This window comes from Pseudophryne corroboree, chromosome 8 (genome assembly GCF_028390025.1).
Source record: "Pseudophryne corroboree isolate aPseCor3 chromosome 8, aPseCor3.hap2, whole genome shotgun sequence".
Taxonomy (NCBI): domain Eukaryota; kingdom Metazoa; phylum Chordata; class Amphibia; order Anura; family Myobatrachidae; genus Pseudophryne; species Pseudophryne corroboree.
Window position 1 is genome coordinate 275,335,898 of NC_086451.1, and position 288,358 is coordinate 275,624,255.

General features: G+C 46.9%; 1 protein-coding gene across 6 annotated transcripts; it reads left to right on the forward strand.

The window, feature by feature from the left end:
• Positions 1–91,583: 91,583 nt before the first annotated feature.
• XIAP (X-linked inhibitor of apoptosis) lies at positions 91,584–221,699 on the forward strand. Of its 6 annotated transcripts, none has more exons than XM_063937246.1 (7): positions 91,584–91,691; positions 169,433–170,320; positions 172,841–172,940; positions 180,888–180,966; positions 202,088–202,142; positions 217,794–217,982; positions 220,978–221,699. In XM_063937246.1, exons 2-7 carry the CDS (start codon positions 169,456–169,458, stop codon positions 221,169–221,171), a joined length of 1,482 nt encoding a protein of 493 aa, XP_063793316.1. In that variant the 5' UTR covers positions 91,584–91,691; positions 169,433–169,455; the 3' UTR covers positions 221,172–221,699. The 6 variants fall into 6 exon arrangements, with proteins under 6 accessions (XP_063793316.1, XP_063793318.1, XP_063793314.1 ...); XM_063937248.1 differs by lacking the exon at positions 91,584–91,691 and adding an exon at positions 91,811–91,834; XM_063937244.1 differs by lacking the exon at positions 91,584–91,691 and adding an exon at positions 159,371–159,449.
• Positions 221,700–288,358: the final 66,659 nt, after the last annotated feature.

Here is a 288,358-nt window from a genome sequence, read left to right on the forward strand (position 1 = left end):
GGGTTTAAATTTAGAGGGATTAGTGGGCTCAATACTTTGTGGGCCATCTTCTCTTTCTTTATTAAGAAAAAAACGTTTGATAGTAAGCTTTCTTATGTACTTCTGCATATCTATAAATAAATTAAAAGAGTTAGGATGAAACGAGGGTGCAAATTTGAGTCCTTTTTGTAGGACACTTAATTCTTCCTCAGTTAGCTCTCTATCTGTGAGGTTAAACACTTTACCTTTAGCGGAGTCAGTGCCAGTAGTTTCATCAGTATTTGTTGTTAGCAAAGTACTGGATGTTTTACTTCTTTGAGACTTTGGTTTAGATTTATGTTTATGTTTCTTACCTGCTCTTTTACCCCTCTTAGTTTTCTTAATAGCTAATATTTGTTCGTCCTTGGGGTCCTGCGATCCCACAAAAAAGAAGGCCGTTCTACCTCATGGGATTGCTGCTGTTCCTGATTTTCCAAAGCTGAAAATCTATTTAAGTGGTTAAATCGGGCATACTCAGAGTCAGTTCTTTCTCGCCTATTGGATCCCCCGGTCTTAGTATCTCGTCTGTTAAACCCTATTTGTGCCCGCGAGTTATGGTTATTTCCATACTGATTACCCCTAATTTCCCATTTGGGGTTATGTCTGTTATTCCTATTATCCCTATCATTCCTGTATTCATTAGGGTATCTCGGTTTGTTAACATAATTACGCCTTCTATTATCCTGATAATTTCTATATTCATCGGGATATCTATAGTTATTAATAGTCTCTCGTCTATGTTCATTAGTTCTATATTTTTTATTATTATTATCAGTGGGGGGAATAGCATAATCATTAACCTGTGAGCTGGATTGTGCCATGGTAGAGCATGGTGTATCATCTAGAGTTACTGGATGATCAATATCCCTGAAAAACTTTTTCTGTTTCTTCTCCCTTAAGTCTTTAGTATTTTTATTTATTTTATATAGCAGATCTTTCTCATATGATGCAAAATCATCTAAATCCTTAAAAGGGTGTACCAAGGATTGTAGTAGGCTAATCTCATCATTAAGTTTCTTCAAGAGGGTGGTTCTTTCTCTTATGATTAAACCCACAAGGGACTGAGAGCAACTCTCCAATATTGCATTCCATTCATTTTTAAAAATATCATCGCTAGTGCCAAATGAAGGTTGTTTATTAATCTTTAATCCTTTCGGAACAATGCGGGAAGCCTGATATTGTTCTAGAGTGGCCACCTCCCACCACAGTTTATTTTCTTTAATCATAACTGTCTCTAGTTTTTTAAATACTGACCCTAGGTCATCATCACATAATTGAGAATCATTCACAGATTTAGTGAATGTATTTTTTACCATTTGGTTCCTAGATTCTCTATAAGTGAACATGTTCGCAGCACTGAAACTGGAAGAAGGGGTGCTAAAGAATCTAAATATACAAGATGTTACCAGTTTCTTGTGCGCAAAAAAACCTCCTATAATGCAGCTAGTTAAGTATATCAGAGTAACGCATCCGTATTACTCAGGAAGAGTGATTTAAAAGAAGAAGATAGATATACACCATCTAGCGCTAAGGAGAATACCACATTCACAATATATTTTTCTATAAAGCACCACAAACAGACGTCTGCCACCAATATGAATAATAACACAATTGGTAGTACTTAACGTTTAGGAAAGTGGTCAACATATGGACAGGTATTTCTTAATCCATGGATATCGACAATTTTGTCATGTGAAAAGAAAAAAGACGTATAATTGTGCAGATTATTTCAAATAGGTTGCAGATTTTATTAAATGGATCCACTTACAAGTGTAGACTTTAAATTGAGCCTGATTGAATTCCAAAACTGGCAGAATACAGCAACGGACAGGTACATCAATTTTCAAGGTCGTAGGGGAACTTTCGTGCAGACTCCATAATGAGAATGCACAATACCGTAAGGAAGAAATATAAATAGTGCGAGTACGTAAAAACAATCCAAAGTTTTAATACACATATGCACTTACAAACACTTGATAGAAATACAGCATAACGGGTGCCCCACTGGCAAGACAGCAAAGGTAAGTTCCTGATGTCCGAGGAATAATCCAGTTCTCACTTCCGGAATGTGAGTACTGTGCCAAACCCAAGATCTTTAAGCCGAGCGGGGTGTCCCTTCCAAAGCCACGCTAGACGCGTTTCAGACCGAAGTCCTTCCTCAGTAGCATGGCTCATAACCTCCCAAATCCTCCTTATATTGAGGGAGAAACAGGTGCTCCAAATCACTGCTAATCGCTGTCTTCCTCATTTCCGGCATGTGCGGCGCAACCGGAACCGGAAGTGACGTCAGGATTTGCGTTCCACACAGACAGGAAGTTCTCCATATGCGTTCCACATGGCGTGGAACCGGAAGTGGGGAGACATTTATCATTCCGCTTGATTAGAGATGGTTTAAATACATTCCATAATTCATTATTATGATAAGTATTACAAACGGAAGTCCATGGGTAAATTCTGCACACAGCCGGAGCTAAATAGTCATACAAAACATATAAAAAGGACATATATAAATTTATAAAAAGAACATATATTTATATATAAAAGCATATATTTAAAAAGGCAAATATATAGAGGTTGATATCATCACGAATCAAAAAGAATAAATCAATAGAGTAATAAATATATATATATATAAATATAAATAAAGTAATAAATATACAAGGTCTATTCATATTAACTAGGTTAAAAAGCATTTAAGCTCGAAGTCCACATTCAGGCCCTTGGGTACAAGGGTGCTTAGAGAATGTACCCACCGCATCTCTGCTTGAGATAATCGTTTATCTATATCGCGGCTTCTGGGTTTAGGTAATATTAATTGAATACCCCAAAAATTCTTTATGAAACATTCCTTTGATTCGTGATGATTATGAAAATGTGCAGAGACATTGTGAGTTAAAAGAGATTTCCGGATGTTATAAATATGTTCGGCTGCTCTCACTTTTAATTTTCTGGTGGTCTTACCCACGTAGAACAACCCGCAGGTACATTGTAAAAGGTACACAACGTTTTTAGAATGGCATGTAATGAATTCATTAATTGGATATATTTTATTATTAATGTTTAGACTACTACATTTTTTCTCTTTGATTTTCACAGTCTTACACATAAGGCAATCTCCACATCGATGAAAGCCCTTTGTTCTGACACTCTGTCGGATCTCTGTTGTTAAGTTACTTTTTACTAGATGATCTTTTAAAGAGGGTGCCTTCCTATAGACAAAGGTTGGTTTATTGGGGATTGCACTACCTATGATTGGGTCTTGTTGTAGTAATTTCCAATTATTACTAATAACCCTTTCTATCTCGCGGTGGCAATTACTATATTGGCTAAAAAACGCCCATTCATGTTTGTTGTATTTTGCATTATCCTGTTTTGTTTTAGTCTTCAAAAGATCCTTTCTTTCAACTCGGTTTATTTTATCTCTAGCATTTTGCAAAAGATCATCAGAGTAACCCTTTGCACTTAATCTCAATGATACCTCATCTAATTGCACCTCACACACGTGATCGTCTGTGCAATTACGCTTGATCCGGGAAAATTGCCCGAATGGGATAGCTGTCAGCCAGTTTTTATGATGCTGGCTGGAAGTGTTTATAAAACTATTTGAATCCGTCTTTTTCCTAAAAGTTTTAGTTTCTAAAAGGCCATCCTCAATGTATATGTTAAGATCTAGAAAAGACACTTCTAGAGGACTACAGGAGAAAGTAAATACAATCGAAAATGAATTTGAGTTAAGATCTGTACACCACTGGTTAAAAAGATCCATGCCACCTCTCCATATAAAAAGCACATCATCGATAAATCGATGCCAGGACACCAGGCCCGCCGCCAGCACGCCACCCTGCCAAATAACTTGATCTTCCCAATAGGCCATATATAGGTTGGCGTAGCTGGGGGCGAACCTGGTGCCCATAGCAGTGCCCACGGACTGTAAATAAAAAGACCCCTCAAATAAAAAATAGTTATTTGTAAGGATGAAATTAATACTATCTAAGATAAATTTCTTTAAGTTAAAATCTAAAGTGCTTTTATCTAAAAAGTGAGATACTGCCACCAAACCTTTTTCTCTATCTATTATAGTATAGAGTGTGCTTACGTCAGCACTGCAAAGCAGATCATCCTTCTGCCAATTATAGAGGGCCAATTTCCTTAGGATATCACCAGTGTCCTTTAAATAGGCTTTTGTTTCTAGTACTAAAGGTTGAAGATAATGATCAACCATGGCAGAAAGATTACTAGTAATACTGTTGCAGACGGAGATGATGGGTCTTCCCGGGGGGTGGAGGGGGTCCTTATGCACTTTAGGGAGAACATATATACAAGGGATAGTTGGTTCCTTGATATTCAAGAAATCGAATTCACTCTTGTTAATGACTTTATTATTCAAAGCATCAGAAGTTAACACTCGAAGGGCTTCACTAATTTTAGGGGTGGGGTCATTCTTAAGTTTTTTATATGTATCACCATTTCCCAATTGTTTATTTATTTCCCCTATATAAGCATCCCGTGTTAATAGAACCACCCCTCCACCCTTGTCTGCAGGCTTTATAATTAATGAACTATCATCTTTAAGTGTTCTTAATGCAATAACCTCTTTTTTAGACAAGTTACACTTCTTATTTCTCCGGAAATTATTACCTTTATTTTTCTGTTCCCTTTGTATTATTTTGTTAATTTCTTCACATACCACATTATTGAAACAGTCTAAAAAACTTCCTTTAAAATTAGATGGATAAAAGGTGGATGGGGGTTTAAATTTAGAGGGATTAGTGGGCTCAATACTTTGTGGGCCATCTTCTCTTTCTTTATTAAGAAAAAAACGTTTGATAGTAAGCTTTCTTATGTACTTCTGCATATCTATAAATAAATTAAAAGAGTTAGGATGAAACGAGGGTGCAAATTTGAGTCCTTTTTGTAGGACACTTAATTCTTCCTCAGTTAGCTCTCTATCTGTGAGGTTAAACACTTTACCTTTAGCGGAGTCAGTGCCAGTAGTTTCATCAGTATTTGTTGTTAGCAAAGTACTGGATGTTTTACTTCTTTGAGACTTTGGTTTAGATTTATGTTTATGTTTCTTACCTGCTCTTTTACCCCTCTTAGTTTTCTTAATAGCTAATATTTGTTCGTCCTTGGGGTCCTGCGATCCCACAAAAAAGAAGGCCGTTCTACCTCATGGGATTGCTGCTGTTCCTGATTTTCCAAAGCTGAAAATCTATTTAAGTGGTTAAATCGGGCATACTCAGAGTCAGTTCTTTCTCGCCTATTGGATCCCCTGGTCTTAGTATCTCGTCTGTTAAACCCTATTTGTGCCCGCGAGTTATGGTTATTTCCATACTGGTTACCCCTAATTTCCCATTTGGGGTTATGTCTGTTATTCCTATTATCCCTATCATTCCTGTATTCATTAGGGTATCTCGGTTTGTTAACATAATTACGCCTTCTATTATCCTGATAATTTCTATATTCATCGGGATATCTATAGTTATTAATAGTCTCTCGTCTATGTTCATTAGTTCTATATTTTTTATTATTATTATCAGTGGGGGGAATAGCATAATCATTAACCTGTGAGCTGGATTGTGCCATGGTAGAGCATGGTGTATCATCTAGAGTTACTGGATGATCAATATCCCTGAAAAACTTTTTCTGTTTCTTCTCCCTTAAGTCTTTAGTATTTTTATTTATTTTATATAGCAGATCTTTCTCATATGATGCAAAATCATCTAAATCCTTAAAAGGGTGTACCAAGGATTGTAGTAGGCTAATCTCATCATTAAGTTTCTTCAAGAGGGTGGTTCTTTCTCTTATGATTAAACCCACAAGGGACTGAGAGCAACTCTCCAATATTGCATTCCATTCATTTTTAAAAATATCATCGCTAGTGCCAAATGAAGGTTGTTTATTAATCTTTAATCCTTTCGGAACAATGCGGGAAGCCTGATATTGTTCTAGAGTGGCCACCTCCCACCACAGTTTATTTTCTTTAATCATAACTGTCTCTAGTTTTTTAAATACTGGCCCTAGGTCATCATCACATAATTGAGAATCATTCACAGATTTAGTGAATGTATTTTTTACCATTTGGTTCCTAGATTCTCTATAAGTGAACATGTTCGCAGCACTGAAACTGGAAGAAGGGGTGCTAAAGAATCTAAATATACAAGATGTTACCAGTTTCTTGTGCGCAAAAAAACCTCCTATAATGCAGCTAGTTAAGTATATCAGAGTAACGCATCCGTATTACTCAGGAAGAGTGATTTAAAAGAAGAAGATAGATATACACCATCTAGCGCTAAGGAGAATACCACATTCACAATATATTTTTCTATAAAGCACCACAAACAGACGTCTGCCACCAATATGAATAATAACACAATTGGTAGTACTTATCGTTTAGGAAAGTGGTCAACATATGGACAGGTATTTCTTAATCCATGGATATCGACAATTTTGTCATGTGAAAAGAAAAAAGACGTATAATTGTGCAGATTATTTCAAATAGGTTGCAGATTTTATTAAATGGATCCACTTACAAGTGTAGACTTTAAATTGAGCCTGATTGAATTCCAAAACTGGCAGAATACAGCAACGGACAGGTACATCAATTTTCAAGGTCGTAGGGGAACTTTCGTGCAGACTCCATAATGAGAATGCACAATACCGTAAGGAAGAAATATAAATAGTGCGAGTACGTAAAAACAATCCAAAGTTTTAATACACATATGCACTTACAAACACTTGATAGAAATACAGCATAACGGGTGCCCCACTGGCAAGACAGCAAAGGTAAGTTCCTGATGTCCGAGGAATAATCCAGTTCTCACTTCCGGAATGTGAGTACTGTGCCAAACCCAAGATCTTTAAGCCGAGCGGGGTGTCCCTTCCAAAGCCACGCTAGACGCGTTTCAGACCGAAGTCCTTCCTCAGTAGCATGGCTCATAACCTCCCAAATCCTCCTTATATTGAGGGAGAAACAGGTGCTCCAAATCACTGCTAATCGCTGTCTTCCTCATTTCCGGCATGTGCGGCGCAACCGGAACCGGAAGTGACGTCAGGATTTGCGTTCCACACAGACAGGAAGTTCTCCATATGCGTTCCACATGGCGTGGAACCGGAAGTGGGGAGACATTTATCATTCCGCTTGATTAGAGATGGTTTAAATACATTCCATAATTCATTATTATGATAAGTATTACAAACGGAAGTCCATGGGTAAATTCTGCACACAGCCGGAGCTAAATAGTCATACAAAACATATAAAAAGGACATATATAAATTTATAAAAAGAACATATATTTATATATAAAAGCATATATTTAAAAAGGCAAATATATAGAGGTTGATATCATCACGAATCAAAAAGAATAAATCAATAGAGTAATAAATAAATATATATATATAAATATAAATAAAGTAATAAATATACAAGGTCTATTCATATTAACTAGGTTAAAAAGCATTTAAGCTCGAAGTCCACATTCAGGCCCTTGGGTACAAGGGTGCTTAGAGAATGTACCCACCGCATCTCTGCTTGAGATAATCGTTTATCTATATCGCGGCTTCTGGGTTTAGGTAATATTAATTGAATACCCCAAAAATTCTTTATGAAACATTCCTTTGATTCGTGATGATTATGAAAATGTGCAGAGACATTGTGAGTTAAAAGAGATTTCCGGATGTTATAAATATGTTCGGCTGCTCTCACTTTTAATTTTCTGGTGGTCTTACCCACGTAGAACAACCCGCAGGTACATTGTAAAAGGTACACAACGTTTTTAGAATGGCATGTAATGAATTCATTAATTGGATATATTTTATTATTAATGTTTAGACTACTACATTTTTTCTCTTTGATTTTCACAGTCTTACACATAAGGCAATCTCCACATCGATGAAAGCCCTTTGTTCTGACACTCTGTCGGATCTCTGTTGTTAAGTTACTTTTTACTAGATGATCTTTTAAAGAGGGTGCCTTCCTATAGACAAAGGTTGGTTTATTGGGGATTGCACTACCTATGATTGGGTCTTGTTGTAGTAATTTCCAATTATTACTAATAACCCTTTCTATCTCGCGGTGGCAATTACTATATTGGCTAAAAAACGCCCATTCATGTTTGTTGTATTTTGCATTATCCTGTTTTGTTTTAGTCTTCAAAAGATCCTTTCTTTCAACTCGGTTTATTTTATCTCTAGCATTTTGCAAAAGATCATCAGAGTAACCCTTTGCACTTAATCTCAATGATACCTCATCTAATTGCACCTCACATACGTGATCGTCTGTGCAATTACGCTTGATCCGGGAAAATTGCCCGAATGGGATAGCTGTCAGCCAGTTTTTATGATGCTGGCTGGAAGTGTTTATAAAACTATTTGAATCCGTCTTTTTCCTAAAAGTTTTTGTTTTTAAAAGGCCATCCTCAATGTATATGTTAAGATCTAGAAAAGACACTTCTAGAGGACTACAGGAGAAAGTAAATACAATCGAAAATGAATTTGAGTTAAGATCTGTACACCACTGGTTAAAAAGATCCATGCCGCCTCTCCATATAAAAAGCACATCATCGATAAATCGATGCCAGGACACCAGGCCCGCCGCCAGCACGCCACCCTGCCAAATAACTTGATTTTCCCAATAGGCCATATATAGGTTGGCGTAGCTGGGGGCGAACCTGGTGCCCATAGCAGTGCCCACGGACTGTAAATAAAAAGACCCCTCAAATAAAAAATAGTTATTTGTAAGGATGAAATTAATACTATCTAAGATAAATTTCTTTAAGTTAAAATCTAAAGTGCTTTTATCTAAAAAGTGAGATACTGCCACCAAACCTTTTTCTCTATCTATTATAGTATAGAGTGTGCTTACGTCAGCACTGCAAAGCAGATCATCCTTCTGCCAATTATAGAGGGCCAATTTCCTTAGGATATCACCAGTGTCCTTTAAATAGGCTTTTGTTTCTAGTACTAAAGGTTGAAGATAATGATCAACCATGGCAGAAAGATTACTAGTAATACTGTTGCAGCCGGAGATGATGGGTCTTCCCGGGGGGTGGAGGGGGTCCTTATGCACTTTAGGGAGAACATATATACAAGGGATAGTTGGTTCCTTGATATTCAAGAAATCGAATTCACTCTTGTTAATGACTTTATTATTCAAAGCATCAGAAGTTAACACTCGAAGGGCTTCACTAATTTTAGGGGTGGGGTCATTCTTAAGTTTTTTATATGTATCACCATTTCCCAATTGTTTATTTATTTCCCCTATATAAGCATCCCGTGTTAATAGAACCACCCCTCCACCCTTGTCTGCAGGCTTTATAATTAATGAACTATCATCTTTAAGTGTTCTTAATGCAATAACCTCTTTTTTAGACAAGTTACACTTCTTATTTCTCCGGAAATTATTACCTTTATTTTTCTGTTCCCTTTGTATTATTTTGTTAATTTCTTCACATACCACATTATTGAAACAGTCTAAAAAACTTCCTTTAAAATTAGATGGATAAAAGGTGGATGGGGGTTTAAATTTAGAGGGATTAGTGGGCTCAATACTTTGTGGGCCATCTTCTCTTTCTTTATTAAGAAAAAAACGTTTGATAGTAAGCTTTCTTATGTACTTCTGCATATCTATAAATAAATTAAAAGAGTTAGGATGAAACGAGGGTGCAAATTTAAGTCCTTTTTGTAGGACACTTAATTCTTCCTCAGTTAGCTCTCTATCTGTGAGGTTAAACACTTTACCTTTAGCGGAGTCAGTGCCAGTAGTTTCATCAGTATTTGTTGTTAGCAAAGTACTGGATGTTTTACTTCTTTGAGACTTTGGTTTAGATTTATGTTTATGTTTCTTACCTGCTCTTTTACCCCTCTTAGTTTTCTTAATAGCTAATATTTGTTCGTCCTTGGGGTCCTGCGATCCCACAAAAAAGAAGGCCGTTCTACCTCATGGGATTGCTGCTGTTCCTGATTTTCCAAAGCTGAAAATCTATTTAAGTGGTTAAATCGGGCATACTCAGAGTCAGTTCTTTCTCGCCTATTGGATCCCCCGGTCTTAGTATCTCGTCTGTTAAACCCTATTTGTGCCCGCGAGTTATGGTTATTTCCATACTGATTACCCCTAATTACCCATTTGGGGTTATGTCTGTTATTCCTATTATCCCTATCATTCCTGTATTCATTAGGGTATCTCGGTTTGTTAACATAATTACGCCTTCTATTATCCTGATAATTTCTATATTCATCGGGATATCTATAGTTATTAATAGTCTCTCGTCTATGTTCATTAGTTCTATATTTTTTATTATTATTATCAGTGGGGGGAATAGCATAATCATTAACCTGTGAGCTGGATTGTGCCATGGTAGAGCATGGTGTATCATCTAGAGTTACTGGATGATCAATATCCCTGAAAAACGTTTTCTGTTTCTTCTCCCTTAAGTCTTTAGTATTTTTATTTATTTTATATAGCAGATCTTTCTCATATGATGCAAAATCATCTAAATCCTTAAAAGGCTTGTAACTCCCTTCCCGTATACCTGAAGGTGTCATCATACATCTCAGTGACATTATCTATCAAGTTCACTAGCGCATGGATATACCTATAATTTATAGTTCCTCTGGCAGTATGGGTGATGTCTAATGCGAGAAGGAACTGAATCCCGGCGGATTTGTTGATCAAATCTGAGCACTGCGGTGAACGTCTTTCATTTTATTGTGGGTTATGGTCATGACCTCCGGTAGTACTCTCCCAATATAACGCAATCCCTCAGAGCTTGGGGCAAGCCACTTGTACGCTTTCCTCCCACATATGAAATAGGCATCATCTGGGAGAACATAGGGGACAAAATGTAACGTCACCATATTGCAAACTTTCCATGTAAAGAAACCAATCCCTAGTTCTCTCATTTGCTCAGTACAAGTATCGGGCTGGATGATATGGGCACAATACCCTGACGATACTTTTCCAACCCACATGGTCTTGCTTCCACGTGTATACCTATACCGAAAATACCTCCCACTGTTGGCTATCTGGCGTACAAGTTCAGAGTCGATAGGTATCTTATCAGCTCTGTGTGAGAAGGTCATTGTCTGGTTATTCCACGTCACTTCCCAATTTCCTGGTTTTCGGTAATTGGAAATATTAAAACACAATAAGGACCTGTCTACATGATATTGGTGGAGCTTCAAGCTAGGGGGCCTAGATATATTGAATTTCTTGTCCACTGGTCTCCCACCCCATAATTCGAGTACCTCATCTATTGCTAAAGGGTATGGTACTAATCCTGACTTACTCTGACCTTCAGGTACCTGTGAGCACACCCAGCATTCTGTCTGGTTTAAGACCTTACCCACTAGTGAGTGGTAATCACTCAACGGATGTCGGTCCATTTCGATATTAAGGTTGGGCTGACATCTCTGGATACACCCATCCTCGACTATATTCTCACAATTCCTACAAATACAATATTCATCAGACAATAACCCTTCACATTGCCTCCGAGCTCCATGACTACCAGAGCGCTTACTGATACCAGCCTTTACTCGAGTGATGTGCTGCTCCTGAGATCCTACAAATTCGTACTCGCCATCAGAACCCATTCCAGATCCCTGCTCGACCGCTCTGGGACCCTCACTAAAACAAATTGTCCTGATCAAAAACAGAATTACTAGTAGAACCCGAAAAGCAGTCTCTTGTGATAGATTCATTTCATTAGGGGAAAGAAGGAATATAAGGAGGAGAAAAAGAAAGGAAAATGCAGGGGGGGGGGGAGAAAATGGTACGACAACCATCCTAGATCTTGTTGCTCTCCGTGCTCAGGTGCCTTTCAACAGTGCTGCCTCTCAACTTTCTCAGAACCAGCACTCTAGTGATACCAGGTTACACCCTGCTCTTTGTCACGAGTTCTCTCCGGGTCAGCGACCTTCTTGCAGTGGGACGAGTGGACCCAAGTCTCTCTTTCGGCGACCTTCAATGCTGTCGTGCTGGTTAACAAGACTTGGTATGGTCCTTCCCACCTGTCTATGAGGCAACCTGAGCGTAAGAAATTTCAAATCATTACATAATCCCCAGGCTCAATGTCATGACAATTACTGTTTGGTAGGTCAGGAATCACCAGCTTTAGATTTCTTTGTTGATTTCTCAGCTGCTGGCTCATGCCAACCAAATATTTCACAGTCACTTCATTATTGCATTTCAAATCATCCTGGGGGTCTATCATTACATGAGGTTGTCGACCAAAAAGAATTTCAAAGGGTGATAAGTTAAGTGGAGACCTGGGAGTGGTTCTGATGCTGTACAACACTAGTGGCAAAGCTTCTGGCCACAGCAATCCAGTTTCAGCCATCACTTTGCTCAGCTTGTTCTTAATAGTGCTGTTCACTCTCTCTACCTTTGCACTCGCCAGTGGCCGGTACGGAGTATGCAGCTTGCTATTAATTCCCATCAGTTTGCACATGACCTGAAAGACTTCACCTGTAAAATGGGTACCCCTATCACTTTCAATCATTATAGGGATACCATATCTACACACAAATTCCTGCACAATTTTCTTTGCAGTGAACGTAGCAGTATTTGTGGCAGCAGGGAACGCTTCTACCCAGTTGGAAAATACATCAATACATACTAACTGATATTTCAAATTCCTACAGGGTGGTAATTGTATGAAATCGATTTGTATTACCTGAAAAGGTCCGTCTGTAGGAGGGATATGGGATGGCTCTGTTGGTATTGTCTTACCAATATTCTTCCTCAAGCAAATAAAACATGTCAGTGCTCTCTTACCTGCATGAGAAGAGAATACTGGCGTGCACCAGTAGGCTCTTACCAGCTTGCACTTACCATCTTTGCCCAGATGAGTCATACTGTGTGCCGCCTCAGCTAGACTTGGAAGATATGCTTTGGGGGCCACCGGCTTACCATGTCCACCTGTCCAAAGTCCTGAGGACTCCTGACCATACCCCTTTGACCTCCAGACCGCCTTTTCCTGTAGGGATTACAAATTTTGCATTTCAATTAGCTGTTGTGTGTTGACCGTGTTAAATGTCATCAGTGATGTGATGTTTGTTTGTATGGTGGTGCTTGCTGCTGATTTAGCAGCTTCGTCTGCCCGGCTGTTACCAAGTGAAATTGGGTCTTGGTTGTAAGTGTGTGCTTTGCACTTGATAACAGCCACTCTGTCTGGTTCTTGTATTGCTGTCAAAAGCCTTTTGATGTGGACGCATGCCCTACAGGTGTGCCAGCTGCCGTCATGAAATTTCTGAGGCGCCATAGGGCCCCAAAATCATGCACCACTCCAAAGGCATACCTAGAGTCTGTGTATATATTAGCTGACTTACCCTTGGCCAATTCACACGCTCTGGTTAGGGCGACCAACTCAGCAACTTGTGCTAAGTGCGGTGGACCAAGGGGTTCAGCTTCTATGATACCTTCGTCTTCTACAACTGCATATCCAGTGCACAAGTCTCCCGATTCCGTCTGTCTGTGGCAACTACCGTCAGTGTAGAAGGTAAAGTCTACTCCTTCCAGTGGGTTGTCACTGATGTCTGGTCTTGCTGTGAAAGTTTGATTCAGGTAATCCATACAATCATGCGTATCAGTATCTGCACTAAATCCTCCTTCACCATCATTCTCATCCTCCACCCTTTGTGACTGTCCAGGCACACTTGGCAAGTAGGTTGCAGGATTTAGTGAGCTGCATCTCTTAATGGTGATGTTTACCGGGGCCATCAGTGATAATTCCCACTTTGTAAACCGAGCAGATGAGACATGTCTGGTTTGGGCGGAGTTTAGTAAGGCTGATACTGCATGAAGTGTATGAATGGTCAGGTCGTGTCCTAACACTATGTCCTCGCTTTTACTTACCAGCAAAGCTATCGCTGCAACACTTCGCAAGCAAGTGGGGAGAGACCGTGCTACAGTGTCCAACTGTGCACTGTAGTAAGCTACCGGTCTGCTGGCATCACCATGTCTCTGTGTTAAGAATCCTGCCACGCACCCAGCACTTTCAGTACCGTATAATTCGAAGGGCTTCTCATAATCTAGCATACCTAATGCAGGTGCCTGTGATAGACACTGTTTGAGTCTCTCAAACGCCAGTTCAGACTCATCTGTGTGAGAGATCCGTTCCGGTTTGTTCAAAGAGACCATTTCTTGCAATGGTAAAGCCAGTATAGAGAACCCTGGAATCCAGTTTCGACAGTACCCACACATTCCAAGGAAGGTGCGGATCTGTTGCTGAGTTTGTGGCAGAGTCATGTTGCGAATCGCCAGTATCCTATCAGCGGTGAGGTGTCTAAGTCCTTGAGTAAAGCAGTGTCCCAAATATTTGACCCTGGTCCGGCACAACTGCAACTTATCCTTTGAAACCTTGTGTCCTGTATGGGAAAGATGAAACAGAAGCTGTTTCGTGTCTTTCAAGGACGATTCGAGTAAGTCAGAACACAACAATAAGTCATCGACATACTGTATTAGAACTGATCCACTCTCAGGTTGAAAGGATTGCAAACAGTCATGCAAGGCCTGGGAGAAAATACTCGGGCTGTCAATGAAACCTTGGGGAAGACGAGTCCAGGTGTACTGTACTCCCCTGTATGTAAAAGCGAAGAGGTATTGGCTGTCAGGGTGAAGAGGGGCAGAAAAGAAAGCCGAACAGAGGTCAATGACAGTGAATAATTTTGCAGTAGAGGGAATTTGCATGAGGATGACAGCTGGATTGGGCACTACGGGGAATTGGCTCTCAACTATCTTGTTTATACCCCTTTGATCCTGCACTAACCTGTAACCCCTCCCCCCACTCTTTTTCACAGGGAAGATGGGACTATTGGTGGTGCTGGACGTTCTGACTAGGATGCCCTGCTGTAACAGCCTCTCTATGACAGGGTACACTCCTAACTCTACCTCTGGCTTCAGAGGATACTGAGGGATTTTTGGAGCTATCCTACCATCTTTTACTTGTACTGCTACTGGAGTTACATTCGCCATCAATCCAGTGTCCTGTCCATCTTTGGTCCAAAGGGAACCCGGTATTTGCGAGATCATTTCCTCTACCTTTGATGGACACGTGTCTTTAACAGTAGAATGCGACATTAGCTTTTGAGGGGTGTCTAGTATATATTGTACTTCTTGAGCATGGTTCTCAGGTATATCTAAAAAGACAAACTCAGGAGTACAGTATATGACACACCGCATTTTACACAATAGATCTCTGCCGACTAGATTAGTCGGAGCCGATGCAGCCAGCAGAAAAGAATGTTTGGTTTGCAAGGGCCCTATCGTAATCTCTGCAGGTCTACTCAAAGGGTATTGTTGCACCGTTCCTGTTACTCCCATTGCCGAAATCATTTTTCCCGTGGTCTTTACACCTGATGTGGAATTCAACACTGACCTGGCCGCCCCTGTATCTACAAGAAAAGGTAATGGTACACCAGCTACATCAACCGTGACCTCAGGTTCACTACTAAGGCTAGCAATCAACTTCACTGGCTGCAGACTACAGGTGTGGCCCAACCCCTATTGTGTAGTGGGACCCTCCCGCAGCGCATTGGCAGCTACGATATGTGAGGGGGATAGCTGAGAGTTTTCGGAGGTCTGCCAGTCCCTCCTAGGTGGATACCTCCGTGTTTCCCCTCTGTGTGGTCCCTGTTCCCAATTATGTGTGTTATAGCGTGGTTCATATCCTGGTCTATGGGGTCGGTATACATTATGTGTACCTTTATTCATACATTCCCTTGAGTAATGTCCTTCCTTCTGACAATTATAGCATATTACTACACGTGACTTACCATCAGGGGTCTGGGGTCTTGGCTGATGTGATTTTGTTGTAAGAGCCTGTATACTTACTGTCATCAGCTTATCCCCCTGTGACTCCCTGTGCTTACTGATGTTCCTATCGTGCTCGATAGCGGACTTTCTCAATGCAGCCACCGAGATACCGCTCCAGTTAGGTAGAGAGGTCTGCACTCTTGTTCTCAGTGCCTCTTTTAACCCGTCCATTAATACTGAAACAGCTACCTCCCTATGGTGTGCATTATCTTTAATATCCTCGATCCCAGTGTATCTAGCTATTTCCTGCAGTGCCCGATGGAAATATTCGGATGCCGTTTCACCTTCCTTTTGTCTAATGGAGAAGATTTTATTCCATTTGACAACAGTAGGGAAATATACTCCTAATTGCAGATTGATTTGCCGTACATTCTCCTGATTGTATTCATCAGTGAGAGGTGCCTCTGCGTCTAACTTACAATCTGTTATGAATTTCGTGGTGTCAATATTTGAGGGTAAACACACCTGTAGCACTGTTCGCCAATCTTTATTTGTGGGCTCATTGGCATTACCTAACTCTTTAATGAACTTCTGGCATCCGACTAGATCTTTTCTGGGATCGGGAAATTCTGACATAATTGACCTTAACTCTGCTCGGAACCAAGGACAATGCATGGCAATGTTCCTGATGGGAGTTACTCCCTGAGCTTCAGTCTTCCCATTGGGGACTGCAATCACCCTGACAGGATTTAATTCAATTACATCATTCTGGTTTGACTCTATAATGTGAGGAGCTATTGGGGTATATTTACTAAGGTCCCGATTTTGACCGAGATGGTGTTTTTTCTTTAAAGTGTCATCTCGGGAATTTACTAAACTCAAATCACGGCAGTGATGAGGGCATTCGTATTTTTATTACGGCTGTGTAGTAAAAGTACGAATGAATACACCATCGGTCAAACGCGGCTGTTTAGATATAGAACTCGGTCATTTACTAAGCATTCGTATTTGTAATTTCTACCGTGAAAATGGAATTGCGGCCGCAAAAAATTACTAATCGTACAAAAAGCCTAATAAAAAGTAGACCTTTTGAGAAGCGTGTTTACATGTGTTGTCAATTGTACATTAGTCACACCTGACTTTTTGGACCTTTAAAAGGGGCCCCAACACATTTTTCAACACTCTCAATCTGAAATGGCTGCTACTGTGTGTAGTACTGCTGTATTGTTTGCTGGGGGATACCTGACACTGCTCCATGAGGCTACAATAAACCCAGGCCAGGAAAATCAACAGGGTCAGCAGGTTGTACATGTTCCGCGTAGGCTGGCCATGGCTTGTTTTTTTAGTGGGCGTTTAAACGATAACAAAATTGCTGATGACCATGTTATACAGATGAGCAGACTAAATGTAAATAATATTTTCACTCTGTATGACCTTGTCAAACTGAACCTAGACCCTGAGACAGTACGCTCTCGCTCTGTCTCAGGCCTGCACAAACTCCTGCCTGTGTTGCACTTTCTGGCTACTGGCAGCTTCCAGGCTGTGACTGCCGATGTAATTAGTATCTCACAGGTTACCTTTTTTAAATATGTAATTCAGGTGAGTTAACACATACATACACGTCTACGTCTAAGTGTTGCTTCTGTAATGTAATAGAACACAGTATTGTATTGCTTACAGGTCATGACACTCACCTGTAATTTTTGAATGGCCACTCAGGTTTTGGATGTCTTGGCTGGCTACATAGATGCCTCTCTCTGCTTCCCTACCCAGGAGTCGCAGCGGCCTGCAGTCAGGGTAGCTTTATGTGATCTTGCGGCCATGGCCAATGTGCTGGGTGTCATAGATTAGACATACGTTGAGCTGAGGACACCTAGGGGTAGGCAATATACACATCTGGCCCTAGACACTAATGTGGAGGTTGTTTGTGTTGCTAATTAAGCAATACACATATTCTGTGTTAACAATTTATTTTTTTTAACACACCAATTTAGGCACAACAAAAACTGAAAAAAATTAAATGGTCACCATATTCTGGCCATGCATTATTATCTTTTTTTTTTTTGGGTGCTGGGTGCGGAGGATTGTGCAGGCTTGTTGGCGCGGCTTCGATTTGAGCGTCGAACTGGGGATTGAACTGGGGTGTGGCTTGGTGTTGTCCCCAAGCTCGATGTCACATGGTGTGAGGCCAACACACTTAGACTTTGGCTAAGATTGTTCAAACTTGCTGTGAGCTGCGTATTAGCGGCAGTGTTGTTTGCGATCATTCTTGAGAGATTATCATTGATCATTTGATTATGTTGGATGATCTGGATGAGTGTTTGTTGCTTCCGCTGCTGATCATCCAAGATGCGTTGTAGGTTTGAGTGCATTTGGGTGTTGTCTGCCCTCATCTGTTCCATGGAGTTCGCAATTCGGCCCACCTGCACTATAAGTCTGCCTGAGTTGCGACTCAGTCTAGGCAAATGATGGGGCAGACTTGACAGGTATTGGCTGTGGGTGGCGAGGCACGCGTAGTGTTGTGCCTGTTGTGAGGACCAACGGCTCCAAAACTCAGGGCCCATTTGTGTGTGGCCTTGTGTTGTGCTCAATTGGGGGCTTTGGGATGTTTGGGGTGGTTGGGGTATGTCCTGAGGCATGTTTGGCTGTGTCGGATCGATGGGCTGCAGGTGGAGTGTGAAGGTGTCCTGGTCACGGTCCTGCTGGACATCCTCGGTCATGATGCCTGGGTCTGTATGGGGTTGAAGACAGCCACTATTTAGTACATATGTAGCATTGGTCTTACGATAGCTTTACGTCAACATGCATTACTTCTTAATATTAATGTAATTGCTAAATAGATTGTGGCCTAAACTTAACTATGTTGGTCACCTTTTATTTAAAAGATGTGGCTTCTAACGTTCACTACTCAGTCGTTTAAAGTTTGTGGAAATAGTAGGATTCAGAGCCATAATTACTGTTTAAACACGAAGAACTCTAACAAATACAAAGTACTACATTTACATATTGGGTATGAAGCTTCCTTTGTAACAGCACACACAAAACAATAAATGTGTTGACCAATACACTCATACATTGTTCAAGGCAGTCAGTGGTCTGGCAAAAACGTTAACTAATGTAGTGGTCTAAAATGTACACATTAAGAATGGGTGAAAAAGTTTTAAGGTGCCCTATGTTTAGAAGTGGTGTTTTTGGCCATGCAAAACAATTGGATGAGACTTAACATTTTTTTTATTTTTTTTTGGCCAAAAAAACAATTGCAAAAATGTGTTGATATGGCCAACATCACATATGACAATTAACCGTCTAAAAAAACCTTAACACCATCTGCTTGTTGTGGTTTATTATTGCAAGTATGACTGGTCATTTGTTTTTTTGTTTTTTCAGTACTAACAGTGGTGCAGATGGGCATAAGGAAGTGAGAAACCAGTGATATGTGCAAGGTGCTAAAGGCACAAGGCAAACAGCTCCAATATGTACATTAACAGTTGTGTTTATTTTGTACTGCTGCCTTTATCATCTTGCACATATCAGTGTTTTTTCACTTCCTTATGCCTTCTCCAGGTTAATAAATCTACACCACTGTTTTTTAACTAATTTACACGTAATTTTTAGGTTTACTCCCCAGACAACTGAGGGGATTGTGGATCCTCACTTTGGGGGCTGGCCAAAAGAGCGAGTGGTGGCACGACCGACACTGCGGAGATGCGCCGTTGGGGTGGTGATGCTGGTGCTGGAGCTTGAGCCTCAAAACGGGGCCTCTTGGGTGGCCTCGTAGCCACAGTAACCGAGCCCTGTGATGGGCGCCTTAGTGGAGGTGGATTAGCCGAAGAACCTATGTGATAAGATAATCATTAACATTTTGTGTTTCTATGTGTTTGCAGAATATGTGGTTACAGTTAAATCTTACCTGCATTGCCACCATCTGCATCTCTAGGCAATGTTGGATGTGGCCTATCTGTGCTGCTTCTCCGGCGTACTGTAGAAATATGAAGAATGTAGATATGAACATACTCTTTGGTTGATATGTTTATGCCAATTACTTATTGGGATGTAAATATATGTGGTACCTGCTGAGAATTAAACTAAACGATGCTTAGCCTTGAATGCATGACTTCATTGGGTGTGTATACTTTAAATGCTAAACAATTTCACCAAACAATACATACACAAAGGCGCATAATGCACAATATTATACTACTTAAAACCCAAACGTCGTAGCTTTACACAGCCACAATATTGCACGCTAAGTTACCAATTTTAGACGCTAACAAGAAAACAGTAGCCACAAATATCTGCACAAAATTGAAAACATCAAAGCAACAAATGCATGAAAATACACATAATCAACACAAATGACAACCCAGAACAACACAAAATAAACATACGTCCATTGAAAATGTTAAAATATAAACATATGCATAAAACACAGTAATCACACTTCATTAAAATACACCGACTAACATTTACTTGGAAAAACAGACACCAGAAAAAGGCCAAACCAACCAGAAACATTGACAATACATAAGGCAAAAAAAAAACAGAATTGAGAGTAACACTACATCAGCCCTGGCCAACCTGTGTCTCTCCAGATGTATTGAAACTACACATCCCAGCATGCCCGGCAACACATTTTGCATTCACTAATAGCAAAACTGTGGCAAGGCATGATGGGACTTGTCGTTTTACAACAGCTGGAGAGCCACAGGTTGCCCAGGCCTGCACTACATCACCAACACATTAGAAGAAAGAACCAAATAATCACAATTAGTGCAAAGACATTTCACACAACTAAGGACAAAGCACAGATGTTTAAATTAAAACAAAAACAAACTCACCATCCTGCCTTGGCCGATCCGAATCCCGGACATGAGTTGCACCAACCACTTCAGGTGGAATCAGCGTACGAACAGGCTCCTCCCAATCTCGATAAGACGCTCGGAAGGGGTGTCCACCCCCGGTTTGGTGGGCTGATTTAGCCTCCTTCGCCATCTTCGCCTTCACACGGCGCTTGATGTCGTAGAAGCGCTTACGACAGGTGTCGTCGGTCCGCCTCACCACACCCTCACTATTCACAGCCGCAACGACCTTCCCCCACAGAACAGTCTTCCTGCGTGTCGACACCTTTGCAGCATCATGCCCAAACAACTGGCGATGATGCCTCATAAGCTCCCGCACCAGAGCCATATTTTCAGCGTAATTGAACTTAACATTGCGGCCCGTCTTTGTAGTGGTGCGTGGCTGCGGAGCCACAATACCATCACTATCACTATTAGTGGAAGCCGCTGCAGCAACCTCCCCCTCCTCCTCACTAACCTCCTCCCTCTCACTCACCTCCTCCACCTCACTCACCTCCTCCCTCTCACTCACCTCCTCCACATCACTCACCTCCTCCCTCTCACTCACCTCCTCCACCACACTCACCTCTGACTGGGACATAATCAGGACAAACAACAAATAACACTGAGAAAAAAAAACAATTAACACAATCCTCCACTACCACTACACACCACACACCAAACACACACACACTCACTCACAAACAATGACAATAGACGTAAAAAAAAAACAAAGACAAAAAACTAGACAGACTTTTAAATAACTACACAACTAGTATGACAAGACTACTTACACACACAGTACAGCACTCAACTATCGCAAAACTCCGCCTCAAATCCTCCACAAACTCCACAAAACTCACCAACTCCTAACACACCTTCCTCTCTCCTCTCCACTAGCTAAACCCACGAGGTGCGGCCGGTTTGGGGCATTTTTATAGTAATGAGCACAGATACTCCTCCATCACGAATCAAACCAATCACGGACGAGTGACAAAATCGAAACTTAGAAAAAAAACGCGGCCGGGAACGGATAAACACTGCCGTAACCGAAATGTGACACGGTCGTAACAAAAACCTCAGAACACGGCTGACAAACCACTAAATCGGCTGCATTATACCTTACAAAAATACGAATGACATCGACATCGGACAACAGGGAAAAAAAAAAAAACGACAGCTTAGTAAATGAGGCGTAACAAATTCAAAAAGTTGCAAAATGACACTTTCGATGTAATTCGTGATGAATCTCTCTCCAAATCGGGACAAATACGAATTTTAGTAAATATACCCCATTGTCTCTACATAGTGTATGATGCCGTACTTACCTGTGGACACGACCTCACTTATCCCTCCGCTAGGGGGCCTTGCTACAACCCTTGGTGGTTGGGCCGTGCCCACCTGAGTATCCTGTATGATGGCTGCTAGAGAGAGTGCCGATATCGTGCTGGGTTCATCTTCCTGCTCACAGTCCTGGGGAAAATTTAAAATGGGATACAGCTGGCAAGGGTTAGCGTTAGTACATTTATCAATCACTTTCCTATCCTGTACCAATGCACCATTGCTTGTAGCCACTTTCTCCCCATCAATATATGGTGGTGGTGGTGCGGTCGCCATTGTTTTCCCGCTAGGTTTGGAACCTGCTGTGCAAGCTTGTTCCCTTTGCACATCCCCCTCTTGCTGCCACAGATTCAAACAATCTGTATGTCTAATCCTTTGTTTTCTGGATTTTATCAGACATATCCTTATCCTTAAGTTCTGTAATACCTCTGGCTCAAACTGCCCAGCCTAGGGAATGATACCCTATCTTTGTCAGTCATACGTACTCATTCGTCACAATAAACTTCAGCGTGTGGACCATATTTCCCACACATTATAAACCTCGCGGACCCCTTGGGCCGCAACTCTCCTGCCTGAACCCTGGCTACCATACGTCTCTTAGTTGAGCAACTGGCTCCCATAATTGTAGGCCTTTTCCCACAAACACCAAAATTAGAGCGCTTTCACCACTCCTGCCCACGTTGGCCGGTACTGCGATACACTGTTGATAGCGGAAGGCAATGTACCCAACTTAGGGCCCCTAATTGACCTATATTTACTGGAAGTTTTTAGGAGTGACTTACCTTTTCCAGTAAATATCTGCCGTTGGAGATTTTCCTTAGAGAGACCAGCGAAAACTCCCTTATGCACTTGTACACAAATCACGTTTGCATATGCTCTATATGATTTTACGCAAAAGCTCGTAAAGGGGTATCAAGTTGCGCTATGTATCGCACCCACAAACACCCAATCCCACAGCGTATAGGTACTTATTACCTATCCGCCCTATGACCACTGGAATCGAATCACAAGCTGCGAAACCTCAGCAGGAGCGTATTAAAAAAAAACGATATGGGTCACAATTCACAATTCCCTACCACGCTCCTGTGTAAGTCTCCTCTCGACTTATGTATTCCAAAACCTATACTAACGTGAGTCAGCCACCTCATGTCGCCAAGCCTCCACTCACTTGGTGTACCGACTGACGGGATCCCGAATTCACGGGATTCAATACGTTCACTCCTACTTTCACTCACTCAAGTACACTTTGTTACTGTACAGAAAATTTCCACTCTGATTGGCAGCTTTTCCCCCAGAGGCAATACAGTTTAAACAAAAGTTTTCTACTAATCTGCTTTTGAAACCGGAAAGTTATGTGCTATTGTAGCATGGCCACTATCCCACCTTTTAATTGAACGAAACTATCGTGTAATTTGTACTTAGCGTCTGCACTCTTACACACTTTGCGTAAACACGTGACCGTGCGAGACTTCCGGTGGGCGGGGCATCTAGCATGGCTGCCTTTTAGCTGCTCTCTGCACAGGGCTTGAGGAATCTGTATCAATCCTCCTTATTTTGCCCTTTGGGAAATTTGTATTCCATGGGAGTGTGTCCCCCAAGTTTGGAGGAACACATAGCTACCACACAAGTCCCTGTGGCCCGATTTTTCACCGGAATCCGACCGATCAAGCTGACGGCGTGAGTGGCTGTCTGGTTTGGGCGCGAATCTAGGAGGGACAGCGCCTGAAGACTCACAGCTTCCCCCCTCACCACTTACCCCTCTCCCCGGCTCGTTTCTGCTGTGGTGACCACATCACTGGGCTCTCGGTGTCTGCCTCGTGGGGCGGCGTCCTCATCACCGCTGCTCAGGTGTCCGGCTGTGGAGCACTGGGGCTGAGCTCCGAGGGCCTGCACTGTCGGCGGAGGATCCCCGTATAGTGATGAAGCTGATACTGGCGGATGGGCCAGTTCCTGACCGCCGGCCTGACTACCTCCTGACGCGGCGGATTTCCCTGAAGCCTCTGTCTCCCGCCTGAGTCTGACCCCGTATCGCTGCTGTGGCGCTCGGTCCGTCCCCGTCCGCTTGGCCGCCAAGGATTGACTGCGGGAGACCCTGGACCCGCTTACCTGATCCTCTCTTTCCGACTGCTGGTGGCTGATATCGGGCTGTGGGGGTCCCGCTGTGGAACGCCTGCCGGGCGGAGTTGCTGCGCTGCCCGGGACGGAGGGGCGCACCTGGCTGGTGTCTTCTGCCTTGGGCCGCCTGTTTCTTTCCTCCCTGCGTTGAGCTTTGATCCTGCTGCGCCTGGAGGCGCTGGGCTGGGGACCCCGTCTGGCTCTCCTCGTTGTGCTCTGGCTCGCCGCTTCACCACCGCTGTGGTATACGAGTGGACTCACTGCTACCCGGGCGTGCTCTTTCCCTGCGGGCTGAGACGACTGGAACACCGTAACCTGAGGGGCGGACGTCGCCTGAAGTGATCCTGGCTGGCAGGGTTTGTTGCTGCGGAGGAGTCATCCATCCTTACTGCAAGGATCCTTCCTGTCTGCAACGTTCTCACTGGATTTCATCTCCTATTCACCTGGTATTTGTCATTTACCCCTACTAACAACCTTTTCCCTCCCTACCTTGTGTTTTACCCTTCTCCTGTTAGGGTCTCCTGCCCTGTGCTGCCACGTCGTCAAGGCAACCGGGAGACAAGTGCTAGCAGAGTAACCTGAGCGCAGCTGATACTCCGGTTCGGGTCTTTTGCTGTGCAGTGGTTACAGGCTCTGTGCATGGCAGGGGATCCGGTGCTGGTTTTTGTGCTCACAGTCTGTGAGGTCTGAGTGGGGCGTGGACAGCACCTGCTATATAAGGCCTCTTCTCAGGTTAAGCAGATGCTGCTGAATCTTTGTTGGTTAGTCAGTTCCTGAAAGTTAGCCAGTACTGTGTAGCTTTGTATTTGTTGTTGCTTACTGCAAATAGGCCTGGGGATTTGGTACTACACTCTGCCAATCCAGACCTAGCAGTAAGACTGGAGTCAGTCGTTTAACTTGCTGGGGTTCTTTTGCTACTCTGTGAACTTAGCAAGTTTGCGGCTGTATTCTCAGATTTGCCTGCCTAAATCCTGTCTCACTGTGCAAGGGGTTCAGGTGTCAGTTTAGTGGCAGTAAGCTGAACCTGTGCACTGCAAGTGAGGATTAGGATTGTGGAGACTCTCCTTGTGTCTATTATTCCATCTCTGACCAAGGAGTTTACTGCCACACCCGTTGGTAACCCTTTAGGGTTTTTCTGTTGCCCTTAGCAACAGCATTTCGGGTTCTCTACGTATTAAAACACAACATCTTGCTTTTTCCATCTGAGCATTACCAATACTAGGGGGACACCCAGTTTCTTAGCCTCTGGGCTTCTCTGTTCACTTTGTGTTTATTTTGTTACCCTGTCACCTTCTGTGTACGTAATGTCATATTCCCCAGTCTGTCTGTGAGTTCATTTGTTTTGCATCCCTATCCGTTCAGACACCAGTACATTCCTGCAGGCACTGGTGTGCATAACAGTTCAAACACCAGTACATTCCTGCAGGCACTGGTGTGCATAACAGTTCAGACACCAGTACATTCCTGCAGGCACTGGTGTGCATAACATCTTCTCAGACCCCTTCTACCCGCTCCCCCCTCCCTTTTTTCCTACCCCGTCCTTCCTATACCTCTGGTGGCCGCAGTAACTGTATCCAGCTGGGAACTTTACATAGGCTGCTCACCTTTACTTTAGTTTGCAGCTGCAAAGGGCTCACTGAGATTTTTATTTAAAGTGGGTCTGATCTACTGTTGGTCATACATTTGTGTCTGTTATACCATTTTTCTTTATATTTAATTTACGTTTTTGTGTCAAAACCTGCCCCTGCTGCCCCCTCTTTACTCCTGCTGGGAGGCCTCCCGTGTCATCGGTTATTACGTGGCCCCGGCTGATGCTGCCCAGACGAACTCTACTCTCAGAAGAGGACTTTCCATCTGGCCTATTTGACTGCCGGCCACAGGCTTTAATTGCAGTCTTTGACTCATAGCACACCCTAATTTTCTCTCACTATCCGCTGATTCCTTCTGGAATTTCTTTGTGCTGTTTGTTATTTTTCATATTTTATTCAATGTTTTCTTTTATTTTTTATATTTTCCGCTGCTGAGATTCATATATGACGTTTGTTATTTTGCCAGACACTCTATTCTGTATTGCTTGACATAATATTTGTTATGAGCCACGGCTGTGGCTCATTCCTGTTTTGCAGTTTTGTTCTGTATTTCATGTTATACTTCTGTTTATGTTCCCCGTGGGTGTCATGGGGTGCTCGGAGCTCATCCTTAAGGAGGGGATACTGTTATGAACCACAGGTAGTGGTTCATTCCTATTTTATGTTTATAAAGTTGTCTTGCATGCCAGGATTTCCTGTTGCTCTGTTTTAGAATACTCTTGTCTGCTGCCGCTGGTGAGTCTGTGTAATTGCAGCTTGTTCCCATGTGTTCAGCCTCACCTGGCTGCTAATTGCATCTTGTCAGTATGGAATCATGCAACAGGGCAGCTGCATTGGATTATTAATTAGGCCTCTCTGTTATATGCTGGCTGACTGCAATTCACAGATGCTGGTGATATTCCTTGGTTTGCAGTCTGCTTGAAGTTTGAGCTGGTTCCTGTCAGTCCCTGTGTTGATTCCTGTGTCAGTCCCTGTGTCGATTCCTGTGTCTGATCCCGTGTCCTGCTGTGAGGCGTTCCTGCCCTGAGTTCCAGTGGCTTCGCCTGTCCCTGGTCAAGTCTTCTGGCTTCCTGGTGTCCACCGGTTTGTCGTTTGGGATTCTGCCTGTCCTCCAGTTCTGAGAGTCAGTGTCGGCAGCATTAGAAGTTCCTGTCCGTTTGCCAGTATTCGTACCGGTTCCGTGAGTAGCGGCTCTCCCGCGTCCGTTGGCCTAGGCCACTGTATTCCATTATTGTTTCTGTCCCTGGTGTTTTGCAGAGGGTTCTGCTTATGCTGTCACCGCCGGTACACAAAGGTATTGTGTCGGCGTGTGATCAGCATTTCCTTTGTTGTTCTTTTCCTTTGGCGGTTTCTCCGCACATACTTTAGGTTTTTAGTTTTTAGGTCCTCTTGTTATCATTCTGCCTCGGATTTCCCTTTGTCTCTCATTAAGACCGGGGGGCACCGGAGTTGGGCAGACATAATCCGCCCTTCAAACGTGGCTGCCAAGGGCTCAAGAAACCATAGTCTCGCAAGGGATTTCCGATAGCACGGGTGAGACAACAGAGTTAGGGCGCCAGGGGCTATCCCCTTTCCATTCCCCTTTCCCAGCGTTACGTCCTGGTGCTCTGGACTCACTTCATGAACATCTCCCTTGTTCTGAGCACCAGGAACCTAACAATATTTTGTTTCTGGAAACATAGTATATTGTTTATAGATATATGTTTTCACTCCAATTGAGAACCGCCATAGCTTGTTGCCGGGGCTGTTTCACGGGCTCTCTTGCGGATTGTGGTATGCTCTAGATAATGGGTTTGGCTTAGCACCTCCGCCCGAGTTTTATATGTAACTGCCTCTGTACTTCTGCCATTGTCTACATCGGGGGAGGCAATAATTGTAGGTGACGTTGACTGTTTCATATTTCATTCTCTGGGGTATGGACAGATACCTCGACAAGAACATGCCCCCGAAACAGTCCAATACCTCTTACAAAGCAGGGAAAGAGCCCCTCCCTAAATCAGGCCCACCCTCCCCGGTTGGACACGGGACAGAATCACCTAGCTTACCTAGTGACAAAACCCCTCCCCTCACGGCTAAAGAGATTTCTGATTTCCTCATGCCCTTGCTTGATAAGCGATTTGACGACCTACAGACCCGATTAGAAACGGGCTTGGCTCGCATAGACTCTCATGCGACGCGTCTTACTGCGTTGGAAACTAGACTGGGTGACACTGAGGACTTGGTCCAATCCTGTCAGGAGGGAATATCATCCCAACATAAATACATACAACAACTGCAGGATAAAGTTGAGGACCTGGAGAATAGATCTCTCAGGAATAACCTTCGATTTATAGGTGTTCCGGAGTCCTTGATGGGCCAAGCCCTCTCCTCATACCTTTCTATAGATCTCCCAAACTCGTTGGGAATTGCTGATGATATGGAAATCCCACATCTTGAAAGAGTCCATAGGTTGGGGGCGATACAGGACGGGGCGCGGAAGCGCTCACGCCCGGTCATTGCTCGATACCTTGACTACAGGGCCAAAGAACAGGTTTTCACGGCTTATCGTAAAACTAGAGAATTGTTAGTGAAGGGTCACAAGATCTTGATATTCCAAGATTTCTCGGCTGCAGTGGCTCAGAAAAGAAAGGAATTCTCTGAAGTTTGTTCTCATTTACACAGTAAAAATATCAGATTTGCTCTGTTGTACCCAGCCAAACTACGAGTCACAGAGAATGGTAATCAAGTGTTTTACACAGATCCGGAGGTAGCGAGATCTCACTTTCTGACTCATAAGTCCCCATCAAGATCACCTGTCAAATAGGGTGTTGGTCGGGAGGGAACAACGGGTAGATTGTATCGGGAACCCCCGCCTCGGGCGGATATGTGCTAGCCATTGATTGGTGTAGTATTCAGTTTATAGATAATATAGTACTATACTATAAGTGTTCACCTTAATAATTTAATACCTATTTTGTTGAATTTTTGTGTGTGCACCACTAGATCCAGTTGGTGCCCACTACGGTTTTGGTGGTTGAGAAAATGTTGGAAAAAGGAGTTACGAGTCATCATGGTTCATTATTGTTGTTTCACACATTAAGACTGTTTTATAGATGTTATGTCATGCTGGTGTTTGTATGGTTGAAATTGCTGATGTCCTGGCGACCTTGGTGTGGGAGGGGGGCCGCCGCTGTCCGCCTGAATTTATTGATTACCAGTCAAGTTTCACATTGCCCTGAGGGGATTGGGTAGCCATGCCGTCTGTAGTCCCTTCCTCAGATGAGGTACTACCCCCGAAGCCGATACAATTCATTTCCTGGAATGTAGGGGGACTTAACTCCCCAATCAAGCGACGACGTGTGACCGCACACCTCAAACGTTTCCACCCAGATGTTATTTTCTTACAGGAGACCCATTGGCTGGTGGGGGAGGAAAATGTCCTGAAGGCACCATGGCTTGGCCCCTGTATAGCTGCCCCCTTTCGAACGAAGTCCAGAGGGGTGGCGATACTTTTTCAGAAAAACCTACCTGTTACTATCCTGTCAGAAATCCTAGATCCCGAAGGCAGGTATATCATTATGGACATTGAGCTTTTTCATACCAAATACACACTTGTCAATTTATACGCCCCCAATGTCAATACACATACATTTATTCAGGACATAACCCACATTCTTTTAAGCAGAACTAACTACTCTTTGATAGTGGGGGGGGGGGGGGGGGGGACTATAACATGGTGGACTACCCCACAGTTGACAGATCACCAAGTGTGCCGAGAACTACTGACTCCCAGAGCAGGCATCTATTGGCCTTTCGAGACTCACTAGACATCTCTGACCCATGGAGATTGCTGCACCCGACTGACAGGACACATACCCATTTGTCGCTAGCACATGGAACCTTGTCTCGTATTGACAGGTTTTTAATAGCTGATGACTTAGTATCCCAGATCGCGGGGGTAGATATACTCGATATATTGATCTCTGATCATGCCCCCGTCACGCTAGCGCTGGCCCATCCACATATGCACCCGACAGATCGTATTTGGCGGTTCCCGCAATATTTGGCAAATTCAGAGGATTTTAAGTCATACCTAACCTATCATTGGACCAATTACGTTGATGACAACATAGAATATTGGGACAAGCCCGAGATTTTCTGGAATGCCTCAAAGGCAGTGATGAGGGGTCATATTATTAGTTATGTCTCTCGGAAGAAAAGAGACTCTAAATTGGAATACACAACGTTAAAAGCTACTATGTCCAGGACCTTCCAAACATACACTGCTAACCCTACAGAGGCTACTCTTGACGAATACCAACAGGCCAGGCGCCTACTTGAAACCTACCTAGCCACCCAAGCGAAACATTCCTAAATTCTACAGATGGGGCAATAGGGCTGGTAGATTATTGGCGGCTATCTCTAGACCCCCCCGAAAACGTCATGTTATAACTACCATACATCACCCCAGGACCGGTCGGGTTATCACAAAGTCGTAGGAAATAGTAGAACAATTCCATTCCTACTTTCAGTCCTTGTTCCAATCAACACAAATAGACACTGAAACACAAACACAGTTGCTCATGGATGACGTGCTGCCCCCTCTGACCAGAGACCAGAGAGAAGCCCTTATGGGTCCAATAAAGGCGGAGGAAGTTAACGCCGCCATCTCTAATTTGCCCCATGGGAAGTACCCGGGCCCAGATGGTTTGTCGGGTGATTATTACCGCATGTTACAGGCCCAAATTGTCCCCTCTTTACTGGGACTGTTTCATGCAATACACGAACGGAGTTCCTCGTCCCCGCTTTTTAATGAAGCTTTTATTACACTTATCCCTAAACCTGACAGGGACCCAAGTTTCCTCTCCTCCTACAGACCAATTAGTCTCCTAAATTTAGATTACAAACTTTTAGCTAAGATTATGGCAACGAGACTCCAATCCATCCTTCCTGATATTCTCACCACGACACAAATGGGTTTTGTGACTGGCAGACATGCGGTTAAGGCGATCCGCACGGCACTGGCGGCGGTGGCGGCATCCCAGTCTCCCTGCACAGACTCTAGCATGCTTCGCAGCCTCGACGCCAATAAGGCTTTCGACATGGTACTATGGCCACACTTATTTACTGTGTTGGAGAAAAGGGGGTTTGATGTGAGTTTTATTAACTATATACGATATATCTACAGCACTCCATCCGCCTCACTCCTAATTAACGGGATCAGAGGTCAACGGTTTTTCTTGGAAAGGGGAACCCGTCAGGGATGCCCTTTATCGCCCCTCCTATTTAACTTGGCCCTTGACCTACTGCTTAGAACATTGCAGGACTGGTCTGTTTTTAGAGGGATAAAAGTGGGTAGTCAGGAAATGAAACTATCAGCCTTCGCTGACGACATCCTCCTTTATATTTCGGACCCCGAATGTTCCCTAGCTCAGATCATGGACAAGATTACTTCATTTGGCCGCATATCGGGTTTTAGTATTAATATGGACAAATCGAAGGCCCTGCTGTTGTGCTGCGCTGTAACATGTCCAACTTGGGCCACACGTTTCCCCTTTCATTGGGTGTCCACATATATCACATACTTGGGTATTTGTGTCCCACGTTATATTTCAGAACTCTATAAACTCAACGTACATAAGGTATTACACACCTTGACCGATGATGTCAAGAGGTGGGAACGCCTTCCACTGTCATACCTTGGTAGGGCCAATCTTCTGAAAATGGTGGCAATACCTCGCCTACTATACCCCTTGCAAACACTTCCCATACTGTTAACGAAGCAGGACTCACAGCAGATTAATAAACGTATTAGAACCTTCATATGGAAGGGGGGCCGAGCTCGTATCGCGCTACGTAAGCTTACTCAGCCTAAATCCAATGGGGGTATTAATTTCCCAGATGTAGTGGTTTATAACCACGCTGCTCTTTTAAGACACTTGAGGGACTGGTTGCAAAACAGCTCTATTTACACAAATACATCCGTCGAACAAAGCTTCCTTCCGACTGTAGCCTTGACATGTTTCCTCCATCAGCATGACTGGGAAATACCTGAACACATTCGGTCTAACCCTCTTCTATGGTCTACCAGGAAGATGTGGCACATACTGCGACACAACGCAAAACTAAATCCGTATTACTCCTTACATCTACCCCTAATTAAAAACCCAGACTTCTTAGACGGCATGGCTGCTCACCCCTTCCAGACTTGGAGGGAGGGGGGCATAACATCAATTCGCTCACTAGTGGCAGTGGGAGACCGCCGCCCGCTCACCCTCTCAGAGGTCTCAGCGAGGCATGAGGTGATTGTCTCATCTTCCCTTCCATATCTACAGACACAATTCTATGTCAGACATGTCCTCGCACATTTTGCGGAGGGGGACTGGACCAACTCCCTGGATAGCCTCTTAACACATCCGGTACCGAGATATAAGGCCATTTCTATCCACTACACTTTCTTGAGAAAAATATTAGATCACGCTACTGTGAGGGGCGGCATGTCCTCTTGGTTGGCTCACTTTCCTGATCTGACCATACCAACTATGGAAAAATCGCTACTTTACTCCAGAAAGGTCCTCCCGGCAAGCATGTACACTGAGTTGTTTCTTAATGTATATCATAACACCTACTTATCCCCCTACGGCGCTTCCACATGGGAGCGACCGACTCGCACTCTTGTCCAAAATGTCATCAGAGTGAAGCAGACACTTTTCACTGTTTGTGGACATGCCCGATTGTGCAATACTTCTGGCACCTGGTTAGGAGATATGCAGAGGCAAATCTAATTACCCACGTGCCCTTCACCCCTGAATGGGCAGTCTTGGGCATTATTGATCCTGCCCTCCGCATGCCATCGGAATGTAAAAAACTACTGATAGCCCTAAGCACTGCGGGGAGAAAGACTATACTACAGGGTTGGATAGATAGTACACCGCCACAGATACCACTATTCCTAAACAAGTTGCATCATATATTTAGGATGGACTGGGTGGAGGCCATTGTAGACAGGGGTAAACATGTGGAACGATTTTTTCACCTATGGGAATCCTACATCCCCACCCTGCCCCTTACCACACGCCTAAACATTCATAACAGCCTCAAAAACACCACGTGGTACCTAACTAGACTGGCCACACTGGAACAACCGGTATCCCTGGTCTAGGTGTGGATGGCTGTGGCGGCCTCCCTCTGGGTTGCTTATATCATGTACGATAACATTAGCATGACTACTGTAAACCTTTCTTCTTGGAAGAATAATGTCTTAACCGATGATTAATGTAAACACTGCCGATGTATACTACTTGATCTTAATGTTTGTATATTATAACCTTATGATTTATGTGCTTTTTGTGACTTTCATGATGACTCAATAAAAAGTTATTTGAAAAACAAAAACAAAAAAACACGTGACCGTGCATGTCTTTTACGCTGCGTGAGCGGTCCTGTACTTTGTCCAAGCCACATGTACAAAATGTGCGTCCGCAATAAAACAAATCCCACAACCTCTATAAATGTGAGCAATACTAACTATAATCACTCACAAGCACAACACACGCTTGTTCTGTGTAACCCTTTATGACTGGGCCAGACCTGCGTGTTGTGCCTATAATTACTCCCTTAAATACATTTATTTCAAATTTAACTATATAGCAACAAATGTATCCGATTTCACACAGATCTACACGAATCTAGCAATCTAAACCTTGCGGCAGAACAATATGAGAGGGTATGCAAAGTATCGGTGCCCTTTGTGTACGCTTTTGGCACCAAAAATTTTTTTCACAGATTTTTAAATAGCTTTTTTCCTGTTTACCTACGGGTTCTATCAGCACCTCTGCAGACCAGAGAGAGCAGACGCAGTCTAACAGCACATAAATAGGGTTTTTAGAACATCCACCAACCAGGAAAAGGTTACGTAGATAACTTTCCACCCTTTGCTGATAGATTAAGTCTGCTATGACCTGCTAGTCTGTGAGCATGTGAAAACCAGATCGAGCCCCCAATTGTAAACGTCGATTTACATACAGGACTAAAAGCAACACTTTAAAAAGACATTCAATACACTGTAAATGGAGCCACTGCGGCCGCTGTAATCAATCCTTAGCCTACGTACTTTTTACATCATTAGCGTACAAAGCCCCCTACTGTGTACGTACTTTGCGTACTAACGCCGCGCTGGCCGTACAAAGTACACGCAGTGCGTACACACCCAAAGACACGCCGTGAGCACTCTGCAGCTACACGTGTGACTGAAATACACTTATAACCTTAGCAGGGAAAAGAGACACAACACCAGATTGTATTTAAGATTCTGGGTTCCGACACACCAACATATAATTACTGAAAGGGGGTTACAATCACAATACAATACAATACAATACAATAAAAAAATGTCTACAGTCAATGGTACATACGTTTTGGTTTCGCCTGCGCTTCCCGGCCCAGTCCTCAGTCATCACGGTAGATGACCTTCAGAGTCTGTGTGGGACCGGGCATGCAGCTGGCTTTTTATACAATAGTCTAAAACCTAACACAATGGAAACTGTAATCTCTTTGTCCATTGGACACAGGGATGGTCATTTACAGTACAGGAGAGGTCATAGGTCGATTTGAATAGGTGGGCGATGTCTGTTCCAGGTGCACTTGCAGATGGTATCGTCTGGTTTCCCGCCGCATACCAAGTGTACAGTAAATACAGTTAATATTTATATTCTGCTCCTGCGCATAACTATTCGCAGGAGCGTGCTATCTTCTGCAAACCAACACCGGAATATTGCCCTTAATATACCCTACAGCTGGATACCAAACACCACCTTATAACCTAGTTCTGTCCCCTCCTATCCTGTAAAGGTAAATCCCTTTGTTCTGATACCATTTAAACTAGTGTTACTTGCTAGTGTGGTGCAGGAAGACTATGTGTACATTGTGCACTATTTGGATTAAATATGTAATGTGTTTTTATGGCTTTTCCATGCGATCACAAACTCTACCGTAATTACCCATACCACGCGCTAATACACAGGACCGCGGGAGCGACCATATGCAAATTGCGAATATGTGCATGCACGGCAGAGCAAGTACGCGCACGGAGGCCATCTGTGTGTAGTTTGTACATGATGTGTGTACTGCAATATTTTTCGACTTCGACACCAGTGTAGTAGAACCCCTTATACTATCTAGTACTGGTGCCCCTTTCACCTTATAGCACACGGTACGAGCTGAAATTCACATTATAGCACACGGTACGAGCCGAAATTCACATTGTAGCACAATGAATGAGCCAAAACTCACATTATACCACACTGAATGAGCCGAAATTCACATTGTAGCACACTGAATGAGCCGAAACTCACATTGTAGCACACTGAATGAGCCGAAACTCACATTGTAGCACACTGAATGAGCCGAAATTCACATTGTAGCACACTGAATGAGCCGAAATTCACATTGTAGCACACTGAATGAGCCAAAACTCACATTGTAGCACACTGAATGAGCCAAAATTCGCATTGTAGCACACTGAATGAGCTGAAATTGTGACAGCAGGGACAGCCAGAGTGACGACAGGGCGAGAGATAGTGACGATAGGGAGAGAGAGAGTGACGACAGGGAGAGAGAGAGTGACGACAGGGAGAGAGAGTGACGACAGTGAGAGATGTCACAACTGAGGGCCTGAGCTGACGGGAGGCAGCCTCAGTTGTAGGGGCTGAGATGTAACGGAACCTGGGAGGTTGTATCAGACCCCTAGACATGTAAGTAACATGTAGAATAACTGCCCGAAGGCGTGACCACGACAACCAGGATAAAAGTCAATAATGTTTATTATGACAAACTCCGTAACACAGCAGCAGTAAAGGAAACATAAAAGTCAACAGAGGATAAATACAATTCCTGGGTACTACAGGGTGGCAAGGGCCACAGGCACTGGTAGGGTGAGACAGTTCTTATAATCTTCTAGTTGGAAAGTCCTTACCAGACCTGACTGTAGCAATGGAGAGAACCCAGGATCGTACCAGCTGGTGTTCCAGGAAAGGCTGGGTTGCTGAAGATAAAACGGCTGCTGTGGATACTGGCTGGAACCAGACTGTTGTTGGTACGGAGTGGATACTGGCTGGAACCAGTTAAATAATAAACGAACTTGAGAGCGATGAAATAATAATGAAGTTTGGAGTTTGAGAGCGGTGAAATAATAATACCGGTGGAGAGTGGTAAAACGCAGAAAGGACACCGGCCCTTTAAGAGAAGCTGTACACTGCTGGAAGCTGGGCTGGAAGCAGGTGATTGTTGTAACTGGAAACAGGTGAGTCCAGAATGGATCGGAGAGTCAGGCTACACCGCAGATGGAATGCTGGTGCGGGTCTCTATAGCAGAAGTCTGGAGACAGGAGCTGGAACCTGGAAGACAACCACAGGAGAGAGACAAACTGGAACTAGGTTAGACAACCAAAGCACTGACGCCTTCCTTGCTCAGGCACAGCTTACTTATACCTGCAGCAAGGAAGGGGTTGGCTAGGCAATTATGCAAATCAACAATACAGACAGCAGATTGGTGGAAATGCTCAGATGACAAAATCCAAGATGGCTGCGCCCATGCAGACACTTGGAGGGAAGTTTGGTTTGTAATCCATGTGAGAATTGAAACAGTAATGGCGACGCCGGCCACAGGAGACAGGAGACGCCAGACTGACAAGCGCACATTTAACCACGCGGGCACAGCGGAGGCCGCGGCTGATGAAATCACCACTCTGACATTCTGCATGTGGAAACTCAGGAACAGCGGGATCCGGTCCTGGAACGCTGAGCCAGCCTTAGGAGGCATCTGAAGGGTAAGTAATGGCGTCCAGATACCCGGATCGTGACAGCACCCCCCCCTTTAGGAGTGGCCCCAGGACACTTCTTAGGCTTTAAAGGAAACTTTGCGTGGAAATTTCGGACCAAGGCAGGAGCATGGACGTCTGAGGCATTGGTCCAAGAGCGTTCTTCAGGACCATAGCCCTTCCAGTCAATGAGGTATTGTAACTGACCGTAACGGAAACGTGAGTCCAAAATCTTGGCCACCTCGTACTCGACTCCCCGTTGAGTCTGAACTTTGGGAGCTGGAGGAAGTGCGGAATGAAACCGATTCAGGATCAGCGGTTTCAACAAAGAAACATGAAATGTCCTGGGTATTTTCAAGAAGGATGGTAACTGTAACCTGTAGGCAACAGGATTGATGACTTGTTCAATCTTGAAGGGTCCGATGTAGCGAGGTGCAAATTTCATGCTGGGAACTCTCAACCTCAAATTCTTCGTGGACAGCCACACACGATCACCCACCTTGAGGGCAGGAACCGCTCTACGCTTTCTATCGGCAAACTTCTTATACCTGAATGAGGCTTTAAGCAGGGCTGCGCGGACGTTCCTCCAGTTATTTGAAAACTGACGCAAGGTGACATCCACTGCTGGAACAGAAGTTGCGGGAAGCGGTTGGAATTCTGGGACTTTAGGGTGGAATCCATAATTAATGAAGAATGGTGTAGAAGAAGATGAGGAATGGTATTGATTGTTGTGGCTGAACTCGGCCCAAGGAAGGAGTTGAACCCAGTCATCTTGAGAGGAAGACACATATATACGGAGGAAGGCCTCCAAGTCCTGATTCACCCTCTCGGTTTGACCATTGGTCTGAGGATGGTAAGCCGTGGAAAACTTTAACTTGACTTGGAGGGCTTGACACAAACTTCGCCAAAATTTGGCTACAAATTGTACTCCACGATCCGAGATGATCTCTTCAGGAAGACCGTGAAGTCGGAAGATCTCTTGTATAAACACTTGAGCCAACTTGGAAGCTGACGGAAGACCGGTGAGAGGGATGAAATGTGCCATCTTGGTGAACCGGTCAACTACCACCCAGATGGTATTAAACTTGTTGCAGATAGGTAGATCGGAAACAAAGTCCATCGACAAATGGGTCCAAGGTCGACGGGGAACAGATAATGGAACCAGTTGCCCCGCAGGCGACTGGCGGGAGACTTTGTGTTGGGCACACTTTGGGCAGGAGGCAATAAATTCCATAACGTCCTTCTTCAGAGTTGGCCACCAGTAGGACCTAGAAATAAATTCAAGGGTTTTCTGAATGCCTGTATGTCCAGCAAAACGGGAAGCATGGGCCCAATGCATGAGCTTCTTCCTTAGAACTGGCTTAACAAAACTTTTCCCTGGTGGAGGCGTAGAGTCCATCCCTACCGTGGAGAATGCCAACGGATTAATAATAGGATGCTTGTCTGCAGACTCGGACTCATTTTCTTGCTCCCATGAGTGGGAAAGGGCATCGGCCTTACGATTCTGAGAACCCGGACAGAACTGGAGTTTAAAGTTAAACCTAGAGAAGAAAAGTGCCCATCTGGCCTGACGAGGATTCAGACATTGTGCGCCTTTGAGATATAAAAGATTTTTGTGGTCGGTAAGAATGGTGATTGAGTGGGAAGCTCCCTCCAACAGGTATCTCCACTCCTCCAGAGCGAGCTTGATGGCTAGCAACTCCTGATCGCCAATGGCATAGTTGCGCTCAGCTGGGGAGAACTTCCGGGAGAAGAAACTGCAAGGATGTAGATGTCCATCTTTGGCCCTCTGGGATAACACTGCTCCTACTCCAACGGAGGAGGCATCTACCTCTAAGATAAAAGGAGAGTCGGTGTCGGGCTGTTTCAGAACTGGTGCAGAGATGAACCGTTGCTTCAGAAGGTGAAAGGCCTGTGTAGCTTCCTCGGACCACTTGGACGGATTAGCACCTTTCTTGGTTAATGCAGTGATAGGCGCCACAATGGTGGAAAAGTCTCGTATAAATTTTCTATAATAATTGGCGAACCCTAAGAACCTCTGGACCCCTTTGAGGCTTAAGGGTATAGGCCAGTTCTGGATTGCTTGGAGTTTCTCAGGATCCATCTCTAGTCCGGAACCGGACACAATGTAACCTAGAAACGGAATGGTTTTAACTTCAAACACACACTTCTCCAATTTACAATAGAGGTGATTGACACGGAGACGGGAAAGAACCTCTTTTACCAAGAAACGATGATCTTCGAGATTATTAGCAAAGATGAGGATGTCGTCTAGATAAACCACGACATGGCGGTACAAGATGTCCCTGAAAATCTCATTCACGAAGTGCTGGAAGACTGCTGGAGCATTGCTCAATCCGAAGGGCATGACGAGGTACTCATAATGTCCGTCACGGGTGTTAAAGGTGGTCTTCCACTCGTCACCCTCACGGATTCGGATGAGATTGTAGGCACCCCTCAAGTCCAGCTTTGTGAAAATAGTTGCACCACTAACTCTATCAAAGAGCTCGGTAATCAGGGGTAAAGGGTATCGGTTCTTGACGGTAATGTCGTTCAGACCTCTGTAGTCGATGCACGGACGCAGACCACCCTCTTTCTTCTTAACGAAGAAGAAGCCTGCGCCGGCTGGAGAAGAAGATGGTCGGATGAAACCCTTCGCCAGGTTCTCTTTGATGTACTCTTCCATGTAGTGTGTCTCAGGCAGAGACAACGGATAAGTTCGGCCTCGCGGTGGAACCTTCCCTGGAATGAGGTCGATTGGGCAGTCCCATTCTCTATGAGGAGGAAGGATATCAGCAGAGGCTTTACTGAACACGTCCGTGAAGTCTTGATATGGAGGAGGCGGAACATCAGATGACCTGGGGAAGGAAGAACAAACAGGAAGAACTTTGGCTAAACAAGTCTCAGCACAGGAGGGACCCCATGCCAGTATTTGCGTAGTCGTCCAGTCAATTGATGGGTTGTGGAGACGGAGCCATGGAAGGCCTAAAACCACTGGATGTGTGGCTCTTGGAATCACTAAAAAAGAAATATACTCAGAATGAAGAACTCCCACTCTCAGACGAACTGGAAGAGTCCTTAAGGAAATGACTGCGTCAAAAATCTTGCTGCCATCCACGGCAGTCAAAGAGATGGACGAGGACAGTCTCTCGGTGGGTAGGGACCACCGTTTAACATAAGCTTCGGTTATGAAATTCCCAGCTGCTCCGGAATCAAGGAGGGCAATGACGTTCCTGTAACGTTGAGCAATTTGGAGCGACACTGGGAGGTTACAGTCATGAGGAGATGGAGAGGAGATCATTACTCCTAGCCGGCCCTCTCCTTGGCGAGCTAGGATTTGGAGTTTCCCGGACGTTTGGGACAGGCATTGATAGTGTGCGACGGAGCTGCACAGTAGAGACAGAGAGACTCAGACAGACGTCTTCGGCGCTCAGCGGGAGATAGACGAGAACGACTAATTTGCATAGGCTCATCCTTGGATGGAGATGGTTGACGAGGAGGAGCAGCAGAAGATTTAGGAGTAGATGATCTTCCTCGCTCAGTTGCTCTCTCTCTGAAACGTAGATCAACCTTCGTGCAAAGAGAAATTAGCTCATCCAACTTAGAGGGCAAGTCTCTGGTAGCTAACTCATCCTTGATGCGTTCTGATAAGCCATGCCAGAATGCAGCATACAGGGCCTCGTCGTTCCATGCCAGTTCGGATGCCAGGATTTTAAACTGTATAAGATACTGTCCCACAGTACGTGTTCCCTGGCGTAAACGGAGAATCTCAGATGAAGCAGATGTTATCCGGCCTGGCTCGTCGAAGATGCGCCTGAATGTAGCTACAAAGTCAGTATAGGAGGATAGCAGGGGATCAGACTTCTCCCATAAAGGTGATGCCCAGTCAAGGGCTGAGCCACTGAGAAGGGAGATGATATAGGCAATTTTGGTACGGTCACTGAAGAAATTGCCAGGTAGAAGCTCAAAGTGGATTTCACATTGATTGAGAAATCCCCTGCAGAACCTTGGAGATCCATCAAATTTTGCTGGCGTTGGAAGATGAAGATGTGGACTGGAAATGGGTAAGGTGGGTGGGGTTACAGCTGGTGTCACTGTAGTGGACGCACCGGACGTGCCAGGTCCACGGAGGGTCGTTTGAATCCCATCCAGCCGTGTAGAGAGATCCTGGAGACAGCGGATGATGTGGCCCTGTGCAGCCTCCTGATGTTCAAGTCGGGCTGCCAGTTCTTGCATTGGCCTGGCCGCTTGATCCTGGTCTCCGGCTGGATTCATTAGGTCAGTGCTTACTGTCACAACTGAGGGCCTGAGCTGACGGGAGGCAGCCTCAGTTGTAGGGGCTGAGATGTACCGGAACCTGGGAGGTTGTATCAGACCCCTAGACATGTAAGTAACATGTAGAATAACTGCCCGAAGGCGTGACCACGACAACCAGGATAAAAGTCAATGATGTTTATTATGACAAACTCCGTAACACAGCAGCAGTAAAGGAAACATAAAAGTCAACAGAGGATAAATACAATTCCTGGGTACTACAGGGTGGCAAGGGCCACAGGCACTGGTAGGGTGAGACAGTTCTTATAATCTTCTAGTTGGAAAGTCCTTACCAGACCTGACTGTAGCAATGGAGAGAACCCAGGATCGTACCAGCTGGTGTTCCAGGAAAGGCTGGGTTGCTGAAGATAAAACGGCTGCTGTGGATACTGGCTGGAACCAGACTGTTGTTGGTACGGAGTGGATACTGGCTGGAACCAGTTAAATAATAAACGAACTTGAGAGCGATGAAATAATAATGAAGTTTGGAGTTTGAGAGCGGTGAAATAATAATACCGGTGGAGAGTGGTAAAACGCAGAAAGGACACCGGCCCTTTAAGAGAAGCTGTACACTGCTGGAAGCTGGGCTGGAAGCAGGTGATTGATGAAGTTTGGAGTTTGAGAGCGGTGAAATAATAATACCGGTGGAGAGTGGTAAACTGCAGAAAGGACACCGGCCCTTTAAGAGAAGCTGTACACTGCTGGAAGCTGGGCTGGAAGCAGGTGATTGTTGTAACTGGAAACAGGTGAGTCCAGAATGGATCGGAGAGTCAGGCTACACCGCAGATGGAATGCTGGTGCGGGTCTCTATAGCAGAAGTCTGGAGACAGGAGCTGGAACCTGGAAGACAACCACAGGAGAGAGACAAACTGGAACTAGGTTAGACAACCAAAGCACTGACGCCTTCCTTGCTCAGGCACAGCTTACTTATACCTGCAGCAAGGAAGGGGTTGGCTAGGCAATTATGCAAATCAACAATACAGACAGCAGATTGGTGGAAATGCTCAGATGACAAAATCCAAGATGGCTGCGCCCATGCAGACACTTGGAGGGAAGTTTGGTTTGTAATCCATGTGAGAATTGAAACAGTAATGGCGACGCCGGCCACAGGAGACAGGAGACGCCAGACTGACAAGCGCACATTTAACCACGCGGGCACAGCGGAGGCCGCGGCTGATGAAATCACCACTCTGACATTCTGCATGTGGAAACTCAGGAACAGCGGGATCCGGTCCTGGAACGCTGAGCCAGCCTTAGGAGGCATCTGAAGGGTAAGTAATGGCGTCCAGATACCCGGATCGTGACAAGAGAGTGACGACAGTGATGACAGGGAGAGAGAGTGACGACGGAGAGAGAGAGTGACGACGGAGAGAGAGAGAGTAACGACGGAGAGAGAGAGAGTGATGACAGGGAGAGCGAGTGACGACAGGGTGAGAGAGTGACGACAGGGAGAGAGAGTGACGACAGGGAGAGAGAGTGACGTCAGTGACGACAGGGAGAGAGAGTGACGTCAGTGAGAGAGAGTGACGACAGTGATGACAGGGAGAGAGAGTGATGACAGGGAGAGAGAGTGACGACAGGGATAGAGAGTGACGACGGAGAGAGAGTGACGACAGGGAGAGAGTGACGACAGGGGAACATTACCTCATTTGTTGCTGGTGGCTGGCAGCGGTGAGCGGTGGGCTGCTGTCGGCGGCGGGCGGCTGGTGGCTGGCGGCGAGCAGCGTGCGGTGAGTGGCTGGCGGTGAGCGGCGTGTGGTGGGCGGCGGCGGGTGGCTGTGAACTAACACAGCGCTCTACACAGCCGCTGGCCGCCTGCGCAGGGACGGGGAGCACAATGTGCAGCAGGATGGCCACTTCCCTCGCCTCCTGCTGCACTTTCAGTGCATTTCCGGGTCAGTGGAAGAAGTGGCGGTATACCATACGGACGTATACCGCCCCACTTCGACCACTGTGTGTGTATATATACACCAGTGCGCAAACACACAGGCATACTGTACATACAAACATACAAATACACACATAAACACTGGCTGTAAACTTACATGATCCAACAGGGCCTGGGAGCAGAAGGACGGCAGAGTGAGGACGGAGCGCAATGAGCTGCTGTTGCTGAGCATGTGCAGCCAGCAGCTCCCCCGGCACATTCTGTAAGCAGAGAGCTCCACAGCTCTCTCTTGCTGCTGCAGCTCCGCGGTCGCGATTGCGGTAGCGGCTTTTGCTGAGACAGAGACAATGCTGTCTCCGTCTCAAAATAGAAATCTCGGCTCATCAGGGGGGGTTCCAGGTACTCGGAACCCCCCCCTGCGTGCGCCACTGCATACACACACATTTACACACACAGTAAACATGTACACAGCACAGACATACACACACAGTATGCATGCACACAGTATACACACCCAGACAGTATACATGCACACAGCATACACACATACACTATATATATATATATATATATATATATATATACACACACACACACACACACAGTGTACATACACGCACAATATACATGCACAAAGCATACACACACACACACACACACACACACACACACACACTATACATGCACACAGCATACATACATACATACATACATACATTCATACAGTGGCAAACGCAGGATTTTCATGGGGGGGGGGTTTCTGTATATATAGTTTTATATATATATATATCTCTTACGTCCTAGAGGATGCTGGGGTCCACATTAGTACCATGGGGTATAGATGGGTCCACCAGGAGCCATTGGCACTTTAAGAGTTTTAGAGTGTGGGCTGGCTCCACCCTCTATGCCCCTCCTACTAGACTCAGTGCGTGGAGGAGCCGGTCACAGCTAGGGGAGCTCTCCTGAGCTTTTCTAGTAAAAGGTTTTTTTTAGAGTTTGTTTCTTTACAGGAGGCTGTTGGCAACAGCCTGCCTGCAGCATGGGACTAAGAGGGGAACAGTGTCCGCTCTGCAGGGTCTGAGCCACTGACTCCGCTGACTGGACACTGAGCTCCAGAGGGGTCAGATCGGTCTCCGCCACAGGGGAACCGCTCGCCCCAGCAGCATGCCGCCAACCCCTTACAGAGCTGAAAAAAGTGGTGAGTTAGTCACCGACCCCCCTAGCAAGCGGGGGGCCAGTGTGAAGATGGCAGCAATGGGGAGGGAGCGTAGTATTAAATGCGCTCCTAGGATGGTACCAGAGGCACATAGTGTGGCGCTGTAAGAGGGGCGCCCTGGGCCAGCGCTTACCCCCCACACTGGTCAGCAAGCCTGTTGGGGTCCGAGGATCTCAGCCAGCAACTTTCCTCAGGCCAGTATAACCATCTGAAGAGCGGGAAGACAGCGCCATTAAGGGGGCGGAGCTTCTCCTCAGAGCAGACCCAGCAGCATTCCAGTGCCATTTTCCTGCCTGCACAGTGCTGGATGGAAGATCAGGTCCCTCCACAGCAGCTCCAACTGTCTGTACACAGTACCAGGGGGTTGTAGAAGGGAGCGGAGGCTGCAAAACGACTGTGTATCCTATTAAGGGACATAGTCTGCGCTGGTAAGGGGTTGCCTTTTACTATAGGCGCTGTGTTGTGGGTTGGCTCCGATCTCTGTGTCTCTCTTGCCTTTCTTGAGGGGGAAACTCTGTCTGCCCCACCTGTGTGTGTGTGTGTGTGTGTGTGTGTGTGTGTGTGTGTGTGTGTGTGTGTGGAGTGTCTGGTGGTCTCCTTTAGCTATGTCCAGGGACACTGTGTCATATGCTGCAGAGGATTTATCCTCCCAGGATGATCCCATTCCATGTCATCATGTGGCATACTGGAATGTTAGGAGACAACAGATTATGGAAAGTTCCAAAAGCCTTTTGATTCTTATCAGTGAGTGGGGGAGTTTTATGGCCCCAAAACCAGTTCTGGCAGACACTGCCACATGTAGGGGTTTAGGACAGGAAGTGCAGAGGGATTTGAGCAAAAGGAACAAAACACAGGCTAGAGTTCAGTGTGAGCTGAGGACTGAGGATGGAAGGTACAGGCTAAGTGTACAGGAGAAACGCAGTCTGGGGACTGTGGAACAAAAATTGGTACTCCACAGTCCCTGGCATTATAGAACAGCATGTAGGTGCTGCTGGGAAGAGCAAAAGATATCCAGATTTGCAGTGTGAGAGCCACAGTATGCAGAGTACAGTGGAAGGAACTAGGAACAAAGGCATCTTCAGGGATACCCAAGAAGCAGTACGGGAGGTGTGAGTCTGCGGGAGAGGACGACCTGGGTGAGTGGTAGGAAACCACGTGTGGCGGGAAGGCCCCCAGTAACGTGTCCATGAGAGATCCCGTTTAGATAGAGCCCTAGCGAATGGGGGAGAGCACACTGAAATGAATCTCAGTTTGCGGAAGCCGCACTACTGATTCCCAGAGCAGCGCTGGTATGTACTGTACTGTAATGCTGTCACATCATTGTTAATGCTGTTATTGCCCGTGAAGCAAATGAAAAGAAATGTAATCTGATGTAACCCATATAAATATTACCCTGAAGAGAGGAGAACAAGAAATCAAATGTTATTGTCGTGATAACCCTGTCTGAACTGTGAATAAACTGCTTGCTTATGTGATGAAACGGCCTGGCGTGACAATGTTTTTAAAATCACTGATGGACCCGGCGCTGCCCGGCTATCACAACTTGGCGTCCGCGAACAGGATCGGTACCGAAGATTTATTTCACAATTTGGGGAAACTTTATTGGGAGGGGCCCATGAAAGCCACCTACCTCTTCTGACCCAGCGAACTGGGGAAGAAAGGGCCGGCACGGGCAGGTTCTAAGTGTTTGGCACAATTGCCAGAAGATGTTGGAACATTCATGATCATCTGTGACCCAGAACTGTAATTCACAGGAAAAAGGCAGCAGTATATGTGATTTGTATTTCATGTGATGTTTTGCATGCCATGTTTTCTGCTCCTGTGATTGTTACATTGTGTGTTTGCATGCCATGTTTTTCTGCTCATGTGATTGTTATACTGTGTGTGATGTATACTGCAATTATGCTTGTTTATTGTGTGTTATGTTTTGACCTTGCTGTAGAGTATAAGAGACTGTTCCTTGCTAGACTTTTTGCAAGCTCATAGGTATATTGCGTGGGGACACGCAATATTTTAGCAGGGGTGTATGTGGTATACTGGAATGTTAGGAGACAACAGATTTTGGAAAGTTCCAAAAGCCTTTTGATTCTTATCAGTGAGTGGGGGAGTTTTATGGCCCCAAAACCAGTTCTGGCAGACACTGCCACATGTAGGGGTTTAGGACAGGAAGTGCAGGGGGATTTGAGCAAAAGGAACAAAACACAGGCTAGAGTTCAGTGTGAGCTGAGGACTGAGGATGGAAGGCACAGGCTAAGTGTACAGGAGAAACGCAGTCTGGGGACTGTGGAACAAGAATGGTTCTCCACAGTCCCTGGCATTATAGAACAGCATGTAGGTGCTGCTGGTAAGAGCAAAAGATATCCAGATTTGCAGTGTGAGAGCCACAGTATGCAGAGTACAGTGGAAGGAACTAGGAACAAAGGCATCTTCAGGGATACCCAAGAAGCAGGATGGGAGGTGTGAGTCTGCGGGAGAGGACGACCTGGGTGAGTGGTAGGAAACCACGTGTGGCGGGAAGGCCCCCAGTAACGTGTCCATGAGAGATCCCGTTTAGATAGAGCCCTAGCGAATGGGGGAGAGCACACTGAAATGAATCTCAGTTTGCGGAAGCCGCACTACTGATTCCCAGAGCAGCGCTGGTATGTACTGTACGGTAATGCTGTCACATCATTGTTAATGCTGTTATTGCCCGTGAAGCAAATGAAAAGAAATGTAATCTGATGTAACCCATATAAATATTACCCTGAAGAGAGGAGAACAAGAAATCAAATGTTATTGTCGTGATAACCCTGTCTGAACTGTGAATAAACTACTTGCTTATGTGATGAAACGGCCTGGCGTGACAATGTTTTTAAAATCACTGATGGACCCGGCGCTGCCCGGCTATCACAATCAGGTTAGCACTGGTTTAGCACAGATACCAGCAAGGGAACCAGAGTGGTTTTCCTCTATCAAAACTTGGATTTCTCAGATTTCTGACAGGGTTGCTAGTAATAAATCTGCAACCCAGGTATTACAGAGCTCTATGGCTGTATGGCCCATGTCTGGTACCTCAGGACACCCCGCTATATACCCCCACAAATGTGCGCTTGTGCATGTTACACAAGACGACACGGATACCGATTCTGACACTACAGATGGTGATGGGGATGTGTTATGGGGGTTCGCATCTCTTGTAAGGTGGGTGCAATTGTTGATAGAGGCTATCAGGGATGTGTTAAATGTTAATGATGCCACACCTGAGCAGGTTGAGGAGGCTTTTTTCTTTTCAGGTTAAATCAGACTCCCTCCACTCCCTGAGAATAAAAAAGCCTTGCTAACCTTCCCTGCGTCAAAGGAGTTGAATGCTATATTTGAAAAGGCATGGGTGTAACAGTATTGATTTCTGACCTACAGCTAACTATTTGTCTTCTATGTATAAAATGTGTACACATAGCCATATACTGTATTTGTGTTGTAAGACTTTCATTTTCCATCTTTGTAGGAACAAGCTGTTTGTTATTTATAGTATGTTAATAAGAAATTGTTCTTCTTTCTCATACGTCCTAGAGGATGCTGGGGTCCACTTTAGTACCATGGGGTATAGATGGTTCCGCAGGAGCCATGGGCACTTTAAGACTTTTCAAGGGTGTGAACTGGCTCCTCCCTCTATGCCCCTCTTCCAGACCTCAGTTTTAGAAATATGCCCAGGCAGACTGGATGCACTCCAGGGGAGCTCTACTGAGTTTCTCTGAAAGACTTATGTTAGGTTTTTTATTTTCAGGGAGGACTGCTGGCAACAGTCTCCCTGCTTCGTGGGACTTAGGGGGCAGAAGTAGGAACCAACTTCCTAAATAGTTTCATGGCTCTGCTTCTTGCTGACAGGACACCATTAGCTCCTGAAGGGATGCTGAACGCTAGCTGTGGCTATGTGCTCTCTCCCACAGCCCGCCGTCACCCCCCTTACGGAGCCAGAAGTCAGAAGACAGATGAGTGTAAGAAGAAAAGGATCTTCAGACATCGTGACGGCTGAAAGGTACCGCGCAGCGGGCGGGAATGCTGCGCACCATGCTACCCACACACATAGGCACTGCAGGGTGCAGGTGCGGGGGGGGGGGGCGCCCTGGGCAGCATGAAACCTTGTAACACTGGCATATAAGGGGCATAAGATGCTGTGGCACAGCCCTACCCCCGCCAGTATAAATATTGATAGCATAAAGTCTGTGGGGAAACATGCCATTATGTGGGCGGGGCTTCCTCCTCAGGCAGCCAGCACACTGCTCAGCGCCATTTTCTTCCAACAAAAAGTAGGGGAAGAAACGCTGATCCTCCTCTCAGTTTCTGTTTAGTATCAGAGTACAAAGGGGGGGGGGGGAGTGTATATTGTGATATTATGGCAATATATGTATATATATAGAGCGGAAAGTCTCTGTGAACAAAGTACACGACACAGGGATTTTTTATTTTTAAGCGCTGAGTTGTGGCCTGGCAATTCATTTCTGTGTGCCTCTGACAGATTTTACTGTGGGTCTGTCCCCTATAAGCCCGGAGTGTCTGTGGTGTGATTGTGCATGTGTGTGACATGTCTGATGCAGGGAGCTCTTCCTGTGTGGGAGCCATGTTAGGGACACAGAGGTGTAAATATGACACCAAGAGCCTGACTGGGTGAAAGGTTACGTGATAGTGTGAATCATATCAGTAAGAGGTTGGACTAAATCTCATGCAGAAAACTGAAAATAATCTGTTGTAGATGTGATTTTTAATAGTTCTGCCTTTCATCCACAGGGACCCCTCTGGGTCACATACAAATTTGCACAAGTAGTACAAACTGATACCGACATCGACTCTGATTCCTGTGTCGACACTAGTGATTCCAGGGGAATAGGTTCTAAGTTAGCGAAAAGCATTCAAAACATGTTTTAGCTATAAAGGAGGTGTTAGAAGTTACAAAGCCCCTCTTTTACCACAGGAGAGGGTTTACTTTAGTAAAGAAGTAATGTCATTTTCCCTCCACCTTATGAGTTGAACAGTCTTGGAGGGAGTCTGATTTAACCTGAAAAGAAATTTCAGATTCCCAAAAGGAATTCAGGCATCTTACCTTTTTCCAAATGGTGGGAGTCACCCCACATTTTAGACAGGGCCCTGTCATAAAGGGAAAAAGGTGTTTCTCCCTGCGCCTGGAATGGCTTCACTTAAGGAGCCGGCAGACCGCAAGTTCGTGAGGTGATCTATTGATGTGGCCAATGGGACACTACTCAGCCCTACCATTGTCTGTGCGTGGGTGAGTAGTGTTATTGAAAAGAGGTCAGAAAACTTGTCATTAGACATTGACACAATAGATGGAGACGAGATACTCCTAACGGTAGGTCATATAATAGACACTGCTGCGTACGTGCTAGAAACCATGAAAGATATTGTTCTCTTGGGATCAAGAAATACTACCATGGCAATCTCAGCATGGAGGGCGTTGTGGATTAGCCAATGGAATGCTGACGCAGACTCCAAAAGGAATATGGAGGCTCTCCCATATAAAGGTGAGGCCTTATTTGGAGATGGGCTGTATGCTTTAGTTCTGCGGATAATGCAGGTAAAGTCGTCATTCTTGCCTAATGCTCCTGCGCCGGCGTAAAAGACACATCATTCTCAGATGCAGTCTTTTCGACCCAATAAAAATAAAATAAAAAGGGTAAAGACCCCCCTTTCTTTGTGGGTAAAGGTAGGGGGAAAGAAAATAAAGTCCACAGTGTCTCACATGAGCAGAAATCAACCTCTGCTTATGCCAAATCTTCAGCATGACGCTGGTGCTCCCTTGCGGGAGTCCGCTGAGGTAGGGGCACGTCTGAAACTCTTCAGTCAGTTCTGGGTTCAAGCTGGCCTAGACATGTGGGCCATACAAATAGAGTCCCACGGGTATAAACTGGAGTTTCATGACATTTCCCTAGGCCATATTTTCGAATCGACCTTACAAACTTCTGTCCCGGATAGGGAAGTGGTAGCAGCAGCAATACAGTGATTGTGTCAGGATCAAGTCATTGTCCTGGTTCCCTTGTCTCAACAAGGAGAAGGGTTTTATTAAAGCCTATTTGTAGTTCCGAAGCCGGACGGCTCGGTCAGACCATTTCTAAACCTGAAAAATCTGAATCTCTACCGGCAAAGGTTCAAGTTTAAAATGGAATCTCTGAGGGCAGTGATTTCCAGTCTGGAGGAGGGGAAATTCATGGTGTCAGTGGACATAAAAGATGCCTACTTACATGTTCCCATTTATCCTCTGCATCAAGCTTATCTGAGATTCGCAGTACAGGATTGTCATTACCAGTTTCAGACGTTGCCGTTCGGACTCTCCATGGCACCGAGGGTATTCACCAAAGTAATGGTGGAGATGATGGTCCTCCTTCGACTGCAAGGAGTCAATATAATGCCTTATCTGGATGATCTCCTGATAAAAGCGAGGTCCAGGGAAAAGTTGATGCAGAACATTGCACTCTCCATGACATTACTCCAACGTCACGGTTGGATCATAAATTTTTCAAAGTCACAATTGGAACCGACGACAAGATTGTCCTTTCTCGGGATGATACTGGACACAGAAGTACAGAGGGTATTTCTTCCAGTAGAAAAGGCTCTGGAAATCAAGAGAACGGTCAAACAAATTCTGAAACCAACAAGAATGTCGATTCATCAATGCATTCGGTTGTTGGGAAAGATGGTAGCGGCCTATGAAGCCATACAGTTTGGCCGCTTCCATGCCAGAGTATTCCAGGGGGACCTATTGGACAAGTGGTCCGTATCCCATCTACACATGCATCAGAGGATAATCCTGTCATCCAAAGCCAGAATTTTGCTTCTGTGGTGGCTACACAGTTCTCACCTCCTAGAGGGACGCAGGTTCGGGATTCAGGACTGGGTCCTAGTAACCACGGATGCAAGTCTCCTAGGCTGGGGAGCAATCACACAGGGGGAAAGCTTCCAAGGAAGGTGGTCAAGTCAAGAAACTTGTCTTCACATAAATGTTCTGGAATTGAGAGCCATTTACAACGGCCTTCTACAAGCAGTGCATCTTCTTCAAGATCAACCCGTGCAGATCCAGTTGGACAATGTAACAGCAGTCGCGTACATAAACCGTCAAGGCAGACGAAAATCAGAGCAGCGATGGCAGAGGTGACAAAGATCCTCCTCGGGGCAGAAAGACATGCAAGAACTCTGTCGGCAGTTTTCATTCCGGGAGTGGACAACTGGGAAGCAGACTTCCTCAGCAGACATGATCTCCTTCCAGGAGAGTGGGGCCTCCACCAAGAAGTCTTCGCAGAGGTGACAAGTCTTTGGGGAGTTCCTCAAGTAGACATGATGGCATCTCGTCTCAACAAGAAGCTTCAGAAATATTGTTCCAGGTCGAGAGACCCTCAAGCAATAGCAGTGGATGCGCTAGTGACCCAGTGGGTATTTCGGTCGGTATATGTCTTCCCTCCACTTCCACTGATACCAAAAGTTCTCAAAATCATACGGAGAACAAGGGTTCGAGCGATCCTCATTGCCCCAGACTGGCCAAGGAGGGCTTGGTACCCGGATCTTCAGGAGTTGCTCATAAAAGATCCTCGGCCTCTTCCTCTTCGCGAGGACCTGCTGCAGCAGGGGCCGTGCGTGTATCAAGACTTACCGCGACTACGTTTGACGGCATGGCTGTTGAGCGCCGGATCCTAGCCCGAAAGGGTATTCCAAAGGAAGTCATTCCCACACTTATTCAGGCCAGGAAAGGAGTAACATCGAAACATTACCACCATATTTGGAGAAAATATGTGTCTTGGTGTGAATCCAAGAAGGCTCCTATGGAAGAGTTTCAGTTGGGACGTTTTCTCCCTTTTCTGCAGGCTGGTGTGGAGGCGGGCCTTCGATTGGGGTCAATCAAGGTCCAGATTTCAGCCTTGTCAATTTTCTTCCAAAAACAATTGGCCGCTCTTCCAGAGGTTCAGACCTTCGTGAAAGGTGTTCTGCACATCCATCCTCCATTTGTGCCTCCAGTGGCACCATGGGACCTTAATGTGGTGTTGCAGTTCCTTCAATCGGATTGGTTTGAGCCTTTACAAGAGATAGAGTTGAAATTTCTCACTTGGAAAGTGGTGATGCTTTTGGCATTTGCATCCGCAAGGCGGGTGTCTGAATTGGGGGCCTTGTCTCACAAGAGCCCTTACCTGGTCTTTCATGAGGATAGGGCAGAGTTGAGAACTCACCAACATTTTCTTCCAAAGGTGGCTTCATCTTTCTACATAAACCAACCTATTGTAGTGCCAGTAGTTACTGACACGATCACTGAGTCAAAGCCTCTAGATGTGGTTAGAGTTTTGAAGATTTATGTCGCTAGAAGATCTAGGATATGGAAAACAGAGGCTCTGTTTGTCCAGTATGCTCCCAACAAGATTGGGTGTTCTGCTTCCAAGCAGACTATTGCGCGCTGGATCAGAGGTACAATTCAGCATGCACATTCTACGGCTGGATTGCCGTTACCTACGTCGGTGAAGGCCCATTCTACTAGGAAGGTGGGCTCCTCTTGGGCAGCTGCCCGGGGGGTCTCGACATTACAACTTTGCCGAGCAGCTACTTGGTCAGGGTCAAACACATTTGCTAAGTTCTACAAGTTTGACACCTTGGCCGATGAAGACCTCAAGTTCGGTCAAACGGTGCTGCAGGGTCATCCGCACTCTCCCGCCCGTACTGGAGCTTTGGTATAAACCCCATGGTCATGAAGTGGACCCCAGCATCCTCTGGGACGTATGAGAAAACAGGATTTTAATACCTACCGGTAAATCCTTTTCTCCTAGTCCGTAGAGGATGCTGGGCGCCCGTCCCAGTGCGTACTTTACCTGCAGTTTTGTTTATTAAAGTTACACATGTTGTGTTTTATTAGTTTCGGCATGTTTGCTGTAATTGGTTCATGCCTGTTGGCGTGTGTTATGTGAATGCCATGTTTTGCGGCATGGTTGAGGTGTGAGCTGGTATGTATCTCACCATTAGTAATAAAGTAAATCCTTTCCTCGAAATGTCCGTCTCCCTGGGCACAGTTCCTATAACTGAGGTCTGAAAGAGGGGCATAGAGGGAGACGCCAGTTCACACCCATTGAAAAGTCTTAAGAGTGCCCATGGCTCCTGCGGAACCGTCTATACCCCATGGTCATGACGTGGACCCCAGCATCCTCTACAGACTAGGAGAAAAGGATTTACCGGTAGGTATTAAAATCCTGTTATTTCCACCTCAGGAAGGATACCCTTCACATGCAGGCTTTGCAGGTCAGGTTTACAGGCAGTTCATAAAGCAGTAGTATAACATTCCAAGTTCTGGTAATCATTAACAGAGCATATTCCAAATGGCTCCTAATGTAACCCCAGAGCCCCCAAGCTATAGCCTGGCTACAGGAGCAATAACCTACTGAACAAAGCACATTTTTAAAGACTGCAAACAAGGTGAAATGTTTAGTCCACTGTGGCTAACTACAGACTCCTCTAAAACCCAGACTGGATTCCATCAGACCTATTGCTGCTGTGCAAATCCTGCAAAAGCCTCCCGTTCCACATTAACCTCATGTGGAATCATGCTGTCCCTGCCACACTCCTTTCCCCTTAGCTTCAACCAATCTGTTGAAGATATTAATTCACCCAGCAAGTTCTCTGCCTTGACCATACTTATTTGTGACATCTATCTTACCCTTAGCCTACAATATACCAAAGATACTTTGCCTACACCATTCCAATGGCACTCTTCTCCGGGTTAGCTGTGAACCCATGTGCCTGCAGAGACTGTAACACTGCCTCCACCTTTGGAAGGTGCAACTTCCAGGTCAGAGCTTAAAAGGCAATGTAATCTAAATACGCTGTTGCGTATTCCCTGTGCGGCTGAACTAATTTATTCATATCTCTCTGGAACGGAAGCTGTCAAGATCCCGCCTGTTTGGATCACGAAATTCCGACGCCGGGATCCCAACACCAATCACAATCCCGATGTCAGAACATCGAAAATCCCTGGACACACACTCCCCCATCCCGACAGATGGAATCCCAACCATAGGTATACCCGCATTTTCAGGTTCAGGGCTGGTGGAGTGGGGTTAGGTCTAGGCATCAGGCAGGAGGGTTATGGTTAGGCTATGGGGGGAGTTAGGGTTAGGCTGCTGGGAGGGTGGGTTAGCCACTCCCAGGGGAGGGTTAGTGTTAGACTGCGGGGGAGGGAAGGTTAGGTTTAGGCAGCAGGGATGGGGGTTAGGATTAGGCATCTCCGAGGGTGGTTACAGTTAGGCACAAAAGGGGGTGTCACGATCCGGGTTATTAGCCCCCATTATTTACCTGCTAAGTGCCTCCTGAGACTGGCCCGGTGTTCCAGGCCTGGATTCTACCTGCGCTGTCTGCGGGTAGCGCGCTGCATGTCTGTGTCTCAAGGTTCTCTTCAGTGATCGCGGCAGCGCTGGCATGGCAACATGATATAAAATATCCATTTGTTTACAGTATGGTGTCTCCTGCCCTCCGCGGCCTCCTCCGCCATTACTGCCGATTCCCACATGTAAAGTACAAGCAGACTTCCCTCCAGTTTCAAACATGGGCGCAGCCATGTTTGTTTCTCATCACATGTTGTTTTTAGCCTATCCACTGCAGTCTAGACCCTGCCTTAATTATCCAGCCAATCCTTGCTCATGAACTGGTATAAATATCCTGTTCCAGGGCTGGATAATCGGCAGTGCTTTGGTAGTCAATACTTGCATACATGTCTCTCCTGTTTGGTGAATTTACAGCTTGACTTTCCAGGTATTCCAGCTCCTGTGATTCAGCTCCTCCAAGAGACCGGCACCAATTACCACCCTGCGGTGCTGTCACAACTGAGGGCCTGAGCTGACGGGAGGCAGCCTCAGTTGTAGGGGCTGAGATGTACCGGAACCTGGGAGGTTGTATCAGACCCCTGGACATGTAAGTAACATGAATAATAACTGCCCGAAGGCGTGACCACGACAACTTGGATAAAAGTCAATGATGTTTATTATGACAACTCCGCAACACAGCAGCAGTAAAAGAAAACATAAAAGTCAGCAAAGAATAAATACAGTTCCTGGGTACTACAGGGTGGCAGGAGCCACAGGGCACTGGTAGTGTGAGATAGTTCTTATAATCTTCTAGATGGAAAGTCCTTACCAGGCCCGACTGTAGCAATGAAGATAACCCAGGATTGTACCAGCTGGTGTTCCAGGAAAAGCTGGGTTGCTGAAGATAAAACGGCTGCTGTGGATACTGGCTGGAACCAGACTGTTGTTAGCACGGAGTGGATACTGGCTGGAACCAGTTAAATAATAAATGAAGCTTGAGAGCGATGCAATATGAATGAAATGTAGAACTTGAGAGCGGAGAAATAATAATACCGGTGGAGAGTGGTAAAGTGTAGAAAGGACACCGGCCCTTTAAGAGAAGCTGTACTCTGCTGGAAGCTGGGCTGGAAGCAGGTAATGTTGTAGCTGGAAACAGATGAATCCACAATGGATCGGAGAGTCAGGCTACACCGCAGGTGGAATGCTGGTGCGGGTCTCTATGGTGGAAGTCTTGAGACAGGAGCTGGAACCTGGAAGACAATCACAGGAGAGAGACAAACAGGAACTAGGTTTGACAACCAAAGCACTGACGCCTTCCTTGCTCAGGCACAGTGTATTTATACCTGCAGCAAGGAAGGGATTGGCTAGGCAATTATGCAGATTATCAATACTGAGAACAGATTGGTGGAAATGATCAGCTGACAGAATCCAAGATGGCTGCGCCCATGCAGACACTTGGAGGGAAGTTTGGTTTGTAATCCATGTGGTAATGAAAACAGTAATGGCGGCGCCGGCCACCGGAGACAGGAGGCGCCAAGCTGACAGGTGCACATCCAACCACGCGGACACAGCGGAGGCCGCGGCTGACGTAATCGCCACTCAGACACTCTGCATGCAGAAGCTCAGGGACGGCGGCGGAGGCCGCGGGAGACGCCATGCCAGGTGTCATATGGCGTCTACTGTGACAGCGTCTCAGAGTGACAGGAGAGGACACAGGAATGCAAACATCAGGACAACAGATGGGATCCGGTCCTGGAGCGCTGAGCCAGCCTTAAGAGGCATCTGATGGGTAAGAAATGGCGTCCAGATACCCGGATCGTGACAGCACCCCCCCCCCCTTTAGGAGTGGCCCCAGGACACTTCTTTGGCTTTTGAGGAAACTTGGAATGGAATCTCCGGACCAAGGCAGGAGCATGGACATCAGAAGCATTGGTCCATGAACGTTCCTCAGGGCCATAACCCTTCCAGTCAATAAGATATTGTAGTTGACCGTAACGGTGACGTGAGTCCAGGATCTTGGCTACTTCATACTCAACGCCTCGTTGAGTTTGGACTTTCGGAGTTGGAGGAAGTGAGGAATGAAACCGATTCAAGATCAGCGGTTTCAACAGGGAAACATGGAATGTCCTGGGTATTTTTAAGAAGGGAGGCAACTGAAGTCTGTAAGCAACAGGATTGATGACTTGTTCAATCTTGAAAGGACCGATATAGCGAGGTGCAAACTTCATACTGGGAACTCTTAATCTCAAATTCTTCGTGGATAACCATACCCGATCACCCACCTTGAGAGCAGGAACTGCTCGACGCTTCTTATCCGCAAACCTCTTGTACCTGAACGATGCCTTGAGCAGAGCTGATCGTACGCTCTTCCAGATATTGGCAAACTGATGCAAGGTGATATCCACTGCGGGAACAGAAGTTGCTGGAAGCGGTTGGAACTCAGGGACTTTAGGGTGGAATCCAAAGTTAGTGAAGAATGGTGTTGAAGCAGATGAAGAATGATACTGGTTGTTATGACAGAACTCGGCCCAGGGAAGTAATTGAACCCAGTCATCTTGAGAGGAGGACACATAGATGCGGAGGAAGGCCTCCAAGTCCTGATTCACCCTCTCGGTTTGACCATTGGTCTGAGGATGGTAAGCCGTGGAAAACTTTAGCTTGACTTGGAGGACTTGACATAAACTTCGCCAGAATTTGGCTGTGAATTGAACTCCTCGATCTGAGATAATTTCTTCAGGAAGACCGTGGAGTCGGAAGATCTCTTGTATGAATACTTGAGCCAACTTGGAAGCTGACGGAAGACCGGTGAGAGGAATGAAGTGTGCCATCTTGGTGAACCGGTCAACTACCACCCAGATGGTATTGAACTTGTTGCACATGGGTAAATCTGTAATAAAATCCATCGACAAATGGGTCCAAGGTCGACGGGGAACAGATAGTGGAACCAGTTGCCCCGCAGGCGACTGGCGGGATACCTTATGTTGAGCACACTTTGGACAAGATGCAATAAACTCCAAGACGTCCTTTTTCAGAGTTGGCCACCAATAGGACCTAGAGATAAACTCCAGGGTTTTTTGGATACCTGTATGTCCGGCAAAACGGGAAGCATGGGCCCAATGCATGAGCTTCTTCCTTAGCATCGGTTTCACAAAACTTTTCCCTGATGGGGGCGTAGAGTCCATCCCTACCGTGGAGAATGCCAACGGATTTATAATAGGATGCTTGTCTGAAGACTCTGACTCATTTTCTTGCTCCCATGAGCGGGAAAGGGCATCGGCCTTGCGATTCTGAGAGCCCGGACAGAACTGGAGTTTAAAGTCGAACCTGGAAAAGAAAAGTGCCCATCTGGCCTGACGAGGGTTGAGACATTGTGCGCCTTTCAGATATAACAGGTTCTTGTGGTCTGTAAGTATGGTGATTGAATGAGAAGCTCCCTCCAACAGATACCTCCACTCTTCTAGAGCGAGCTTGATGGCTAGCAACTCCTGGTCGCCAATGGCATAGTTGCGCTCAGCTGGGGAGAACTTCCGGGAGAAGAAACTGCAAGGGTGTAAATGGCCATCTTTAGCCCTCTGAGATAACACCGCTCCTACTCCAACGGAGGAGGCATCCACCTCTAAGATGAAAGGAGAGTCGATGTCAGGCTGTTTCAGAACAGGCGCAGAGATGAACCTTTGTTTTAAAAGATGAAATGCTTGCATGGCTTCTTCAGACCACTTGGACGGGTTAGCACCCTTCTTAGTGAAAGCAGTAATAGGCGCCACAATGGTGGAAAAGTCTCGTATAAACTTTCGGTAATAGTTGGCGAACCCTAAGAACCTCTGGACCCCTTTGAGGGTTAAGGGTACCGGCCAATTTTGAATTGCTTGTAGTTTCTCAGGATCCATCTCTAGTCCGGAACCGGACACAATGTACCCTAGAAACGGAATGGACTTGACTTCAAAGACGCATTTCTCTAATTTGCAATAGAGATGATTGACACGGAGACGGGACAGAACCTCTTTAACCCAAAAACGATGTTCCTCTAAATCGTTGGCAAAAATGAGGATATCGTCTAGATAGACCACGACATGACGGTATAGAATGTCTCTGAAGATCTCATTGACAAAATGCTGGAAGACAGCTGGAGCATTGCTCAATCCGAAGGGCATGACGAGGTACTCATAATGTCCGTCACGGGTGTTAAAGGCGGTCTTCCACTCGTCACCCTCACGGATCCGGATGAGATTGTATGCACCTCTCAAGTCCAGCTTTGTAAAGATGGTAGCTCCGCTAACTCTGTCAAAGAGCTCAGTAATCAGGGGTAAAGGATAACGGTTCTTGATGGTAATGTCGTTCAAACCTCTGTAGTCGATGCACGGCCGCAGACCACCATCTTTCTTTTTTACAAAAAAGAAGCCTGCGCCGGCTGGGGAAGAAGAAGGTCGAATGAACCCCTTTGCTAGGTTCTCTTTAATGTATTCCTCCATAGAATGCGTCTCAGGCAGAGACAACGGATAAGTTCGGCCTCGAGGTGGAACCTTCCCTGGAACGAGATCAATCGGGCAGTCCCATTCTCTATGAGGAGGAAGGATATCAGCAGAAGCTTTACAGAACCCATCCGTGAAATCTTGATATGGAGGAGGTGGAACATCAGACGACCTGGGGGAGGAAGAACAGACAGGCAATACTTTAAACAAACATGTCTCAGCACAGGAGGAACCCCATGCCAGGATTTGCGTAGTCGTCCAATCAATTGTAGGATTGTGAAGACGGAGCCATGGAAGGCCCAGGACCACAGGATGTGTGGCTCTTGGAATCACTAAAAAAGAAATAAGTTCGGAATGAAGAACTCCCACTCTCAGAGGAACTGGTAGAGTCCTTAAAGAAATGACTGCATCAAAAATTTTGCTGCCATCCACGGCAGTTAAAGAAATGGACGAAGGAAGTCTCTCGGTGGGTAGGGACCACCGTTTAACATAGGCTTCGGTAATAAAATTCCCAGCTGCTCCGGAATCAAGGAGGGCAATGACGTTCCGATAACGTTGAGCAACTTGAAGCGAGACTGGGAGATTACAATCTTGAGGAGATGGAGAGGAGATCATTACTCCTAGCCGGCCCTCTCCTTGGCGAGCTAGGATTTGGAGTTTCCCGGACGTTTGGGACAGGCATTAATGGTGTGAGACGGAGCTGCACAATAAAGACAGAGAGACTCGGAGAGACGTCTTCGGCGCTCAGCAGGAGTTAAACGAGAACGACCAATTTGCATGGGCTCATCTTTAGTTGGAGACAGTTGGCGAGGAGGAGGAGCAGAAGATTTTGGAGCAGATGATCTTCCACGCTCAGTTGCTCTCTCTCTGAAACGTAAATCAACTTTCGTGCAGAGTGAGATTAGCTCGTCTAACTTAGAGGGTAAGTCTCTGGTAGCTAACTCATCTTTAATACGCTCAGATAAGCCATGCCAGAATGCAGCATACAGGGCCTTGTCGTTCCATGCCAGTTCGGATGCCAGGATCTGGAACTGTATCAGATATTGTCCTACAGTACGTGACCCCTGGCGTAAACGGAGAATCTCGGATGAAGCTGAGGTTACCCGGCCTGGCTCGTCGAAGATGCGCCTGAATGTTGACACGAATGCAGTGTAAGAAGATAGCAGGGTGTCGGACCTCTCCCATAACGGTGATGCCCAATCAAGGGCTGAGCCACTGAGAAGAGAAATAATGTAAGCAATTTTTGTACGGTCACTGGGAAAATTGCCAGGTTGTAGCTCAAACTGAATCTCACACTGGTTGAGAAATCCCCTGCAGAATCTTGGAGATCCGTCAAATTTTGCTGGCGTTGGAAGATGAAGACGTGGAGCAGAAATGGGTAAGGTGGGTGGGGTTATAGCTGGAGTCACTGTGGTTGACGCACCAGACGCGCCTGATCCACGGAGAGTTGTCTGAATCCCATCCAGCCGAGTAGAGAGATCCTGGAGACAGCGGATGATGTGGCCCTGTGCAGCCTCCTGATGTTCTAGTCGGGCTGCCAGTTCTTGCATCGGCCTGGCCGCTTGATCCTGGTCTCCGGCTGGATTCATTAGGTCAGTGCTTACTGTCACAACTGAGGGCCTGAGCTGACGGGAGGCAGCCTCAGTTGTAGGGGCTGAGATGTACCGGAACCTGGGAGGTTGTATCAGACCCCTGGACATGTAAGTAACATGAATAATAACTGCCCGAAGGCGTGACCACGACAACTTGGATAAAAGTCAATGATGTTTATTATGACAACTCCGCAACACAGCAGCAGTAAAAGAAAACATAAAAGTCAGCAAAGAATAAATACAGTTCCTGGGTACTACAGGGTGGCAGGAGCCACAGGGCACTGGTAGTGTGAGATAGTTCTTATAATCTTCTAGATGGAAAGTCCTTACCAGGCCCGACTGTAGCAATGAAGATAACCCAGGATTGTACCAGCTGGTGTTCCAGGAAAAGCTGGGTTGCTGAAGATAAAACGGCTGCTGTGGATACTGGCTGGAACCAGACTGTTGTTAGCACGGAGTGGATACTGGCTGGAACCAGTTAAATAATAAATGAAGCTTGAGAGCGATGCAATATGAATGAAATGTAGAACTTGAGAGCGGAGAAATAATAATACCGGTGGAGAGTGGTAAAGTGTAGAAAGGACACCGGCCCTTTAAGAGAAGCTGTACTCTGCTGGAAGCTGGGCTGGAAGCAGGTAATGTTGTAGCTGGAAACAGATGAATCCACAATGGATCGGAGAGTCAGGCTACACCGCAGGTGGAATGCTGGTGCGGGTCTCTATGGTGGAAGTCTTGAGACAGGAGCTGGAACCTGGAAGACAATCACAGGAGAGAGACAAACAGGAACTAGGTTTGACAACCAAAGCACTGACGCCTTCCTTGCTCAGGCACAGTGTATTTATACCTGCAGCAAGGAAGGGATTGGCTAGGCAATTATGCAGATTATCAATACTGAGAACAGATTGGTGGAAATGATCAGCTGACAGAATCCAAGATGGCTGCGCCCATGCAGACACTTGGAGGGAAGTTTGGTTTGTAATCCATGTGGTAATGAAAACAGTAATGGCGGCGCCGGCCACCGGACACAGGAGGCGCCAAGCTGACAGGTGCACATCCAACCACGCGGACACAGCGGAGGCCGCGGCTGACGTAATCGCCACTCAGACACTCTGCATGCAGAAGCTCAGGGACGGCGGCGGAGGCCGCGGGAGACGCCATGCCAGGTGTCATATGGCGTCTACTGTGACAGCGTCTCAGAGTGACAGGAGAGGACACAGGAATGCAAACATCAGGACAACAGATGGGATCCGGTCCTGGAGCGCTGAGCCAGCCTTAAGAGGCATCTGATGGGTAAGAAATGGTGTCCAGATACCCGGATCGTGACAGGTGCAGCCTGACTCCTGCAGTGTTCCAGCTCTGCTTCCTGTCTATCTACTGCGATCCTGACATTGGCTTCCAGCTTTGGACCTACTCTGCTCCTAGCTTGCAGCGGTGTTCTGGTATCGTTGCTACTTCCATTATCTACAGCATCGCTCCCTAGCTTCTATGGTACAGTTGTTACTGGCTTCCAGCTTCCAGCGTTCCATTCATATCGCTTCCAGCTTCCAGCAGTGCTTGGTGTTACCATCTACCTACAGCGGTGCTTCACGTCATCTCCAGCGGTATTCCTATATCGCCCTGCATATCCTTCTACACAACATCGGATCACAGTATTAATCGATGCTCACCATCGAACTTTTGCTCCAGCGGTGAGTTCAGCACATCGTTCCTCATACCGGTTCCGTCCGGTAATCTCTGGCAATTCCAATTACATCTCTTCAACCTCAGTGTATTAGTGCCTATCCCAGTCTCCTGTCAACCACCTACTGGGCAGTACTTGCTTGTTCCTCATTACAGCGGTTAGCTGTGTGTCAGGAATCGACTTACTGCAGCTGCATCTGTCCACCGGTGCGGTCTCCATCTGGGGCTCCCATGTCTCGCTGCCACTGGTCACCTTGTTGCCAAATGCCATCCTGGGCCTAAGGACACTCCTGTTGTCAGCGGGTGTGCATGCACGCCGCGTTCCCGCCGGGCTGCGGCATGGGCGCCGCCATGACAGTTCCCATCAGCTCCTTCGCATCGGCCAATCCGGAGCTTGGCCGCACCTCCCCGTTCACTCCCAGCCAATACCTGCAGACCGGGGGGTATATCAGGAGCAGCAGGGTGAGTCAGTCCTTGCCTTGGACTTCGTGTCATTCCTCTGACCTGTGTCGCTGGCTCCGTTCTCCAGTTCCTCTGAGTGTCTACTCTGCCTTCCAGTCTGATCCTGCATTGCCGTGGAACCACAAACACCAGCAACCTGGGTGCTTGTGATTAAGCCTCTTCAAGTTCCTCTGTGAATCTACTCCACATTCCAGTCTGGTCCTGTACTGCTGTGGAAATACAAGCACCAGCATTCCGGGTACCTGTGATCAAGCTTCATACCTTTACCAGCTACAGTGTGCTCCAGCCCTCTGCAGTAGAGACTTTCCTCCAGGTGCATCTCGCTATCTACACCTGTTCATCAGCCTGCAAGCTGCCAGTGTTATTCAACCTGCACTGAGGATTTCAACACTTGTCTCCTGCAATTGTTACCTGGCTTGTTATTCTCACCATCATCCCTGCTGTGTTCCATGATCCAGGAACCATCGGTTTCCACACCGATACATCGATCCCCACATGCGCAGGAATCCTATCCGGCCAACTCGTTTTCTCCATCCTATCTCCACTGACCCACTAGCCAGGGCCTTTTCTAGCCAATTTGGCTCCCAGTGCGAGATTTCAAAATGCGCCCCCCCCATTGCTATAAAAAAAAAATGCGCCCCCCCATAGCTATAAAAAGAAAAAGCATGCGCACGCTCCCGACAAGGGTGTGTGGCCTGATTAAAATGGGCGTGGTCTCATTAAAGTGGGCGTGGCCTCATCTGATATCATCACGGCCACCACAGGGAGAAGAAAAATCAAAAGTCCCCATTTTACACATTACAGCAGGCAAGTGTCCCCATTTTACACAGTATGGCAAGCACGTGTCCCCATTTTACACAGTATGGTAGGCAAGTGTCCCCATTTTACAAAGTCCGGCAGGCAGGTGTCCCCATTTTACACAGTACGGCAGGCAGGTGTCCCCATTTTACACAGCGCGGCAGGCAGGTGTCCCCATTTTACACAGCACGGCAGGCAGGTGTCCCCATTTCACACAGCACGGCAGGCAGGTGTCCCCATTTTACACAGTGCGGCAGGCAGGTGTCCCCATTTTACACAGTACGCAGGCAGGTGTCCCCATTTTACACAGCGCGGCAGGCAGGTGTCCCCATTTTACACAGCACGGCAGGCAAGAGTCCCCATTTTACACAGTGCAGCAGGCAGGTGTCCCCATTTTACACAGCACGGCAGGCAGGTGTCCCCATTTTACAAAGTGCGGCAGGCAGGTGTCCCCATTTTACACAGTACGCAGGCAGGTGTCCCCATTTTACAGAGTGCGGCAGGCAGGTGTCCCCATTTGAAACAGTGCGGCAGGCAGGTGTCAAGTGGGGGGGAAGGAAGGGAGAGAGAGAGAGGAGAGAGGAGAGAGAGAGACTACTTACACATAGAAGATCTTCCCGCTCTTCGGGTCGGGCCGCCTCACCTCCCTCGCGACGGCCGCCTCCTCCAACGCTTGTCTGCTCCTCCTCCCTGGCTTGTTTGCTCCTTCTCCCTCTTGAGTACTCCTGCTGGGGGGGCGGGGTTTCGCGGAATGACGCGATTGCGTCGTGACATCACAACGCAAACGCGTCATTCTGCGAAACCCCGCCCCCCGAGCAGGAGTGCTCAGGAGGAGGGAGACATAAGTACATGCAAAGTGCCGCGACGGGCACCCCGTGCGGTTGCACGGCTCGCCCGCCGCTAGAAACGGCACTGCCACTAGCGCCCTCTCCGGGAACACAAACTAGACAGAACCTGACAGTAAGTCCAAGGCCGATGGACTCGGATAGTGGTCAGAATGTGGGGTCAGGGGCCTTACAAAATCTGGTCTCCCGCTTGGATGGTCAAGAGGCTGCGCAGCAGCAGATGTTCCAATTCCTGCAAGGAATATCCTCCCGTCTCGATACACTACAACAATCTCTACCCCGTGCTCTCGTTCCTTCAGTTCCAGTCACCCCTGCACCTGGAAGTTCAGCGGGTTCTCCTTCACCGGCTGCATCAACTCCAGTGTCACGCTTGCACCTGCCCGTGCCCAGCAAATATGATGGCAGTTCCAAGTTATGTCGCGGGTTTCTTAATCAATGTGAAATTCAGTTTGAGTTGTTATCACACAATTTCCCCACGCCAAGATCCAAGGTTGCTTACATTATATCACTGCTCTCTGGACCAGCCTTGAGTTGGGTGTCTCCTCTGTGGGAGCGTGCTGACCCTCTTATGAATAACTATACCGAATTTGTGTCAACTTTCAGACGCATCTTTGATGAACCAGGTCGCGCAACATCAGCCTCTGCAGATCTTATCCAACTCCGTCAAGGTACCCGTAGCATGGGTCAATACATCATCCAGTTCCAGACGTTGGCCGCAGAGATTCAATGGAATAACCAAGCGCTGGTAGCAACCTTCTGGCATTGACTCTCTGATCGAATTAAAGATGAATTAGCCACTCGTGACATTCCTGAGCAATTATCAGATTTAATTTCTTTATGTATCAAGTTGGACTCTCGCATTCGCGAACGCAACAGTGAGCGTGCTCGTAGTGAGCTCCGCAAGCCGAGAATGGTACCTCCGACACAATTTCAACCTCCATCTTCTGATGAGCCTATGCAAATAAATAGGTCCCGCTTAACCCCTGAGGAGCGGTCAAGAAGACTTCGAGAGAGACTGTGCCTTTATTGTGCGGCTACAGGTCACCAAATTAGTTCTTGTACAGCGCGTTCGGGAAACGCCACATCCTGACTTGTAAAGGAGGAGTCAAATTGGGATCTTCTAGACAAGCTCCTTCAATCCAAGATCTTATCCTTCCTGTGACTTTAGAGACTAGGGCTGGACTCCAGTCTGTATCTGCATTAGTGGACTGTGGAGATGCCGGAAACTTCATTACTCAAGCTGCAGTTGACAAGTTCCATCTGCCTATCTGTGAACTCACATACCCAGTCTATATCACTGCAGTAGATGGTAGTCGAATTTCCAAGGGTTCCATCTCTCATCAAACCAAGCCAGTGGTTTTGGGAGTCGGGTTCCTGCATTCCGAACTAATTGAGTTCTTAGTCATTCCTAAGGCAACCCAGGAGGTCGTTTTGGGTATGCCCTGGCTCCAGCTACATAATCTGCAGATTGACTGGTCCACGTTACAACTGACTTCTTGGGGTTCACACTGCCATCAGTCCTGCCTAGCCCAAGTTCGTCCTGTAAGGTCTTCAGAAGTTAAAATTCAGTCAAGTCTTCCTGTGGCCTATCAAGATTTCTCTGACGTCTTCAGCTAAAAGGCCGCCGATGTTCTGCCGCCCCATAGAGAGTGGGATTGTCCCATCGATCTCATTCCCGGCAAGAAGCCACCTAGGGTACGTACTTACCCGTGATCTGTACCTGAAACCGAGGCAATGAGTGAGTACATCAGGGAGAATCTACAGAAAGGATTCATCCGCCCTTCGTCTTCGCCCGCCGGGGCGGGTTTTTTCTTTGTTAAAAAGAAAGATGGAGGACTACGTCCGTGCATCGATTACTGGGGGCTCAACGATATTACCATCAAAAACAGCTATCCACTACCTCTCATCACTGAATTGTTTGACAGAGTCAAGGGAGCCCGCATTTTCACTAAGTTAGATCTCCGCGGTGCCTGCAATCTCATCAGGATTCGAAGTGGTGATGAATGGAAAACTGCCTTTAATACTCGGGATGGTCATTACGAGTACCTAATGCCGTTCGGGTTGAGTAATGCCCCAGCAGTGTTCCAGCACTTTGTTAACGAAATTTTCCGTGATGTCTTGTATAAATATCTTGTAGTCTACTTGGATGATATCCTTGTCTTCTCTCAAGATCTCTCCTCGCATCGCCAACAAGTTCGTGAGGTCCTCCGACGTCTACGGCAAGTTGTCAAAATGTACCTTCGAAGTTCCTTCCATACCCTTCCTGGGGTATGTAATTTCTGGATCGGATCTCCAGATGGACCCGACAAAATTAGAAGCTATTGCTAATTGGTCCATTCCGAGTACTCTCAAGTCCATTCAGCGGTTCTTGGGGTTCGCTAATTATTATAGGAAGTTTATCAGAGGATTCTCAACTCTCATTTCTCCTATTACCAGCTTAACTCGAAAAGGGGCAGATCATTCCAACTGGTCAGAAGATGCCTTGGCTGCGTTTCAGAGAATTAAGCAGGCTTTCATGTCCGCCCCAGTTCTGTCACAACCAGATATTAACAAGCCGTTCGAGTTGGAGGTAGATGCTTCTACAGTGGGAGTTGGAGCTGTTCTCTCCCAAGTAGGGGTTGATGGGAAGATTCATCCTTGTGGGTTCTTCTCTCGCAAATTCCTTCCTGCGGAAGCTAATTACTCCATCGGTGACCAAGAATTACTGGCGATCAAGCTGGCCCTTGAGGAGTGGAGGTATCTCCTGGAAGGGGCAAAGTATCCATTTAACATCTACACGGATCACAAGAACCTGCTCTACTTAAAGGCAGCCCAGTGTCTTAATCCTCGCCAGGCCCAGTGGGCAATGTTCTTCTCTCGTATCAACTTTAAGCTTCATTTCCGTCCAGGTTCTCAGAATACCAAAGCTGATGCTCTGTCCCGTTCTATGGGATCCAAAGAGGAGATTCCCGATCCAGTTCCTCATTCCGGTTTGAATCCAGTTGTGTTTGCCTCATCTCAAGTTACTCCTGTTCCACCTCCTGGCAAGATTTTTGTTTCCCCTGAGCTTCGTTCTAAGTTGTTGTCTTGGGCTCATAAGTTTAAGTTCACAGGGCATCCTGGTGTCCTAAAGACTTTTAAGTTCCTGTCTGAAACCTACTGGTGGCCTAAAATGAAGGTCGACATCAAGGACTTCGTGGCATCCTGCCCCAAATGTGCCCAGCATAAGACTCCCCGTCAGTCTCCGGCAGGTCAGTTACAACCATTATCAATACCCAGCCGTCCCTGGTCTCACCTGTCCATGGACTTCATCTCCGATCTACCCTCCTCTCAAGGATTCAATACCATCTGGGTAGTTGTCGACAAGTTTACCAAAATGGCCCACTTTGTTCCACTCCAGGGCCTTCCCTCGGTTCCAAAACTTGCTCAAGTCTTCCTACGGGAGATCTTTCGTTTACATGGACTGCCTACTGAAATTATATCTGACCGTGGAGTTCAGTTCGTAGCAAGGTTTTGGAGAGCCCTCTGTTCTGCCCTACACGTTAAACTTAAGTTTTCGTCAGCCTACCACCCTCAGACGAATGGACAGACAGAAAGGGTGAATCAAGAATTAGAGACCTTCTTGAGACTTTATATTTCCTCTTCCCAAGATGACTGGGTAGACCTGTTTCCCTGGGCTGAATTTGCTCACAACTTTCGCTATCATACTGCCACGGAGACCACCCCGTTCTTTGCTGTTTATGGGCAACATCCCCGTGTTCCAGATTTCCAAGATCTACCAAACATCGATGTTCCTGCAGCCACTTCTGTTCTAAACCAGTTTTCGTCTACTTGGAGGAAAATTCATGTTTCCCTTAAAAAGGCTTCAAGCCGTTACAAGTTCTTTGCTGACTGCAAAAGACGTGCAGTTCCCAGCCTAAAACCTAATGATAAGGTTTGGCTTTCCACCCGGAACCTTCGTTTCAGAGTGCCATCAATGAAGTTTGCACCACGCTTTATTGGTCCTTTTTCCATTGACAAAGTCATCAGTCCTGTAGCGTACAAGCTCAGATTGCCTCCTTATTTGCGTATACCTAATGCCTTTCATGTCTCTCTCCTTAGACCCTTGATCCTGAATAGTTTCCAAAAAGCTCTTCCCGTTGGCCCCAAAGTACGAACTCAAAGGGGCATAGAGTTTGAAATAGAGAAGATTCTGGATTCTCGTTGCCGGTACGGTCATCTGCAATACCTTATCGACTGGTCCGGCTATGGTCCTGAGGAGAGGAGTTGGGTAAATGCTACAGATGTCCATGCTCCAAGGTTGATCCATGTTTTTCACAGAACTCATCCTTCCAAGCCACGTGGGTGTTCGGTGCCCACCCGTAAAGGGGGGGGGGGGGGTACTGTCAGGAATCGACTGACTGCAGCTGCATCTGTCCGCTGGTGCAGTCTCCGTCTGGGGCTCCCATGTCTCGCTGCCACTGGTCACCTTGTCGCCAAATGCCATCCTGGGCCTAAGGACACTCCTGTTGTCAGCGGGTGTGCATGTACGCCGCGTTCCCGACGGGCCGCGGCATGGGCGCTGCCATGACAGTTCCCATCAGCTCCTTCTCATCGGCCAATCCGGAGCTTGGCCGCACCTCCCCGTCCACTCCCAGCCAATATCTGCAGACCAGGGGGTATATCAGGAGCAGCAGGGTGAGTCAGTCCTTGCCTTGGACTTCGTGTCATTCCTCTGACCTGTGTCGCTGGCTCCGTTCTCCAGTTCCTCTGAGTGTCTACTCTGCCTTCCAGTCTGATCCTGCATTGCCGTGGAACCACAAGCACCAGCAACCTGGGTGCTTGTGATTAAGCCTCTTCAAGTTCCTCTGTGAATCTACTCCACATTCCAGTCTGGTCCTGTACTGCTGTGGAACTACAAGCACCAGCAATCCAGGTACCTGTGATCAAGCTTCATACCTTTACCAGCTACAGTGTGCTCCAGCCCTCTGCAGTAAAGACTTTCCTCCAGGTGCATCTCGCTATCTTACCCTGTTCATCAGCCTGCAAGCTGCCAGTGTTATTCAACCTGCACTGAGGATTTCAACACTTGTCTCCTGCAATTGTTACCTGGCTTGTTATTCTCACCATCATCCCTGCTGTGTTCCATGATCCAGGAACCATCGGTTTCCACACCGATACATCGATCCCCTGATCGATTGTTACATACCATACAGACTTTGCCATAAGACTTTCAACTTCTTTATTACTTGTTCATTATTGCATATCCTCTGTTACCATCAAGTATTCCTGCTGCCATACTATCTGTTAAAACTGTTTAATAAGCAACTTAGCGCACATGCGCAGGAATCCTATCCGGCCTCCTTGTTTTCTCCATCCTATCTCCACTGACCCACTAGCGCCCTCTCCGGGAACACAAACTAGACAGAACCTGACACTGTGGCCACGGACTTTTCAACTCCGGAATTTGGCAAGGACTTTTAGTCATCTTGTTCTGCATAGCCACAGTCTCAAATACCTTCTGCATTCTCATGAACTGTACTGCATTTCTTTCTGCACTTAATTGTTGAAGATATCGCATTGCCAAGATACATACTGTGTATTCAATTCGGGTTGATGGTGTCCTAACATCCTGTATGTCTAGGAACCTAATCCTACCTCCTCGGTTCACCTATGCACCAGCAGCTACACCTGAGGCTTCCCTAAGTCATCCTCAGCCCTCAGTTGTGACAGGGGGAGGTTAGGGTCAGGCTGCAGGTAGGGAAGGTTAGGTGGATTGGGAGAAGGGAGAACACCCCTTACTCACCGCTGTCTGTGTTTTCTGCAGTGGGATCCCGGCGTCGGTATTATGACCGCCGGGATCTCATACTGATTCCCTCTGGAAAGTTGTAGGGGCACCATGCAAACCAAAGGGCAGCACTTTATACTGGAACAAGCCCTCTGGGGTGGAGAAGGCTGTCTTTGCTTTGGCAGCATCCATCGGAAGAATTTGCCCGAACCCCTTTGTTAAATACAGTGTGGTAAGATACTGGCTTGTTGTTAAATTTTCTACCAATTTGTCAACCCGGGACATAGGATAGGAATCAAACCCGAAAAACTTTATTTAACTTTCTGAAGTCATTACAGAATCTCAAAGCTCCTGAAGGCTTGGACACTAAAGCAATGGAATTAGTCCATTCACTATTTGATTCCACTTCCTGTTTTACTGCTGCCCATATGGCCTCAGGTATACGATATGGCCTTTGTTTTATCACCACCCAAGGTGAAGTAACAATATCATGCTGTATGATTTGGGCTTTCCCCGTGAGGGCAGAAAAAACATCCCGGAAACATGCTACTAAATTAACCACTTCTTGTTTCTGGCTAGGACTCAAAGTGACTTCAGTGGGCACCTGACATTCTGGGGTTTTCATAGCCAATTAAGAGGGCTGCCTGGCACTTTCTTTCCAAGGCTTTAACAAGTTCACATGAGGAGTAATTCAGAGTTGATCGCAGCAGCAAATTTGTTAGCAGTTGGGCAAAACCAAGGTGGTCATTCCGAGTTGATCGCTGGCTGCATTTGTTCGCAGCGCAGCGATCAGGCTAAAAAACGGCAGTTCTGTGCATGCATATGCGGACGCGCGACTTACGGGCACAACGAATGATGCAGTTTTGCACATGGTTTAGCGATGCATTTCAGTCGCACTGGTTGCCGCAGAGTGATTGACATGAAGTGGGCGTTTCTGGGTGGCAAATGACCGTTTTCAGGGAGTGTTCGGAAAAACGCAGGCATGCCAGGGAAAACGCAGGCATGGCTGGGTGAACGCTGGGCGAGTGTGTGACGTCAAATCCGGAACTGAGTAGTCTGAAGTGATCGCAAGCGCTGAGCAGGTTTTGAGCTACTCTGAAACGACACAAATTTTTTTTGCAGGCGTTCTGCGATAAAAACGTTTGCACTTCTGCTAAGCTAAATGGGCGGCGGCATAGCGTTTGCACGGCTGCTAAAAACTGCTAGCGAGCGATCAACTCGGAATGACCCCCCATGTGCACTGCAGGAGGGGGGGCAGATATAACATTTGCAGAGAGAGTTAGAGTTGGGTGGTTTATATTGCTGCTGCGATCAACTCTGAATTAGGCCCAAGGTAGACTTGTACTGTACCTCTTTCCTTCTATCCTCCTGACGTACCTTATAGTTTACTGGTCCCACCACCTCTATGAGCTCATAAGAGCCTCACTACTGGCCATACGTTTTACTTTGGTGTGGTATGTTAGGTAGATAAGACTTAGGTCGACCGTGTTTAGGTCGACCACTATTGGTTGACAGTAAGTAGGTCGACATGGTTTCTGAGGTCGACAGGGACTCTAGGTCGACATGTACTAGGTCGGCATGAGAAAATGTCGACATGAGTTTCTTTTTTTGGTGTCGTTTTTTTCCGTACAGTGACCAGGAACCACAATTAGTGCACCGTGTCCCCTCGCATGACTCGCAAGCTTAGGGCAAGGCTCCTTGCTCCGCTACTGCTGCACTCAGCACAGGTTACTGTTCCCAATTGTAGCCTACGTGGATCGTAAAGTATGAAAAAGTTCTAAAAATGAAAACAAAATGTGAAAAATGCATGTCGACCTTAAGTCATGTCGACATATAACATGTCGACCTACTTACTGTCGACCAATAGTGGTCAACCTAGACCGTGTCAACCTACTTACTGTCGACCTAAAGACCGGATCCCATTTTACTTCAGTAGTAGGCACGAATACCAGTACCTTGTTGCCTGGTTAAAGGTCTGATTTACAGTGGTAATGTCATAATAGGATTTTTGACACTGTTGAGACCTTTCCATATATTCGTTCAGAAGTGGCGCAATTTGCCTTAGACGGCCATACAATTGGGAAAAAGGGTGCAGGTGCACCATACGCCATTAAAATTATAACAACCGTAATATTTGAGGTTCTTGGCATATATTGGCCTGTATATGAGCCTGCCCACCTACTTCACGGTGACCTTGTCGGACTGGTCCCCAGGGCCGGTTCTTGCCCTTGTGGCGCCCCGGGCAAAAATAGGGGCGTGGCTTCATATGGGGGCGTGGTCAGTTACGCCCCCATTTGTGCCCCTGTAGCGCAGCTGGAAGAAAAATAAAAATAAAATAAAAGTATACTTACAATCCCCGCTCCTGATTCCAGACCTCCTCCTCCGCCGGCGCCGCTCTTCTCCAGTCCTCGGATCTATGGGAGAGACGTCATTACGTCTCTCCCATAGCACAGCATAGACACTAGAGGTCAATTATGACCCCTAGTGTCTGTGCCACTATGCTGTGCGGTGCGCGATGACGTCATCGCGCACCGCACAGCACAGGTCCTCTCCATGAAGGGAAACTAGACGCGTAGCGTCTGGTTCCCTTCAAAGCGGGGGACCAGCGGCAGGCACAGCGGGGGGCACAGTGGCGGATCTTGCCAGGGTGCGGCGCCCTCCGGATGGCGCCGGCGCCCTCCGGATGGCGCCGGCGCCCTCCGGAAGGCGGCGCCCCGGGCAAAAGTACTGCTTGCCCGTGGCAAGATCCGCCACTGCAGGTCCCTAACACTATAGTGGTTTGCCTCTGGGGCGCAGAGCACCCCCAAACTACCCCAGCCATACCACCCCAGGGCATCACACAGAAAAGGGATAGAAGTGAGAGATCGGTGCTAGGCAAATGAAAGAGGCTGCTGAGTGTTAAAAAAAAAAAAAAAAAAAGGAGGACAGCAGTAAGGTGTCAGAGTGTATATTGTAGTACTCTGGGGGTGATTCCGACTTGACCGTAGCTGTGCTAAATTTAGCACTGCTACGACCAGGAACACAGACATGCGGGGGGGGGGAATGCTCAGCACAGGGCTAGCCCGCCCCGCATGTCAGTCCCTGCCCCGTCGCTGAAGTACAAAAGCATAGCACAGCGGCGATGATTTTGTACTTCAGGAGTAGCTCCTGGCTGGCCGGGAGCTACTCGTCGTGCCCGGCTCGCAGCGGCTGTTTGTGAATTCACGCCGGACCGCACCCACAAAACAGCGGCCAAACGCAGTTGTGCCACCCCCTCCTGCCCAGCGACCGCATCTGCCTGTCAATCAGGCAGAGGCGATCGCTAGGCAACGACAGCCGTCGGCTGTCAGCCATGCGCCGGCGCACTGTGGCACCGGCTCATGCGCAGTTCTGACCTGGTCGCTGTGCTGCGAAGAACTGCAGAGAACGTTTAGGTCAGAATGACCCCCAAGTCCCAGCAAGGTAGCGCATCCCATTATAAAAAGCCAGGGTGTGCAGTCCAGGCCCCCTCTCCAAAATATAGTCTATATTATGTGTGTGTCTGGATTAGCACCCCATCCACTGCCTCTCAGGCTTTTAAACAGGGAACCACCACATAATGACTGCACAAAAGGCATAGGAAAGGTCCTTTCAATTATATACATAGTCATAAAGGTAAACTATTTTTTGTACTATGTTTAAGCCTGAAGATGGTTGGAATAAATGCAGAAACATTGCTGAACTGAATGGTACGGGATGCAGTTAATTTGCCGGAGGGCGGGATCCCGGTGGTCAGGATACCGCCATTGGAATCCTGACCGCTGACAATGCCGACAGCAGGCTAACAGGGGCACCCATAGAGTTGAAATAGAAACTGTGGCGAGCGCAGCGAGCCAACGAGCCCGCAGCGTGGTGAGCACAGTATATCATACTGGTTCCATTTTACCTGCTTGTTGAAAATGCTATGTCTACTTGCAGATTGGTAGCCTGCCTGGCTAAATCAGAACACATGTGAAAACCAATCTTTTTTTTAAGACCAGGAGGAGATGTGGCTTGCATGCCTGGAAGGGAAAGGAGGAATCTAGGGTATTTAAGGCCGCTTCAGGCCATTTGTGTGCATGACCGATGCCAGATAGTGGCTGGTGACTACAGTAGGGAGTAGGCCTCTTTTAGTAAGTGACAGGGCTGTGATACGTCTACTCTGTGAAAAGTTACTGTTTTGTGGTTATCCAAACAAATAAAACAGTGGTGAAGGAGTCCAGAACCAGTGTATGTGCTTCCATTATAAGGCTACTTTACCGCAAGTGGTATAAGTGCATGATATGTTAAGGAAAGCAAATTTCCATTTCCCAACCCACAAAGAAGCTAAATTGGAGCAAATTCTTTAAAAGCCAGAGGAGAACTTGCCCCAGTGGATGGTGGAGTTGCTGGAGGTTGGCCACTGCTGTCATGAATCAGGGGCTTACCATTATTTACCAAACCCAGTACTGTCATATCAGCATACTCTGCTAGTCTCCAATCTCATCATTTGATCTGTTCTGACTCTGTGGTGTAAATTTACTAAGATGGGAGTTATGTTTAAGATGGGATGTTGCCCATAAAGATTAAAACCAGTAGTAGTGCCAGTTACACAAAATGCCCCCAGTATAGTGCCAGTCACAGGTAATGCCCCAGTATAATTCCAGTTACACATAATGCACCTGTTTAGTGCCAGTTACACATAACGCCCCATGATAGTGCCAGTAACACACAATGCCAAACGTAATGCCCCAGTATCGTGCCAGATACACATAATATCCCCAGTATAGTGGCAGTTACATGTAATGCCCCCAGTAAAGTGCCAGTTACACATAATGCCCCAGTATAGTGCCAGTAACACATAATGCCTCCAGCAGTGCTAGTTACACATAATGCCCCCTGTAGTGCCAGTTACATGTAATGCCCCCTGTAGTGCCAGTAACATGTAATGCCCCAAGCATTGCCAGTTGGACATAATGTCCCCTGTAGTGCCAGTTACACGTAATGCTCCCCGTATAGTGCCAGTTACACGTAATGCCCCCTGTAGTGCCAGTTACATGTAATGCCCCCTGTATTGTCACCACTGTTGTGCTTTTGGAGTTCTGCCACCGCTGCTGTTGGCCTGCTGCTGCTGAGTGTCTGAGGGGAGGAGAGTGCAGCATGCACCTTTCCTGCCCCTCATTAAGTCCGGTCTCTGACGGGCCGCGGCAATTAAAAATATGGTGCTGGCTCATGAGCCAATCAAAGCTTGCGGTCTGGCAGCCAATCAGAAGCTGACACTGCCGTGCTGCGAGCTCTGAGTGGCTGACATTGGCACCACATAAAAAAATGGCCTGGCGCCCTCAGTAGCCCTGAACACCATGCGACCGATCTATGGAATGTGTCTGGAGATGGCCCTAGACACACACCATATCTTGAAGCCACACTCACTTATTATTAAGCAATGTCTTTTTTTTAAATGCTACATGACTATATGTGCATTCAGGTTTGGCTTAAAAAAGTGTCAAGTTCTTTTGCAGATTGAGTAAATATTTATAATACCATGCTGTAATAGATATTTTTTACTCATCCTCAATGATGCCAGGTACAGTATGATAGCATCGGCCTGGGCAGAAATGGCTGCAGTTCTACTATGTCTAACAAACTGTATTTCAGATGCAATTTCCAAGCTGTTATTACTCGGGAATACAGAGTAAGGATAACGTAGTTCTCACAAATAATCAGAAAGAGGGCAAATGTGTAAAGGTACACGGTGAGATATTGACTAAGGGCCTAATTCAGTAAGGATAGCAAATTCTGCTAATTAGCAGAATTTGTTATCCTTTGGAGCGCATGCTGGGGGCCGCCCATTGCTGGGCAAGGCCACCCAGCATGCTGACCGGAGCCTTCTCCCCTTCAACAAGCAGAAATTGCGATCTTATCACAATTTCTTCTTGTTAGCAGAAATAGAGGAAGCCTCCTGCCAGCGCAGCTTAGCTGCATCCACAGGAGACCCACCACTAACTTCCAGATTTCGGCACCAAAACGCCCCCGTTCGCACCGCACTGCCCCCATTCTTCCAGTTCCTCCCCCACAATGCTCCGTTTCCTGCCTGGAAATAGAGCGTTGCCCGCCCCGCAACAGCCTCTGCCTGATTGACAGGCAGAGGCAATCGCATTTTCTACGCCTCCCCCTGCAGAAAATGCGGGTGCATACGCAGGACAGACGCCCGCATCTTTTTCCCCAAAATTCCGGTTGCATCGCACACTGTGATCCAGCCTGAATTAGGCCTAAGTGCAGATTTTGACTTTGCGATTTCCCTTGAATTCCGCGGAGCCCAGAACCACCGATTTTAATTATTCGCAATTTTGACTATAATATTAACTATATTGTACACAATATAGTCAAAATTGCCTTCCTGCACAGTCTATATTTTCTTGCGATACCGGCCCCAAGGGAGCATGCATTAGTATTGCAACACAATGCGATATGTGCTAACTTTTCTTACGTTTTTGGCTATATAGTCAAAATCGTAAAAATAACATTGTCACCGTATGTATGCACCTTAAGACTGCAAATAAAGGTGCCATCTCAGGCTCCATTTCTCCTTGCTAGGACTGGTCTTTACTGTAAGGTCTGTCACAGCACAACTAGCTTTTTATGCTGCTACTCGCGTTTTGTTTTTTGTTTTTTAAATAGACACATGTGCTTTCCTGACTGCAGCAATAATCTACTATTCCTTTTTCGTTCATTCTTGTGTTTCCTTTACACTTTCCTTACACTATAGTAGAGATGTGCGGCTGGCACTTATCGTGTTTTGTGTTTTGGTTTTGGTTCTAATTTCACTTTCGTGTTTTGGTTTTGGCTTGGTTTTGCCAAAACCACCCTTTCGTGTTTTGGTTTTGGATCTGGATGATTTTTGAAAAAAACATAAAAACAGCTAAAATCACAGAATTTGGGGGTAATTTTGCTCCTACGGTATTATTAACCTCAAGTACATTCATTTCCACTCATTTCCAGTCTATTCTGAACACCTCACACCTCACAATATTGTTTTTAGGCCTAAAAGTTGCACCAAGTTGGCTGTATCACTAAACTAAGCGACACAAGTGTGTGGCACAAACACCTGGCCCATCTACGAGTGGCACTGCAGTTGTAGACAAGATGGCACTATTCAAAAACTAGTCCCCAAACAGCACATGATGCAAAGAAGAAAAAGAGGTGCAATTAGGTAGCTGGATGGCCAAGCTAAGCGACACAAGTGTGCGGCACAAACACCTGGCACATCTAGGAGTGGCACTGCAGTGTCAGACAGGATAGCACTTTTCAAAAACTAGTCCCCAAACAGCACCTCATGCAAAGATGTCGAAGAGGTGCAATGAGGTAGCTGTATGACTAAGCCAAGCAACACAAACAATTCCCACTGAAATTATATGTCCAAATCACTGGAATTATATGTCCAAATCACTGGAATTATATGTCCAAATCACTGGAATTAAATTGCAAGATCACTGGAATTATACGTCCAAATCACTGGAATTATACGTCCAAATCACTGGAATTAAATAGCAAAATCACTGGAATTACACGTCCAAATCACTGGAATTAAATGGTAGTATCACTGGACATATATGGAAGTGTCAGACAGGATGGCACTTTAAAAAAATAGTCCCCAAACAGCACATAATGATAAGAAGAAAAAGAGGTGCAAGATGGCATTGTCCTTGGGCCCTCCCACCCACCCTTATGTTGTATAAACAGGACATGCACACTTTAACAAACTAATAATTTCAGCGACAGGGTCTGCCACACGACTGTGGCTGAAATTACTGGTTTGTTTGGGCCCCCACCAAAAAAAGAAGCAATCAATCTCTCCTTGCACAAACTGGCTCTACAGAGGCAAGATGTCGACCTCATCCTCCGATTCCTCACCCCTTTCACTGTGTACATCCTCCTCCTCACAGAGTATTAATTCGTGCCCACTGGAATCCACCATCACAGGTCCCTCTGTACTTTCTGGAGGCAATTACTGGTAAAGGTCTTCCCAGAGGAATTTATAATTCATTTTGATGAACATCATCTTCTTCACATTTTGTGGAAGTAACCTCCTACGCTGATCGCTGACAAGGTTACCGGCTGCACTAAACACTCTTTTGCAGTGCACACTGGAGGGGGTGCAACTTGGGTAAAATAAAGCTAGTTTGTGAAAGGGCATCCAAATTGCCTCTTTTTCCTGCCAGTATACTTACGGACTGTCTGACATGCCTACTTGGATGCTGTCACTCATTTAATCCTCCACCATTCTCTCAATGGTGACAGAATCATATGCAGTGACAGTAGACATGTCAGTAATCATTGGCAGGTCCTTCAGTCCGGACCAGTTGTCAGCACTCGCTCCTGACTGCCCTGCATCACTGCCAGCGGGTGGGCTAGGAAATCTTATCCTTTTCCTTGCAGCCCCAGTGGCGGGAGAAATTGAAGGAGGAGCTGTTAACGGGTCACGTTCCGCTTGAGTTGACAATTTACTCACCAGCAGGTCTTTGCACCTCTGCAGACTTGTGTCTGCCGGAAAGAGAGATACAACGTAGGTTTTAAACCTAGGATCAAGCACGGTGGCCAAAATATAGTGCTCTGATTTCAACAGATTGACCACCCTTGAATCCTGGCAAAGCGAATGAAGGGCTACATCCACAAGTCCCACATACTTTGCGGAATCGCTCAGTCTTAGCTCCTCCTTCAATTTCTTCAGCTGCTTCTGCAAAAGCCTGATGAGGGGAATGACCTGACTCAAGCTGGCAGTGTCTGAACTGACTTCACATGTGGCAAGTTCGAAGGGCTGGAGAACCATGCACACCGTTGAAATCATTCTCCACTGCGCTTGAGTGAGGTGCATTCCCCCTCCTTGGCCTGTATCGTAGGTGGATGTATAGGCTTTAATGGCCTTTTTGCTGCTCCTCCATCCTCTGAAGCATATAGAGCGTTGAATTCAACTTCGTTACTACCTCTTGCTTCAGTTGATAGCAGGGCAGGTTCAGGAGTGTTTGCTGTCGCTCCAGTCTTCGGCACGCGTTGGCAGAATGTCGAAAGTGGCCCACAATTTTTCGGGCCATCGACACCATCTCCTGTACACCACTGTCATTTTTTAAATAATTCTGCACCTCCAAATTAATTGTATGTGCAAAACATGAGACATGCTGGAATTTGCCCAGATGTAATGCATGCACAATATTGGTGGCGTTGTCTGATATCACAAATCCCCAGGAGAGTCTAATTTGGGTAAGCCATTCTGCGATGATGTCCCTCAGTTTCCGTAAGAGGTTGTCAGCTGTGTGCCTCTTACGGAAAGCTGTGATACATAGCGTAGCCTGCCTAGGAACGAGTTGGCGTTTGTGAGATGCTGCCAGGGCCGTTTCTAGACAATTTGGCTCCCAGTGCGAGATTTCAAAATGCGTCCCCCCCCCCATATAGCCGCAAAAAGAAAAAGCATGCGCGCGCCGAAGGCGCGCGCGCTCCCGACAAGGGTGTGTGGCCTGATTAAAATGGGTGTGGTCTTATTAAAATGGTCGCAGCCTCGTCTGATATCATCACACCCACCACAGGGGAAAAAAAATAAAAATAAAAAAATCTCCTTTTTACACATTACAGCAGGCAAGTGTCCCCATATTACACAGCGCGACAGGCAGGTGTCCCCATTTTACACAGCGCGGCAGGCAGGTGTCCCCATTTTACAAAGTGCGGTAGGCAGGTATCCCCATTTTACACAGTACGGTAGGCAGGTATCCCCATTTTACACAGTACGGTAGGCAGGTATCCCCATTTTACACAGTGCGGCAGGCAGATATCACCATTTTACACAGTACACAGGCAGGTGCCCCCATTTTACACAGTGCGGCAGGCAGGTATCCCCATTTTACACAGTGCGGCAGGCAGGTGACCCCATTTTACACAGTCCGGCAGGCAGGTGTCCCCATTTTACACAGTCCGGCAGGCAGGTGTCCCCATTTTACACAGTGCGGCAGGCAGGTGTTCCCATTTTACACAGTGCGGCAGGCAGGTGTCCCCATTTTACACAGTGCGGCAGGCAACCCCATAGGCAGGTGTCCCCATTTTATACAGTGCGGCAGGCAACCCCATAGGCAGGTGTCCCCATTTTATACAGTGCGGCAGGCAACCCCGTAGGCTGGTGTCCCCATTTTATACAGTGCGGCAGGCAACCCCATAGGCAGGTGTCCCCATTTTATACAGTGCGGCAGGCAACCCCATAGGCAGGTGTCCCCATTTTATACAGTGCGGCAGGCATCCCCATAGGCAGGTGTCCCCATTTTATACAGTGCGGCAGGCAACCCCATATGCAGGTGTCCCCATTTTTACAGTGCGGCAGGCAACCCCATATGCAGGTGTCCCCATTTTATACAGTGCAGCAGGCAACCCCATATGCAGGTGTCCCCATTTTATACAGTGCGGCAGGCAGGTATCCCCATAGGCAGGTGTCCCCATTTTACCCAGTGCGGCAGGCAGGTTTCAAGTGGGGGGGGGAGGAAGAGGGAGAAAGAGAGAGAGGATACTTACATCTTCCCGCTCTTCGGTCCCGCCGCCTCACGTCCCTCGCGCCGGCCGCCTCCTCCTTCCATGCGTATCTCCTTATCTCCTCTCCCCGAGCGCTCCTGCTCGGGGGGCGGAGTTTCGTGGAATGACACGTTTGCGGGGGGGGGGGGGGGATGCTCAGCACAGGGCTAGCCCGCCCCGCATGTCAGTCCCTGCCCCGTCGCTAAAGTACAAAAGCATAGCACAGCGGCGATGATTTTGTACTTCAGGAGTAGCTCCTGGCTGGCCGGGAGCTACTCGTCGTGCCCGGCTCGCAGCGGCTGTTTGTGAATTCACGCCGGACCGCACCCACAAAACAGCGGCCAAACGCAGTTGTGCCACCCCCTCCTGCCCAGCGACCGCATCTGCCTGTCAATCAGGCAGAGGCGATCGCTAGGCAACGACAGCCGTCGGCTGTCAGCCATGCGCCGGCGCACTGTGGCACCGGCTCATGCGCAGTTCTGACCTGGTCGCTGTGCTGCGAAGAACTGCAGAGAACGTTTAGGTCAGAATGACCCCCAAGTCCCAGCAAGGTAGCGCATCCCATTATAAAAAGCCAGGGTGTGCAGTCCAGGCCCCCTCTCCAAAATATAGTCTATATTATGTGTGTGTCTGGATTAGCACCCCATCCACTGCCTCTCAGGCTTTTAAACAGGGAACCACCACATAATGACTGCACAAAAGGCATAGGAAAGATCCTTTCAATTATATACATAGTCATAAAGGTAAACTATTTTTTGTACTATGTTTAAGCCTGAAGATGGTTGGAATAAATGCAGAAACATTGCTGAACTGAATGGTACGGGATGCAGTTAATTTGCCGGAGGGCGGGATCCCGGTGGTCAGGATACCGCCATTGGAATCCTGACCGCTGACAATGCCGACAGCAGGCTAACAGGGGCACCCATAGAGTTGAAATAGAAACTGTGGCGAGCGCAGCGAGCCACCGAGCCCGCAGCGTGGTGAGCACAGTATATCATACTGGTCCCATTTTACCTGCTTGTTGAAAATGCTATGTCTACTTGCAGATTGGTAGCCTGCCTGGCTAAATCAGAACACATGTGAAAACCAATCTTTTTTTTAAGACCAGGAGGAGATGTGGCTTGCATGCCTGGAAGGGAAAGGAGGAATCTAGGGTATTTAAGGCCGCTTCAGGCCATTTGTGTGCATGACCGATGCCAGATAGTGGCTGGTGACTACAGTAGGGAGTAGGCCTCTTTTAGTAAGTGACAGGGCTGTGATACGTCTACTCTGTGAAAAGTTACTGTTTTGTGGTTATCCAAACAAATAAAACAGTGGTGAAGGAGTCCAGAACCAGTGTATGTGCTTCCATTATAAGGCTACTTTACCGCAAGTGGTATAAGTGCATGATATGTTAAGGAAAGCAAATTTCCATTTCCCAACCCACAAAGAAGCTAAATTGGAGCAAATTCTTTAAAAGCCAGAGGAGAACTTGCCCCAGTGGATGGTGGAGTTGCTGGAGGTTGGCCACTGCTGTCATGAATCAGGGGCTTACCATTATTTACCAAACCCAGTACTGTCATATCAGCATACTCTGCTAGTCTCCAATCTCATAATTTGATCTGTTCTGACTCTGTGGTGTAAATTTACTAAGATGGGAGTTATGTTTAAGATGGGATGTTGCCCATAAAGATTAAAACCAGTAGTAGTGCCAGTTACACAAAATGCCCCCAGTATAGTGCCAGTCACAGGTAATGCCCCAGTATAATTCCAGTTACACATAATGCACCTGTTTAGTGCCAGTTACACATAACGCCCCATGATAGTGCCAGTAACACACAATGCCAAACGTAATGCCCCAGTATCGTGCCAGATACACATAATATCCCCAGTATAGTGGCAGTTACATGTAATGCCCCCAGTAAAGTGCCAGTTACACATAATGCCCCAGTATAGTGCCAGTAACACATAATGCCTCCAGCAGTGCTAGTTACACATAATGCCCCCTGTAGTGCCAGTTACATGTAATGCCCCCTGTAGTGCCAGTAACATGTAATGCCCCAAGCATTGCCAGTTGGACATAATGTCCCCTGTAGTGCCAGTTACACGTAATGCTCCCCGTATAGTGCCAGTTACACGTAATGCCCCCTGTAGTGCCAGTTACATGTAATGCCCCCTGTATTGTCACCACTGTTGTGCTTTTGGAGTTCTGCCACCGCTGCTGTTGGCCTGCTGCTGCTGAGTGTCTGAGGGGAGGAGAGTGCAGCATGCACCTTTCCTGCCCCTCATTAAGTCCGGTCTCTGACGGGCCGCGGCAATTAAAAATATGGTGCTGGCTCATGAGCCAATCAAAGCTTGCGGTCTGGCAGCCAATCAGAAGCTGACACTGCCGTGCTGCGAGCTCTGAGTGGCTGACATTGGCACCACATAAAAAAATGGCCTGGCGCCCTCAGTAGCCCTGAACACCATGCGACCGATCTATGGAATGTGTCTGGAGATGGCCCTAGACACACACCATATCTTGAAGCCACACTCACTTATTATTAAGCAATGTCTTTTTTTTAAATGCTACATGACTATATGTGCATTCAGGTTTGGCTTAAAAAAGTGTCAAGTTCTTTTGCAGATTGAGTAAATATTTATAATACCATGCTGTAATAGATATTTTTTACTCATCCTCAATGATGCCAGGTACAGTATGATAGCATCGGCCTGGGCAGAAATGGCTGCAGTTCTACTATGTCTAACAAACTGTATTTCAGATGCAATTTCCAAGCTGTTATTACTCTGGAATACAGAGTAAGGATAACGTAGTTCTCACAAATAATCAGAAAGAGGGCAAATGTGTAAAGGTACACGGTGAGATATTGACTAAGGGCCTAATTCAGTAAGGATAGCAAATTCTGCTAATTAGCAGAATTTGTTATCCTTTGGAGCGCATGCTGGGGGCCGCCCATTGCTGGGCAAGGCCACCCAGCATGCTGACCGGAGCCTTCTCCCCTTCAACAAGCAGAAATTGCGATCTTATCACAATTTCTTCTTGTTAGCAGAAATAGAGGAAGCCTCCTGCCAGCGCAGCTTAGCTGCATCCACAGGAGACCCACCACTAACTTCCCGATTTCGGCACCAAAACGCCCCCGTTCGCACCGCACTGCCCCCATTCTTCCAGTTCCTCCCCCACAATGCTCCGTTTCCTGCCTGGAAATAGAGCGTTGCCCGCCCCGCAACAGCCTCTGCCTGATTGACAGGCAGAGGCAATCGCATTTTCTACGCCTCCCCCTGCAGAAAATGCGGGTGCATACGCAGGACAGACGCCCGCATCTTTTTCCCCAAAATTCCGGTTGCATCGCACACTGTGATCCAGCCTGAATTAGGCCTAAGTGCAGATTTTGACTTTGCGATTTCCCTTGAATTCCGCGGAGCCCAGAACCACCGATTTTAATTATTCGCAATTTTGACTATAATATTAACTATATTGTACACAATATAGTCAAAATTGCCTTCCTGCACAGTCTATATTTTCTTGCGATACCGGCCCCAAGGGAGCACGCATTAGTATTGCAACACAATGCGATATGTGCTAACTTTTCTTACGTTTTTGGCTATATAGTCAAAATCGTAAAAATAACATTGTCACCGTATGTATGCACCTTAAGACTGCAAATAAAGGTGCCATCTCAGGCTCCATTTCTCCTTGCTAGGACTGGTCTTTACTGTAAGGTCTGTCACAGCACAACTAGCTTTTTATGCTGCTACTCGCGTTTTGTTTTTTGTTTTTTAAATAGACACATGTGCTTTCCTGACTGCAGCAATAATCTACTATTCCTTTTTCGTTCATTCTTGTGTTTCCTTTACACTTTCCTTACACTAATTAGAGATGTGCGGCTGGCACTTATCGTGTTTTGTGTTTTGGTTTTGGTTCTAATTTCACTTTCGTGTTTTGGTTTTGGCTTGGTTTTGCCAAAACCACCCTTTCGTGTTTTGGTTTTGGATCTGGATGATTTTTGAAAAAAACATAAAAACAGCTAAAATCACAGAATTTGGGGGTAATTTTGCTCCTACGGTATTATTAACCTCAAGTACATTCATTTCCACTCATTTCCAGTCTATTCTGAACACCTCACACCTCACAATATTGTTTTTAGGCCTAAAAGTTGCACCAAGTTGGCTGTATCACTAAACTAAGCGACACAAGTGTGTGGCACAAACACCTGGCCCATCTACGAGTGGCACTGCAGTTGTAGACAAGATGGCACTATTCAAAAACTAGTCCCCAAACAGCACATGATGCAAAGAAGAAAAAGAGGTGCAATTAGGTAGCTGGATGGCCAAGCTAAGCGACACAAGTGTGCGGCACAAACACCTGGCACATCTAGGAGTGGCACTGCAGTGTCAGACAGGATAGCACTTTTCAAAAACTAGTCCCCAAACAGCACCTCATGCAAAGATGTCGAAGAGGTGCAATGAGGTAGCTGTATGACTAAGCCAAGCAACACAAACAATTCCCACTGAAATTATATGTCCAAATCACTGGAATTATATGTCCAAATCACTGGAATTATATGTCCAAATCACTGGAATTAAATTGCAAGATCACTGGAATTATACGTCCAAATCACTGGAATTATACGTCCAAATCACTGGAATTAAATAGCAAAATCACTGGAATTACACGTCCAAATCACTGGAATTAAATGGTAGTATCACTGGACATATATGGAAGTGTCAGACAGGATGGCACTTTAAAAAAATAGTCCCCAAACAGCACATAATGATAAGAAGAAAAAGAGGTGCAAGATGGCATTGTCCTTGGGCCCTCCCACCCACCCTTATGTTGTATAAACAGGACATGCACACTTTAACAAACTAATAATTTCAGCGACAGGGTCTGCCACACGACTGTGGCTGAAATTACTGGTTTGTTTGGGCCCCCACCAAAAAAAGAAGCAATCAATCTCTCCTTGCACAAACTGGCTCTACAGAGGCAAGATGTCGACCTCATCCTCCGATTCCTCACCCCTTTCACTGTGTACATCCTCCTCCTCACAGAGTATTAATTCGTGCCCACTGGAATCCACCATCACAGGTCCCTCTGTACTTTCTGGAGGCAATTACTGGTAAAGGTCTTCCCAGAGGAATTTATAATTCATTTTGATGAACATCATCTTCTTCACATTTTGTGGAAGTAACCTCCTACGCTGATCGCTGACAAGGTTACCGGCTGCACTAAACACTCTTTTGCAGTGCACACTGGAGGGGGTGCAACTTGGGTAAAATAAAGCTAGTTTGTGAAAGGGCATCCAAATTGCCTCTTTTTCCTGCCAGTATACTTACGGACTGTCTGACATGCCTACTTGGATGCTGTCACTCATTTAATCCTCCACCATTCTCTCAATGGTGACAGAATCATATGCAGTGACAGTAGACATGTCAGTAATCATTGGCAGGTCCTTCAGTCCGGACCAGTTGTCAGCACTCGCTCCTGACTGCCCTGCATCACTGCCAGCGGGTGGGCTAGGAAATCTTATCCTTTTCCTTGCAGCCCCAGTGGCGGGAGAAATTGAAGGAGGAGCTGTTAACGGGTCACGTTCCGCTTGAGTTGACAATTTACTCACCAGCAGGTCTTTGCACCTCTGCAGACTTGTGTCTGCCGGAAAGAGAGATACAACGTAGGTTTTAAACCTAGGATCAAGCACGGTGGCCAAAATATAGTGCTCTGATTTCAACAGATTGACCACCCTTGAATCCTGGCAAAGCGAATGAAGGGCTACATCCACAAGTCCCACATACTTTGCGGAATCGCTCAGTCTTAGCTCCTCCTTCAATTTCTTCAGCTGCTTCTGCAAAAGCCTGATGAGGGGAATGACCTGACTCAAGCTGGCAGTGTCTGAACTGACTTCACATGTGGCAAGTTCGAAGGGCTGGAGAACCATGCACACCGTTGAAATCATTCTCCACTGCGCTTGAGTGAGGTGCATTCCCCCTCCTTGGCCTGTATCGTAGGTGGATGTATAGGCTTTAATGGCCTTTTTGCTGCTCCTCCATCCTCTGAAGCATATAGAGCGTTGAATTCAACTTCGTTACTACCTCTTGCTTCAGTTGATAGCAGGGCAGGTTCAGGAGTGTTTGCTGTCGCTCCAGTCTTCGGCACGCGTTGGCAGAATGTCGAAAGTGGCCCACAATTTTTCGGGCCATCGACACCATCTCCTGTACACCACTGTCATTTTTTAAATAATTCTGCACCTCCAAATTAATTGTATGTGCAAAACATGAGACATGCTGGAATTTGCCCAGATGTAATGCATGCACAATATTGGTGGCGTTGTCTGATATCACAAATCCCCAGGAGAGTCTAATTTGGGTAAGCCATTCTGCGATGATGTCCCTCAGTTTCCGTAAGAGGTTGTCAGCTGTGTGCCTCTTACGGAAAGCTGTGATACATAGCGTAGCCTGCCTAGGAACGAGTTGGCGTTTGTGAGATGCTGCCAGGGCCGTTTCTAGACAATTTGGCTCCCAGTGCGAGATTTCAAAATGCGTCCCCCCCCCATATAGCCGCAAAAAGAAAAAGCATGCGCGCGCCGAAGGCGCGCGCGCTCCCGACAAGGGTGTGTGGCCTGATTAAAATGGGTGTGGTCTTATTAAAATGGTCGCAGCCTCGTCTGATATCATCACACCCACCACAAGGGAAAAAAAATAAAAATAAAAAAATCCCCTTTTTACACATTACAGCAGGCAAGTGTCCCCATATTACACAGCGCGACAGGCAGGTGTCCCCATTTTACACAGCGCGGCAGGCAGGTGTCCCCATTTTACAAAGTGCGGTAGGCAGGTATCCCCATTTTACACAGTACGGTAGGCAGGTATCCCCATTTTACACAGTACGGTAGGCAGGTATCCCCATTTTACACAGTGCGGCAGGCAGATATCACCATTTTACACAGTACACAGGCAGGTGCCCCCATTTTACACAGTGCGGCAGGCAGGTATCCCCATTTTACACAGTGCGGCAGGCAGGTGACCCCATTTTACACAGTCCGGCAGGCAGGTGTCCCCATTTTACACAGTCCGGCAGGCAGGTGTCCCCATTTTACACAGTGCGGCAGGCAGGTGTTCCCATTTTACACAGTGCGGCAGGCAGGTGTCCCCATTTTACACAGTGCGGCAGGCAACCCCATAGGCAGGTGTCCCCATTTTATACAGTGCGGCAGGCAACCCCATAGGCAGGTGTCCCCATTTTATACAGTGCGGCAGGCAACCCCGTAGGCTGGTGTCCCCATTTTATACAGTGCGGCAGGCAACCCCATAGGCAGGTGTCCCCATTTTATACAGTGCGGCAGGCAACCCCATAGGCAGGTGTCCCCATTTTATACAGTGCGGCAGGCATCCCCATAGGCAGGTGTCCCCATTTTATACAGTGCGGCAGGCAACCCCATATGCAGGTGTCCCCATTTTTACAGTGCGGCAGGCAACCCCATATGCAGGTGTCCCCATTTTATACAGTGCAGCAGGCAACCCCATATGCAGGTGTCCCCATTTTATACAGTGCGGCAGGCAGGTATCCCCATAGGCAGGTGTCCCCATTTTACCCAGTGCGGCAGGCAGGTTTCAAGTGGGGGGGGAGGAAGAGGGAGAAAGAGAGAGAGGATACTTACATCTTCCCGCTCTTCGGTCCCGCCGCCTCACGTCCCTCGCACCGGCCGCCTCCTCCTTCCATGCGTATCTCCTTATCTCCTCTCCCCGAGCGCTCCTGCTCGGGGGGCGGAGTTTCGCGGAATGACACGTTTGCGTCGTGACGTCACGACGCAAACGCGTCATTCCGCGAAACTCCGCCCCCCGAGCAGGAGCGCTCGGGGAGAGGAGATAAGGAGTCACAAAGTGCCGCGGCGGGCGCCCCGTGCAGTTGCACGGCTCGCCCGCCGCTAGAAACGGCACTGGATGCTGCTACTGTTGCAGCTGCTGTTATTGCTGTGGGAGGCCATACATCTACCCAGTGGGCTGTCACAGTCATATAGTCCTTAGTCTGCCCTGTTCCACTTGTCCACATGTCCGTGGTTAAGTGGACACGGGATACAACCGCATTTTGTAGGACAGTGGTGACTCTTTTTCTGACGTCTTTGTACATTCTCAGTATTACCCGCCTAGTGAAGTGGAACCTAGATGGGATTTGGTACCGGGGACACAATACCTCCATCAATTGTCTAAATCCCACTGCACTAATGGCGGATACCGGACGCACGTCTAACACCAACACAGGTGTCAAGGCCTCAGTTATCCGCTTTCCAACAGGATGACTGCTGTCATATTTCATCTTCCTCACAAAGGACTGTTGGACAATCAATTGCTTACTGGAAGTAGTACAAGTGGTCTTCCAACTTCCCCTCTGGGATGACGATCGACTCCCAGCAGCAACAACAGCAGTGGCAGCAACAGCAGGCGTACCACTCAAGGATCCTCCGGAGGAATCCCGGTTAGGAGAGGACTCCTCAGTCTTGACAGTGACATGGCCTACAGGACTACTGACGTTCCTGAGTGAGGAGGAAGTTGACGTTGAGGGTGCTGGTGGTGTGGCTTGCAGGAGCTTGAGTACAGGTGGAAGAAGGGATTTAGGTGTCAGTGAACTGCTTACGCTCTTACCCAAAGTTTCACAACTTGACACTGACTTATGATGAATGGGCTGCAGGTGACGTATAAGGGAGGATGTTCCTAGGTGGTTAACATCCTTACCCCTACTTATTACAGATTAACAGAGGCAACAGATGGCTTGACACCTGTTGTCCGGATTTGTGGAGAAATAATTCCACACCGAAGAGGTGGCTTTTTGGTAGTTTGCCCAGGCATCACAATGGGCTTCTTCATCCCACGGACAACAGGTGTCTCCCCCGGTGCCTGACTTAAACCACATCACCATCAGAATCCTCATTGTCAACTTCCTCCTCAGCGCCAGCAACACCCATATCATCATCCTGGTGTACTTCAACAGTGACATCTTCAATTTCAATATCAGGAACTGGACTGTGGGTGCTCCTTCCAGCACTTGCAGGGGGCGTGCAAATGGTGGAAGAGCCACCTTTTCCCGTCCAGTGTTGGGAAGGTCAGGCATCGCAACCGCCGACACACTTGGACTCTCCTTGGGGATTTGTGATACCATCTCAGAACGCACAGTTCTTTTCTGTGCTTTTTCCAGCTTAACTCTTTAAATTTTTCTACCGGGAGGATGAGGGCTTCCATCGTCATGTGAAGCTGAACCACTATTCATGAACATATGCCAGGGCCTCAGACATTCCTTGCCACTCTGTGTCGTAAATGGCATATTGGCAAGTTTACATTTCTCCTCAGACCATTTAAATTTCTTTTTTTTGGGGTCTTTTTACTGAACTTTGGCTTTTTGGATTTTACATGCCCTCTACTATCACATTGGGCATCGACCTTGGCAGACGACGTTGATGGCATTTCATCGTCTATGTCATGGCTAGTGGCAGCAGCTCCAGCACTAGGAGGAAGTGGTTCTTGATCTTTCCCTATTTTAACCTCCAAATTTTTGCTCTCCATTATTTTTTTGGAGTTATAGAACACAATGGCCCTCATTCCGAGTTGATCGCTCGCTAGCTGCTTTTAGCAGCCGTGCAAACGCTAAGCCGCCGCCCCCTGGGAGTGTATCTTAGCTTAGCAGAAGTGCGAATGAAAGGATCGCAGCGCTGCTACAAAAAAAGATTGTGCAGTTTCTGAGCAGCTGGAGACCTACTCCTAGCTTGCGAACACTTCAGACTATTTAGTTCCTGTTTTGACATCATGAACACGCCCTGCGTTCGGCCAGCCACACCTATGTTTCCCAAGGCACACCTACGTTTGTATCTGACACGCCTGCGTTTTTCTACACACTCCCAGAAAATGGTCAGTTACCTCCCAGAAACGCCCACTTCATGTCAATCATTCTGCGGCCAGCAGTGCGACTGAAAAGCTTTGCTAGACCTTGTGTGAAACTACTTCGGCTGTTGTGAAAGTACGTCATATATGCCCCCAACAGTGCCAGATACATATATGTCCCTGTAGTGCCAGATATGCCCCCACTGCCAGATACACATCTCCCCAGTGCCAGATATGCCCCCAGTGTAAGATACACATGTCCCCCCAGTGCCAGATATGCCCCCAGTGCCAGATATGCCCCCAGTGCCAGATACACATGTCCCTCCCCTGTGCCAGATATGCCCCCAGTGCCAGATATGCCCACAGTGCCAGATACACATGTCCCCCCAGTACCAGATATGCCCCCACTACTAGCTACACATCTCCACAGTGCCAGATGTGCCCCCAGTGCAAATATGACCCCACTGCCAGATACACGTCCCCCCAGTGCCAGATACACATATCCCACCAGTGGCAGATATGCCCCCAGTGCCAAATATGCCCCCACTGTCAGCTACACATCTCCCCAGTGCCAGATATGCCCCCACTGCCAACTAGTTCCAGAAACACATGTCCCCCCCAGTGGCAGATATGCCCCCAGTGCCAAATATGCCCCCACTGTCAGCTACACATCTCCCCAGTGCCAGATATGCCCCCACTGCCAACTAGTTCCAGAAACAAATGTCCCCCCCAGTGGCAGATACGCCCCCAGTGCCAGATACACGTCCCCCCTGTGCCAGATATGCCCCCAGTGTAAGATACACATTCCCCACACTGCGCCCCCCCCCCCCCCCCCCAAGTGCTGCTGCTCTGCTCAGTCTGCTGCTTGTGAGGGGAGGAGAGTGCAGAATGCGCCTCTCCTGCCTCTCAGTCTCCACTCTCTGGCGGTGTTTATTTTCTCTAATTAGGCGCCGGTCCGTGAGCCAATCAGAGTTTGCGGACTGGCAGCTAAGACTCTTGATTGGCTGCAGGTCCGCGAGCTCTGATTGGCTCACGAACCGGCGCCGGGCACTGCAGACTAGAGCAGCGGGAGGCGCCGCGGGAGCTTACGAGCCGCATGCGAAGATAGAAAGAGCTGCTGGTGTAGTGGAAGGTGGCGGAACCCGTGAACCTTGGCAGTAGCGTTGCTCGGGGGCACATGGCACCCTGCCCCCCCGGCCAGCCCGCCTCTGCCTTTACCCCTAAATCCACACCTGCTTCTGGGCACAGCAGCTAGCATTATACATCTGAACTCTGTGTTCTGTGTTTAATAGGAGACTGCAGCTAACATACAAATATTACCAGTACTAATGTAGAACAAGTACTCTGTAATGTGTTTTTTGTAACCAAAGACACGTTATCCATCTGTAAAAACACTAGATGGCAGTGTGCTATTCCCAGCTCACATCTCTATAGCAGGAAATCCATCCGTCAGAAAGCATTTCTACTTCCAGGTACAGGAACACATTAGTTAATGGTTTCCTGTTCTCCATAATAGGGAAGAAGTTCTTCTGGTCTGATTGCTTTTTTAATGTAAGTTATGTTTGTGTCACCAATTAACTGGTCTTATGTGCACTTGTATTACGCTGGCTGAGCATATACATCGCTAGTCAGTACTGTAGCTGCAATATATTATAGTAAGCAGGCTGCATAGCCAGCAGTATCAGTGCATTTCAGTAGGTGTACTTTCCTTTACCAAGTGGTTATTGGTGGTTGTTGTTGTTGTTGTATTACTATTAATATGTATTTTCTTTTAATCTTGCATGATATTTGTAATAGCTGACTGTAATATTCAGTAATTTCTTGTAAGTGCAGAATCATTACAGTAGTCTGACTCTCAGGCACTAGCTAGTAATGCAATTTTCTCTATCGTCCTAGTGGATGCTGGGGTTCCTGAAAGGACCATGGGGAATAGCGGCTCCGCAGGAGACAGGGCACAAAAGTAAAGCTTTCCGATCAGGTGGTGTGCACTGGCTCCTCCCCCTATGACCCTCCTCCAAGCCAGTTAGATTTTTGTGCCCGGCCGAGAAGGGTGCAATCTAGGTGGCTCTCCTAAAGAGCTGCTTAGAAAAGTTTAGCTTAGGTTTTTTATTTTACAGTGAGTCCTGCTGGCAACAGGATCACTGCAACGAGGGACTTAGGGGAGAAGAAGTGAACTCACCTGCGTGCAGGATGGATTGGCTTCTTGGCTACTGGACATCAGCTCCAGAGGGACGATCACAGGTACAGCCTGGATGGTCACCGGAGCCTTGCCGCCGGCCCCCTTGCAGATGCTGAAGTAAGAAGAGGTCCAGAATCGGCGGCAGAAGACTCCTCAGTCTTCTAAAGGTAGCGCACAGCACTGCAGCTGTGCGCCATTTTCCTCTCAGCACACTTCACACGGCAGTCACTGAGGGTGCAGGGCGCTGGGAGGGGGGCGCCCTGGGAGGCAAATGAATACCTATTTTGGCTAAAAATACCTCACATATAGCCTCCGGAGGCTATATGGAGATATTTAACCCCTGCCAGAATCCGTTAAGAACGGGAGACGAGGCCGCCGAAAAAGGGGCGGGGCCTATCTCCTCAGCACACAGCGCCATTTTCCCTCACAGAAAGACTGGAGGGAAGGCTCCCAGGCTCTCCCCTGCACTGCACTACAGAAACAGGGTTAAAACAGAGAGGGGGGGCACTAAATTGGCGTTAGAAATATATAAAAAAGATGCTATAAGGGAAAACACTTATATAAGGTTGTCCCTATATAATTATAGCGTTTTTGGTGTGTGCTGGTAAACTCTCCCTCTGTCTCTCCAAAGGGCTAGTGGGTCCTGTCCTCTATCAGAGCATTCCCTGTGTGTGTGCTGTGTGTCGGTACGTGTGTGTCGACATGTATGAGGACGATGTTGGTGAGGAGGCGGAGCAATTGCCTGTAATGGTGATGTCACTCTCTAGGGAGTCGACACCGGAATGGATGGCTTATTTAGGGAATTACGTGATAATGTCAACACGCTGCAAGGTCGGTTGACGACATGAGATGGCCGACAAACAATTAGTTCCGGTCCAGACGTCTCAAAAACACCGTCAGGGGTTTTAAAACGCCCGTTTACTTTAGTCGGTCGACACAGACACAGACAGGGACACTGAATCCAGTGTCGACGGTGAATAAACAAACGTATTCCTTATTAGGGCCACACGTTAAAGGCAATGAAGGAGGTGTTTCATATTTCTGATACTACAAGTACCACAAAAGAGGGTATTATGTGGGATGTGAAAAAACTACCGTAGTTTTTCCTGAATCAGATAAATTAAATAAAGTGTGTGATGATGCGTGGGTTCCCCCCGATAAAAAATTATGGGCGGTATACCCTTTCCCGCCAGAAGTTAGGGCGCGTTGGGAAACACCCCTTAGGGTGGATAAGGCGCTCACACGCTTATCAAAACAAGTGGCGGTACCGTCTATAGATAGGGCCGTCCTCAAGGACCAGCTGACAGGAGGCTGGAAAATATCATAAAAAGTATATACACACATACTGGTGTTATACTGCGACCAGCGATCGCCTCAGCCTGGATGTGCAGAGCTGGGGTGGCTTGGTCGGATTCCCTGACTAAAAATATTGATACCCTTGACAGGGACAGTATTTTATTGACTATAGAGCATTTAAAGGATGCATTTCTATATATGCGAGATGCACAGAGGGATATTTGCACTCTGGCATCAAGAGTAAATGCGATGTCCATATCTGCCAGAAGATGTTATGGACACAACAGTGGTCAGGTGATGCAGATTCCAAACGGCACAAAGGTGTATTGCCGTATAAAGGAAGAGGAGTTATTTGGGGTCGGTCCATCGGACCTGGTGGCCACGGCAACTGCTGGAAAATCCGCCGTTTTTACCCTAAGTCACATCTCTGCAGAAAAAGACACCGTCTTTTCAGCCTCAGTCCTTTCGTCCCTATAAGATCATATCTGCCCAGGGATAGAGGAAAGGGAAGAAGACTGCAGCAGGCAGCCCATTCCCAGGAACAGAAGCGTTCCACCGCTTCTGACAAGTTCTCAGCATGGCGCTGAGACCGTACAGGACCCCTGGATCCTACAAGTAGTATCCCAGGGGTACAGATTGGAATGTCGAGACGTTTCCCCTTCGCAGGCTCCTGAAGTCTGCTTTACCAAGGTCTCCCTCCGACAAGGAGGCAGTATGGGAAAAAATTCACAAGCTGTATTCTCAGCAGGTGATAATTAAATTACCCCTCCTACTACAAGAAAAGGGGTATTATTCCACACTATATTGTGGTACTGAAGCCAGAAGGCTAGGTGAGACTTATTCTAAAAAAATTTTTGAACACTTACAAAGGTTCAAATCAAGATGGAGTCACTCAGAGCAGTGATAACGAACCAGGAAGAAGGGGACTATATAGTGTCCCGGGACATCAGGGATGCTTACCTCTATGTCCCAAATTTGCCCTTCTCACTAAGGGTACCTCAGGTTCGTGGTGCAGAACTGTCACTATCAGTTTCAGACGCTGCCGTTTGGATTGTCCACGGCACCCCGGGTCTTTACCAAGGTAATGGCCGAAATGATGATTCTTCTTCGAAGAAAAGGCGTCTTAATTATCCCTTACTTGGACGATCTCCTGATAAGGGCATAGTCCAGGGAACAGTTGGAGGTCGGAGTAGCACTATCTCGGATACTGCTACAACAGCACGGGTGGATTCTAAATATTCCAAAATCGCAGCTGATCCCGACGACACGTCTGCTGTGCCTAGGGATGATTCTGGACACAGTCCAGAAAAAGGTGTTTCTCCCGGAAGAGAAAGCCAGGGAGTTATCCGAACTAGTCAGGAACCTCCTAAAAACAGTGCATCATTGCACAAGGGTCCTGGTAAAAATGGTGGCTTCCTACGAAGCAATTCCATTCGGCAGATTTCACGCAAGAACTTTTCAGTGGGATCTGCTGGACAAATGGTCCGGATCGCATCTTCAGATGCATCAGCGGATAACCCTATATCCAAGGACAAGGGTGTCTCTCCTGTGGTGGTTATAGAGTGCTCATCTTCTAGAGGGCCGCAGATTCGGCATTCAGGATTGGATGCTGGTGACCACGGAGCCCAGCCCGAGAGGCTGGGGAGCAGTCACACAAGGAAAAAAATTTCCAGGGAGTGTGATCAAGTCTGGAGACTTTTCTCCACATAAATATACTGGAGCTAAGGGTAAATTTATAATGCTCTAAGCTTAGCAAGACCTCTGCTTCAAGGTCAGCCGGTATTGATCCAGTGGGAAAAACATCACGGCAGTCGCCCACGTAAACAGACAGGGCGACACAAGAAGCAAGAGGGCAATGGCAAAAACTGCAAGGACTTTTCGCTGGGCGGAAAATCATGTGATAGCACTGTCAGCAGTGTTTCATCCCGGGAATGGAAACTGGGAAGCAGACTTCCTCAGCAGGCACGACCTCCACCCGGGAGAGTGGAAACTTCATCGGGAAGTTTTTTCCACATGATTGTAAACCGTTGGGAAATACCAAAGGTGGACATGATGGCGTCCCGTCTGAACAAAAAACGGGACAGGTATTGCGCCAGGTCAAGAGACCCTCAGGCAATAGCTGTGGACGTTCTGGTAACACCGTGGGTGTACCAGTCGGTGTATGTGTTCCCTCCTCTGCTTCTCATACCTAAGGTGCTGAGAATTATAAGACGTAGAGGAGTAAGAACTATACTCATGGCTCCGGATTGGCCAAGAAGGACTTGGTACCCGGAACTTCAAGAGATGCTTACAGAGGTCTTATGGCCTCTGCCGCTAAGAAGGGACTTGCTTCAGCAAGTACCATGTCTGTTCCAAGACTTACCGCAGCTGCGTTTGTCGGCATGGCGGTGGAAAGCCGGATCCTAAGGGAAAAAGGCATTCCGGAAGAGGTCATTCCTACCCTGGTCAAAGCCAGAAAGGAGGTGACCGCACAACATTATCACCACATGTGGCGAAAATATGTTGCGTGGTGTGAGGCCAGGAAGGTCCCACAAAGAAATTTCAACTCGGTCGTTTCCTGCATTTCCTGCAAACAGGAGTGTCTATGGGCCTCAAATTGGGGTCCATTAAGGTTCAAATTTCGTCCCTGTCGATTTTCTTCCAGAAAGAATTGGCTTCAGTTCCTGAAGTCCAGAAGTTTGTCAAGGGAGTATTGCATATACAACCCCCTTTTGTGCCTCCAGTGGCACTGTGGGATCTCAACGTAGTTCTGGGATTCCTCAAATCACATTGGTTTAAAACCAGTCAAATCTGTGGATTTGAAGCATCTCACATGAAAAGTGACCATGCTCTTGGCCCTGGCCTGGACCAGGCGAGTGTCAAATTGGTGGTTTTTTCTCAAAAAAAGCCCATATCTGTTTGTCCATTCGGACAGGGCAGAGCTGCGGACTCGTCCCCAGTTCTCTCCCTAAGGTGGTGTCAGTGTTTCACCTGAACCAGCTTATTGTGGTGCCTTGCACCTACTAGGGACTCGGAGGACTCCAAGTTGCTAGATGTTGTCAGGGCCCTGAAAATATGTTCCAGGACGGCTGGAGTCAGGAAAACTGACTTGCTGTTATCCTGTATGCACCCAACAAACTGGGTGCTCTTGCTTCTAAGCAGACTATTGCTAGTTGGATGTGTAATACAATTCAGCTTGCACATTCTGTGGCAGGCCTGCCACAGCCAAAATATGTAAATGCCCATTCCACAAGGAAGATGGGCTCATCTTGGGCGGCTGCCCGAGGGGTCTCGGCTTTACAACTTTGCCGAGCAGCTACTTGGTCAGGGGCAAACACGTTTGCTAAATTCTACAAATTTGATACCCTGGCTAAGGAGGACCTGGAGTTCTCTCATTCGGTGCTGCAGAGTCATCCGCACTCTCCCGCCCGTTTGGGAGCTTTGGTATAATCCCCATGGTCCTTTCAGGAACCCCAGCATCCACTAGGACGATAGAGAAAATAAGAATTTACTTACCGATAATTCTATTTCTCGGAGTCCGTAGTGGATGCTGGGCGCCCATCCCAAGTGCGGATTATCTGCAATACTTGTACATAGTTACAAAAATCGGGTTATTATTGTTGTGAGCCATCTTTTCAGAGGCTCCGCTGTTATCATACTGTTAACTGGGTTTAGATCACAAGTTGTACGGTGTGATTGGTGTGGCTGGTATGAGTCTTACCCGGGATTCAAAATTCCTCCCTTATTGTGTACGCTCGTCCGGGCACAGTACCTAACTGGCTTGGAGGAGGGTCATAGGGGGAGGAGCCAGTGCACACCACCTGATCGGAAAGCTTTACTTTTGTGCCCTGTCTCCTGCGGAGCCGCTATTCCCCATGGTCCTTTCAGGAACCCCAGCATCCACTACGGACTCCGAGAAATAGAATTATCGGTAAGTAAATTCTTATTATATATGCAAATGACTGTGTATTGATTTTCTGCATAGTGCTATTTTATACATGAATCTATCACTGTTTAGTACATACGGTTTGCTGAACGCCCTTTGTTGACAGGGATACCCACACCATGTATTTTCTGGTAAAGTAGGTGTGTATCTGGTAATGTAGGATTTGATCTGGCCCTGTTTATTGTGTAAACTACGTTATGTTTTAAAATAATATCACTAAAAACAGCTGCTGGGACTCTCCCTTTGAATGATGATGGTCACATGCAGGAACCTGGAATTAACCCTTATCTGTGCCAATATTGTAAGTTCCCCTCGCAGGTAAACCTCCTGACGTTTACAGACTTTGTAACACATAAATATATTGAATTAATGCTTTATGCACAGTTGGCACTTTTTGACAGCAATCGTACAACATGAAGGGGCCTACTTATCAAGCTTTTTTCCCCATAATCTTATATAGAAACTGAAGTTTCTGCATAATTTCATGGTTTATTGCTATGTACTAATGGCATAGTATAGGAGATTTCATAAATATCTCATACAGAAGGCTAATTAGCTCTACAGATCACAGTCCCAAAGAGTTTGGCCACATTAGTTCACTTCACACCATCTTCAGATGGTGTAAACTGCGTTAAACCTATAGAAGCAGGGGAGAGAGATATACCCCCCCACTCCTGTTATCTCTGTCCGTCTCTGCTTACGTAGAGTCATGTTCCCCCGGAGGAGTTTTTCACAAAAACACCTTCAAAGATCCTGGGATATAACTCGCAGGGAAAGAGATCATTGCCACCGCTGTCCCTGTGGTTTTCCCTAAATACATAGCAGGATTATTTTCATTAATTAATTTATCTGCCACTAAACAAAATAATAATCAGGCAGTGCAACTATTATTAAAACAAAGGGGGTATCCAATTACCTGTGAAGAAACATAGGGCACAAAATTTATTTATTTTTTGCGATGTTCTACCCGTATTTTTTTACAGGCTATCCAATTTGGTCGCTTGTAAAAAAAAAAAAAAAAAAAAAAGGAAAAAATAGGATTTTAATAACCTACCGGTAAATCCTTTTCTCATAGTCCGTAGAGGATGCTGGGGTCCATTTTAGTACCATGGGGGTATAGACGGTTCCGCAGGAGCCTTCGGCACTTTAAGACTTTTTAACAGTGTGAACTGGCTCCTCCCTCTATGCCCCTCCTCCAGACCTCAGTATAGGAACTGTGCCTGAGGAGACGTACATTTCTCTGGCTGGGTCCACAGGATTATCCACAGGATAACATTGGGATATTGTCGAGCGACAGCGAAAATGGCACCAACATGGTCACGAGCTTTCTGGCCTCCCAGGATGCATTGGGGCCTCCACTATATAGTCCCGCCCACTGACTCAGTCAGATCAGTTTTTTGCTTGGTGCGGCAGGAAGCCGCATGGTCACAGGGCTGCTGTGAAAGCAGCCTCAAGTTTTCATTACTTTATTTTTATAGACTTACTGTTTTTGTTTGAGCGACTTCTCTTAACAGCGTCTTAAACGTGTATTAGAAAGAGTCGCTCCAACAACTCCCCACCGGGTCGCAACAACGCTTACCTTCGCGGTACAGTGCTGTCTCGACGGGCGTCTGTGTCGGATGTTCTAGCAGGTCCAGCAGACGTTACCAGGCTGTGGCCGGAGCATGGGGAGACAGTGAGTATATGGACTTCCTCTTACTAGAGGGGTCAGGACACAGCTACGCTGATTTGGTGGAGACTACAAACAGCGTGTTGATGCGCCGAACATCTCGAGTGTGACAGCGCTACGCTCCGGGGATCATGGGCGCCAGGACTAGGTGAGGCCGCGATCCTGGGAGTTTAAGTCAACAGGGGGTTTCAGACGCTCTCCTGGCCGTCCCTCCTCCGAGTTCATGGCCAGTTCCCGCGGGTCTCTCGTTTCATGAACTGAATGACCTCACTTCCGGCTCAGACGCTACCACGAGGGTACTTGGTCGCAGCTTAGACGCTGCGGTTGTGTACACTGGATATAAACCCGCCCAGACCGAGTCGCAGGCCTTTAGTGTCTGCATGCACGTGGAGTCGCTCAGCGTCCGTGTCCGTTGGTGAGCGTCCGTGTCCGTTATCAGTTACCAAGAGCGGCAGTGTACACCAGTAGCGTCTGAATCCACTCAGCGTCTTTCGAGCGTCTTTGCTTGGATATGGAAGTGTGGTGAGTCTCCCTGTATCCCGCTCCCTGGAGGCAGGGTATACAGTACTAAAAATTCCTTCTACTTCTTAGTGTGCACTGTTAATTTTTAGTACCTATTGCATATGAGACCTGTATATTACTGTGTTTTCTGCATGTTATGTTGAAAAAGAACCAGTTAAACAGAAGTACAAATTTCCTACTTATGTATAAGTTATTATGGAGGTTGTATTCTCATATGACAATGTCTAATGCTTTAACATGTGACTGACTGCTAGTATGTGTGCTGACTTTTCTGTGTAATGTCAGTCCTGTTCTGACCCTCAAATCAGGTGCACTGTGGTCAGATTGATTTCACCTCTATATACTGATTATAGGGTGTGGTTCAGTCACAAAATTGTGTAGTCAATATCAGAAAAAATGTCTGTGAGCGGCAAAAGTGATGAGGAGAATTTGTCAAGCACTCCTACAGCCCTAACATGCTTATCTTGTAAGTCAGGGGTAATTGATATGATTCAATTGGTCACTTATGAGGGTTTGTGTGCAAACTGTTTCGCTTTTCAGCGAAGTAAAAAACAGGAGTTAGTTCAACCTCCAGTAGAGCCACCATGGAATATGTTCGCAAAGACTCTGTCTTCAATAGCGGACAGGTTAGCTCCAGTAGCACCACCTCAGGGGTTAAGTTACACTATGAACCCATACATGCAGCTCCCTTCCTATGGTTTGGTTCCAGTAGCCTCTACAAGCAACCAAGGGGTAGGTAAGACTAAGACAGATACGTCTGTATGGCAGACTACACAAGAGGATACATCGGATGATGATGCGGAAACAATAGATTCAACTCCGTATGATGATCAGTCGCAGAGCTTTAGTTCAGATGATGTAGCTGAACTCATTAATGCAGTAAAGGCTGTGCTTTCTCTGGAAGAACCAGCCAAGACAGCGTTAAAAGCAAAAGCACCTGTATTCAAACGAACAAAGTCAGTGAAAGCTGAATTTCCAGCGTCAGAGGAGTTGACGGAAATGATGGATGAGTCTTGGGCAGCGCCCGGTAAAAAGTATAAGATTCCTAGAAGATGGGATTCTTATTATCCATTTCCTGCTGGAGATTGTTCGAAGAGAGAAGTTCCTCCAAAAGTAGATGCACATGTTCTGCGACTCGTGCACAAATCTGCTTTGCCACTGTCATCTACCTCTTTGAATGATGTCACAGTCAGGAGGGTAGAGAGCCTATTGAAAAATATTTTTTCTCTTGGGGTGCAGTGGTAAGACCTGCTATGGCTTCGGCCTGGGTAGCAAAGGCAATGGGCGAATGGATAGAGGAACTAGAGAATGACATCCCCTCTCCTGCTAGGGAGCAAGAGGATCGTCTTTGCCGTTTAAGACAATCTGCCCAGTATTTAGAAGAAGCAGCCATTGATGTAGGCACTGTTGCTTCTAAAGCTTCAGCCCTGGCAGTAGTCGCTCGCAGAGCAGTCTGGCTACGGACCTGGAAGGCAGATGCGGAGTCCAAGAAGGAATTGGAAGCATTGCCTTTCATGGGTAATATATTATTTGGAAAACCTTTATCGGATATCCTAGAGTCAGAGGCTGAATCGAAGAAGGTCAGATTTCCGGCTACCTACAACCCTAAGTCCAAGGGTTTAAAATTTCGCTCATTTCGCTGGCAAAGCAAAGCGAAAGGTAAAGAGGAGCCTAAACAACCCCAGTTTAAATCCAGGGGTAAGAAGCAGTGGGCTAGCAAAAAGCCAGCTTCCAAACCTGAACAAAAGCCCTCAGCCTGAAGAGACGGGCCTCCGCCTGGAGGATTCCAGGGTTGGGGGCCGACTCCTGCAATTTGCACACACATGGCAACAGTCAACAACAGATGCCTGGGTGCAGAAGGTAGTATCTCAGGGGTATGGGTTCCCATTCAGGAGGCAGCCTCCTCAAAGATTTTTTTGCACCAGCCCGTCTCGTATAGAGTCGAAGGCCAATGCCCTGCAAGAAGCAGTCCAAAAATTACTGCAGTCAGGTGTGATTGTCCCAGTACCTCCATCACAAAAGGGACAGGGGTATTACTCCAATCTGTTTGTAATCCAGAAACCAAATGGGTCATATCGACCAATTCTAAATCTGAAGATGTTGAACAATTACATATGGATCCCGAAGTTCCACATGGAGACGTTACGCTCCATAATGTTGGCTATGGAACCGGGAGACTATATGGTATCTCTGGATGTGCGGGATGCTTACCTACATGTGCCTATAGCACTATCACATCAGTGTTACCTCAGGTTTGCCATCCTCAAGGAACACTTCCAGTTCCAAGCTCTGCCCTTCGGGCTAGCTACAGCACCCAGGGTGTTTACCAAGATCATGGTGGTTATGGCAGCTTGTCTGCGCAAACAAGGGATAAGGATATTCCCATACCTAGACGACCTATTAATCTTAGCACAGTCGCAAGATTTACTGTTGAGCCATCTCCAACAGACGATAGTTTGTTTACAGAGACACGGGTGGCTCATAAATTGGGAGAAGTCGTCCCTGAATCCATCACAGCGAATGGTTCATTTGGGAGCCATATTGGATTCAGACCTACAGAGAGTTCTCTTACCAGAGAAGAAAATAGTCAAGGTGCAGGTCATGGCTCAGGAAGCGTTGCAAGCCCAGACAATGTCAGTCCATGCAGCAATGCGACTGTTGGATCTGATGGTATCAACGTTCGACATGGTGGAATATGCGCAATTCCACTCCAGACCATTGCAGCATCTCATTTTGACAAAATGGAACGGAAATCATCAAACAATAAAGAAGCAGATGATAAAGATTCCAGTAAATGTAAAAAGGTCTCTAGCATGGTGGCTACAGACAGACCATTTAAACAAGGGGAGACCCTTTTGGATAAAAGAGTGGCAAGTCCTGACGACAGATGCCAGCCTGCAAGGTTGGGGGGCGGTACTCGGAAGCCTATGGTTCCAGGGAAAATGGACCGCAAGGGAAAGTCGCCTGCCGATAAATCTGTTAGAAATAAGAGCCATTTACTTGGCCCTAGTTCAGGCAAAGGACAATCTACAAGGAAGACCAGTCCAGATCCGCTCAGACAATGCGACGGCAGTAGCATACCTAAATCATCAAGGAGGGACTCACAGCAAGAGTCTGATGGAGGAAGTAACTCCCATTCTAAAGTGGGCAGAACTCCATCTCCCAGCATTGTCAGCAGTATTTGTCCCGGGTGTACTAAATTGGGAAGCGGATTTTCTCAGTCGGCACACCATTCAGGAAACCGAATGGGCACTACACCCAGAAGTGTTTCAGACACTGGTGAACAGATGGGGTCTACCGGAGATAGACCTTATGGCGTCTCGTCTAAACAACAAAGTTCCGAGGTACGGATCAAGAACAAGGGACCCAGGAGCAGTCCTGGTAGACGCACTGTCAGTAGAATGGAGGTTTCAGCTGGCATATCTATTCCCTCCAATATCTCTGTTACCCAGAGTAGTGAGAAAGATAAAACAGGCAAAAGGAGCAATCATTCTAATAGCTCCAGCTTGGCCAAGAAGGCATTGGTACACAGATCTGTGGAGAATGTCCGTGGAAGCACCGATACTGCTCCCTCAACGTCCAGATCTGTTAATGCAGGGTCCTTGTTGTCACAGTCATCTGGATCGCCTGTCTTTGACGGCGTGGCTGTTGAAACCTCTATCTTAGAGGCTAAAGGATTTTCAAAGCAAGTAATCCAGACCATGCTTAGAGCAAGAAAGCCTTCTTCGGCCCGTGTATATCATAGAATATGGCAAGCCTATATTCATTGGTGTTCTGGAAAAAATTACAATCCAAGAGCCTTTAAAGTAGCTAGAATTTTGGATTTTCTGCAGGCAGGATTGGATAAGGGGTTGAAGGTTGCTTCCTTGAGGTTGCAAGTCTCAGCGTTAAATGTATGGTTTCAGCAGAAGATTGCTGACCTACAGGATGTACGTACTTTTTTCCAAGGAGTAGTACATATTCAACCTCCATTTGTTCCTCCTGCAGCTCCCTGGGATTTGAATTTAGTTCTTAAATTTCTCCAGGGTCCTTTGTTTGAACCACTTGAGAGAGCAGATCTTAAGTGGTTAACGGTTAAAGTTCTTTTTTTACTGGCAATGGCGTCAGCCAGAAGTGTGTCAGATTTAGGAGCATTATCATGTAAGTCTCCTTTCCTAAGTTTTTTTCCAGACAGAGCAGTTCTCAGAACGAGATCTAGTTATCTTCCAAAGGTGGTGTCAAAGTTTCACCTGAATGAAGAGATTGTAGTCCCAGCTTTTCAGGTATCGGGACTATCTGCGGGAGAAGCGTCACTGGACGTGGTCCAGTCTTTAAAAATCTACATAGATCGTACTAGTGCCATCAGGAAAACAGATTCCCTCTTTATCCTCTACGGATTCCATAGGAGAGGTTGGCCTGCTAGTAAACAGACGCTGGCGAGATGGCTCCGAATGGTAATATCTGAAGCTTATTCTCATGCAGATCTCCCTATTCCGGCTAATGTCTCTGCACACTCTACACGTAAGGTAGGTCCTTCTTGGGCAGCACAACAGGGTGCATCAGCAGAACAGATATGTAAGGCAGCCACATGGTCTTCCATAAACACATTCATCAGACATTATGCCTTGGATACTTTTGCCTCTCATGACGCAGACTTCAGGCGAAAGGTCCTCCTGTGCAATCAGGAGCGTCCCCACCACTAAAATGGCTTTGGGAATCCCAATGTTATCCTGTGGATAATCCTGTGGACCCAGCCAGAGAAATGAACGTTATGGTAAGAACTTACCGTTGATAACGTGATTTCTCTTATGTCCACAGGTATCCACAGGGATCCCACCCGGACGCATCTGATTTGAGGATCTAGACAAACACTAAAAACCTCTTCCTTCTTGTATGGAAGGGTGTGCATGTGTGTTCTTATCGCCTGTACAGGTCTCTACCTAATGTTCCTGCCTATAATCGCTGTGGAAAGAACTGATCTGACTGAGTCAGTGGGCGGGACTATATAGTGGAGGCCCCAATGCATCCTGGGAGGCCAGAAAGCTCGTGACCGTGTTGGTGCCATTTTCGCTGTCGCTCGACAATATCCCAATGTTATCCTGTGGATACCTGTGGACATAAGAGAAATCACGTTATCAACGGTAAGTTCTTACCATAACGTTCATTTTCGAGAGAGGAATTACCAATAAACTTGTGGCGAGATTCACACCATACACAAAAAACATGTCGGCTAACATGGCCTTTAACATAACTCATGCCAACCAGCATGTAAAACGCAACAGCTACAGCTGTCAACATCTAAACACGTGTGCAAAAAGATAAACGTAATCAGCAGGAAAAAATGAACACTGGGCGCCCAGCATCCTCTATGGACTGCGAGAAAAGGATTTACCGGTAGGTTATTAAAATCCTATTTTCGCTTACGTCCTAGAGGATGCTGGGGCCTATTTTAGTACCATGGGGATGTACCAAAGCTCCCAGTACGGGCGGGAAAGTGCTAATGTTCCTGCAGAACTGACTGACCAAATTTTAGGTCGTCAGCAGCCAAGGTGTCAAATTTATAAGACTTAGCAAACGTGTTTGCACCTGACCAAGTAGCAGCTCGGCAGATTTGCAAAGCCGAGACACCCCGGGCAGCCGCCCAGGACGAACCCACTTTTCTTGTGGAGTGGGCTTTTACCGAAGTCGGTAACAGCAATCCTGCCATGGATTGAGCGTGCTGAATGGTACTCCTGATCCAGCGCGCAATAGTCTGCTTAGAAGCAGGACCCCCAATCTTGTTGGGGTCAAAGAGGACAAACAAAGATTCTGTTTTCCTTATCCGAGCCGTTCTTGCAACAGAAGTCCTCAACGCTCTGACGAAATCCAAGGACTTTGAGACGGCTGAGGTGTCAGAAGCCACTGGCACCACCACAGGTTGGTTGATATGGAAATAAGACACAACCTTTGGAAGAAAATGCTGATGCGTCCGCAGTTCAGCTCTATCTTCATGAAAAATCAAATAAGGACTCTTGTGTGACAGAGCCCCTAATTCAGACACTCGTCTGCCTGAGGCCAAGGCCAACAGCATGACCACTCTCCAAGTGTGAAATTTCAACTCTACCTCTTGTAGAGGCTCAAACCAGTCAGATTTAAGGAACTGCAACACCACATTAAGATCCCATGGCGCCGCAGGAGGCACAAAGGGAGGTTGGATGCGCAGAACCCCCTTCACGAACGTCTGGACCTCAGGAAGGGAAGCCAACTGTTTCTGAAAGAAAATGGACAAGGCCGAAATTTGGACCTTGATAGACCCTAATCTCAAGCCAGCATCCACACCCGCCTGTAGAAATAGGAGAAGACGTACTAATTTAAACTCCACCGCAGGAGACTTCTTGGATTCACACCAAGATACATATTTTCTCCAAATACAATGGTAATGTTTGGATGTTACCCCTTTCCTGGCCAGAATAAGTGTGGGAATGACTTCATTGCGAATACCCTTATGGGCTAGGATCTGGCGCTCAACAGCCATGCCGTCTAACGCAGCTGCGGTAAGTCCTGATAAACTAACGGCCCCTGCTGAAGCAGGTCCTCGCGAAGAGGAAGAGGCCGAGGATCTTCCAGTAATAACTCTTGAAGATATGGATACCAAGCCCTCCTTGGCCAGTCTGGAGCAGTGAGTATTGCTCGAACTCTTGTTCTTCTGATGATCTTGAGAACTTTTGGAATAAGTGGAAGTGGAGGGAACAGATACACCGACTGAAACTCCCACTGGGTCACCAGTGCATCTATCGCTATTGCTTGTGGGTCTCTCGACCTGGAACAATATTTCTGAAGCTTCTTGAGGCGTGATGCCATCATATCCACTTGAGGAACGCCCCAACGACTTGCCACCTCTAAAAAGACTTCTGGGTGGAGGCCCCATTCTCCATGGAGATCATGTCTGCTGAGGAAGTCTGCTTCCCAGTTGTCCACTCCCGGAATGAAAATTGCCGACAGAGCTTTTGCATGTCTTTCTGCCCAGAGGAGTATCTTTGTCACCTCTGCCATTGCCGCTCTGCTTTTTGTTCTGCCTTGACGGTTTATGTAAGCTACTGCCGTTACATTGTCTGACTGGATCTGTATGGGACGATCTTGAAGAAGGTGTGCCGCTTGACGAAGACTGTTGTACACAGCTCTCAACTCCAGAATGTTTATGAGAAGGCGAGTTTCTTGACTTGACCATCTTCCTTGGAAGCTTTCGCCTTGCGTGACTGCTCCCCATCCTCGGAGACTTGCATCCGTGGTCACCAGGATCCAGGCTTGAATCCCGAACCTGCGCCCCTCCAGGAGGTGAGACATTTGTAGCCACCACAGGAGCGAAATTCTGGCTTTTGCTGACAAGATTATCTTTTGATGCATGTGGAGATGAGACCCAGGCCACTTGTCCAGTAGGTCCCACTGGAAGACCCTGGCATGGAATCGGCCATATTGTAGCGTCTCGTAAGCCGCTACCATTTTCCCCAACAGGCGAATGCACTGATGATTTGATCCTGTTCTTGGTCTCAAAAGTTGTTTGACCATGCTCTGGATCTCCTGAGCCTTTTCCACCGGTAGAAATACTTTCTGTACCTCGGTGTCCAGTATCATTCCCAAAAATGATAACCTCATCGTCGGTTTTATCTGAGATTTTGGAAAGTTGGTGATCCAACCGTGCTGTTGAAGTACCGTCAGGGATAACGCTATGCTTTGGATTAGCTTGTCCCTGGATCTCGCTTTTATGAGGAGATCGTCCAAGTATGGAATTATGTTGACTCCTTGTTTGCGAAGGAGAACCATCATCTCCGCCATCACCTTGGTGAATATTCTCGGAGCCGTGGAGAGCCCGAACGGTAATGTCTGGAATTGGTAGTGGCAATCCTGAACTGCAAACCTCAGGTATGCTTGATGTGGCGGGTAAATGGGGACATGCAAGTAAGCATCCTTGATGTCTGCTGACACCAGGAATTCATTTTCTTCCAAGCTGGAAATCACCGCTTTCAAGGATTCCATCTTGAATTTGAATCTTTTCAAATAAAGATTCAGATATTTTAGGTTTAAAATCGGTCTGACTGAGCCATCCGGCTTCGGTACCACAAACAGGCTTGAATAAAAGCCTTGGTTCCTTTGTTCGTCAGGAACCAAGGCAATTACTTTGTCGTGACATAATTTGTGTATTGCGTTCAGGACATTTGTGCAGTCTTGAGCAGAAACTGGCAAGGCTGATTTGAAAAATCGGCATGGGGGAAGGTTTTGAAATTCCAACTTGTATCCTTGGGATATTATCTGTAAAATCCAAGGATCCAGGTCTGAGCGAAGCTAGACCTGGCTGAAAAATAGTAGACGTGCCTCCACCCAATCGCACTCCCGCAGAGGAGCCCCAGCGTCATGCTGTGGCTTTTGCAGAAGTAGTTGCTGACTTCTGCTCCTGGGAGCCTGAGGGTGTTGTAGGTTTTCTACCTTTTCCTCTCCCTTTTCCTGTGAAAAAAGGGGTACTCTTAGCCTTTTTGTACTTGTTGGGCCGAAAGGACTGCATAGTATGAGAATGATATACTTTTTTAGCCGGCGCAGCTGCCGACGGCAGAAGTGCTGACTTGCCAGATGTAGTAGTTGATATCATGGCATCTAGTTTCTCTCCAAAGAGAGCCTCACCATTGTAGGGGAGCGCTTCAATATTTCTTTTGGATTCTGCGTCAGCATTCCATTGGCGGATCCAGTGCGCCCTGCGGGCTAAAATCGCCATAGCAGAGGCCCGTGAGCCCAGTAAGCCTACGTCTTTCATAGCCTCAACCAAGTAACCTGCAGAATCTTTGATATGACCTAGAATTTGCAGCATGTCCTCTTTATCGACCGTCTCAATATTAACAATCAAATTGTCTGCCCACTTTTCGATTGCGTTACCTACCCACGCAGAAGCAATTGTGGGCCTGAGTAACGTACCCGTAGCAACATAGATGGACTTTAAAGTCGTCTCTAATTTGCGGTCAGCAGGTTCTTTTAATGAAGCTGACCCTGGGGCAGGTAAAATGATTTTCTTTGACAACCTAGAGACTGAGGTGTCTATCATTGGGGGTAACTCCCACTTACGCCTATCCTCTTCAGGGAAAGGGTACGCTACTCGCAACCTTTTAGGGATAGCAAACTTCTTTTCCGGGTTAGCCCAGGATTCCTCAAAGAACGTATTTAAGTCCTTAGACGGAGGAAAAGTCACCACCTGTTTTTTATTTAATTTAAAATAATCTTTTTCCTCAGGTGGAGGTGTTGTGTCAGTAAATTCCAACACCTCTTTTTTTTTTTTTTAGCAACTATCATACATTGAATGCTCTTTGCCAGTTTGGGGTCATCCCTCTGAAATCCCCAGTGTCGACGTCAGTGTCGGAATCTGTTTCAGTGTCCCTTTGCATAATTTGGGCCAGGGACCTTTTCTGGGAACTGGAGGGGTCCCGAGTGGATGATGTGGAGTAATCAGCAAATAGAGCATCCTCCACAGACTCTCTCCAATGCTTTGTCTGTTCTTCAGACTCAGAGAATTTCTTTGCTAGTTTAGACATAATACTCTGCAGCTTTCTCACCCACACAGGCTCAGAACACTCTTGTGACTCAAATGGGTTCCTCTGGGGAAGAGCTTTCTCTAGACATGGTACACACGTGTACAGTCACACCACTCGCACACAGGGGAGCTAATAGGGACAGACCTACACTAATGTCTGTCAGAGGGAATTGCCAGTCCACACCACGCGCCCTATATGTATTGCATACAATGAATATATATATACAAACAGAGCACTTTATATCCAATATGAAGCCCACAGACTTCAATATATGATGTGCTCCCCTCCCCTCTATAACACCCTGGTACTTGTATCAGCGATGTGTGAGGAGAAGCAGCATTCAGGATCAGCGCTCCGGTGTCTCTGTGAGGAGAAAATGGCGCCAATTGAGTGTTACTAGCAATTCTGAGGAGAAGCCCTGCCCCCTGTAATGGCGTGGTTCAGCCACAGTAATATAATATTTATACTTGCAGGGTTATGTACCCCAGCAGCACCCTTGTGTGTTCTTTAGTGCCAGTGAGAGTAAGGATTTTATCATGTTCCTCAGAACGCCCCCCCCCCCCCCCCCGCGCGCTCTGCACCCTGTGCTGAGAGACATGTTTTTGCGCAGCGTCCTGCGCTGCGCTGGTACCTTTATGCCGCCATGATGACCGGAGGACCCCTCTCTGCAGGTCTCTGCTAAATACTCACCAGCTTTCTGACTTCTGGCTCTGTTAGGGGGTGGTGGCAGTGCTGTGGGAGTGAGCAGCAGCCAGGCAAGGGCTGTGTTCAGTACCCTTCGGGAGCTAATGGTGTCCTGTCAGCGGAAGCAGAGCCATTAAACTAACTGTTGGCTCCTACTCCCCCCCCCCCCCCCCCAAGTCCCACGAAGCAGGGAAGCTGTTGCTAGCAGCTTCCCTGTAAAATAAAAAACCTAACAAAGTCTTTTCCAGCAGAACTCTGTAGAGCTCCACTGGTGTGCATCCAGTCTCCCGGGCACATTTTCTAAACTGAGGTCTGAAGGAGGGGCATAGAGGGAGGAGCCAGTTCACACTGTTAAAAAGTCTTAAAGTGCCGAAGGCTCCTGCGGAACCATCTATACCCCCATGGTACAATCCTGTCTTGGAGGTCTACAGGCAATTCCTTTGACTTTATGCTTGGTTTGTGCTCAGACATGCACTGTCAAGTGTGGGACCTTATATGGACAGGTATGTGCCTCTCCAAATCATGTCCAATTAACTTATTTTACCACAGGTGGACTCCAATACAGCTGAAGGAATATCTCAAGGATGATCAGTGGAAACAGGATGCACCTGAGCTCAATTTTGAGCTTCATGGCAAAGGCTGTGAATACTTATGTAAATGTGATTTCTTAATTTATTTTTATTTTTAATAAATTTGCAAAAATCTCAAAAACTTTTTTCACGTTGTCACTATGGGGTATTTTGTGTAGAATTTTGAGGGAAAAAATAGGAATTTAATTACCTACCGGTAAATCCTTTTCTCGTAGTCCATAGGGGATACTGGGAATCCATTTAGTACCATGGGATATAGACTGGTCCACTAGGAGCCATGGGCACTTTAAGAAATTGATAGTGTGCGCTGGCTCCTCTCTCTATGCCCCTACTACCATACTCAGTCTAGGAAACTGTGCCCGAGGAGACGGACATACTTTGAGAGAAGGATAGATAAAGAAAGTGGTGAGATTACGAACCAGCACATACAAAACAAGAGGAAAGCCATGCTAACCAAACCTGAAACAGGAACAGCAACAGCTGAACAAACCAGAATACTTAACCAAGTAACAGTGCAGGAAGAACAAAGCACCGGGCGGGCGCCCAGTATCCCCTATGGACTACGAGAAAAGGATTTACCAGTAGGTAGTTAAAATCCTATTTTCTCATACGTCCTAGGGGATACTGGGAATCCATTTAGTACCGTGGGGAAGTACCAAAGCTCCCAAACCGGGTGGGAGAGTGCTGAGGTTCCTGCAGAACTGACTGACCACACTGAAGGTCCTCAGAGGCCAAAGTATCGAACTCGTAAAACTTAACAAACATGTTTGAACCTGACCAAGTAGCTGCTCGGCAGAGCTGTAAAGCCGAGACACCCCGGGCAGCCACCTAAGAAGAACCCACTGATCTAGTTGAGTGAGCCTGTACAGATTCTGGAATCTGCAAACCGGCCGTGGAATAAGCATGCTGGATAGTGAGCCTGATCCAGCGTGCAATGGACTATTTCGAAGCAGGACACCTAATTTTATTGGGATCATAGAGAATGAACAACGAGTCCGATATCCTGAGACAAGCAGTCCCCTTCACATATACCTTCAAAGCCCTTACAACGTCCAAAGACTTGGAAGTAGCAGAGGTGTCCGTAACAACCGGAACCACTACATGACTACAGGATGGTTTATGTGAAACGCGGACACCACCTTAGGAAGAAATTGCTGACGAGTCCTGAGTTCAGCTCTGTCCTCATGGAAAATCAAGTAGGGGCTCTTGTGATACAAAGTCCCCAGTTCCAACACACACCTTGCTGAAGCCTAGGCCAACAGTGTAACGGTCTTCCACGTAAGATACTTTACGTCTACCTCCTGTAACGGTTCAAACCAGTCCGATTGGAGGAACTGCAGCACCAAATTAAGATTCCAAGGTGCCGTGGGGGGCACAAAGGGAGGTTGGATGTGCAGAACACCTTTCAAGAATGTCTGGACCTCAGGGAGAGAAGCCAATTGTTTCTGAAAGAAAATAGACAAGGCCGAAATCTGGACTTTTATGGAGCCTAACCGTAGGCCCATATCCACTCCCGACTGCAGAAAAAGCAGGAAACGTCCTAGATGAAATTCCACCGCAGAAGATTGTCTGCTTTCACACCAAGAGACATATTTCTTCCAGTTACGATGGTAATGTTTAGACGTTACCCCCTTTCTGGCTTGGATCATAGTCGGGATGACTTTGTCAGGAATACTTTTTTTTTTTGTTTTTTTCTGGCTAGAATCACCAATTCAACTTCCATGGTAAGTGTTGATAGACGAATGGGCCCTGTTGAAGAAGATCCTCTCGAGAAGATTTGTATACCAGGCCCTTCTTGGCCAGTCCAGCGCAATGAGGATTGCTTGAACCTTTTTCCTTTTTATTCTTTTTAGAAGTCTTGGGATAAGAGGAATGGGAGGAAATATGTACAGCAGCTGGTAAACCCACGGAGTTGTCAGGGCGTCCACCGCCATTGCCTGAGGGTCTCTCGACCTGGAACAATACCGCTTGAGCTTCTTGTTGCGTCGATATGCCATCATGTTGATCTGTGGGTAACCCCACCGATGCGTCGGCCACTGGAACACCTCTGGGTGCAGATTGTGTCTGCTGAGGAAGTCTGCTTCCCAGTTGTCCACTCCCGGAATGAAGACCTCAGACAATGCTACAGCGTGTTTTTCCACCCAGAGAGAACACCTCTGATATTGGGACTCTGCTTTTCGTTCCGCCCTGTCGGTTGATGTACGTCACCACCGTCACATTGTCCGACTGGACCTGAATGGCCTGATTCTGAAGAAGATATGAGGCCTGCAGAAGAGCATTGTAGATGGCTCTGAATTCCAGGATGTTTATCGGAAGGACGACCTCCAGATTTGACCATCTTCACTGAAACTGTATCCTTTGGGTGACTGCGCCCCAATCCTTGAGACTTGCGTCTGTGGTTAGTAGAATCCAATTCTGAATTCCGAACCTCCGACCCTTGACTAGGTGAGAAGTTTGTAGCCACCACAGGAGGGATATCCTGGCTTTTGACGAATACTCTGGTGCATGTGAAGATGCGATCCGGACCATTTGTCCAACAGATCCATTTGGAAGGGCCTCGCATGAATCCTTCCATACTGAATCGCCTCGTAAGAGGCCACCATTTTCCCCAGAAGGCGTATGCAGAGATGCACCGAGATCCGAGTTGGCTTCAGGACAGCCCGAACCATCGACTGGATTATCACTACATTTTCCAAGGTAAGAAATACTTTCTGAGGCTCTGTGTCCAGTATCATTCCCAGGAAATGAAGCCTCTGTTTTGGTTCTAGGTGAGATTTTGGTAGATTCAGAATCCACCCGTGATCCAGGAGTAATCTGGTTGAGAGACCAATGCTCTTCAACAACTGCTCCCTGGACGGTGCCTTTATCAGAAGATCGTCCAGGTACGGAGTTATGTTTACTCCTCGTTTGCGGAGAAGGAACATCATCTCTGCCATCACTTTGGTGAACACCCTCTGTGCCAAATGGCAGGGCCTGGAACTGGTAGTGACAGTCCTGCAGAGCAAACCGTAGATAAGTCTGATGAGGCAGCCAGATCGGGATGTGAAGGTACGCATCCTTGATATCCAGGGACACTGGGAAATCCTCCTTCTTCAGTCCTGAGATCACCGCTCTCAGAGACTCCATCTTGAATTTGAACACTCGTAAGTACGGGTTTAATGACTTGAGGTTCAAAATCGGACAGTTCGGTGAGACCGGTTTCCGTACTACAAAATAGCTGGAATAGTAACCCTTGTTTTGTAGGTGGGGTGGAACTGGAACAATGACCTGGGTCTGTACCAGTTTTTGAATGGCGTCCTGTAAGGTTATACTTGCCTCTTGTGATACTGGTAAGCCTGATTTGAAGAATCTGTGAGGTGGGAGCTCCAGTCTGTATCCCTGGGATATAAGATCTATGACCCAGGGATCTTGGCACGATCTTGTCCAGATGTGACTGAAGAATTTTAGCCAGGCTCCCACCCGCCAGTCTTCCAGGCATCGCGATCCACCATCATGCTGAATGTTTTGAGGAAGCAGAGCCTGAGCTCTTTTCCTGTGTACCAGCAGTCGCTGGTTTACCTCTAGCGCCTCTGGTGGCGGTAGAAGGACCTCTGGCCTTGCCCCTAAACTTGGCAGTCCGAAAGGACTGTAAATTGGATCCTGAGTAGGTCTTCCTAGCTGGGGGAGCTGCAGAGGGTAGGTATGTGGACTTACCTGTAGTAGCTTTGGAGATCCATTTGTCTAGTTTATCTCCAAATAAGGCCTCGCCTGTGAAGGGTAGGCCTTCCATGTCTTTCCTGGAGTCCGCGTCCGCAGTCCACTGGCGTTGCCATAAGCCCATGCGTTCCGACACTGCCATAGCTGTAGTGCGTGCATTAATCAAGCTTATTTCTTTTATGGCTTCCACCATAAAGATCGCAGAGTCCTGTATATGTTGCAGGACAAGATAACCTCCTCCTGAGGCAAGGTGTCTAACCCTTCAATCAGGTTACCCGACCATTTAGCAATGGCTCTTGTAATCCACCCACATGCTATAGTGGGTCTCTGGGGAACCCCAGCAGCTGTATACAAAGATTTGAGCGTAGTCTCAATTTTACGATCAGCTGCGTCTTTTAGGGAGGCTGCACCCGGGACAGGCAATACAATTTCTCTGACGTCCTAGTGGATGCTGGGGACTCCGTAAGGACCATGGGGAATAGCGGCTCCGCAGGAGACTGGGCACAACTAAGAAAGATTTAGGACTACCTGGTGTGCGCTGGCTCCTCCCTCTATGCCCCTCCTCCAGACCTCAGTTAGAATTTTGTGCCCGGCCGAGCTGGTTGCACACTAGGGGCTCTCCTGAGCTCTTAGAAAAGAAAGTATATTTAGGTTTTTTATTTTCAGTGAGATCTGCTGGCAACAGACTCACTGCTATGAGGGACTGAGGGGAGAAGAAGCGAACCTACCTGCTTGCAGCTAGCTTGGGCTTCTTAGGCTACTGGACACCATTAGCTCCAGAGGGATCGAACACAGGCCCAGCCTCGGTCGTCCGGTCCCGGAGCCGCGCCGCCGTCCCCCTTGCAGAGCCAGAAGCAAGAAGAACGTCCAGGAAATCGGCGGCTGAAGACTCCGGTCTTCATTAAGGTAGCGCACAGCACTGCAGCTGTGCGCCATTGCTCCCCATGCACACCACACACTCCGGTCACTGATGGGTGCAGGGCGCTGGGGGGGGGGGGCGCCCTGGGCTGCAATAAGAGTACCTTAGCTTGGCAAAAAAACACATAATATAGTCAGTAAGACTATATATGTGTAAAATCCCCTGCCAAAAATATCCTGAAAAAAGCGGGAGAAGTCCGCCGAGAAGGGGGCGGGGCTATCTCCCTCAGCACACTGGCGCCATTTCCTCTCACAGCTCCGCTGGAAGGACGCTCCCAAGGCTCTCCCCTGCAGTTTCCAGGCTCAATAGGGTAAAAAAGAGAGGGGGGCACTAAATTTAGGCGCAAACTGTGTATTATAGGAGCTATAGGGGAAAAATCACTGTGTGTTGTGTGTATCCCTGCATTATATAGCGCTCTGGTGTGTGCTGGCATACTCTCTCTCTGTCTCCCCAAAGGACTTTGTGGGGTCCTGTCCTCAGTCAGAGCATTCCCTGTGTGTGTGCGGTGTGTCGGTACGGCTGTGTCGACATGTTTGATGAGGAGGCTTATGTGGAGGCGGAGCAGGTGCCGATAAATGTGATGTCACCCCCTGCGGGGTCGACACCTGAATGGATGGACATGTGGAAGGAATTACGCGACTGTCAACTCCTTACATAAAAGGTTTGACGACATAGCAGATGTGGGACAGCCGGCTTCTTTGCCCGTGCCTGCCCAGGCGTCTCAAAAGCCATCAGGGGCTCTAAAACGCCTACTACCTCAGATGGCAGACACCGATGTCGACACGGATACTGACTCCAGTGTCGACGACGATGAGACTAGTGTACATTCCAACAGAGCCACTCGTTATATGATTACGGCAATGAAAAATGTGTTGCACATTTCTGATATTACCCCAGGTACCACAAAAAAGGGTATTATGTTTGGGGAGAAAAAGCTACCAGTGGTTTTTCCCCCATCTGATGAATTAAATGAAGTGTGTGAAGAAGCGTGGGCTTCCCCCGATAAGAAACTGGTAATTTCTAAAAAGTTACTAATGGCGTACCCTTTCCCGCCAGAGGACAGGTCACGTTGGGAGACATCCCCTAGGGTGGATAAAGCGCTCACACGTCTGTCAAAAAAGGTGGCACTACCGTCTCCGGACACGGCCGCCCTAAAGGAGCCTGCGGATAGAAAGCAGGAGGCTATCCTGAAGTCTGTATATACACACTCAGGAATTATATTGAGACCGGCTATTGCTTCAGCATGGATGTGCAGTGCTGCAGCTGCGTGGTCAGATTCCCTGTCGGAAAACATTGATACCCTAGACAGGGACACTATATTGCTAACCGTAGAGCATATTAAAGACGCTGTCTTATACATGAGAGATGCACAGAGGGATATTTGCCGGCTGGCATCTAAAATAAACGCAATGTCCATTTCTGCCAGGAGAGGATTGTGGACTCGGCAGTGGACAGGAGATACAGATTCTAAAAGGCACATGGAAGTTTTGCCTTACAAGGGTGAGGAGTTGTTTGGGGATGGTCTGGAAGTCAGCATTTTTACCCCATGTTCCCTCACAGCCGAAGAAAGCACCGTATTATCAGGTACAGTCCTTTCGGCCCCAGAAAGGCAAGCGGGTTAGAGGCGCGTCCTTTCTGCCCAGAGGCAGAGGTAGAGGGAAAAAGCTGCAACATACAGCCAGTTCCCAGGAACAAAAGTCCTCCCCCGCTTCCTCTAAGTCCACCGCATGACGCTGGGGCTCCACAGGCGGAGCCAGGTACGGTGGGGGCCCATCTCAAGAACTTCAACGACCAGTGGGCTCGCTCACGGGTGGATCCCTGGATTCTACAAGTAGTATCTCAGGGGTACAAGCTGGAATTCGAGACGTCTCCCCCTCGCCGTTTCCTCAAATCTGCCTTGCCGACAGCTCCCCCGGACAGGGAGGCAGTGCTGGAGGCGATTCACAAGCTGTATTCTCAGCAGGTGATAATCAAGGTACCCCTCCTTCAACAAGGACGGGGTTACTATTCCACAATGTTTGTGGTACCGAAACCGGACGGTTCGGTGAGACCCATTTTAAATGTAAAATCCTTGAACACTTATATAAGAAGGTTCAAGTTCAAGATGGAATCGCTCAGGGCGGTGATTGCAAGCCTGGACGAGGGGGATTACATGGTATCACTGGACATCAAGGATGCTTACCTGCATGTCCCCATTTACCCTCCTCACCAGGAGTACCTCAGATTTGTGGTACAGGACTGTCATTACCAATTCCAGACGTTGCCGTTTGGTCTGTCCACGGCACCGAGGGTATTTACCAAGGTAATGGCCGAAATGATGATACTCCTTCGGAAAAAGGGAGTTTTAATTATCCCGTACTTGGACGATCTCCTTATAAAGGCGAGGTCCAGGGAACAGTTGCTGATCGGAGTAGCACTAGCTCGGGAAGTGCTACAACAGCACGGCTGGATCCTGAATATTCCAAAGTCGCAGCTGGTTCCTACAACGCGTCTACTGTTCCTGGGGATGGTTCTGGACACAGAACAGAAAAAAGTGTTTCTCCCGGAGGAGAAGGCCAAGGAGTTGTCATCTCTAGTCAGAGACCTCCTAAAACCAAAACAGGTGTCGGTGCAACACTGCACGCGAGTCCTGGGAAAGATGGTGGCTTCTTACGAAGCAATTCCATTCGGAAGGTTCCATGCAAGGATCTTTCAGTGGGATCTGTTGGACAAGTGGTCCGGATCGCATCTTCAGATGCATCGGCTGATAACCCTGTCTCCAAGGGCCAGGGTGTCGCTGCTGTGGTGGCTGCAGAGTGCTCATCTTCTAGAGGGCCGCAGATTCGGCATACAGGACTGGATCCTGGTGACCACGGATGCCAGCCTTCGAGGTTGGGGGGCAGTCACACAGGGAAGAAACTTCCAGGGACAATGGTCGAGTCAGTAGACTTCCCTACACATAAATATTCTGGAACTAAGGGCCATTTACAATGCCCTAAGTCAGGCAAGACCCCTGCTTCAACACCAGCCGGTGCTGATCCAGTCAGACAACATCACGGCGGTCGCCCATGTAAACCGACAGGGCGGCACAAGAAGCAGGATGGCGATGGCAGAAGCCACAAGGATTCTCCGATGGGCGGAAAATCATGTGTTAGCACTGTCAGCAGTGTTCATTCCCGGAGTGGACAACTGGGAAGCAGACTTTCTCAGCAGACACGACCTCCACCCGGGAGAGTGGGGACTTCATCCAGAAGTCTTCCAAATGGTTGTACACCGGTGGGAAAGGCCACAGGTGGACATGATGGCGTCCCGCCTCAACAAAAAGCTAAAAAGATATTGCGCCAGGTCAAGGGACCCTCAGGCGATAGCTGTGGACGCTTTAGTGACACCGTGGGTGTACCAGTCGGTTTATGTGTTCCCTCCTCTTCCTCTCATACCCAAGGTACTGAGGATAATAAGAAGGAGAAGAGTAAGAACTATAATCATTGTTCCGGATTGGCCAAGAAGAGCTTGGTACCCAGAACTTCAAGAAATGATATCAGAGGAACCATGGCCTCTGCCGCTCAGACAGGACCTGCTGCAGCAGGGACCATGTCTGTTCCAAGACTTACCGCGACTGCGTTTGACGCCATGGCGGTTGAACGCCGGATCCTGAAGGAAAAGGGCATTCCGGAGGAAGTCATCCCTACGCTGATTAAAGCTAGGAAGGAGGTGACCGCAAACCATTATCACCGCATATGGCGAAAATATGTTGCGTGGTGTGAGGCCAGAAGGGCCCCAACGGAGGAATTTCAGCTGGGTCGATTTCTTCACTTCCTACAGTCAGGGGTGACTATGGGCCTCAAATTAGGTTCCATTAAGGTCCAGATTTCTGCTCTGTCGATTTTCTTCCAAAAAGAACTGGCTTCACTGCCTGAAGTTCAGACGTTTGTTAAAAGAGTGCTGCATATTCAGCCCCCTTTTGTTCCTCCAGTGGCACCTTGGGATCTCAACGTGGTGTTGGATTTCCTTAAGTCACATTGGTTTGAGCCACTTAAAACCGTGGAACTAAAATATCTCACGTGGAAAGTGGTCATGCTGTTGGCCTTGGCTTCGGCCAGGCGTGTGTCAGAATTGGCGGCTTTGTCATGTAAAAGCCCTTATCTGATTTTCCATATGGATAGGGCGGAATTGAGGACTCGTCCCCAATTTCTTCCTAAGGTGGTATCAGCTTTTCATTTGAACCAACCTATTGTTGTGCCTGCGGCTACTAAGGACTTGGAGGATTCCAAGTTGCTGGACGTAGTCAGGGCCCTGAAAATCTATGTTTCCAGGACGGCTGGAGTCAGGAAAACTGACTCGCTATTTATCCTGTATGCGCCCAACAAGCTGGGTGCTCCTGCTTCAAAGCAGTCTATTGCTCGCTGGATCTGTAGTACGATTCAACTTACACATTCTGCGGCTGGATTGCCGCATCCTAAATCTGTAAAAGCCCATTCCACGAGGAAAGTGGGCTCTTCTTGGGCGGCTGCCCGAGGGGTCTCGGCTTTACAACTTTGCCGAGCTGCTACTTGGTCGGGTTCAAACACATTTGCTAAATTCTACAAGTTTGATACCCTGGCTGAGGAGGACCTTGAGTTTGCTCATTCGGTGCTGCAGAGTCATCCGCACTCTCCCGCCTGTTTGGGAGCTTTGGTATAATCCCCATGGTCCTTACGGAGTCCCCAGCATCCACTAGGACGTCAGAGAAAATAAGAATTTACTCACCGGTAATTCTATTTCTCGTTGTCCGTAGTGGATGTTGGGCGCCCATCCCAAGTGCGGATTGTCTGCAATACTTGTATATAGTTATTGCCTAACTAAAGGGTTATTGTTTGGAGCCATCTGTTTGAGAGGCTCCGTTGTTATTCATACTGTTCACTGGGTATAGTATCACGAGTTGTATGGTGTGATTGGTGTGGCTGGTATGAGTCTTACCCGGGATTCCAAATCCTTTCCTTATTGTGTCAGCTCTTCCGGGCACAGTTTCCTAACTGAGGTCTGGAGGAGGGGCATAGAGGGAGGAGCCAGTGCACACCAGGTAGTCCTAAATCTTTCTTAGTTGTGCCCAGTCTCCTGCGGAGCCGCTATTCCCCATGGTCCTTACGGAGTCCCCAGCATCCACTACGGACTACGAGAAATAGAATTACCGGTGAGTAAATTCTTATTTTTTTTGTGAGAGCCTGGATACTGATGCATCCATTATAGGTGGATTTTCCCATTTTTTCCTATCCTCCGGAGGAAAAGGAAAAGATAACAACCGTTTAGGGATTTGAAATTTCCTATCAGAATTAACCCACGGTTCTTCAAACAGGGTATTTAGTTCCTCTGACACAGGGAAAGTGGGTGAGGATTTCTTTTTTTATATTAAAATAAGATTGCTCACTCTCCTCTGTCACCTTATCAGGGATATTCAGAACTTCTCTGATAGCCTCTATGACAGTCTCTATTCCCTGCAACAGAGTACCCTCACCCTCCTCCATTTCTGACCCCTCATCATCAGAGTCAGACTGCAGGACATGGGCCAAAGTTCGTTTTTGCGGACAAATGGCAGGGGACTGAGACGCTGGTTTGGGTACTGAGTCTCTTTTCATAAACTCAATCATAGATTGTCTTAAGAATTGTCTATTTCTCATTCCGTGATAACTTAGTAGAAATTGTGGAAATCATTCCCCTATGGGAGTCCAGCCATGCTGGTTCTGCCCCACTACCCTAGGAAGGGATACTACACTGAGCACACACTAGTGAACCCCCTGGAGAAGAGGAACACTGTGCCTTACATGAAACACACTCTTTGCCTGACATGCTGTAACAGTGACAGCACACAAACACAGGAAAAGGTTAAATACACAATTAACCCACAAAGAGCCCTTCCAGGGAGAGAGAGAGGGAGTATGGAACCATCACACAGCACCCTTAATGTTAATGCCAAGCTTAGACGGGTCGCAGACTAAGTACCTAGATTAGGGACTTAGTACACTAATAATCGCTTCCCCCCTGCTATGACCCCCAGGTACCGCTGAGGTAATCTGGAGTCTTTCCGGAGGAACTGCGTGTCCCTGTCAGTCAGCGTCTGTGTCAGCTGCAGAGGGAAAATGGCGTTGGTGAGCTGCTGGATCCGCTCATAGTGAAGTCCCGCCCCTTAAATGGCGCGCGGTCTTCCCGCTCTTTTTTTTTTTTAATACTGGCTGTATGTGTCTATATGCATAAAATGGAGACAGACTCCTTGGGGTGTAGTATGAGTGGCCGGCGACCACCGGCAGCGGGGCGGGCGCAAATGAGCCCCTTGCGGGCACGGTGGGGCACTACGCGTGCCGCGATATTTATTCTCCCTCAAGGGGGGTCATGGACCCCCAAGAGGGAGAATAGTTGTCGGTATGCCGGGTGTCGGGATTCCGGCGCCGGTATACTGAGCGCCTGGATCCCAACAGCTGGCATACTGAATACCACCCGACTCCTTGTATGGCTTTGTTGCCAGTCTGGGTACTGTGTCCGCTGTTCAGCATCTGTGTCCGTACACAGCGGGAGACACAGTCCGCCCCATTTAGAAGCCGTGCGTCTCCGTACCCTCATGCCGCCATAATGGCCGGCAACCCGCTAACCGGGACACCGGCTTAATACTCACCACTCTTCATTCTTCTGGCTCTGTTAGGGGTGGCGGCGTGCTGCGGGAATGTACGCTGGCCGTGGTGGGGCTTGCAAATAGTTCCCTCAGGAGCTAGTGTCCTGTCAGCGGGGAACGGGACCATTAACCCTTCAAGAGGTTGGGCTGTCCCCCCCAAGTCCCACGAAGCAGGCAGGTTGGTGTCATCCAGTCCTGCCTGACAATAACAAACTCAGAAAATAAATGCAGAAAACTCTTCAGGAGCTTCCAGAGAGGTGACTGTCTCCTCCTGGCATATTTTCTAAACTGAGTCTGGTAGGAGGGGCATAGAGGGAGGAGTCAGCGCACACTATCAATTTCTTAAAGTGCCCATGGCTCCTAGTGGACCCATCTATACCCCATGGTGCGAAATGGATTCCCAGTATCCCCTAGGACGTAAGAGAAAATACATTTTCTCTTACGTCCTAGAAGATGCTGGGGTCCACATTAGTACCATGGGGTATAGACTGGTCCACCAGGACCCATTGGTACTTTAAGAGTTTGAGAGTGTGGGCTGGCTCCTCCCTCTATGCTTCTCCTACCAGACTCAGTTTAGAAAATGTGCCCGGAGGAACCGGTCACAGCTAGGGGAGCTCTCCTGAGCTTTTCTAGTAAACGTTTTATTTTAGAGTTTGTTTTTTTACAGGAGGCTGTTGGCAACAGCCCGCCTGCATCGAGGGACTAAGGGGGGGTGGGAGGGGTCGCAGTGTCCGCCCTGCGGGGTCTGAGCCACTGACTGGACACTGAGCTCCAGAGAGGTCGGATCGGTCTCCGCCACAGGGGACCGCACGCCCCAGCAGCATGCCGCCAACCCCTTACAGACGCTGAAGAGTGGTGAGTGAGTCACCGACCCCCCTTGCAAGTGGGGGGGGGGGGCGGTGTGAAGATGGCGGCAACGGGGAGGGAGCGCAGTACTAACTGCGCTCCTGGGAAGGTCCAGAGGCACGTAGTGCGGCGCTGTGAGGGGCGCCCTGTGCCAGCGCTTACCCCCACACTGGTCAGCAAGTCTGTCAAGGTCCGCGGATCTCGGCCAGCAAGTTTTCCTCAGGCCAGTATAAAATGTGAAGAGCGGGAAGACAGTGCCATTAAGGGGGCGGAGATTCTCAGAGCGGACCCTGCCTGCACAGCGCTGGATGGAAAAACAGGTCCCTCCACAGCAGCTCCAACTGTCTGTACATGGTACCAGGGGGTTGTAGAAGGGAGGGGAGGCTGTAAAACGACTGTGTCTCCTATTAAGGGACACAGTCTGCGCTGGTAAGGGGTTTCCTTTTACTGAAAGCGCTGTATTGTGGGTTGGCTCCGATCTCTGTGTCTCTCTTGCCTTTCTTGGGGGGGGAAACTCTGTCTGCCCCCACGTGTGTGTGTGTGTGTGTGTGTGCGTGCGTGTGTGTGTGTGTGTGTGTGTGTGTGTGTGTGTGTGTGGAGTGTTTGGTGGTCTCCTTTAGCTATGTCCAGGGACAATGTGTCATATGCTGCAGAAGCTTTATCCTCACAGGATGATCCCATTCCATGTAATCAGGTTAGCACTGGTTTAGCACAGATACCAGCAAGGGAACCAGAGTGGTTTTCCTCGATCAAAACTTGGATTTCTCAGATTTCTGACAGGGTTGCTAGTAATGAATCTGCAACCCAGGTATTACAGAGCTCTATGGCTGTATGGCCTGTGTCTGGTACCTCAGGACACCCCGCTATATATCCCCACAAACGTGCGCTTGTGCAGGTAACACAAGACGACACGGATACCGATTCTGACACTACAGACGGTGATGGGGATGTGTTGCGGGGATCCGCATCTTTTGCAAGGGGGATGCAATTGTTGATAGCCTCCATCAGCAAGGCTGAGGAGGCTTTTTTTCACAGAAAATAAGAAAGCCTCGCTAACCTTCCCTGCGTCAATGGAGTTGAATGCTATATTTGAAAAAGCATGGGAAAACCCTGAGAAAAAGTTCCAGATCCCTAAAAGGGTACAGGTGGCTTTTCCTTTCCCTGAGGAGGATAGGAAAAAGTGGGAAAACCCTCCTACTGTTGACGCATCTGTGTCCAGACTCTCAAAGAAGGTGGTTTTGCCTGTTCCGGGGTCTACCGCCTTAAAGGAGCCGGCAGATAGAAAGATTGATGACACGCTTAAATCAATGTACACTGCTTCTGGCCATATTACGTCCCACTATTGCTAGTGCATGGATTGCAAAAGCAATAGTGAAGTGGTCGGCTACCTTACTTGAGGATTTGGATACGATGGATAGGGATGACGTTGCATCGTATTTACGCAACATACATGATTCTGCAGGTTTTATGGTAGAATCCATGAAAAACCTGGGTTCCATGGCTGCGGGAATTTCTTCCATGTCTGTTTCAGCTCGTCGGGGACTATGGCTGCGCCAGTGGTCGGCCGACGCGGAATCCAGAAAAAGTGTGAAGTCCCTACCCTATACAGGTCAGGGTCTCTTTGGGGAAGCTCTAGACGCCTGGATATCCACCGCTACAGCGGGTAAGTCTCCATTTCTTCCCTCAGCAGCACCTGCTCCGAAGAAATCCTTCTCTTCAGCTGCACCGCAGTCCTTTCGGACTAACAAGCCTAGAAAGGCCAGAACATCCAATACCTTCTTTTAGGGGAGGTCGGGTTAAGTCTAAGAAACCTGCCGCTGCAGGTTCCGAGGAACAAAAGCCTGCTTCGGGTACCCCAAAGTCCTCCGCATGACGGTGGACTGCTTGCCTCGGTGGTGGGGCCAGTGGGAGCAAGACTCAGAGACTTCAGTCATGTCTGGGTATCGTCCGGCCTGGATCCCTGGGTAGTAGATATTGTGTCTCAGGGATACAGGCTGGAATTTTAAAGTCTCCCTCCTCATCGCTTTTTCAAGTCAGGCTTACCAACTCTGTTGGAGGACAGCACAGTACTTCAAGACGCTGTCCAAAAGCTGGTAGATGCACAGGTCATTGTACCAGTACCGCCTCACATTCGTGGTACCGAGACCGGATGGTTCGGTCAGGCCCATTCTGAACCTAAAATCATTGAACCCCTTTCTAAAGGAGTTCAAGTTCAAGATGGAGTCTCTCAGGGCGGTGATATCAGGTCTGGAAGAAGGGGAAATCCTGGTATCACTGGATATCAAGGATGAGTACCTTCACATTCCGATCTGGCTGCCGTATCAGGCTTATCTCCGCTTCGCATTGCTGGACTGTCCTTTTCAGTTCCAGGCCCTGCCATTCGGCCTCTCCACAGCACCGAGGGTGTTTACCAAGGTGATGGCGGAAATGATGATACTCCTCCGCAAGCAGGGTGTGAACATCATTCCATATCTGAACGATCTCCTGATAAAGGCATCGTCCAAGGAGAAGCTGCTGCAGTCCATTGTTTTCACAACGCGACTGCTCTAGAGTCACGGTTGGATTTTGAACTTTCCAAAGTCACATTTGGAACCAACCCAGAGATTGTCATTTCTGGGAATGATCCTGGATACGGAAGTGCAGCGGGTGTTTCTTCCACAGGAAAAGGCGTTGGTGATACAAGCAATGGTCCAGGATGTCCTGAAGCCACCCCGGGTGTCGGTTCATCAATGCATTCGCCTATTGGGAAAGATGGTGGCCTCTTACGAGGCTCTCCAGTACGGGAGGTTCCATGCTCGGACCTTCCAACTGGATCTCCTGGACAAGTGGTCGGGATCTCAACTCCACATGCACCAGAGAATTTGTCTGTTGCCAAAGGCGAGGATTTCACTCCTCTGGTGGCTCCAATTGCCTCACCTCCTGGAAGGCCGCAGGTTTGGGATTCAGGACTGGGTCCTTCTAACAACGGATGCGAGCCTCAGGAGCTGGGGAGCAGTCACTCAAGGAGTAACCTTCCAAGGACGGTGGTCAAGCTTGGAAGCCGGCCTGCCCATCAACATTCTGGAACTAAGAGCCATCTACAACCGTCTTCTTCAGACGGCCCCTCTTCTGAAAAATCGGGCCATTCAAGTGCAGTCGGACAACGTAACAACAGTGGCTTACATAAACCGACAAGGCGGAACGAAGAGCAGAGCGGCAATGTCAGAGGTGACAAGAATACTCCTCTGGACAGAAAAGTACACGTTGGCGCTGTCAGCCATCTTCATTTCGGAAGTAGACAACTGGGAAGCAGACTTCCTCAGCAGACATGATCTCCATCCAGGAGAGTGGGGCCTCCATCCGGAGGTGTTCAAGGAAATAACAGATCTTTGGGGTTTACCCCAAATAGACATGATGGCCTCTCGTCTCAACAAGAAGCTTTGGCATTATTGTTCCAGGTCGAGGGACCCACAGGCAGTGGCAGTGGACTCCCTGGTGTCTCCGAGGGTGTTCCAGTCAGTGTACAAGTTTCCACCACTCCCACTCATCCCAAGAATCCTAAAGCTCATAAGGATCAAGCGATCCTCATTGCCCCAGACTGGCCAAGAAGGGCTTGGTACGTGGACCTTCTGGATCTACTGCAAGAAGAGCCAAGGCCTCTTCCTCTTCGGGAGGACCTGCTGCAGCAGGGGCCTTTCGCCTATCAAGACTTTGACGGCATGGAAGTTGAGCGCCTGATTCTTGCTCGGAAGAGCATTCCGAAGAAGGTTATTCCTACCCTCATACAGGCTAGGAAAGGGGTAATGTCTAAACATTACCATCGTATTTAGAAGAAATAGGTCTCTTGGTGTGAGTCCAAGACGTTTCCTACGGTGGAGTTTCTACTGGGACGTTTCCTCCTCTTCCTGCAAGCAGGAGTGGATATGGGTCTGAGGTTGGGATCTGCGAAGGTCCAGATTTCAGCCCTATCCATTTTCTTTCAGAAACAATTGGCTGCCCTCCCAGTGGTTCAGACCTTTTTGAAGGGAGTTCTGCATATCCAACCTCCCTTTGTACCGCCTACGGCGCCTTGGGACCTTAATGTGGTGTTGCAGTTCCTCCAGTCGGATATGTTTGAACCTCTACAGGAGGTGGAGGTCAAATTTCTTACATGGAAGGCGGTCACTCTGTTGGCCTTAGCTTCTGCTAGACGTGTGTCCGAGCTGGGGGCTTTATCCTGTAAAAGCCCTTACTTGATCTTCCACGAAGATAGAGCTGAGCTCCGGACTCGTCAGCCATTTCTTCCGAAGGTTGTGTCGGCATTTCATATCAACCAACCTATTGTGGTGCCAGTGGTGACTGATTCCTCGATTACATCAAAGTTCTTGGATGTTGTAAGGGCTCTGAAGATATATGTGAAGAGAACTTCTCGTCACAGAAAGTCGGACTCTGTTTGTCCTATATGATCCCAAGACAATTGGGTGTCCTGCTTCTAAGCAGACGATCTCTCGCTGGATCAGGTTCACTATCCAGCATGCTTATTCTACGGCAGGACTGCCGTGTCCAAAATCTGTTAAGGCTCACTCTACTCGTAAGGTGGGGTCTTCCTGGGTGGCTGCCCGGGGTGTCTCGGCAGTACAACTTTGCCGAGCTGCAACTTGTTCGGGGTCGAACACGTTTGCAAAGTTTTACAAGTTCGATACTTTGGCCTCTGATCTGAAGGATAGTCAGTCAGTTCTGCAGGAGCCTCCACGCTCTCCCTCCCGTTCTGGGAGCTTTGGTACTTCCCCATGGTACTAATGTGGACCCCAGCATCCTCTAGAACGTAAGAAAAAATAAGATTTTACTTACCGATAAATCTATTTCTCGTAGTCCGTAGTGGATGCTGGGACTCCGTCAGGACCATGGGGATTAGCGGCTCCGCAGGAGACAGGGCACAAAAATAAAGCTTTAGGATCAGGTGGTGTGCACTGGCTCCTCCCCCTATGACCCTCCTCCAAGCCTCAGTTAGGATACTGTGCCCGGACGAGCGTACACAATAAGGAAGGATCTTGAATCCCGGGTAAGACTCATACCAGCCACACCAATCACACCGTACAACCTGTGATCTGAACCCAGTTAACAGCATGATAAACGTAGAAGCCTCTGAACAGACGGCTCACAACAACCCGATTTTTTTGTAACAATAACTATGTACAAGTATTGCAGACAATCCGCACTTGGGATGGGCGCCCAGCATCCACTACGGACTACGAGAAATAGATTTATCGGTAAGTAAAATCTTATTTTCTCTGACGTCCTAGTGGATGCTGGGACTCCGTCAGGACCATGGGGATTATACCAAAGCTCCCAAACGGGCGGGAGAGTGCGGATGACTCTGCAGCACCGAATGAGAGAACTCCAGGTCCTCTTTAGCCAGGGTATCAAATTTGTAGAATTTTACAAACGTGTTCTCCCCCGACCACGTAGCTGCTCGGCAGAGTTGTAATGCCGAGACCCCTCGGGCAGCCGCCCAGGATGAGCCCACCTTCCTTGTGGAATGGGCCTTGACAGATTTAGGCTGTGGCAGGCCTGCCACAGAATGTGCAAGTTGAATTGTGCTACAAATCCAACGAGCAATCGTCTGCTTAGAAGCAGGAGCACCCAGCTTGTTGGGTGCATACAGTATAAACAGCGAGTCAGATTTTCTGACTCCAGCCGTCCTTGAAATATATATTTTCAATGCCCGGACAACGTCCAGCAACTTGGAATCCTCCAAATCGCTAGTAGCCGCAGGCACCACAATAGGCTGGTTCAGGTGAAACGCTGACACCACCTTAGGCAGAAACTGAGGACGCGTCCGCAGTTCTGCCCTGTCCGAATGGAAAATCAGATATGGGCTTTTATACGATAAAGCCGCCAATTCTGATACTCTCCTGGCCGAAGCCAGGGCCAGTAGCATGGTTACTTTCCACGTAAGATATTTCAAATCTACCGATTTGAGTGGCTCAAACCAATGTGATTTGAGAAAATCCAAAACTACATTAAGGTCCCACGGAGCCACTGGGGGCACAACCGGGGGCTGTATATGTAGTACTCCTTTCACAAAAGTCTGGACTTCAGGAACTGAAGCCAATTCTTTCTGGAAGAAAATCGACAGGGCCGAAATTTGAACCTTAATGGACCCCAATTTGAGGCCCATAGACAATCCTGTTTGCAGGAAATGTAGGAATCGACCCAGTTGAAATTCCTCCGTGGGGGCCTTCCTGGCCTCACACCACGCAACATATTTTCTCCAAATGCGGTGATAATGTTGTGCAGTCACCTCCTTCCTGGCTTTTACCAGTGTAGGAATGACCTCTTCCGGAATGCCTTTTTCCCTTAGAATTCGGCGTTCAACCGCCATGCCGTCAAACGCAGCCGCGGTAAGTCTTGGAATAGACACGGTCCCTGCTGAAGCAGGTCCCGTCTTAGAGGTAGAGGCCACGGATCTTCCGTGAGCATCTCCTGAAGTTCCGGGTACCAAGTTCTTCTTGGCCAATCCGGAGCCACGAGTATCATTCTTACTCCCCTTTGCCGTATAATTCTCAGTACTTTTGGTATGAGAGGCAGAGAAGGAAACACATACACTGACTGGAACACCCACGGTGTTACCAGAGCGTCCACAGCTATTGCCTGAGGGTCTCTTGACCTGGCGCAATACCTGTCCAGTTTTTTGTTGAGGCGAGACGCCATCATATCCACCTTTGGTTTTTCCCAACGGTTCACAATCATGTGGAAAACTTCTGGATGAAGTCCCCACTCTCCCGGGTGTAGATCGTGTCTGCTGAGGAAGTCTGCTTCCCAGTTGTCCACTCCCGGAATGAACACTGCTGACAGTGCTATCACATGATCTTCCGCCCAGCGAAGAATCCTTGCAGCTTCTGCCATTGCTCTCCTGCTTCTTGTGCCGCCCTGTCTGTTTACGTGGGCGACTGCCGTGATGTTGTCCGACTGGATCAACACCGGCTGACCCTGAAGCAGGGGTTTTGCCAGGCTTAGAGCATTGTAAATCGCTCTTAGCTCCAGTATATTTATGTGAAGAGACATCTCCAGGTTTGACCATACTCCCTGGAAGTTTCTTCCCTGTGTGACCGCTCCCCAGCCTCTCAGACTGGCATCCGTGGTCACCAGGACCCAGTCCTGTATGCCGAATCTGCGGCCCTCTAACAGATGAGCACTCTGCAACCACCACAGAAGAGACACCCTTGTCCGTGGCGATAAGGTTATCCGCTGATGCATCTGCAGATGCGATCCGGACCATTTGTCCAGCAGATCCCACTGAAAAGTTCGTGCGTGGAATCTGCCGAATGGAATCGCTTCGTAAGAAGCCACCATCTTTCCCAGGACTCTTGTGCATTGATGCACAGACACTTTTCCTGGTTTTAGGAGGTTCCTGACAAGTTCGGATAACTCCTTGGCTTTCTCCTCCGGAAGAAACACCTTTTTCTGAACCGTGTCCAGAATCATTCCCAGGAACAGCAGACGTGTTGTCGGGGTCAACTGAGATTTTGGAAAATTCAGAATCCACCCGTGTTGTTGCAGCACTACTTGGGTTAGTGCTACTCCGTCCTCCAGCTGTTCTCTGGACCTTGCCCTTATCAGGAGATCGTCCAAGTAAGGGATAATTAATACGCCTCTTCTTCGCAGAAGAATCATCATTTCGGCCATTACCTTGGTAAAGACCCGAGGTGCCGTGGACAATCCAAACGGCAGCGTCTGAAACTGATAATGACAGTTTTGCACCACGAACCTGAGGTACCCTTGATGTGAAGGGCAAATTGGGACATGCAGGTAAGCATCTTTTATGTCCAGGGACACCATAAAGTCCCCTTCTTCCAGATTCGCTATCACTGCTCTGAGTGACTCCATCTTGAACTTGAATTTTTGTATGTACAGGTTCAAAGATTTCAGATTTAGAATAGGTCTTACCGAGCCGTCCGGCTTCGGTACCACAAATAGTGTGGAGTAATACCCCTTTCCCTGTTGTAGGAGGGGTACCTTGACTATCACCTGCTGAGAAAACAGCTTGTGAATGGCTTCCAATACCGTCACCCTGTCTGAGGGAGACGTTGGCAAAGCAGACTTTAGGAACCGGCGAGGGGGAGACTTCTCGAATTCCAACCTGTAACCCTGAGACACTACCTGCAGGATCCAGGGGTCCACCTGTGAGCAAGCCCACTGCGCGCTGAAATTCTTGAGTCGACCCCCCACCGCTCCTGAGTCCGCTTGTAAAGCCCCAGCGTCATGCTGAGGGCTTTGCAGAACCCGGGGCGGGCTTCTGTTCCTGGGAAGGAGCTGCTTGCTGCCCTCTCTTACCCTTTCCTCTGCCTCGGGGCAGATATGACTGTCCTTTTGCCCGCTTGTTCTTATAGGACCGAAAGGACTGCGGCTGAAAAGACGGTGTCTTTTTCTGTTGGGAGGGGGTCTGAGGTAAAAAGGTGGATTTTCCGGCAGTTGCCGTGGCCACCAGATCCGATAGACCGACGCCAAATAATTCCTCCCCTTTATACGGCAATACTTCCATATGCCGTTTGGAATCCGCATCACCTGACCACTGTCGCGTCCATAAACTTCTTCTGGCAGATATGGACATCGCACTTACTCTCGATGCCAGAGTGCAAATATCCCTCTGAGCATCTCGCATATAAAGAAAAGCATCCTTTAATTGCTCTAAAGTCAATAAAATACTGTCCCTATCCAGGGTATCAATATTTTCAGTCAGGGAATCCGACCAGACCACCCCAGCACTGCACATCCAGGCTGAGGCGATGGCTGGTCGCAGTATAACACCAGTATGTGTGTATATACTTTTTAGGGTAGTTTCCAGCCTCCTATCAGCTGGATCCTTGAGGGCGGCCGTATCAGGAGACGGTAACGCCACTTGTTTTGATAAGCGTGTGAGCGCCTTATCCACCCTAGGGGGTGTTTCCCAGCGCGCCCTAACCTCTGGCGGGAAAGGGTATAATGCCAATAACTTTTTTGAAATTAGCACTTTTCTATCTGGGTTAACCCACGCTTCATCACATACATCATTCAATTCCTCTGATTCAGGAAAAACTACAGGTAGTTTTTTTACACCCCACATAATACCCCTTTTTGTGGTACTTGCAGTATCAGAGATATGTAAAGTCTCCTTCATTGCCGTGATCATATAACGTGTGGCCCTACTGGAAAATACGTTTGTTTCTTCACCGTCGACACTAGATTCAGTGTCCGTGTCTGGGTCTGTGTCGACCGACTGAGGTAAAGGGCGTTTTACAGCCCCTGACGGTGTCTGAGACGCCTGGGCAGGTACTAACTGGTTTGCCGGCCGTCTCATGTCGTCAACTGATTTTTGTAATGTGCTGACATTATCACGTAATTCCATAAACAAAGCCATCCATTCCGGTGTCGACTCCCTGGGGGGTGACATCACCATTACCGGCAATTGCTCTGCCTCCACACCAACATCGTCCTCATACATGTCGACACACACGTACCGACACACAGCAGACACACAGGGAATGCTCTATTGAAGACAGGACCCCACTAGCCCTTTGGGGAGACAGAGGGAGAGTTTGCCAGCACACACCCAAGCGCTATAATATATATGGGAACAACCCTATATAAGTGTTGTATCCTTATAGCAGCTTAAATATAGTAATATCGCCAAAAAAGTGCCCCCCCTCTCTGTTGTACCCTGTTTCTGTAGTGCAGTGCAGGGGAGAGTCCTGGGAGCCTTCCTCACAGCGGAGCTGAGCAGGAAAATGGCGCTGTGTGCTGAGGAGAATAAGCCCCGCCCTCTATTTCGGCGGGCTCTTCTCCGGAGTTTGTGAGATCTGGCAGGGGTTAAATACATCCATATAGCCTCAAGGGCTATATGTGATGTATTTTTAGCCATAAAAAAGGTATTATACATTGCTGCCCAGGGCGCCCCCCCCAGCGCCCTGCACCCTCAGTGACCGCTGTGTGAAGTGTGCTGACAACAATGGCGCACAGCTGCAGTGCTGTGCGCTACCTCATGAAGACTGAAAAGTCTTCTGCCGCCTGTTTCTGGACCTCTTCAATCTTCGGCATCTGCAAGGGGGTCGGCGGCGCGGCTCCGGGACCGGACTCCATAGCTGGGCCTGTGTTCGATCCCTCTGGAGCTAATGGTGTCCAGTAGCCTAAGAAGCCAATCCATCCTGGACGCAGGTGAGTTCACTTCTCTCCCCTAAGTCCCTCGATGCAGTGAGCCTGTTGCCAGCAGGACTCACTGAAAATAAAAAACCTAAAAACTTTTTCTAAGCAGCTCTTTAGGAGAGCCACCTAGATTGCACCCTGCTCGGACGGGCACAAAAACCTAACTGAGGCTTGGAGGAGGGTCATAGGGGGAGGAGCCAGTGCACACCACCTGATCCTAAAGCTTTATTTTTGTGCCCTGTCTCCTGCGGAGCCGCTAATCCCCATGGTCCTGACGGAGTCCCAGCATCCACTAGGACGTCAGAGAAAATAGGATTTTGGTACCTGCCGGTACATCCTTTTCGCGTAGTCCGTAGAGGATGCTGGGCGCCAGCCCAGCGCTTCGTTTTCCTGCAAATGTTGTTTGGTTCAGTACAACTTCGTTTTAGTTGAGTACTGCATTGTTACTTGGTAAGTAATGTTTCAGCTGTTGCTGAGTAGTTTAAGCTAGTTGGCTTGACGTGCCTTGTATGTTTGAGCTCGTATGAATCTCACCACTATCTGTGTATAATCCTTCTCTCGAAGTATGTCGTCTCCTCGGGCACAGTTTCTAGACCGAGTCTAGTAGGAGGGGCATAAAGGGAGGAGCCAGCCCACACTCTTAAATCTAAAAGTGGCAATGGCTCCTGGTGGACCAGTCTATACCCCATGGTACTAATGTGGACCCCAGCATCCTCTACGGACTACGAGAAAAGGATTTACCGGTAGGTACCAAAATCCTATTTCTTCCATTTTGGAATAAGGCTGTAACATCACAAAATGTGGAAATAATGAAGTGTTGTGAATATTTTCCGGATGCATTGTAGAATACTTATTAAGCCAATAAATAAAATCAGACCATAAAAATAAAACGCATAATTAAAAAAGACGTAAAAACATAAATACGCCACTTGATACCAGCCATATTTAAATTGATGCATATACTAAAAGTGTATAATTGCCATTATTTATTGGTCCAATGGGTATTCTAGATTGGGATTATTATTAAACATTCTTTTTAACTATATATGGACTCTATAATATTTAATATTTGATTACAGAGTCAGTACCAGTTTCATTCTATCTTTATTATTCCATTTTGGAATAAGGTGCTTACTTTCATTTAATCTCTCTGGTACACAGGACTTTGGTCTATTTTTAGGGTGTTGGTAGACCCCTTGGGCAGCTGCCTTTCCCTCTCTCACTTTGGTACATTTTTGATCCCATATGGTGACTTTTCCGTTATGGATTGTTTACATGCAAGTAAAGACTGTTCTGGGGAGCGGTAAATTATTTTTTTAGAAATAGATGTTAGATATGCTTTATGAGGAGGGTTGTTATTGATCTGCACAATGTACATATAATAAGTACACCAGTGCAAGCTGAGACTCCAACACACCCTTACAGTAGCACCTAATGCATGGTCATCTAACCTTTCATTCAGGCCCTTATCCAGCAGCTCCAGTGGGCTTGGCAAGCTTCCTCACTTTGAACAATACCTTTTGTCAATATGCCCATTCCAATATGAAATGGGCTTTATCTCTATATCCAGGTTATCAATGTTTCCAGGGCCGTAACTACGTGTGTGCCAGGTGTGCCTGGCACACAGCGCAGTTGCCCTGAGGGCGCAACAGCCAGCGGCATGTAATGAGTAAAATTTACTCATTACATGCCGCCTCTGCTGTGTGCGCCGCGCTGTTGAGGAGAGAGCAGCGCCGGAGGCAGCGGAGGAGGAGGGAGGTGGACTAGAGTCGCAGCAGCGCTATGTAATTGGTAGTAGCGCCGCTGCAGCTGTCCCCTCTCCTTCCGCATTGGCTGCCCGGCGCTGCTGTGAATGCGGTTCCTTCATCCCAGCATTCACAGCAGCGCCGGGCAGCCAATACGGAAGGAGAGGGGACTGCTGCAGCGGTGCCACTACCAATGACATAGCGCTGCTGTGGCTCCAGTCCCCCTCCCTCCTCCTCGTTCTCCCCTGCCTCCGTCGCTGCCAGCACGAGGAGCCTGACTGCCTGCGGCGAGAGATGGTAAGTATATCTCTCTGTCCCTCTCTGTCTGTGTCTCTCTCTCTTTCTCTCTCTCTCTCTCTCTCTCTCTCTATTTCTCTATCCTGTCTGCCGCAATGTGTAAAAAGGGGGACGCTGTCTGCCGCAATGTGTAAAAAGGGGTACGCTGTCTGCCGCAATGTGTAAAAAGGGGTACGCTGTCTGCCGCAATGTGTAAAAAGGGGTACGCTGTCTGCCGCAATGTGTAAAAAGGGGGATGCTGTCTGCCGCAATGTCTAAAAAGGGGGACTGGTTGCCGTAATATGTAAAAAGGGGGACTGGTTGCCGTAATATGTAAAAAGGGAGACTGGCTGCCGTAATGTGTAAAAAGGGGGACGCTGTCTGCTGTAATGTGTAAAAAAGGGGACGCTGTCTGCCGTAATGTGTAAAAAAGGGGACGCTGTCTGCCGCAATGTGTAAAAAGGGAGACTGTCTGCTGTAATGTGTAAAAGGGGCTCAACCTGGTGTAGTGGTGCTACCGTGCAGCGTAATTTGAATAATGGAGACTACTGTGCACCGTAGTATGAATTGGTATTATTTTGTGGCCACACCCCTATATATTTTTCGCACTGCTCCTATCTTGCATGGGGGGGGGGGCGCCAATGCCGTTTCTTGCACACAGCGCTAAAATGCCTAGTTACGGCATTGAATGTTTCCTATCCCTTCACTGTTTTAATTAGCAGACTGTTTTTTTGACACTCACTACCGTAATGGGCCCTACACACTGCGCGATTTTAGTGAAAGATATGAACGATCTCGTTCATTAATGAACGAGATACCATTCATATCTTTCAGTGTGGAGGCACCAGCTATGAACGATGCGCGGCCCTGCGCTCGTTCATCGCTGGTGCCCCGTCGCCTGTGCATGCAGGCCAGTATGGACTGTCTCGTTCATATTTTCCTGCACTTCTATGGAGCCGGGTGACGGGGGGACTGAAGAAACTTCACTCCCCCCCCCCCCCCCCCCCCCCCACTGCCACCAACCCCCCAACCTGCCGCCGTATCCGCCATCGGGCAGCTCGGCGGCGGATCGGTACGTGTGTAGGGCCCATTAGAACAGGGATGGGGAATCTTTGGCTCTCCAGTTGTTGTTGAACTACACATATCAGCATGCCCTACTACAGTTTTGCTATTTGCCAAAAAACGTTCTTATCCAGTCGCTAAATTTTCATTAGTTGTCACTATCTATATTACATGGAGTTTATAACTGTAGCTGCAAGGTTCATTTATGCCCTTGTCTGCATAAAAACTATTTTTTTGTCTACACAAAAAAGCACCAAGAACATCTGTTGGGATACATTGCGCTGTTACACGGAATATACACTGGTTTGGGTGAAGCATAATTAAAAACACATGATCATATATTAGTGTTTTTTTAATATATATATATATATATATATATATATATATATATATATATATATATATATAAATAAAATAGATATCGAAATTCAAATTTAAATATATAATAAAAAATAAAAAACACTCATATATGACCATGTGTGTTTAATTGTGCTTCACCCAAACCAGTGTATAATCAGTGTAACAACACAAGGTATCCCAACAGAAGTTTTGCTGTTTGGCCATGCTAAAACTGTTGCAGGGTGTGCAGGGATTTTAGCCATACCTGCCTCAGAATAATTGGCTCATACACAAACAGTACATAAACAGGGGGATGCTGTTATTGGTGTATATACGTGTGTGTATGGTTGTAAACTATGGGTGTAGTTTTCGTGTGTTGAGTGTGCCTGTTACATTTATTGGTGATTGTGTGAGTATAAAACATTTGTGTTGGTGGTAGTGGGAGGGTTGTTGTATATGATACATACACCCAAGACTAGAGTGACCATATTATCCCTTTTACCTAGAACGCTCATGGATTACACAGGTTCTGTGGCTGGCTGACTTCAAGCCTATAGTTCAGCTGGTTTTAATCAGCCACAGAACCTGTGTAATCTGTGAGCGTCCAAGGTAAAAGGGATAATATGGTCACTCTACCCAAGACCAATGGAGTCCCTTAAATTAAATAATAAGTAATAATATTAATGTGAATAGATGAAATACAAAATGACAAACTGTCAACATATCAGATCAGTTGTGTTTAACTTGAACAAAGTATTCTCTAATTGCTAAAATCGGTAATAGCAGAATTCAGATTCTACAAGCATGTACGGAGCTGATTCAATTGTTTTTGGCGTCTAAAAATCCTGACTAAACTGGACTTTTTAAACGCCAAAACAACTGTCACAATTCAATTGTGTGAGGGTGTACATTTTTTCTCACGCCTAAACGAACCAACAATTGAATTGCTCTGTTTTGCGCCCCCTGGTGGTAGCCGCGGTGTACAACAATTAAATCGGTCCCATAGACTCTAGTTGATTTGTCATTAATAACAGTGCAACAGAAATGTAACGTATACTATGAAAGTCAAGAGTATGCTTGCATTTATCTTTATTATTTCGTTTTTTCTCTAACGTCCTAGAGGATGCTGGGGACTCCGTAAGGACCATGGGGATAGACGGGCTCCGCAGGAGACATGGGCACTTTAAGAAAGAATTTAGTTCCTGGTGTGCACTGGCTCCTCCCTCTATGCCCCTCCTCCAGACCTCAGTTTGATACTGTGCCCAGAGGAGCTGGGTGCTTTTCAGTGAGCTCTCCTGAGTTTACTGATAGAAAGTATTTTGTTAGGTTTTTTATTTTCGGGGAGCTCTGCTGGCAACAGACTCCCTGCATCGAGGGACTGAGGGGAGAGAAGCAGCCCTACTCTCTGAAGCTAGGTCCTGCTTTTTAGGCTACTGGACACCATTAGTTCCAGAGGGATTAGTACGCAGGATCTCACCCTCGCCGTCCCCCTCGCAGAGCCGGAAGATAGAAGCCGGGTGAGTATGAGAAGAAAAGAAGACTTCACAGGCGGCAGAAGCTTCATGATATTTACTAGAGGTAACGCACAGCACTGCAGCTGTGCGCCATTGCTCCACACACCTCACATACTCCGGTCACTGTAAGGGTGCAGGGCGCAGGGGGGGCGCCCTGGGCAGCATTTGGGACCTCATGTTGGCAAAAGTACACATATATACAGCTGGGCACTGTATATATATATATATATATATGAGCCCCCGCCAAAATTACTGTATAAGCGGGACAGAAGCCCGCCGTCGAGGGGGCGGGGCTTCTCCCTCAGCACTCACCAGCGCCATTTTTTCTCCACAGCTCCACTGAGAGGAAGCTCCCCGGACTCTCCCCTGCTGATACACGGTAGAAGAGGGTTGAAAAGAGAGGGGGGGCACATAATTAGGTGCAAAAACTATACATACAGCAGCTACTGGGTTAACATTAAGTTACTGTGTTATTCCTGGGATATTATAGCGCTGGGGTGTGTGTTGGCATACTCTCTCTCTGTCTCTCCAAAGGGCCTTGTGGGGGAACTGTCTTCAGAAAGGACATTCCCTGTGTGTGTGTGGTGTGTCTGTACGCTTGTGTCGACATGTCTGATGAAGAAGGCTATGTGGGAGAGGAGCGGGAGCAAATGAATGTGGTATCTCCGCCGACGGCGCCGACACCTGATTGGATGGATATGTGGAAGGTTTTAAATGATAATGTTAATTCCTTGCATAAAAGATTTGACAAGGCTGATGCATTGGGACGGTCAGGGTCTCAACCCGTGCCTGACCCTCTGTCGCAGGGACCGTCAGGGTCTCATAAGCGCCCACTATCCCAAATTGTTGGCACAGATACCGACATGGATTCTGACTCCAGTGTCGATTACGATGATGCAAAGTTACAGCCAAAATTGGCTAAATCCCTTCGATATATGATTATAGCAATAAAGGATGTTTTGCACATCACAGAGGAAACCCCTGTTCCTGACACGAGGGTGTATATGTATAAGGGAAAGAAGCCTGAGGTAACTTTTCCACCCTCACACGATCTGAATGAGTTATGTGAAAAAGCTTGGGAATCTCCAGATAAGAAAATGCAGATTTCCAAACGGATTCTTATGGCGTATCCTTTCCCGCCAATGGATAGGCTACGATGGGAATCCTTCCCTAGGGTGGACAAAGCTTTAACACGCTTATCCAAAAAGGTAGCCCTGCCATCACAGGATACGGCTACCCTCAAAGATGCTGCTGACCGCAAACAGGCGGTTACCCTGAAGTCCATTTATACACATTCAGGTACCTTACTAAGACCGGCAATTGCGTCGGCCTGGGTGTGTAGTGCTGTAGCGGCATGGACGGATACCTTATCTGAGGAATTGGATACCCTAGATAAGGATACTGTATTATTGACCCCGGGGCATATAAAAGACGCTGTCCTATATATGAGAGATGCTCAAAGAGACATTAGTCTACTGGGTTCTAGAATAAACGCTATGTCGATTTCTGCCAGAAGGGTCCTGTGGACTCGGCAATGGACAGGTGATGCCGACTCAAAAAGGTATATGGAGGTTTTACCTTACAGGGGTGAGGAATTGTTCGGGGAAGGTCTCTCGGACCTGGTCTCCACAGCTACAGCTGGAAAGTAAAATTTTTTGCCTTATGTTCCCTCACAGCCTAAGAGAGCACCGCATTATCAAAGGCAGTCCTTTTCGTTCACAAAGAAACAAGAAAGTCCGAGGTGCGTCCTTTCTTGCCAGAGGTAGGGGCAGAGGAAAGAAGCTGCACAACACAGCTAGTTCCCAGGAACAGAAGTCCTCACCGGCCTCTGCAAAATCCACCGCATGACACTGGGGCTCCACTGGCGGAGTCGGGTCCGGTGGGGGCACGTCTTCGGAATTTCAGCTACGTGTGTGTTCACTCCCAGGTGGATCCTTGGGCAATAGAAATTGTGTCTCAGGGTTACACGCTGGAATTCGAAGAGGTGCCTCCTCGCCGGTATTTCAAATCGGCCCTACCATCTTCCCCCCAAGAGAGGGAAATAGTGTTAAACGCAATACAAAAATTGTATCTTCAGCAGGTGGTGGTCGAGGTTCCCCTCCTTCAACAAGGAAGGGGTTATTATTCGACCATGTTTGTAGTCCCGAAACCTGACGGTTCGGTCAGACCCATATTGAATTTAAAATCTCTGAACCTATACTTGAAAAGGTTCAAGTTCAAGATGGAATCGCTAAGAGCGGTCATCGCAAGCCTGGAAGGGGGCGATTTTATGGTGTCACTGGACATAAAGGATGCGTACCTTCATGTCCCCATTTATCCACCTCATCAGGCGTACCTAAGATTTGCGGTACAGGATTGTCATTACCAATTTCAGACGTTGCCGTTTGGTCTCTCAACGGCCCCGAGGATTTTCACCAAGGTAATGGCGGAAATGATGGTGCTCCTGCGGAAGCAAGGTGTCACAATTATCCCGTACTTGGGCGATCTCCTCATAAAAGCGAGATCAAGAGAACAGTTGCTGAACAGCAAAGTGTTACAGCAACACGGCTGGATTCTCAATATTCCAAAGTCGCAGTTGGTCCCTACGACTCGTCTACCCTTCTTGGGCTTGATTCTGGACACGGACCAGAAGAGGGTTTATCTCCCGATAAAGAAGGCCCAGGAACTCATGACTCTGGTCAAGAACCTATTGAAACCAAAACAGGTGTCAGTGCATCATTGCACTCGAGTCCTGGGAAAGATGGTGGCGTCATACGAGGCCATTCCCTTCGGCAGGTTCCATGCGAGGACTTTCCAATGGGACCTACTGGACAAGTGGTCCGGGTCACATCTTCAGATGCATCGGTTGATCACCCTGTCCCCCAGGGCCAGGGTGTCACTACTGTGGTGGCTGCAGAGTGCTCACCTTCTCGAGGGCCACAGATTCGGCATTCAGGACTGGATCCTGGTGACCACGGACGCAAGCCTCCGAGGTTGGGGAGCAGTCACACAGGGAAGAAATTTCCAGGGTCTTTGGTCAAGTCAAGAGACTTGTCTTCACATCAACATCCTGGAGCTAAGGGCCATATACAACGCCCTACGTCAAGCGGAGACCTTACTTCGCGGCCAACCAGTTCTGATCCAGTCAGACAACATCACCGCAGTGGCTCATGTAAACCGCCAAGGCGGCACAAGGAGCAGAGTGGCAGTGGCGGAAGCCACCAGAATTCTTCGATGGGCGGAGAATCATGTAATCGCACTGTCAGCAGTGTTTATTCCGGGAGTGGACAACTGGGAAGCAGACTTCCTCAGCAGACACGACCTACACCCGGGAGAGTGGGGACTTCATCCAGAAGTCTTCGCACAGATTGTGAGTCGGTGGGAACTGCCACAGATAGACCTGATGGCATCCCGCCTCAACAAAAAGCTACAGAGGTATTGCGCCAGGTCAAGAGACCCTCAGGCAGTACCGGTAGACGCCCTAGTGACACCGTGGGTGTTCCGGTCAGTCTATGTATTTCCTCCTCTTCCTCTCATACCAAAGGTGTTGAGGATAATAAGAAGAAAAGGAGTGAGAACAATCCTCATTATTCCAGATTGGCCAAGACGGACCTGGTATCCAGATCTGCAGGAACTGCTCACAGAAGATCCGTGGCCTCTTCCTCTAAGACAGTACCTGTTGCAACAGGGACCCTGTCTGTTCCAAGACTTACCGCGGCTGCGCTTGACGGCATGGCGGTTGAACGCCGGATCCTAGCTGAAAAAGGCATTCCGGTTGAGGTTATCCCTACGCTGATAAAGGCTAGGAAGGAAGTAACATCAAAACATTATCACCGTATATGGCGAAAATATGTTTCTTGGTGTGAGACCAAGAATGCTCCTACGGAAGAATTCCATCTGGGCCATTTCCTTCACTTCCTACAAACTGGAGTGAATTTGGGCCTTAAATTAGGTTCCATTAAGGTCCAGATTTCGGCCCTATCCATTTTCTTTCAAATAGAATTGGCTTCACTCCCAGAAGTTCAGACTTTTGTAAAGGGAGTGCTGCATATTCAGCCTCCGTTTGTGCCTCCGGTGGCACCTTGGGATCTTAACGTGGTGTTAAGTTTCCTAAAGTCACACTGGTTTGAACCACTTAAATCGGTGGAGTTGATATATCTCACGTGGAAGGTGGTCATGTTATTAGCCTTGGCTTCGGCTAGGCGAGTGTCTGAATAAGCGGCTTTGTCACATAAAAGCCCCTATTTGGTTTTCCATTTGGATAGAGCAGAATTGCGGACCCGTTCGTAATTTCTGCCAAAAGTGGTTTCATCTTTTCATATGAACCAACCTATTGTGGTGCCTGTGGCTACACGTGACTTGGAGGATTCCGAGTTACTTGATGTGGTCAGGGCTTTGAAAATTTACGTAGCCAGAACGGCTAGAGTCAGGAAAACTGAAGCGTGTCACGATCCGGGTATCTGGACGCCATTTCTTACCCATGAGATGCCTCCTAAGGCTGGCTCAGCGCTCCAGGACCGGATTCCATCTGTTATCCTGATGTGTACATTCCTGTATCCTCTCCTGTCACTCTGGGACGCTGTCACAGTAAACGCCATATTACACCTGGCATGGCGTCTCCCGCGGCCTCCGCCGCCGTCCCTGAACTTCTGCATGCAGAGTGTCTGAGTGGCGATTACGTCAGCCGCGGCCTCCGCTGTGTCCGCGTGGTTAGATGTGCATCTGTCAGCCTGGCGCCTCCTGTCTCCGGTGGCCGGCGCCGCAATTACTGTTTTCATTACCACATGGATTACAAACCAAACTTCCCTCCAAGTGTCTGCATGGGCGCAGCCATCTTGGATTCTGTCAGCTGATCATTTCCACCAATCTGTTCTCAGTATTGATAATCTGCATAATTGCCTAGCCAATCCCTTCCTTGCTGCAGGTATAAATACACTGTGCCTGAGCAAGGAAGGCGTCAGTGCTTTGGTTGTCAAACCTAGTTCCTGTTTGTCTCTCTCCTGTGATTGTCTTCCAGGTTCCAGCTCCTGTCTCAAGACTTCCACCATAGAGACCCGCACCAGCATTCCACCTGCGGTGTAGCCTGACTCTCCAATCCATTGTGGATTCATCTGTTTCCAGCTACAACATTACCTGCTTCCAGCTCCGCTTCCAGCAGAGTACAGCTTCCCTTAAAGGGCCGGTGTCCTTTCTACACTTTACCACTCTCCACCGGTATTATTATTTCTCCGCTCTCAAGTTCTACATTACAGTTCATATTTCATCGCTCCCAAGTTCATTTATTATTTAACTGGTTCCAGCCAGTATCCACTCCGTGCTAACAACAGTCTGGTTCCAGCCAGTATCCACAGCAGCTGTTTTATCTTCAGCAACCCAGCTTTTCCTGGAACACCAGCTGGCACAATCCTGGGTTATCTCCATTGCTACAGTCGGGCCTGGTAAGGACTTTCCATCTAGAAGATCATAAGAACTATCTCACACTACCAGTGCCCTGTGGCTCCTGCCATCCTGTAGTACCCAGGAACTGTATTTATTCTTTGCTGACTTTTAAGTTTTCTTTTACTGCTGCTGTGTTGCGGAGTTGTCATAATAAACATCATTGACTTTTATCCAAGTTGTCGTGGTCACGCCTTCGGGCAGTTATTATTCATGTTACTTACATGTCCAGGGGTCTGATACAACCTCCCAGGTTCCGGTACATCTCAGCCCCTACAACTGAGGCTGCCTCCCGTCAGCTCAGGCCCTCAGTTGTGACAGTAAGCACTGACCTAATGAATCCAGCCGGAGACCAGGATCAAGCGGCCAGGCCGATGCAAGAACTGGCAGGCCGACTAGAACATCAGGAGGCTGCACAGGGCCACATCATCCGCTGTCTCCAGGATCTCTCTACTCGGCTGGATGGGATTCAGACAACTCTCCGTGGATCAGGCGCGTCTGGTGCGTCAACCACAGTGACTCCAGCTATAACCCCACCCACCTTACCCATTTCTGCTCCACGTCTTCATCTTCCAACGCCAGCAAAATTTGACGGATCTCCAAGATTCTGCAGGGGATTTCTCAACCAGTGTGAGATTCAGTTTGAGCTACAACCTGGCAATTTTCCCAGTGACCGTACAAAAATTGCCTACATTATTTCTCTTCTCAGTGGCTCAGCCCTTGATTGGGCATCACCGTTATGGGAGAGGTCCGACACCCTATCTTCCTACACTGCCTTCGTGTCAACATTCAGGCGCATCTTCGACGAGCCAGGCCGGGTAACCTCAGCTTCATCCGAGATTCTCCGTTTACGCCAGGGGTCACGTACTGTAGGACAATATCTGATACAGTTCCAGATCCTGGCATCCGAACTGGCATGGAACGACGAGGCCCTGTATGCTGCATTCTGGCATGGCTTATCTGAGCGTATTAAAGATGAGTTAGCTACCAGAGACTTACCTTCTAAGTTAGATGAGCTAATCTCACTCTGCACGAAAGTTGATTTACGTTTCAGAGAGAGAGCAACTGAGCGTGGAAGATCATCTGCTCCAAAATCTTCTGCTCCTCCTCCTCGTCAACTGTCACCATCTAAAGATGAGCCCATGCAACTTGGCCGTTCCCGTTTAACTCCTGCTGAGCGCCGAAGACGTCTCTCCGAGTTTCTCTGTCTCTATTGTGCAGCTCCGTCTCACACCATTAATGCCTGTCCCAAACGTCCGGGAAACTCCAAATCCTAGCTCGCCAAGGAGAGGGCCGGCTAGGAGTAATGATCTCCTCTCCATCTCCTCAAGATTGTAATCTCCCAGTCTCGCTTCAAGTTGCTCAACGTTATCGGAACGTCATTGCCCTCCTTGATTCCGGAGCGGCTGGGAACTTTATTACCGAAGCCTATGTTAAACGGTGGTCCCTACCCACCGAGAGACTTCCTTCGTCCATTTCTTTGACTGCCGTGGATGGCAGCAAAATTTTTGATGCAGTTATTTCTTTAAGGACTCGACCAGTTCGTCTGAGAGTGGGAGTTCTTCATTCCGAACTTATTTCTTTTTTAGTGATTCCAAGAGCCACACATCCTGTGGTCCTGGGCCTTCCATGGCTCCGTCTTCACAATCCTACAATTGATTGGACGACTACGCAAATCCTGGCATGGGGTTCCTCCTGTGCTGAGACATGTTTGTTTAAAGTATTGCCTGTCTGTTCTTCCTCCCCCAGGTCGTCTGATGTTCCACCTCCTCCATATCAAGATTTCACGGATGTGTTCAGTAAAGCTTCTGCTGATATCCTTCCTCCTCATAGAGAATGGGACTGTCCGATTGATCTCGTTCCAGGGAAGGTTCCACCTCGAGGCCGAACTTATCCGTTGTCTCTGCCTGAGACGCATTCTATGGAGGAATATATTAAAGAGAACCTAGCAAAGGGGTTCATTCGACCTTCTTCTTCTCCAGCCGGCGCAGGCTTCTTTTTTGTAAAAAAGAAAGATGGTGGTCTGCGGCCGTGCATCGACTACAGAGGTTTGAACGACATTACCATCAAGAACCGTTATCCTTTACCCCTGATTACTGAGCTCTTTGACAGAGTTAGCGGAGCTACCATCTTTACAAAGCTGGACTTGCGAGGTGCATACAATCTCATCCGGATCCGTGAGGGTGACGAGTGGAAGACCGCCTTTAACACCCGTGACGGACATTATGAGTACCTCGTCATGCCCTTCGGATTGAGCAATGCTCCAGCTGTCTTCCAGCATTTTGTCAATGAGATCTTCAGAGACATTCTATACCGTCATGTCGTGGTCTATCTAGACGATATCCTCATTTTTGCCAACGATTTAGAGGAACATCGTTTTTGGGTTAAAGAGGTTCTGTCCCGTCTCCGTGTCAATCATCTCTATTGCAAATTAGAAAAATGCGTCTTTGAAGTCAAGTCCATTCCGTTTCTAGGGTACATTGTGTCCGGTTCCGGACTAGAGATGGATCCTGAGAAACTACAAGCAATCCAAAATTGGCCGGTACCCTTAACCCTCAAAGGGGTCCAGAGGTTCTTAGGGTTCGCCAACTATTACCGAAAGTTTATACGAGACTTTTCCACCATTGTGGCGCCTATTACTGCTTTCACTAAGAAGGGTGCTAACCCGTCCAAGTGGTCTGAAGAAGCCATGCAAGCATTTCATCTTTTAAAACAAAGGTTCATCTCTGCGCCTGTTCTGAAACAGCCTGACATCGACTCTCCTTTCATCTTAGAGGTGGATGCCTCCTCCGTTGGATTAGGAGCGGTGTTATCTCAGAGGGCTAAAGATGGCCATTTACACCCTTGCAGTTTCTTCTCCCGGAAGTTCTCCCCAGCTGAGCGCAACTATGCCATTGGCGACCAGGAGTTGCTAGCCATCAAGCTCGCTCTAGAAGAGTGGAGGTATCTGTTGGAGGGAGCTTCTCATTCAATCACCATACTTACAGACCACAAGAACCTTTTATACCTGAAGGGCGCACAATGTCTCAACCCTCGTCAGGCCAGATGGGCACTTTTCTTTTCCAGGTTCGGCTTTAAACTCCAGTTCTGTCCGGGCTCTCAGAATCGCAAGGCCGATGCCCTTTCCCGCTCATGGGAGCAAGAAAATGAGTCAGAGTCTTCAGACAAGCATCCTATTATAAATCCGTTGGCATTCTCCACGGTAGGGATGGACTCTACGCCCCCATCAGGGAAAAGTTTTGTGAAGCCGATGCTAAGGAAGAAGCTCATGCATTGGGCCCATGCTTCCCGTTTTGCCGGACATACAGGTATCCAAAAAACCCTGGAGTTTATCTCTAGGTCCTATTGGTGGCCAACTCTGAAAAAGGACGTCTTGGAGTTTATTGCATCTTGCCCAAAGTGTGCCCAACATAAAGTATCCCGCCAGTCGCCTGCGGGGCAACTGGTTCCACTATCCGTTCCCTGTCGACCATGGACCCACTTGTCGATGGATTTCATTACAGACTTACCCATGTACAACAAGTTCAATACCATCTGGGTGGTAGTTGACCGGTTCACCAAGATGGCACACTTCATTCCTCTCACCGGTCTTCCGTCAGCTTCCAAGTTGGCTCAAGTATTCATACAAGAGATCTTCCGACTCCACGGTCTTCCTGAAGAAATTATCTCAGATCGAGGAGTTCAATTCACAGCCAAATTCTGGCGAAGTTTATGTCAAGTCCTCCAAGTCAAGCTAAAGTTTTCCACGGCTTACCATCCTCAGACCAATGGTCAAACCGAGAGGGTGAATCAGGACTTGGAGGCCTTCCTCCGCATCTATGTGTCCTCCTCTCAAGATGACTGGGTTCAATTACTTCCCTGGGCCGAGTTCTGTCATAACAACCAGTATCATTCTTCATCTGCTTCAACACCATTCTTCACTAACTTTGGATTCCACCCTAAAGTCCCTGAGTTCCAACCGCTTCCAGCAACTTCTGTTCCCGCAGTGGATATCACCTTGCATCAGTTTGCCAATATCTGGAAGAGCGTACGATCAGCTCTGCTCAAGGCATCGTTCAGGTACAAGAAGTTTGCGGATAAGAAGCGTCGAGCAGTTCCTGCTCTCAAGGTGGGTGATCGGGTATGGTTATCCACGAAGAATTTGAGGTTAAGAGTTCCCAGTATGAAGTTTGCACCTCGCTATATCGGTCCTTTCAAGATTGAACAAGTCATCAATCCTGTTGCTTACAGACTCCAGTTGCCTCCCTTCTTAAAAATACCCAGGACATTCCATGTTTCCCTGTTGAAACCGCTGATCTTGAATCGGTTTCATTCCTCACTTCCTCCAACTCCGAAAGTCCAAACTCAACGAGGCGTTGAGTATGAAGTGGCCAAGATCCTGGACTCACGTCACCGTTACGGTCAACTACAATATCTTATTGACTGGAAAGGTTATGGTCCTGAGGAACGTTCATGGACCAATGCTTCTGATGTCCATGCTCCTGCCTTGGTCCGGAGATTCCATTCCAAGTTTCCTCAAAAGCCAAAGAAGTGTCCTGGGGCCACTCTTAAAGGGGGGGGTGCTGTCACGATCCGGGTATCTGGACGCCATTTCTTACCCATCAGATGCCTCCTAAGGCTGGCTCAGCGCTCCAGGACCGGATTCCATCTGTTATCCTGATGTGTACATTCCTGTATCCTCTCCTGTCACTCTGGGACGCTGTCACAGTAAACGCCATATTACACCTGGCATGGCGTCTCCCGCGGCCTCCGCCGCCGTCCCTGAACTTCTGCATGCAGAGTGTCTGAGTGGCGATTACGTCAGCCGCGGCCTCCGCTGTGTCCGCGTGGTTAGATGTGCATCTGTCAGCCTGGCGCCTCCTGTCTCCGGTGGCCGGCGCCGCCATTACTGTTTTCATTACCACATGGATTACAAACCAAACTTCCCTCCAAGTGTCTGCATGGGCGCAGCCATCTTGGATTCTGTTAGCTGATCATTTCCACCAATCTGTTCTCAGTATTGATAATCTGCATAATTGCCTAGCCAATCCCTTCCTTGCTGCAGGTATAAATACACTGTGCCTGAGCAAGGAAGGCGTCAGTGCTTTGGTTGTCAAACCTAGTTCCTGTTTGTCTCTCTCCTGTGATTGTCTTCCAGGTTCCAGCTCCTGTCTCAAGACTTCCACCATAGAGACCCGCACCAGCATTCCACCTGCGGTGTAGCCTGACTCTCCAATCCATTGTGGATTCATCTGTTTCCAGCTACAACATTACCTGCTTCCAGCTCAGCTTCCAGCAGAGTACAGCTTCCCTTAAAGGGCCGGTGTCCTTTCTACACTTTACCACTCTCCACCGGTATTATTATTTCTCCGCTCTCAAGTTCTACATTTCAGTTCATATTTCATCGCTCCCAAGTTCATTTATTATTTAACTGGTTCCAGCCAGTATCCACTCCGTGCTAACAACAGTCTGGTTCCAGCCAGTATCCACAGCAGCTGTTTTATCTTCAGCAACCCAGCTTTTCCTGGAACACCAGCTGGCACAATCCTGGGTTATCTCCATTGCTACAGTCGGGCCTGGTAAGGACTTTCCATCTAGAAGATCATAAGAACTATCTCACACTACCAGTGCCCTGTGGCTCCTGCCATCCTGTAGTACCCAGGAACTGTATTTATTCTTTGCTGACTTTTACGTTTTCTTTTACTGCTGCTGTGTTGCGGAGTTGTTATAATAAACATCATTGACTTTTATCCAAGTTGTCGTGGTCACGCCTTCGGGCAGTTATTATTCGTGTTACTTACATGTCCAGGGGTCTGATACAACCTCCCAGGTTCCGGTACATCTCAGCCCCTACAACTGAGGCTGCCTCCCGTCAGCTCAGGCCCTCAGTTGTGACAAAGCGCTGTTTGTCCTGTATGCATCCAACAAGATTGGTGCCCCTGCTTCAAAGCAAACTATTGCTCGCTGGATTTGTAACACGATTCAGCAAGCGCATTCTACGGCTGGTTTGCCGTTACAAAAAATCGGTCAAGGCCCATTCCACTAGGAAGGTGGGCTCTTCTTGGGCGGCTGCCCGGGGGGGTCTCGGCACTACAGCTGTGTCGAGCTGCTACTTGGTCGGGTTCAAACACTTTTGCAAAAGTCTACAAGTTTGATACCCTGGCTGAGTAGGACCTCATGTTTGCTCAATCGGTGCTGCAGAGTCATCCGCACTCTCCCGCCCGTTTGGGAGCTTTGGTATAATCCCCATGGTCCTTACGGAGTCCCCAGCATCTTCTAGGACGTTAGAGAAAATAAGATTTTACTTACCGGTAAATCTATTTCTCGTAGTCCGTAGAGGATGCTGGGCGCCCGTCCCAAGTGCAGACTTCTTCTGCAATACTTGTATATAGTTATTGCTTCAATAAGGGTTATGTTATAGTTGCATCGGTCTTGAACTGATGATATGTTGTTTTCATACTGTTGACTGAGTAGTTATCACAAGTTATACGGTGTGATTGGTGTGGCTGGTATGAATCTTGCCCTTGGATTAACAAAATCCTTTCCTCGTACTGTCCATCTCCTCTGGGCACAGTTTCTCTAACTGAGGTCTGGAGGAGGGGCATAGAGGGAGGAGCCAGTGCACACCAGGAACTAAATTCTTTCTTAAAGTGCCCATGTCTCCTGCGGAGCCCGTCTCTCCCCATGGTCCTTACGGAGTCCCCAGCATCCTCTACGGACTAGGAGAAACCGATTTACTGGTGAGTAAAATCTCATTATTTAGCATTACTCCAGCACAATATTTAAAGAGTCAAGTACTTGAATCATATGATCCCAAAACCTGATAAACATCCCCAAGGGTGGACAAGTACTGTTTATTTGTTAATAATCACTGTGAGAAACACAAGTATATTGTTGTTAGTCATATTTTAGTTAATTATGTTTTTTTTGTGGTGCCTTTTTTGACTATTTTCACTTCTACCTCTTTCTATATAGGGCATTTTCTGTTTCGTACATCTTGTTGGTTGATTTAGCCGATTTAGAAAAATGAATCAGAAATTAGCAAGATCATTGACCTCAACTGGCCCCAATGATGGCTGAAAAAATATAATTATATATTTTACTTGTTGCTGACTGGAATTGCCCTATAATGTCCCCAATTGTTCTGTAAGCAATCTGAACTCATAGAAAAAACAGTATGACCATCTTCATTTTTTGTTGACAAGTTACAGACATTTAATTCTTCTTAATTGTTCCATCATAGTTGCAGTCTCAGATATGTGTGGGAGATATTTCTGCTCTCCACTTTTGAAGGGCTGCAGACGGGTGTGTGATTGTGAGGGTCAAACAGAAATACCTATAATATTGCGGTCGTGCAGCTCTGTATCAGTTTTGTCCAGGAAAATTATGTGCAGTGCAGTCACCTATCCTCTGAGGACATTGGGTTGTTATTGAAGGATATTTGAGAGGAGGTGAGTTCCTAGGAGGATGGCAGTATGGTAGACTATGATTTAGTTATAGAAAAGGGAATTGACACAGCGCCACTTGTGAGGTGGGTTCTCAGTATAAAGTGAATAAAAATGCTAAAATTTATTAAAAAACACACGCAACCTTACTACAAGGTGTCTGCCAACCCTTAAGAACGCAGTACTGGTACAGGACTGCTGGGAAAATTTAAAAAATGGGGGAATAAGGGTACCGGCGACTGGTGTGATTTAAAATGCAATTGTTAAAAGATTGATTTAAAAGCCAAAAAACTATATAATGATATAAACAAGTTTATTACTCACATAAAAGTAGGTTTAAAACATAAAACTACTAGTAAAATCTTAAGAATGCAAATGTCTTAGTAAAAAGTAAGGAGTTCTAACTTAGCTTTTAAAATAGGCACAGGGGGGTCACCACAGGGTCCCTGTGGTGACCCCCCTGTGCCTATTTTAAAAGCTAAGTTAGAACTCCTTACTTTTTACTAAGACATTTGCATTCTTAAGATTTTACTAGTAGTTTTATGTTTTAAACCTACTTTTATGTGAGTAATAAACTTGTTTATATCATTATATAGTTTTTTGGCTTTTAAATCAATCTTTTAACAATTGCATTTTAAATCACACCAGTCGCCGGTACCCTTATTCCCCCATTTTTTATGATTTAGTTATGTTAAGATCTAGGTAGACTTGGGACATCCTTGTTGAGATTGCAAAAAGACAGTTAGTTACACAACGTAATAGAGAAGAGGAAACGTTGAATGAGAAACGGTAATTACAGGGGTCATACGCGTAGAGCTAGTACCAAGGGCAGAATAAAAAGACAACTTCTCCAAGAGAAGAGGTGTGCAGAAAGAAAGGCAGAGGAACAGAGCCTTGCGGCACAAAACAGATAGACGGAGTGGATAGGAATGATATGTTAGAGGTAGAAGTAGAGATGTATTAAGCCTTGTAGAGAGATAAAATGGACAAGTTGCCCAAGACAGCCAATGCTTTGGGCAACTGTCATTTATCTAGCACTGTCAATGAATTGACAGAAGCTGATTGCTTACTGTGGGCAACTTCTCCCTTTTCTCCTACGTCCTAGAGGATGCTGGGGTCCATATTAGTACCATGGGGGTATAGACGGGTCCACCAGGAGCCATTGGCACTTTAAGAGTGTGGGCTGTCTCCTCCCTCTATGCCCCTCCTACCAGACTCAGTTTAGAAAATGTGCCCGGAGGAGCCGGTCACAGCTAGGGGAGCTCTACAGAGTTCTCTTAGGAAAAAAGTTTTTTTCTTTCTTTTCAGAGTTTTTTATTTTACATTTGCTCCGAAATGCCAGAAAACTGACAAAAATGGTTGTTCAGACAAAGACAAATTGGATAAATCAAATCGATTTAACCAATTTGTCTGATTGACCATTTTTGGCTGTTTTTTAGTGTTTGGGAACAAGTGATCAATTATCATTTGCTTCTATATACTACCAGATTTTCATTCCAACTAGCCAGATAGGACAATAAAGCTTTAGTTGAATGGCCAGCTTAAGAACTGAAAGATATTTAATGCCGCATACACAAGGTGCGATTATGCCTATGTAGCAGATTTGCACTCTGCGATACCGACCCAGCGGGAGCGCGCATCTGCATCGCAAGCTGCATACACACGGTGCGATATGCACTATGTTTACTACCGGTATGGACAATATAGTCCATGTCAGTAGTTAAAATCGCAACGAGTGTATGCCCCTTTAGAGAGTGGTTCTTCTGCCTGGGTAAGCAGGTGGGATAATTACTGACCCAGCAAAATAGTTTAACTCGCCACAAAACATGACCTGTTGATACTTGAGGACTGGAATTGACAACCATTGAATTACTCAGTAATTCAAGTAGAGAGGAAAGAATAGACTTTTAAGGGCTTTTGCAATACCCTGTGAGATGGAGTCCCTGGCAAGATTCCGGTAATCCTGCTCATATTTATAAAGTAGCAATCATTTAAAAGGCAATACCAACCTGGTTTTTCCTTTTAAGTGATTGCCATTTTAAAAATATGGGCCTACTCGCTGGAGTCTCGCTAGAGCCTGTATCTTGCAGGATATTTCTGAAGTACATAGAAGTTCATAGAGAGAACTTCAAAAAGGAAGGGAAAGAGCAGGGAGGGTTCTGGGGGTATGACTCAGAAGGAACATTATGGAGAAAATAGTATTCCTATTCCACAACCTTGTCTGTTTTTGTAGTCCCACATAGGACAGAGCTGCAGGAATGTACTATCGGGGGGGGTGCAAAGAGGATCAGAAGTAGTCATGTGGGGGCACTGTGGCCTGGGGGTGCAGCAGCAGTCTCTTTGCCGCCACAGAGTATGGTGGCCGGAGGCAGAGCTACACTATCGCAGTCAATCATTGACAGCTAAGGTCACGCCAACCTGCTGCCACCAGGATATAGAAGTCAAGTCCAGACTTCTCTGCTCATAATTTCTCTAACGTCCTAGTGGATGCTGGGAACTCCGAAAGGACCATGGGGAATAGCGGGCTCCGAAGGAGGCTGGGCACTCTAGAAAGATTTAGGACTACCTGGTGTGCACTGGCTCCTCCCACTATGACCCTCCTCCAAGCCTCAGTTAGATTTTGTGCCCGGCCGAGGTTGGATGCACACTAGGGGCTCTCCTGAGCTCTTAGAAGAAAGATAGTCTTAGGTTTATTATTTTCAGTGAGACCTGCTGGCAACAGGCTCACTGCAGCGAGGGACTAAGGGGAGAAGAAGCGAACTCGCCTGCTTGCAGCCGGATTGGGCTTCTTAGGCTACTGGACACCATTAGCTCCAGAGGGATCGACCGCAGGCCCAGCCTTGATGTTCGGTCCCGGAGCCGCGCCGCCGTCCCCCTTACAGAGCCAGAAGCAAGAAGATGGTCCGGAAAATCGTCGGCATGAAGACATCAGTCTTCACCAAGGTAGCGCACAGCACTGCAGCTGTGCGCCATTGCTCCTCTCACACTTCACACTCCGGTCACTGAGGGTGCAGGGCGCTGGGGGGGGGCGTCCTGAGGCAGCAATAAAAACACCTTGGCTGGCAAAAATACCTCAATATATAGCCCCAGGGGCTATATATGAGGTAAATACCCCTGCCAGATTCCATAAAAAAGCGGGAGAATAGGCCGCGGAAAAGGGGCGGAGCTATCTCCCTCAGCACACTGGGCGCCATTTTTCCCTCACAGTTCCGCTGGAAGGAAGCTCCCTGGCTCTCCCCTGCAGACTACTCTACAGAAAAGGGTAAAAAAGAGAGAGGGGGGGCATTTAATTTGGCGCAGTATATAGTTTATATTAAAAAGCAGCTATAAGGGACATAACTCAGTTAGTCCCTGCCTTATATAGCGCTCTGGTGTGTGCTGGCATACTCTCACTCTGTCCCCCCAAAGGGCTTTTGTGGGTCCTGTCCTCTATATAGAGCATTCCCTGTGTGTGTGGAGTGTGTCGGTTCGGCTGTGTCGACATGCTTGATGAGGATAATGAGGTGGAGGCGGAGCAGATGCCTTTAGAAGGGATGTCACCCCCTGGGGGGCAGACACCTGAGTGGATGTGCTTATGGAAAGAAATGAGTGCACGTATAGACTCATTACATAAGAAATTTGACGACATGCCGACTGCGGGACAGCCGAGTTCTCAGCTCGTGCCTGTCCAGGTGTCTCAAAAGTCATCAGGGGCTCTGAAACGCCCGCTATCTCAGATGGCACAAGTAGATGTCGACACGGATACTGACACCAGTGTCGACGACGATGAGTCAAATTTAATGCCCATTAAGGCCATTCACTGCATGATTGAGGCAATGAAAGAGGTGTTAAATATCTTTGATTTACATCCAGGTACCACAAAAAAGGGTATTATGTTTGGGGAGAAAAAAACTACCTGTAGTTTTTCCCCCGTCAGATGAATTAAATGAAGTGTGTGAAGAAGCGTGGGCTTCCCCTGATAAGAAATTGGTATTTCCTAAGAAGGTACTAATGGCGTTCCCTTTCCCGCCAGAGGATAGGTTACGTTGGGAAACACCTCCTAGGGTGGATAAAGCGCTCACACGTTTGTCTAAAAAGGTGGCACTACCGTCTCAGGATACGGCCGCCCTTAAGGAACCTGCTGATAGAAAGCAGGAGGCGATCCTGAAGTCTGTATATACACACTCAGGCATTATACTTAGACCAGCTATTGCGTCAGCATGGATGTGCAGTGCTGTTGCTGCGTGGTCGGATAAACTGTCAGAAAATATTGACACACTAGACAGAGACACGATTCTGCTAACAATTGACCATATCAAAGACTCAGTCTTATATATGAGAGATGCACAGAGGGAAGTCTGCCGGCTGGCATCTAAAATAAGTGCATTGTCCATCTCTGCTAGGAGATGCTTATGGACTCGCCAGTGGACTGGAGATGCAGATTCCAAAAGGCACATGGAAGTTTTGCCTTATAAGGGGGAGGAATTATTTGGGGATGGTCTCTCCGACCTAGTTTCCACAGCAACGTCTGGGAAGTCAGCATTTTTACCCCATGTCCCCTCACAGCCTAAGAAGGCGCCATTTTATCAGGTTCAGTCCTTTCGGACCCAGAAAAACAAGCGGGGAAAAGGAGGGTCTTTTCTCTCTAGAGGCAGAGGTAGGGGAAAAAGGCTGCAACAAACAGCAGGTTCCCAGGAGCAAAAGTCCTCCCCCGCTTCCTCTTCCAAGTCCGCCGCATGACGGTGGGGCTCCACAGACGGAGCCAGGTACGGTGGGGGCCCGCCTCATGAATTTCAGCGATCAGTGGGCTCGCTCACAGGTGGATCCCTGGATCCTTCAAATAGTATCTCAGGGGTACAAGCTGGAATTCGAGGCGGCTCCACCCCACCGGTTCCTAAAATCTGCCTTGCCGATTGCTCCCTCAGACAGGGAGGCGGTGCTAGCAGCGATTCACAAGCTGTATTCCCAGCAGGTGATAATCAAGGTACCCCTACTTCAACAAGGCCGGGGTTACTATTCCACACTATTTGTGGTGCCGAAACCGGACGGTTCGGTGAGACCCATTTTAAATTTGAAATCCTTGAACACATACATAAAAAAATTCAAGTTCAAGATGGAATCGCTCAGGGTGGTTATTGCAAGCCTGGAGGAGGGGGATTACATGGTATCCCTGGACATCAAGGATGCTTACATGCATGTCCCCATTTACCATCCTCACCAGGAGTACCTCAGATTTGTGGTACAGGATTGCCATTACCAATTCCAGACGCTGCCGTTTGGACTCTCCACGGCACCGAGGGTATTTACCAAGGTTATGGCGGAAATGATGATACTCCTTCGAAAAAAGGGAGTTTTAATTATCCCATACTTGGACGATCTCCTAATAAAGGCACGATCCAAGGAACAGTTGTTAGTGGGAGTAGCACTATCTCAGGAAGTGCTGCGCCAGCACGGCTGGATTCTGAATATCCCAAAGTCACAGCTGGTCCCGACGACACGTCTAATGTTCCTGGGAATGAAAAAAAGTGTTTCTCCCGGAGGAGAAAGCCAGGGAGTTGTCTTCTCTAGTCAGAGACCTCCTAAAACCAAAACGGGTATCGGTGCATCACTGCGCGCGGGTCCTGGGAAAGATGGTAGCTTCTTACGAAGCAATTCCATTCGGCACGTTCCATGCCAGGATTTTTCAGTGGGACCTGTTGGACAAGTGGTCCGGATCGCATCTTCAGATGCATCGCTTGATAACCCTGTCCCCAAGAACCAGGGTGTCTCTTCTGTGGTGGCTGCAGAGTGCTCATCTTTTGGAGGGCCGCAGATTCGGCATACAGGACTGGGTCCTGGTGACCACGGACGCCAGCCTACGAGGCTGGGGGGCAGTCACAAAGGGAAGAAACTTCCAAGGACTATGGTCAAGTCAGGAGACTTCCCTTCACATAAATATTCTGGAACTAAGGGCCATTTACAATGCCCTAAGTCAAGCAAAATCCCTGCTCCTACACCAGCCGATGCTAATCCAGTCAGACAACATCACGGCAGTCGCCCATGTGAATCGACAGGGCGGCACAAGAAGCAGGATGGCAATGGCAGAAGCCACAAGGATTCTCCGATGGGCGGAAAATCATGTACTAGCACTGTCAGCAGTGTTCATCCCGGGAGTGGACAACTGGGAAGCAGACCTTCTCAGCAGGCACGACCTCCACCCGGGAGAGTGGGGACTTCATCCAGAAGTCTTCCAAATGATTGTAAATCAGTGGGGTCGTCCACAGGTGGACATGATGGCGTCCCGCCTAAACAAAAAACTAGAGAGGTATTGCGCCAGGTCAAGAGACCCTCAGGCGATAGCTGTGGACGCTCTAGTGACACCGTGGGTGTACCAGTCAGTTTATGTGTTCCCTCCTCTACCTCTCATACCAAAGGTATTGAGAATAATAAGAAAGCGAGGTGTAAACACAATTCTCGTGGTTCCGGATTGGCCAAGAAGAGCGTGGTACCCGGAACTTCAAGAGATGATCTCAGAGGACCCGTGGTCTCTGCCGCTCAGACAAGACCTGCTACAGCAGGGGCCCTGTCTGTTCCAAGACTTACCGCGGCTGCGTTTGACGGCATGGCGGTTGAACGCCAGATCCTGAAGGAAAAGGGCATTCCGGAGGAAGTCATTCCTACGCTTATTAAAGCTAGGAAAGAGGTTACAGCAAATCATTATCACCGCATATGGCGGAAGTATGTTGCATGGTGTGAGGCCGAAAAGGCCCCAACAGAGGAATTTCAACTAGGTCGATTTCTGCATTTCCTGCAAGCAGGAGTTAATATGGGCCTAAAACTAGGCTCCATTAAAGTACAGATCTCGGCTCTGTCGATTTTCTTTCAAAAAGAACTAGCTTCAGTACCTGAAGTTCAGACATTTGTGAAAGGAGTGCTGCATATTCAGCCCCCATTTGTGCCTCCTGTGGCACCTTGGGATCTCAACGTGATGTTGAGTTTCTTAAAATCACATTGGTTTGAGCCACTAAAAACCGTGGATCTGAAATATCTCACGTGGAAAGTGGTCATGTTATTGGCTTTGGCTTCAGCCAGGCGTGTGTCAGAATTGGCGGCTTTATCATGTAAAAGCCCTTATCTGATTTTCCATATGGATAGGGCAGAATTGAGGACTCGTCCCCAATTTCTCCCAAAGGTGGTGTCAGCGTTTCACCTGAACCAGCCTATTGTGGTGCCTGCGGCTACTAGGGACTTGGAGGACTCCAAGTTGCTAGACGTTGTCAGGGCCCTGAAAATATGTTTCCAGGACGGCTGGAGTCAGAAAATCTGACTCGCTGTTTATCCTGTATGCACCCAACAAGCTGGGTGCTCCTGCTTCTAAGCAGACTATTGCTCGCTGGATTTGTAGTACAATTCAGCTTGCTCATTCTGTGGCAGGCCTGCCACAGCCAAAATCTGTAAATGCCCATTCCACTAGGAAGGTGGGCTCATCTTGGGCGGCTGCCCGAGGGGTCTCGGCTTTACAACTTTGCCGAGCAGCTACTTTGTCAGGGGCAAACACGTTTGCAAAATTCTACAAATTTGATACCCTGGCTGAGGAGGACCTGGAGTTCTCTCATTCGGTGCTGCAGAGTCATCCGCACTCTCCCGCCCGTTTGGGAGCTTTGGTATAATCCCCATGGTCCTTTCGGAGTTCCCAGCATCCACTAGGACGTTAGAGAAAATAAGAATTTACTCACCGGTAATTCTATTTCTCGTAGTCCGTAGTGGATGCTGGGCGCCCATCCCAAGTGCGGTTTATCTGCAATACTTGTACATAGTTATTGTTAACTAAATCGGGTTATTGTTGAGCCATCTGTTGAGAGGCTCAGTTGTTTCATACTGTTAACTGGGATTCATATCACGAGTTGTACGGTGTGATTGGTGTGGCTGGTATGAGTCTTACCCGGGATTCAAAATCCTTCCTTATTGTGTACGCTCGTCCGGGCACAGTGTCCTAACTGAGGCTTGGAGGAGGGTCATAGTGGGAGGAGCCAGTGCACACCAGGTAGTCCTAAATCTTTCTAGAGTGCCCAGCCTCCTTCGGAGCCCGCTATTCCCCATGGTCCTTTCGGAGTTCCCAGCATCCACTACGGACTACGAGAAATAGAATTACCGGTGAGTAAATTCTTATTTTCTGGTGTGATGACTTTTGCCTTGGGCTTCACATGGTCTAGAACCAATCCTGGGGAGATTTGAGGGATTTTGAATTGAATAGATCATAGGTGGATGTAAGTTTTTTTTACAAACAGACCTAATGGGGGTCATTCCGACCCTATCGCTCGCTGCAGTTTGTCGCAGCGTTCGGGTCGGAACTGCGCATGCGCCGGCACCGCAGTGCGCCGGTACATGGCAGCTTTCGTTACCTAGCGATCGCCTCTGAGACCGAGGTGGTCGCTAGGCGGGAGGGGGCTGAATGGCGGCGTTAAGCCGCCGTTTAGGGGGAGTGGTCCGGCCAACGCAGGTGTGGTCGGACCGTTGGGGGGGGGGGGGGGCGGGCCGCGGCGGCTGCGTGACGTGGCGGCTGCGTGACGTGTCAAGCAGTGCGACTGAAATGCATCGCTAGACCCTGTGCAAAACTACATTGTTCGTTGTGACCGTACGTCGTGCGTTTGCATTGCGCAGAACTGCCGTTTTTCAGCCTGAATGACCCTTTCAGTCTTAATCCGCATGTATCTTTAGCACGTCATTTTGCTACCTATGTCACAGCATGGACTACTTTAGAAAATGACAGCAGTGACCGGTCTCGTACGTTTGGGTGCAGAGACCTCTGTCCTGCTACATCCATGTATGTAGTCGTGATCGTACTGCGCCACCTACTACGCGCGTCTCCCGCCCACACAGCTTTCGGCCGCTTTCTAATGCCAGGATACGGGGGCACAAGCTATTCCCTGGTTGGTGTAAAGCACGTCTTTGATGACACACGTGGGGTTGGGCGGGTGAATGAACGTGTCATCATGATTACTTTGCAGTGTCACGGGCCCTCCCTCTCTCTGGCTGTGCTGCTGTCTCAGTGCGGTTGAAGGTGAGTAGAGAAAATGGCAGCTCCCGTTTCCACGCACAGCGACGAGGCCGTGTCCTCCCAGCGGCGGCCCTGTAGGCATTAGTGCAGTGGGATTGGGGAGAGACCCACGAGTGTAACCCGCTGCTGTCAGTCAGGAAGCGCTGCATTAGTGCCCCGTGATGTGGGGGAAGTTCTGTCAGTGTTTCTCCGTTGTGCCCACTGCCCTGTCCCCGGTCTGCTGTATTCCCCAGGGGATGACACGGGAGTATGACATGTCACCTGGCATGGAGGACTGCTGATGGCTGCGGTCTGCGGGAATTTGTATGCTCAGTAAAGCGCCTTGTTGGAGAAAGAGCGCTGTGTAAATACAATTATAATTACTACTTGGGAATCCTGTATTTTTATTTTATAATAATCAAACAGTACTGATGTCGTCGAACCCAACCCTCCTTTTCAGAAACAGATAAGCAAAATTGAAGCATTACATAGAAGCAGCCTAATACTGAAAGTGGTCTGTGTGTTTGTAATTCGTTGTCTGGACTGCATCTGATTTTGTCTCCTTCCCTTTTTGTTTTGTTTGTACTTTCCCATCTACTTTACTTATTGCTGACAAGTAAAGCTTATGGTGCCCACATACGGTGCTATCTGTAGGTGCGATTTGAGCTATACCACGTGTGCTCTGCGATTTGTACTTTAGTGGTATGCGATTTGAACTACACCCAAGTTTGACTGCACTACAATATGTAATGCAGTGATCGAGCTGAGCGAAAAAAGTTGTGGGTCCCAGGGACCCATTACTTTAAAAAATTGGGGTCCTACTCCACTGATTGTGGGTCCCATCACATATTATGGGGGTGGAAGCTGGGTGTAAGGGCATGCAGTGCTGGCGGTAGAAAGGGGTTAGTGCAGACAGGAGCTGGGGCAGTACTGGGTGTGACAGGCAGATAGTGTGTGACAGTTGATAGAGGGAACTGAATGAGATCAGACAGGAAGGGCAGGGTGATACCCTCTGTGGGGCATCTTGTTCTCAAAGCTATTCAATCCTACTCCGCATCCAGGAGCTGTTCCCGGGTCCAGTATGAAATGCTGGCACTGGGTATCCTGGCGGTCACTGACACATGGGACGAAGAGGGGAAGACCGTACACTGACACATGGGAGGGAGAGGAGGGAACAGTACACTGACAAATGGGGGGTGGCGGGGGGACAGTTCACTGACAAATGGGGGGGGGGGGAACAGTTCACTGACACATGGGAGGGAGGGGGGAACAGTTCACTGACACATGGGAGGGAGAGGGGGGAACAGTTCACTGACACATGGGAGGGAGAGGGGGGAACAGTTCACTGACACATGGGAGGGAGAGGGGGGAACAGTTCACTGACACATGGGAGGGAGGGGGGAACAATTCACTGACACATGGGAGGGAGAGGGGGGAACAGTTCACGGACACATGGGAGGTGGAGGGGGGTGGGACAGTTCACTGACACATAGGAGGGAGAGGGGGGGGGCAGTTCACTGACACATGGGAGGGAGAGGGGGGGACAGTACACTGACACATTGGAGAGGGGGGGCGCAGTACACTGACAGACTGCGGGTGGAAAGTCAGCCGCCCAGCTGCTGGAACGAGGATCCCAAGAGCAGGAGACCAGCTGGCGGAGTGTGCGGGCGATGCCGAGGCTGGTGAGCGCTGGGAGGTAGCGGGGGCCGCAGCACAGCTCTCGGACCCCGAAGCAGCAGGACACGTTGTTGCAGCCGGCTAGCGTCTCTAGGTTCCCGGTGGGTCCCCCATGGCGACGGCCCTGCGGATCACGGCAGAAGAGGGGGCAGGAGGCCGTGAATCCCTGGGGCCGAGGATGGGAGCACTGCGAGCATGCGACCATCCCTGGCCCCTATGGGTGGGTCCACCGTGATGTGATCCATTGGGATTGGCTAGAGGTTTAGTGATTGATGTCTCCTTTGCCCAGCTGGCTCCTCCTCCGCTTTTTCAGTCTTCTCTGCAGCCGGGCAAGTGAGACATCAATCACTAAACCTATTGCCAATCCCAGTGGAGCGCGTCCCCGGGGACCCACTCATTCAGAAAAAGGGAGTCCCTGGTGCACAATATCGGGTAAAATACGCGCTATGGCGCATTTTTGCTATCACTGTAATTATGCGATGTAGTTCAGAAATACCTGCCTGCGCATACTGTTTTGCCTTGCGATATTGACTGCACGGGAGTGCGCATTGCAAGGGACAATACACACGGTGCGATTTGAACTGGATGCAATGCTATTTGAACTAAAAAGCTCAAATAGCATGTGAGAATCGCACCGTGTGTGGTCACTATTAGCACTTGGTGCTTACAGTAATCCTAAAAGTACTTTCTCTAACGTCCTAGTGGATGCTGGGGACTCCGTCAGGACCATGGGGATTAGCGGCTCCGCAGGAGACAGGGCACAAAAATAAAGCTTTAGGATCAGGTGGTGTGCACTGGCTCCTCCCCCTATGACCCTCCTCCAAGCCTCAGTTAGGTTTTTGTGCCCGTCCGAGCAGGGTGCAATCTAGGTGGCTCTCCTAAAGAGCTGCTCAGAAAAAGTTTTTAGTTTTTTTATTTTCAGTGAGTCCTGCTGGCAACAGGCTCACTGCAACGAGGGACTTAGGGGAGAAGAAGTGAACTCACCTGCGTGCAGGATGGATTGGCTTCTTAGGCTACTGGACACCATTAGCTCCAGAGGGATCGAACACAGGCCCAGCCATGGAGTCCGGTCCCGGAGCCGCGCCGCCGACCCCCTTGCAGATGCCGAAAAGCGAAGAGGTCCAGAAACCGGCGGCAGAAGACTTTTCAGTCTTCATGAGGTAGCGCACAGCACTGCAGCTGTGCGCCATTGTTGTCACACACTTCACACCAGCGGTCACGGAGGGGGCGCCCTGGGCAGCAATGAGAATACCTTGTTCTGGCTAAAAAATACATCACATATAGCCCTTGGGGCTATATGGATGTATTTAACCCCTGCCAGGTCTCACAAACTCCGGAGAAGAGCCCGCCGAAATAGGGGGCGGGGCCTATCTCCTCAGCACACAGCGCCATTTTCCTGCTCAGCTCCGCTGTGAGGAAGGCTCCCAGGACTCTCCCCTGCACTGCACTACAGAAACAGGGTAAAAAAGAGGGGGGGGGGGGGGGCACTTTTTTTGGCGTTTTTGATATAATTAAGCTGCTATAAGGGAGACAACACTTCTATAGGGTTGTTCCTATATATATTTATAGCGCTTGGGTGTGTGCTGGCAAACTCTCCCTCTGTCTCCCCAAAGGGCTAGTGGGGTCCTGTCTTCGATAAGAGCATTCCCTGTGTGTCTGCTGTGTGTCGGTACGTGTGTGTCGACATGTATGAGGACGATGTTGGTGTGGAGGCGGAGCAATTGCCGGTAATGGTGATGTCACCCCCTAGGGAGTCGACACCGGAATGGATGGCTTTATTTATGGAATTACGTGATAATGTCAGCACATTACAAAAATCAGTTGACGACATGAGACGGCCGGAAAACCAGTTAGTACCTGTACAGGCGTCTCAGACACCGTCAGGGGCTGTAAAACGCCCTTTACCTCAGTCGGTCGACACAGACACGGACACCGAATCTAGTGTCGACGGTGAAGAAACAAACGTATTTTCCAGTAGGGCCACACGTTATATGATCACGGCAATGAAGGAGGCTTTACATATCTCTGATACTGCATGTACCACAAAAAGGGGTATTATGTGGGGTCTGAAAAAGCTACCTGTAGTTTTTCCTGAATCAGACGAATTGAATGAAGTGTGTGATGAAGCGTGGGTTAACCCCGATAGAAAACTGCTAATTTCAAAGAAGTTATTGGCATTATATCCTTTCCCGCCAGAGGTTAGGGCGCGCTGGGAAACACCCCCTAGGGTGGATAAGGCGCTCACACGCTTATCAAAACAAGTGGCGTTACCGTCTCCTGAAACGGCCGCCCTCAAGGATCCAGCAGATAGGAGGCTGGAAACTACCCTGAAAAGTATATACACTCATACTGGTGTTATACTGCGACCAGCTATCGCCTCTGCATGGATGTGCAGTGCTGGGGTGGTTTGGTCGGATTCCCTGACTGAAAATATTGATACCCTGGATAGGGACAGTATTTTACTGACTATAGAGCATTTAAAGGATGCATTTCTATATATGCGAGATGCACAGAGGGATATTTGCGCTCTGGCATCGAGAGTAAGTGCGATGTCCATATCTGCCAGAAGAAGTTTATGGACGCGACAATGGTCAGGTGATGCGGATTCCAAACGGCATATGGAAGTATTGCCGTATAAGGGGGAGGAATTATTTGGGGTCGGTCTATCGGATTTGGTGGCCACGGCAACAGCCGGGAAATCCACCTTTTTACCTCAGGTCCCCTCCCAACAGAAAAAGACACCGTCTTTTCAGCCGCAGTCCTTTCGTTCCTATAGGAACAAGCGGGCGAAAGGACAGTCATATTTGCCCCGAGGCAAAGGAAAGGGTAAGAGAGTGCACCAAGCAGCTTCTTCCCAGGAGCAGAAGCCCCCCCCCCCCGGCTTCTGCAAAGCCCTCAGCATGACGTTGGGGCTTTACAAGCGGACTCAGGGGCGGTGGGGGGTCGACTCAAGAATTTCAGCGCACAGTGGGCTCACTCACAGGTGGACCCCTGGATCCTGCAGATAATATCTCAGGGTTACAGGTTGGAATTCGAGAAGTCTCCCCCTCGCCGGTTCCTAAAATCTGCTTTGCCAACGTCTCCCTCAGACAGGGCGACTGTATTGGAAGCCATTCACAAGCTGTATTCTCAGCAGGTGATAGTCAAGGTACCCCTCCTACAACAAGGGAAGGGGTATTATTCCACACTATTTGTGGTACCGAAGCCGGACGGCTCGGTAAGACCTATTCTAAATCTGAAATCTCTGAACCTGTACATACAAAAATTCAAGTTCAAGATGGAGTCACTCAGAGCAGTGATAGCGAATCTGGAAGAAGGGGATTTTATGGTGTCCTTGGACATCAAGGATGCTTACCTTCATGTCCCAATTTGCCCTTCACACCAAGGGTACCTCAGGTTCGTGGTACAAAACTGTCATTATCAGTTTCAGACGCTGCCGTTTGGATTGTCCACGGCACCCAGGGTCTTTACCAAGGTAATGGCCGAAATGATGATCCTTCTTCGAGATCCCGACGACACGTCTGCTGTTCCTAGGGATGATTCTGGACACTGTTCAGAAAAAGGTATTTCTTCCGGAGGAGAAAGCCAGGGAGTTATCCGAACTCGTCAGGAACCTCCTAAAACCAGGGACAGTGTCTGTGCATCAATGCACAAGAGTCCTGGAAAAAAGGGTCTCTCTGCTATGGTGGTTGCAGAGTGCTCATCTGTTAGAGGGCCGCAGATATGGCACGGATGCCAGCCTGAGAGGCTGGGGAGCGGTCACACAAGGAAGAAACTTCCAGGGCGTGTGGTCAAGCCTGGAAACGTCTCTTCACATAAATATACTGGAACTAAGCGCAATCTACAATGCTCTAAGCCTGGCAAACCCTCTGCTTCAGGGTCAGCCGGTGTTGATCCAGTCGGACAACATCACGGCAGTCGCCCACGTAAACAGACAGGGCGGCACAAGAAGCAGGAGGGCAATGGCAGAGGCTGCAAGGATTCTTCGCTGGGCGGAAAATCATGTGATAGCACTGTCAGCAGTGTTCATCCCGGGAGTGGACAACTGGGAAGCAGACTTCCTCAGCAGACACGATCTTCACCCGGGAGAGTGGGGACTTCATCCAGAAGTCTTCCACATGATTGTAGTCCATTGGGAAAGACCAATGGTGGACATGATGGCGTCCCGCCTCAACAAAAAACTGGACAGGTATTGCGCCAGGTCAAGAGACCCTCAGGCAATAGCTGTGGACGCTCTGGTAACACCATGGGTGTACCAGTCAGTGTATGTGTTTCCTCCTCTGCCTCTCATACCCAAGGTACTGAGAATTATACGGCAAAGGGGAGTAAGAACGATACTAGTGGCTCCGGACTGGCCAAGAAGGACTTGGTACCCGGAACTTCTGGAGATGCTCACGGAAAATCCGTGGCCTCTACCTCTAAGAAGAGATCTGCTTCAGCAGGGACCGTGTCTATTCCAAGACTTACCGCGGCTGCGTTTGACGGCATGGCGGTTGAACGCCGGATCCTAAGGGAAAAAGGCATTCCGGAAGAGGTCATCCCTACCCTGGTCAAAGCCAGGAAGGAGGTGACTGCACAACATTATCACCGCATTTGGAGAAAATATGTTGCATGGTGTGAGGCCAGGAAGGCCCCGACAGAGGAATTTCAACTGGGTCGATTCCTACATTTCCTGCAAACAGGATTATCTATGGGCCTCAAATTAGGGTCCATTAAGGTTCAAATTTCGGCCCTGTCGATTTTCTTCCAGAAAGAATTGGCTTCAGTTCCTGAAGTCCAGACTTTTGTAAAAGGAGTACTACATATACAGCCCCCGGTTGTGCCCCCAGTGGCTCCGTGGGACCTTAATGTAGTTTTGGATTTTCTCAAATCACATTGGTTTGAGCCACTCAAATCGGTAGATTTGAAATATCTTACATGGAAAGTAACCATGCTACTGGCCCTGGCTTCAGCCAGGAGAGTGTCGGAATTGGCGGCTTTATCGTATAAAAGCCCATATCTGATTTTCCATTCGGACAGGGCAGAATTGAGGACGCGTCCTCATTTTCTGCCTAAGATGGTATCAGCGTTTCACCTGAACCAGCCTATTGTGGTGCCTGCGGCTACTAGCGATTTGGAGGATTCCCAGTTGCTGGACGTTGTCAGAGCATTGAAAATATATATTTCAAGGACGGCTGGAGTCAGAAAATCTGACTCGCTGTTTATACTGTATGCACCCAACAAGCTGGGTGCTCCTGCTTCTAAGCAGACGATTGCTCGTTGGATTTGTAGCACAATTCAACTTGCACATTCTGTGGCAGGCCTGCCACAGCCTAAATCTGTCAATGCCCACTCCACAAGGAAGGTGGGCTCATCTTGGGCGGCTGCCCGAGGGGTCTCGGCATTACAACTCTGCCGAGCAGCTACGTGGTCAGGGGAGAACACGTTTGTAAAATTCTACAAATTTGATACCCTGGCTAAGGAGGACCTGGAGTTCTCTCATTCGGTGCTGCAGAGTCATCCGCACTCTCCCGCCCGTTTGGGAGCTTTGGTATAATCCCCATGGTCCTGACGGAGTCCCCAGCATCCACTAGGACGTCAGAGAAAATAAGAATTTACTCACCGGTAATTCTATTTCTCGTAGTCCGTAGTGGATGCTGGGCGCCCATCCCAAGTGCGGATTGTCTGCAATACTTGTACATAGTTATTGTTACAAAAAAATCGGGTTGTTTATTGTTGTGAGCCATCTTTTCAGAGGCTCCTGCGTTATCATACTGTTAACTGGGTTCAGATCACAAGTTGATTGGTGTGGCTGGTATGAGTCTTACCCGGGATTCAAAATCCTTCCTTATTGTGTACGCTCGTCCGGGCACAGTATCCTAACTGAGGCTTGGAGGAGGGTCATAGGGGGAGGAGCCAGTACACACCACCTAGTGGTCAAACTTTTAAATTTTGTGCCCTGTCTCCTGCGGAGCCGCTATTCCCCATGGTCCTGACGGAGTCCCCAGCATCCACTACGGACTACGAGAAATATAATTACCGGTGAGTAAATTCTTATTTTCCTTTGCCTGTCAATCAGACAGAGGCAGTGGGGGGGGGGGGGGGGGGGAGGTGCGGGCAATGCTCCGTTTTCCGCGTCCTGTGGGACCCGCTCATCTTCTAGACCTGGGTCCCAGGTGGCTGTTTTGGGGTAAAATATGCGCGTTTTTGCGATCACTGCAGGAGGCGTCTATTTCATAGAGACGCCTTCTGCTGCAATTGCATTCTGGTGCGCAGACTTTCAAAGTCGTTTGTGTGCAACTCAGCAATTCCGTCCATCTCTGAATCGGCCCAGTGTCCCAACATTTTTACCATAAAATAGGACTTGAACCTGCTCGGGGGGGTATAATAAGAAAACAAACACGTGAGTTTTGCTGCAGTCTGATGTCGCTCACCGAGCACATCGCCTAGTGTGTACCTACTTTACCAGTTATCCTCCAGTACTACTGGGTGACAGTACTGCTTACAGGGTAACTACTTATTGTGTTTTCATACATTTTATTATTTTGCATTGTTATCATACTAATGTATATCTGATAAATATTAAAATTGTGTCCAACATTTGACATTCTCCCTGTCAATCTGCTGGTATAAGCATACATACAAAACCAAAAGGAAAACAAAAGGGTCTACCTTCGTCATGAAGAGAGTAAAGTGCCTGTTTCCTGAAAGCCATTTCTAGCAAAACCCTGGTGTTTTCCAGTAGAAAATGTTTGCAGACAGTGGTCACTGTTTATTGTGCGCGTCTGGGGAATTTTTGCTCCAAAGTGTGTATCTGTCACATAAATGAAATAAGCTCATTATATCCATGGTACCGGCTGCCTGGAAATATTGCTGCCATACATGTGTAACAGAAAGACTGTTGTCAGAGCTATCACTACCTTTGCAAATCTGTTTTTTTAGGAATTAGTGTGTTCACTGGTGTCAGAAATATTGCAGTACAGAAGCAGAAATGTAAAATATTTTCCTGACAATCACTGGTGCAAAAGTGCTTCCTGTGATCACTAAGGGCTTGTATACGCCGTTGTTGACAAACTATAGGGTTGATTCAATTCGGCACACTATGATGGAGAATGGCGGTACTCGCTCCTTAAGCCGAGTGTTTAGTTGCGAGAATGGGCATTCTCTGACTTAAGTGACTGCCGCAATGCTGTCTGCATTAAGGCACAAAACATCGCTGCACCAGTAGTTTTGTCAGAAATCCTGTAATTGGACTTAACGGTGCACTGAATTGAATAGCTCTGGGACTTCCTTCCCAGCACTATTAACAGCAAGTGCACTGAATTGAATTGACCCAATTATACACAGGACCTTCCTTGTCTTTTTCCTCCCTTGTTATATTATATACTATGGGGGTTTATTCAGGGGGTTGGTATTGTGTGACCGCTGGTCACCATACCGACACTGGGATCCCTGCATTTAGATGCTCGTGGGGTCAGCTGCAACAAAGCCCCTTGCAGGCTTGGTGGTGAGCTGCGCTCGCCGCAGGTTCTATTCGTACTCTACGAGTGTCGTGGACACCCATGAGTGGGAATAGTCCCTGTTAGTCAGCATGCTGACTGTCTGAATTGTGAGGAGGGCGGGATGTAGACGTTGGTATTGTGACCGGCGGTCACATAACTACATCCCATTCAGGATTTTAGCAAACCAAAAAAGTTAGTAATTGGGCAAAACTTTGTTGCACTGCAGATGGAAGATGTAATGTGTGCAGAGAGAGTTAGATTTGGGTGGGTTATATTGTTTCTATACTGTGCAGGGTAAATACCGTCTGCTTTATTTTTACGCTGCAATTTAGATTTCCGTTTGAACACACCACACCCAAATCTAACTCTCTCTGCACATGTTACATCTGCCCCACCTGCAGTGCACATGGTTTTGCCCGATTGCTAATCTTTTTTGGTTTGCTAAGAACTCTGAATAACCCCCTATGTACTTAATGAGCATTTTTGTAGCAATATTTTTCTGGTTTTGCACACTGCCGACACGCCCTAAATATCAACTTAAATGTTTAAAATACACCTTTTTGTACAAGGTCTTAGTGTCTCAGACATATATGAAAGCCTTGCACCCTTTTCATTGGCTCATGATTTTTTTTTTTTTTTTTATTAGTTACACATAAAAGTTTAGAATTTCATTACCCAGTTAAAATTCAGATGACTTCTAGGACATGGTTTAATATAAAATATTTTTTTCATTTTGTTGTTCTATGTAGATAAACTGACATCTGAAGAGGACATGACATGTAACTGTGCGAAAGCACCAGATGCAGCTTATGACACGGAGGTGGACATGGACTACTCAGAGGAGTCCAATCGAATTGCATCATTTACTAATTTCCCAAGTAGCTCTCCTGTCTCAGCTCCAGCCTTGGCTCGTGCTGGCTTCTATTACACCGGAATCAAAGACCTTGTAGAGTGCTTCAGCTGTAAAGCTATGGTTGAAGGCTGGCAACATGGAGACACCGCAATTGGCAAGCACCGAAAAATTTCCCCGAACTGCAGATTCATTAATGCATTTAATTCGTCAAGTGGTTGTGTACAGACTCAAGCACCTATGAGTCAGAATACAGATCCCTACCCAACAAATGAATTTAATTGTGCAGCAAATGATTTTAAGTCCAGTTCTGAAATACAGGCTGATTTCTTGTTAAGGACAGGAAGAGTTGTTGATCAATCAGAACCAAAATACCCTAGATATATTAATATGTGCAGTGAGGAAGCACGTCTTAGGACCTTTACCAATTGGCCATGTTATGTTCGTTTAACCCCAGAGCAGTTGGCAAGTGCCGGCCTTTATTACACAGGCATCAGTGACCAAGTTAAGTGTTTTTGTTGTGGAGGAAAACTAATGAACTGGGAACCCAGCGATGATGCATGGATAGAACACCGCAAACATTTTCCTGACTGTTTCTTTGTGTTGGGTCGGGAGGTTGGGAATGTGACTTATGAATCCAATAATTTGCCCTGCAATACACAAAGAAGTTCCGAAGTTCTTGAACATCCAGCTATGAGTCAGTACAAGGCGCGACTCGAGAGCTTTGCTAACTGTACCTATCCACTCAACAAGGAGGCTCTTGCTAGAGCTGGATTTTATAGTACTGGTGAGAACACAAAATGTTTGTGCATGTTGTAGAAAAAAACAAAACACTTCATATAGTGTCATGGCTGTGTCCAGTTGTATTAGTGGTAGTGGTTATTCATTCAGATATCTGATGGAATGTGTCTTTGGGCAAGTGCCAGAATTCACAGTACACTGTCTAACCTACACAAATCTGGTCTTTGAGATTTGTCAGTGTTCTGCAATCTTAGTTTTGTGTCTGAAGATCCCAAGGAGGCACCAGTTATACTGTTTGTCCAGGGATGAGAGTCTCCATTGAGAAGCTTAGCTGATCTAAGATTGTGCTCCGTTGGACTTTGGAGAGTGGACTGGGGAAATACTGGTTGGTATTGGTTATTGTGTGAAAGTGGAGTTGCTCATAAACTCCCCATTACTGGTTTTGTCTGAAACCCAAATGTTTATCAGAAACATTAATTTATGATGGAAAACAAGTGTTCTATAAATGAAGGCCATGAAACAGAAAGTATGTACAGAATACATGGCTTTACAGCTGCTGCTGTTTAAGACCATCAGTAAGTTTTGAGAGTGAATATTAAAGTACTCCATCAAGAACTGTAAGTGTGTGGTTTTGTGTTAAGTTACATTCAGTCAGTTTTATTTTCCTCTGGTATGCTGTTCTCCCATTCCACCAGGTCTCTGAGTGTTCTCACTATTGTGTCCTGTATACTGGATAAACAGGTGCATGAGTAGTGAAATGATATACACAAATGGGAAGGGCTTGTGTTCCTTTCTTTGGGTGAACAATCCATATGTTTAAAGCAATGAAAAGATTGATTATTCAGTACCAAATAGCTTGTACACAGTGTTCTAGTGTGGTGCAGGCAGTAATGGGTGTTGCTGATGGCCCTTATGCATTCCCTGTGTGGTGGGGTATCAAGAACTGCTGTGCTATCCTTCTTCTTCCTTGATTTTATAGCCGCTAAATGGCAAATATGTAAAGGTGCATTGGCTTCCAGATAGCAAATATAGTAAACAGTGCTGTTTAAATGTTTCTTTTTTGAGTTTGTCTTAATATAGTTATTATTTATGTGCTAGGAGAGAAATGTTTCATAAAATACCGGAAAGTTTTTGACCTATGATTGCTACACGTTGGGTGACACAAAGATCCACGTTCCAGCCAAAATAATTTTGTTTATATAAAGCGAAGTCAGGATTAATAACCAATTTATTGTTTCTTGTAGATGAAATACAGGTACTCATTAGAGGTGGACCCATATTCGCTCAGAATGCAAATATGGAAAACAACACATTCATGTACATATGCTGACAACCTGCTTTCGATATGTAACAACAGTGTATGCATGTATCCTACTGTAGGGTTCTGCCTCTGCAGGTGTAAGGAGAAAAGTCTGCGTACGGCCATGCATGCACATTTCTAGTGTTCATACACAGTCCAGACATGCATATCTTATGAAGATAAAATATAAAACCTTTGTATACTTAACTGTAAATGGGCCATTCCATGGAAATGAGTAAAAATGTCCCATACGTGACACTGCTAAAAAATATATATATATTTATTTTGTAGGATTTCATAAAGAAAAGAAAAAAAGCACAGGCTCTATACTTGGGAGTGAGGGGAATTATCATGTAGAAGTTTCATTTGAAACGATGGTGGACTTGGCTTGTCCCGTACGTGGCAACAACATTTTGTGATCCTGTGTTAGATATAGCGGAGGAAAAAAAATCTGAATAAAAATTTAACCTAACAGTAATTAATACAAAGTTGCATTCTTACAATCTCCACAATTAAAATATCGAAACAGTAACAAATGTAAAAGTCAATAGGTAGCAGGATTAACCGGTTGAGACCATCTGAGCTCTCTCTTGTGCTGTTTTGCATAGATAATATTTTAATAGTATTTGATTGAAAAAAAAAAACAGTAGCAGAGAGTAATAGATTTTAAGATGTTATTACTTAGCCTCTTCAAAGATATGAAATAAATGAGAGGTCTCCGTTAGTAACAATCTCATTGTTAGTTAAGCCAGCAGCGATTAGTATATAAGTGTCCAGTTCCTGCATTGTCAGGACAGATCAAATAATGAATTAAATAGATTTTCCTGGGAACACAGTTAGGAAGTAGTGATTGGGAACTGTATGCCCAAAATAATTATGAGCTGGAAAAGAAAGTTCTATATCCATATTAGTTATTCCTCAATATGTGTCACTAGAACATACTCACAATAGTCGTATCCTTTAGGCAGGTAATAGCATCGTCAATTTAGTGCAGAGTTTAGTGAAGTCAGAACTACAGAGGCAGCCAGGCATGTGCAGCAGCCCACAAGCCCCACCCCCCACTCCCCCCGGAACATTTCTGTCTCCCCATAGAATAGCTGCTGCATAGGTGCAGAACGAATGCTACCCGATTGGAGCTGTGCTCATGCGTTTGACACGTCTGTATTATGCAGTACACACTAGAATTTCTGGCACACTTGTGCAGAGCATTCTACACAAAATATGTCTAGATATTCACAATGGTAACATCTTCTCTCTCTATTATAGGAGAACAGGATGCAACAAGATGTTTTCATTGTGGTGGGGAATTAAAAGATTGGAAAATAAAAGATGATCCATGGGAATTACATGCCAGGTGGTATCCAGGGTAAGACGCATAATTGATGTGTATAATCATACGATAGACCGTCCTGGCTTATTCAGACAAGCACTTTCAGAGGCCTTCATCATGCCACGGACATGATGGGAAATAGAAAAGCATAAACACTCTGCCAGCAGAGGTGCACTAAATGCACGAAAAATCGGTTAGAAAAAATGCTGGAAAATAGCTCTTACATGATGTGTTTTACTTTGGTTTTCATTTTATGTGTTGGGTCGCAATGTTACATCTCGAATGTTGGTTGAGAGAATGCTTTTTGCAAGTATGTATTCCTCTGTACTGAAGTTTCCCAATAACCAGAACTGTAAGGCAAATAGTAAATGCTGGTGTTCGGCCTATATAGCAGACTTACAGACTAAGCCTGATCCAGGTATCCCAACACACAGTTCTTTCCTCCAAGGGTTTCTGGGGCATTGTCACTAGATTTCCCTTTAACAATGAGAAAAACACACTTTCTCTAACGTCCTAAGTGGATGCTGGGGACTCCGTAAGGACCATGGGGAATAGCGGCTCCGCAGGAGACTGGGCACATCTAAAGAAAGCTTTAGGACTAACTGGTGTGCACTGGCTCCTCCCCCTATGACCCTCCTCCAAGCCTCAGTTAGATTTCTGTGCCCGACGAGAAGGGTGCACACTAGGGGCTCTCCTGAGCTTCTTAGTGAAAGTTTTAGTTTAGGTTTGTTATTTTCAGTGAGACCTGCTGGCAACAGGCTCACTGCATCGAGGGACTAAGGGGAGAAGAAGCGAACTCACCTGAGTGCAGAGTGGATTGGGCTTCTTGGCTACTGGACATTAGCTCCAGAGGGACGATCACAGGCCCAGCCTGGATGGGTCCCGGAGCCGCGCCGCCGGCCCCCTTACAGAGCCAGAAGAGCGAAGAGGTCCGGAAAAATCGGCGGCAGAAGACGTTCCTGTCTTCAATAAGGTAGCGCACAGCACTGCAGCTGTGCGCCATTGCTCTCAGCACACTTCATACTCCGGTCACTGAGGGTGCAGGGCGCTGGGGGGGGCGCCCTGAGACGCAATAAAACAGGATAAAAATACCTTACATGGCAAAAAAAAAATGCATCACATATAGCTCCTGGGCTATATGGATGCATTTAACCCCTGCCAAAATATACAGAAAAACGGGTGATAAGGCCGCCGAAAAGGGGGCGGAGCCTATCTCCTCAGCACACTGGCGCCATTTTCCCTCACAGCTCAGTTGGAGGGAAGCTCCCGGTCTCTTCCCTGCAGTCACTACACTACAGAAAGGGTTAAAAAAAAGAGAGGGGGGCACTAATTAGGCGCAGTATTAAAACATACAGCAGCTATAAGGGGAAAAACACTTATATAAGGTTATCCCTGTATATATATATAGCGCTCTGGTGTGTGCTGGCATACTCTCCCTCTGTCTCCCCAAAGGGCTAGTGGGGTCCTGTCCTCTATCAGAGCATTCCCTGTGTGTGTGCTGTATGTCGGTACGTTTGTGTCGACATGTATGAGGAGAAAAATGATGCGGAGACGGAGCAGAGTGTCTGTAACAGTGATGTCACCACCTAGGGGGTCGACACCTGAGTGGATGTACTGTTGAAAATTACGTGACAGTGTCAGCTCTGTATAAAAAAACAGTGGTTGACATGAGACAGCCGGCTACTCAGCTTGTGCCTGTCCAGACGTCTCATAGGCCGTCAGGGGCTCTAAAGCGCCCGTTACCTCAGATGGCAGATACAGACGCCGACACGGATACTGACTCCTGTGTCGACGGTGAAGAGACAACCGTGATTTCCAGTAGGGCCACACGTTACATGATTGAGACAATGGAAAATGTTTTATACATGTCTGATAATACGAGTACCACCAAAAAGGGGTATTATGTTCGGTGAGGGAAAAACTACCTGTAGTTTTCCTGAATTCTGAGAAATAAAATGAGGTGTGTGATGATGCGTGGGTTTCCCCCCGATAACAATTGATAATTTCTTAAAAAGTATTGGCTGTATACCCTTTCCCGCCAGAGGTTAGGGTGCGTTGGGAAACACCCCCTAGGGGGGATAAGGCGCTCACACGCTTGTAAGAACAAGGGCTCTACCCTCTCATGAGATGGCCGCCCTTAAGGATCCTGCTGATAGAAAGCAGGAGGGTATCCAAAAATGTATTCACACACATACTGGTGTTATACTGCGACCAGCAATCGCCTCAGCCTGGAGGTGCAGTGCTGGGTTGGCATGGTCGGATTCCCTGACTGGATATTGATATCCTAGATAAGGATAGTATATTATTGCCTATAGAGCATTTAAAAGATGCATTTCTATATATGCATGATGCACAGCGGAATATTTGCCGACTGGCATCAAGTATAAGTGCGTTTGTCCAAATTCTACCAGTAAAATGGTCAGGTGATGCGGATTCCAAACGGCATTTGGAAGTATTGCCTTTGAAAAGGGACATTTGGGGTCGGTCTTTTAGACCTGGTGGCCACGGCAACAACTGGGAAATCCACGTTTGTACCCCAGGTCGCCTCTCAAAATAAGACGCCGTATTATCAGGCGCAGTCCTTTGTTGGCAAGCGGACAAAAGGTTCCTATTTTCTGCTCGTGACAGAGGGAGAGGAAAAAGGCTGAAGAGATTAGCCAGTTCCCAGGAACAGAAACCCTTTCCCGCCTCTGCCAAGCCCTCAGTATGACGCTAGGGCCTTACAAGCTCAGGCACGGTGGGGGCCCGTTCTCAATGAATTTCAGTGCGCAGTGGGCTCACTCGCAAGTAGACCCCTGGATCCTTCAGGTAATATCTCAAGGGTACATATTGGAATTCGAGACGTCTCCCCCTCGCCGTTTCCAAAAGTCAGCTTTACCGACGTCCCCCTCTGACAGGGAGGCAGTTTTGGAAGCCATTCACAAGCTGTATTCCCAGCAGGTGATAATCAAGGTACCCCTCCTGCAACAGGGAACGGGGTATTATTCCAACTATTGTGGTACCGAAGCCAGACGGCTCGGTGAGACCGATTCTAAATCTAAAATCTTTGAACACTTACATACAGAGGTTCAAATTCAAGATTGAGTCACTCAGAGCAGTGATTGCGAACCTGGAAGAAGGGGACTACATGATGTCTCGGGACATCAAGGATGCTTACCTTCATGTCAAAATTTACCCTTCTCACCAAGGGTACCTCAGGTTATGATACAGAACTGTCACTATCAGTTCAGACGCTGCCGTAGGGATGGTCCACGGCACCCCGGGTCTTTACCAAGGTAATGGCCGAAATGATATCCCTTCGAAGGAAGGAAATTTTAGTTATCCCTTACTTGGACGATTCCCTGATAAGGGTAAGATCCAGGGAACAGTTGGAAGTCGGTGTAGCACTATCTCAGGTAGTGTTGCGGCAGCACGATTGGAATCTCAATATTCCAAAATCGCAGCTGGTTCCGACGACTTGTCTTCTGTTTCCTAGGGATGTTCCTGGACACAGTCCAGAAAAAAGGTGTTTCTCCCGGAAGAGAAAGCCAGGGAGTTATCCAAGCTAGTCAGGAACCTCCTAAAACCGAACCAAGTCTCAGTGCATCAATGCACAAGGGTTCTGGGTAAAAATGGTGGCTTCCTACGAAGCAATCCCATTCGTTAGATTCCACGCAAGAACTTTCCAGTGGAACCTACTGGACAAATGGTCCGGGTCGCATTTTCAGATGCATCAGCGGATAACCCTGTCACCAAGGACAAGGGTATCCATCCTGTGGTGGTTGCAGAGTGCTCATCTTCTAGAGGGCCGCAGATTCGGCATTCAGGACTGGGTCCTGGTGACCACGGATGCCAGCCTGCGAGGCTGGGGAGCAGTCACACAGGGAAGGAATATCCAGGGCTTAGGGTCAAGCCTGGATACATCACTTCACATAAATATCCTGAAGCTAAGGGCCATTTACAATGCTCTAAGCTTAGCAAGACCTCTGCTTCAAGGTCAGCCGGTGTTGATCCAGTCGGACAACATCATGGCAGTCACCCACGTAAACAGACAGGGTGGCACAAGAAGCAGGAGGGCAATGGCAGAAGCTGCAGGGATTCTTCGCTGGGCGGAAAATCATGTGATAGCACTGTCAACAGTATTCATTCCGGGAGTGGACAACTGGGAAGCAGACTTCCTCAGCATGACCTCCACCCGGGAGAGTGGGGACTTCACCCAGAAGTCGTCCACATGATTAAAAAACTCGACAGGTATTGCGCCAGGTCAAGAGACCCTCAGGCAATAGTTGTAGACGCTCTGGTAACACCGTGGGTGTACCAGTCAGTGTATGTGTTCCCTCCTCTGCCTCTCATACCCAAGGTACTGAGATTGATAAGATAGAGAGGAGAAAGCACTATATTCATGGCTCCGGATTGGCCAAGAAGGACTTGGTAACCGGAACTTCAAGAGATGCTCACGGAGGATCCGTGGCCTCTACCTCTAAGAAGGGACCTGCTCCAGCAAGGACCCTGTCTGTTCCAAGACTTACCGCGGCTGCGTTTGACGGCATGCCGGTTGAACACCGGATCCTGAAGGGAAAAAAAGGCATTCCGGATGAAGTCACCCATATCCTGATCTAAAGCCAGGAAGGATGTAACCGCAAAAACATTATCACCGCAATTGGCGAAAATATGTTGCGTAGTGCGGGGCCAGTAAGGCCCGACGGAGGAAATTCAACTGGGTCGATTCCTACATTTCCTGCAAACAGGAGTGTCTATGGGCCTGAAATTGGGGTCCATTAAGGTTCAGATTTCGGCCCTGTCAATTTTCTTCCAAAAAAGAACTAGCTTCAGTCCCTGAAGTTTAGACGTTTGTAAAAGGGGTACTGCATATACAGCCTCCTTTTGTGCCTCCAGTGGCAATTTGGGATCTCAATGTAGTTTGGGTTCCAAAAGTCACATTGGTTTGAACCACTTACATCTGTGGAGTTAAAATATCTCACATGGAAAGTGGTCATGCTGTTGGCCCTGGCCTGGGCCAGGCGCGTGTCAGAATTGGCGGCTTTATCCTGTAAAAGCCCTTATCTGATTTTCCATTCGGACAGGGCGGAATTGAGGACTCGTCCTCAGTTTCTCCCTAAGGTGGTTCCAGCGTTTTCACCTGAACCAACCTATTGTGGTGCCTGCGGCTACTAGGGACTTGGAGGAATCCAAGTTGCTGGATGTTGTCAGGGCCCTGAAAATATTTCCAGGACGGCTGGAGTCAGGAAATCTGACTCGCTGTTTATCCTGTATGCACCCAACAAGCTGGGTGCTCCTGCTTCTAAGCAGACTATTGCTCGTTGGATTTGTAGTACAATTCAGCTTGCACATTCTGTGGCAGGTCTGCCACAGCTAAAATCTGTAAAAGCCCGTTCCACAAGGAAAGTGGGCTCATCTTGGGCGGCTGCCCGAGGGGTCTCGGCTTTACAACTTTGCCGAGCAGCTACTTGGTCAGGGGCAAACACGTTTGCTAAATTCTACAAATTTGATACCCTGGCTGAGGAGGACCTGGAGTTCTCTCATTCGGTGCTGCAGAGTCATCCGCACTCTCCCGCCCGTTTGGGAGCTTTGGTATAATCCCCATGGTCCTTACGGAGTCCCCAGCATCCACTTAGGACGTTAGAGAAAATAAGAATTTACTTACCGATAATTCTATTTCTCATAGTCCGTAGTGGATGCTGGGCGCCCATCCCAAGTGCGGATTGTCTGCAATACTTGTACATAGTTATTGTTACAAAAATCGGGTTATTATTGTTGGGAGCCATCTTTTCAGAGTCTCCTCTGTTATCATACTGTTAACTGGGTTCAGATCACAAGTTATACGGTGTGATTGGTGTGGCTGGTATGAGTCTTACCCGGGATTCAAAATCCTTCCTTATTGTGTACGCTCGTCCGGGCACAGTATCCTAACTGAGGCTTGGAGGAGGGTCATAGGGGGAGGAGCCAGTGCACACCAGTTAGTCCTAAAGCTTTCTTAAGATGTGCCCAGTCTCCTGCGGAGCCGCTATTCCCCATGGTCCTTACGGAGTCCCCAGCATCCACTACGGACTATGAGAAATAGAATTATCGGTAAGTAAATTCTTATTTTTTTATATTCACTAAACCAAAAATCTATAATCCGGTTTCTAGGTATTGAAAGTAATTGTGTAGGCTATATTCATTTGTATACCAATGAGTCCACATATGCCTATCCTCAAATCGCACCACATAGCCTTACTTGGCTCGTTTTACCTCTTTATACCAATTCCTTTGCAAAAAAAATGCTAGTCTTAACTACTTAGGGGGATATCCGATTATCCGTGGTACATTATCGCAGGTAATGATATCGGCCAGGGCTATCCTATTAGCCCAGATAAACCGTCACGACCTGCGGCTTATCAGGGATTGTGTCACCTGCCTCAGCACTGGGCATCTGTTCCCCGACAGCTTTGGCTCCCCCTTCATGTGACCCCCACCTGTCCGGGGCGGGGGAAAGAGGATGGATTAGGGTCAGGGGGTAGAGTGCTGACTCCTGGGTGACCTCCCTGCCGTCCCCGGCTGCTGTGGTGGGCATGGGGCGCTGACTAGAGGGGTTGCTGGGATTTTGTTTCACCTGATAAGTACCGGCTCCTGAGCGCCCTCCCTGCCGTCTCCTTTTGCTGTTGCTTTGCCTGGCATGGAGGGGTCGCCGTGGCTTATCTTGGCTCAGGCAAGCAAAACAAAATCCCAGATAAGTGCCAGCTTTTCCGGTCTGCGGCAGCGATAACACACAGGTGTCACTGAACCTGTGTGGTTTTTTTTTTTTTTTTTTTTTTTTTTTTTACAAGAGACCTAATTGAGTACCCTGTTAAAAAGTATTGGTAACACATCAGGTAGAATCGCGAAAAACATTTTTTCGCTCTTGATGCTTCATTGCACCTTATAGGATACCACCCTCTCCCCCTTAGTACGCTATTACCAAATTAAGAAGCAGAAATTCAGGAAAAGTGTTCAATCTGGATAAAAAGGCAAAAGATAAAGGTCTGACACAAGTAATTCGCACAATGCCTCACACCATACACTATGATGCTTAATCTAGTACTTTATAACCATTCCTTTGCCACAAAAGTACTAATCCTGAATATTTAGCACACTATTAGCGAATTAAGGGCCTGATCCAGGTTTGTTAGCAAAGCAAAAAAGCACAGAACTGAGGAAAGCTATGTTGCACTGCCGGCGGGGCAGATGTAACATGTGCAGACAGATTTAAATTTAGGTGAGGTGTGTCCAAAGTGAAATCTAAATTGCAGTGTAAAGGCCCATATAGACGGGCCGATGTGGGAGAGATGTGTGCTGAGCGAACCACTCAGCACACATCTCTCCCACCGCTCAGCACAGTGCGATGTGTGTTGAGCGGGGGGGGCGCTCATTTCACCCAGCGGGTGAAGTGAGCGACCCGCTAGATTGGCCTGCCAATCTAGCACCAGCGATAGCGATGCGGGGCTGCGCATCGCTATCGCTGTAGGGAGTACACACGGAGCGATAATGCTCAAATTCTAAGCAATCTAGTCAGATAAAAATAAAATAAAGCAACCAGTATTCACAATGGACAGAAACAATATAATCCACCCAAATCTAAGGCATGCACCAGGGGGTATCTAATTCGCCCTGATAAACCGGTGCAAGTGCAGCTTATCTGGGATTTTGTTTCACCTGCTTGTGTGTTTCCGGGTGGAAAGCTATTTTTTTTACAGGCAATTTAATTGGTTACCCCCCTTAACGTCTCTGCACATGTTACATCAGGCCCTAAGACACAAAATTTAGGAGAAAGTATACAAGCAGTGGTAGAGCATCTAAGTCATATTGGGCATCTGGCACCTAAAGGTTAGGTTTAAGAGGACACATCTGTACTGTACTATTCTACATAAAATGTTTTTCCCTTTCATAGAGAGGGTATTGCTAATGTGCCTTTTTTTGTGTGACCACAATTATCTTCCATCAGTTTGTTTGTTTTTGTCACCACAGATGCAAATTCCTAGTTGATGAAAAAGGGCAACACTTTATCAATAATATTCAATTATCCAGACCTCTGTCAAACAGGCCGGTAAGTATTTTTTTTTCTTTCTTTTTTTTCTTTTTTCTTTTTTTTTCTTTTCTACCTGTTAATTAAAATTTCAACCAAACAAGTCAGTATGTTCGGTGCACCCACCATGTATTTGTAGGAGGAATCAAATGCCACACCCCAGGGCACAATGTTGTCATACCATTAATACAAACATTCCATTGTTAAACCATCAACTGCAAACATTTAACTGAGAAATACAAGTGTGAGCCCATCAAGCAATTTATGACCGTACTGCAAAATATGATATTCTGCTGGGATAAATTAGAACTTTATTTGCAAAACAATGCAAATAGTTTAACTATTTGGGAATAATAATATGACCTTTATTACATGTAGTTTCATTACCTGAAATGACATAAGTTCTTTATGCCTGAGGTTTACTTAACATTTACAATTACACATTTTCAAATGTCATGAAAGTATATCTTCAAGAACCACATGACATTTGTCCATGCTTAGCTATTAAAACATTAATCTTGAAATGATGAACCTTGTACGCCCTAAAAAACATTGCTGTTCCTCTACTGGGACGGATCGATGGTATTGAATATTCTGAGTTCATCAAGTGTGTAGTACCACCAGTTATGGCGTAGCCAGAACTTTATGGGCCTTATAGTAACATTTCTCTTACGTCCTAGAGGATGCTGGGGTCCATTTTAGTAACATGGGGTATAGACTGTTCCGCAGGAGCCTTCGGCACTTTACGACTTTTTAACAGTGTGAACTGGCTCCTCCCTCTATGCCAGGACCTGTTGCAACAGGGACCCTGTCTCTTCCAAGACTTACCGCGGCTGCGTTTGACGGCATGGCGGTTGAACGCCGGATCCTAGCAGAAAAGGGTATTCCGGAGGAGGTCATTCCTACGCTGATAAAGGCTAGGAAGGACGTAACAGCTAAACATTATCACCGGATATGGCGAAAATATGTTTCTTGGTGTGAGGCCAGCAATGCTCCTACAGAGGCGTTTCAGCTGGGCCGTTTCCTTCACTTCCTTCAGTCAGGAGTGGATTTGGGCCTGAAGTTAGGCTCAATTAAGGTCCAGATTTCGGCCCTTTCCATTTTCTTTCAAAAGGAGTTGGCTTCTCTGCCAGAAGTTCAGACGTTTGTGAAAGGAGTGCTGCATATTCAGCCTCCCTTTGTGCCTCCAGTAGCACCTTGGGATCTTAACGTGGTGTTGAGTTTCCTGAAATCACACTGGTTTGAACCACTTAAAACAGTGGAGTTGAAATATCTCACGTGGAAGGTGGTCATGCTATTAGCCTTGGCTTCAGCTAAGCGCGTGTCAGAATTAGCGGCTTTGTCTCATAAAAGCCCATATCTGATTTTCTATATGGATAGAGTGGAATTGAGGACACGTCCACAATTTCTGCCAAAAGTGGTCTCATCCTTTCATATGAACCAACCTATTGTGGTGCCTGTGGCTACTCGTGACTTGGAGGATTTCGAGTTACTTGATGTGGTCAGGGCTTTAAAAGTTTATGTAGCCAGAACGGCTAGAGTCAGGAAAACGGAGTCACTGTTTATCCTGTATGCATCTAACAAGCTTGGTGCTCCTGCTTCAAAGCAGACTATTGCTCTCTGGATCTGTAACACGATTCAGCAGGCTCATTCTGTGGCTGGATTGCCGCAGCCAAAATCAGTGAACGCCCATTCCACTAGGAAGGTGGGCTCTTCTGGGCGGCTGCCCGAGGGGTCTCGGCATTACAGCTATGCCGAGCTGCTACTTGGTCAGGTGCAAATACGTTTGCAAAGTTCTACAAGTTTGATACCCTGGCTGAGGAGGACCTATCGTTTGCTCAATCAGTGCTGCAGAGTCATCCGCACTCTCCCGCCCATTTGGGAGCTTTGGTATAATCCGCATGGTCCTTACGGAGTCCCCAGCATCCACTAGGACGTTAGAGAAAATAGGATTTTACTTACCGGTAAATCTATTTCTCGTAGTCCGTAGTGGATGCTGGGCGCCCGTCCCAAGTGCTGACTTTTTCTGCAGTGCTTGTATATAGTTCTTGCTTAAATAAGGGTTATGTTATAGTTGCATCAGGGTTTATCTGATGCTCTGTTATTGTTCATACTGTTAACTGGGTGAAGTTATCACAAGTTATACGGTGTGATTGGTGTGGCTGGTATGAGTCTTACCCTGGATTCCCAAAATCCTTTCTTTGTACTGTCAGCTCTTCCGGGCACAGTTTCTTTAACTGAGGTCTGGAGGAGGGACATAGAGGGAGGAGCCAGAGCACACCAGAATCCAAATTCTTTCTTTAAGTGCCCATGTCTCCTGCGGAGCCCGTCTATCCCCATGGTCCTTACGGAGTCCCCAGCATCCACTACGGACTACGAGAAATAGATTTACCGGTAAGTAAAATCTTATTTCTCTATCGTCCTAGTGGATGCTGGGGTTCCTGAAAGGACCATGGGGAATAGCGGCTCCGCAGGAGACAGGGCACAAAAAGTAAAGCTTTAGGATCAGGTGGTGTGCACTGGCTCCTCCCCCCATGACCCTCCTCCAAGCCAGTTAGATTTTTGTGCCCGGCCGAGAAGGGTGCAATCTAGGTGGCTCTCCTAAAGAGCTGCTTAGGAAAGTTTAGCTTAGGTTTTTTATTTTACAGTGAGTCCTGCTGGCAACAGGATCACTGCAACGAGGGACTTAGGGGAGAAGAAGTGAACTCACCTGCGTGCAGGATGGATTGGCTTCTTGGCTACTGGACATCAGCTCCAGAGGGACGATCACAGGTACAGCCTGGATGGTCACCGGAGCCTTGCCGCCGGCCCCCTTGCAGATGCTGAAGTAAGAAGAGGTCCAGAATCGGCGGCAGAAGACTCCTCAGTCTTCTAAAGGTAGCGCACAGCACTGCAGCTGTGCGCCATTTTCCTCTCAGCACACTTCACACGGCAGTCACTGAGGGTGCAGGGCGCTGGGAGGGGGGCGCCCTGGGAGGCAAATGAATACCTATTTTGGCTAAAAATACCTCACATATAGCCTCCGGAGGCTATATGGAGATATTTAACCCCTGCCAGAATCCGTTGAGAGCGGGAGACGAGGCCGCCGAAAAAGGGGCGGGGCCTATCTCCTCAGCACACAGCGCCATTTTCCCTCACAGAAAGGCTGGAGGGAAGGCTCCCAGGCTCTCCCCTGCACTGCACTACAGAAACAGGGTTAAAACAGAGAGGGGGGGCACTAATTTGGCGATATGCTTATATATATATTAAGATGCTATAAGGGAAAACACTTATATAAGGTTGTCCCTATATAATTATAGCGTTTTTGGTGTGTGCTGGCAAACTCTCCCTCTGTCTCTCCAAAGGGCTAGTGGGTCCTGTCCTCTATCAGAGCATTCCCTGTGTGTGTGCTGTGTGTCGGTACGTGTGTGTCGACAGGTAGGAGGACGATGTTGGTGAGGAGGCGGAGCAATTGCCTGTAATGGTGATGTCACTCTCTAGGGAGTCGACACCGGAATGGATGGCTTATTTAGGAAATTACGTGATAATGTCAACACGCTGCAAGGTCGGTTGACGACATGAGACGGCCGACAAACAATTAGTACGGTCCAGACGTCTCAAAAACACCGTCAAGGGTTTTAAAACGCCCGTTTACTTTAGTCGGTCGACACAGACACAGACAGGGACACTGAATCCAGTGTCGACGGTGAATAAACAAACGTATTCCTTATTAGGGCCACACGTTAAAGGCAATGAAGGAGGTGTTACGTATTTCTGATACTACAAGTACCACAAAAGAGGGTATTATGTGGGATGTGAAAAAACTACCATAGTTTTTCCTGAATCAGATAAATTAAATAAAGTGTGTGATGATGCGTGGGTTCCCCCCGATAGAAAATTATGGGCGGTATACCCTTTCCCGCCAGAAGTTAGGGCGCGTTGGGAAACACCCTTTAAGGTGGATAAGGCGCTCACACGCTTATCAAAACAAGTGGCGGTACCGTCTATAGATAGGGCCGTCCTCAAGGACCAGCTGACAAGGCTGGAAAATATAATAAAAAGTATATACACACATACTGGTGTTATACTGCGGCCAGCGATCGCCTCAGCCTGGATGTGCAGAGCTAGGGTGGCTTGGTCGGATTCCCTGACTAAAAATATTGATACCCTTGACAGGGACAGTATTTTATTGACTATAGAGCATTTCTATATATGCGAGATGCACAGAGGGATATTTGCACTCTGGCATCATGAATAAACGCGATGTCCATAACTGCCAGAAGATGTTATGGACACGACAGTGGTCAGGTGATGCAGATTCCAAACGGCACAGTATGGCCGTATACAGGAAGAGGACTTGTTTGGGGTCGGTCCATCGGACCTGGTGGTCACGGCAACTGCTGGAAAATCCACCGTTTTTTACCCTAAGTCACATCTCTGCAGAAAAAGACACCGTCTTTTCAGCCTCAGTCCTCTCGTCCCTATAAGAACATATCTGCCCAGGGATAGAGGAAAGGGAAGAAGACTGCAGCAGGCAGCCCATTCCCAGGAACAGAAGCGTTCCACCGCGTCTGACAAGTTCTCAGCATGGCGCTGAGACCGTACAGGACCCCTGGATCCTACAAGTAGTATCCCGGGGGTACAGATGGGAATGTCGAGACGTTTCCCCTTCGCAGGCTCCTGAAGTCTGCTTTACCAAGTCTCCCTCCGACAAGGAGGTAGTATGGGAAAAAATTCACAAGCTGTATTCCCAGCAGGTGATAATTAAATTACCCCTCCTACTACAGAAAAGGGGTATTATTCCACACTATATTGTGGTACTGAAGCCAGAAGGCTAGGTGAGACTTATTCTAAAAATTTTTTTTTGAACACTTACAAAGGTTCAAATTAAGATGAAGTCACTCAGAGCAGTGATAACGAACCAGGAATAAGGGGACTATATAGTGTCCCGGGACATCAGGGATGCTTACCTCTATGTCCCAAATTTGCCCTTCTCACTAAGGGTACCTCAGGTTCGTGGTGCAGAACTGTCACTATCAGTTTCAGACGCTGCCGTTTGGATTGTCCACGGCACCCTGGGGTCTTTACCAAGGTAATGGCCGAATTGATGATTCTTCTTCGAAGAAAAGGCGTCTTAATTATCCCTTACTTGGACGATCTCCTGATAGGGGCATAGTCCAGGGAACAGTTGGAGGTCGGAGTAGCACTATCTCGGATACTGCTACAATCAGCACGGGTGGATTCTAAATATTCCAAAATCGCAGCTGATCCCGACGACACGTCTGCTGTGCCTAGGGATGATTCTGGACACAGTCCAGAAAAAGGTGTTTCTCCCGGAAGAGAAAGCCAGGGAGTTATCCGAGCAAGTCAGGAACCTCCTAAAAACAGTGCATCATTGCACAAGGGTCCTGGTAAAAATGGTGGCTTCCTACGAAGCAATTCCATTCGGCAGATTTCACGTAAGAACTTTTCAGTGGGATCTGCTGGACAAATGGTCCGGATCGCATCTTCAGATGCATCAGCGGATAACCCAATATCCAAGGACAAGGGTGTCTCTCCTGTGGTGGTTATAGAGTGCTCATCTTCTAGAGGGCAGCAGATTCGGCATTCAGGATTGGATGCTGGTAACCACGGAGCCCAGCCTGAGAGGCTGGGGAGCAGTCACACAAGGAAAAAATTTCCAGGGAGTGTGATCAAGTATGGAGACTTTTCTCCACATAAATATACTGGAGCTAAGGGTAAATTTATAATGCTCTAAGCTTAGCAAGACCTCTGCTTCAAGGTCAGCCGGTATTGATCCAGTGGGAAAAACATCACGGCAGTCGCCCACGTAAACAGACAGGGCGACACAAGAAGCAGGAGGGCAATGGCAGAAACTGCAAGGACTTTTCGCTGGGCGGAAAATCATGTGATAACACTGTCAGCAGTTTTTCATCCCGGGAATGGAAACTGGGAAGCAGACTTCCTCAGCACGACCTCCACCCGGGAGAGTGGAAACTTCATTGAGAAGTTTTTTCCACATGATTGTAAACCGTTGGGAAATACCAAAGGTGGACATGATGGCGTCCCGTCTGAACAAAAAACGGGACAGGTATTGCGCCAGGTCAAGAGACCCTCAGGCAATAGATGTGGACGTTCTGGTAACACCGTGGGTGTACCAGTCGGTGTATGTGTTCCCTCCTCTGCTTCTCATACCTAAGGTGCTGAGAATTATAAGACGTAGAGGAGTAAGAACTATACTCATGGCTCCGGATTGGCCAAGAAAGACTTGGTACCCGGAACTTCAAGAGATGCTTACAGAGGTCTTATGGCCTCTGCCGCTAAGAAGGGACTTGCTTCAGCAAGTACCATGTCTGTTCCAAGACTTACCGCAGCTGCGTTTGTCGGCATGGCGATGGAAAGCCGGATCCTAAGGGAAAAAAGGCATTCCGGAAGAGGTCATTCCTACCCTGGTCAAAGCCAGAAAGGAGGTGACCGCACAACATTATCACCACGTGTGGCGAAAATATGTTGCGTGGTGTGAGGCCAGGAAGGCCCCACAAAGAAATTTCAACTCGGTCGTTTCCTGCATTTCCTGCAAACAGGAGTGTCTATGGGCCTCAAATTGGGGTCCATTAAGGTTCAAATTCGGCCCTGTAAATTTTCTTCCAGAAAGAATTGGTTTCAGTTCCTGAAGTCCAGAAGTTTGTCAAGGGAGTATTGCATATACAAACCCCTTTTTTGTGCCTCCAGTGGCACTGTGGGATCTCAACGTAGTTCTGGGATTCCTCAAATCACATTGGTTTAAAACCAGTCAAATATGTGGATTTGAAGCATCTCACATAAAAAGTGACCATGCTCTTGGCCCTGGCCTGGACCAGGCGAGTGTCAAATTGGTGGTTTTTTCTCAAAAAAGCCCATATCTGTTTGTCCATTCGGACAGGGCAGAGCTGCGGACTCGTCCCCAGTTCTCTCCCTAAGGTGGTGTCAGTGTTTCACCTGAACCAGCTTATTGTGGTGCCTTGCACCTACTAGGGACTTGGAGGACTCCAAGTTGCTAGGAGTTGTCAGGGCCCTGAAAATATGTTCCAGGACAGCTGGAGTCAGAAAATCTGACTCGCTGTTTATACTGTATGCACCCGACAAGTTGGGTGCGCCTGCTTCTAAGCAGGCGATTGCTCGTTGGATTTGTAACACAATTCAACTTGCACATTCTGAGGCAGGCCTGCCACAGTCTAAATCGGTTAAGGCCCATTCCACAAGGAAGGTGGGCTCATCTTGGGCGGCTGCCCGAGAGGTCTCGGCATTACAACTCTGCCGAGCAGCTACGTGGTCAGGGGAGAACACGTTTGTAAAATTCTACAAATTTGATATCCTGGCAAAAGAGGACCTGGAGTTCTCTCATTCGGTGCTGCAGAGTCATCCGCACTCTCCCGCCCGTTTGGGAGCTTTGGTATAATCCCCATGGTCCTTTCAGGAACCCCAGCATCCACTAGGACGATAGAGAAAATAAGAATTTACTTACCGATAATTCTATTTCTCGGAGTCCGTAGTGGATGCTGGGCGCCCATCCCAAGTGCGGATTGTCTGCATTACTTGTACATAGTTATTGTTACAAAAATCGGGTTATTGTTGTTGTGAGCCATCTTTTCAGAGGCTCCTTCTGTTATCATGCTGTTAACTGGGTTCAGATCACAAGTTGTACGGTGTGATTGGTGTGGCTGGTATGAGTCTTACCCGGGATTCAAAATTCCTCCCTTATTGTGTACGCTCGTCCGGGCACAGTACCTAACTGGCTTGGAGGAGGGTCATGGGGGGAGGAGCCAGTGCACACCACCTGATCCTAAAGCTTTACTTTTTGTGCCCTGTCTCCTGCGGAGCCGCTATTCCCCATGGTCCTTTCAGGAACCCCAGCATCCACTACGGACTCCGAGAAATAGAATTATCGGTAAGTAAATTCTTATTTTTTCACAGGTAAAGGGAGAGGAAGAGGTAGAAAACCTACAACACCATCAGGCTCGCAGGAGCAGAAGTCAGCAACTACTTCTGCTAAAGCCACAGCATGACGCTGGGGCTCCCCTGCGGGAGTGCGATCGGGTGGGGGCGCGTCTACTGTTTTTCTGCCAGGTCTGGGTTCACTCAGATCTGGATCCTTGTATATTACAGATAGTATTCCAAGGTTACAGGTTGGAATTTCAAGACCTTCCCCCATGCCGATTTTTCAAATCAGCCTTGCCAGTTTCTCTTCAGGACAGCACAAATGTGCTGAACGCAATACAGAAATGATGTCAAGACAAAGTAATTTCCTTGGTTCCTGCCGCACAAAAGAACCAGGGCTTTTTTCTCTTACGTCCTAGAGGATGCTGGGGACTCCGTAAGGACCATGGGGTATAGACGGGCTCCGCAGGAGACATGGGCACTCTAAAGACTTTAGAATGGGTGTGCACTGGCTCCTCCCTGTTTGCCCCTCCTCCAGACCTCAGTTAGATCCTGTGCCCAGAGGAGACTGGGTGCACTGCAGGGGAGCTCTCCTGAGTTTCTCTGAAAAAGACTTTTGTTAGGTTTTTTATTTTCAGGGAGCGCTGCTGGGGAGAGAAGCAGACCTACTTGAATGATAGGCTCTGCTTCTTAGGCTACTGGACACCATTAGCTCCAGAGGGTCGGAACGCAGGTCTCACCCTCGTCGTTCGTCCTGGAGCCGCGCTGCCGTCCTCCTCACAGAGTCGGAAGATTGAAGCCGGGTGAGTATTAAGAAGAGAGAAGACTTCAAAGGCGTCAGAAGACTTCAGATCTTCACTGAGGTAACGCGCAGCACATACACACACAGCGGGCACTGTAAGGGTGCATGGCGCAGGGGATGGGGGGCGCCCTGGGCAGCAGTATTAACCTCAAGGGACACTGGCATGTAGATTAGATACAGCGGAGGTGGTATATTAAAAAAACCCCGCCAGTATAAATAATTTGAGCGGGACCAAAGCACGCCACGAGGGGGCGGAGCTTGTTCCTCCAGCACTAACCAGCGCCATTTTCTCCACAGCACGCTGCAGAGAAGCTGGCTCCCTGGACTCTCCCCTGCTGAACACGGTACAGAGGGCAAAAAAGAGGGTGGGGGGGGGGCACATTTAATTGGCGCAGTGAGTGTAATTATATATTTATATAAAAGTGCTGTACTACTGGGATTTTATTACAGTATCCGGTGGTGCTGGGTGTGTGCTGGCATACGCTCTCTCTGTCTCTCCAAAGGGCCTTATTGGGGGACTGTCTCCATATAGATATATCCCTGAGTGTGTGGGGGTATCGGTACGTGTGTGTCGGCATGTTTGAAGCGGAAGGCTCATCTAAGGAGGAGGTGGAGCAGATGATTGTGGTGTCTCCGTCGGCAACGCCGACACCTGATTGGTTGGATATGTGGAATGTTTTAAATGCAAATGTGTCTTTATTACATAAGAGATTGGACAAAGCAGAGTCCAGGGATAGAACAGGGCGTCAATCCATGGCTTTGACTGTGTCACAGGGCCCTTCAGGGTCTCAGAAACGTCCACTGTCCCAAGTAGCAGACACTGATACCGACACGGATTCTGACTCCAGTGTCGACTACGATGATGTGAGGTTACACCCAAGGGTGGCCAAAAGTATTCATTATATGATTATTGCAATAAAAGATGTTTTGCATATCACAGATGACCCCTCTGTCCCTGACAAGAGGGTATGCATGTTTAAGGAAAAGAAACCTGAGGTAACCTTTCCCCCATCTCATGAGCTGAATGGGTTATTTGAAAAAGCTTGGGAAACTCCAGACAAGAAACTGCAGATTCCCAAGAGAATTCTTATGGCGCATCCTTTCCCGACACAGGACAGGTTACAGTGGGAATCCTCACCCAAGGTGGACAAGGCTTTAACGCGCTTGTCCAAAAAGGTGGCGCTACCGTCTCCAGACACGGCAGCCCTCAAGGATCCTGCTGATCGCAGACAGGAGACTACCTTAAAATCAATTTATACACATACGGGTGCCTTACTCAGACCGGCAATAGCGTCGGCTTGGGTTTGTAGCGCTGTAGCAGCGTGGACAGATACCTTGTCAGCTGACATTGATACCCTAGATAGGGATACCATTTTATTGACCTTAGGTCACATTAAAGACGCAGTCCTACATATGAGAGACGCTCAGAGGGACGTTGGGCTGCTAGGTTCGACAGCCAGCGCCATGGCGATTTCTGCTAGGCGAGCCCTGTGGACCCTCCAATGGACGAGTGATGCAGACTCAAAGAAGCATATGGAATTTTTACCTTTCAAGGGTGAGGTTTTATTTGGGGAAGGTCTCGCGGACCTGGTTTCCACAGCTACCGCGGGTAAATCTACTTTTTTACCTTATGTTCCCCCACAGCAAAAGAAAACACCACAATTTCAGATGCAGTCCTTTCGTTCGCATAAGTCTAGAAGAGGTCGGGGCTCCTCCTTCCTCGCCAGAGGTAAGGGTAGAGGGAAAAGAATGCCTGCTACGGCTAGTTCCCAGGAGCAGAAGTCCTCCCCGGTTTCTACTAAATCCACCGCATGACGTTGGGGCTCCACTGAGGGAGTCCGCGCCGGTGGGGGCACATCTTCGACTCTTCAGCCACGTCTGGGTTAAGTCAGACGTGGATCCTTGGGCAATGGAAATTGTATCCCAAGGCTACAAGCTGGAATTCGAAGACGTGCCTCCTCGCCGTTTTTTCAAAACGGCTTTACCAGCTTCTTCACCAGAAAGGGAGATAGTTTTAGCTGCAATTCAAAAACTGTGTCAACAACAAGTGGTTGTCGAGGTTCCCCTAGTTCAACAGGGGAAGGGGTACTATTCAACCCTATATGTGGTCCCGAAAACCGTATGGTTCGGTCAGACCCATTCCAAATTTAAAATCCCTAAACCTGTACTTGAAAAAGTTCAAATTCAAGATGGAATCGCTTCGGGCGGTTATCTCCAGCCTGGAAGGGGGGGATTTTATGGTGTCTCTAGACATAAAGGATGCATACCTTCATGTCCCCATATATCACCCTCATCAGGTGTACCTGAGATTAGCTGTACAGGACTGTCATTACCAGTTTCAGACGTTGCCGTTTGGGCTTTCCACGGCCCCGAGGATTTTTACCAAAGTAATGGCGGAGATGATGGTGCTCCTGCGAAGACAGGGAGTCACAATTATCCCGTACTTGGACGATCTCCTGATTAAAAGCGAGATCGATTTCAGAAAAGCGTGTCGCTCTCCCTGAGAGTGCTGCAGCAGCATGGCTGGATTCTAAATCTACCAAAGTCACAGTTGATTCCAACGACTCGGCTGTCTTTCTTAGGCATGATTCTGGACACGGAACTAAAGAGGGTTTTTCTCCCAATGGAAAAAGCCCAGGAACTCCAGAACATGGTCAGAGACCTGTTAAAACCGAAAAGAGTGTCAGTCCATCGATGCACTCGAGTACTGGGAAAAATGGTGGTGACCTACGAGGCCATCCCCTTTGGCAGGTTCCATGCGAGGACGTTTCAGTGGGACCTTCTGGACAAGTGGTCGGGGTCTCATCTACAAATACATTGGAAAATAAGCCTGTCCCCCAGGGCTAGGGTGTCTCTCCTGTGGTGGCTGCAGAGCGCTCACCTTCTCGAGGGTCGCAGGTTCAGCATTCAAGACTGGGTTCTGGTGACCACGGACGCGAGCCTCCGAGGATGGGGAGCAGTCACACAAGGAAGAAATTTTCAGGGACTATGGTCAAGCCAGGAGGCTTGTCTACACATCAACGTACCGGAATTGAGGGCCATATACAACGGCCTACGACAAGCGGAGAATATTCTTCGCGACCTACCGGTTCTGATTTAATCAGACAACGTCACAGCTGTGGCTCATATAAACCGCCAAGGCGGGACAAGGAGCAGAGTGGCAATGGCGGAAACCACCAGGATTCTTCGCTGGGCGGAAAATCACGTAAGCACTCTGTCAGCGGTCTTCATTCCGGGGTTGGCCAACTGGGAAGCAGACTTCCTCAGCAGGCACGATCTCCATCCAGGAGAGTGGGGACTTCATCAGGAAGTTTTTGCAGAAATATCAAGTCAGTGGGGACTTCCACAAATAGACATAATGGCGTCACGCCTCAACAAGAAGCTTCGGAGGTATTGTGCCAGGTCAAGGGACCCTCAGGCAGTAGCGGTAGACGCCCTGGTGACACCATGGGTGTTTCAGTCGGTCTATGTATTCCCTCCTCTTCCTCTCATCTCCAAAATATTGAGAATCATAAGAAGAAAAAGAGTACAGACACTACTCGTTGTTCCAGATTGGCCTTGAAGGGCCTGGTATTCAGATCTTCAGGAGATGCTCACAGAAGATCCATGGCCTCTTCCTCTCAGGGAGGACCTGTTGCAGCAATGGCCCTGCGTGTTCCAAGACTACGTTTGACGGCATGGCGGTTGAACACCGAATCCTAGCTGGGAAAGGTATTCCGGAGGAAGTCATCCCTACTCTGATTAAGGCTAGGAAGGAGGTGACGGCGAAACATTATCACCGTATCTGGAGGAAGTATGTATCTTGGTGTGAAGCCAAGAATGTTCCTACTGAGGATTTCCATCTGGGCTGTTTTCTCCACTTTCTACAGACAGGAGTGGATATGGGCCTATCAATTTTCTTTCAGAAGGAATTGGCTTCTCTCCCAGAAGTCCATACTTTTGTAAAGGGACTGCTGCATATCCAGCCTCCAGTGGCACCATGGGACCTTAACGTGGTGTTACAGTTCCTGAAATCTCACTGGTTTGAGCCTCTTCAAACAGTTGAATTAAAATTTCTCACTTGGAAGGTGGTCATGTTGTTTGCCTTGGCATCTGCAAGGCGGGTGTCCGAATTGGCGGCTTTGTCTCACAAGAGCCCCTATCTGATTTTCCATGTGGATAGAGCAGAATTGAGGACTCGTCCTCAATTTTTGCCAAAGGTGGTTTCATCTTTTCATATGAACCAAAACCAAATTGCGCTCAACAGTCAAAATATATGTATTTTTTATAAAATATATAAAATACAGCAATTCTCCCGGGAGTGCAATAATTATAAATGAATAATCATAAAATGTATACGGTACAGAATCACTGTGTCCTGATATGTTACTAATTAGCAGATATTATGAAATAATTGCAACAATGTGGCCACAAACAATATGATGTATTGAGCAGTGATGGTAATAATAATACTCTTTTATACACCATATAGGTCTGTATGCTGGTAACAACTAACTTGTTGTATAAAGGTCCCCAGACAGTCCTTGTTCCGTGCAAGCATCTATTGGTTTGCAAAAAGGTTACCTTGTAAAGGATTATTATGGATGGGCACTCAAGTGCATGTAACGGTGAAAGGATGAATTGTGTCCACTGAACAAAGTTCGCTGTGGCGGTGTTTTGGCAGGGAGAGCCCGGAGTAATGTTTCTATAGCCAGCCGTTTTACCCCCGCACGGGGGAGGGGAGAACGGTGTCTGAGAAAGCCGTCGGGTTTGGATGGAATGTAGCCGTGCACAGGCTGTGAAACCCAGATGGCTAGATGTACTCTGTGACACGGTGTACTTGCGTTCTCACCCACAAAAGGCTGTGCTTACCTCCCACGGGCAGCTCCGACTGAGCCTCCCTCCGATTCACCTGATGTAGACACGGGACTGTTGGAGCCACAGATATGTTCCCCTGGCCGTATGTGCGAAGTTGCCACACTCTAGATGGTGTTATCGGAGTTGCGTCTCCTGGCTCAGCTTCAATACGGACTCGCTTAGGTAATCCACCGGCTGTGTCAGAAAGGCACCGGAGCCCCGGCGCTTGATCGTCAGTACGGTGATGTAGCTGTGCAGTGTAGCGGCCGTCAGGAACCAAACTCCTGTGTGGGCTGATATTGTCTGGACTTCAATGAATGAAGGGTACACCTGTATCCTTAACGCGTTTCAACGCCAACAGGGCGTCTTCTTCCAAAAAGGCAGGTATAGCTGGGAGTGAAAATGTCCAATACTTATACCTGCTACACAAGTGCAATTAATTTGGCTCATTAGGTCAAAAACGATCTCAGTCATTATAGACATGTGAGGAGCCAGCCTTTTTACTCTGTAGCAGATAATACAATTATAACTCATATAAACAATATAGAGGACATTTGTAGCATAAGGATGCCTATATACATCCGTACCTCTAGATTTAAAATAAGTAAATACCAATCAATATACACAAGTGTCTATAACGACACATTATGAGACTGGGAAATGTAGATATTTGAAGCAATGGTCGCTACTAAAAAACGGTTTATATTTCTATTTAGAACTATATAAACCTATATTAAATGCACACTATTTCGCTGCACTCATTTATTTACTATTGCTACTACTTTATTGTTCGGTAGCATCAAACAGAGGAGATCGTATAAAGTAAGCTAATTTAATAGCATATGGTATACTATAATCTCTAGATAGGGGGAAGGGTACCAACACATACACACTTAGGTTGGAACAATGAGGAGAGAGAGCAAATTAAATAATTCTCAGCAGTATTGCAAAGAGACTGCCAGAGTCAGAGATTATTAGGTGTAAATATGGAAAAAAATTGAAGATTGATTAATAAGTCAGCTAAATATAGATACTTATAGCATATAGTAATTGTAATAAACACTAAACAATGAGTATAGTTAATAGGAAAAGGATAAAGAGAAGGAGGGAATTATAGCAGCGCTAGGTATACTGATATTACGTCTAGATGAATTCTAGATCTATCGTCTCATTTAGACCTTGAGGGTTAAGTGACTGTAGTCTAAGAATCCAGGATGCCTCTTGTCTGCATAGGGTTCTAAAGCGGTCACCTCCCCTGCTGGTGACTGGGACATGTTCCAGTCCTACCAGCCGGAGTCCCGCTGTCAGAGGACTTTGTAGGAAAAGATTTTTTGCGGTCACAGACAAGCAAAAAAGCTCTACAAATACAAAGAACTCTGATATTATGCTTGATCATGATGATATATCTGGATTAAATATACTCAATCAATTACTACTTGAGAATACTCATCAAGATGATCTGGAAGTACAGACACCATTGTTACTTTTTGACAGTAATAGAGATCCCTTTAAAAACAAATCTCAATTTTTTCCTACATCACACAAAACAAGTGCAATAGATACATTTTATCACACGACTTTGGAAGAATTCCGTAAGCTGTGTGATAACAAAATACATCCATGCCTTTTCAATCTCCATGTGGATGAAAGGAAGGCACTAAAGAGGCTTGCTGATGATCAGCTACTAACAATCAAACCAGCAGATAAGGGGGGAGGGATAGTAGTGCAGAATACTGAAGATTATCTTAAAGAGGCAAAAAGACAACTGTCCGATACAACTTTTTACAAAATCTTGGGATATGACCCCACTTTAGAATACCAAAAACATCTAAAAAGTTTATTGATATCAGCATGTACTGAGAATGTACTCACCCGTGATGAATTTAATTTCCTCTACCCCCTCCACCCAATCACTTCCATTTATTATCACCTCCCCAAGATACACAAGTCACTGCACAATCCACCGGGTCGTCCAATTATTTCAGGGATTGAGGGTCTCACGTCTAATTTGTCTTATTATGTTGATTTTTATTTACAGCCGCACGCATCCTCTCTGAGATCCCATATCCGCGATACCACTGAGTTTATCCAACTAGTGGAAGGCTTGCAATGGAAGCCGGAATATAGGTTCGTCACATGTGACGTTCAGGCACTATACACAAACATCCCACATAAATTGGGGATAGAATGTGTGGCCAAAAGCCTATATGATGATATTGGAATCTCAGAGAGGAAATGCAAATTTATTTTGTCAGCCATCTCTTTTATTTTATCTCACTATTGTTTTTTATTTGATCACTGTCACTACCTACAGGTCCTCGGCACAGCGATGGGGACCAGGTTCGCGCCCAGTTTCGCCAATATATACATGGGCGATTTTGAAAGTATGTACATCTGGACGGATGTCCACGCTGCGAACCTGGTCCTCTATGGTCGCTATATCGATGACCTTTTCTTTGTTTGGAAAGGGGATTCTACTTCTGTCACTGATTTTGTTAGTTACATTAATAATAACACATATGGTTTAACCTTCACTTGCACCCACCATCCTTCAAAAATTAATTTTTTAGATGTCACGGTGGAGGTGGTGGAGGGAATGGTTACAGTGTCTCCGTTTAAGAAGGAAGTGGACACATGCAACTATATACCCTATTCTAGCAACCACAGTAAGAGTTGGCTTAAAAATGTCCCTAAGAGCCAAGTACATAGAACCAGAAGAAATTGTACTTCTGATATAAAATATAAAGAACAGATAGTTAATCTGGTAGAAACATTCAAAAATTGTGAATATCCACAAACAGTACTAGATGAAGCTCTGGAATATGCCTCAAAGTTAGATAGAACAGATACCCTTACCATTAATAACAAAAATAAACCCGTTCTGGGGATGGAGACATCAGATTATGAGCATAAGACTGTGAATGATAACGACAATACAGATACCACACAAAATAAAATCAGTAACAATGTAGTGATGATGAAAAATAAAGGTAACAGTAAAAACAATCAATATGGTTTAGTGTTCAAATCTAAATTTAATGTAGCTGCAAATAAAATCAGAAACATTAAGAAAAATTACAGATTATTATTCACAGATCCCATCCTCAGAGAACATCTTGCTGAAACACCTTCGATAATTTTCAAGAAAGCTAAGAATCTAAGAAATATTCTAGCGCCTAGTTTCTTTGGAGGACAATCTAATAAACGGACACCTAAGTGCCCTCAAAGGACACTTATTGGACCAGAGGTCCTAGGTTTTTACAGGTGCAATCATGCCAGGTGTACCACGTGCTCATCTGTGTTGAATAAAACCAAAACTGTATGTGCAACATCATCTAAGAAAGTTTATACTATTGATTCATTTATCAATTGCAGTACACAATATGTCATCTATTTACTGATATGCCCATGCCAACTTTACTATGTAGGCAGGACAATACGTTCTTTAAAAACTCGTTTTATGGAACATAGGAGAAATGTTCTGAATAAATGTACCAACCACAGTGTTCCACGCCACTTCTTGGAAATGCATGGGGGGGATCCAGCGGGACTCCGGCTGGTAGGACTGGAACATGTCCCAGTCACCAGCAGGGGAGGTGACCGCTTTAGAACCCTATGCAGACAAGAGGCATCCTGGATTCTTAGACTACAGTCACTTAACCCTCAAGGTCTAAATGAGACGATAGATCTAGAATTCATCTAGACGTAATATCAGTATACCTAGCGCTGCTATAATTCCCTCCTTCTCTTTATCCTTTTCCTATTAACTATACTCATTGTTTAGTGTTTATTACAATTACTATATGCTATAAGTATCTATATTTAGCTGACTTATTAATCAATCTTCAATTTTTTTCCATATTTACACCTAATAATCTCTGACTCTGGCAGTCTCTTTGCAATACTGCTGAGAATTATTTAATTTGCTCTCTCTCCTCATTGTTCCAACCTAAGTGTGTATGTGTTGGTACCCTTCCCCCTATCTAGAGATTATAGTATACCATATGCTATTAAATTAGCTTACTTTATACGATCTCCTCTGTTTGATGCTACCGAACAATAAAGTAGTAGCAATAGTAAATAAATGAGTGCAGCGAAATAGTGTGCATTTAATATAGGTTTATATAGTTCTAAATAGAAATATAAACCGTTTTTTAGTAGCGACCATTGCTTCAAATATCTACATTTCCCAGTCTCATAATGTGTCGTTATAGACACTTGTGTATATTGATTGGTATTTACTTATTTTAAATCTAGAGGTACGGATGTATATAGGCATCCTTATGCTACAAATGTCCTCTATATTGTTTATATGAGTTATAATTGTATTATCTGCTACAGAGTAAAAAGGCTGGCTCCTCACATGTCTATAATGACTGAGATCGTTTTTGACCTAATGAGCCAAATTAATTGCACTTGTGTAGCAGGTATAAGTATTGGACATTTTCACTCCCAGCTATACCTGCCTTTTTGGAAGAAGACGCCCTGTTGGCGTTGAAACGCGTTAAGGATACAGGTGTACCCTTCATTCATTGAAGTCCAGACAATATCAGCCCACACAGGAGTTTGGTTCCTGACGGCCGCTACACTGCACAGCTACATCACCGTACTGACGATCAAGCGCCGGGGCTCCGGTGCCTTTCTGACACAGCCGGTGGATTACCTAAGCGAGTCCGTATTGAAGCTGAGCCAGGAGACGCAACTCCGATAACACCATCTAGAGTGTGGCAACTTCGCACATACGGCCAGGGGAACATATCTGTGGCTCCAACAGTCCCGTGTCTACATCAGGTGAATCGGAGGGAGGCTCAGTCGGAGCTGCCCGTGGGAGGTAAGCACAGCCTTTTGTGGGTGAGAACGCAAGTACACCGTGTCACAGAGTACATCTAGCCATCTGGGTTTCACAGCCTGTGCACGGCTACATTCCATTCCAAACCCGACGGCTTTCTCAGACACCGTTCTCCCCTCCCCCGTGCGGGGGTAAAACGGCTGGCTATAGAAACATTACTCCGGGCTCTCCCTGCCAAAACACCGCCACAGCGAACTTTGTTCAGTGGACACAATTCATCCTTTCACCGTTACATGCACTTGAGTGCCCATCCATAATAATCCTTTACAAGGTAACCTTTTTGCAAACCAATAGATGCTTGCACGGAACAAGGACTGTCTGGGGACCTTTATACAACAAGTTAGTTGTTACCAGCATACAGACCTATATGGTGTATAAAAGAGTATTATTATTACCATCACTGCTCAATACATCATATTGTTTGTGGCCACATTGTTGCAATTATTTCATAATATCTGCTAATTAGTAACATATCAGGACACAGTGATTCTGTACCGTATACATTTTATGATTATTCATTTATAATTATTGCACTCCCGGGAGAATTGCTGTATTTTATATATTTTATAATAAATACATATATTTTGACTGTTGAGCGCAATTTGGTTTTTGTTTATTTTATGCTTTTTGGAGGGATTGGCATTCCCTCTCCAAATCGCTGCTGACAGTCACATACATCACTACTCACCGAGCGCACAGCTGTATTACCTTTGTTGTACTCCCCTTTTTCATATGAACCAACCTATTGTGGTGCCTGTGGCTATGGGTGACTTGGAGGATTCCAAGTCCCTTGATGTAGTCAGGGCTTTTAAAAATGTATGTAGCCAGGACGGCTCGGGTTAGGAAAACAGAGGCACTGTTTCTCCTGTATGCAGCCAACAAGGTTGGCGCCCTGCTTCTAAACAGACTATTGCTCGCTGGATCTGTAATACGATTCAGCAGGCGCATTCTACGACTGGATTGCCGTTACCAAATTCGGTAAAGGCCCATTCCACTAGGAAGGGGGGCTCTTCTTGGGCGGCTGCCCGAGGCGTCTCGGCATTACAGCTTTGCCGAGCGGCGACTTGGTCGGGGTCAAACACTTTTGCTAAATTCTACAAGTTTGATACCTTGGCTGAGGAGGACCTCATGTTTGCTCAATCGGTGCTGCAGAGTCATCCGCACTCTCCCGCCCGGTCTGGAGCTTTGGTATAATCCCCATGGTCCTTACGGAGTCCCCAGCATCCTCTACGACGTAAGAGAAAATAAGATTTTAAACCTACCGGTAAATCTTTTTCTCCTAGTCCGTAGAGGATGCTGGGCGCCCGTCCCAGTGCGGACGAAGTTCTGCAAGACTTGTATATAGTTATTGCTTACATAAGGGTTTTGTTACAGTTTTGATCAGTCTCTGGCTGATGCTGTTTGTTTCATACTGTTAACTGGTTCGTATGTTCCAAGTTGTACGGTGTGGATGGTGTGGGCTGGTATGTATCTTGCCCTTGGATTAACAAAAATGATGTTAAAAGCAAAGTAGTTTTCCAGAAGTTTGGTGAAGGTCATGGTGAAGGGTTTCATTAAGTCTCCACATGGAAGTAGGAGAGTGATGAGATTATTCTGAGAAATCTCTCAGGATTGGAACATGATCTGAGCAGGTGAAAGGTGAACATAATTTAAAATTCAAACAATAATTTTATGATATGAGTAATAAACTGATGGGAAAAAAATTATACTTTTTTGATGCTGGTTTAATAAACGTTGCCAAGAATCATACAGGTGGTGTGATTTTAGAAGTCAATTGAGGTCCTAGCAAATCCGTTTTGCAAAGAACAGGCAACAGGGGAGCATCTATTTCGATTTATATTTAGAACTGCATAAAAATCCACTACTAGTGTTTACCAAACTTTTTTGAACCACGGCGCCATAGAATATCAGAGTTTTTTCCCCAGCATCCCTAGGCCAAAAGTTTCTTTATTGATTAATTTACCATTTCTTTCTAAATTTATTTGTGTTTATATGTCATCCTTAGGTTCCTTTATGTGGTGAGGGACAGGATTTGCTTCTGTTTGTCCTCCTATTTTATAATTGGCAGCCACCAGCACTGGTTTTGCCTATTATATTGACCATAAATAATTTTAATTAGTCTTGGACCACCAATCCAGGCACCCCTGCAAGAGGCTCACGGCACCCAAAGGTTCAACGGCACACAGTTTGAGAACCACTGCACTACTATAAGTTCTTCCTGTCTGATCGATGATAGTGCAGAGCCTAGTTTAGAAAATAATCTTTCCTTCCTGCTGGTATACATCTTCACTAGTGTGTGAGCCGATATTTTGGGAAAATTAGATTCATGAAGGAAAATTGTGTCATCCTTCAGTGATGCCCTGTTTTAAATTGCGGGGCTTGGTGGAGTTAGAATTTTTTCTGCCGTCAAGTAGCTTCTGCCATCTAGTGTCTGCTCCACTAACTTCTAATTTAGTGGTATGTGCCGGTTTCTCATCAACGGCAAAATATAAATCCCTAGTATTATATGTCAAGACAAATCTAGTTGAAAAGTAAAAAACAGTTACTTTTTCACTGAGCCCCTCAATTAAAAAAAAAATTAAGTGTGACTTGGTAGGTAAGATGACTTGTGTAGTGGAACATACAAGGGTCCACCAAACATAATAACCATGCCTGGTAAATAAAACATTTCAAAAAAAGTTCAAATGCAGAAGACCACAAAACATGTCGGTTTACTGTGTTTGAACAGTATTTATTGTGTTGTTTCATATTTTCCTTAGGCAGGTGCTGCTGACCAGATACCACCCGCCCTGACACCAGCTGTTTTACCTGCAGGTAAGTGTAACTTTATTAAGCTGAATTATATGTTTGCATGCCAATTTTAACTGTTAGTTTATTCAGGCTAAATGTTGTTTAACAAGCATGGCTGGTGCTAAACCCTGGTGAAATGGAAATTTTTATATAAGCTTGCTCTGTTTCTACTGATGGGCTTGGTATAATCATTTCAGCTCGCTACCCCTGCGGTAGCGAGTGCACCCTATTCGTTGTGCAGCTAAACCTGATTACTATGGCCGCGATATATGCTTTAACGGGGGAAAAGAAGATTGGGCGTGATATATCATTTGGATACCACCTTATGTGTAGCTTTTTGTTTCAATGAAATGTTCCTTAAGTACAGTCATCTTAGTCATGTTAGACTATGGGTGAGATTAATCAAAGATTGGTGAGAGATAAAAGTCGAGAGAGATGCAGTACCAACCAATCCGCTTATAGCTGCTATTTTACAGGTTGTGTTTGAAAAATTACAGTTAGGAGCTGAGATTTATCAAAGCATGGAGCATGTAGAGTACTCCCACCCCGGTAGTAGAGCGCTGGCCTCCTGCTGGTGGTTGAGATCAGCGCTCCTGGCCCGGTGGTTGAGGCCAGTGCTGCCGCCCCGGTGGTAGAGCTCGGTCCTCACGCTGGTGGTTAAGGCTGGTGCTCTCACACAAATGGTCAAGGTTGGCACTTACGCTGGTGGTCATGGCTGGAGCTCCCATCCCAGTGGTTGAGACCGGCACTCTTAGGCTGTGAAAGGGGAGGTTAGAGTTTTGGGGGAGGTAAGTTTCAGGTAGTGTGAGGGGATGTTAGGGTTATGGGGGAGGTTAGGTTAGGGTCAGGCTGCAGGAGGGGAGGTTAGGGTCAGGCTGCAGGAGGAACGGTTAATTCAAGGGAAGAGTTAGAGTCAGGCTGTGGGGAGAGGTTTAGGCTTAGATTTGTGCGAGGTCTCCTGGTTAAACTTCCCTCACCCCACCCCAAACACATACACACACACACCTCTATTCTCATCAAAAGTAGCCATTCCACGGCAGCAGGAGCTTCTCAGTCAGCACTCGACATGTGGTCAGGAGTGGGCGGAGCTTTTTGTGACTGACACTCCAGGAGTCCAATGCAAGAGTGGGACCCCAGGAGAGTGAAGGGGTGGACCCAACACTGCCTACATGTGCCATAACTGACACTGACAGCTCAGAGAGTGTTGTATTGGAGGGGGTTTGGAGACTGACGAGAACGACAGCCATGAACCAGCCATCATTGGCTTAGTTTGCAGTTGTGGTGCTCACTAGCATTAGAGAGAGTTGGGTCTGCACTGTGGTGAATTAGCTCCTGCTCACTTACATGTAGACACTCCTTCCCGTCCCCTGTGTGTATAGTACACAGAATCTTCACAGGCAGCCTGTCACTGCAGCAATGTCCCGCATGTCACACTGAGTGGCCACAGCACTGTCACTCCAGTAGGTGGCTGGGGACCCCGGGCACTGTAGTAGTGACACTGGGAGAGGGAGCCAGCTGGCATGGAGTGGGACATTTCCCCAGTTACCCGCCCAAACCGCCCCTGAACTAGCAAAACTTCTTGCACTGCAGTCGCTCCACACCTCTCTTCATTGCTGGGCTTGTCCACTAGGAGAGGAGTGTGTGACAGACCCGCATGACGTCACGTGGTGCTCCTTTGGGATATGTTTTGTGTAGGCACAGTAACGGAGCGCCAGTGTTCCTGATATTAAAGGCCCCCTGGTACCCATGCCCATGCCTATGTTGCCTAGCGGTAAATCCAGGCCTGGGCAGCAGTGGTGTTAACATTACAATTGTCAACAAAATGGCTGCATCCTGTAATGCATATGCCGTTACCATGTATATCCCCATTTCTCTGACGTCCTAGTGGATGCTGGGACTTCCGTAAGGACCATGGGGAATAGCGGCTCCGCAGGAGACTGGGCACAAAAGTAAAAGCTTTAGACTAGCTGGTGTGCACTGGCTCCTCCCCCTATGACCCTCCTCCAAGCCTCAGTTAGATTTTTGTGCCCGAACGAGAAGGGTGCATGCTAGGTGGCTCTCCTGAGCTGCTTAGAAGTAAAAGTTTAAATAGGTTTTTTATTTTCAGTGAGTCCTGCTGGCAACAGGCTCACTGCATCGTGGGACTAAGGGGAGAAGAAGCGAACTCACCTGCGTGCAGAGTGGATTGGGCTTCTTGGCTACTGGACATTAGCTCCAGAGGGACGATCACAGGTTCAGCCTGGATGGGTCCCGGAGCCGCGCCGCCGGCCCCCTTGCAGAGCCAGAAGAGCGAAGAGGTCCGGAGAAATCGGCGGCAGAAGACGTTCCTGTCTTCTAATAAGGTAGCGCACAGCACTGCAGCTGTGCGCCATTGCTCTCAGCACACTTCAAACTCCGGTCACTGAGGGTGCAGGGCGCTGGGGGGGAGCGCCCTGAGACGCAATAAAACACTGTAAAAACCTTATATGGCTAAAGAAATGCATCACATATAGCTCCTGGGCTATATGGATGCATTTAACCCCTGCCAGTTTTCCTGAAAAAAGCGGGAGAAAAGGCCGCCGTGAAGGGGGCGGAGCCTTTCTCCTCAGCACACAAGCGCCATTTTCTTTCACAGCTCCGCTGGAAGGACGGCTCCCTGACTCTCCCCTGCAGTCCTGCACTACAGAAACAGGGTAAAACAGAGAGGGGGGGGCACTATTGGCAGCTAATATATAAATACAGCAGCTATAACAGGGAGTAACACTTATATAAGGTTATCCCTGTATATATATATAGCGCTCTGGTGTGTGCTGGCAAACTCTCCCTCTGTCTCCCCAAAGGGCTAGTGGGGTCCTGTCCTCTATCAGAGCATTCCCTGTGTGTGTGCTGGGTGTCGGTACGATTGTGTCGACATGTATGAGGAGGAAAATGATGTGGAAGCAGAGCAATTGCCTGTGTTAGTGATGTCACCCCCTAGGGAGTCGACACCTAACTGGATGGTCGTATTAAAAGAATTACGTGACAATGTCAGCACTTTGCAAAAAACTGTTGACGACATGAGACAGCCGGCAAATCAGTTAGTGCCTGTTCAGGCGTCTCAGACACCGTCAGGGGCGCTAAAACGCCCGTTACCTCAGATGGTCGACCCAGACACGGATACTGAATCCAGTGTCGACGGTGAGGAGACAAACGTAATGTCCAGTAGGGCCACACGTTACATGATCACGGTAATGAAGGAGGCATTGAACATTTCTGACACTACAAGTACCACAAAAAAGGGTATTATGTGGGGTGTGAAAAAACTACCAGTAGTTTTTCCTGAATCAGAGGAATTAAATGAGGTGTGTGATAAAGCGTGGGTTTCTCCCCGATAAAAAACTGCTGATTTCTAACAAATTATTGGCACTATACCCTTTCCCGCCAGAGGTTAGGGCACGTTGGGAAACACCCCCTAGGGTAGATAAGGCGCTCACACGCTTATCAAAACAAGTGGCGTTACCGTCTCCTGATACGGCCGCCCTCCAGGAACCAGCTGATAGAAGGCTGGAAAATATCCTAAAAGGTATATACACACATACTGGTGTTATACTGCGACCAGCAATCGCATCAGCCTGGATGTGCAGTGCTGGAGTGGCTTGGTCGGATTCCCTGACTGAAAATATTGATACCCTGGATAGGGACAGTATTTTATTAACTATAGAGCATTTAAAGGATGTTTTACTATATATGCGAGATGCACAGAGGGATATTTGCACCCTGGCATCAAGAGTGAGTGCGATGTCCATTTCTGCCAGAAGGGCGTTATGGACGCGACAGTGGTCAGGTGATGCAGATTCCAAACGACATATGGAAGTATTGCCGTATAAAGGGGAGGAGTTATTTGGGGTCGGTCTATCAGACCTGGTGGCCACGGCAACGGCTGGAAAGTCCACCTTTTTACCCCAGGTCACCTCTCAGCAGAAAAGAACAAGCGGGCAAAAGGCCACTCATTTCTGCCCCGGGGCAGAGGAAGGGGAAAAAGACTGCACCAGGCAGCCTCTTCCCAGGAGCAGAAGCCCTCCCCCGCTTCTGCCAAGTCTTCAGCATGACGCTGGGGCTTTACAAGCGGACTCAGGCACGGTGGGGGCCCGTCTCAAAAATTTCAACGCGCAGTGGGCTCACTCGCAAGTGGACCCCTGGATCCTGCAGGTAGTATCACAGGGGTACAAATTGGAATTCGAGACGTCTCCCTCTCGCCGATTCCTGAAGTCTGCTCTTCCAACGTCTCCCTCCGACAGGGAGGCAGTATTGGAAGCTATTCACAAGCTGTATTCCCAGCAGGTGATAATCAAGATACCCCTCCTACAACAGGGAAAAGGGTATTATTCCACGCTGTTTGTGGTACCGAAGCCGGACGGCTCGGTGAGACCAATTTTAAATCTAAAATCGTTGAACACTTACAAAAAAAGGTTCAAATTCAAGATGGATTCACTCAGAGCAGTGATAGCGAACCTGGAAGAAGGGGACTATATGGTATCTCTCCATGTCCCAATCTTCCCTTCTCACCAGGGGTACCTCAGGTTTGTGGTTCAAAACTGTCATTATCAGTTTCAGACGCTGCCGTTTGGATTGTCCACGGCACCCCGGGTCTTTACCAAGGTAATGGCCGAAATGATGATTCTTCTTCGAAGAAAAGGCGTCTTAATTATCCCTTACTTGGACGATCTCCTGATAAGGGCAAGATCCAGGAAACAGTTAGAGTTCGGAGTAGCACTGTCTCAGGTAGTGCTACGTCAGCACGGGTGGATTCTAAATATCCCAAAATCACAGCTGATTCCAACAACACGTCTACTGTTCCTGGGGATGATTCTGGACACAGTCCAGAAAAAGGTGTTTCTCCCGGAGGAGAAGGCCAGGGAGTTATCCGAGCTAGTCAGGAACCTCCTAAAACCAGGCCAAGTGTCAGTGTATCAATGCACGAGAGTCCTGGGAAAAATGGTGGCTTCTTACGAAGAAATTCCATTCGGAAGATTCCATGCAAGAAATTTTCAGTGGGATCTGCTGGACAAATGGTCCGGATCGCATCTTCAGATGCATCAGCGGATAACCCTATCTCCAAGGACAAGGGTGTCTCTCCTGTGGTGGTTACAGAGTGCTCATCTTCTAGAGGGCCGCAGATTCGTGATTCAGGATTGGATGCTGGTGACCACGGATGCCAGTCTGAGAGGCTGGGGAGCAGTCACACAAGGAAGAAATTTCCAGGGCTTGTGGTCAAGCATGGAAGCGTCTCTTCACATAAATATTCTGGAACTAAGGGCCATTTACAATGCCCTAAGTCAAGCAAGGCCTCTGCTTCAGGGTCAGTCGGTATTGATCCAATCGGACAACATCACGGCAGTCGCCCACGTCAACAGACAGGGCGGCACAAGAAGCAGGAGGGCAATGGCAGAAGCTGCAAGGATTCTCCGCTGGGCGGAAAATCATGTGGTGGCACTGTCAGCAGTGTTCATTCCGGGAGTGGACAACTGGGAAGCAGACTTCCTCAGCAGACACGACCTCCACCTGGGGGAGTGGGGACTTCACCCAGAAGTCTTCCAAGTGATTGTAAACCGTTGGGAAAAACCAAAGGTGGACATGATGGCGTCCCGTCTCAACAAAAAACTGGACAGATATTGCGCCAGGTCAAGGGACCCTCAGGCAATAGCGGTGGACGCTCTGGTAACACCGTGGGTGTACCAGTCGGTGTATGTGATCCCTCCTCTGCCTCTCATACCCAAAGTACTGAGAATCATAAGAAGGAGAGGAGTAAGAACTATACTCGTGGCTCCGGATTGGCCAAGAAGAACTTGGTACCCGGAACTGCAAGAGATGCTCACGGAGGACCCGTGGCCTCTACCTCTAAGAAAGGACCTGCTCCAGCAGGGACCTTGTCTGTTCCAAGACTTACCGCGGCTGCGTTTGACGGCATGGCGGTTGAACGCCGGATCCTGATGGAAAAAGGCATTCCAGATGAAGTCATCCCTACCCTGATCAAAGCCAAGAAGGATGTAACCGCGAAACATTATCACCGCATTTGGCGGAAATATGTTGCGTGGTATGAGGCCAAGAAGGCCCCCACATATACAGCCTCCTTTTGTGCCACCAGTGTCACCTTGGGATCTCAATGTAGTTTTAGGGTTCCTAAAATCACATTGGTTTGAACCACTCACCACTGTGGAATTAAGATATCTCACATGGAAGGTGGTCATGCTGTTAGCTCTGGCGTCAGCCAGGCGTGTCTCAGAATTGGCGGCTTTGTCATATAAAAGCCCTTACCTAATTTTTCATTCAGACAGGGCAGAATTGAGGGCTCGTCCTCAATTTCTCCCTAAGGTGGTTTCAGCGTTTCACATGAACCAACCTATTGTGGTGCCTGCGGCTACTAGGGACTTGGAGGACTCCAAGTTGTTGGACGTAGTCAGGGCCCTGAAAATATATGTTTCCAGGACGGCTGGAGTCAGAAAATCTGACTCGCTGTTTATCCTGTATGCACCCAACAAACTGGGTGCTCCTGCTTCTAAGCAGACGATTGCTCGTTGGATTTGTAGTACAATTCAGCTTGCACATTCTGTGGCAGGACTGCCACAGCCAAAATCTGTTAAAGCCCATTCCACAAGGAAAGTGGGCTCATCTTGGGCGGCTGCCCGAGGGGTCTCGGCTTTACAACTTTGCCGAGCAGGTACTTGGTCAGGGGCAAACACGTTTGCAAAATTTTACAAATTCGATACTCTGGCTGAGGAGGACCTGGAGTTCTCTCATTCGGTGCTGCAGAGTCATCCGCACTCTCCCGCCCGTTTGGGAGCTTTGGTATAATCCCCATGGTCCTTACGGAAGTCCCAGCATCCACTAGGACGTCAGAGAAAATAAGAATTTACTTACCGATAATTCTATTTCTCGTAGTCCGTAGTGGATGCTGGGCGCCCATCCCAAGTGCGGATTGTCTGCAATACTTGTATATAGTTATTGTTACAAAAAAATCGGGTTGTTTATTGTTGTGAGCCATCTTTTCAGAGGCTCCTACGTTTATCATACTGTTAACTGGGTTCAGATCACAGGTTGTACGGTGTGATTGGTGTGGCTGGTATGAGTCTTACCCGGGATTCAAAATCCTTCCTTATTATGTACGCTCGTCCGGGCACAGTATCCTAACTGAGGCTTGGAGGAGGGTCATAGGGGGAGGAGCCAGTGCACACCAGCTAGTCTAAAGCTTTTACTTTTGTGCCCAGTCTCCTGCGGAGCCGCTATTCCCCATGGTCCTTACGGAAGTCCCAGCATCCACTACGGACTACGAGAAATAGAATTATCGGTAAGTAAATTCTTATTACAGGTTGAGTATCTCTTATCCAAAATGCTTGGGACCAGAGGTATTTTGGATATCGGATTTTTCCGTATTTTGGAATAATTGCATACCATAATGAGATATCATGGTGATGGGGCCTAAATCTAAGCAAAGAATGTATTTATGTTACATATACACCTTATACACACAGCCTGAAGGCAATTTTAGCCAATATTTTTTTATAACTTTGTGCATTAAACAAAGTGTGTGTACATTCACACAATTCATTTATGTTTCACATACACCTTATACACACAGCCTGAAGGTCATTTAATACAATATTTTTGATAACTTTGTGTATTAAACAAGGTTTGTGTACATTGAGCCATCAGAAAACAAAGGTTTCACTATCTCACTCAAAAAAGTCCGTATTTCGGAATATTCCGTATTTCGGAATATTTGGATATGGGATACTCAACCTGTATTAACTTCTTTGGATCACTACCTGCTGCTAACTTATTTGTAGCACTCTCCTTTAGAACCAGTAGGTTCGGTTCAGTAGAAGTTCTTTACCTGTAATGTTTGGAGGAGGGGGGAAGGGGGGGGGGTGCGGTCACCTTGCAAGGTTTTACACCAAAAGGAGACATTTGCCAGTATAAATAAGTGTATAGCTCCAGCGCCATTGCAGGGGGCAGAGCTACCTCAGAGTGGGACCAGCGGCTTCTTGGCGCCTTCCTCTGCTTCCAGCAGCAGCAGGCACTCAGCACCTCCAACACTCCAGATAGATATAGGGGTGTTAGAAAGGGGTAGAGCAGCTATTATACTTATAAATAGTCCTCATAAGGAAAAAACACTGGTGTTCCACTGAGTCGCAGTATAAAGTTACAGCCTGCAGTCTCCCTGAGTCTGCTAGGCTTGGTGTGCTGGTCATTTTCTCTGGGTCTCCTACTCACATACCAATCAAGGGCAGGCTTGCTAGTACAGTGTCTGTGTGTTGTGTGTGTGTGTGTGTGTGTGTGTGTGTGAGTTTGTCTCCTGTGAATATGGTAAACACCATTTATGCACATGCAGATTCCCCCCCTTCTCATGAACTATGTTGCAAGTCCTCACAGGCTTGTGAGGAGCGAGGGGGAGACGTGCAGCAGCCATCCTGGTTAAGCTCCCTGGATGGCGGACATGTTCTCTCAGCCCTCTGCAAATAGTCATAAGACACAGCGACTGCAGCAGACTGTATAGCAGACCCGGCTGCAAGAGGCAGAGGACAGACCCTTCTCCCTAGCTCAGGGCCACATACACGTGGGCTGCCTGCTTACTCTCAGTAACTGATAAAGAGGGACAGACGGTGGAGAAGGAGATGGACCCTATTTTTGAGGATTCATCTCCTGCACAAGGGCTTGAGCCCCTCATAATTGCTATCAGGGATGTGTTAAAACTCCTAGTAGAAGACAATGCAGTAAAGCAGTCGTTTTTCTCCTCACAGAAAAAGGTTAGCGTCACTTTCTCTGATTCTAAGAAATTAGATGATATGTTTGAAGTTGAACAGGAAAATTCCTGATAAAAAAATTCCAGGTGGCCAGACGCTTCTTAACACTTTCCCGTTTTCTGCTGAAGGCAGAAAAAACTGGGAAGATCCCCTGGCTGTTGACGTCTCTGTCTCACGCTTGTCTAAAGAATTGGTGTTACCGGTCCCTAGCTCCTTGGCTTTGAAGGACCCTGGGGATAGAAAACTAGAAGCGTCTGTGAAAGTCTATTCCACAGCAGCTTGTATATCACAAAGACCTTTGATAGCGGGTTGCTGGTTGACACATGTCATTCACACCTGGGCGGGCCAGTTCAAGAGGGCCTCGTTGGGGATGTGTCTCTGGTGAGTATGGTTACTCTGATCAAACACATTCAGGATACTGCACGCGTCCTGTGCTACTCTGTTAAAGAGATAGGCGCTATTAATGTGAGTACTGCCATGACCGTGTCTACGCACAGAGCTTTATGGCTGCGCCAGTGGATAGCGGACACAGATTCCAAGCATAGTGTGGTGTCTCTCCCTCTCTCACGGGAGTAGCTATTCGGGGTTGAGTTGGTTTTGTGCATTTCCAAAGCTACTGCGGGGAATTCCACGTTTTTACCCTCTGGGGCCCCACCGGCTAGGCGTTCCTACCCGGGGCCATCTACTCAGTCCTTTTGGACAGCTATGTTTTTCGATCTTGAACCAGAGGCGCCTCAAACGCTGCACAAAGCACCAGAGGTAAGGCAAAAAAGCCAGCAGCGGCAGGTTCCCAGGAACAAAGCACCAGTTCATCTTCCACTAAGGCCTCAGCATGACGGTGCCCGCCCACCCCGAGGGGATCTCGTGGTGGGAGTTCTGCTACGTAACTTCAGCTGCATCTGGGAAAGTTCCTGCCAGGATACCTGGGTACAGGACCTCATTTCTCAGGGCTACAAGCTGGAGTTCGACAGTGCTCCTCCCCACCAATTTTTAAAATCAAGCTTAACTGCTTTGGAGGATACGCGTGTTACGCTGCAACAGGCCATCCTAGAATTGGTCCAGTCCTGAGTCATTGTTCCAGTGCCAGTACAACAACAGGGCAGGGGTTATTACTCCAACCTGTTAGTGGTACAGAAACCGGGTGGTTCGGTAAGACCCATTTTGAATCTGAAATCCTTGAACCCTTACTAGATGTTTTCGGGTTCAAGTTGGAATCCTTGCAAGCAGTGATTGCGGGTCTGGAAGAACAGGAGTTCATGGACTCCCTGGATATCAGGGACGCCAGTTTCCATATCCCGATTTGGCCATCTCATCCGGCTTACCTGAGGTTTGTCCTGCTGAACGATCACTACCAGTTCCAGGCGCTAACCTTCGGCCTGTCCACAGCCCTGAGAGTATTCATGAAGGTGATGGCAGAGAGGATGTTCCAACTTTGGGTCCTGGGGATTAGTATTGTCCCTTACCTGAACGATCTCCTGATAGAAGCAAAATCCAGGAAGCTTTTATTGCTCCATATAGACCCCACTATCCAACTTCTGTCACACCATGGGTGAATCCTCAATTAACAGAAGTCCCCGCTGGAGCCAATTCAGCGGCTCCTGTTCCTGGGAATGTTGCTGGGTACTGTGGCCAGAAAGTGTTCCTCCCAAAAGACAAAGCGAGAACACTTCAGGAGATGGTCCAAATGGTTCTCTGGCCTACTCGGATATCCATCCATCTTTGCATAAGACTGTTGGGGAAGATGGTCGCCTCATACGAGGCAATCCAGTATGGAAGGTTCCATGCCAGAACATTTCAATTGGAACCCCTGAGCAAGTGGTCTGGATCACATCTTCAGATGCACCGGATAATACGGTTGTCACCTCAGGCCAGGATTTCCCTCCTGTGGTGGCTGCAGTCCTCCAACCTACTGGAATGCCGAAGTTTTGGGATTCAGGATTGGATCCTCCTCACGACGGATGCGAGTCTTAGAGGATAGGGAGCTGTCACCCAGGGGGCTCAGTTCCAGGGTAGGTTGTCAGCCAAAGAAAGCCCTCCGATCAACATTCTGGAACTTCGGGCGATCTACAGTGCTCTGATTCAGCTTTTCCCCTGCTCTGGGATCACGCGATCCAAGTACAGTCTGACAACGCCACGGCAGTAGCGTACATCAATCGACAAGGAGGTACAAAAAGCAGGGCCTGCATGCGAGAGGTGTCAAAGATACTCCTCTGGGAAGAAAGAAATGCAAGAGCACTGTCCGCAATCTTCATTCCGGGAGTCGACAACTGGGAAGCGGACTTCCTTTGTCGTCACGATCTCCAACTGGGAGAGTGGGGGCTTCACCATTAGGTGTTTCAACAGATCATCCACCGGTGGGGCTGCCCACAAATAGACATGATGGCTTCTCGACTCAACAAGAAGCTTCATTGGTATTACTCATGAACCAGGGCCCCTCAGGCGAGGGCAGTGGATACACTGACGACACCTTGACCTTATCGGCTGGTCTACCTGTTTCCTCCGATTCCATTGCTCCCAAGGGTGCTCAAGCAAATCCGGAATCATGGAGTCCAGGCAATTTGGATTGCCCAAATTGGCCTCGGTGGGCATGGTACGCGGATCTTCTGGACATGTCCGTCAAAGACCCTTGGCCTCTGCCACTGAGAAGAGATTTTCTTCAACAAGGTCCATTCATCTACACAGACTTACAGTGGCTTCGTTTGAAGGCATGGAGGTTGAGCGGAACATCCTAGCTCACAGGGGCCTTTCCAAAAAGGGTATTGCTGCAATGGTTCGGGCCACAAAACCTGTGACGTCAAAACACTATCATCATATCGGGAGAAGATATGTCTCTTGGTGCGAGGACCGCACGTATCTGCCTGTGGAGTTCCACGTGGGACGTTTCCTGCAGGCTGGTGTGTATAAGGGCTTACGTCTGGGTTCCATTAATGTCCAGATTTCAGAACTCTCAAATTTCTTCCGGAAGAAATTGTCAGACCTTCTTGCAAAGGGTGCTTCACATTCAGCCTCCTTTTGTGCCGCCCATGGCACCCTGGGATTTGAATGTAGTGTTGTAATTTCTACAGTCCGCCTGGTTTGAATCTCTGATGACGGTAGAAGACAAGTACCTCACGTGAAAGAAGGTGATGTTATTGGCACTGGCTTCTGCTAGGGGATGTAGTACGGGTGACCGGCGGTCTCCTGACCGCCGGTCACCTTACCGACGCCGGGATCCCGGCAGCATACCGACGCCGGGATCCCGGCGGGGAGGGGCGAGTGCAGCAAGCCCCTTGCGGGCTCGCTGCGCTCGCCACGCTGCGGGCTCGGTGGCGACCTGCGGTCGCCACGGGTTCTATTCCCACTCTATGGGTGTCGTGGACACCCACGAGTGGAAATAGTTCCTGTTGGTCGGCATGCCGACCATCGGGATAGTGAGCCGTCGGGCTCACGGAGGAGTTAATGTGACTGTCGGTCAGCCGACCGGCGGTCACATGACTACCACCCCTGCTAGGCTTGTCTCAGAATTGGGGGCCTTATCAGGTAAAAGCCCTTACTTGGTCTTTTATGAGAACAGAGCGGAGCTCAGGGCTAGGCAACAGTTCCTGCCGAAGGTCGTCTCTGCAGTCCACTTGAATCAACCTATTGTGGCTCCGTCAAGTTCTGGCACTTTTACTCCTTTGGAGGCATTGGAAGCTGTGTGAGCCTTGAAGATCTATGTCGAGAACAGCTCGGATCAGAAAGATGGATTCCTTGTTCGTGCTTTATGATGCATAGAAAAAGGGTTTCCCTGCTTCAAAGCAGTCCATTGCTCGTTGGCTTAGCATTACTATCCAACAGGCCTTTGTGTCGGCAGCCTTACCTGTTTCACAGTCTCTGAAGGCCCACTCTACAAGATCAGTGGTGTCTGCCTGGGCAGCTCCCTGTGGAGTCTCGGCCTTGCAACTATGCCGAGCTGCTACCTGGTCGGGGAAGAACACCTTTGTGAAGTTCTACAGGTTTGATACCGTGGCCAAAGAGGATTCTCAGTTCGGGCAGGCGGTGCTGCAGATGTCTCCGCACGTTCCCATCCATTCTGGAAGCTTTGGGACGTCCCCATCGTACTAAATTCCCTCAATATTCCTTATGGATGCTAGAGAAAAATAGATTTTAATTACCTTCTGGTAAATCCTTTTCTCATAATCCATAAGGGATATTGGGCGCCCGCCTTAGTGCGTTGACTTTCTGCAGGTTATCTCTTCTATGGTTACCTGTTCAGCTGTTGCTGTCTTGTTACCAGCCGTTGCTGATTGTTTTATGTTAGTGGTGTGCTGTTGTGTAAATCTCGCCACTCGTTGTTATGTTCCTTCTCTAAAGTATGTCCTTTCTCCTTCTGGCACTGTTTTACCTATAACTGCCTGAGGGGGCATAGAGGGGAGGAGCCAGCACACCCAGTTGAAGAAATTTAAAGTGCATCGGCACCTTTGGACCCCGTCTATACCCCATCGTACTAGATTCCCTCAATTTCCCTTATGAACTACGAGAAAAGGATTTACTGGTGGGTAATTAAATTCTTATTTATTTTTTTTGTATTATGTTATGCATGTCTTCAGAATGGATACATTTGTCAAAAACGGGGGGACACATTGGGGTGGCTTGGTCGCAAGTGATCTGACCATGCCAGTTAAGAGAATTAGCTCAGTAAATCACCACTTTGTGGCATGATTGCCTGTCCCTGAAAATGTGAGGTCACAGTCCACCAAATCAGGAAGGGGCTCCTACTTGGTGCAGCATTGTGCCTCTGCTGACCAGTTGAGACTGACAGCTACATGGTCTTAGGACACATTTGTGCACTGCTACTTTGAAAGTACCCTCTCTTAGGGATGTCCTCATAGTCAGTCTTCCAGTGTCCCTTAATGGATTGGAAGAGAAAATGGCTTTTTGTGCTTATATTAAATTATTTCTTGTACATCAAGCCAATAGAGGTAGGTAGGAGAGGTTTCGTGCCAAGTACGCTGGCTTGAGACTATCCAGTGCGGATGGCCTAGTGATGTAGCTGATTTTCTGTGCTTTTGCTTCTTGAATATAGGTGTTTTTTTATGTGGTGCCAGGATCTCAATGAAACAGTTAATTTCCCCTCTCCTGTATCTGCAGGTGCTCTTTTATCTCTTCTTTGCCCATTTTACTAGCACATACATTATGTGTAATTGAGCCTCTTATGGTACATGGCTGCTGGTGTTTGATATGCATTTCTGTAGATAACACATGTGAAGTCCATTTGTTATGCATTGTTCATGTTTCTAATCGTATTTAAAGATATTTCTGATGATTTCAAATGTGGCAGTTGCATGGAACTGGAACAAATAGTTGGGCAAATGTATTAAGCTTGGAGAAGTGATAAAGCAGTAATAAAGAACTGATAAGTGGAAGGTTATAATGCAGCAGTCAATCATTACAGGTTTGAAAAACCTTCCACTTATTACTGCTTTACCATTTCTCCAGGCTTACTACATCTTGCCCCAGTCTTTGTATAAACGTAGGTAGATATGGTCTTGCCTAGGCGAACATTCCGTAGGAGCGAAAATCGGTGGATTGGCGAATCCACGTTTTCACACCTGCCAGCATTTTCACTGATTTTGAGGCCTTTTTCACCACTGCCTTTAAAAAAAAAAAAAAAAGTGAAAAGGCATCGGTGAAAATTCCTTAAAAGCGGGCGAAAACTGCCCGCAATTGAATACGTAGCAGGGTAAATTCAATAGCTACGAAATTGCTGCAACTTATTTAATACCCTGCTAAATGTGTTAAAAATGTATTCATATGCCAGTGGGGTATGTACCCTTATGGTAACCTGTATCTCCATTTATTTATTTATTTTTTAGCAAAAAGTGGGACTTTCCTATATCCATTTAAAGTTTTGACTTTTTTTGTTTATGTATTACTCCTACCCCTTTCACACTGCCAGCAATATCCCGGGCTATTTCACATGAACATGCAGCAGTCCAGGATATTGGCCCTCATTCCGAGTTGATCGCTCGCTAGCTACTTTTAGCAGCCATGCAAACGCATAGTTGCCGCCCACGGGGGATTGTATTTTCGCTTTGCAGGAGTGCGAACGCCTGTGCAGTCGAGCGGCTGCAAATGTATTTTGTGCAGAACAAGACCAGCCGTGTAGTTAGTTATTCTGTGCGATGATTGCTGCGACGAATGACGCGGTAATGATGTCAGATACCCGCCCAGCAAACGCCCGGTCACGCCTGCGTTTTTCCAAACACTCCCAGAAAACGGTCAGTTGACACCCATAAACGCCCTCTTTCTGTCAATCTCCTTGCGATCGGCTGTGCGACTGAAAGTGTCGCTAGAACCTGTGTACAACCACGATGCTCTTCGTACCTGTACACCACGCGTGCGCATTGCGGTGCATACGCATGCGCAGTTTTGCGGTTTTTTTAACTGAGCGCTACGCAGCGAACTCGAAATGAGAGGGCCATTGTGCAGTGTGAAAGCACTCAGTTGAAATAACCTTGGTCGAGCGACATGGCATTTTAACCAGGGTTGAACACCAGTTCAACCCGTGTCATGGTGCAGTTGGACAGGTAACCCGGGCCGATGCAACCTGTTCACAGCATAGGAAGAGCTGGCGCTTGGAGATGATGTCATCTTAAGTGTCTCCTCGGTACGTGACTGCGGTGAAAGCGGTATTAGTGGGCAAAATGAATATATTTATATTAGTATTTCCATTAAAGAAACACATTCCATGTGGCGAGAATGGTGCTCGCCATGACCAGTGTCTGCTCCAACTCCTGAGGCTGTCCGTACAGCAGTGCCCTATGCTAGAGTCACGCAGTAGACATTTATATTTCTTCAGGGTCTGTACGTCTTTCACTTAAATTATTTTTTTTTAAGTCTACATTTCTTATCTATTACTTTGTCAAGTAGTTAACAGAAATGCATCTCTTTCTAGACAGTGAATTAACGAAGAACCCTTTGGTGATTAATGCACAGCAAATGGGATTTCATCTGGAAGAAATAAAGAAACTCATGTTACAGAGGTTAAAAAACACAGGAGTAAATTACACATCAATGGAGGTTTTCGTCTCCGATTTATTATATTCTCAGACTGAAAATGGGGATGCAAAGCAAAGAGAGATCGGTAAGGGCACTATGGGATTTAGAAGTTAAGTTATCTGCATATACAGTATTATTTCGGCTCGGTATTGGGAAAATGCTGCTTTTTTTTTTTTTTTAAACAACAATGATATGCTGAAGTGCAATTTGCATGCAATGCGGTTTGACTATGAGTACATGCATGTGCTAAATGTAGAGGCTGGCATGTTCCTCTGCTTACATACTGCAAGCAGTAATATGCAGCAGCGTCCTTGCTGTATGCTAGTATGTGCACTGGCATCGGATCTATGATTCTAGTGCTTGCTCTGTTTCCAATGTGCTGTGCAGGCTGTGAGTACAGATTGACTGCAGTACTTTTAATGCCATGGTATGAAAAAGCCTTTACAATGAAAAATTGCAAACCTGATGTTAACTATTTATAATTTATTTAAATAAATACTTGGGAAATTCTTCCCAAGTACCTATATATATATATATATATATATATATATATATATATATTCCTTGGTAAATATTGAACGACATAATTTGGGCACTTGGGCGCTAATTCAGTAAGGCTAGCAAAATCCTCTAATCAGCAGAATTTGCTGTCCTTTGGATTCTTCACTTGTTCAGAACCACAAACATCGGATTAGTTCATAAACCTTCAGGTTTGCGTACAAATCCAAATCATCGTCGGTGATAGATGTGTTTTTGATAATTTAAAATGGAGAAAAATGCAAGTCATTCTTCCAACTTAGAAATGTTTTAACACGTTCACGTACAAATCCACTATTGATGTGAGAAATACTTGTCCAGCAGCTGTGTGGTAATTCTAGTGATGAGCAGAAAATCTATGATCCAATTGTGTGTACAAGGCTTGTGCTGTGATTCATGAAGGCGGCAAATTGATGATTGCAGGCTGCAGTTACTCATTGCTGACTGACAGGATGACAGTGCACATTCCACCTTTCTGTTGTTACACCTAGAAAATCTCTTTGTCATATAGCTGGAATCTAGGGAATGTTAGATGTAAACATTTTGAACATTCCGTTGCTTACGTATCAGTATATGTCACTCACCTGCTCTCAAGTAGATCGTTATGAAGTCAGTCTAATTACAGGTTGAGTACCCCTTATCCAAAATTCAAAATCCCACATTTTTGGGTCCCCTACTGAGATAATGACATATATATTAATGTATCAGCATTGTAAGTGAACCTATGTACTAAGGTGAAACATCTGTTATTTTTTGTTCTTTCCCCCTAGAGTTTTAATTTTCATAGGGAATATAGTGTAATTGCTGTGCATTTGCTTTATCCCAGGAAACCCGCATCAGACAATTGATAGCATACTAAGGGGTCTATGTACTAAAGGTCCATACACACGGAGCGATATAGCTGAGCGATTTTGACTATATAGGCAAAATCACTCAGAAAGTTAGTGCATATAGCTCTGTGTGTACACAGCCAGCGATAGCGATGCGCGTCCCCGCCAGGTAGCTATCGCTGCTAAAATTAGACTGTGCAGGCAATCTTGGCTAGGTCGCTGGAAAAGAAAAAGCATCCCCTTGCTTAAATGAGTTAGCCAAAATCGCCCATAGCCAAAATAGCTGGTAAAGTTAGTCAAAATCTCCTACTGCCAGTTCAAGGGAAAACGCTCAGTCAAAATCTCTCATAGTTAAAATCTCTCCGTCTGTATGCACCTTTAGCCTTGGAGAGAGATAAAGTAACAGCCAATCAGCTCTTAACTGCCATGTTACAGGTTGTGTTTGGAAAATTACAGTTAGGAGCTGGTTGGTTGTATTTATTTTCCTCCACTTTATCTCTCTCTAGGGCTAAGTACATAGATCCCTTAGCGAAAAATTTATCAAACTCTCTAAATAAAGAGTGGACTAGTTGGCTATAGCGACCAATAAGCTTCTAGCTATACTTTGTCAAGTACATGCTTTAAGCAAAGGTTCACAAACTCTGTCCTTGGGACCACACACACTGAATTTTTTGCAGGTAACCCAGCAGGTGTATTAATTACTCACTGACACATTTTAAAAGGTCCACAGGTGGAGCTAATCACTTTTGATACTGTGAGGTGACCAGGAAAACGTGCACGGTTTGGGGTCCTGAGGACCGAGTTTCAGAACCTGTGCCATAAAGTACTAGGAAGAAGTCTCTGCTTGTCTTTTTCTCCACTCTTTAGAAAGTTTAATACATCTCCTCCTAAAAGTGTTATTTCTCCCTTGTACTTTCTACAATTATGTACTTTCATGTGAATTCCGTGTCGGTCCTACCCCACTCTTTTGATGTTGGGTGTCTGTGTTGTGTTATTTTGTTTTAATACATTGCGGGGGGATTACCAAACCTCCTAAAGAGCACAAGTTGAAAAGTTTCACATATCTACCACTTAGATTCTACTTATCCTTCTTATAGAATGTTCTAGATGAATAATAGGTAGGTTGCAATTAGTTAATATGTGCACCCTCTCTACTTGACATTTTTAGAAGGTTTGGTAAATCTACAAAATGCCTTTGTAATACCATGTAGTAAAACAAAAAAAAACATTTTTGTTTTACTTGGTTGCACTGTTTGCACTTTCTCATGGCTAAAGGTGTGTACACATGGTGAGATTCAGGCTAACCCCCGATTTTCACTGTGCAATAGGGACTGTGGTCGGTATCGCAAGCCTAGATGACTGTGCTTGCGATACTATGTACGATTTTGGCTAAGTGGCAATTTTGACTACACTTTTATACTAGATAGTCAAAATTTACATGACTGCACAGTCTGTCTAGGCTTGCGATACTGACCTTGCGGGACCGCGCATCAGGATCGCGCACTAACTTTTCTTGCAATTTTGACTATATAGGCAAAAACTAAAGAAAAAAATCTTACCGTGTGTACACACCTTTAGAAGCCAACCTTGGGGCAAGCACACTGAAAGCTCAAGATTTGTGGCAGATCTAGCCATAGCCACTTTGTAGTAAATAAATAATATGAGTATCTTGTGTCTATAATAAATGGAACTATTGTGTTTTTGCTTTTGCAGAGAACAGCATCGAGGAGAAATTAAGAAAACTGGAAGAGGAAAAAATCTGCAAAGTTTGCATGGACAAAGCTGTGTCTATTGTGTTTATTCCTTGTGGCCACTTAGTGGTATGCTCTGACTGCGCTGAGGCTCTTGATAAATGCCCCATATGTTGTACTATTATACACAGACGGCAAAAAATTTTCATGTCTTAAAGGACAGCTGTGATGAAAAGGAAAATATAATGTTAACTTAATTAGCGTGATTTACAAATTCCTCCTCTACATTAGTTTCTACTGTCCTATCTCACTGACATGTGCTGGGCAATACCTATTGCTATTGGGGACAAGTGAAGTAAATACAAAGACTACAGTACACCAGCAGATCAGCTATCCATTCCCTCTATAATGGCAGTCAGATATACGGCTCAGTGAGGCAGATCAGTAGATTTTGGATCTTAGATTTTCTTTCTAGTTTTTTTGGTGATGTTTGTCTTTTAATCCAGTTTCTCATCTAGTTTTGCTGCAGTTAATTGTTAAAATAATTTTTATTCAAAATTTCTGGAAATACTAATGTATAAGGTTTTTCTCACAAATACGTCTGTCTCCTCACTAGACATAAAAAAATCAGTGCAATTAGTCTTGTGAAGAATGCTTCATTTGTTCCTAATATGTGTACAGATTATTTACCTGGTGTAACCTTCACGTTATTTATAAAATATTAAATGTAATGCATTAGTTACAGCTGGTATCTAACTCTATTTCCCTTGTAGAAGTATCAAATTTAAAATCCGTCTTCTAAGACATTTTTAAATCCCATACATACTTCCTCCCGTCCATTGGAACAGAAATAGTTGGTGTCCGCAGCATTGGAAAGTTCTAACTTTTTCCTTACACTCCACGTTTTGGTACGCACTTTGGACATTTTAATTAACATCAGTGGCTGCTTGTTGTCAGAAGGCCAAGATCTTGCGGAAACCAACATGGCACATTTTTCCTTACACCCATGGAGGTGAGCAGGAAAATATTCATTGTTGGCCTACTGTAATTATTGGATTTGTACACAACCGAACGTCCCTGATAAGTAAATTGCCCCTTTTGGGATCGATTGGTCTTCCAGTAACGTGGTTGTATATTGGTAAGATTTACTTGGTCACATGCATTTCTTTGTAACCAAAACAGACCAATTTACACTTCAGGAATTTGACAGTACATTTGAGTGACTTCTGCTTAAACTCATTACAACAGGATTCAATATTAGTCATGCTAAATGTATTGTAATTGCTTTCAATAAAACATTTTGTTTTCTCTAACGTCCTAAGTGGATGCTGGGGACTCCGTAAGGACCATGGGGAATAGCGGCTCCGCAGGAGACTGGGCACATCTAAAGAAAGCTTTAGGACTATCTGGTGTGCACTGGCTCCTCCCCCTATGACCCCCCTCCAAGCCTCAGTTAGATCTTTGTGCCCGAACGAGAAGGGTGCACACTAGGGGCTCTCCTGAGCTTCTTAGTGAAAGTTTTAGTTTAGGTTTTTTATTTTCAGTGAGACCTGCTGGCAACAGGCTCACTGCATCGAGGGACTAAGGGGAGAGGAAGCGAACTCACCTGCATGCAGAGTGGATTGGGCTTCTTAGGCTACTGGACATTAGCTCCAGAGGGACGATCACAGGCCCAGCCTGGATGGGTCCCAGAGCTGCGCCGCCGGCCCCCTTACAGAGCCAGAAGGCAGAAGAGGTCCGGAAAATCGGCGGCAGAAGACGTCCTGTCTTCAACAAGGTAGCGCACAGCACTGCAGCTGTGCGCCATTGCTCTCAGCACACTTCACACTCCGGTCACTGAGGGTGCAGGGCGCTGGGGGGGGGGGGCGCCCTGAGACGCAATAAAAAACACCTTGGATGGCAAAAAATGCATCACATATAGCTCCTGGGCTATATGGATGCATTTAACCCCTGCCAGAATACATAGAAAAACGGGAGATAAGGCCGCCGATAAGGGGGCAGAGCCTATCTCCTCAGCACACTGGCGCCATTTTCCCTCACAGCTCCGTTGGAGGGAAGCTCCCTGTCTCTCCCCTGCAGTCACTACACTACAGAAAGGGTTAAAAAAGAGAGGGGGGGCACTAATTACGCGCAGTATTAAAGATACAGCAGCTATAAGGGGAAAAACACTTATATAAGGTTATCCCTGTATATATATAGCGCTCTGGTGTGTGCTGGCAAACTCTCCCTCTGTCTCCCCAAAGGGCTAGTGGGGTCCTGTCCTCTATCAGAGCATTCCCTGTGTGTGTGCTATATGTCGGTACGTTTGTGTCGACATGTATGAGGAGAAAAATGATGTGGAGACGGAGCAGATTGCCTGTAATAGTGATGTCACCCCCTAGGGGGTCGACACCTGAGTGGATGAACTGTTGGAAGGAATTACGTGACCGTGTCAGCTCTGTATAAAAGACAGTGGTTGACATGAGACAGCCGGCTACTCAGCTTGGGCCTGTCCAGACGTCTCATAGGCCGTCAGGGGCTCTAAAGCGCCCGTTACCTCAGATGGCAGATATAGACGCCGACACGGATACTGACTCCAGTGTCGACGGTGAAGAGACAAATGTGACTTCCAGTAGGGCCACACGTTACATGATTAAGGCAATGAAAAATGTTTTACACATTTCTGATAATACGAGTACCACCAAAAAGGGGTATTATGTTCGGTGAGGAAAAACTACCTGTAGTTTTCCTGAATCTGAGAAATTAAATGAGGTGTGTGATGATGCGTGGTTTTCCCCCGATAACAACTGATAATTTCTAAAATGTTATTGGCATTATATCCTTTCCCGCCAGAGGTTAGGGTGCGTTGGGAAACACCCCCTAGGGTGGATAAAGCGCTCACACGCTTGTAAGGGCTCTACCCTCTCCTGAGATGGCCGCCCTTAAGGATCCTGCTGATAGAAAGCAGGAGGGTATCCTAAAATGTATTTACACACATACTGGTGTTATACTGCGACCAGCAATCGCCTCAGCCTGGATGTGCAGTGCTGGGTTGGCGTGGTCGGATTCCCTGACTAAAAATATTGATACCCTAGATAGGGACAGTATATTTTTGCCTATAGAGCATTTAAAAGATGCATTTCTATATATGCGTGATGCACAGCGGAATATTTGCCGACTGGCATCAAGTCTAAGTGCGTTGTCCATTTCTACCAGTAGAAGGTTATGGACACGTCAGTGGTCAGGTGATGCGTATTCCAAACGGCATTTGGAAGTATTGCCTTATTAAAGGGAGGAGTTATTTGGGGTCGGTCTTTCAGACCTGGTGGCCACACACGTTTGTACCCCAGGTCGCCTCTCAACATGAGAAGACGCCGTATTATCAGGCGCAGTCTTTTCGTGGACAAGCGGGCAAAAGGTTCCTCATTTCTGCCCCGTGACAGAGGGAGAGGAAAAAGGCTGCAGAAATCAGCCAGTTCCCAGGAACAGAAACCCTCTCCCGCCTCTGCCACGCCCTCAGTATGACGCTGGGGCTTTACAAGCAGAATCAGGCACGGTGGGGGGCCCGTCTCAATGAATTTCAGCGCGCAGTGGGCTCACTCGCAAGTAGACCCCTGGATCCTTCAGGTGATATCTCAGGGGTACAAATTAGAATTCGAGACGTCTCCCCCTCGCCGTTTCCTAAAGTCGGCTTTACCGATGTCTCCTGACAGGGAGACAGTTTTGGAAGCCATTCACAAGCTGTATTCCCAGCAGGTGATAATCAAGGTACCCCTCCTGCAACAGGGAACGGGGTATTATTCCACACTGTTGTGGTACCGAAGCCGGACGGCTCGGTGAGACCGATTCTAAATCTAAAATCTTTGAACACTTACATACAGAGGTTCAAATTCAAGATTGAGTCACTCAGAGCAGTGATTGCGAACCTGGAAGAAGAGGACTACATGATGTCTCGGGACATCAAGGATGCTTACCTTCATGTCAAAATGTACCCTTCTCATCAAGGGTACCTCAGGTTTATGGTACAGAACTGTCACTATCAGTTCAGACGCTGCCGTATGGATGGTCCACGGCACCCCGGGTCTTTACCAAGGTAATGGCCGAAATGATGATATTCCTTCGAAGGAAGGGAATTTTAGTTATCCCTTACTTGGACGATTCCCTGATAAGGGTAAGATCCAGGGAACAGTTGGAGGTCGGTGTAGCACTATCTCAGGTAGTGTTGCGGCAGCACGATTGGATTCTCAATATTCCAAAATCGCAGCTGGTTCCGACGACTTGTCTTCTGTTCCTAGGGATGATCCTGGACACAGTCCAGAAAAAGGTGTTTCTCCCGGAGGAGAAAGCCAGGGAGTTATCCGAGCTAGTCAGGAACCTCCTAAAACCGAGCCAAGTCTCAGTGCATCAATGCACAAGGGTTCTGGGTAAAATGGTGGCTTCCTACGAAGCAATCCCATTCGGCAGATTCCACGCAAGAACTTTCCAGTGGGACCTGCTGGACAAATGGTCCGGGTCGCATCTTCAGATGCATCAGCGGATAACCCTGTCACCAAGGACAAGGGTGTCCCTCCTGTGGTGGTTGCAGAGTGCTCATCTTCTAGAGGGCCGCAGATTCGGCATTCAGGACTGGGTCCTGGTGACCACGGATGCCAGCCTGCGAGGCTGGGGAGCAGTCACACAGGGAAGGAATATCCAGGGCTTATGGTCAAGCCTGGAGACATCACTTCACATAAATATCCTGAAGCTAAGGGCCATTTACAATGCTCTAAGCTTAGCAAGACCTCTGCTTCAAGGTCAGCCGGTGTTGATCCAGTCAGACAACATCACGGCAGTCACCCACGTAAACAGACAGGGTGGCACAAGAAGCAGGAGGGCAATGGCAGAAGCTGCAAGGATTCTTCGCTGGGCGGAAAATCATGTGATAGCACTGTCAGCAGTATTCATTCCGGGAGTGGACAACTGGGAAGCAGACTTCCTCAGCACGACCTCCACCCGGGAGAGTGGGGACTTCACCCAGAAGTCTTCCACATGATTATAAACCGTTGGGAAAAACTCGACAGGTATTGCGCCAGGTCAAGGGACCCTCAGGCAATAGCTGTAGACGCTCTGGTAACACCGTGGGTGTACCAGTCAGTGTATGTGTTCCCTCCTCTGCCTCTCATACCCAAGGTACTGAGATTGATAAGATGGAGAGGAGTAAGCACTATATTCGTGGCTCCGGATTGGCCAAGAAGGACTTGGTAACCGGAACTTCAAGAGATGCTCACGGAGGATCCGTGGCCTCTACCTCTAAGAAGGGACCTGCTCCAGCAAGGACCCTGTCTGTTCCAAGACTTACCGCGGCTGCGTTTGACGGCATGACGGTTGAACGCCGGATCCTGAAGGAAAAAAGGCATTCCGGATGAAGTCATCCCTATCCTGATCAAAGCCAGGAAGGATGTAACCGCAAAACATTATCACCGCATTTGGCGAAAATATGTTGCGTGGTGCGAGGCCAGTAAGGCCCGACGGAGGAAATTCAACTGGGTCGATTCCTACATTTCCTGCAAACAGGAGTGTCTATGGGCCTGAAATTGGGGTCCATTAAGGTTCAAATTTCGGCCCTGTCAATTTTCTTCCAAAAAGAACTAGCTTCAGTCCCTGAAGTTCAGACGTTTGTAAAAGGGGTACTGCATATACAGCCTCCTTTTGTGCCTCCAGTGGCACTTTGGGATCTCAATGTAGTTTTTGGGTTCCAAAAGTCACATTGGTTTGAACCACTTAAATCTGTGGAGTTAAAATATCTCACATGGAAAGTGGTCATGCTGTTGGCCCTGGCCTGGGCCAGGCGCGTGTCAGAATTGGCGGCTTTATCCTGTAAAAGCCCTTATCTGATTTTCCATTCGGATAGGGCGGAATTGAGGACTCGTCCTCAGTTTCTCCCTAAGGTGTTTTCAGCGTTTCACCTGAACCAACCTATTGTGGTGCCTGCGGCTACTAGGGACTTGGAGGACTCCAAGTTGCTAGACGTTGTCAGGGCCCTGAAAATATATGTTTCCAGGACGGCTGGAGTCAGGAAAACTGACTCGCTGTTTATCCTGTATGCACCCAACAAGCTGGGTGCTCCTGCTTCTAAGCAGACTATTGCTCGTTGGATTTGTAGTACAATTCAGCTTGCACATTCTGTGGCAGGCCTGCCACAGCCAAAAATCTGTAAATGCCCACTCCACAAGGAAGGTGGGCTCATCTTGGGCGGCTGCCCGAGGGGTCTCGGCTTTACAACTTTGCCGAGCAGCTACTTGGTCAGGAGCAAATACGTTTGTAAAATTCTACAAAATTGATACCCTGGCTGAGGAGGACCTGGAGTTCTCTCATTTGGTGCTGCAGAGTCATCCGCACTCTCCCGCCCGTTTGGGAGCTTTGGTATAATCCCCATGGTCCTTACGGAGTCCCCAGCATCCACTTAGGACGTTAGAGAAAATAAGAATTTACTTACCGATAATTCTATTTCTCGTAGTCCGTAGTGGATGCTGGGCGCCCATCCCAAGTGCGGATTGTCTGCAATACTGGTACATAGTTATTGTTACCAAAAAATCGGGTTATTGCTGTAGTGAGCCATCTTTTCTAGAGGCTCCTCTGTTATCATGCTGTTAACTGGGTTCAGATCACAAGTTGTACGGTGTGATTGGTGTGGCTGGTATGAGTCTTACCCGGGATTCAAGATCCTTCCTTATTGTGTACGCTCCTCCGGGCACAGTATCCTAACTGAGGCTTGGAGGGGGGTCATAGGGGGAGGAGCCAGTGCACACCAGATAGTCCTAAAGCTTTCTTTAGATGTGCCCAGTCTCCTGCGGAGCCGCTATTCCCCATGGTCCTTACGGAGTCCCCAGCATCCACTACGGACTACGAGAAATAGAATTATCGGTAAGTAAATTCTTATTTTCTGTGGTATGCAAAGAAATATGATATCATACCAATCATGTTTCCTGTATAAATTCGTACATTTTCTGGCCTACTATATTTACGTGTATGGGATCTTTTGTCTGAAATACATTTCTATTTTTCCTATATAATTGATCATTGGCATTTGCCTTTTTCATATAATCAGAAGTGAAGCTTATTTTCACAATAATAAAAGTAAATTAAAAAAACAAAAACAAAAAGAGTTTCCGGGTTTTATTAACCTTTTTCTTTTGTGCCGAAAAAAATATATAAAAGACTCCAGAGAATCTAAATTACTACACAATCACAAAAGAACACACTGAAAAACAAAAATACAGAGGGTAACCACTTTTTGAAATGTAATTTTATTATTGTGAAATGAAACTTTGAGCGCCATTTTTTTTTCCACTTCTGTTTATATGTCTATTGTTCAGAGGTTTGACAGTCACTCATAAAAAAGACTGCACTAGGGGGAGTGTTTTATCACAAAAACATGTTATGTACTGTTTGTTTATACTTAGGAACGTGACTGTACAGTACATGGTAGTAAATATGTTGTTGCTTGCCCTATATTTTCATTTATATGTTGGAATATATTTTTAAAGATGTATATATTTTATCAGAATGATGTAATCTTTATAAATTGATCTGATTTGCAATGTAAATTGTTCCTGTGTCTGTAGGGCTGATAATTATCCGTTGTTTCTGTATGTTTGCTTTGATGCCCCTGCAGTACTATCCCGATCTTAACGGAAGAGTCAAGTGGATGAAGGTGTTATGTTATGTTTAGAAGAAACTGAGACCTTTACAGTAAAGATAAATTGTTAGAACGTAAGAATTGGACATAGCACTTTTATCCACACAATATATCTGTAAATAGACTGTCAGCATTATAAATAACATTGTTACTGTGTTTCCTAGGACTTAACACTTCTTCCCCCCCCCCCCGCCCCCCCCCCAAAAAAAAAACACCCCCGAATTGGTATGAAAATCGTTACATAACCCCTTCATCCACTCGCCTCCTCAATTATTAAGTAGCCCATCTTATTGTCTAGTCCATTTCCTGACTAGTGCCCCCTAAGGAATGTTCATCTTGTCTTTATCAACTGTCCTAGTTCTTGTATGTTGCCAGTGTGTTATAAAGGAGATGCCCAGAGATACTCTCCTGTACAAACTAAGAACATTGGAAATTACACATCACAAATAAGACCTAGAAATAGGAATACTTATATAACGTATTGTCCTATTTTAGTATATTGTAACTGTGCTCCTATAAAGTTTGCTGTGTATGTGCTGATCATGGAAAGGGCTTGGCTCACACACTGTCGGGCAGATGTACTGTATTAAGCCTGGAGAAGTGATAAAGCAGTGATAAGTGCAAGGTGATAACGCCCCAGCCAGTCAGCTCCTGTCAGTTTACGTATTTGAGCTGATTGGCTGGGGCGTTATCACCTTGCACTTATCACTGCTTTATCACTTCTCCAGGCTTAATACAGTATAAGTGCAAGGTGATAACGCCCCAGCCAATCAGCTCAAATACGTAAACTGACAGGAGCTGACTGGCTGGGGCGTTATCACCTTGCACTTCTCACTGCTTTATCACTTCTCCAGGCTTAATATATCTGACCCACAGTGTGACAGTGAGTGTACAGCATTATACACCAGCATGGTATCCTCTCCTCTTTCAAATGGTACAGTATACCTCAGTACTATAGTAAAGAATGAGAGAAAATGAGCAACCTATTATAATAATGCTGTGAGACAAGTGTTCCAAAGTGAGCAAAATCTTGGTATAGGACATTCCATGGTCTCCACAAAATAATGACTCTGTTGTGGAAAAAAGTACTAAAATATTGTGATGCTGACAAAAGTTATGTAAAACCATTATAGATTGCACTAACAGGTTAGGATAATCTAAAAAGTTGTATCAGACACTGCATATCTCCATATCTGAAGTGTTTTGTGGCCCCCACGTAACTCTAATTATAACTATTATTACTGCACAGCTTGTACTTTAATCATGCGGAAGTTGTTTTATGAGGTAAATTTTTGCACTACATTGGTATAGTATTCTGGTAGTATAAATACTCTTTTATATCTGGGTATCCTATATGGTCAAATAATGTAATCTGCATCGGTAAGGAGAGGGTGATAGGAGACTAAATAAACCAATTTACTTTAACCAATCACTACAGCAACACTTGAATAATATTAAAAGTTAATGTCTGTTTCAGTGCAAAAGACAGTATTTGCCTATTTAGCATTGTCCCCTTTTTGTTTGTCTTTTCACTATATTTAATCTACTACACCAAAATCACTTTCAAATTCTGACATCAGCAGGTGATGGAGCTAAGGTGAAAGTTTTTTAACATAATTTTATTTCCAAAAGGGGCGCATTATTTCACTTGGCATTCACTGTAGCCCATTTGTATCCGTAAACATTACCAAGAGACGTCAGAGATCTACGGAGACATTAACACCCCCCCCCCCCCCCCCCCCCCCCCACTTCAGCCATGAAATGCATTGAATCTTTAATATTAAACAGGTGAAATTAACTTTTATTTTGTGCAAAGAAGGATCCCATGCTGACATTGCTTTATTGTTACTTGTTAAAACTCTGATTTTATTTTTTATTTGTAAATGTTGTTACTATAAGTGTTTGCTGTTATGGTCTAAAGATTTTAACCAAAATAAGGGTTGCCATTTATATATTAAAGTAATTGATCACTTGTATATTCCCATAGCCTCATGCAGAAATAAGAGCGTTTATGGAACCCTAGCTAGAATTAAATGAACTGGTTAGCTATTTGATGAATTGTCTAATTGCAACATTAGGCTGTGATCCATACAACTGCTTCACAGAACGCAAAAGTTGTCTTTTTTTATTATTTTTAATTGGCTCTTCAGCAAAGCAGAGCGGGATGCTTGCGCACTAAACGCCCAGCATGCTCGCTCCAACACCCGGAGTCAGCGGGTGGCAGTGCCGGGGACTATGCCGCAGAGACTACGGGCAGCTACAGCAGCCCCCCCGCAGCCTCTAACGGGCCCGGAGGGTGAGTTAGACTCTGCTCTCTGCGTGCGGTGTCCCCCTCCTGCTGAAGGAAAACAGTGGGAGGGCAGATTAGTGCGGGCCAGGTCCACTGCGCCTTCATGCCACTAGACCACCAGGGCAATAGCCGCAGGGCAGGTGGTCAACGTCCCTGGGGTCCAATATCTGAGGGGGTTAGCAGCCCCTCCCCCAACCCAGGGCTCACCACATAGCCTGGCTCAAGGTCTGCTCTGGGCTGTTCCTCCTCCCACATGATGGCCTCTCGGTTCAACAAGAAGCTTCCGAAATATTGTTCCAGGTCGAGGGATTCTCAAGCAATAGCAGTGAATGCTCTGGTGACACCATGGGTGTTTCAGTCGGTGTATGTATTCCCTCCACTTTCTCTCATTCCAAAAGTTCTAAAGATCATAAGAAGAACAAAGATTCAAGCGATCCTCATTGTCCCAGACTGGCCAAGGAGGGCTTGGTATCCAGATCTTCAGGAATTACTGATAGGAGATCCCTGGCCTCTTCCTCTACGCGAGGACCTGTTACTACAGGGGCCATGCGTGTATCAAGACTTACCGCGGCTACGTTTGACGGCATGGCGGTTGAACGCCAAATCCTAGCTCGAAAGGGTATTCCCAGTGAAGTCATTCCCACACTTCTTCAGGCCAGGAAAGGAGTAACGTCGAAACATTACCACCGTATTTGGAGAAAATATGTGTCTTGGTGTGAATCCAAGAAGGCTCCTACGGAAGAATTTCACCTAGGACGTTTTCTCCATTTTCTACAGGCTGGTGTGGATGCGGGCCTAAAGATGGGCTCAATTAAAGTACAGATTTCAGCCTTATCTGTTTTCTTTCAAAAACAATTGGCCTCCCTTCCAGAAGTTCAGACTTTTGTGAAAGGTGTGTTGCACATCCAACCCCCATTTGTGCCCCCTGTGGCACCATGGGATCTTAACGTGGTGTTGCAATTCCTTCAATCACATTGGTTTGAACCTTTACAGAAAGTGGAGTTGAAGTTCCTCACTTGGAAAGTGGTCATGCTATTGGCTATGGCATCCGCAATAGCGGCTTTGTCTCTCAAGAGCCCTTATTCGATCTTCCATGAAGATAGATCGGAATTGAAGACTCATCAGCAATTTCTGACGAAGGTGGTTTCGTCTTTCCGCATGAACCAACCTATTGTGGTGCCAGTGGCTACTGACACCTTGCTCGAGTTGAAGTCTCTGGACGTGGTCAGAGCTTTGAAAATTTATGTTGCCAGAACGGCTCAGGTTAGGAAAATGGAAGCTCTGTTTGTCCTGTATGCTCCCAACAAGATTGGGTGTCCTGCTTCCAAGCAGACCATTGCACGCTGGATCTGTAATACGATTCAGCATGCTCATTCCACGGCTGGATTGCCGTTGCCGAAATCGGTGAAGGCCCATTCTACTAGAAAGGTGGGTTCGTCCTGGGCGGCCGCCCCGGGGGTCTCGGCATTGCAACTATGCCGAGCTGCTACTTGGTCGGGTTCAAACACTTTAGCAAAGTTTTACAAATTTGATACCCTGGCCGATGATGACCTCAAGTTTGGTCAATCGATGCTGCAGAGTCATCTGCACTCTCCCGCCCGTTCTAGAGCTTTGGTATAACCCCATGGTTCTATGGTGACCCCAGCATCCTCTAGGACGTTTGAGAAAATAGTATTTTAATACCTACCGGTAAATCCTTTTCTCTTAGTCCATAGAGGATGCTGGGCGCCCGTCCCAGTGTGTACTATATCTGCAGTTAGTAGTTGTGGTTACACACATGTTGTATTACGTTTATGTTCAGCCTGTTGCTGAAATTGTTCATGCCGTTCTGTTGAATGCCACGTGGTACGGCATGCTTGTGGTGTGAGCTGGTATGAATCTCACCTTAGTTTAACAATAAGTCCTTTCCTCGAAATGTCCGTCTCCCTGGGCAAAGTTCCTATAACTGGAGTCTGGAGGAGGGGCATAGAGGGAGGAGCTAGTTCACACCCTTTGAAAGTCTTAAAGTGCCCATGTCTCCTGTGGATCCCGTCTATACCCCATGGTTCTATGGTGACCCCAGCATCCTCTACGGACTAAGAGAATAGGATTTACCGGTAGGTATTAATTAAAATCCTATTTTCACATGATTCATTGGTATTTGTGCAGGACATATGTAAGCGTCCCGCCACATGAGGACCCCCCACCAGCACCTGTGTCGCAAGAGCCAGCTTGGGCATCCACCCTTACACAGGTTTAATGCACAGCTCGTGGATCATTTGGCTACGCCGCAAGTGGGTCCACAGAATTTAACCAACTAGTACCGTGGCACCAGGTCAGTCCTATCCATTTCCTTCTCCACAGGTGGAACCACCATGGGTTAATGCACTGTCTCAATCTGTCCAGGGTCTATCCCAGGTCTCGGCCTCCATGCAACAGCTTCTGGAAACAGGAGAAAGGTTCCCTGGGGTTACCGCTGCGTGCAACACAATCCAGCTGCCTGCATTAATTGGGATTCCATCTCGCTACAGTGACTGCTCCCTGTGTTGCTGATACCACTGTCTGACAGCAAGCGGACACGAACAGCGACTCCCCATATCACCAGACTAACCGCTGCAGCAACGGCTCTCTGTGCTGCTGATACAACTATCTGACGGCGAGCCGCTACCACACAGCGGCTCTCTACACCACCAGACTAGCCGCTGATACCGCTGTCTGGTCATGAGCGCTATGAGCAGCGGCTGCTATTGATGCTGCACCTACTGTCAGCGACCATACACAAAGGTCCCGCGTATTGCTGCAAGAACCATCTGGGAGCCGACAGGTACATATAGTGGCCTTGTGTAAGACTACCTGCTGTCTATATAATTTGTGGCTATATACAACTATTGCCACTGCCACATAAACTGTTTACCACTTCTCTATATATCTGGTTGCTGTTTTTGGCGTCATTATAGCCACCCATTACCCAACAAATACGGAACATCAAGTGTATCTTCAATTTCTGCTGCTCCCTCAGATTGAGAGAAATTATATGGTGGATGATTTATCCTTCTAAACACATGCAGATCGACAGCCCATTATTAATCTACATACTACTGGTCAGCTGCATTGAACAAGCGTTAGAGACTGACTGAACTATACTGAGAGTCTCCGCTTGTTATTTTAATAAGTGGTAAATATATTTGATCTTACGATTTGAACATATATATTTGTAACCCCAGGGACTCTACAAAAACACACATACTAATTATGTGTGCGACTTTGCAATTGTGTGATCTAGCTTATCATTTGAGATTCATTGTCCTATTATTGTTTTTAGTGTATTTTTATTGTGCTATATGTATTAAAGTTGTGATTTTAATAAGATTGCTTCTGTGTTTTTGAGCACCTACCTGTTATACTCCATATTATGGGTTAATGCACTGGCTCAATCATTCCAGGGTCTATCCCAGGTCTTGGCCTCCATGCAACAGCTTCTGGAGAGAGAAGAGCATCCCTGACGGGTGCATACTTCTAGTGGAACTGCTACCCCTCTTTTGGAAGGGTGTCCAGACTCTGAGTCCCCTATTTCTGACCAGGAAAGTAGGTCGGGGGACTTATCTGGACGCAGCTACGGGTTTAGAGGATTCTCTTTCAGTAGCAGAGGTCAAGGCACTCGTCAAACAGGTCAGACTGGTCCTAGATATTGAGCATGAAGATCCTGCTCCAAAATCTAAGACACCAATTTTCAAGAAACCAAAGGAGGAGTCGACACAATATCCCTCTTTAGCGCAGTTAGAAAACTTGCTGGTGGCTGCTTGGGCTAAACTGTATAAACGGTTTCAGCTCTCTAAACGATTTCAGTCATTTTATCCATTTCCACCTAAGGATAGGTACAAGTGGGAATACCCACCTCCATTGGACGCACATGTTGCCCGTCTAGTATACTCCTCGGTTCTTCCAATTCCGGATACTTCCTCTCTTAAAGACTCCACAGATTGCAAATTGGATACCTTTCTTAAAACAGCCTACACTCATGCTGGTGTCATTACCAGGCCGACTTTGGCTGCGGCATGGGTAACTAAGGCGATCGCTTGCTGGGCAGACCAGCTTCACCAGAGCCTTTCCTCCAATGTTAGTAAGAAACAGTTGTTGGTCCTGGTTGGGAATATTCAGAAGGCGAACTCTTACCTCGCAGAAGTAACCCTGGATACAGCCATCCTTACATATAAGGTTTCCGCTTCAACAGTGGCGGCAAGACTATCATTATGGCTGCGGTCTTGGAGGGCAGACACTTCCTTCAAGAAAGCTCTAGAAGCATTACCATACGCAGCGGATACATTGTTTGGACAGGAATTAATTCTTCCGTCTGCAGCAGCTCCTAAGCCTAAAACTTCCTTTTCTCCTTTCATATACAGGGACGAGGTAAGGGCCAGACCTCTCGTTACCAGGCCCAGGCGAAGAACACCAAGCCTCGCACAAAGCAGCCTGGGGCTACCAGACTCCCGGCCACCAAGCCAGCCAAAAAACCTGAAGAGTGGGGCCGGACTGCTGTCTTTTGCTCCGCAATGGTGGGACATTATGACGGACACCTGGGTCAGAGATATAGTGACTCGCGGTTACACCCTGACGTTTTTGCGTGGTTCTCCAAGAAGATTCTTCACCACGGGGCTTCTGAGGGATCCCAGAGAGGCAGCGGCTCTACACGAGTCGGTAAGCTCCCTTTTCACCTCCAACGTAATTGTCCCGACACCAACAGAGCAGAGAGGACCAGATTTCTACAGATATGTACATATATATCACTCTTTCTAGTTCGGAAGCCGGATGGTTCTTATCTGCCAATTCTCAACCTCAAAGATTTGAACCTTTTTCTGCGAGTTTCCAAGTTCCGCATGGAATCTCTCGGGACAATCGTTCTAGCTCTGGAACCAGGGGACTATATGGCATCCCTGGACATTCAGGATGCATATTTGCATGTCCCAGTATGTCCAAACCATCAAACATTTCTGTTTTGCAGTCAAAACCAATACTTTCCAATTCCGAGCCCTGCCTTTTGGTTTATCCACAGCTCCTAGAGTCTTTACCAAAGTTATGGCAGTAATGACTGCTCATCTGAGACGCAATGGGGTTTGGATTCTACCTTACCTGGATGACCACCTGCTTCTGGGGCACTCTAAAGATATACTCTCAGTTCACATTCAGTTGACGGCAGAGTTTTTACAGTCGCACGGCTGGAAAGTAAACTGGAACAAATCATCGTTAACGCCCTCTCAAGCAAGCCTTCATTTTGAATTCCAGAGAACAGCGAGTGTTTCTGCCTCAGGACAAGATCACTGTCATTCAGTCCAGAATTCGGACACTCCTCCATCATAGCACCGTTTTAGTCCATACTTGCATGAAGGTGCTGTGCTTGATGGTGGCAGCGTTCGATATGGTAGAGTACGCCCGTTCCACTCTCGTCCTCTACAATTGGAGATTCTTCGCAAACGGGACGGATCTCCTCTCCACATCTGATCACAGACCATAGTTCTCACACCAGAGGTTCGACTGTACTTAATATGGTGGCTGTTCCGAACCAATCTCGACCCTTTTCGATTCAAGACTGGACCATGATCACCACGGATGCCAGTCTTCGCGGGTGGGGAGCGGTCTCGGAGACCCATACGTTCCAGGGTCATGAAAACAGACTCCTCATCAATGTACTGGAATTGAGAGCAATTCTCAATATACTACGTGCAACTCACTGTCTTCTCAAAGGTCGACTGGTCAAAGTCCAGTCGGACAACGCGACGGCGGTGGCATACATCAACCGCCAAGCAAGAGGTAACCAAGATTTTCCTGTGGGCAGAACAAAATCTTCCAGTGCTGTCAGCGGTATTCATTCCAGGGGTGCTCAACTGGGAAGCGGACTTCCAAAGTGGGCAGGACGTTCACTCAGGAGAGTGGAAGCTACACCCAGAGCTGTTAAACCAGTTGGTATCCCGATGGGGGATGTCGGACATAGACCTCACAGCATCCCGCCATAACAAGCAAGTTAGCAGGTTCGGCACTCGCCCAAGAGATTCAAAGGCGTTCCTAGTGGATGCTCTGACTGCTCATTGGTCGTTTCACCTCGTGTACATCTTTCCACCAATCTCCACGATTTTCCAGCTAATATGTTTCGGCACACTGGACTCTGGAGTGTGGGGCCACCGGTCTCCCCTGGCACCAGTTTCGGCACACTGGGCACTGGAGTGTGGGGCCGCCGGTCGCCCCTGGCATCCGTTTCGGCTCACTGGGCACTAGGGTGTGGGGCTGCCAGTCTCCCCTGGACCAGTTTCGGCACACTGGGCACTGGAGTGTGGGGCCGTTGGTCTCCCCTGGCACCAGTTTCGGTACACTGGGCACTAGGATGTGGGGCTGCCGGTCTCCCCGGCACTGGGTTCGGCACACTGGGCACTTTGGTGTGGGGCAGCCTGGCTCCAGTTTCGGCACACTGGGCACTGGAGTGTGGGGCCTCCGTTCTCCCCTGGCACCGGTTTCACCACACTGGGCACTTGGGTGTGGGGATGCCAAATTTTCCCTGGCACCAGTTTTGAAACACTGGGCACTACAGTGTGGAGCCGCAGGTCGCTCCTGGCACCAGTTTCGGCACACTGGGCACTGGAGTGTGGGGGGGGGACGCCGGTCTCCCCTGGCACAAGTTACCCTTCCTTTTTCATGCTTAACCCCCATCTGCTTCCTAACCCTCCCTCTAGTGCCTAAACCTAAGCTCTTATCCCCCCCACAGCTTAACCTTGCCCCTCCCCGTCATTGTTCTGATCGGGATGCCGACAGAGATGATTTTGTCACCATCATTGTCATCGATGTCGGTATCCTAGTGTCGGTCTTGTGACCAGTGTCGGGATTCTAGCGTCTGTATTCTGACTGCTGGCATCCACAATGCCATTATGCTAACCAGATTCCCTGGTAGGAATAGGTACGGGGTGCACCACAAGCTGCTTTCCTATTATTGATGCGTCATCTCCTGCAAAATCAAATTTTGTTTTTGCTGATCAGTCACATCGCCACATTACCTGTGCCCAGGGCCGGATTAATAAGGGGGCGGATAGAGTTGCAGCTCCAGGCCTCCCCATCAAACACTGCCACCTTACATGATACAGTATAATATGAAAATAAATAAATAGGTAGATACCATCAAATGCGCACACTGCCAATGCTGGACACTCCTTAACTAAACAACTTTTGCAACCAAAATTTGTAATGACCTTTCTGTTGCCACTTATATTGAAATCAGTCAATATATAAAAGAATGATTCATCCCTTATTGTGGGGTTTTCAGAACATATGGAGTCTGTTAATCTCTCTCACAATTTCCCACAAGACGCAGTCAGATGCATAAAATAGGGGATAGACCAAAACGTATTTTGGACCTTATTCAGCTTCAATTGCAGTTGTGCTAAATTAGTACAGGGCAAGGCTGCCCAGCATGCAAATGGCCACCAGTGATGCGTTCACAATTCAATTGCAGTCACACCGCTGAATTAGGGATGCCCCCTGCCTGTGCAGCCTGGCTTCCAAGGCAGGCGCAGAGCGTCCATATTTCCCATTGCAGCGGCCAAATGTGGCATCACGTAGCCACCCCCGAAAATGGCACAGACCCACCCCTGTTTACGCTGGATATCCGGACTCCAGGTCGACACCAAAAAGGTTGACACACCTTAGGTCGACACCTGCAATAGGTTGACATGAACAAAAGGTCGACATGCACAAAAAAGGTCTACACAAGTTTTTCACATTTTATTCTTCTTAATTTTTTAAAGTTTTTCATACTTTACGATCCACGTGGACTACAATTGGGAACGGTAACCTGTGCCAAGCACAGAGAGGCACCTTACCCGCTCGCCATGCGAGGGGACACAGTGCACTAATTGGGGTTCCCGGTCACACTACGAAGAAAACAACACCCCAAAAAATTTTACAACTTTTGTCGACCTTTTTCCATGTCAACCTTGTTCATGTCGACCTATTTCAGGTGTCGACCTAAGGTGTGTTGACCAATTGGTGTCAACCTAAGGTGTGTTGACCTTTTTGGTATTGACCTGGAGTCCTATACCCTTAACGCTGCACCACCCTCTGCGAACGCCTCTGCCTGTAAATCATGCAGAGACATTTGCATCACTGAGATGTGAATGCATCTCCCGGGACGCGCACGCGCAGAACAAGTGCTATACGTGTGCACTGGCCCGAATATCGTCAGTATGCGATCGCATCTCAGGTGCGATCCATACTGAATAGGGTCCATAGTGTAGTATGTTTTAATCTAAACAAGCAGTTTTTGGGGTTTTGTTTTAAGTATAAAGGTATAAAAACAACGCACATAAAAGATAAGCATTCCACAAGATGGTGTGAGTAAAGGTGCAAACACCGACTGTGCATGAAATCCAATGTAAATTAGCTCTCTGTATAAATGTTTAAAGAAATACCTGCGGGTGTCCCAGATCACAACCACGGCATAGCTCCCAGTCAGGCAATGGCTCCAGATCTTTCACCATCTACCGGATAGTCCACACAATTGCCAATGCGTGTCTGGGATCTTTTTCAAGATCAGGAATAGTGAACGATATACATCATCACACGGAGAGTAATAAAATTTAGAGAGGAAAAGTACCAGCCAACCAGCTCCTGTCATTTTTCATATGCCTGTAACATGACAGGACCTGATTGACTGGTACTTTTTCTCTCTCCATTTTATCACTCTCCAAGCGACGATGCATCTAGCCCAGTATGCTATACTCCTCTCCTTCACAGAATTAAATAACCAAATCTAACCAATCATCTGTAGTACAGGTAATTTCGCTATACACAACACACCTGTCTAAAGGGGGCTTCCGCTCAGTGTGGCACATCCCCGCACCAATCCAGGGGCAAATGCAGAATTTCTAGAGGAGGGTTTCCAAATGCAATCTACAGTCTCCCACTCTGCAAAACATTGGCACGCCAGCGGTTGTTGAACTACACGTCCTAGCATGCCCTGCTATAGTTTTGCTATTTGTGGCATGTGTAGTTCAACAACAACTGCAGTGCCACATTCACACTTCATGCCTCTTCTTCCTGGCAGCTACTCTCAAAATACTAATGCTCATTACTTACTTTCAAAACAATAGTAATGATTGCGCACATTCAAACTATAAATAATTTCTTCTGTTCACATCTTATGGTATACCACCTATAGATTTTAAAGACATAATAGTGACCTGATCTGCACTTGAAAATATTAATCTATATATTTATTTAGCAATCCATTTGGAACTTGAAAATAAAATACATTCAATGGCATAGACCGAGTCTCTCTGCTTCCTGATGCAGAATGAATTATTAGTTGGCTGCACACCTATGTCTTAGATGGTCAGCCAATCATGAGCAGTTTTGTTTCTGCAGTGGGGTACACTGGGATTCCACAGGGAATACATTGGGGTGTAGAGTTGGATCTTGATCCGAGGCACCAACAGGCTAAAGCTTTGACTGTTACCAGGATGCAATGCACCGCCTCTTCTATAACCCCGCCTCCAGGCACTGGAGCTCAGTTTGTAAGTTGGTGCCTGCAGTGCAGGTCACTAACAGGTGGGGCTGCGCTAGGCAGCCCTGAAAAGAGCTTTTTAAGAAGACTTCAAGGTCCGCAGCACTGTTTATGTCATTTTGAAATTCTGTGCTGCGGCTCCATCACCTCCCCAGCAGCGCTGCATACTCCCGCGTCCGGGTTCCCGGGTACTTGCAGCGGAGGCGCACTGGTCATCAGGCGCACCACTGCTGACGCTCTCCAGGATCGCGTGGCTGCACATCAGGGTGGAGGTAAGAGGGTCCCCCAGGTGGGACCCGCCAGTTAATTGCGGTACGGACACAGTTCCAGGAGAAGGACCGTGCCGCTGGCGTGGACACTGTACTGCACAGGGACCCCACAATATCCATCAGGGCAGAGGGCACAGGTCTGATTTACTAAAATCCATTTTATATAGGCTCCACAGTACCTGGTGGTGAGGACCAGCATAGGGGATAAGGTGCTGACTGTAGCCCCTTCCCCAGCTCTGGGCTCCATCTACTGCTGGTGTTTCCCTTCCTAGAGCTGCATTTCACTTCTCCCTCACTCCCTGACAGATTTTGGCGCCATCCTCACTAATAGCTGGGCTGATCTCCGGGACTGCAGGGCTCTGTCTCCTCTATAAAGCCGCCTGTCTCATCAGCGCTGTGCATTTACAGGCACTTAAGTATTCTACATGTCATTTTAGACAGTGTTAGTTAAGAACAAGTGTGCTGCTGTCTGAATATTTAGTACAAGTATTCTGTGATATACATTCAGTATCTACTGTGCATTGTTATATCTGTATACATACATACGTATTTAGATGTAGTTTTACTAGCCCAGTGCAGTTTTATTGTTTATCTGTAATAACTTCTGCATTGTACCTGTGACTGAGTGTGCCTGTAGCTGTTATGTGGATTTCATTCACCTGTTTCACACCTATTGCTATCACTATATTCTGTACCCTGAGGAGCTAGGTGCATCAGGGTCCCATATATATATATATATATATATATATATCTACAGCTACACAGAATATACGATTTGGTATTTTTTACTGTGTATTTCAGTCACCTCATACCGCTGGCCCTGCCTCTAGTACAGAACAGGCAAGTACAATTAGACAACGCCACCACGATAGCGTGCATAAATCTTTAAGGAGGCACTCAAAGCCGCATGGCAATGCTGGAAGTATCAAAAATCCTACGTTGGACGGAAGTGTTCATTCCCGCAGTCCTCAACTGGGAAGCAGATTTCCTCAGTCGTCAGAACGTACACGCCGGAGATTGGAGTCTTCATCTGGAAGTCTTTCAACTCCTAGTGGGGCCTACCAGATGTAGACCTGATGGTGTCTCAACACAATCGCAAGATTCCGGTCTTCGGATCAAGGACAAGGGATCCTAAAACAGCGTTCGTGGACGCACTGGCAATTCCAAGGAACTTTCAGCTGCCACACGTGTTCGCTCCAGTGTCACTCCTGCCCAGGGTACGACGGAAGTTCAAGCAAGATAGAGGACTGCTACTTCTAGTCGTTCCAGCGTGGCCCAGACAGCATTGTTTCTCAGACCCGCAGGGTCTATCGATAGAGCGTCCTCTTCTGCTTACTCAACGCCCAGACCTCCTCATTCAGGGCCCTTGTGTCTATCCGGACCTGGCAAGACTGGCTTTGACGGCATGGCTCTTGAAGCTTCACTCCTGAGGGCCAAGGGATTCTCAGAGGCGGTTATTCAAACTACGTTAAAGGCCCGCCTCTGCAGGGATTTATTACAGGGTCTGGAACTGCCTTGTCGGTGTGGTTTCAGAGGAAAATTGCACCTATTCCTGACGTTCATACTTTTCACTCAGGGTGTTTTACGGATTCAAACCTCCTTATGTCCCTCCCGTGTCTCCATGGGATCTGTCTATTGTCTTAAATGCCCTACAAGAGTCTCCATTTGAACCTCTTGAGTCTGTGGATCTTAAATATTTTACACTTAAGGTTGTGTTTTTACTGGCTATTGCCTCTGCTAGGAGGGTATCGGACTTGGGCACTTTGTCCTGTCGTCCACCCTTTCTGATTTTTTCACTGTGATTGGGCAGTTCTTCGAACTATCTCTGGTTATCTACCTAAGGTGGTATCATCTTTTCATCTTAACCAAGAGATTGTGGTTCCGGCGTTTATCTCTTCTGGTTTGTCCTCCAAAGAGCGGTCTTTGGATGTGGTACGCGCTCTCCCTATATACGTAGAGAGGACTGCCTCCCTCAGGAGGTCAGACACCCTGGATTAGAATGGTGATTGCACAAGCCTATGAATAGGTAGGTCTTCCATCTCATGCTGCTATTAAAGCCCATTCTACTTGGTCTGTTTAACCTTCTTGGGCGGTCCGCCGAGGCGCGTCTGCTGAACAATTGTGCAAGGCGGCTACGTGGTTCTCAGTGAACACGTTCATCAGGTTCTATGCCTTTGATACTTACGCCTCCCAGGATGCTTCCTTTGAATGCCGGGTTCTTGTGCACGCTACGGTGCGTCCCCTCCCATGAGGAGCTGCTTTAGGATATCCCCAATGTATTCCCTGTGCAATCCCAGTGTACCCTGCTGCAGAAAAGGAGATTTATGGGTACACTTATCATAGTTAAATCTCTTTCTGCGAGGTACACTGGATTCCACAGGGCGCCCACCCTGACGTACTTAGCTTCTTTGGGTTTGTATGGGATTAGCTGCTGGTCCCTTCTCCTGTCGGGAGAATGTGGTTCTATGTGACTAACATCTACTGTCTCTTTTTCCTGCTACTGCATTGGACTGGTTAACGAAACTGAGCTCCAGTGCCTGGAGGCGGGGTTATAGAGGAGGCAGCGCATTGCATACTGTGAACAGTCAAAGCTTTAGCCTGTTGGTCCAACTCTACACCCCAATGTATTCCTTGTGGAATCCGGTGTACCTCGCAGAAAGAGATGTAACCATGGTAAGTCTACTATAAAGTTCCTTTTTTAGTGTAACGGCAGAAAGTCTAAAAAATAAGAGTTTGAACAAACGACCACTTAGCAAATACCATTTTTTGTGTTTTGGTTTTATCTGATTTTCCATCAGTCAGAATGTCTAATTATTGTTTATTATTATTTTATTATTAATTCAGTCAGCAGGATATCTATAAACTAATGCCTTTCCAACCTCCAACCATCAATGAAATGGCATATGCTTCTCCAAATTAGGAATAGTCAAATAAACACACTGAAAACATTGAAAAATTTCCATTTGGTTGTAAGTTTTTCTCTAGATCCTGAATGACTACAGCTTCAATCGAAATGCAAATATGGTACAGTCAAATCAGAAACTGAAGACAACTGTTTGCAGGATAAGCTGGTAACCGTTAGAACGACTTTAGGATAAACTGGAACAGAAATACTGGTTTGTAGGTTTAGATGATAATCACAGCTAGCATCAGGGCAAACAGGAAAATAAGTCTGGTATAATATCCAAAACACAGGATGGAGACTCAGAATAGCTGAGACATGACAGATCTTGGGGTTTGGAAAACATTCAATTGCCAACAAGGTAAGGGGAGTGAATATAAAGTCTATGAAGCAGGGGCAGGTGAACAAGGCAGGGAAGGTGTAGTGACAAAGGTCCAGAAGAGCAGCATCTGATCAAACACATAACTGAGTGACCACATTGTTTAATCTGGGCTAATATTTAGAGGCATTAGTGGGCAGTATGGATAGGGGAACGGTTAGCATTACTGCCTCACAGCACTGAGGTCATGGGTTCGATTCTCACCATGGCCCTAACTGTGGAGTTTTTATATCCTCCCTGTACTTGCATGGGTTTCCTCTGGGTATTTCAGTTACCTCCCACAATCCAAAAATATGTTGGTATGTTAATTGGATCCCAACAAAATTAACCCTAACGTGCGTGCGTGCGTGTGTGTGTTTGTATACATGTGGTAGTGAATATAGACTATCTACTGGGGCAGGGACTGATGTGAATGGCCAAATATTCTCTCTATAAAGCGCTGTGGAATATGTGTGCACAATATAAATAACGAATTAAATAATAAAAATAATAAATTAGTGGTGCAATCGGGTAGGTGAAAGAGCAACTTTATTGTGTCTGTTACTTTCTCAATGAATCCTGTTTGTGGAGTGGTGAGATTCAGGTTTCAGCCAACAGAACGATGACATCCCACTTTGATCTGCTCTGGGACAAAGCAGCTTAAACTCCAGGCTTCCTTGGGTCATGAACATAGTAATGAGCACACCTTGATTCTTCTATGAGAGTTCTGAAAATTCCATGAAATATTACCATGTCTTCTGTATGAAATAATACATGGAATGTAATTTCTATATTTGACAAGAACAATACATGACCCAATATATTCCGGTTCTAGAAATATTAAGAAGTATTTAATGAATAAGCTAACTTAGGCAACATTGTCTGATTTTATACATTCATCTGAGGATGTACACAAATATACTGGACAGTTAGTGACTTTATGTGTAAACATCAGAAGGACTCTTACAGGCTTATTCAATTTTGTGCATATTTTTTCCTTTTCAATTGCTGGAGAGAAAATGAGACACAGTTATTTCTATAGAAATTACCATATCTTTTTTTTCTTGCACCCCCCAGAGCAGGTCTGATATTTCCTAGAATTGTTATTTTTAGGAAAAGTCAGCAGGACATTCTCTAGCACCCTTGCAGCATCCCCCCACCTGCCTACCCCAATGACTAATTAAGCAATTGGAATATTCCAACTAGCTCAATTAGTCATTAACGACTCACCTTCCCAAGCTGAGTTTTCTTCCTCCAACCTGTCGAGATCCAGTCTTCTGCAGCAGCGTGTGAGGTAGGTATCTGTGTGTGTAAGTATGTGTGTTCAAATCTCCCCTTCCAGTTACGTGTTCCAGCAGCCACCTGCCTTCCCAGTAGCCTACTCTCCAGTAAAAAGATGCAGGGGAGATGACTGGGAATTGCAGAGACTACCGGATCTTTATGTGTCCAACTTTTTTTCCTTGCACATTGGGATTTTCAAATCTGAAAAAACCTGGCATGCATTTTTTTGTTTATTATTTAATACTGCAGTCATCGGCAGTGCACATGCCCGCTGTAATTCAAAATTTGGCACAAAGTCTTTCAGGTTATGTTGCCGCAAAACCTCGACCCAAATTGTATACACAAGGGGGTATCACACACATACACACACTCAAACATACTTACCACTCACTGCTACAAAAGGCCTGATTCCGACAGGCTGGAGGAGGAAGATACCTCTTCGGAAGGTGAGTAATTAATTACTAAATAAGCTAATTGGAAACTTCCAATTTTGCAAGGGCGCCAGAGTAAGTCTAGCTCATTTTGCCTAAAAATAATGATTTTAGGAAAAATCAGATTTGCTTGGAAATCACTGCGTCTCATTTTCTCTCCTGCAATAGAATAGGAAAAACCTGTGGGTGCGAGAAAAACCCTGTGCACAAATGAATATGCACTTATATAAGACATTCCTCTAAGTCAAGTTATCAATATAAATGTATAATAAACCCTTAAGCTATCTACCTCCACACTGCACATATAATATATTGTTTCACTTTCATTAGCTACTACAAGGAATGCACAATACTACACTCCGTTCATTTTTAATAAGAGGGCAACAACGACTATTTGATTACCATTATTCATGAGCTCAGTACTGTCAAGATCCACAGGATCACATCACCTTCCATGTCATCACAATCCTTCAATTATACATCTGACTATTTTCAGAGCATTGAATAGATCAGTTTTTCTCAAACTCAGACCTCAGGACCCCCAACAGTTCACTTATCCAGACCCCCTAGCTGTCCACAGATACAGTCATTACTGACTAATACATTTTAAAAGGTGCAGTGCATTTGTTCCTACTTGACACATTCTAAGGAGGCAGAGGTGGTCTGGAAAACAAACTACAAGAGGCACCGGTGGCCTGGACAACATAAACTGTTTGGGGTCCCGAGGACAGAGTATGAGAAATACTGTAGAAGATAGTAGAATAGGTTGCACTCTCATCATCATAGTATACAACCACTGAGGTGTGTCACCCATGACAGTAAAGTCCAAAGATAAAAAAAGGGGCACTCACCATTCACTAACAGACACACTTATATAGTTAGATATAACTATATCAAATGAGAATGGTATTAACAGAGCTTGGTGTATCAGAGATCCCCATTACATGTTAAATAGACACAATTCAAAACCTATGCAATCGCTGGGACATTTAGTGTCGGCAGACACAATCCAATGTCACTACGGTTTAATAAGAGATGCATACAGTGGGGCAAAAAAGTATTTGGACAGCCAACGATTGTGCAAGCTGACACACTTAAAAAGATGAGAGAGGTCTGTAATTTCCATCATAGGTACACTTCAACTGTGAGAGAATCTGGAAAAAAAAAAAAAAACTGGAAATCACATTGAATGATTTTTAAACAATTTATTTGTATATTCTTGCGGAAAATAAATATTTGGACAATCAAAAAGTTTAACTCAATACTTTGTAATATAACCTCGGTTGGCAATTACAGAGGTAAAACATTTCCTGTAGTTCTTGACCATGTTTGCACACACTGGGGTATATTTACTAAGCTCCCGATTTTGACCGAGATGCCGTTTTTTCTTCAAAGTGTCATCTCGGTTAATCTCGGTCATTTACTAAACACTAATCACGGCAGTGATGAGGGCATTCGTAATTTTTTGCTAGTTCAGGTAAAAAATTACGAATGAATACACCATCGGTCAAAACGCGGCTGTTTAAGTATGAATCTCGGTCATTTACTAAGAAGTGCAAAGCAAAAAAAGAACAAACACTGCCGTGAAAAATTACAACTCGTAAAAAAGTGCTAAAAAAAAACAGAACTTTTTTTTTTATTCGTGTTTGGATAGGCATGCACGGATCCATGAGATCCGTGCATGTATATCAGTGGGAAGGGGTGGGAAAGTGCTTATTTTTAAAAAAAAAAATTGCGTGGGGTCCCCCCTCCTAAGCATAACCAGCCTCGGGCTCTTTGAGCCGATCCTGGTTGCAGAAATATGGTGAAAAAAATGACAGGGGTTCCCCCATATTTAAGCAACCAGTATCGGGCTCTGCGCCTGGTCCTGGTCCCAAAAATACGGGGGACAAAAAGAGTAGGGGTCCCCCGTATTTTTAAAACCAGCACCGGGCTCCACTAGCTGGACAGATAATGCCACAGCCGGGGGTCACTTTTATATAGTGCCCTGCGGCCGTGGCATCAAAAATCCAACTAGTCACCCCTGGCCGGGGTACCCTGGGGGAGTGGGAACCCCTTCAATCAAGGGGTCCCCCCCCCCCAGCCACCCAAGGGCCAGGGGTGAAGCCCGAGGCTGTCCCCCCCCATCCAATGGGCTGCGGATGGGAGGGCTGATAGCCTTTGTTGTAAAATAAAAGATATTGTTTTTAGTAGCAGTACTACAAGTCCCAGCAAGCCTCCCCCGCATGCTGGTACTTGGAGAACCACAAGTACCAGCATGCGGCGGAAAAACGGGCCCGCTGGTACCTGTAGTACTACCACTAAAAAAATACCCAAAAAAACACAAGACACACACACCGTGAAAGTATAATTTTATTACATACATACACACATACATACATACATACATACTTACCTTATGTTCCCACGCAGGTCGGTCCTCTTCTCCAGTAGAATCCAAGGGGTACCTGTTGAATAAATTCTACTCACCAGATCCAGTGGTCCAGGCTCCTCGGCAAATCCAGGGATAATCCACGTACTTGAATAAAACAAAAAAACGGTTGCCCGACCACGAACTGAAAGGTGACCCATGTTTGCACATGGGTCACCTTCCCACGAATGCCAGAAACCCACTTTGCCTTCTGGCTAAGTGGGTTTCTTCAGCCAATCAGGGAGTGCCACGTTGTAGCACTCTCCTGATCAGCTGTGTGCTCCTGTCCTCACTGACAGGCGGCACACGGCAGTGTTACAATGTAGCGCCTATGCGCTACATTGTAACCAATGATGGGAACTTTCTGCCCTGCGGTTGACCTAAAGTGACGTCACCGCTGAGCAGAAAGTTCCCATCATTGGTTACAATGTAGCGCATAGGCGCTACATTGTAACACTGCCGTGTGCCGCCTGTCAGTGAGGACAGCAGCACACAGCTGATCAGGAGGGTGCTACAACGTGGCACTCCCTGATTGGCTGAAGAAACCCACTTAGCCAGAAGGCAAAGTGGGTTTCTGGCATTCGTGGGAAGGTGACCCATGTGCAAACATGGGTCACCTTTCAGTTCGTGGTCGGGCAACCGTTTTTTTGTTTTATTCAAGTACGTGGATTATCCCTGGATTTGCCGAGGAGCCTGGACCCATGGATCTGGTGAGTAGAATTTATTCAACAGGTACCCCTTGGATTCTACTGGAGAAGAGGACCGACCTGCGTGAGAACATAAGGTAAGTATGTATGTATGTGTGTATGTATGTAATAAAATTATACTTTCACGGTGTGTGTGTCTTGTGTTTTTTTGGGTATTTTTTTAGTGGTAGTACTACAGGTACCAGCGGGCCCGTTTTTCCGCCGCATGCTGGTACTTGTGGTTCTCCAAGTACCAGCATGCGGGGGAGGCTTGCTGGGACTTGTAGTACTGCTACTAAAAACAATATCTTTTATTTTACAACAAAGGCTATCAGCCCTCCCATCCGCAGCCCATTGGATGGGGGGGGACAGCCTCGGGCTTCACCCCTGGCCCTTGGGTGGCTGGGGGGGGGGGGACCCCTTGATTGAAGGGGTTCCCACTCCCCCAGGGTACCCCGGCCAGGGGTGACTAGTTGGATTTTTGATGCCACGGCCGCAGGGCACTATATAAAAGTGACCCCCGGCTGTGGCATTATCTGTCCAGCTAGTGGAGCCCGGTGCTGGTTTTAAAAATACGGGGGACCCCTACTCTTTTTGTCCCCCGTATTTTTGGGACCAGGACCAGGCGCAGAGCCCGATGCTGGTTGCTTAAATATGGGGGAACCCCTGTCATTTTTTTCCCCATATTTCTGCAACCAGGATCGGCTCAAAGAGCCCGAGGCTGGTTATGCTTAGGAGGGGGGACCCCACGCATTTTTTTTGGGGATTTTACATTGTTTAATTAAAAATAAAAAATAAAAAGAACCCCAGCACGGATCACACAGATCCGGCCGAGATTGATTGTAAAAAAAAACGGCAGTGTTTTGCTAATCACTGCCGTAAAATTAGGTAAAAAAAAAACGAATGACATCGACATCGGAAGAAAAGAAAAACACGAATACGACAGCTTAGTAAATCCATCGTAATAAATTCAAAAAGTTGCAGTTTTACACTGTCGATGTCATTCGTGATTGAACTTTGACCTATTTTCGGGAATTACGAATGTTAGTAAATGTACCCCACTGTAGTAGGTATTTTGGCCCACTCTTCCATGCAGATCTTTTCTAGATCTGTCATGTTTTGGGGCTGTCGCCGAGCAACACGGACTTTCAACTCTCACAGATTTTCTATTGGGTTGAGGTCTGGAGACTGGCTAGGCCACTCCAGGACCTAGAAATGCTTCTTACGGAGCCAATCCTTAGTTGGCTGGGTGGTGTGTTTGGGGTCATTGTCATGCTGGAAGACCCAGCCACGTTCTATCTTCAATGCTCTTACTGAGGGAAGGAGGTTTTTGCCCCATTCATCCTCTCCTTAATACGGATCAGTCGTCCTGTCCCCTTTGCAGAAAAGCAGCCCCAAAGCATGATGTTTCCACCCCCATGCTTCACAGTGGGTATGGTGTTCTTGGGATGCCATTCATCATTCTTCTCCCTCCAAACACGGCGAGTGGAGTTTATACCAGAAAGTTTGATTTGCTCCATTTGCTGACGGTGATCCCCTCTTCAACATCGTTCTTCAAGTTGTCTCTATTCAGTGTTCTTCGGCATCATTTACAAATCACAAGTCATCTCTTCATTCAGTGTTTTTCAGCATAATTTACAAATCACAAGTCACTTCTTCATTCAGTATTCTTCAGCCTCGTTTACAAGTCACAAACATTTCGTCTTTCAGAATTCACTCAGACTTATCTCCTAGTCATTGTGTACGAATGAGGTCTCAGTAAAGCTGAATTAATCTTTCTTCAGTGTATCGTTCTCGTTCATTGTACTCATTGCCTACCCCTCTACATCTTCGGGCCTAAGTCTTCAATCCATGAGTAAGAACTACATTCAGCCATCTTGTTTCCTTCCTTTGCCGAAAGCTGCTCCCTCAGTCAATTGTCGTCAGATCCTCAACTCAAGCCGAACGTGACATTTAACATTTTTCTTCTGTTACAGTTCATTAAAGTTTTCATCCAAATCCATCCAGTGGAAGACCCAGACCAGGCTTCCTGTGTCAAAGTTCTGTCTGACCAGGACCTCAAACCTTTAATATGTCTTCTTGCACCCAATGTTTTTAGACTGTGAAGTTTTCATCAAAATCCATCCAGTGGAAGGCCCAGAACAGGCTCACTGGGTCAAAGTTCTAACTCTAACAGCAGGTCCAACCAGGATCTCAACCCCCTAGTATGTCTTCTGGGATCCAGTATTACCAGTCTGTGAAGTTTTTGTCCAAATCCATCGAATGAAAGGCTCACAACAGGCTCATTGGGTCAAAGTTCTGGCCAGGGCACACCACAGGAGGTCCGACTGGGACTCTTAACTCCCCTAAAATCTGTCCAGGATCCAACTGGGCCACCTCATGTTGGTTTCATTCCAATCAGTGCAGGGGTGTCTGAATGTATAACCAGACAGACAAACAGACCAATTAATTTTTTTATATGATATAAAATTACCAAGTGAAGTTCATTCATCAAGCAAAACCATTACAACAAAACGGAGACCTGTATACAGTAGGTCAATCTGTTACAATTCACAATGTAACATCTTATACTAACAGTTTAATAATACCCATTTCACATCGCAATGCCGGGTTGCACCCAGGAATTGGAAACAGGTCCTTCCCGGGTGTGACCCAGCACTGGACCCTTACACACTGGCTTCCCGACTCTGCAATATGGCGGGTTGGGTTGCCATTACGGGCGGGGACATGGGGTTTGCGGAGGAGGTGCTGGGAGATGAGATCCTCTCCACACCGCCTCTGCCTATACTGTGAACGGTTCCTGGGTCGCATCGACCCGACAACCCGTTCACACTGCAAGCGACCCAGGATTTTGTCAGTGACCCCTTTCACACCGCATAGCGACCCGAGTCGACTCTGCAATATACCGGGTCGATACCCGGTTATTTGTGCAATGTAAAAGGGGTATAATTGAACAAGTTACAAAGTGTCAAACAGTAAAGTTATACATAATATAAGATACGTGCATATATAATAACACACATTATAACAAATACCAGATCTACCTGAACCGTAGGAAAAAAAATATATATAGGAATAACTCAACTGTTAATTTAAACCCTTTGAGGACATGGCACCTAAATGGAATATCCACTGTGCCTTCCTCTATAATAATAACGTGAATGATAACCTCCTGAATTAATGGAGGAATGTGATTGATAATTTGATATCTCAACTTCTCAAGGATGACATACTGTATTATATGTAGCCTCTAGGAAATGCTTAGCTAAATGTTGGTCAATAAATCCTTTTTTCAAGGGCCATAAGAATAGTGCTCCTATGCAGAGCCATATGTTCCCAGAAATTGCGGACTGTTTTGCCCACGTAACATTTGCTACACAGGCATGTAATAATAAAGATCACAAATTTGGTAGTAAACATAAGGAAATGATCTATCTTAAACAGCACCCCAGTTTGAGGATGGTAAAAGATTTTGGCATGGGTCATATAGCGGCAAGTAAGACACTTCAGACATTGAAAATAGCCCTTACATTGTTACAATTGTTTTTTAGAAGTAATGTCCAGTTTTACAAGAATATTCCTAAAATGGTATTCTCTCGTTTAACAATGCATTATGGGCCTAATTCAGCATGGATCGTTATTCTGAGAAATTGCAGTAGTCTGTGAGAAGAAAGGCGCCGTCCTCCTAGATGCATATACAAATCCTGGAACATCGAAGAATCTTTGCCATCTGAGCAAATGTGAGTAGATCTGAGGTATTCTGTGATGGAGACGGGCTGGTAGTGGTCTGTGCTGATGTCAGAGACCCTCTCCATAAACGCCTGGGCATGCCTGCGTTTTTTCTGACACATCCAGAAAACAGCAGTTCTCCACCCAGAAACGCCGTCTTTCTGTCAGTCAAACAGTGGCTTCATTGCGTTTACAATCTGTACACATTTTCTGTCGCTATGACCCCTCACGTATGCGCAATGCAAATGGTATATTTGCAGAGTCGTTCGATAATCGCGCGATTTGCAAATTCCTTAATTAGCAATCCATGCTGAATTAGGCACTATATTTTTGATTAACCCATGGGAGTTTATGTGATTTCTGAGTCTTGACTTTAGTTATTAGCAGGGTTTATCTTAACAACCTTAAAGCCACTGTTGTATTTATAATCGGTGCAGTGTGTGTGGTGCACACAGGCCTCTGAGTCCAAGGGTCCCACACTGCACAAACTACACCTTTTTTTAATACCGTTGGCCATGTGCCGATGGCAGCAGCGTTGCAGAAATCACTGGGAAAATGTTTGCTGCATCATTTTACTGGAGATCTGCGCATGCCTATTAGGGTCTGAGCACACTGGTGCTCAGACTCTCTACATCGCTGCGCCAGCAGAAGATGGTAGTAACCAACTCGGACTCCCTCATCTCTATAGTCACATCCAATTGTTTCTCTTTTTTTGTACAGTATATCAAAGGTAAAGCTGACAGGGGGGGTTGTTTGATTGTGACTAGAGAACACCTCCACCAATTGAGCTTGGGTCCCTTTCCACAATATAAGCAGGTCATCTTTATATCGTAGATACATAAACAAATTCTCAGTAATATTCCGATCAGAAATATAGATTTCCTTCTCCATGGCAAACTTAACTATTTGCAAGAGGGTGTGCAATAGCCGAACCCATTGCACACATGGCTATTTGCAAATACAGGTTGAGTATCCCTTACCCAAAATGCTTGGGACCAGAGGTATTTTGGATATGGGATTTTTCCGTATATTGGAATAATTGCATACCATAATGAGATATCATGGTGATGGGACCTAAATCTAAGCACAGAATACATTTATGTTACATATACACCTTATACACACAGCCTGAAGGTCATTTTAGCCAATATTTTTAATAACTTTGTGCATCAAACAGAGTGTGTGTACATTCACACAATTCATTTATGTTTCATATACACCTTATACACACAGCCTGAAGGTCATTTAATACAATATTTTTTAATAACTTTGTGTATTAAACGAAGTTTGAGTACATTGAGCCACAGAAAACAAAGATTTCATATCTCACTCTCACTCAAAAAAGTCCGTATTTCGGAATATTCCGTATTTCGGAATATTTGGATATGGGATACTCAACCTGTAGTAACAACCGTCAAAATAGAAATAGTTTTGTGCCAATACCAACTGCAATAACTGTATGAATACATGAAGGTCAGGACCTGTATATAACTGATTATTCGTTAGTAATTGTCTTACAGCCAATAACCCCGCATTATGCAGGCTACACGTATATAGGCTGTTAAAGTGGTCGGTACATAATGTTAAATTAGCTGGTAATGTGGGTAATACATCCAACACATTTGAAAGCATAGTCGTAAACTTTTAAATAAGATTTTTTTTTTTGTATACATGGCTGCAATATTTGATTTAAGTATGTTGACACAGGTTGAAAGAGGGACCCACCGCAATAGTGTAACTACCATGGGTGCAGAGGATACAGCTGCTATGGGGCCCGGGCTTCTCCCAGGGCCCGCTGCTTCCCCCTGCACCCTGCCACTGGGTATCTCTGAGGCCTGCTGCTCCCACTTCATCACCACCTATGGGATAAACGGCCACCACTGATAGCACCCTCCTGCAGCCACGCGGAAGATGTGGCAGGGGGGTGGGGAAGCCCTTCCTGGCAGGCTCCGAGTACCAGCAGCAGAGCAGTACAGTGCCACGATTCGCAGTGCTTTAGGGGGCAGGATCTAATGCCATGAAGCCCCGCCCCATCAGAGACCTCTGCTATAGCAGATAATGTATATCCCGCTACCTCCCCTCTCTCTGTCTACCCTCGCTCTCTCCCTGACACTTTCTCTCTTGCTACACTCTCTCCCTGACACTGTCTCTCTCCCTAACTCCTTGCCTGACACTGTCTCTCTGTCATTATCTTTTCCTCTTGCTCTCTCTCTCTCTCCCTGACAGTATCTCTCTCCCTCTCTCTGACACTGTCTCTCTCATGCTTTGACACTGTCTCTACCCCTGGCACTGTCTCTCTTCCTCCCTGACACCATCTCTCTCCCCCGACACTCTTTCTCCCTGATACTCTCTCTTGGTCTCTCTCTCTCTGGCACTCTATCTCTCTCTCCCTCTCCCCCTGACAGTCTGTTTACCCCTCTCTCTCTTTCCTGACTGTCTATCCCTGACACTCTCTCTCCTTGGCCCTTTTTCTTTCTTCACTCGCTCTACCTGATACTGTATCTGTATCCCTGGCACTGTCTCTCCCTCTCTCCTTGCCTGGTACTGTCTCTCCCTGACACTGTCTCTCTCTCCCCCTGACACTGTCTTTCTCGCTGGCACTGTCTCACCCTCACTGATAGTGTGTCTCTCTTTCCTTGACTCTCGTTCTCTCTCTTTGTCTGTCTCTCCCTGACACTCTCGCTCTCTCTTGTTCCAACTCTCTTTCACTCTATCTCCCTCTGGCACCCCCTCTTTCTCCCTGATGCCCTCTCTCTCTCTCTTCCCCTCTCATCCCTTTCTCCCTGACACCCTCTCTCTTGCTCCTTTCTTTCTCTTATTCTATTTCCATGAAACCCTCTCTCTCTCCCCCTGACCCCTGTCTCTCCCTCCCTCTCTTTCTTGCTCCTCTCTCTCTCTCCCCCTGACACACTTGTTATCTCTCTCCCACTCCCCTCAGTCTCTCTCCTGCTCCCCTCAGGGGCATTGTAGTAATGGCGGGGAGGTGGCCCTTTCAAGATTTTGATATGGGGCCTTCAAAGTTCTATATATGCCCCTGGACCCACGAGTACAAATAATTGGTCTGCCCGGAGGGCTAATTAAAAACCTATGTACTTTGGGCGGGTAGTCTTCAGTATGCCGGTGGTCGGGCTCCCCACGACCCCCCTGGAGGGAGAATAAAATAGTGTAGCGCGCCACCGTGCCCGTAGCGTGGTGAGCGCAGCGAGCCCGCAAGGGGCTCATTTGCGCTCGCCACACTGTCGGTAAGCCGGCGGTCGGGAGCATATCGTAGTGAACCCCTTTGGGCAAATAGTATAAGATTGGCGTGATCGGATAATCAATCATCAAAAGATCTACAATTTCTTTAGAGGGAGTCCTGTTGTCCAATATTTAAAAATTGATGTAACTCCTTCTTAAATTGACATGGTGGATCACCTCTTAGTTTAACTTAAATTTTATTATCTGATAACTGGTGATAGAGGGGGTCATTCAGACCCGATCACACGCTGCCTTTTTGTTGCAGCCGTGCGATCGGGTCTGAACAGCGCATACGTGCGCACCGCAATGCGCAGGCGCATTGCTGGCCGATGACAGGGGTCGCCGGACAGCGACAGATTCTACGAAAAAAGCAATTGCAGCAGCAATCGCAAGAAGATTGACAGGAAGAAGGCGTTCGTGGGTGGCAACTCACCGTTTTCATGGAGTGTACATGAAAACGCAGGTGTGCACGGCCGTTTCCAGGGAGAGTTCCTGACGTCAGCTCCATCCAGGATCATCGCAGCAGCTGAGTAAGTCCTGAGCTGTGCAGAGACTGCACAAACTCTGCACAAGCGTTCGTACCACTGCACAGCGATTACCCCCTCCTCTGTAGGCGGCCACTACCTGATCGCAGCACTGCAAAACATAGCCTGCTAGCGATCAGGTCTGAATCACCCCCAGAGTTCCATCCGGTAGTCTTTGATGTTTTATATAGTAATCAAACCCCTTTATCTGAGGGTCATATTACTATATCCTCATATTCACTTAAAGCTTTAAGAGCCCGTCTCTCTTCTACATTTAGTTTTAGATGTACAGCAGTAATCCTTTTAATTTCTTCCAAAAACTGAGTTCTTTAAGATTCTTCAAATGGATTTAATAGATGGATTAGTGTTCACTGTATCAAATGTGGATCCTGGATGTAATGTCTTCTGTCTATCTCTCTATCTATCTCTCCATCCATCCATCCATCCATCCCAACACTTAACTAATAAATTGAAGACCAAATCAGACTTAAGGTGTGTACACATGGTGAGATTTATCTGTCCAATCTGTCCGGTGAGAACAAAAATCTGGTAATGGATTAGAGCAAATGACAACAGACCAAAACAAATCAGACTTACAAATCGGTTGAAATGATTATCGACTTCAGGAAACACCCACCACTACTCCCCCCACTCACAATTGCAAACAACGTAGTAACTGTGGTGAAAACCTTCCGATTCCTGGGTTCCTCAATCTCCAACGACCTTAAGTGGAAGTCTAATATCGAGGGTATTCTGGGGAAAGCCCAGCAGAGACTGTACTTTCTATGTCAGCTTAGGATCCTCTTCTACTCGGCAATCATTCAATCCGTCCTCTGCTCCTCAATAATAGTGTGGTTTGGTTCTGCCTCAATCCACTACAAAAATAGGCTACAGCGGGTTGTAAGGTTTGCTGAAAAAAATAGGATTTTGGTACTTACCGGTAAATCCTTTTCTCCTAGTCCGTAGAGGATGCTGGGGACTCCAAAAGGACCATGGGGTATAGACGGGATCCACAGGAGCTTGGGCACACTGAAAAGACTTAAACTGGGTGTGAACTGGCTCCTCCCTCTATGCCCCTCCTCCAGACCTCAGTTATAGGAACTGTGCCCAGGAGAGACGGACATTTCGAGGAAAGGAGTTTTGTGTAAACTAAGGGCTACAAACATACCAGCCCACACCACAAACATACTGTACAACCGGAGTAACAGTAAACCAGATAACAGTATGAAATAACAACAGCAACAAGCTGAAAACCAGAAATACACAACCCGTGTATAAACCAAGTTAACTAACAAGAATACACTGCAAGTAACAGTCCGCACTGGGATGGGCGCCCAGCATCCTCTACGGACTAGGAGAAAAGGATTTACCGGTAAGTACCAAAATCCTATTTTCTCTTACGTCCTAGAGGATGCTGGGGACTCCAAAAGGACCATGGGGTTTATACCAAAGCTCCAGACCGGGCGGGAGAGTGCGGACGACTCTGCAGCACCGACTGAGCAAACGCAAGATCCTCATCAGCCAGGGTATCAAACTTATAGAACTTAGTAAAAGTGTTTGAACCTGACCAGGTGGCCGCTCGGCAAAGCTGTAAAGCCGAGACGCCTCGGGCAGCCGCCCAAGACGAGCCCACTTTTCTGGTAGAATGGGCTTTTACTGACTTCGGCACCGGTAGCCCGGCCGAATAATGAGCCTGCTGAATCGTACTACAAATCCAGCGTGCAATAGTCTGTTTTGAAGCAGGATGACCAATCTTGTCAGAAGCATACAGACTTTGGAACTGCCACAGCATCCGTAGCCACCGGCACCACAATAGGTTGGTTAATGTGAAACGAAGACACCACCTTCGGTAAAAATTGTTGACGAGTCCTCAATTCTGCCCTATCTGAATGAAAAATCAAGTACGGGCTCTTGTGAGATAAGGCCGCCAACTCAGACGCCAGCGCCAACAACATGACTACCTTCCAGGTGAGAAACTTCAACTCAACCTTACGCAAAGGTTCAAACCAGGAAGACATGAGAAAGTGCAAGACCACGTCAAGATCCCATGGAGCCACAAGAGGCACAAACGGAGGATTGATATGCAATACTCCTTTCACGAACGTCTGAACCTCTGGGAGGACAGCTAATTCCTTCTGAAAGAAAATAGACAATGCCGAAATCTGCACTTTGATGAAGCCCAATTTCAGGCCTGCATCTACACCTGCCTGCAAAAAGTGGAGAAAACGACCCAAATGAAAATCTTCCGCAGGAGCCATTTTAGTCTCACACCAGGAAACATACTTCTTCCAAATACGGTGATAATGTTTCGCCGTAACCTCCTTCCTAGCCTTAATGAGAGTAGGAATGACCTCCCCGGGAATACCCTTACGAGATAAGATCTGGCGCTCAACTTCCATGCCGTCAAACGCAGCCGCGGTAAGTCTGGAAACACGCATGGACCCTGCAACAACAGGTCCTCTCTTAGAGGAAGCGGCCAAGGATCTTCCACAAGTAATTCCTGAAGATCCGGATACCAGGCCCTTCTTGGCCAATCTGGAACGACGGGAATCGCCTGAATCCTTGTTTGACGAATGATCCCCAGTACCTTTGGAATGAGAGGAAGTGGAGGGAACACATACACCGACTTGAACACCAACGGAGACACCAGGGCGTCCACCGCACTGGCTTGGGGGTCTCTTGACCTGGAACAATACCTCGGGAGCTTCTTGTTGAGACGAGACGCCATCATGTCGATCAACGGAATTCCCCAACGCTTCGTCACCTCCGCAAAAACCTCTTGGTGAAGAGCCCACTCTCCCGGATGGAGATTGTGTCTGCTGAGGAAATCCGCTTCCCAGTTGTCCACTCCCGGTAGGAAGACTGCTGACAGGGCGCTCACATGTTGTTCCGCCCAGCGAAGGATTCTTGTGGCCTCCGCCATTGCCGCTCTGCTCCTTGTTCCGCCTTGACGGTTTATATGTGCCAAGGCTGTGATGTTGTCTGACTGTACCAGGACAGATCGACCCTGAAGAAGGCTTCTTGCTTGTAGCAGGCCGTTGTAAATGGCTTTTAACTCGAGAACATTTATGTGGAGACACGCTTCCTGGAGCGACCATCTCCCCTGGAAGTTTCTTCCTTGGGTGACTGCACCCCAGCCCCGGAGACTTGCATCTGTTGTCAGAAGTACCCAGTCCAGGATACCGAAGCGGCGTCCTTCTAGAAGGTGAGAACTTTGCAGCCACCACAGGAGAGAAATTCTGGCCCTGGGAAATAGACTTATCTTCCGGTGTATGTGCAGGTGAGACCCGGACCATTTGCTCAGCAAGCGCCACTGAAACACCCGGCATGAAACCTGCCAAACGGAATGGATTCGTACGCCGCAACCATTTTCCCCAGAACCCGAGTACAGTGATGGATGGACACACTCTTTGGCCTCAGAAGTTCCCTGACCATCGACTGCAGTTCTAGAGCTTTTTCTTCTGGAAGAAAAACTCTCCGTAACTCCGTGTCCAGAATCATGCCCAGAAAAGACAGCCGAGTGGTCGGAATCAACTGAGATTTCGGCAAATTTAGCACCCAACCGTGCTGTCGCAGCACCGACAGCACCAAATTTACACTCCTCAGCAACCATTCCTTGGACCTCGCCTTTATCAGGAGATCGTCCAAGTACGGGATAATTGTAACCCCTTGCCTGTGAAGGAGAACCATCATTTCCGCCATGACCTTGGTGAAAATCCTCGGGGCCGTGGAAATCCCAAACGGCAACGTCTGAAATTGGTAATGAGAATCCTGTACCGCAAACCTTAGGAAAGCTTGATGCGGAGGATATATCGGGACGTGTAAGTAGGCATCCTTTATGTCGACTGATGCCATAAAGTCCCCCCCTTCTAGGCTGGCAATCACCACTCGAAGAGGTTCCATCTTGAACTTGAAAACCTTCAAGTATGGATTGAGGGACTTAAGGTTCAGAATCGGTCTGACCGAACCGTCCGGTTTTGGCACCACAAAAAGGCTCGAGTAGAACCCCTCCCCCTGTTGGGACGGGGGAACGGGAACAATGACCCTCTGATGACACAACTTTTGTATTGCTGCCAGCACCACCTCCCTGTCCGGAAGAGACACTGGCAAGGCCGACATGAAAAACCGGTGAGGGGGCGTCTCCTGAAACTCCAGCCTGTAACCCTGAGATACAATTTCTAGGACCAAGGATCCAGGCCTGATTGAACCCAGACCTGACTGAAGAACTGTAGACGGCCCCCCACCACTTCGGACTCCCCCAGGGAAGCCCCAGCGCCATGCGGTGGACTTGGTAGCGGCAGGGGCGGACTTCTGGTCCTGGGCGCCTGACACTGCAGGCGACTTCCTTCCTCTTCCTCTACCTTTTGAAGCGAGAAAGGACGAACCTTTTCCTCGCCTGTATTTATTCGGACGAAAGGCCTGCATCTGCTGATATGGTGTCTTTTTCTGTTGTGTGGGAACATAGGGAAGAAAAGACGACTTACCCGCAGTCGCGGTAGAAACCAGGTCAGCCAAGCCGTCCCCAAACAAGACATTACCTTTGAAGGGTAAGGCTTCCATAGCTCTCTTGGAATCGGCATCAGCATTCCATTGATGTATCCACAGCGCCCTCCTGGCCGAAATCGACATGGCATTGGCTCTTGACCCCAAGAGACCAACATCCTTCGCCGCATCCTTCAGGTAATCTGCAGCGTCCTTGATATAACCAAGAGTCAAAAGAACAATATCTTTATCAAGGGTATCCATATCAGCAGCTAAATTCTCAGCCCATTTAGCAATAGCACTACTCACCCATACCGACGCCACAGCAGGTCTGAGCAATGCACCCGTATTCGTGAAAATGGACTTCAGAGACGTCTCCAGCTTGCGATCCGCCGGATCCTTGAGAGCTGCCATGTCAGGAGACGGAAGCGCCACCTTCTTAGACAAACGAGATAAAGCTTTATCAACATTTGGCGACGCCTCCCATTTTCCCCTATCAATAGAGGGGAAATGATACCCCATGTAAATCCTCTTGGGAATCTGCCACCTCTTGTCCGGCGACTACCAAGCCTTTTCACGAAGAGTATTCATCTCATGAGAGGGGGGAAACTGCACCTCATGTTTTTTCTCTTTAAACAAGCAAATCCTTGTTTCCTGTACGGCAGGTTCCTCAGAAATGCGTAACACATCCTTTATAGCCACAATCATGTACTGAATACTCTTAACTAATCTTGGATGTAATAGAGCCTCAGTGAAGTCGACATCGGACTCAGAATCCGTGTCTGTATCAGTATCTACCACTTGAGTAAACGGCCGCTTTATTGACCCCAAAGGGGTTTGTACCTGCGACAAAGCATCCTCCATGGATTTTTTCCACACCTGTGTGTGACTCAGATTTATCTAACCTCTTTGACAAAGAAGCCACATTAGAATTAATTGTATTCAACAATGCAAGTAAATCAGGTGTCGGCTGCACCGACAGAGCCAACTCCAGACCCGCATCTGCCCCCCCCAATAACCTCAGACATGTCGACACGGAGTATCGACCCACCGACACACACACACAATGTCTCAGCCAGGGGACAGGACCACAAGGAAGCCCGGATAGAGAAACACAGAGGGAGTATGCCAGCTCACATCCCAGCGCCCATATATCCCCCCAACGAATATATGTAACTAGCGCTGCCTCAATAAGAATAAATCTGCACCACCAACTGTGCCCCCCCCCCCCGATAAGCTCCCCGTTACTTTAGTGGAGCTTCTGGAGGTCCCGGACCAGCGTCTCCTGCATGCCGCGTGTGAGGGGAAATGGCGCCTGTGAGCCGCGCTGCTAAGCTCCGCCCCCTCCCGGCGCGCTTCAGCCCGCCAAGTTTGAAATATTGAAAATGCCGGCGGGGTCCAGAAAACGGTGCCGAGGCACCGAAAAAGCATCTGCCGGTCCCCAGACATCAGTAACATACTGCCCAGGGCGCCCCCCAGCGCCCTGCACCCTGTGAGTGCCGATGGAGATAGTGTGTGTGGGAGCATGGAGCGCAAGCGCAGCATTACCGCTGCGCTGCACCTGGTTACTGAAGTCTTCTGCCGTCCTGAAGTCTTTGGTTCTTCTAATACTCACCCGGCTTCATTCTTCTGGCTTCTGTGAGGGGGGTGACGGCGTGGCTCCAGGAACAAGCAGCTAGGTGCACCAAGTGATCGAACCCTCTGGAGCTAATGGTGTCCAGTAGCCGAGAAGCAGAGCCCTTAAACTAAGAAGAAGTAGGTCTGCTTCTCTCCCCTCACTCTCACGATGCAGGGAGCCTGTAGCCAGCGATGTATTCGCAATATTGCGATTACAAACTACTTAGCAGTTTCAGAGTAGCTTCAGACTTACTCGGCATCTGCGATCAGTTCACTGCTTGTCGTTCCTGGTTTGACGTCACAAACACACCCAGCGTTCGCCCAGACACTCCTCCGTTTCTCCAGCCACTCCCGCGTTTTTTCCGGAAACGGTAGCGTTTTTATCCACACGCCCATAAAACGCTGTGTTTCCGCCCAGTAACACCCATTTCCTGTCAATCACACTACGATCGCTGGAGCGAAGAAAAAGCCGTGAGTAAAAAAACTATCTTCATAGCAAAATTACTTGGCGCAGTCGCAGTGCGAACATTGCGCATGCGTACTAAGCAGAAAAACGCTGCGATGCGAAGAAAATTACCGAGCGAACGACTCGGAATGAGGGCCATTGTTCTGTGCTGTGCATTTGGTCTTTCTCTTAGAATTGCTATGGTATTATGCAGAATGTGTGTGATTTTATTATGGAAGGGTAGAATTTAATGGTATGTTAGGCATCTCTGCTAGTGTAGGAACTTGCAGAGATTTGGGGTCCATTGACGACAGGCTGCAAGCTTAAATGTTTTGATCAAATTATAAAAAAAAAAAAAAACATGCTTTCATTTGCTAGATACACTCAGATTTGCAGTACTGTATAATATTGTTATCATCGATAACAAGTCTTTCTGTTATGTATACATATATGGCATTAATATTGCCACACAACTGGCGCTATGTACAATATGGGTAGAATCAAGTGCAGGCATATTTATGTTCTGTTTTGTTCGAATGTGGCCTCCACCTGCGAGTATTGAAATTAGAACAATGGTGGTCATTCTGAGTTGTTCGCTCGCAAGCTGCTTTTAGCAGCATTGCACACGCTAAGCCGCCGCCTACTGGGAGTGAATCTTAGCTTAGCAAAATTGCGAACGAAAGATTCTCAAAATTGCGAATAGAAATTTCTTAGCAGTTTCTGAGTAGCTCGACACTCACTCTGCTACTGCGATCAGTTCAGTCAGTTTCGTTCCTGGTTTGACGTCACAAACACACCCAGCGTTCGCCCAAACACTCCCCCGTTTCTCCAGTCACTCCCGCGTTTTTCCCAGAAACGGCAGCGTTCTTTCACACACACCCATAAAACGGCCAGTTTCCGCCCAGAAACACCCATTTCCTGTCAATCACATTACGATCACCAGAACGAAGAAAAAACCTCGTAATGCCGTGAGTAAATTACCAAACTTCTTAGCAAATTTACTTGGCACAGTTGCAGTGCGAACATTGCGCATGCGCAATTAGCGGAAAATCGCTGCGATGCGAAGAAAATTACCGAGCGAACAACTCGGAATGACCACCAATAAGTGATCTTTTAATGAAAACAACATTTGATTAAATTTGTGCCGATCAACATTAACATCAGGTAGAAATGCTGCCGTATTACCACTACGTTCTATTGTGGCTTGCCAGCAAGTGCACAAACATACAAGTTTTTCAGAATGGCAAATGAATAGCCTGTGTATATTCTCCTATGCTTGCTTCAGTTTTCATGGGATAGATAATCTATCCCCTCAATTTTCCATAGTTTATTTTGCAGATTTACCACTGCTAAAACTTTAATTCAGTGCAATATTTAGGACATACTCTATGGACGATATTCAATTTTTATATTGCCCCCGATCTCCCGTCTAAAGTGATTGCGGGGCAATGTTCACGCAATATTTGCACCCATAGTAGCCAGGTTTAGGCGCATAAAACGGCTAAACCCGACTAAACTAATGTGCACGACAAGCATTTATTTGAACACATGTAAGCACAGGATGCATACTCACTCATCCATTTTTTTTTAAGGTTCTTTAATAATTAATAAAAAAAATCTGCAGTTATTGTATTATTGTCTAATTCAGTGGTCCTCAACTCCAGTCGTCTCTTTTGAGACTTCTTTAATCATGCACAGGTGAGTTAATTTATTTGCTAAGTCAGTGATTATCCTACCTGCTTCCATAGACAGGTATCCTCAAATAACAAGCTTTTGGGGGAAATTGAGAGTTGATGTTGAGAACTGCTGTTTTAATCCATTTATTTCTTTACTTTTGAGCATACTATATATTGTTTATTATAATATGTGATTTTTATTCTCTTTTTTTTTTAATCCTGTAGGTGTTTATTGAACAATAAAAACATAGGAAAAATGTGAACAATAATAGAAACATATAGGTGGTCATACCGAGTTGTTCGCTCGCTAGCAGTTTTTAGCAACCGTGCAAACGCTATGCCACCTCCCACTGGGAGTGTATTTTAGCTTAGCAGAAGTGCGAACGAAAGGATCGCAGAGCGGCTACAATTTTTTTTGTGCAGTTTTAGCGTAGCTCAAAACCTACTCAGCGCTTGCGATCACTTCAGACTGTTCAGTTCCTGTTTTGACGTCACAAACACGCCCTGCATTCACCCAGCCACGCCTGCGTTTTTTCTGCCATGCCTGCGTTTTTACGAACACTCCCTGAAAACGGTCAGTTGACACCCAGAAACGCCCACGTCATGTCAATCACTCTGCAGCCACCAGTGCAATTGAAAAGCTTCGCTAGACCCTGTGTGAAACTACATAGTTCGTTGTAATAGTATGTCGCGCGTGCACATTGCATCACTTACGCATGCGCAGAAGTGCCGTTTTTTTGCCTCATCGCTGCACAGCGAACTAATGCAGCTAGCGATCAACTCGGAATGACCACCATAGTGTGTATCGCATAAAGTACATCACTAGAGTCAGCATACAATACCAGTACAAGATGTTAAGTGAGCATTTAAACATAAAGCTAGCACAGGCATTGAAAATGTCAAATGAGGTAAGTGTGTAGAGGACATGCAGTTAAAATAGTCAAACATTAGGGGTAAGAAATAAAGTGAATAATCAAAAGAAGATGAAAGCAGAGGGAGCGAGGGGGGAAGCAGCGAGGAAAATAAATATTTAGCGAGTCAGGGGGTTGGGAAATCAAAGTGGAGCAGGAGTGTTTGAGCCAAGTAAGAGGGATTAGCTTAAGGCGGGAGTGGGATTTTATGATATGACTACCAAGGTGACCAAATGGAGTGGAATATCTGGACAGTGCTATTTTGTAGACTAGTTATGTACTCCATTTTTGCAATGTTCCAGATCCTATTGAGGAGTTCCTGACGGCTAGGGGCAGTCTGTTTTTTCCAGTTGCGAGCAATTTGGTACTTAGCTGCACAAGTCAGGTGAAGGATCAGTTTGTTAGTTGCTTTAGGGATATAATCAATTGAAGCTCAGAGAAGCAGATTAACCGGGGAGAGGGGAGTTGAGAGGTCAGTAATTTGGGCTAGGAGGGTTTGAACTAGTCTCCAAAATGGAACAAGTATTGTACACGCCCACCAAACATGAAAGAATGTGCCAATTTGATCACAGTTTCTCCAGCATAAATTGGAGGCGCTAGGATATATTCGGTGTAGACGCTCCGGTACCAGATACCATCTGGTGTACACTTTGTAAAATTCTCCTGGATTGCTACACTAATAGAAACCTTAGAGATAGTTGTGCGGATATCGTACCACACATCAGGTCTGTTAATGAGCCTCGAGAGGAGGAGGCTCCAATGCCAAAACAGAGTTGTATAAGTGGGAAATAGCACCTTTATCGGAGGAGTTGTAAATGCACAATCTTTCAAATGGAGAGGGGACTCGGGGCATGTGAGCAGGAAATGATGAGGAAATGAAGTGACAAATTTGTAAATATTGATAGTGAAGTGAGGTTGGAATTCCATACTTTTCTGTGATCTCGGCGAAGGTTTTAGTGGCAAAGTCCCCTACCATGTGATGAACCCTTGTAATGCCTACCATGATCCAAGGGCGAGCCATCACAGGGGAAAGGCCAGGGGGAAATGCAGGGTTGTCCCATAACGGGGTGAGACGGGACGGTTGTGGGGAGAGGTTTACTTTATTATTTAGTTATTCCCAAATGCGGAGAGTCAGTTCCACTGTAGGAGAAGAATAAACTAAGGGGGGATAGTGTTTGCGAGGCATCCACGGTATTGAGGACACAGAGGAGATAACCACTATATCACCTTCCAAGTCAACCCACCTCTTAATGTGTCGGGGAGAGTGCCATGCTACCAACTGACTTAACCGAGTGGCATTAAAGTACCGATCAAGTATCGGTAGACCCAGCTCACCATTCAGTGTTTGTTTGGCAAGGATATCTCGACAGAGATGCGTTTTTTTGTGGTTCCATATATATTTACAAATCAAAGATTGAAGCGCAGTAAGAGTGTAAGGAGGAACCAGTATGGGCAGTGTTTTAAAAATATAGAGCAGTCTAGGAAGAACAATCGTTTTTACTGCATTGATACGTACGATCCAAGATAAAAAGTATAAACGCCATTGTTGGAGGTCCCTGTGTATTGCTTTGAAGAGGGGGGGGGGGGGGGGTAATTGGTTTTATAGAGAGAGCCATAGGATTTAGTGATATGGACTCCGAGCTATTTCAATAAGGTTCTCCTCCAATTAAAGTCTTAGTGTGATTAACTGTATAGCCTGATAAGTGACCGAAAACAGACAGCTCTCAAAATAAATTTGGAAGTGACATGAGCGCCTTGGTTAGTGTAAGTTTAATGTCGTCTGCAAACACAGAAAGAGTAACACCGGTGATATCAGGGTTTTCTCTAATGTGGCAGGCAAGTGACTCGATCACAAGAGCAAAGATGAGAGGTGATAAGGGATATCCTTGCCTAGTCCCATTGGTGATTAGAAAGTGATCAGAGAAAAGACCACCTGCGTGAACTGTGGCAGAAGGATTGTAATATAGAGCTTGTATAGCCTGAAGAAATTTACCTTGGTAGCCAAAGTGGCGTAACGTCTGAAACATGAATGACCAGGAGACCCTGTCGAAGGCCTTCTCCGCGTCCAGAGCAAGCCCCAGAGAAGGGAGTTTATTGGCATTGATATAATGAACGATATCAATCGTGCGTCTAGTATTATCCAGTGCTTGTCTGGATGAGACAAAGCCCACCTGGTCAGGGTGAATAAGATTGGGTAGTAGCGGATTTAACTCGTTGGCAAGAACCTTAGCAAAAATTTTTAGATCGGCATTGAGTAAGGATATGGGATGATAGTTACATACAGAAGAAGGGTCCTTCGGGATAACCGTGATGGTAGCTTTAGTTGTACCTGAGTGGAGCGGGACTCCGTTCAGGATATGATTAAACATCTCCGTCATATGAGGGATCAGGGTGTGTTGGAATGATTTGTAACAGGACATCGGGAATCCATCAGGACCCGATGCCTTGGAGGGTTTCTGCGTTTGAAGGGCTAGGGTAATCTCCTCCCCAGTAATGGGACTGTCTAAGGTGGACGACTGTGCAGAGTCTATACAGGGAAGGTCATATGAGGTCAGGTAGTCAGAGGTTGAGCGGTCAATGCGGAGTATAAGTCAGCAGTATTAGAGAGATTATATAGAAGCTTGTAGTAGGTCTTAAAGTAGGTCTTAAAGATAGAGTTAATAGTGGTCGGGTTGTATTGGAGAGTACCGCTTTCGTCACGGATTGCTGGGATAGCAGTCAAGGCTTTCCGAGCCTTCAGTCTGTTCGCTAGTAGAGAGTCGGCTTTATTGCTTTTTTCATAAAAGTGTTGACTCAGCCAGCGAAGAGATTTCTCTGTTTTTTTTCGGCTAAGAGGGCATTAAGAGAGGCCCTAGCAGTAATAAGTTGATTGTAAAGGTTACGGGAAGGGTGATTTTTGTGGGAAGTCTCCAAACTATGGACTTCCTCAATTAAAGAAGCCAGTTGCAATCTATGTCCCCTATTCCTATGAGAAGCATAACTGATAATGTGGACCTAGATTACGGCTTTGTTCGCTTCCCACAGCAAGGGATTGCAGGAAGAGTCAGTGATATTGGGGGTCATTCCAAGTTGATCGCGCGCTGACAATTTTTGCAGCGCAACAATCAGGTTACTACTGCGTATGCACCGCAATGTGCACGCACATCGTACGGGTACAAACAGCATCGTTGCTGGGCAATGCTTCTAGCGATGAATCCATTTGCATGGGTGATCGCAAGGAGATTGACAGAAAGAGGGCGTTTATGGGTGTTAACTGACCATTTTCTGGGAGTAGTAGGGAAAACGGAGGCGTGTCCAGGAGTTTGCAGGGCGGACGTCTGACGTCAATTCCGGAACCGGACAGGCTGAAGTGATCGCAAGGGCTGAGTAAGTTCAGACCTACTCTGAAACTGCAAAAAACTTTTTCGTCCCGCTCGGCTGCACATGTGATCGCACACTTGCAAAGCAAAAATACACTCCCCCATGGGCGGCGACTATGCATTTGCAATGCTGCAAAAAGTAGCTAGCGAGCGATCAACTCGGAAAGAGGGCCATTGAGCAAGAAGTAGTCCATGAGGGTAGATTTAATCTTGGTCTGAAATTGGGGAATTTTTAATAAGGTCTCGTTTAGGCGCCACGGGGGATGGGAAGTTGGTGTGCCAAAAAAGTTGAATGTAGCAGTAATGATTGAGTGGTCGGGCCATGAGTTAGTGACAATGGAAGAGTCTAAAAGATGTTTGGAGGCTAAAGTACAGCAAAAAAAGAAATCTATTCTTGAATAAAACTGATGTGGGATAGAAAAGAAGGTATAGTCCCTAGAACTAGGATTAAGCATACACCAAACGTCAAAAAGACCGGATTTGCTGACATGCCTATTTAAAGAGAGAGTAACGGGACTAGGTTGCGTACTAGGGGGAGAGGGAGATTTATTGAGAGTGTGATTGAAGTCTCCTCCAGCAATGAGGTAACCCCGTCTTAGTTTGTTCAGCTTAGAGAAAAAAGTATTGAAAAAAAGGAACCTGGTCTGAGTTGGGAGCGGAGCGTATACATTAGTTATTGTACATTCCAGGTGACCTATTTTCCCATTTTTTAGGGAAGGGACACAAGGTCCAAAAGACACTGCACAGGTGAACAAAGAATTAGAGGATATCAATGATCTAACCAACCAATTAAGGAGAAATTAACAATAAGGGCCAATGAAGGGTCCTTATATGAGTCAATAGGGGTTGGAGGTGCGCCACTAAGCTGAATTATAGTATTTCTTAGGGGGGGGATTATTAGTGTGAGCCGCTAGCTAGATAAGCACTGACTAATTTTACTAATATTTCACACAGCTTATTTAATCCTACTTGCGTAGATATAAATCTACTATATATAATCTCTAATTTACACTCATATCTCATATAGAACTTCCTTTCTGCACTTTCAGGCCATCAGATCTGATTATATGCCTGTTTTTGGTGCTAATTTTTAAATATGGAAATAAAAATTTATAAATTTTAATACAGAATAATAATTTCAAAAGAGTGCGCCACACACTAAGCCTCTTTTTAGTGGCGGGCCCACTAGCGGCTCACACTAATGACCTATTTTCCCAGTTAAGATAATATACCGCCCGTCCAAGTCTGTATGCACGGAGTTGAGGACAAAAGGGATTTTACTGCTAATCAAAATTGCCATTCCGTTATGTTTAGATTGGCTAGAGAAGTAAAATGCAGTAGGGAAACATTTAGAGTGAAGAGAGGGGTGTGAATGAGCTTTGAAATTAGTCTTTTGTATTAGGACAATCCTGGCTTTGAGGCCGCGTATGGTACGGAATAAGGAGGAGTGCTACTGAGGAGTATTTAAATCCTTGGCATTTATCGAGGTCGGTGTCAGCGAGATTTCAGAAAATATCAGGGCCCAAATGCAAAATAAGGGAATGTGTAATTTCCCAACTCGCTAAGGGTGGAGGGTAAAGAGATAGATAAAGAAGAGAGAAGCACTTACTAGGGGGTCCGGGTGGGATCTTCTCATGACCGGTCGGGGGAGACACACTCAGAGGTCGGGACCTAGAGGTCCAAAGAGGTGGTCCGGGATGTTACCCACATCACCACCAAGGGATAGGGGAAAGAGAGGGAGACACAACTAGATAGGGGGTATGAGATCTATGAAGATGGGTATGTAAGTAACAAACTAGCAGGTGGTACAGGGAAGAGTCAAAACCCTCCAATGGTATGTAAACATGAAAAGCAAATGTGATGACCAAAGAGAAAAGGGCGCATATATCCAAAGAAGAGAGACCATCTTAGAAAATAACATGTGAAATGGCCCAAGATGGGACTAGTAGAGAAAAACAAATACAATGGTTGACAACTACTATGCAACAAAATAAAAAAATAAAAAATCACATTAACAGTTGTGGAGAACACATTGGGGAGTCCAGGGCGACCCACAGTGGCATACTATGGAAGAAAATTGCAGTACCCACTACTGTAGAACTGGGTAAGATACAAACCACTGGTACGCCACAGAACCACCCAAGGGGGGCAGACAGTAAAAAAAGCGGTGAACAAAAATCAAACAATGAAAATCACTCAGAGTTCAGAGAAAATATGCTAAAACATTTAAAGATGACTCAAGAGAGTAGGCGATTACTGTAGAAAGAGTCGTGCTTGTCATCGGGATGCTCAGGACTTAGCAGGAGGGGGGCCAGAATCCTCCAAGTGTGTTAAGAAATCCTTCCCGTCTCTGGAATCTCTAATGATGACCGTTTTGCCATTAAAGTTGACAAACAATTTGAAGGGGAATCCCCAACGGTAACGAATTCCACGGGCACAGTCGTCAAGTCCCTGAGTTCCTGACGGTTAATGACTGTGAGAGGAGCCAGATCTTGGTAAAACTGCAGTTTGATGTAATTGAAGAGGATATAGGGCTTACCACGAGTCAGGGCAAGAAAAAGTTCTTTATCTTTGAAGCTGAGAAAGCGCATGGTCACGTCCCTTGGGGGATCACCATCCCGAGGTTTGGGTCGAAGGGCTCGATGAGCTCTTTCTAGGGGAAGTTGATGAGAGCCCAAATAAAGGAGGATATGAGAGAACAGATTGCGCAGGTAATCGTCCAGGTCTCCTGGGGAAATAGATTCGAGGATGTTACGTATCCGGATATTATTTCTCCTTTCCCGATTTTCTAAATCTTCGTTTTTAGTGCGGAGGTTTACCAAGTCTTGGATAACATGATCAAGATCTTTGAGTGTCTCGTTCTGGACTTTCTGGAGAGTATCTTGACAAGCTTCAAGTTGAGTAGTTCTGGTGGAAAATAAGGAGAGATCTGAATTTATGGGCAAAAAGCTTTGTGCAGTTAAGTTTCCAGAGATTCTTTGAAGTCCATGATGAGAGATCGCAAAGCTAAGATGTCTGCTTTAGTAGAAGGAGTGAGAGGAGGAGGGTCATCCCTGTCAGTTTGAGACAGGCGGGGAGAGGGCAGATCAAAAGTCGTAGCTGTTTTGTCATTCTTGGAGAAGTGCTGGGTAATATCACCTCCCGCACGCTTTCTTGCAGTCATATTGGATTTGCTCATGGTAATGAAGAGTGAGAGCAAGATCGAACAGTTATGTCCATTAAGAGCAATATACAGTAATGAGTAAAGCGGCCTAAAAAATTACCAAAGGAGGGTGGGGCTCTGTCGTCTTCAGGGAGCCATCAAAACCATAAGAAGCTCTTTGTGGGTAAAAAACAAAAAGGGGATGGGGGGGTTGGAAGGTGGCTAGAGAGATTACAAAAACAATCTTCTATTAGAAGGTGGTACAAATAATGCCAGCCAGGAGGAACCAGGGAGTTACAGTTGAGTGCAATAGGTCCAAAGGCCAGTAATAGTAGTGGGGTTCAGATCGCCAAATACAATAGTTGCAGCGGGTGCAGCACCTCACACACTGCTCCTTGATTCACTTGGTACACCTATCCAGGGGCGCTCATTCAGAGGTAACAGCGCTAAAGAGGTGCACGATGGAGTTGTGGCCTGCCTTGCATGAAGAGGAAAAAAATGCACAAAGTTCAGGCCAGTCAGCTCCCTCAGCACCACTGCCGATCTGCTGGTCATGTAAATGATCTAGGCAGGGATCCCATACGCAACACAGCCCCCCTACATGCCAGAGATATTATGCCCCCACTGCACTCAGTATAGCCAGGGGTTGTCAGCACCTGCAGTCCTGGCCGGGCACTGAGAGCTTGCAGCTCATGGCAGCATCTCACCTCCTCCAAGATGCCCGCCGCGATCAAGCTCAGATGCGGCAGCTGTCACAGTCTCTGCTCCGGAGCTGGCACCCGAGATCAGCAAGGTGGGGGGGAGAGGCCACCCCACCCCACACCACAGTCAGTGTTCTGGCTAGGCTCCGGTGCCACGCGCCTTCCTGAACACACGCAATCACGGAGCTCCATCATCCAAAGCTACCCAGGATCCAGGTCCCGGCTGTCACAGCCGCACGCACCAGGTAGGCCGCAACCCACAAGGACAGATTTCTCTGTCCCCCGGCTCCACGACACCAGCTAGTACGAGCAGCAAGGGTCCCCCAGGGAATCAGAGTGGCGTACAGCAAGGGGCAGAACCCGGCTGTAGATATCGGGAATGCAGGAGCCCATGTAAAGTGCGTCCCCTCTACTTTCTGTCCAGGCCACGCCCCCGCCCCGATTTTTATTCTCATTTTTAATGCATCAATTGCGCAACTTTCTTTCCTCTCCTCCAACGTTCTATTCTTGCATTGTCTACAGAAGCACATCCCCAACACCTGGGGGTAGATGTATGACTAGTCAGTATAAGGGAGAAGTAGTATCAGTGCATGTTATGTGCACTGATATTGCTTCTCCCTCATGTATTACTGTAGCGTTGTGTGCTATGTGCCCGTCATGATCTGCACTGCTATCTTTAAGATCTTTAAGAGCGCCTATGTGTGGGGCAATGTATTAACGGTCAGGGGCACTGACCATTCCAACAGCTGCAGCTATCGATTTCGACAGTTGCAGGTGTCATTGCCCCATCACCACAACAGGGGCAGCTCTGTCCTTGGCTGTGGTGGCTGCCGGCTCCGGGCTGAACAGGAGACTTATGAGAACTTGCGCACGCCCAGTAGCCGGCCAGAGGGAGAGTCACAGCACATCAGTACTAGACTGATGCGCTGTGGGTGGGTCTAGAAGGGATCGCTGGAGGGGGAGTTTTCACTCCAGCAGCCGGGAAGTTCATACATCTCACTGCTACTGCTACCTGCTTCACATCAGTAAAGAGACGAAGCAGGAATCCTACAGCGGCACGATATATGGCGTATAATACATCTTTCCCCAATACAATGAATGCACGCGTGCTACACATACACGACTGCCTAGTAAAATATGGCACAATCGGGTAAATGTACTATAGTGGCATATAGCTCTTCCTGCTCCGCTTCTTTACCAAGGCAAAGCAGGAAGCAGTAGCGCCAAGATGTATTACCATCTCTGCCTGTCAGACCCCCACAGCACATCAGTCTAGTGCTGATGCGCTGTGTCTCACCCCCAGCCGACTCCAGTGAGCATGTGCGAGATCTTGCAACAATCACAAAAGATCTCACACGCAGTGGCTGTGAATGGAACAAGGGCACCTGCAGCTGTCGAAATTGATAGTTGCAGGTGTCGGAACGGTCAGTGCTTATATTGCCCTATACATCGGTGCGCTATCTTAAAGATAGCAGCACAGATTATGGACAGGGGAGCCTCTGTCATTCAGCACACACCACCACAGTAATACATGCTGGAGAAGCTGTTTTCAGTGCACATAACATGCGCTGATACCACTTCTCCCCATAACAAAATGTCTTACATCTACCCCAATATATCCAATAAACATACTAATTCTGTATCCTTTGTATCCAACATCAAAATACAACACACCAGCTATTTTAAATTCCTGGAAAATAATGGGTGCTTTCATTTGTTCCTTCTGGACAATAATTGCAAATTGAAAGAAACCAAGGGGGTAATTCAGACCTGATCATGGCCCTCATTCCGAGTTGTTCGCTCGCTAGCTGCTTTTAGCAGCATTGCAAACGCTAGGCCGCCGCCCTCTGGGAGTGTATCTTAGCTTAGTAGAATAGCGAACGAAAGATTAGCAGAATTGCTACTAAATATTTTCTTGCAGTTTCTTAGTAGCTCCAGACCTACTCCTAAACTGCGATCACCTCAGTCCGTTTAGTTCCTGGTTTGACGTCACAAACACGCCCTGCGTTCGGCCAGCCACTCCCCCGTTTCTACAGACACTCCCGCATTTTTCCCTGACATGCCTGCGTTTTTTAGCACACTCCAAGAAAACGCTCAGTTACCTCCCAGAAACGCCCCTTTCCTGTCAATCACTCACCAATCAGCAGTGCGACTGAAAAGCGCCACAAAGACAACAGCAAAACTGCAAAGTTTTTAGTTAAATAACTAAGCGCATGCGTGCTGCGTACCATGCGCATTTAGCAACAAATCGCAGCATAGCAAAAATCGGCAACGAGCGAACAACTCAGAATGACCACCCATAGCAGCAAATTTGTTAGCAGTTGGCCAAAACCATGGGGGTCATTCCGACCTGATCGCACGCTGCCGCTTTTCGCAGCGCAGAGATCAGGTCACTACTGTGCATGCATATACACCGCAATGCGCAGGTGCGTCGTATGGGTACAAAGCGGATCGTTGCTGTGCGATGGATTTAACAAAGAATCCATTCGCACAGCCGATTGCAAGGAGGTTGACAGGAAGAGGGTGTTTGTGGGTGTCAGCTGACCGTTTTCTGGGGGTGTTTGGAAAAACGCAAGCGTGTCCAAGCGTTTGCAGGGCGGGTGTCTGACGTCAATTCCGGGGCCGGACAGGCTGAAGTGATTGCAGCAGCTGAGTAAGTTCTGAGCTACTTAGAAACTGCACAAGCTATTTTTGTACTGCTCAGCTGCACATGCGATCGCACCCTTGCACAGCAAATATACACTCCCCAGTGGGCGGCGACTATGCATTTGCACGGCTGCAAGAAAGTAGCTAGCGAGCGATCAACTCAGAATGCCCAAACGCCAAGCGCAGGGCTATCCCGCCCCGCATGACAGTGTCGCCCCCCCTGCAGAAGTGCAAAAGCATCGCACAGCGGCGATGCTTTTGCCCTTTAGGAGTAGCTCCCCGGCCAGCGCAGCTTTAGCATGCTGGCTGGGAGCTACTTGTTGCTCCCCGGCCCGCAGCGGCTGCATGTGATGTCACACAGCCGCTGCGCCCCGTTAGGTCCGGTCACGCCTGCATTGGCCGGACCGCGCCCACAAACACCACCGTTTCGTCGTCCCCCCCCCAACCCAGCGACCACCTATGCCTGTCAATCAGGCAGAGGCGATCATCTGGCATGATAGAACAAGATAGAAGAGTGTTCAAAGAAATAGCAATTGTGTTTAAAAACACAATGCTACGTGCAGCTCTTGTACCGACAAGTAAATATAATTATTGTATTTTAATCATGACCATTCACTTTGAAAGTTATTTAAGTAATCCTAGTAATGCAATCACTTATTTAAGTTACTGTGTAAATAATTGCCTGTATAGAGGTCCAAACTGGATTCTAAAATCTAACCCTGCTTGGATATTAGAGTGATGTTAAATCGTAACTTAGTAAGGGTAAATAAAAAATAAGAATTTACTTACCGATAATTCTATTTCTCGCAGTCCGTAGTGGATGCTGGGGACTCCGTAAGGACCATGGGGAACAGCGGCTCCGCAGGAGACAGGGCACAAAAGTAAAAGCTTTAGGATCAGGTGGTGTGCACTGGCTCCTCCCCCCATGACCCCCCTCCAAGCCTCAGTTAGGATACTGTGCCCGGACGAGCGTACACAATAAGGAAGGATTTTGAATCCCGGGTAAGACTCATACCAGCCACACCAATCACACTGTACAACCTGTGATCTGAACCCAGTTAACAGCATGATAACAGCGGAGCCTCTGAAAAGATGGCTCACAACAATAATAACCCGATTTTTGTAACAATAACTATGTACAAGTATTGCAGACAATCCGCACTTGGGATGGGCGCCCAGCATCCACTACGGACTACGAGAAATAGAATTATCGGTAAGTAAATTCTTATTTTCTCTGACGTCCTAAGTGGATGCTGGGGACTCCGTAAGGACCATGGGGATTATACCAAAGCTCCCAAGCGGGCGGGAGAGTGCGGATGACTCTGCAGCACCGAATGAGAGAACTCCAGGTCCTCCTCAGCCAGGGTATCAAATTTGTAGAATTTTGCAAACGTGTTTGCCCCTGACCAAGTAGCAGCTCGGCAAAGTTGTAAAGCCGAGACCCCTCGGGCAGCCGCCCAAGATGAGCCCACCTTCCTTGTGGAATGGGCATTTACATATTTTGGCTGTGGCAGGCCTGCCACAGAATGTGCAAGCTGAATTGTACTACACATCCAACTAGCAATCGTCTGCTTAGAAGCAAGAGCACCCCGTTTGTTGGGTGCATACAGGATAACAGCAAATCAGTTTTCCTGACTCCAGCCGTCCTGGAAACATATATTTTCAGGGCCCTGACAACATCTAGCAACTTGGAGTCCTCCAAGTCCCTAGTAGCCGCAGGTACCACAATAAGCTGGTTCAGGTGAAACGCTGACACCACCTTAGGGAGAAACTGGGGACGAGTCCGCAGCTCTGCCCTGTCCGAATGGACAATCAGATATGGGCTTTTGTGAGACAAAGCCGCCAATTCTGACACTCGCCTGGCCGAGGCCAGGGCCAACAGCATGGTCACTTTCCATGTGAGATATTTCAAATCCACAGATTTGAGCGGTTTAAACCAATGTGATTTGAGGAATCCCAGAACTACGTTGAGATCCCACAGTGCCACTGGAGGCACAAAAGGGGGTTGTATATGCAGTACTCCCTTGACAAACTTCTGGACTTCAGGAACTGAAGCCAATTCTTTCTGGAAGAAAATCGACAGGGCCGAAATTTGAACCTTAATGGACCCCAATTTGAGGCCCATAGACAGTCCTGTTTGCAGGAAATGCAGGAATCGACCGAGTTGAAATTCCTCCGTGGGGGCCTTCCTGGCCTCACACCATGCAACATATTTTCGCCAAATGCGGTGATAATGTTGTGCGGTCACCTCCTTCCTGGCTCTGACCAGGGTAGGGATGACCTCTTCCGGAATGCCTTTTTCCCTTAGGATCCGGCGTTCAACCGCCATGCCGTCAAACGCAGCCGCGGTAAGTCTTGGAACAGACATGATCCTTGCTGAAGCAAGTCCCTTCTTAGTATCTCTTGAAGTTCCGGGTACCAAGTCCTTCTTGGCCAATCCGGAGCCACGAGTATAGTTCTTACTCCTCTCCGTCTTATAATTCTCAGTACCTTGGGTATGAGAGGCAGAGGAGGGAACACATACACCGACTGGTACACCCACGGTGTTACCAGAGCGTCCCAGCTATTGCCTGAGGGTCTCTTGACCTGGCGCAATACCTGTCCAGTTTTTTGTTCAGACGGGACGCCATCATGTCCACCTTTGGTCTTTCCCAACGGTTCACAATCATGTGGAAGACTTCCAGATGAAGTCCCCACTCTCCCGGGTAAAGGTCGTGCCTGCTGAGGAAGTCTGCTTCCCAGTTGTCCACTCCCGGAATGAACACCGCTGACAGTGTTATCACATGATTTTTCGCCCAGCGAAGAATCCTTGCTGCCATTGCCCTCCTGCTTCTTGTGCCGCCCTGTCTGTTTACGTGGGCGACTGCCGTGATGTTGTCCGACTGGATCAGCACCAGTTGACTTTGAAGCAGAGGTCTTCCTAGGCTCAGAGCATTGTAACTTGCCCTTAGCTCCAGTATATTTATGTGGAGAGAAGTCTCCAGACTTGACCACACTCCTTGGAAATTTCTTCCCTGTGTGACTTCTCCCCAGCCTCTCGGGCTGGCATCCGTGGTCACCAGGACCCAGTCCTGAATGCCGAATCTGCTGCCCTCTAGTAGATGAGCACTCTGCAGCCACCACAGAAGAGACACCCTTGTCCTTGGAGACAGGATTATCCGCTGATGCATCTGAAGATGCGATCCGGACCATTCGTCCAGCAGATCCCACTGAAAAATTCTTGCGTGAAATCTGCCGAATGGAATCGCTTCGTAAGAAGCCACCATTTTTCCCAGGACTCTTGTGCATTGATGCACTGACACTTGGCCTGGTTCTAGGAGGTTCCTAACTAGCTCGGATAACTCCCTGGCTTTCTCCTCCGGGAGAAACACCTTTTTCTGGACTGTGTCCAGAATCATCCCTAGGAACAGCAGACGTGTCGTCGGAATCAGCTGCGATTTTGGAATATTTAGAATCCATCCGTGCTGTCGTAGAACTACTTTAGATAGTGCTACTCCGACCTCCAACTGTTCTCTGGACCTTGCCCTTATCAGGAGATCGTCCAAGTAAGGGATAATTAAGACGCCTTTTCTTTGAAGAAGAATCATCATTTCGGCCATTACCTTGGTAAAGACCCGGGGTGCCGTGGACAATCCAAACGGCAGCGTCTGAAACTGATAGTGACAGTTCTGTACCACGAACCTGAGGCACCCTTGGTGAGAAGGGCAATTTGGGACATGGAGGTAAGCATCCTTGATGTCCAGGGACACCATATAGTCCCCTTCTTCCTGGTTCGCTATCACTGCTCTGAGTGACTCCATCTTGATTTGAACCTTTGTATGTAAGTGTTCAAAGATTTCAGATTTAGAATAGATCTCACCGAGCCGTCTGGCTTCAGTACCACAAATAGTGAGGAATAATACCCCTTTCCTTGTTGTAGGAGGGGTACTTTGATTATCACCTGCTGGGAATACAGCTTGTGAATTGTTTCCAATACTGCCTCCCTGTCGGAGGGAGACGTTGGTAAAGCAGACTTCAGGAACCTGCGAGGGGGAGACGTCTCGAATTTCCAATCTGTACCCCTGGGATCCTACTTGTAGGATCCAGGGGTCCACTTGCGAGTGAGCCCACTGCGCGCTGAAACTCTTGAGACGACCCCCCACCGCACCTGAGTCCGCTTGTACGGCCCCAGCGTCATGCTGAGGACTTGGCAGAAGCGGTGGAGGGCTTCTGTTTCTGGGAAGGGGCTGCCTGCTGCAGTCTTCTTCCCTTTCCTCTACCCCTGGGCAGATCTGACTGGCCTTTTGCCCGCTTGCCCTTATGGGGACGAAAGGACTGAGGCTGAAAGACGGTGTCTTTTTCTTTATACGGCAATACTTCCATGTGCCGTTTGGAATCTGCATCACCTGACCACTGTCGTGTCCATAAACATCTTCTGGCAGACATGGACATCGCACTTACTCTTGATGCCAGAGTGCAAATATCCCTCTGTGCATCTCTCATATATAGTAATGCATCCTTTAAATGCTCTATAGTCAATAAAATACTGTCCCTGTCAAGGGTATCAATATTTTCAGTCAGGGAATCCGACCAAGCCACCCCAGCGCTGCACATCCAGGCTGAGGCGATCGCTGGTCGCAGTATAACACCAGTATGTGTGTATATACTTTTTAGGATATTTTCCAGCCTCCTATTAGCTGGCTCCTTGAGGGCGGCCGTATCTGGAGACGGTAACGCCACTTGTTTTGATAAGCGTGTGAGCGCCTTATCCACCCTAGGGGGTGTTTCCCAACGCGCCCTAACTTCTGGCGGAAAAGGGTATAACGCCAATAATTTTCTATCGGGGGAAACCCACGCATCATCACACACTTCATTTAATTTATCTGATTCAGGAAAAACTACAGGTAGTTTTTTCACACCCCACATAATACCCTTTTTTGTGGTACTTGTAGTATCAGAAATATGTAACACCTCCTTCATTGCCCTTAACATGTAACGTGTGGCCCTAATGGAAAATACGTTTGTTTCTTCACCGTCGACACTGGAGTCAGTGTCCGTGTCTGTGTCTGACGGTGTTTGAGACGCCTGGACAGGTACTAATTGGTTTGCCGGCCGTCTCATGTCGTCAACCGACCTTGCAGCGTGTTGACATTATCACGTAATTCCCTAAATAAGCCATCCATTCCGGTGTCGACTCCCAAGAGAGTGACATCACCATTACAGGCAATTGCTCCGCCTCCTTACCAACATCGTCCTCATACATGTCGACACACACGTACCGACACACAGCACACACACAGGGAATGCTCTGATAGAGGACAGGACCCCACTAGCCCTTTGGGGAGACAGAGGGAGAGTTTGCCAGCACACATCAAAACGCTATAATTTTACAGGGACAACCTTATATAAGTGTTTTCCCTTATAGCATCTTAATATGTAATAATATCGCCACAAAATTGCCCCCCCTCTCTGTTTTAACCCTGTTTCTGTAGTGCAGTGCAGGGGAGAGCCTGGGAGCCTTCCCACCAGCAGTTCTGTGAGGGAAAATGGCGCTGTGTGCTGAGGAGAATAGGCCCCGCCCCCTTTTCGGCGGGCTTCTTCTCCCGTTTTTCTGACAACCTGGCAGGGGTTAAATACATCCATATAGCCCCAGAGGCTATATGTGATGTATATTTAGCCAGCATAGGTACTTTCATTGCTGCCCAGGGCGCCCCCCCCCAGCGCCCTGCACCCTCAGTGACCGTTGGTGTGAAGTGTGCTGAGAGCAATGGCGCACAGCTGCAGTGCTGTGCGCTACCTTAAGAAGACTGGGAAGTCTTCAGCCGCCGATTTCTGGACCTCTTCTCTCTTCAGCATCTGCAAGGGGGTCGGCGGCGCGGCTCCGGTGACCCATCCAGGCTGTACCTGTGATCGTCCCTCTGGAGCTAGTAGCCTAAGAAGCCAATCCATCCTGCACGCAGGTGAGTTCACTTCTTCTCCCCTAAGTCCCTCGTTGCAGTGAGCCTGTTGCCAGCAGGACTCACTGAAAATAAAAAACCTAATAAAACTTTTACTCTAAGCAGCTCTTTAGGAGAGCCCACAAATATTCAAAAGTGGTTAATTAGGCTGCTGATTTGATAAATAAAATATATTTTTATTAAAAGGACAGCAAACTAAATAAACATTCATAGATATAAAAACATCATGCTGGAAATCGCAGAATAATTAGTATCATACTTATAATCACTGCATGAAATTCAATAGATACCCCCGCATTAGCCAATTGGACTTATAATTAATTTAAAGCATGCATGCTTAATTGGTTAGCTGGTTAGTTAGTTGGACCAGTAATCAGTCCCAGTATACAGTCCTGGTTGTTAGTAACTGTTAATCCCTCCAGGGATTTTGTTATATTGATGTTAATAATTAGTTTGGTTAGATAGACAGAAATGTCCCTGGGTATATATGTCAACACAGTCCTTTTAAGATAGTGAAACTTTCTTCTGGTGATATTTCTGTGCCAGTTTATTCCATATAATGTAATATTGAGAGATTTACATAACCACTTAGTAACCCGTCGTGGCACTCATAGGGGCACTGCTTACCCTCCACTCTGCGGCGGTATTGGTGTCCACGATTGGGTTGAGGCACTGTATAGCTGGAAAGTTTCCTATCTGGCTGAGGCGGTGACACGCTGCCTGCGTGTAGCTGGGAGCGCTTGGCCGCGTGTCGCGGCTTCCGGGTTGTGCAAAGCTTCCGGATATTATGTATATTGCTCTATATAGAAGAATCCTATCGGAAAAATATATATTCTATTTTATTATGGAGTTTCAGTATTCTGAGCATTTTTTATGTGTCTGTTTATATTAATATTATGTGTTTACTTCTCCCTATATATGGGTCTATATTTTAGATACTAAACTAATAAAAAAGAATTATCTATTTTATTAACCAACTAGGTTAAAAATTACATATATCTTTCTCCAATTAGTGTTCCATATATACACATAATGAAATAAATAAATAAAAAAGATAATAGAATATTCATTATTGAATCTAATTAGGTATATACGTATATACATAATTGAATGCTATTTGCACATTAGAACATCTCATTGTGGTCATGAGTGATAATAATAATAAATTTTTATGTATATGTTTATATTTATTTTTATACTAATTCTGTCTTTTTAAAAAGAGGAAATCTAATCGTATCTTATATATACATAATAGTGGTTTAGTTAATTGGATATGGCTGGTAAAATCAGGGTATCCCTGAGAAGGACGATACAGATGCTATTAATAACGATCTTAATTGCAACCAATGAGGAATATCCCTGAGGGGGATAAATAGTGACCGCACATCTAGACCTCTAAAAACCTCTGAAGAAACCGCCACCCACAAAAGGCGGAGAAACGCGTCAGGTGACCCTAACGACGTCAAGTGGAACGCAGCTGGAGCGCATCGTAAGCCGGAAGCTTTGCACAACCCGGAAGCCGCGACACGCGGCCAAGCGCTCCCAGCTACACGCAGGCAGCGTGTCACCGCCTCAGCCAGATAGGAAACTTTCCAGCTATACAGTGCCTCAACCCAATCGTGGACACCAATACCGCCGCAGAGTGGAGGGTAAGCAGTGCCCCTATGAGTGCCACGACGGGTTACTAAGTGGTTATGTAAATCTCTCAATATTACATTATATGGAATAAACTGGCACAGAAATATCACCAGAAGAAAGTTTCACTATCTTAAAAGGACTGTGTTGACATATATACCCAGGGACATTTCTGTCTATCTAACCAAACTAATTATTAACATCAATATAACAAAATCCCTGGAGGGATTAACAGTTACTAACAACCAGGACTGTATACTGGGACTGATTACTGGTCCAACTAACTAACCAGCTAACCAATTAAGCATGCATGCTTTAAATTAATTATAAGTCCAATTGGCTAATGCGGGGGTATCTATTGAATTTCATGCAGTGATTATAAGTATGATACTAATTATTCTGCGATTTCCAGCATGATGTTTTTATATCTATGAATGTTTATTTAGTTTGCTGTCCTTTTAATAAAAATATATTTTATTTATCAAATCAGCAGCCTAATTAACCACTTTTGAATATTTGTGCGCTCATACGTTCTAAATTTGTGTATAGGGACAGTTCCCTTTGTTCAGGAGGACTTCCAGATCCTCCTTGTGTGAGCTGCAATTACTATTTAAATTTGATAGTACAAACTTAGCGCCTAATATATATTATTTATACTTTAGGAGAGCCACCTAGATTGCACCCTTCTCGGCCGGGCACAAAAACCTAACTGAGGCTTGGAGGGGGGTCATGGGGGGAGGAGCCAGTGCACACCACCTGATCCTAAAGCTTTTACTTTTGTGCCCTGTCTCCTGCGGAGCCGCTGTTCCCCATGGTCCTTACGGAGTCCCCAGCATCCACTTAGGACGTCAGAGAAATAGGGGAAATTCTATTCATTGCACTATTGAATAGTGCCGGGAATGAGTACCCAGAGCTATTCAATTAGCCACAGAAATGGTGCGAGCAGCAATTTTTCAAAACTAGTGCTGCAATGTGAGTTGTGGGCTTACCGCCTGTACAAACTTAAGTTGGAGAATGTTGTTTACTGCAACTAAACGGCATTCTTTTGGCGTGGTAACCTGCATCTCCTGAGTTTAGTGTGGGGCATGAGGCAGCTAATTGAATGTAATTGAAACATTACCAATTGCAAATGTGAGATTAGGGGGGTCATTCCGAGTTGTTCGCTCGCAAGCGGATTTTCGCAGATTTGCTCATGCTAAGCCGCCGCCTACTGGGAGTGAATCTTAGCATCTTAAAATTGCAAACGATGTATTCGCAATATTGCGATTACACACCTCGTAGCAGTTTCTGAGTAGCTCCAGACTTACTCGGCATCTGCGATCATTTCAGTGCTTGTCGTTCCTGGTTTGACATCACAAACACACCCAGCGTTCGCCCAGACACTCCCCCGTTTCTCCGGCCACTCCTGCGTTTTTTCCGGAAACGGTAGCGGTTTTTCCCACACGCCCATAAAACGGCCTGTTTCCGCCCAGTAACACCCATTTCCTGTCAATCACATTACGATCGCCAGAACGATGAAAAAGCCGTGAGTAAAAATCCTAACTGCATAGCAAATTTACTTGGCGCAGTCGCAGTGCGGACATTGCGCATGCGCATTAAGCGGAAAATCGCTGCGATGCGAAGATTTTTACCGAGCGAACAACTCGGAATGACCCCTTAGATGCAGTGAGCGATTATCGGCAAACTGCCCATGCGTTGCAAAAGCATTGAGTGTGCGCATGGCAAAATGCGATTTCCTTGCGTATGCACCCTAATTGTAAAGTGAACGCATTTTGATTGACAGGAAGTGACCATTTTTGGGTGGTAACATAGCATTTGTGGGAGGATTGTGAAAACGCAGGTGTGCCAAATGCTGCGTTCAAAAACATGGCACCCGGTGTGATTGCCTTCCCGTTGATTTCAGTATGCTGGGGTCAGCCGCAAATGTCGATGGTGTCCTTTTTTTGTGTATGCACTGCGAATCTGCTAATGCATACGTAGATTTGCAAGGTCATAAAAGGGCGTCTTTAAGTTTTTTCCCGGTGGCTCTTCACATGTGAATTTTAGCAATAGCAGATTTGTCAACATCGCTATCTCAGCCTCAGTAGCGATCCATAATGAATCAGGCTCAATGTTACAATGTGAGTTTGTTACTCACTCTTGAATGCCTAATGTTATTAGACAAATTGCTTGTAATCGTTATGTGAATAATCAGCGTTCACATACTGGAATGAATGAATAAACATACAGTCAGTTATTACGAAATGATAATGTAGTACATATAAATTAGCAAAGCAATGTGTTGTCCTCTCTGAGCTTTATTATAGTAGTAGATAGAAGCTTGTTTAATAATCAATATTTAGTTCATACTTGCCTTCTCTTCCGGGAGTTGTGGGAGGCTCCTGATTTTTGAGGCAGCCCTCCGCACCCCCAGAAGAGCAGGCAGATTTCCTGCATCCTGCCCGCACCATAGTGATGCGGGCAGGATAAAGAGATTCTCACCGGTATTCACGGGTCCGTGTAGTGGGGAAGGGGCTAATATGACTAGAATCACTGAATTTTAGCCCTGCCCCCTTCCCGCGGACCCACGAATTGAGGCATTTTTTCGATGTGGGGGCAGGGCTTGATGATGTCACAAACCGGCCCCGCCCCTGAAGTTCCGTGCACCATCTCCTTTCTGGGCTTCTCCCAGAGAGGAGAAATTAAAAGTAGGTAAGTATGATAAAGGGGTCTATTTACTAAGCTTTGGATGGAGAAAAAGGCTTAGTAAATAGACTAAAATCCCAGCCAATCGCCTCCTAACATGTCAAAGGCTGGATTTGAAAAATGACAGTTAGGAGTTAATTAGCTGGTACTTTATCTACATCCACTTTATCTCCGTCAAAGGCTTAGTAAATATCCCCCTTGGTTTTAGATCACAGAAAATGAAATGAGGGTAATTGTCATCAAATTAAACTATGAGCCAACTACAGTAAAGTACGACAGTGTTTGATGCTTTGGACTCGGTGGCAAGCTTAGCTCACCACAATATTATATTCCACCTCGGATGGTAGCATGGACCACCACCCTAGTGGGAATACCAGGCGGTAGGCGGGATTTCGACCGTGCTGCATTTTGACTGCTGTCGGGATTCTGTCATGAACCGATCACTCACCGCTGTGGGTTCTGGGGTCCGTCCGTTAATGGCGCAGTTGCCGCGGTGCTGTGCGACCATGTGGGGACGCGGCGTGATCGGTGGCAGAGGTGATGCAGGTTCTGGGAGCCGGGAGTGCAGGGACCGAATGGTCAGAGGCGCCTCTGTGTTTTTGCCGAAGATGTTCATGCTCCAAGACTGGTTCAAAAATTCCACTCCAAGATTCCTGACAAAGTTCAAAGGTGTCTGGAGTCCACCCTTAAGGGGGGGGGGGGGTACTGTCATGAACTGATCACTCACCGCTGCAGGTTCTGGGGTCCGTCCATTGCCGGTGTGGTTGCTCGCGGTGCTGTGCGGCCGTGTGGGGACGCGGCGTGATCGGCGCAGGTTCTGGGAGCCTAGAGTGCGGGGACCGAATGGTCAGAGGCGCCTTGTGTGTCTGCAGTATAGGAGGTGGAAAAACAACACAAAGTAGCAGCGCTAACGAGAAATTCTAATGCTATGAATAAGAAGGATTGAATGAAAAAGATATGTGTACATTTAAAAGATTATCACATAAGTAAAAACAACATTAAAATCAAATAAAAACAGGGGTCACAATAATACCAGCTGCCTACAAGTGTGATCCGTTCCTATTCCTGATAGACTGGTTTGCAGATGGGTGAAGGAAGTAAAAAGGACTGACGGCACAGTCCTGATGGTATAACTTTACCACAATGATACCGCTGGAGGTGTAGTCCATTATAAGTGTCCCTTTTTACATTGTCTATGGCCCTCTCTTTTTTAATTTTTTTCGTTTTTCTTTCACTACATATATTAATAGGCTGCATTGGTAGTTACTTACCCTATAACTATTTATGGCTACAGTGTTGTAAAATAACCATCAACTGAGATAAAGATCATTAATTAATGTTATTTCTGAGCCAATTGTTAAGAAATAAGTTAATTCCTTAATTGCATAAGAAACGGGACATACTAAAAGGAATGACACTCTGGTCTGCATAAATGGAATGCCAATTGACTATAATGGGAGTAGATTGAACATTTATATATATTTCCAAAAATCTTAAACTTATGAACTATATCTTCAGCACACTTCTTCCTAAGGTGATGTCACATATTATAAATCCAGAATGACGCGGAATGACGGCGGTTTTCTATGGAATGACAGCTGTTTTCTCCACCGCCCCTAAGCAAAATTAGCATGAAAGCAGTGCATATGTCCCATATAAAACCCCCGATTTTTCTATGATCCCCTAAGCGCACACACTAATCCTTTTCCATATGCATCCGCCTACATCAATACCCTACTATACATGTCACATAATGCAGAATTATGGCGGTTTTCTATGGAATGACAGCTGCTTTATCCAGCGCCCCTAAGCAAAATTAGCATGAAAGCACTGCATATGTCCCATATAAAACCCCCGATTTTTCTATGATCCCCTAAGCGCACACAATAATCCTTTTCCATATGCGTGCGCCTACATCATTAGCCTACTATACATGTCACATAATGCAGAATTATGGCGGTTTGCTATGGAATGACAGGTGTTTTATCCACCGCCCCTAAGCAAAATTAGCATGAAAGCACTGCATATGTCCCATATAAAACCCCCGATTTTTCTATGATCCCCTAAGCGCACACACTAATCCTTTTCCATATGCATCCGCCTACATCAATACCCTACTATACATGTCACATAATGCAGAATTATGGCGGTTTTCTATGGAATGACAGCTGCTTTATCCAGCGCCCCTAAGCAAAATTAGCATGAAAGCACTGCATATGTCCCATATAAAACCCCCGATTTTTCTATGATCCCCTAAGCGCACACAATAATCCTTTTCCATATGCGTGCGCCTACATCATTAGCCTACTATACATGTCACATAATGCAGAATTATGGCGGTTTGCTATGGAATGACAGGTGTTTTATCCACCGCCCCTAAGCAAAATTAGCATGAAAGCACTGCATATGTCCCATATAAAACCCCCGATTTTTCTATGATCCCCTAAGCGCACACACTAATCCTTTTCCATATGCGTCCGCCTACATTATTAGCCTACTATACATGTCACATAATGTGGAATGACGGCGCTTTGCTATGGAATGACAACTGTTTTATCCACCGCCCCTAAGCAAAATTAGCATGAAAGCACTGCATATGTCCCATATAAAACCCCCGATTTTTCTATGATCCCCTAAGCGCACACACTAATCCTTTTCCATATGCATCCGCCTACATCAATACCCTACTATACATGTCACATAATGCAGAATTATGGCGGTTTTCTATGGAATGACAGCTGCTTTATCCAGCGCCCCTAAGCAAAATTAGCATGAAAGCACTGCATATGTCCCATATAAAACCCCCGATTTTTCTATGATCCCCTAAGCGCACACAATAATCCTTTTCCATATGCGTGCGCCTACATCATTAGC

Excerpts from the sequence above, each read along its gene's own strand:
- XIAP (XM_063937245.1), top strand. The coding sequence starts at position 159,796 with ATGACATGTCACCTGGCATGGAGGACTGCTGATGGCTGCGGTCTGCGG. Across the intron at positions 172,941-180,887 it reads CATGCCAGGTGGTATCCAGG|ATGCAAATTCCTAGTTGATG; the intron begins GTAAGACGCATA and ends TTGTCACCACAG. Across the intron at positions 180,967-202,087 it reads GACCTCTGTCAAACAGGCCG|GCAGGTGCTGCTGACCAGAT; the intron begins GTAAGTATTTTT and ends TATTTTCCTTAG.